Below are 286352 nucleotides of genomic sequence, written 5' to 3'. Positions count from 1 at the left end.
CTCCTGGGAACATAGTGATTATTTCAGCATTCAAGACTTACCACTGAGGCCAACAGTAACTAGAGAAAGCATATTTCTCTTTCCTCTTGGTGTGAGCTTGGTCACTGATTTGCCCCGAGACACTGAAACACTAACTCATGGGCAAATTCCCAGCAGATACAGCTGGAGCATCCCTCAGTGTTTTTTGGCTAAAGTTTTCGTATATTAGAACAGAATCCTTTTAGGGAAATCGTGGGGTTGATCATTGCCTTTATCTCCAGTGCTCTTCACTGCTTGTTATTTTTCAGAATCATCTCTCCTGGGCATTATGCCCCTTCTTGGTTGGTTCTCTCTTTTTTTCAAGCTCAGACGGGATTCCATAACCCTTTCATTTCTCTTCTCATGAACCTGTTCCCTCCAGAGCCAATGTGTGGCCCTTTTCACCTGTGCCCCTCTTCTGTTTAAAGCTCTCCCCCACTGAGGGATTACAGAAGACCTATTCTTCCTCAGTTTGCTGAGTCATGCCAGGGGAAAAACAAAACAGCTCTGATGCATTACATCTTTATAAAAATTAATTCCATAATGCTCATAGGATGTCCTTTCTTCCCTTTATGATTTTGGGTTGCCTGTCTCCTCTTCCTATTTTTAGAATGTAGTCGAAGCCCCTTTAACTATATGGTTAGATGGTTGATTACTCAAAGTCGGGTAAAGTGGAACATCATCATCATTTTTTTTTAAGTTCATTCAAATGTTCATTCTTTTGTCCAGTGCTTTTGTTTGAGAACAGGTCCATTACATACAATTAAATATTGTAATTGCAATTATAGATACAGCTACGATAAGCAGACTGGGAACTAACGCAACTGATAAACCTACATTTAACTAGTTAGAGTTGGGATGTGCAGGCCCTCAGGAAGGCAGACTCAGTTGAGCGTATCAGTGTGTCATGGGCGTTGGTTAAGTATTTCAAAGGATGAGGAAAGAGACAATCTGGTGACTAGATTCAGTAGAGATAGGTTGATAGAGCTCCTACTATAATTTATACTGCTAAATCTAGCCTATTGATTCTCACCCATCTCAAGTTCAAATTGTAAATTTTCACTTATAATGTGTGTTGGTGTTATGTGCATTCTCATAATCAACTGCCATCCTGTGACAGCCGTAGTTATCTGTCAGTGGGAGAAACCCAAAGGAAAGAGCTTTCTAGTAACTTCTGGCCCAGCTGAATAGCAATTAGGCTTAAATGAGTGGCACTTGAAGTTTGGGGCAGCTGATTGCAACTTTAAAAAGCAGCTCCAGCGGTTGTTAAACTCCCAGAAATTACATGAAATGTCCTGTTCATGTGCATGTTTTTCTGAGAAGTGTATTAGTAAGTTTTCTTAAATTCTTAAGGGGTCTGTTATTCCCCAAAGATCAAGAGCCACTCATTACATAAGTGTAAGAATGAAGGAAAAAGTGTTCCTCTTCACTTCACAACTGTTGCCTAAAATCCATCCCCCAACTATGCATTGAGCTCTTGCTATGAGCCAGAACCATCTGGGCCTGGGGACCGAGCCCAGACCAGGACACCACAGTCCCCGCCCTCTGGAAGCTGCATTCTGTTGGGAGGTGTGCAAATAACGGGTAAATAAAGAGACGTGTGGAACATCAGTGAAAAGTATTATGGAAAGAGTAAAGCAGGCCCTCTAAAGGGAAGAGGAGTGTGATTTTATTTAGGTGATTAGGAAATCCTCTGTGAATTGGAGACATCTGGGTGGAGACCTGAACGAAGTGAGGGAATGAGCCATGCAAATTTCTCACGAAAAGCATCCCCAAGATCAGGGATAGCAAGTGCAAAGGCCCTGAGGCAGCAGGGTGCCTGACATTTGAAGGAGGGGGAGGAGGCCAGCCTGGCTTCAACACACAAGATCTGATTCACGTGTAGAGGGATCCATCTGGAGATTATATGGGTGGCCAAGAGCAGGTGCCTAAGCCTAGGAATAAATACATGTATTTATGAATACATTTTATGTATTTAAATTTTTCAAAATGGGAATTTTAAAATTATAGTATTTTATATATATTAATAGAAAATGAAACAACATATAAATCAGAAATCTATAAAAAGAAAATTTTAATTGATGGCCACCTGAACATACCTGTGATTAGCATTTCAATATATATATTCTTCCAGAATTATTTCTCACATTCTTTTAGATAAGTGGAATCACAGTGGAAAGATTCTTTTCACTCAACAGTAAATTGCAGAACTCTGTCCGTATCAAAAAGCAAAAGGTTTCCTCATTATTTTTTTTTCTTTTGTCTTCTTTCTTCTAGTCACTTTTTGTCTTCCTCATTATTGAATGTGATCCATTTTGTACCATTATTATTTTTATTGTGGTAAAATATACATGTATTAATTTTTAAGGGAAGTTAGCAAGGCCTGCACCCTGGCTTCTCAACGTGTGTTCTGTGGACCAGAGCAGCAGCAGCAGCAGCGTCAATGAGTTTGATAAATGCAGAATCTCGAGCCCCACCTGAAAGATGGAGATGCACTGGCCTCAGTGGGGTTGACCAGGAGGCCTGCAGAGGAATAGCCCTCCCCCACCGTCTGACGGGGGTCCTCCCTAAGGCCTTATCTTGTGCCGTCTGCTCTTCTCTATTCATGCTGCTCAGAGGAAGTCAACTGTTGTTATGACTTAATAATCTTTATGACGCTATACTTTCATTCTGAATCTCTTAACCAGAGACCATCCATCCATCTCCAGCATATTGAGACGTTTCCATATGTCAGTTTTTGTAGGAAGCCCCAAGGGTACAAAATGATCAAGACATTTGAACAAGTTGGAGGAGTTCCAAGGGGCTGGCTTAGGCATCTGGGTGGTGGCCATGCTCTCCAGTCAGGTTGGAGACACGGGCTGAGCCATCACCACAGATGGTCGCTGAAGCCACTGATTGCTTGGGATCATCTGGGAAGAACGTGTGGAGTGAGAAGATGGGAGCCGTGTGAGGACAGGGGAGGCCTGGGAGGAGGTTGAGCAGGAGGGAGGCCAGGAGAGGGCAGGACACAGGTGTGCAGGGTGCTCAGCATCACCAGTGTCCCCTGGGGGTCACGGATAATAGCAGGTGCTGCCCTACTAACACTTGTGTAGGGTTTGCCACAGGCCAGGCACCCTTTGAAGGGTGCTACATTTATGACCTCACCTAATGCTGTAACACACGCAGGAGGTAGAAACCTGCTATATCTCTGGGTCAAAGATGAAGCAACAGAGGCAGAGAGAGAACTCTCCCAAGGTCACCAACATGTGACAGAGCCGGGACCCAAACTCCTGCAAGGCTGGCCCTGATGTCTGTGCTCTGAACCATTGTGCCAAGATTGAGACTGAAGACTTGCCCTAGAACAGCAACAGAACAGTCGTGGCAGGCCTCGTGGAGAGCAGCTTCCTGGAAAAGGGGTGGGAGCGGGTCACAGATGGAAGGGAGAGACTGCTTGTCCAGAAACTTGGCTGTGAGAGGAGGACAGGGAGGGGTACTAGCTGGAGGGGCTGGGCAGGGGATGGGGGGCTTTTTGCTTTATTGTAACTTAGAAGTGGGACATATGAACACATGTTTAAATTCTGGGAGCTGCATATAGGCAGAGGTTGAGAAAAGGGCTGACTGGTGGCCACAGGTCCCTGGGCGAGCTCAGCCCTGGAGGAGGGTTTTCCACTGTGAAAGGGCCAAGGAGGCCAGGATGGGAGACAGGGAAATTGGAATTTCATGCCTCTTGTCTTCTGTTTTCCTGAAGTCATCTGAGAGACGGAGGTGGTGGAGGAGAAAAAGGAATAATAATAATGAGGAATAGAAGATTTATTTGAGCCAAGCTGAGGACTATAGCCCTGGCCACAGTTAGTATTTCAATATATATATTCTTCCAGAATTATTTCTCACATTCCTTTAGATAAGTGGAATCACAGTGGAAAGATTCTTTTCACTCAACAGTAAATTGCAGAACTCTGTCCGTATCAAAAAGCAAAAGGTTGTGCTATAGCAGTCTCATAGCACATAGCCACAGTTCAAGTGCTTCTGGTAACACGACCCAGATCTGACTCTTAGGAGACTAGCCTCATCATTCTCAGCGATGTGATATGGGTAGGATTGACCCCACTCCTAAATTCAGGATGAACCCAGATTTGCTTGAGCTAAAAAATTCTGTCTCTTGGCCATATTGGGAAGATATATTGTTCTGTCAGAACCAAGGAGGCAGAAGAGCTGTTTGCCAGTGTTCATGGGAAAGTGAAACACCTTCCCTCCTCTGTGTGCGCTGTCAGAAGAGACCATCTCTCCTCTCCTGGATGATAGGGTGTAAAGATGTATGTCATGGACTGCTGCAGCCATTTTGGCATCATGAGGTATTTTGGGTCCTACTGGGGTGGGGACTCATGAGGCCTGGGGATGAGCCTGTCCTCATGAAAGGCAGATTAGAAGGACTGGGAAAATCTGAGTTCTTGGAGACACTGACTAAACTGCTGGATCATGCCTCTCTTCCACATCATGGGGCATTTTTTCAGGTCAGAAGCCTCTAATACTGCTGATAAATTTACAAATGTTGACTTAGAAGAATGGCAGTTTCTTTTGGTTCAAACTGTGAGTCAACATTCATAAACCCGCTTGACTGTCTAAGTCAGTTTGAGGTGAGTTGTTGCTAAGACAAGCTGGAACTCAGAACCACGCCCAGAGAAGGAGAAGCTCACCCCTAAACCCCGGGTGCTGACTGCTGCAGGACGTCTCTGTGGTGCCATTGCTGCCACCGGTTCCTCTTGCTGCTCACACCTGGCCAGTACAAGAGATGCGTCAGTTTGCTGCTGTAGCAGCGATGGCCACGGCTGCTCTGATGATGCCCAAGGGACACAGATGTGGGGCGGGCTTGGCTTAACTGACCCCAGGTTTCCATGAGCCCCAGCCCGGGAGGATTATGATTTGGAGCAAATCCCAGCTCAGCGCAGCCAGTCAGAGTGAGTTCATGCACAGGAGTCCCCCTGCGTCTGGGGAATGTCTGCAGGCTCAGAGGGTGAGGAAGACAGACACCTCTCTTTGAGAGTCACAGGCTCTGCTGTGAATGTTCCCTCCTCTTAAACATCAGTGTGGCTGAAAACAAGTTCCTTCCGTAAATGTTGAGGATGGATGGTGGGACCTCCAGGTGCCCGCAGAGGTCTGAATTTTTAACTCAAAGTGAATATTTGGGAATAGCCAGAAAGGATTTTGGTGTGGCGAGGTAAGTCGGAAATGCCAGTTGTGCGGGCTGAAGGAAGTTTTTCTAGGTTAGAATATGCACACTTTAGGCAGTGGATTTTTCCTGCTGGTGGTGCCCAATAAGCTGCCGGCTTCACTTGAAACCATAGTTCATTAGTATCAACCCAACATGTTTCATCAGGTAGCAGTCATTTGCTTATGTGAGGGAAGAGGAATCCTAAGTCAGTGTTTGCATACATGCTCTTCCTCCATAAAATGTCTGTTTGACTCACTTCTCCTGACGGAGCCAGCAGGAGCCTGGGCAGGTAGGGCCACCCTGCTGGGAGCTGTGCCCTGGGCCTCTTCACCTCCTGCCCCCCTGCCCCTTGCTGGGGTAGGAGCTGGTCTCCAGGAGGGACAACGCTTGCTTCATAAGCCAAAGAAGGCAAATCATTGGCTTTTCTTAGTCCAGCAAAGGTTAGTGGAGGCCTCTAGCACTTCCTGCTTTCCCACTCATCAAAGAGTAACTTGAGCACAAGGATGTGGTGAAACACGTTGCTGACAAAGCCTCAGAGCCCAAACCTTTCAAATCAAAGGTTCTTTGATTTCGTGGTTTCATGGTTCTTTTCTCAAGTCAGGGAGGTTTAATTAGCTCTGTTTATTAGTCGAAGATGGTTGCCTTGCTGTCGATGACATCAGTTTGTCTGCTTCCAAACTCTGTCTCAAAAAAAAAAAAATGCACATGCCCCTTGCTGAGCCAAAACCCACAGGGGACAGCTTAATTTGTTGCTACACATACTGTTAGGCAATCTCTTGCATTGCCGAGGCTGAAGATCGGGGGACTATTAATACCCATCCACCTTGGGACTTCCCTGGTGGTCCAGTGGTAAAGAATCTACCCTCCAATGCAGGGGACGTGAGTTCAGTCCCTTGTCAAGGAACTACAATCCCATGTGCCGCAGAGCAACTAAGCCCACACGCCACAACTACTGAGTCCGTGCGCCTCAGCTAGAGAGAGAAAACCCATACGCCACAACTAGAGAGAAGCCCATGTGCCACAACAAAAACATCCTGCATGCCGCAACGAAGACTGGATGCAGCCAAAAATTTTTTAAAAAATAAAATAAATATTTTTAAAAAATCCATCCACCTTATGCCTAAGGAGTGGAAACAAAGAATTGCACTATTAAAGTGAGAGTCAGATTCTGAGTATCTCTTAGCATTCACCTTCCCATTGTGGAGACTGATTCCTCAGAATTGCAGCACTGTTTGATATTCAGATGAGATGAGTATTCTCAATTTAATCTCTTCCCCTTAGAGGCTAAACGTGGAACCAACTCCTTCCTTTGCACTGCTTTAAGCTGCCTTTGATTCTCCTGTGGGCAGGAGAGAAGAAAAATGATGTATTTAATGCCCAGTGTGCCTGACTTTAAGGGTTGGTCTTAAGTATAGCCAAAGGAGAAAATAACAAACAAGATTTATGTTACATATATAAATGTTATATATATATGTCTTTCTCCCAGCCTCCAGTGGCATGCTGGCACTCTGGTGTTCTTGGTTTGTGGAATCATTACCCCGATCTCTGCCTTCATCTTCACATGGTGTTTTCCTTCTGTGTGTCTGTGTCTTCACAGGCCATCTGATGAGGACACCAGTCATGTTGGATTAGGGCCCACCCTATTCCAGTATGACCTCATCTTGACTAATCACATCTGCAATCGCCCTATTTCCAAGTAAGTTCACATTGGGAGCTAGGACTTCAACATATGAATTTGGGGAGAAGCAATTCAACCCCTAACCATGAGTAAACCTAATATTGGGCCAGATTTTCAGGGAAAATGTGACCCAGGGCCCATTTTTTAGAAATTAATTTTTTTTTTTTTTTTTTTTTTTTTTTTTTTTGCTGTACGCGGGCCTCTCACTGTTGTGGCCCCTCCCGTTGCGGAGCACAGGCTCCGGACACACAGGCTCCGCGGCCATGGCTCGCGGGCCCAGCCGCTGCGCGGCATGTGGGATCTTCCGGGATAGGGGCATGAACCCGTGTCCCCTGCATCGGCAGGCGGACTCTCAACCACTGCGCCACCAGGGAAGCCCCTAGAAATTAATTTTTAAAGCAGAAAAGTACTGTGCCAGAAATTGGTTATACCTCTCATAAGGGGAAAGAAAAACAGTGAAAATGAAATAGCTACTAGATCCAGGCTGGCATACCTGTCCTGGGAAAGTGGCATCGTGACAGCACTCTAGTGCCCGTTTGTGCAGGGGGTGCTGCCCAAAACCGTCTGGTTGGGACGTCTTCTGTGGAGGAGCATGTATAGCACTGTTTAAGGGCAGGTGGTTCTACAGGGCACCCAGCTCTTTGGGCTCCGTCTGGTCCTAGGAGACTTCACAAAACCCAGGTGAGCCGAGAGCAAGGCAGGTAGAAGGTGCAGCACGTGAAACAGACCTCAGCTGCGACGGAGAGCATGGCTCCAAAGCGAGCAGGTGTGCCGCCGTGAGTTTTGCAAATTGTGAAGCACCAGGACTTGGCAGTGATGACAAAGGGAAATTATAATAAAGTCATCACAGTTCAGGCATGCAAAAATGGAGTCGGATGGCCACTGAGGATCTGGTCGCAGACACGTCTGTGCACCACTGAGATTCTGAACTGCCTGTGAACTGTACCAAGGACACCACCAGCAACACCTGCCAGCTGTCACCTTATGGTCTCAAGGCCTCCCCTTGTAACTATACAACCATTTCAGTCCCCAGCCAACCCTGACTTAACAAGCACCCCCATTTCTTGCCAGCTCCAATGATACTTCTTGATAAACAACTCATGTAACCACCTGTAATCTTGTGGTTTTTACCTTTATAAACGCCCCCTTTTTTTAGTCTGGCAGAACACAATTCAAGTGCTTCTTGCATCTGTGTATCCAGGGCTGCAGTCCTAACAAACTCCAAATAAACACCTTTTAATTTCACCCCATATTCACCCTTTTAAAACTAAGATTTTGTAATGCCACCTTAATCTGAAATAAGATCCCTAGACGATATCATTTATACATACTTTTTTGAAAAGAATCATCATAAGAACCTAATCAGGTCTCTGTTTCTAAAATTTTGGTTAACATAATGGAGCTCAGAATAAAATCCCACACGTCTACACTGTTCCTTCTTTTCATCATGGATGGTTTGGGCCACAGGTGGTCCCCCCAGGCTCTGCTGTCCCTTCTCAGCTGGCAACCTCTTCCCTGCTTGGCAGTTCCCTGCAGATGACTCAGCACCCACTGGGAGAAGAGCTTGGCTGAAAGGTGCTGCAAGGCTCACGGGCAGACCCAGGCAAGCCTGTGGGCACACCTGCTCTGAGCAGGTGTAGTACAGGTGCGTGTCAAGCAACTCCAAGGTCACCAGTAGTCAAATGAACTAGCTTTTCAGTCTTTACCTGGGAGGAAGGGGTGTTTGCAATGGATATGATGTTATGTATTTTTGCCTCAAGCTCTGTATTGAGTTTGTGACTGACAAAGTATTAGAAATTACAACTCCACACCGCTGGTGCTCACCTCGCCATTAAATCACTTCTCAAGCCGCACAGGAGTAGATTAAAACCAACCAACCAACCAACCACATCAAAACTTCCTTTTCACTCCAAAATTTTGACCATGTTGATTTTAGGGCACAGAAGTTGAGTCGAGCCATCTGAAAGAGAAGGTAGAAGAGTGAGTGTATGGGATGGAGCCGGAGCTGGGAGCCAGCAGGGTCAGAGCCGTCTCCAGGGTCAAGTGGCTTCCTGTTTATTTCTGTTGCGTTCTCTCTTTTTTTTTTTTGCGGTACGCGGGCCTCTCACTGTTGTGGTCTCTCCGGCTGTGGAGCACAGGCTCCGGACGTGCAGGCTCAGCGGCCATGGCTCACGGGCCCAGCCGCTCCGCGGCATGTGGGATCTTCCCGGACCGGGACACGAACCTGTGTCCCTGCATCGGCAGGTGGACTCTCAACCACTGCGCCACCAGGGAAGCCCGCGTTCTCTCTTTTTGTACCTTTATTTGCCCACTGAATTTATCCCCAGCCCTCCCCTTTACTTCTGGTGGCCGCTTTGCTTTGCAGTCTCCAGCACAGATGCTGGGAGGACATCTTTGGCTCTGCTAACTGTTGGCTAGACTCTTCTGCACCCCGTGGACGAGCCCTCCTGGGTCGGGGGATCTCCACGGTCCAATGGGTGGCCCTGGCCACAGCATGCAGCCCTAGTGCTTCCCGGTGACAGTGGTACTTCCTGCTGGGGGGTGTTTTGGAAACATGTGGGGCCCTTTTTGTCTTCTAGTAAAACTGCCCTCTAACGTTTATGTATTAAAATATATATTATTATTCGATTACGAACGGCTTTCATTTTATTTTCCCTTTATATTAGATTTAGGTTGTTATGATGATTCTTTTCAAAAGTGTGTATAAGTGATATCATCTAGGGATCTTATTTCAGATTCAGATGGCATTAGAAAATCTTAGTTTTAAAAGGGTGAATATGGGGTCTGATAGCATTGAGAACCTATAACTCACATGTCTCCTACATATGAATATAAATTATTTGATTCCAAAGAATGATACATCTTTTCTCATGTTTCACATGTTGACCCCTAACTTGGAACAACCTATAGTGTTTTGGGGAGACACTCCCCCCAGAATGTACACTGAAGTAATGAATCTGTTGATACGTGCACCACAGTGAATGCAGGATGGAAGTCACAGGTGTGGAGTCGGGGGTGAGCCCCTTGAAGCTGCTCAACAGAGTTCAGCTGAGGAAGAGTCAGCGTGCATTGAGTGCGTTAAAGTCAAGCAGGGTGGTCAAAAGCCTTTGGTAGGCACTGCACGCCTGTTTGATTTTTGCTCTGTCTTATCAGTATGGTGTTTATTTGCTCTTGGTTCCTGCCACGTCATCTAGACCTTTGATACAGTCCTTGGTCACGCATGATCGTTACCTCCGGTTCGGAGTGGGTGCAATTTGTTGGACTGGGGAATAGCCCAGGAAGCATCGGGTGCAGAACTCAGCCACTTTACTACACAGCGTTCTCACACTTGCAGTCCCCAGGGCCTCTTGCTCATCTCTGCCTGTGTCTGGGGCAATGATTCTATGGAACAATGTACGTCAGTCCCCGAATTGAGAACCATTTTCCTTTATAACGACCTGCGTCCACGTGTACCAGTGGACAGCCACACACCCTAGTTCTCATCCACACAAGGAGTGCTGTTACTCTTCTCCACCTCTTTACCCCAGCTGATGAGGCACTTTGCCTGCAGGAATATCCCTGGCCGGTCATCTCACCTTCTCACAAATGCCCCAGACATACCCTTTGGTCATCTTTGTTTTTTCCACATCTCTCCACGGAGCAGAGTTTAAATGTCCAAGTTTAGTCCATGAACACCCGGTCAAGGTGCTACTTGGGTGAACTGCACGCTTCCTTTTTGTTGGTCTGAGGTTCAAACCACCCATGATGGCTCTCTAAGCCCCAGGCTACCATGACAGGGCTGCCCTGCCATGTGTCCCCTTGGCCCCCTTCAGGGATGACGTCCCCACTGAGCCTGCCTCTGAAGTGGGAGGAGGTGGGGACACAGACATTCCCCCAGGGATTGCAAGTCCTTGGATCGGGTTCCAGCGTTTCTTCTATGCTTCTGTGACTGATGAAAGCAGGTGGCCGTACCTACCGTTTCCCGACCACTGCGTGCTAAGCATTGGGCATCCATCATTTCATTCCACCCTCACAACAACCCTGCAAGCGCAGTTAGTTTACAGAGAAGGAAACTGAAATTCAGCAAAGCTTGGTGACTTGCAGAAGGTTGCTCAGCTCGGAGGGCCCACGCGTCTCTGAGTCTTACCTCTTCGTTCTGGCTTCGCACAGGTGCAGGCTTCTGGTCCTGGCTCTGCTTTCTGCATCCTTTTCGCCTCTGGTGCCCAGCATCTCTATGCTCCTCCCTGGCAAGCTTTCCTCCAGCCTGGCTTGTAGGAGCTCCTACATTTATTCTTTACAGGTAAAGGAATGTTGATGCCCTGGTTTTTAGGATAGCAGCATTGTATAAGACCTCCAGGTATTGGTGGCCTGTAGAATTTCACATGTCGGTCTGGATAAGGCAGACATATGATTTTAAATTGTGGGGAGGTTGATAATCTGTACTTTATTTGGAGCTACACCTGTGTTCTTATTTATATAGAAATCACATGTGAGAGAGGAACATTATAGGTTGAATCATGTCTCCCGAAAAAAGACATGTTGAAGTCCAAAGCCCTAGTACCTGAGGATGTGACTTCATTCAGAAATAGGATGGTTGCAGGTGTGATAAGGTGAGGTCTACTGGAGCTGGGTGGACCCTAATCCAATGACTGGTATCCTTATAAGAAGACGGCCACATGGAGACAAGTGCAGCGGGAGAACGCCTTGTGCTGATGAAGGGAGAGAAAAAGAGGGATGCAGCCAAAGCTCAGGAATGACAAAGGCTGCCAGCAGCCACCAGAAGCTGGGAGAGGCAGGAAGGCTTCTCCCTTCCCTGCTAACACCTTGGTTTTGGACTTCTGGCCTCCAGAGCTGTGGGAGAATCAATTTCTGTTGTTTTAAGCCACCTGGTTTGTGGCCTCTTGTTATGACAGCCCCAGGAGACTAAATCAGGGGAGAAACCGGGAAGTGCCCTATTTGAGACGGCTGGTTAGGAGGATCTGAACAGCCCTCATTTTCCCGCATGATAACCGGTCATGCGTCTCTCTGTACCCGTGGATCTTGGCCTCATAACAAAGCCAGATATTTAAACAGACAGAAAAGATTAAAGAGAAGGTGTCAATTAGATAAGAATGAACATTAAAAGGCAGTTTTAAGGAGTGTTTCATTTAAAAGGCTGTAAAACTAGTATGTTTTTGTTTGTTCCTGCTAAGAATGGTGGTAATGCGCTGCGGTCTGTAATACGAACCACCACGGAGAGAGCAGTTTATCAGAAATGCGTTCTGGCAGCCACACGGTGGAAGCCTGTGGAAGACTCTCCTTCCACAGCTTTGGAAAAGAGGACTTGGGTTTTCCTGCAATCAGTGTGCACCAGTTTGTTGGTGCCCAGCTATCACCTACCTGCGGGGGCCGCCTTCTTTCAGCTGAACCCGGGTCACATTCCTAGAGGTGTTTTCCTTAGTTAGAAATGCCTCTTTCTTTCTGTCTCTTCCTTTGGACTTTGGTCACCTGCTCAGTGGCCCCCAGAAACATACCCTTTCTCTCATACTTATCACCACATCACCCACCGGGTTTACCACTCACTGGGTCACTGGATAATTTCTCCCGAGCTAAACATTCCTCATATATTAAGAGCTAATTTGACAATCAGCCACGTCCAGGATGTGGGAAATTCTGTAAGAACCCTGTTTCTGCAACAAGTAAATGGGGTTGAAAAAGAGGGAGCACTATTATGGGTTAAAATACTCTTAAGAGATCCATCATGTTGAATGTATGGGCCTAGTTTGTTTATATCTTAATTTAAACCAAGTATAAAAAGACATTTTTGAGATAATTGGAGAAAATTAAGCATGGACTGGGTACTATTAGATATTAGATAATGAGATTATTGCTTTTCATTTTGTTGCAGATGATAATGGTGTTGTCCTTTACTGTTGGAGATGCATATTGAAGTATGTTTACAATTTGCTTTAAAATCGTTTTGCCAAAATGTATGGGGGAGGAAGGGGTGTGGATGAACTAAGAATGGTGGGTGAGGCCATACCGGTTCTTTCACAATTGCGTGTGTTTGAAATGGTTTATAATACCACGGTTTAAAAAGAGGACATGGGCCACGTGCTCTTTGGTGCTGGTGCTGCCCCAGAGTCTGGGCATCCTGGAATTCATTTCATCGACATGATGGCAGGTGAGGGGTTCAAGGAACTCCCTGTGATTTCCACGAGTATCCCAGAAAGTTCACTGCTCCGTTTTCTAGTTAAAATAACCTGGTGGCTTGCTGTCCAAAGTCACGGGAAAGGTTCAAATCCAGTGACCAGTGCGGGGGATCAGATTTTGAAAGCCCCGTCCCGAGTGGGGCCCTCGGTCCCAGTAGCTCCGGCCCAGAGAGGTGCCCTTTTGTGCTGGGAGCCCAGTCCTTTATCACAGTGTCCTTATTGATTTTTTCCTCTTAGCCTGAACTCTAGGCCTCTTTGTTCCTGGGAGAGAACATAGAAAGAACTGTGTTATATAATGCTGGTTCCAATAAAAGCTGACCTTGGAAAGGACACCCCCATGATAGAAATGCACTCATTTGTTCAGTCACTCAAGACATTGTTGAGTGCTGTGTCCACTGAAAGGCCTAGAAGCAAGTACACTTCGGTGGCAATGAACACCTTGTACCCAGACCTTGGTGTCAAATACTATTTCCCACCCAAAGGAGCCAGGACTCCTCCAAGAAATGGCTGATTTCAGGGCTAAGACAGTGTAGGTCCATGAGCGTGGGGTACCTTATGCCACAAAATAAGGAGTGATTAAAAAAAAGAAAAGATGGGGCATGTCGGAAGGACACAGGAGCCAACTTGATGGGACTCTCATTGGCTAAATCTGGCCCAATTTCAGCAGCCAGACAAGTACAGTAGTGACTTATTAACTGTTCGGAAAAAATAGAATCCTCGAGTTCATAATGATAATTAAAGGATAAATAAATGGGGGGGCTTCCCTGGTGGCGCAGTGGTTAAGAACCCGCCTACCAGTGCAGGAGACACGGGTTTGAGCCCTGGTCCAGGAAGATCCCACATTCTGCAGAGCAACTAAGCCCGTTCGCCACAACTACTGAGCCTGCGCTCTAGAGCCCGTGAGCCACAGCTACTGAAGCCCGCGCACCTAGAGCCTATGCTCCGCAACAAGCAAAGCCACTGCAGTGAGGAGCCCGCACACCGCAACGAAGAGTAGCCCCCGCTCGCTGCAACTAGAGAAAGCCTGCATGCAGCAACGAAGGCACAGTGCAGCCAAAAATAAGATAAAAATACAATAAATTAAAAAAATAAATAAATAAATGGGAGAGAAAGGAGGGCTACAGGAATGCCGAGTGTTGGCTGGTGATATGTGAGGGTGCCAGCGATGGGAAATCGTGTGCAGCCATCACAGTAAAGACGGACTCAGGCAAGAATTACTGATGGATGCTGAGTCTAAGGGGAATATTTGATGAGGACCGGCCTCCGTGTGTCTCCCCATAGCCTGCTTATTCACTGCAGGGGAAGCAATAGAACCATGCAGTAGGGAAACTGGGTGATACCTGTGATGGGTGCTGCTAGAGATGGGTCAATGGACCCCACATGTCTGCAGTGGACACAGCATCGCTTATGTGGTTTACTGGCCAGGAATGCATCAAACCCTAAATGAGGGCAATTCCATTAAAAAGGGGGGAGGAAATTGTTCTTCAGAAATACAGTGTCATAAAAGATTTTTTTAAAAGCTGATGGAATGTTCCAGAGTAAAGGTGACTAAGGAGACGTGGCAAATGGGTGCAGTACCGGATCCTGGGTGCTGTGCTGTGCTGAAGGAAAATGATGGTAAAAGGCTCTGTGGGTCCACTGGCAAAATCAAAATACAGATGGTGCCCTGGCGGTAGGAAGGGATTGGAGTGTTTCTCACAATGGCTGCAGGGTGTCCTGTGAGCCCTGGCAGGGCCCTGGGGCGGGACTGGGTCCTCCGTGTCCGCTGCACACGTGTTTCCAGGAGCTGCCTGTCAGGAGCTGGGACACCCTTGCCCTGCTTGGTCTGCCTTCCACGCTTCTAGCCCTTGACCCCTCCTTGCACATCTGTCCTTTCCAGCCGAGCCCAGGCCAGGGCTTCTCTTCTCTAGTTTTCCCTGAAAAGTGCCAAAAGGTACGAACTGTTCATTCGTACTTAGTAGATGGGCTGCCAGTTGGTGAGGTAAAAGACATATTTTTTCTAGCATATTTGACATTGGAGAGTAGTTAATGACTAGCTTCCCTGGTTTTGTTTTTTACGAGTGAATCTCTTCCTTTGATGTCCTGGGTTCTCAAATATTTGTTTCTGAAATGGCATTTCTGATACAGAAGTGTATATAATTGGAGTGCATGGTTTTCATTAATAAAAGTGTAGTATTTCCACAACATTGTCATCACTGGACCACGCTATAGCACTCCTCTCTTGGGGTGGTCAGAACCATCGAGGAAGCTTGGGCGGGCCCGGTAAGTTCTAGAGAATGACTGGGCACTGCAGTGGATATTCACCTGTGAAGAGACCTTGATGATGCCTGAGTCTGTGTAGATGCCCCGGAGTTTTCAAGCCTAGTGAGGGCAGAGGGCAGGGCATCTGACCTGTGTCTTTTCAGCCTACCTGAGGAGTCTTCTAAGGCCTGCTCTCCTTGGGGCTGTCGGCTTCCTGCATCTCTCTGCCTGAGGGTGTTCTCTGGCTCTTCCTGGGACCATGGCTGGCCGGCTGGTGGGCAGGCTCAAAGTGCCAGGGAGCCTCTGGGCAGGATGGTGCTGAGGCATGCTCGACGCCCTCGCTGAGTCCCTGTTACCTGTGCCTGTGTCCCTGCCTCACTGTCACAACCTTCGTTGCCTGTCCTCCCTTCCCTGGCTCACCTGGCACGTTCACTCCTTGCACTTATGGGCTTGTCCCAGGGTCGACCTCCGGGGATGCCCAGTTTGAGACCACGGGCTTCTCCAGCAGCAGCCCAAGCTCACAAACTCAGGTTGCATCCAGTCTGTGTCTGTGCTAATGTTCACTGAGTTTATCTTTTCATTTTCCTTTTTAGAAATAATTTTCTAAATAAATCACTCAATGAAGTCTTAATTTAAAAAAACCAAGATATCAAAGGACATATTAACATACTTAAGAAAAATTTCTGAATTAAAAGCAAGAATGTTCATATTAGCCCTTTATATAGTGCTAAGGTATAATGCTATATAATATTATTATATGACAAGAACAAACTACCTGTAAATATTCTTCCAACAAATATTTTAGGAATTATACTTGTCAGCTCTAGGTTTATTAGAAATCAGTATCAAGGACTGTTTACTTGTTACTACTTCACATAGATTGCTTGGTTGATTGAAGATACCAGCAAAATAGGTACATGTGACACATCATCTCTAGAGCTATAGGAATTGTCAGTCTCCAAAAAGTGTGATGACTGGCCATCACCTTCTACTGATTTGTGCATTCATTTATTGAGCAAGTATTTTTCAAGGGCTACTATGTGTTGGAACCACTTGTTTCTAGAGACACAGAACTGTGAGCACCTAGTGCAGGTGGAGGGCAGGTGCAGGAAGGAAGAGCAGTGGTCTGCCGTCACAGACGTTTTGCCCCATATTCCACGAGAGCCCAGAATGAGAAGCAGACGAGATAACTAAATGTACGTGACACGTAGAATTCGAAATACTGTACCCTGTGCTTTCTTCCCAAATGAGAGCCAGGGTTGTCCCAAGTCTGGCCTTCTCTCTAATTCTTCATTTGAAGTACTGTCTGTTACAATCGTGATTGATATTTCAAGCTCTCTTGTGACACAGATTGGACTGGTGCACTTGTGTGCAGGGCTGACTGGCCTCAGGGGCCACTGGGGCAGGCGAGATGGCTGTTGCCTCATTTTAATCTCCCTGGCCATAAGTTCTTGGCAACCACCACTGGTTGAAACAGAAAGCAGCACTGGATTAGGAGTTGGGAGAGGTAGGTTTTAAATTTGGGCTTTGCCTTTGACTCTGTGACATTGGGCAGCAAGCCGCGCTCCTCTTTGGGCACAGATTTCTTCAGCTGTAGAGCAGTGGTCGGGGATGAGCACATCTTGTTGCCCAAGAGCCAGTTTAAGGAAAACACGGTTGACAGGTCTCCTTTGAAAAAGGAAAGAAACGGCAACTTTTAAAATCAGGCATCACAGCACTGTATCTGCCTTTGAACGTAACTTCTGAGATTTCTTTCTCCTGAAAGTAGTGTGTTGCTTGCAGGTGACTCCTCATTAGATGAGGTCACTCTAAGACCTCTTGCAGCTTTATAAGTTTGACCCCCACTATTCTAGCCTCCGGTAGCACTGACGGTCTGACATGTTTTGAGATACTTGATATGTCTTGAAATGATATGTACAGGGTTGCAAAAGAGGTGTTTGAAATCTGTGGCCTGTGTTTGCCTGTGCGTAGTTCCAAGTATACCATTAACTTGGTGAGTGAGCTAGGCGGCCAGCCCCGTTCCTGCTCTACCCAGAGCACGTCCATGCTCACCTCCGTTGCGTACTGAAGGGATGTGCTGAGCCCAGAACACCACAGTGGGAATGATGAACTCCTTATCTGACATATATATTTGCTTGTTCGATTGTTTTCTACATTATGTTTTCTTTCCTCTTGACATTTATTCACATACAGTAGTTCTACTTACAAGTCACACGAGTTCATTCAGAAGCATCACTCCAAGTCCTTGGGGTCATTGCACACCAGCGCGCTTCTTTTGAGCGCAACCTGCTTTACGTACTGGGGTTCTACTCGTCCCCAGCCTGCCTCGCAGGGCGCTGGTTCTGGGCAGTTTTTGCTATCAGATCTATCCCTCACCTGTCCCCTGTTTGGCTCTGTGTCCCTTGGGGATGACCCCGGCAGGCTTCATTTCCTAGACTCTGAGAAGAGCTGATTCAGCCAGTGGGGACCAGGCTCGGAGCTTGGCCAAGCAGGGGGAAGGGACAAGCCACAGGGGTTTCCCTCCCTGTGTTTCCTGGGGCGTCTCAGGCAGTGGCTGCACTTTCTCTTCGGTACTAACTTCTGTCGGATGGGCCTGCCATGGTTCCCACCTCCCTGGGCTCTAGGAGCCCCACCTCTTCCCTTTGTCCCTCCAGCCCATCATGGGGGTGTCTTCTTGTGTGACTGATCTCTTTGGGTCCTTGATTTGGCTTCTCTGCCTTTCCATCACCTGTATAACCAATTCCTTTCATTAGATTCCCTCTGTTTGTAATCTTTAAATGATCTTTGTTTTTCAAGTTGGCCCCTGGCTGGTCAAGTTCTTGTTACCAAAATTAGTGCCGGAATCAGATCTTTGGGATGGGATGAGGGGACTGGGCTGCTTCCCTGCTTGAGCACACAGTGGTGCCTTTCCTGCAGATGGGGGAGGGGAATCCTCACTGAGGACATGGATTTGTGTCATGACTGCCTAAACCATCACCTGTCGTTTGAGTTGGGACGTTGGTTGGGTTCAAGGCGTTGGGGTACTAACTAGAGGCTGCATTCCACTGATGTGCAGTAATAATGATCACGAGGATGGTGCTGGAGAGTTTCCAGAACGACAGTCCTGAATTGCAAGAGCTGGAAGTCTTGGGTTAGGCACAAATGCATCCAGAGGTCAGCCTTAAAACAACCATTCATTTCTTGTAGCCACAGGGCAGGCATGGCTGAGGATCAGGCCCAATGACTAATTGTGTGGGCAGCAGAAATGACAACCATACTAAATCCCTTATGTTAACTTTGTGGCATTAGTTGCGGAGAGGTGGGACCCAGGGATTAGGGAAGGAGACATTTGAGTGGCCTCAACTAAGAACCTTGACAACCCCTACGCCCAGTTCCTCCAGCCTGTCTTGCTAGATTCCTCCCTGTCTGAGGAAAGGCTTTCTTGCATAAGGACTGTGTGTTGAGGTGTGTTCTCACCAGCTGTCTTTGCCTCCAGACCTATAACGACAGTGGGTCCCAGCATCTTTGTTCCCTGTAAGTGCTGCAGAGAAGGATCTCTGCTGCAGATAAGACTCAATAATCAGTGGACAAGATGGTCCATTCTGTGGAGAACAGCACCTTCCTCCAGCTACCTGGAGGCTCAGTGGGCCATGGCAGCAGGGATGGAGGTTTTCTACGGCCCAGCACGGACATCCTCCTTCTCAAGTCAGTCTGGGTACCAGCACCGCTGAGGGCCCAATCGGCCAACAGCAAGGCCAATACTGAGTCCCTGAAAGGATGCTGTTGCCTGGGTCGTGGGGGGCAGGGGTGGGAGGTGCTTCTGGAAACCTGGTGGTGAGTTGATGATGTTATGCTCATCTTATCGTGATGGATTCATCCTGAATGGAAAGGCATCCTTTCTGGGTATGGATTTGCCCTCCCCGACTGAAATGCTTTTGTGGACTTCAGACACCCCTTGCCCATGGTCATGGAACCCTGTACGGGGGAGCGTTGTCCATTCAGGTGAAGAAGTGCAGCTTTGGGCCTCTCGCTTCTCACCATATACGCCATCATCACGTATCCCATCAGTGGCCTGAAAGAACAGGGGAGCAGCTGGTGCTGGCTGGGAGGCAGCCCCTTGGGAAGTTGGGTACCATCCTACAGGATGTGGTATATGTCTTTTTTTAAAATTAATTAATTAATTTATTTATTTTGGGCTGTATTGGGTCTTCGTTTCTGTGCGAGAGCTTTCTCTAGTTTCGGCAAGCGGGGGCCACTCTTCATCGCGGTGCACAGGCCTCTCACTATCGCGGCCTCTCTTGTTGCGGAGCACAGGCTCCAGACGCTCAGGCTCGGTAGTTGTGGCTCACAGGCCTAGTTGTGGCTCCGCGGCATGTGGGATCTTCCCAGACCAGGGCTCGAACCCGTGTCCCCTGCATTGGCAGGCAGATTCTCAACCACTGTGCCACCAGGGAAGCCCGTGGTATATGTCTTAAGCCAGTGATGGGTTGATGACGCTCTTTGTCCCACAGTCTGGAAACAACAGGGTGGGACCTAATAACCCACTGAAGAGTTTTTGCTTTCTGTTCCCACAGCCTTGAGGTCTGCTGGTTTAGATGCCTTAGTTCTCATTTCAAGAGAGGAAAGCTTCAAACAACAAGGTCCTACTGTATAGCACAGGGAACTATAATCCATATCCTGTGATAAACCATAATGGAAAAGAATATGAAAAAGAATATATATATTCTTTTTCATATATATACATATAAATAGATATAACTGAGTCACTTTGCTGCACAGCAGAAATTAACACAACATTGTAAATCAATTATAGTTCAGTAAAATGAAAAAAAAAAAGAGGAAAGTTTCCATTAAGGGACATACTACCGTGTTTCCATGAATTTGGAAGTTACCTCGATCGCCACCTGACTGTCTTGAATTCCTTGTGCCACACACAGCCGCGGGCTGCTTCTCCCCTGCATCTTGCCTTACAGGAGAGATTCTAGATAAGCTTTGTTTAGCTACCCTTTTATCAACTGGGAAGGTTTGAAGGTGGAGTAATACCATGTTTTGATCACCTGGAGGGAAGGGTTGACATTAGGTAAACTCTTAATAAACTTAGCAAGCAAATATTTGAATGCAGAAGAGAAAGCAGTAATTAGGTTGATTCGTAATTAGCAGCAGCAGGAGTTTAGAGCAGACGTGGGGAGAAGGCGGGCCACCTTTACTGATTCATGTTTTCACATTATGACTTGGAGAGAGGCTTAGGCTAGTTAGGGACGTCTCCACCTGCCAAACATTGGTGTATCTTTCCGGAACAGCCGAGTAGCCTCTCTAGAAAGTTTTCAGCCCATCAGAGACGTGAAGCAGAGACGTGCAGCAGGGCCGTGTGGGTCGCTCCATTCTTCAGGGTGGAATAGCGATGCGATGGAGAAGAATGCACAGAGCAACTTCCAGAATTCCCTCTTTAGCGTCCAGGAAAGGGAGGGAGCAGGCCCTGCTTCCTTCCTCCAGGCTCGTGGTCCTGAGGGAGCATTTGACGTGGACAGTACAGCTGGCAGCCCTCGGCTTCAGCCAGCGCGTGGTGGAGCCAACCTAGCACCTGGTCACTTGACAGTCATGCAGCCCTGCCTTGCTCCATGTGGCCTTGGGAGTCCCTGGTCCACATTCATTCCTAGAGGGGACTCTGACCCAAATCAACCCTGGAAGGAAGTCCATGGAGTTCCTAGGGCTATAGGATGTCAGTGATGGTAGTGCTGAGAGGTGTCCTAGCTGTCCTCTGGGCCAACCCCAGTGTTTTACAGCTACTTTATTCCAGGGGCCCTTATTCTGACCTCCAGTTCAATGTCTTTCCATTGGCATCTTTTGTGGAGCTTTGAAAGGGCACACAGTGGTGCGGGGATATGGCCAGAGGGCCACCAGGAGGCCTCGACTCCAGGTGGGCTCTGACTGGCTGACAGAGCAGGCACTTGACCTCAGTTCTCTGGGCTCTACTAGCCTAGACCCGATTTAAGTGTCTGCACTTGGAGCCACACTGCCTGAGCTCGGAGGCTGGCTCTGTCCCTTGCCTGCGGGGTGACCGTGGGCAATTTGTACAAACTCTGTCTGAGTTTCCTCTTTCATAGAACAGAGACTGTAATGGCGCCTACTTCTTAAAGTAAGTGGGAGAATCCGGTGAGTTAGTTCATGTAAAGGGTTTGGAGCATCTTGTGGTATTTAGTAGGTGTTCAATAAATGTTAGCTCTTACCTGGGTTTTGGTAGTAAAGTGATATTTATCTAGGCACAAGTTCTGTGCCAGAGTTTTAACATGTTTAGATTGATGAAATCTAAATAACGAACCATAGTTTAGAAAATACTCCTTGAAGGTATACAGGCTTTATCTGCGATTTTTGTTGGTATGTTTGCGTTTTAAATACAGTACATGCCCTGTTTTGGTTTTTGACAGCTTTATTGAAATATAGTTCACATGCCAATACATGCTTTATTTTGAGAGTGGAAAATATTCTAAATTTAGAATACTGGCCAAGATTGCAATAATAAGACCATTATTGGACATGCACATCTAAAAACAAGATTTCTTTTATACATCATGTCCCACAGTTAGAACTATGTCCGGTTATTTTAATATATAATTGCATTTTCAAAGGTAACAAGAATTACACAGCAGACACTAGTTCAAATTAAACATTTTGTAATAATTCTATTATTTTACTTTATTTCTCTCCTGTGAAGATCTTTAATTCTGAGTGCTTACAGCATAATGCAAGTTTATCACCTTACTGATGAATGTTTACAAGAAACTAAATAAAATTATTGTTAAACACTCAGCATTTTTGTTATCAAACGTGGGTATTCATTTTCTTAAGCTGCTTTTGCTTCTAGCACTGAGTGGAATTGAGCAGACACGAATAGGAGCGATTTCACTGTTTACACTGTTTACTGAACCAAAGTGTTGGACCTTGTCTTCTCTGTTTTTTTTTTTTTTTTTTTGACTGCGTCGGGTCTTAGCTGCAGCATCTGGGATCTTTCATTGTGGTGCGCGGACTCTAGGACACGCGTGGGCTTATTTGCTCTGCGGCATGTGGGATCTTAGTTCCCCGACCAGGGACTGAATCTGAGTCCCCTGCATTGGAAGGTGGATTCTTAACCACTGGACCACCAGGGAAGTCCCTGGGCTTTTAAATTTCTACCATTTGAATGACATGCTACTCTCTTTTGATTATATGTCATGGGCTTAGAAATGATATTCCCATATCGCACATATGGTATAGTTCTTCTGATAGATGCCATTTCTCATTCTTCCACACTGATTTATTTTTGGTTGACAATACTCAAGATCTTAAGGCATTTGCTCTTTGGAAAAGAAAAACTAAATGTCTCACAATTTGACTCATGCTGATAATACCCTTGTGTCAATGTCTGCATGAACCTGCTACTCTCCTCTGCCACCTCCTCCCATCCCTTGTCCCTGCTGCCCTTTATGTGGCAGAATTTTCTAGAAGGGACTCCTGGGTGCTCAGTCATAGTCAGTGAAAGACAAAATTTTTACTAATCTCATGGCTCTGAGAAAAAGTGAGTTGCTCACTCCCAGACCACTTAAGCATAACAGCTTTTAATCTCCAGGAAGTTCAAAGGCGCTTTTAAAACCTAAAGACCATGACCAAAACTTCTCATTAAGTTTTGTCTAAAAAATATATCAGTAAGGTCAAAGGCTACCTCATTGCACCTCATGTAGTGTTTCTTACACTTGAGTGACATTATTCACATTAAAAAACTTGACGATACTTTAAATATTATTTTAAACTCTCCTTTCTTTAACTTCACTTACAAAGACAATTTTTCTTGTCCGGCTATTATGATTGTCAGCCTCTAATTATTCAGAATAATTGAGACATGATATCTTTGATGAACTATTAACTTCTTTAATTAGATAACTGGAACTGTCCCAAACTGTCAGTTATGTTTCAAATGTAATTTGAATTTATTACAATTATCATCATTATAAATTTGATATTGTGGGAAATGGAAGGTAAACAATATTTACCATGATTGGATTTCCAAAATGAAAATAAATTAGAGTAATACATATTTAACATCACCCGTTAATAGAACATAACTGATCGTGGATGTTTTAGAGTGGGGGGCACTATGCCATATGTCTCCTTGTTACAACAGGGAAGGTGGTGTTAATGGTCTCAGTTCTTCTGATGAAGAAACTGAGGTTCTGCGAGGCTAAGTCACCCAATGACCATGTAAGAGGCTCCCACGAAGTGAGCCTGATCAATGTGCTCTCAGCACTGGTCATGAGCCCTGAAGTATGCTAGGCATACCCTGAATGGCTGTTGGAGGAAAGATGGATTTGAATAGCTGGTCTCTACATAGAGCGCTCTTGATTAAAAAAGGGATAAAAAACTGAGTTATGTATGATCTGACCCCAGGAAGTTGTTTCAAAAAAAATAAACACCCCAGGGGCTTCCCTGGTGGTGCAGTGGTTGAGAGTCCTCCTGCCGATGCAGGGGACACGGGTTCGTGCCCCGGTCCGGGAAGATCCCACATGCCGCGGAGCGGCTGGGCCCGTGAGCCATGGCGGCTGAGCCTGCGCGTCCGGAGCCTGTGCTGCACAATGGGAGAGGCCACAATAGTGAGAGGCCCGCGTACCGCAAATAAAAAGGAATAATAAAATGAACACCCCAAATCAGCTTACATATTTGTCATTTGGATACACCTGTCTGTACATTGCCAGGTGAGAACCATCCTCCCTCCTCCTCACCCCCACCCAACAGCTTGCCACTTATTTGGGGAATGGCTCTCCCTCCCCCTGCCATTCCAGTTCTAACCACGTGGCTCTGGTGGAATTGCTGGGCTCCCGCTAAGACCACACGTGGTGGTCGGGGGTGGCTGTCTCCTAGGACTTTCTGCTGAGAAGGAGCCGGTCGCCTGAACTCAGAGGCGTGGGCAAGGAGGTGACCTCCCTAACATTTGGCTGGCTATTCAAGCCCCGATTCCAGGGGCTGTTCAATTTCTTTTATGCCCAAACTTGCTGATCTGGTTTTGGACATTTGAAGCTAAAAGCCTGACTTGCAGGAGATTAATTTGTTACGCATGGTGTCAGTTTACTCATGAACAGCACCCATGCGTGCATCCAGATATGTATGGGTGTTGCCTCTGACCTGAGAAGCTGAGTTAACACTTGGAAGGTGAGAAGATTTCTGAGAAGGGGGATCTGGGCCGTGCTTGCCCCATGGCGGCAGGTCTTCCAATAACCCTGGTTCTCAGGCTTGCAACACATGAGCTGACGGCTTCTCACCTTCCAGTGTTCTTTTCTCTAGCATCTGTGCAGCTCACCACCCTCCTAAACACATTTCTTAGTGTAACATCATCCTTCTTAATTTAGACATATTTTTAAAGCATATGTTTTTTTTTTAATTTCAGCTTTATAGTGGTCTAGTCGACATATAAAATTGTAAGATATCTGAAGTGTACATAGTGGTGATTTGATATACATATACACTGGGGAAGGAGTGTATATGTATCTAGTTAATTAACCACCTAGTGGTTAATTAGTATACAGAGTGGTGATTTGATATACATATATGCTGGGGAAGGAGTGTATATGTATCTAGTTAATTAACCACCTAGTGGTTAATTAGTATACAGAGTGGTGATTTGATATACATATACGCTGGGGAAGGAGTGTATATGTATCTAGTTAACCACCACACATACTTATCTTTTTTGTGTGTGTGTGTGAGATCATTTAAGTCCTACTCTTTTGGCAAATTTCAGTTATACAACCGTGTTGTCTACTTTAGTTAGCGTGTTGTACGCTCGCTCCTCAGACCTTATTCATCTTATAGCTGAAAATCTGTACCCTTTTACCAACCTCTCCCTATTTCCCCCACCCCCCAGCCCCGGCAACCACTTTTCTGCTCTCTGTTTCTCTGAGTTTGACTTTTTTTTTTTTGATGCCACATATACGTGATACCATGCAGTATTAGTCTTTCTCTGACTTACTTCACTGAGCACAATGCCCTCAGAATCCATCCATGTTGTCACCAAGAGGTACATGAAAAGGTGCTCAGCCTCACTAACCATCAGGGAAATGCAGATCAAACCACAATGAGCCGTCACCTCACACCTGTACGGATGGCTACCCTCAAAGAGAAAAGAGATAAGCGACAGTGAGGATGTAGGGAAAAGGGAGTCCTGGTGCACCGCGGATGGGACTGTAAATTGATGCAGCCGTTATGTATGGGGGTTCCTCAAAAACTTAAAAATAGAACTACCATATCATCCTGCCATTCCAATTCTGGGTATATATCCAAAGGAAATGAAAACAGGATATGGAAGCGTTATCTGCACCCCCATGTTCATTACTGCGTGATTCACAATAGGCAAGATATGGAAACAACCTAAGTGTTTTTCAGTGGATGAGTGGCCAAAGAAAATGTGGCAAATATATACATATAATATTCCATTATTATATTATATATGTATATATAATGGAATATTATTCAGGCATGAGAAAGAAGGAAATCCTACCATTTGTGAAGACATATATTTTTATATTCAACTATCAAATTACATTTTAAGTGAGACAATTGCTTTCTAAAGATGTATAAGGAGATGTTAAACTTATCTTTCTTGGATAGTTTCCTTTTAGAAATATTCTCAGAAGGTACTTGATCTTTTTCCTGGTATGTAGCTACATGCTAACTTTCTTCTCAGACTGATATTTGGTTAAACCATTTCCAAGCTTAAAGGAATCTAAAACTCCAACTTATCTGGATGTATTCTTTATTTCTTAATAAAAACTCGATATAAGGACTCTTTCCCCTCCTCAGTGCATAAGATCTACAAAGCTAAGTTGCCACATTTAGAGATTTGCCTGTTGCTGAATTTCAGTAACTTCACAGTCATGACTTTTGTCTCATGACTTTTGTTCATTAGAGAACTTTTCTTTTGGGGAGACTTTCATGATTATAAGTTATTTAACTGCTCAATTAAAACAAACAACTATTATTCCCTGATTCATTAATGTGCTTTCGCTAGTACCTTTTATATTTGGATATGCTTGCATTTTAAAACAAGTTGGATACTTTTGTCTCAGAACCTGGGAAACAATGCAGACAACTCTTGAACATTTTTGCAATGTTCTTGTTGGAAGAGCACAACTTGTAAGGTGCCACCAGCCTGGGGGCCAGTCTTTTGGAGTTCCTGGACCCCCAAATCTTGGACTCCTGATGCCATGGAAGTCAGAGCTTGAGGACGACTTGGAGATCACCTGGCTGGCGTCCCTCACCTTACAGACCTGTCACTGGAGGCTGGGAGGGACTGACCCCAGGTCCCTCTGCCATCACAGAGGAGGACAGTCAGCTCAATCGCTTCTTTCTGCTCACCTCCAAACTTCCCGGGCCAAGCTAGGCAGGACTTGGGCCAGTGGAAGCATCCAGTCACCAGCTCGGACCTAGAATCTCTCCTGTAAGGCAAGATGCAGGGGAGAAGCTGCCCGCAGCTGTGTGTAATTTGTGCATTTTAAAGAGGATTAATCAAAGCCCAGTGGCTTTCACTTTTGAGTTCTCAGGTGACAGCAAGGCTATCAAAGCCCTTCCTGAAACTATTCATATTCCCAGTCCGTGGGGAAGAGGAAAGAAAAGGGATGATATTTAACACTCAGTAAGCATTTACTTATGTAATCACATTTAATCCTCACAACCCTCCCGTGAACTAGGTTACCGTATGAGTTTCTCAGGGCTGCCATGACAAAGTATCCCAGGAAGGCTTATTCTTTCACAGTTCTGGAGGCCAAAAGCCCCAAATCAGGGTGTCGGCGGGGCCAGGCTCCCTCTGAAGGCTCTAGGGGAGGACGCTTCCTGCTTCTTCCACCTTCTGGTGGCAGATCCTTGGTGACCCTTGGCTTGTGGCCACATCACTCCAGTCTACCTCCCTCTTCCCTGTGTCTCTCTGTCCTCTCTTGTCAGGACACCAGTCATTAGATTTAGGGCCCTCCCTAATCCAGTCTGACCTATCTTAATTTACATATTAATTACATCTGCAAAGACTCTATTTCCATATAAGGCCACATTCACATATCCTTTTGGGGGACACAACTAACCCCAAGAGTTACCATCATTTTACAGATGAGTGAGCCAATGTGTAGCGCAGTTAAGTCATTTTTCAGGTTTTCTTTTGTAGGAGGCAGGATCCAAAGCCAACTCTGTGCAAGTACAATCAATGCCCCTCCTGCTGGGCGGGGCAGCCCTCCCTCATCCACAGCGCAGTCTGCTTCCAGGCCTGTAGCACCTGCACAAAAGCTTCTCCACAACAAACTCAGCTACAATTCCACAGCATTTGTTTATAAGGGAAGGTGGCTACACAGCCTGCGTGTGGGAGCGACACCCAAGCACGAGGACGGCTGGGCGGTGAGATCAGCCTTGCTGGTGATGCCCGGACTGCACGCAGCAGGCCAGGGCAAGGACGCTTGCAGAGCCAGCTCTGCTCTCGGGGGAGAGGCCCTTCCAAAGGCAGAGAACCCACAGGACCTTGTCGCCTAGGCTTTCCCGTCAACGCTCAGGTGACTGGAAGGTCTTGGAGCAGTAAGAGAAACTATGCAGGGCCTAAGAGAAGACAAGGAGAATGTCAAGTCCAAGAGCCTTTTGTTCTGTCATTGTGATGTTCAGGAAATCGGGAGGAATGTGAGGAAGGGCAAAAGCCACTTTACTTATTTAACAAATGTCTTAGTGAAGATACACAGATGCTCTGACCTCACGCCTCTCCCAGGAAAGGAGGCCTGCGGAAGAGGTTTTGTTCCAAACAACAAGAAGGGAGATTTGTGGGTCATCTTCCCTTCCCCTTTCTGTTCCGCCTGGCAGGAATCTGAGTAATTTATGTCGTTTTCTTTTTTTTTTTTAACTGAAGTATAGTTAATTTAGAATGTTGTGTTAGTGTCAACTGTACAGCAATGTGATTAGTTACACATGTATATATATCTATTCTTTTCCAGATTCTTTTCCATTATAGGTTATTATAAGATACTGAGTATAGTTCCCTGTGCTATATATTAGGTCCTTGTTGTTTATCTATTTTATGTACAGTAGTGTGTATATATAAATCCCAAACTCCTAATTTATATCTCCCCTCCCCTCCCCAGCCCCTTTGGTAACTGTAGGTTTGTTTTCTATGTCTATGAGTCTATTTCTGTTTTGTAAATAAGTTCATTTGTATCATTTTTAAAGATTCCACATATAAGTCATATCATATGATATTTGTCTTTCTAATTTACTTCACTTAGTATGATAATCTCTAGGTCCATCCATATTGCCGCAAATGGCATCATCTCATTCTTTTTTATGGCTGAGTAATATTCCATTATATATATGTACCACATCTCCTTTATCCATTCATCTGTCGATGGACACTTACGTTGCTTCCATGTCTTGTCTGTTGTGAATAGTGCTGCTGTGAACATTGGGGTAGTAATCTGAGTAATTTACAGACACCGTATTTCAACTTTTCCTTCCCCATAGATTTTTTTTTTTTTTTTTTTTTTTTTTTTTTTTTGCGGTACGCGGGCCTCCCACCGCCGTGGCCTCTCCCATTGCGGAGCACAGGTCCCGGACGCGCAGGCTCAGTGGCCATGGCCCACGGGCCCAGCCGCTCCGCGGAACGTGGGATCCTCCCTGACCGGGGCACGAACCCGTGTCCCCTGCATCGGCAGGCGGACTCCCAACCACTGCGCCACCAGGGAAGCCCTCCTTCCTCATAGATTTTAAAAAACTGTCTTTATATTTTCTCATGGATTTTGGCTAAATTGAGCACTCCTTACATTAGACATTTGAGAAAATCAGGAGACCTAGGCATTTGAGTTTTGTGACCAAAGATACAAGTGGCACCTTCTGGCCACCCCAGAGCCCAGAGCCCAGGGAAGACCTGCCAGCATCGTGCTTCCTGCTGGACCGAGAGCAGAGGGTGGTGGCTGGCAGAGTTCCTCCCCACTAGCCCAACCTCAACCGTTTTTATGGAGCGCCCCCTGCTCCTGGCCTGCAGGGTAGGATCTGCTTCTCTCCCATCTCTTCTTCCCAATAACAGGGGCTTATCTCCTTCACGACCGGTCTGAAGAGCCTGAGCCTCACTGGCACAGAACGTGACTGTTGTGAAATAAGATTATTACACCAAGACACATTTTCCTTGTCTTGTTATGCCGATTGCCACACAGCGCACGTGACTAGTATGACTTCTCTTTCCAGGGAGAAGGTAATTATAACAATGATTGTTAGCACTTGCTGAGCCAGGCGCTGTCTGAGTGCTCGATGTCTGCTCCCTCATTGCCCTCCTCCCAGTAAGATTTGAAGGGACTGCAAATATCCTGGCTTGCAGATGAGGAAACAGAGCTACCAAGAGACTGAGGAGCTTATTCCAGGTCTCTCAGTTAACAAGACCTCCAGGCCCCATGCTTTTAACCACCATGAGTCTCCTTGTGCAGGAAACTTCCCAGTGTCCAAGGTGACATCTGCTTTCTTCTCCTCATCATCCAAGGTAAAATAGTTACAGGGGAATGGTTAGAGTTTCTCCGCGTTGTCCGATGGTTTCCAGAAGGGCATGCCAGTCTAGCCTGCCATCATCCTGCACTCATTCCTGCCTTCCCGTCCCCTCCCCAGACAATAAAAACCTCCACTCAGGCAGCTGGAGGGAGCAACCTAGAGAAAGAGGCCACACCAGCACAGTGATGACACTTCCCGCATCCCTAGGGCATTCGAATTTGAGAGAGGACAGTCATCAGTAGGTCCACAGTTCCCCAATCAGTGGTGTGTGTGTCAGCTTTGTGTCTGGTGTGGGGAGGGGGCAAGATAGACACTTAAAAGTGAGAGCTCTGGTCCTCTTACCAGTTCTGTAACCTCTTCACCTCAATGACAAGCTGTAAATGCTTCTGAAGGGTGCCCCATGTTGGCATAAGGCTTTTCCAGTTCTACTCTGTACTTGCTAATTGAAATATCTGGAGGTTACGAGCCTCTTCTTGGAACTCGATTGCACCAAAGTGGAGTAGAAATAGATGAAATCCAAAATTTAAAAAAGTCCCAGGAACAAAGATCCCATCTTTAGAGGAATAAGAGGCTGTTTTGGAATGCAGCATCTAAAAAACCTCCATTTTATCCCTTGGCCCTCTAGCTCCATCACCAAGCCTTCATCCTCCAGTAGCCCTGGGCATTTCCTCTATTAAGATACCTGTCAAATATTAGACAGTCACCCTCAGCCTTCATGAACTTGTTTATGGAGCGAGCTAAGTTGAGCTTTTTTCAGGAAAGTGTCTCTGCGTTGGCAGAACAGGCTAGTGGTGTAAATACAATTTCAAAGTGTTTCTAAACACTGAAGCGATGGATGGAATGTTTTTAAGTGCCCTCAAGTATGTCAGAAGCATAATTTATAATCAGGGTGTATTCATCAGCTCGAGTCCCCTAAGACTCGACTCGACTCTAAAATCAACTAACCCTGATTTTAGTTATTATATATAATAGATAGTAATCACCCTGGATGTATACCTGACGTATATTATCCTCCAGCTTTTTACTACTTTACACTGCCTTTTCCCCAGCCCCTGGCCTTCAATGTTTCCCAAACCAAACTCCTCTTTGACAACCTGTCCTTGTTGTCCAATTTCAAAACCTTGCTGACATCTTCGAATCAACCCTCAACCCTCCCAGTCATTCAGAAACCAAATCCTGTTCATTTTACTGGCCGAACTCCTCCTCTCTTGGTGGCACATCTGCACTGTAGCCCCAGCCCAGCCCCTGCCAGCTCCCTGGACCTTTGCTGCCGCGCCCACCGTCTCCTTCCGACCCCGCCTGCCGGGGAGCAGCCTTGCTTACCCCCTTTGCACAACAGCGTGAAGTGTCAAAGCGACACAAAAAGGAGAACACGTGGATCCCGCTTTAAGGAGCTTACGGTTTCAGCTCATCCTCTGCATTGTGTGCAGAGAGACCGCTACAACACATGTCACCTGGGCCTCCTGGCCCACCCGCCATCCCCCACCCCCACTAGTGTAGGACCTCCAGCCCCCATCAGAGCGCCTGTAATTATGTCTGCGGGTCCCAGAGGGCGTGTCTGGCCTCCCGGACAGCCTGGGTACTCCATGGGGGCCCACCGCTGACTTCCTTCCCAGGCCCCCTGCTGCGGGGTCTGCTGGCCTCCAGCATCTGCCCAGGAGCCACTTCCTGCCAGACTGGGTCGCTCCTCCACGCGGGGTCGGCTCTCCCACCTTGGCTGTCGTGCCCTGCAGCTGCGCTGGATTCGGAGTGGGGGGCGGAGGGGGGCGGCTCTTTGAGTCTGCGTCACCGCTGTTACCTGAGCACTGAAGCTGCGTGCTTATCTAAGTGACCGTGTCCGGGCCCTGCTCCCTGGGACCCTGGGGTTTAGGCCTAAATGCAAGTGTGTAGGGCCCAGAGGTCACTCACCGAGCTGGACTGTGTCCTCCCAGCCGGCCTTCCTGGGGGGGGTGCCCTCAGGCACAGTGTCCTCTCTCACCCCATCATCCTCTTCTGCTTCATGTCCACAAATACCTTCCGTTCTGATCACGCACCTTCCTGCCTGAAAGCTTAGCGTTTGCTGCCCCGGTGAAGTCTGTTCAGGAGCCTGAACTGCAGGGCTCTGGAGGCACCTGTTCCCCTACACCCCAGACTTGAGCTGTGTGTCCCCAACGCGGGGCTTAGCCAGCATTTCTGATACCCTTCTCTCTCTCTGCCTGCGAATCCCCCCGCTGGCCCAGGGTCCGGAGTTGGGGGACCCTGGTGCTGCCCCAGCTTGTGGCTGGATGGTTGAGGGCCAGAACCCGGTATCAGACATGGTTTTCCAGGTGGGTCTCTATACCCAGGTACCTCTGCCCCTGGTTTCCAATCCTGGGAGCTGCTGGGGACAAAGGGCTGAACCAAGGCCTTTCAGGGCTTAGAACTCCCTTGACTGTTCTCTGATCTGAGCTGGCTCGGAGCCTGGGGCAGAGGTAAGTGGGACAAACAGCAAGAGTCCTCACCTTTGGACTGGCAGGCATTTCATTTCTTCAGGTTCTCCGTCACCTCCTCCTTAGGCCAAAGAGAAGGCACGTTCCCTTTCACCAAGCAGGACACAGTGTGACACCCACCGGATTCGGATTTCTCTGGCTTCTCAAAGCAGGAGGGGAGGGAGTTTCCCTGTCAGGCTACATGGCATGGCTTTTGGAGAAAACACATTTTGCTTTTACCGTTTCTAAAATTAAAAATATCTTTTAAAGGGTTTCAAAAACTTCCATTTCTTATGGTGCTGAGTAGGCCTCTTTAGATTTCTAATGCAGTCGAGTGTTGGGGATGACCCTGGTTTTTTGTTTGTATGTTTGTTTTCTCTGATCAATCCAATGGTGAACAAATCTCTTTGGGAGAGTGTGGGGTGATTACAGACTCCCTAACTCTCAAGTAATAAACACTTGAGGAGTATATAGATTGCCCCACTTTGCACAGGAAATGCATGTTGCTTTACATCGGGGTCAGAGGTCATATTCCCTCTGTGCTCCTGGTCTTTAGCTCACACACACACACACACACACACACACACACACACACTGCTGATCCCACTCACCAGCACTGCCTTTTTCTGTGTCTACGCTGACGCTTGCTATCCAATGCTGTAATGAATTCTTTACGCTTCTAATCCGTCTGTTCTTGAAGACAAGGATTGAGTCTTTCTCCGTTTTGTGGCCTCACTCTTACAGAATGCATGACGCAGCATTTATTTTAAATGTTTGTTGAATACTCGGAGGCTATGTGAATAGCTTTTTATTTTAAGTTGGACTTCTTAGGGGATCTTGAGATTGAAATGAATACTATATATAAAATGAATACTGAAGAAACAAATTCTTTAAAAGACCGTCTAAAAGAAACAATTGTCTTAAAAGAATGCCTTTGTAGAGTAAGCCATTGCCAATTTATTGAATTTCACGCGTCTGAAATTCATTTTGGTGGGTGTCTGTGGCCCTCTAGTGGGCGCAGAGGGTTAAAGTCTCGGGAAACTTCCCTCAAGATGGCAGCTCACAGGGGAAGCGAGACAGAACAGAAGGATCAGAAGGTCGGAGGAAGACAGATGTTCCCATCAGAAATGGTGTGATCAACTCAAACGGTGCCTTGGCCTTTTTTTTTTTTTTTTTTTTTGTAGGGGTTCGCGGGCCTCTCACTGTTGTGGCCTCTCCCGTTGCGGAGCACAGGCTCCGGACGCGCATGCTCAGCGGCCATGGCTCATGGGCCCAGCCGCTCCGCGGCATGTGGGATCCTCCTGGACCAGGGCACGAACACTGTGCTCCCTGCATTGGCAGGCAGACTCTCAACCACTGCGCCACCACGGAAGCCCAAAGCCATCACTTTTTAAAAGCCACTTAAGCAAGATAAATCTAACAGTGAAATACTTTTGATATATTCTCTGTGGATGTATTGATACTTCTTTTTTTTTTAACTTAAAGTCCTATATAGTGTATGAAGATGAGCATGGGGTTGGGGGAAATCAGCAAAGTTACTATGTTACTATGAGTTACTATGAAAATGCTCCTTGTTAGTATTTTTGTTGCTCCTCTTCCTATCCTGATGGTGAGTTAAATAACCTTGAATGATTACTTAGTAATTATTGCCATGTTGAGAATTCTATGATCTTGGAAATAGAAGCATTATGTTCCCGTCAGGTTTGGATGATTTATAATTTACTCTTTGTGGTAATGTGTGTGTTTCTTTCAGATATTCGAGATTTTCATATGTATGCGTGGGGCGGGAGAGAGAGAATGTTTGCAAGAATGTGGGCTGAAACTGTTGCTGGAGTGATTAGAACATTTCTAACGGGAGGGTCACCAGAGAAGGCACTTTTTTTTTTTCTTGAAATATGTGAAAAGCACTTTTTCATTCCACAGTAAGAGCATAAGAGAAGGCACTTTAAAAATAGAGATTTGAAAGTTAGAATGATTTTATTTTTAAAGCAAAGAAGGGGGTTGAAGTTATGGTATGTGGGGTGGGAAAGAAAACATTCTTTGGAAACTGAAAGATGGTGTGTGAATAGGGTGGCTTCATCATAGCTGGCTCTGGAGACAGGATATTGTGGGAAATAGAGAATTCTCGAAGTATGAGGTGGAGGGTGGAGATTGGTCTTTGAGAGGCAGTTTGGAAACACAGCATATTACTGAGCAGAGTAATGACATTCTCAGAAGGGCAGTTGGGAACACCTGGAAAATGCTTGAATAATGTTATAGATTGAATTACAACCGTATTGAAAATGTTCAACTCCTTAGGCTAAATATTTGAATAACAACTATTTGAATCCAAGAGTATCCCTTTAGGGTAAATCTCTATTTACAGGAAAGAGTTTGTTTGATACAGGCCCAAACTCAGGAGTGGGTCTAACAGTGGAAAATAAGACATTGGGGAGAATTAATGGAGCCCAGCACTAAGTGTCTGACTTGCCAGAGGCCGCATTGTGAATCAGGGCTGCCACAACTTCATCTTTACCCAATGCAAACGTCTGAGGGACCCCTAAAGGATGAGGAGACAAACTGTAAGTGTGCAAGGAGGCTCTCAGACAAGTAGCTGGACTGACAGGACGCTTGGGCTGTTACTCTGAGTCGTTACCCAAGGGACCTGTCCAAGGATTGAAAATTTTCGTCTGCGGCTCCACAGAGAGACAGACGTCGTGATTGCTTTAGTTAATTCTGTCTTCGGGGTCTTAATGGGGAGCTATGGGCTGATTTGCACGTTTAAAAGTACCCCTTCCAATGTCGTGCGGAGAACAGATAGGAGAGGAGAGAGGGGCTGGGACCAGCAGGCAGAGGGATCGGAGAGGGTGTGGTGGAGATGGGGAGAAGGAAGGATATTTGGGCTGTTTGGAAAGGACAGCGGGTAAAACTTGTTGAAAAGTTAGATCGAGGTATGAACGCTGAGGGTGGTGATGCTACTTACCAAGGTGGGAAGGCTGGAGGAGGGAATTTTTTTGAGTGGTAGCAATTCAGTGCTTTGCTTTGAACATGTTAGGTTTAAGATGCCTATTAGAGACCCCAGAGGAGACGTCCCAGAATCTGCTGCTGAAGACACCTCCTCAATGCTGAGGGTAAACAGGATTCATAGATCAATGCTATTAAAGGCCATGGGACCAGGGTGATTGACTAAGGAGAGGGTGCAGACCAAGAAGAGAGGAGGGCTGTGGACCAAGGTGTGACATTTTCCAACCTTTAAAGGTCAAAGAGAATAGAATAAACCAGCTGAAGCAATGAAGAAGGATAGCGGAGAGGATGAGGGAAGCCCGTGAGAATAGCACGTGGAGGACAGGAGAGTTGTCACTGGCTACTGTCACTGCTGGTAGATCAGGTGTAACGGAGGCTGATGGGATGACTGGATTAGCCATGGGGACAGTGTCGGTGACCTTAACAGGAGCAGTTTTGGAATGACGAGGAGAGAAAAGTCAGTGGAGGAGGTCAAGAGAGAAGGGGCTCACAAACAATTTTATTTCTTAACCTAGATGATGGGCACATGGTGTTTATTATGATATGTTTTCTTTGCCTGAATAATTTCATAATTAAATAGTTCAAAGAAAGCACTGCTTATTCTAAAACTTTTTTCTTAGTTTGTGACATTCTAAGGGTTAAAATTAATTTAAAAGGTGTACTGTCAATTTTATGCCGGTGCGACGTTAAGATGAGCGGCAGAGGGAAAGCGGTGGACGGTCAGGGTCGGGGGGCAGGTGAGGACTGTCAACAGTTATTAGGACATGTTACGTATCAGCAATTATTGTCAGCTCTGGGAGCAGAAACATAAGTCTGGGGTCTAGACTGGATCTATGATTTATTTATTTTTTTTTAACATAAGTTTGCAGAAGTAGACTAGCTAGACTAAAGGACAAGTACCTCATGAAGGATTTTGATACATGTGACCAGATTTCCCTTCTGGCCGGTTGTGTCCATTGAGATTCTCACCTGCAGAGAATCAGCTTATCCGATTTATCACACCTTTAACAGGCTTGAGTGACTTCTTTTAAAACAAATCAAAATGATTCAAGAGAGGCAGAAAAGGAGAAACGTAGGAATGAAAACCAGAGGAGGCAAAGAAGGTTGGAGTGGATGTACTCATACGAGATAAAGGGAAATTCAAAGCAAAATGCATTACTAGAGATAAATAAGGGCACTTCATAATAATAAAAGGGTCAGTTGAACAGGAACACGTGCCACTCATTCACCTGTGTGTGATCAATAATGGAGCTTCAGAATTTGAGAGGTGACCATTGACAGAATTAAAGGGAGAAGAAGACAATTCCATAATATAACTTGAGATTTTAACACTTCTCTCTCAAGAAACTGGTGGAGCAACTAGACCAAAGTTCAGCAAAGACGTACATTATCTGAACAGTGCTATCAGCCTCTCAGTTTATTTGTTATTTATATCAATTGTTAGAGCCACAAGGATGGGTCCTAGCCCTCCACGCTATAGGCTTTTTAACATGCTGGGTGATAATCTAAAATTACTGTCCCTGTGGCTTTCTACAGGAACTTCATCACTGTGCCTTGACTATGAGATAATGAATAAAAAGTAAGTTAGCATAATGCCTGACACATAGTAAGTGTTCAGTACATGCCAGTTATTATTGTAAAATCAAATAGACACCATTTGGCTGCCTGGCAGAATTTTAGGGGATTTTAAAAATGATCATGATTTTTATCATTACTGGAAATCAACCTGCTATGGAAACATCATCCTGGACCAAGCCTCACTTAGAGTCATTTCCATACTTTTCCTGTATCCTTTCATTTCAAGTCTCCTCCGCAAACCATGATGAGCTCACAATCTTTTTAATATTTCAAGGAGGCCTTAGTTGCCCATGCCAAACCTCAAAAGTACCAAATTCCCTACATTTAATATTCCACCAAGAAAGGCACACATTTTTCACCTTTCCCATGTTGCCCAGTTCTCACAGGCCTGAACCTATCCTAAGTGACAGTCATCCAGACCTTCTAGGGTGTTCTGCCGCTCTTGGTAGAAGGAGAAGCACCAGCTCTACCGGGGGTGGCATTGCTGGTGGAAAAGGTCAGACCTGCACTCTCCACCTTTTTGTGCTATGAGGTCTTTCAAAATTAATGTCACACCTGTGCATGATTATTAGTAATATTCCATGGTATATAACTCATCACTAAATGGAGCCAAGGGTCTTGCTTTTATAAAGAAACTAGGTTGAAATGTTTGGTGAAGAGAAGAGCCCTTCTGTGGTGCAGGTCATCTCTCCATAATTGGTGCATTCAGAGTTTTTCAGAGAAGAACAGTCAATAAAAGAAGTATAATAAATAAACTCAAGCAAATTGCCCATTTCAAGTCTGTCAGTTGTCACACCTCCAGAAGAGTGTTTTCCTCTTGTTCTTCTAAGGAGCAAGGCTCATTTACTTATAGGTATGTGTTCAAGGGTACTGAGACAAGTTGAAAAGATCTTCCAAAATACTCCTAGTGAAATCTTATCATTACTAAGAACTTAGGAAAACTTAAAACCATTTCCCTTTATTAAAACACATGAGCAGTGAAACTTGCTACATTGGCTTTCTGGAGACCAAAGGAAAGGACCTTGCTTTGCTAAATGTCTCTAAGACACAAGATACCTCGTGCGTTGGCCTCACTGAACCAGGATGATCCAAGAGGTTCTCAAAATGGCAGCTTTAGAGGGACAATCCTTGAGCCCTGTTCTGTGGTGGTGGCCAGAGTGACCAGACCCATGGTGGAGGGACTGAGAGAAACTGGGAAGGGTCAGTTCTCCTAAAAATCCCCCCTCCTCCCTGGTTTGTGCCTTGTGCCCTATAGTCTAGGCTCCTGTACTTGGGTGTAAGATTTCAATTCCACAAACACAAGTATGATGGGCTTCGTGAATGGAGCTGTCAATAGCCTGACTATGAAATGGTGGTTAATGAGTGGTGTGGAGATTATTCGGGAGAAGGAGGCATGATTATGGTTTTGAAGAGAGGTTTAAAAATTAAAAGAGATAGATAGGTTTTAGAAGAAATAAAACAGAAACACAATTAACAATTTAAAAATATTCAATATTTAAACTAATTTCAATTGTAATTGATTAAGTTAAAATTAATTTAATTTAAAAGTATGACCTTGAAAAGAAATATTTTCTCCGGCTTCATCATAAAAAGTGGCCCAGTTAGCAGGAGCATCACTTCTGTCCTCCCCCACCTACACACTCCCATGTGTACACTAGGTGTCCAGAGGATAGGCTCTAATGTGATACCCGTCCCACCAGTGCTCCTAGAAAGGTAATCTTCTCCATAGATATCAGGACAAAGGAACTAGCACAAAGGGCTTTCTGCTAATCTAAGTGCAACAATTTGAGCATCACAAAGAAAATGGCACCCTTAATTCAAGTAAGATAAATTTTTGAAAGTCTGTGAATTTGTAATGACACTCAGGAAGGAAAAGTTAATATCACATGTACCAAAAAGTACTGTGAATGCAATAGGGCATGTTTTGATTTTTATTGGTCTTTAAAAGTAGGGGACTGTTAGTGTATGAGTGCATGAGTGATTATTCTTTTGGGTCCACGTCTATTTATGAAGTATGGCTGTGTTCTTGTTTGGTGGCATTGCCTAGGTGAATGAGCCTAAACAAAGCTAGTTATGTGACAGTGGAATCTCTTGACAGTGTATCTCAGTGAAGATGCAATAACGTGATTAGGTCAGACGGACCTGAAGAAAGTAAGAAGTAGGCGGTCGTGTGGGGACTGCCGGCAGTTCCTAGTAGAGCAAAGGGGAGTGAAGAGGTGATGTTATGGCAGAGGGTCTACTCATGACAGGGAAAGCACGTGTGGTCCCTTCATTAAGGTCACCTGTCCTGCAGAGGGGAGGAAATTAATGGTAGTATGCAGAGTAACACATCCTTAGGGGACAGAGGGGAGATGTGTATAAACTTAGGAGAAGTAATGGACAGAACCTGATGGACTAAAACTGAGATATCAGTTCAGGTTCTTTATCTCAAGAACATAGAGACACTTGCTCCCCCCAGGGCATGGCTTCCCTCTGCTGGGTACTGTGCTCCACTCCTGCTTCTAATTTTTCAGTCTTTTTATTACTCTCCACCATCTGTTCCCAGAAGCTGCAGAACATTTGTGTACAGATGAGAAGTTTCCTCAAGTGAGGCAGAACAGACAGCAGGCCGTAAATGTTTTATACTTTCCAGGATCATTTTCTTTCAGAGTATTAAGAATTCATGCCGACAGCTGGTAATGGGTTATCTGAAGAACGCTTTGCTTAGTAAAGCATTTATCTTGGTAAAGGATAGGAAGAAAGAACTTGAATAAATTCAGAGCTGAGGTTTCAAAGTGCTACGGCATCATTTCATTCATTATGGTAGACTCACCTACCTATTAACATTTTAAATTCTCCTCTCTGAGTATTTGTCTTCAACATTTTTTTTGGAAACAGTCTCCAGCTTACAGAAAAGTTGCAAATAAGTGCAGTGCAAAGAACTCTTTTTTCTTACACCATCTGACAATAAGCTGCTGACATGATGCCACATTACTTCCAAATCCTTTACTGAATATTTCCTACAAATAAGGATATTCTCCTACTTTAATGTGCTGAATTGTGTCTCCCCAAAATTCATATGTTGAAATCCTAACCTCCAGGACCTCAGAACGTGACTGTGTTTGGAGATGGGATCTTTTTTTTTATATATATATAGATCTTTATTGGAGTATAATTGCTTCACAATACTGTGTTAGTTTCTGTTGCACATATGGAGATGGGATCTTGAAAGAGGTAGTTAAGTTAAAATGAGGTCATACGGGTGAGCCCTAATCCAGTATGGTGTCCTTATAAGTAGAGGAGATCAGGATGCAGACACACACAGAGGGAAGACAATGAAAGGGTCCGGGAGAAGACAGCCATCTACAAGCCAAGGAGAGAGGCCGCAGAAGGACCAACTCTGCTGATACCTTGATCTCTGACTTCTAGATTCCAGAACTGTGAGGAAGTAAGTTTCTGTTGTTTAGCTTCTCAATCTGTGGTACTTTGCTGTGACAACCCTTGCAAACTAATACACCTACACAACCACAGTACACAACAAGCACAGTACACAGTTATAATACACAACCACAGTACACAACAAGCACAGTACACAGTTATAATACACAACCACAGTACACAACAAGCACAGTACACAGTTATAATACACAACCACAGTACACAACAAGCACAGTACACAGTTATAATACACAACCACAGTACACAACAAGCACAGTACACAGTTATAATACACAACCACAGTACACAACAAGCACAGTACACAGTTATAATACACAACCACAGTACACAACAAGCACAGTACACAGTTATAATACACAACCACAGTACACAACAAGCACAGTACACAGTTATAATACACAACCACAGTACACAACAAGCACAGTACACAGTTATAATACACAACCACAGTACACAACAAGCACAGTACACAGTTATAATACACAACCACAGTACACAACAAGCACAGTACACAGTTATAATACACAACCACAGTACACAACAAGCACAGTACACAGTTATAATACACAACCACAGTACACAACAAGCACAGTACACAGTTATAATACACAACCACAGTACACAACAAGCACAGTACACAGTTATAATACACAACCACAGTACACAACAAGCACAGTACACAGTTATAATACACAACCACAGTACACAACAAGCACAGTACACAGTTATAATACACAACCACAGTACACAACAAGCACAGTACACAGTTATAATACACAACCACAGTACACAACAAGCACAGTACACAGTTATAATACACAACCACAGTACACAACAAGCACAGTACACAGTTATAATACACAACCACAGTACACAACAAGCACAGTACACAGTTATAATACACAACCACAGTACACAACAAGCACAGTACACAGTTATAATACACAACCACAGTACTCAACAAGCACAGTACACAGTTATAATACACAACCACAGTACACAACAAGCACAGTACACAGTTATAATACACAACCACAGTACACAACAAGCACAGTACACAGTTATAATACACAACCACAGTACACAACAAGCACAGTACACAGTTATAATACACAACCACAGTACACAACAAGCACAGTACACAGTTATAATACACAACCACAGTACACAACAAGCACAGTACACAGTTATAATACACAACCACAGTACACAACAAGCACAGTACACAGTTATAATACACAACCACAGTACACAACAAGCACAGTACACAGTTATAATACACAACCACAGTACACAACAAGCACAGTACACAGTTATAATACACAACCACAGTACACAACAAGCACAGTACACAGTTATAATACACAACCACAGTACACAACAAGCACAGTACACAGTTATAATACACAACCACAGTACACAACAAGCACAGTACACAGTTATAATACACAACCACAGTACACAACAAGCACAGTACACAGTTATAATACACAACCACAGTACACAACAAGCACAGTACACAGTTATAATACACAACCACAGTACACAACAAGCACAGTACACAGTTATAATACACAACCACAGTACTCAACAAGCACAGTACACAGTTATAATACACAACCACAGTACTCAACAAGCACAGTACACAGTTATAATACACAACCACAGTACACAACAAGCACAGTACACAGTTATAATACACAACCACAGTACACAACAAGCACAGTACACAGTTATAATACACAACCACAGTACACAACAAGCACAGTACACAGTTATAATACACAACCACAGTACACAACAAGCACAGTACACAGTTATAATACACAACCACAGTACACAACAAGCACAGTACACAGTTATAATACACAACCACAGTACACAACAAGCACAGTACACAGTTATAATACACAACCACAGTACACAACAAGCACAGTACGCAGTTATAATACACAACCACAGTACACAACAAGCACAGTACACAGTTATAATACACAACCACAGTACACAACAAGCACAGTACACAGTTATAATACACAACCACAGTACACAACAAGCACAGTACACAGTTATAATACACAACCACAGTACACAACAAGCACAGTACACAGTTATAATACACAACCACAGTACACAACAAGCACAGTACACAGTTATAATACACAACCACAGTACACAACAAGCACAGTACACAGTTATAATACACAACCACAGTACACAACAAGCACAGTACACAGTTATAATACACAACCACAGTACACAACAAGCACAGTACACAGTTATAATACACAACCACAGTACACAACAAGCACAGTACACAGTTATAATACACAACCACAGTACACAACAAGCACAGTACACAGTTATAATACACAACCACAGTACACAACAAGCACAGTACACAGTTATAATACACAACCACAGTACACAACAAGCACAGTACACAGTTATAATACACAACCACAGTACACAACAAGCACAGTACACAGTTATAATACACAACCACAGTACACAACAAGCACAGTACACAGTTATAATACACAACCACAGTACACAACAAGCACAGTACACAGGTATAATACACAACCACAGTACACAACAAGCACAGTACACAGTTATAATACACAACCACAGTACACAACAAGCACAGTACACAGTTATAATACACAACCACAGTACACAACAAGCACAGTACACAGTTATAATACACAACCACAGTACACAACAAGCACAGTACACAGTTATAATACACAACCACAGTACACAACAAGCACAGTACACAGTTATAATACACAACCACAGTACTCAACAAGCACAGTACACAGTTATAATACACAACCACAGTACACAACAAGCACAGTACACAGTTATAATACACAACCACAGTACACAACAAGCACAGTACACAGTTATAATACACAACCACAGTACACAACAAGCACAGTACACAGTTATAATACACAACCACAGTACTCAACAAGCACAGTACACAGTTATAATACACAACCACAGTACACAACAAGCACAGTACACAGTTATAATACACAACCACAGTACACAACAAGCACAGTACACAGTTATAATACACAACCACAGTACACAACAAGCACAGTACGCAGTTATAATACACAACCACAGTACACAACAAGCACAGTACGCAGTTATAATACACAACCACAGTACACAACAAGCACAGTACGCAGTTATAATACACAACCACAGTACACAACAAGCACAGTACACAGGTATAATACACAACCACAGTACACAACAAGCACAGTACACAGTTATAATACACAACCACAGTACACAACAAGCACAGTACACAGTTATAATACACAACCACAGTACACAACAAGCACAGTACACAGTTATAATACACAACCACAGTACACAACAAGCACAGTACACAGTTATAATACACAACCACAGTACACAACAAGCACAGTACACAGTTATAATACACAACCACAGTACACAACAAGCACAGTACACAGTTATAATACACAACCACAGTACACAACAAGCACAGTACACAGTTATAATACACAACCACAGTACACAACAAGCACAGTACACAGTTATAATACACAACCACAGTACACAACAAGCACAGTACACAGTTATAATACACAACCACAGTACACAACAAGCACAGTACACAGTTATAATACACAACCACAGTACACAACAAGCACAGTACACAGTTATAATACACAACCACAGTACTCAACAAGCACAGTACACAGTTATAATACACAACCACAGTACACAACAAGCACAGTACACAGTTATAATACACAACCACAGTACACAACAAGCACAGTACACAGTTATAATACACAACCACAGTACACAACAAGCACAGTACACAGTTATAATACACAACCACAGTACACAACAAGCACAGTACACAGTTATAATACACAACCACAGTACACAACAAGCACAGTACACAGTTATAATACACAACCACAGTACACAACAAGCACAGTACACAGTTATAATACACAACCACAGTACACAACAAGCACAGTACACAGTTATAATACACAACCACAGTACACAACAAGCACAGTACACAGTTATAATACACAACCACAGTACACAACAAGCACAGTACACAGTTATAATACACAACCACAGTACACAACAAGCACAGTACACAGTTATAATACACAACCACAGTACACAACAAGCACAGTACACAGTTATAATACACAACCACAGTACACAACAAGCACAGTACACAGGTATAATACACAACCACAGTACACAACAAGCACAGTACACAGTTATAATACACAACCACAGTACACAACAAGCACAGTACACAGTTATAATACACAACCACAGTACACAACAAGCACAGTACACAGTTATAATACACAACCACAGTACACAACAAGCACAGTACACAGTTATAATACACAACCACAGTACACAACAAGCACAGTACACAGTTATAATACACAACCACAGTACACAACAAGCACAGTACACAGTTATAATACACAACCACAGTACACAACAAGCACAGTACACAGTTATAATACACAACCACAGTACACAACAAGCACAGTACACAGTTATAATACACAACCACAGTACTCAACAAGCACAGTACACAGTTATAATACACAACCACAGTACACAACAAGCACAGTACACAGTTATAATACACAACCACAGTACACAACAAGCACAGTACACAGTTATAATACACAACCACAGTACACAACAAGCACAGTACACACTTATAATACACAACCACAGTACACAACAAGCACAGTACGCAGTTATAATACACAACCACAGTACACAACAAGCACAGTACGCAGTTATAATACACAACCACAGTACACAACAAGCACAGTACACAGTTATAATACACAACCACAGTACACAACAAGCACAGTACACAGTTATAATACACAACCACAGTACACAACAAGCACAGTACACAGTTATAATACACAACCACAGTACACAACAAGCACAGTACACAGTTATAATACACAACCACAGTACACAACAAGCACAGTACACAGTTATAATACACAACCACAGTACACAACAAGCACAGTACACAGTTATAATACACAACCACAGTACACAACAAGCACAGTACACAGTTATAATACACAACCACAGTACACAACAAGCACAGTACACAGTTATAATACACAACCACAGTACACAACAAGCACAGTACACAGTTATAATACACAACCACAGTACACAACAAGCACAGTACACAGTTATAATACACAACCACAGTACACAACAAGCACAGTACACAGTTATAATACACAACCACAGTACACAACAAGCACAGTACACAGTTATAATACACAACCACAGTACACAACAAGCACAGTACACAGTTATAATACACAACCACAGTACACAACAAGCACAGTACACAGTTATAATACACAACCACAGTACTCAACAAGCACAGTACACAGGTATAATACACAACCACAGTACACAACAAGCACAGTACACAGGTATAATACACAACCACAGTACACAACAAGCACAGTACACAGGTATAATACACAACCACAGTACACAACAAGCACAGTACACAGTTATAATACACAACCACAGTACACAACAAGCACAGTACACAGTTATAATACACAACCACAGTACACAACAAGCACAGTACACAGTTATAATACACAACCACAGTACACAACAAGCACAGTACACAGTTATAATACACAACCACAGTACACAACAAGCACAGTACACAGTTATAATACACAACCACAGTACACAACAAGCACAGTACACAGTTATAATACACAACCACAGTACTCAACAAGCACAGTACACAGTTATAATACACAACCACAGTACTCAACAAGCACAGTACACAGTTATAATACACAACCACAGTACACAACAAGCACAGTACACAGTTATAATACACAACCACAGTACACAACAAGCACAGTACACAGTTATAATACACAACCACAGTACACAACAAGCACAGTACACACTTATAATACACAACCACAGTACACAACAAGCACAGTACACACTTATAATACACAACCACAGTACACAACAAGCACAGTACACAGTTATAATACACAACCACAGTACACAACAAGCACAGTACACAGTTATAATACACAACCACAGTACACAACAAGCACAGTACACAGTTATAATACACAACCACAGTACACAACAAGCACAGTACACAGTTATAATACACAACCACAGTACACAACAAGCACAGTACACAGTTATAATACACAACCACAGTACACAACAAGCACAGTACACAGTTATAATACACAACCACAGTACACAACAAGCACAGTACACAGTTATAATACACAACCACAGTACACAACAAGCACAGTACACAGTTATAATACACAACCACAGTACACAACAAGCACAGTACACAGTTATAATACACAACCACAGTACACAACAAGCACAGTACACAGTTATAATACACAACCACAGTACACAACAAGCACAGTACACAGTTATAATACACAACCACAGTACACAACAAGCACAGTACACAGTTATAATACACAACCACAGTACACAACAAGCACAGTACACAGTTATAATACACAACCACAGTACACAACAAGCACAGTACACAGTTATAATACACAACCACAGTACACAACAAGCACAGTACACAGTTATAATACACAACCACAGTACACAACAAGCACAGTACACAGTTATAATACACAACCACAGTACACAACAAGCACAGTACACAGTTATAATACACAACCACAGTACACAACAAGCACAGTACACAGTTATAATACACAACCACAGTACACAACAAGCACAGTACACAGTTATAATACACAACCACAGTACACAACAAGCACAGTACACAGTTATAATACACAACCACAGTACACAACAAGCACAGTACACAGTTATAATACACAACCACAGTACACAACAAGCACAGTACACAGTTATAATACACAACCACAGTACACAACAAGCACAGTACACAGTTATAATACACAACCACAGTACACAACAAGCACAGTACACAGTTATAATACACAACCACAGTACACAACAAGCACAGTACACAGTTATAATACACAACCACAGTACACAACAAGCACAGTACACAGTTATAATACACAACCACAGTACTCATACGTGGTAAATCCATACTTATTTCTACATCCATCCACGTGAATGAACAGCCACGGTTTCTTCCTGCACCTCCATCTCTGATCCAACAGCACAAGGCTCATTCTTGGTTTTTCCCTTTTCATATTTGCGGCTCTCTTCTCTGACAGTGTTCCTTGGCTTGTAGCTGCATCCCTCCAATCTCTGTGTCCACCTTCACGTGGCCTTCCTTTCTCTGGATGCCTCTCTCTGTCTCTTAGAAGGATGCTGTCATTGGGTGCAAGGCCCACCCTAACCTACTATGATCTCACCTCAATCCTTACCTTAACTGCGTCTTCAAAGCACCAACTTCCAGTGAAGGTCACATTCTGAGGTTCCAGGCGAACAGGAGTTCGGGGGACACTCTTTCATGCAATACAGGATCAGTGTGGGGCTTGTCTTTGGTTCCCTACATCCACGGGCGGCTCTGACCACAGTGTCCATCAGACTGTTGCTCTTCGTCCATTCTTGCCGAGTCAGATGGTGATGTTCACTCTCATTCTTGTGGCTCATCGGACACTGGGAGGATGCGTAAGCACGGCACACAGTTCTGGTCTCCAGTCCCGAGCTGTGCAGAAGTCTACTAGGTTCAGCTCCCTGTCCTTTATCCCAGCATAAAGGGATAGCGGGATGCTGACCCTGACATCTAGCATCTCCAGTAGGAACTCATGTTCGCTCTGTCTCTCTGTCCCCCACCAGCCAGGGCCACCTCCAAGCTCCTGTACTGGATCAGAGCCATCTTTATTCTTAGGCTAAAAGTCTCAGGGTCATCTGTGATGTAGCAATGTGAGAATTTATGGCAATGAAATAGAAGCAACATACCCTATAGTATGCTGATTGGGGAAGGAAATTATGGGGGCTACTTTCCTTTAAAGGTATATTCCCTTTGGGTAAATTATGAGTTAGCTCAGAGTTGCTAAATATATTATTGTAAATCATGATATTGTTCACAGCTTCAGTTAAAATCATCAAAATGTTTGCTACTCTCCAAGTATTTAAAAACCAGGACCAGTAGCTATCACTAACTAGAGGGAAGGTCATTTATAGCGGGGAAAATAATAAGAAAAAATGATAGTTTTTAAAAAAATGACATTTGATAAAGTAGAAGGGGGATAAAGGGCACATTTTTCTTTAAAAATATACTGTTGTGGTGGTGGTGTGATTTTTCCCAATTTCTCATTTCTACATCGTCCTTGTGCATTTTGACACTGCATACTTGGTTTACATATGTTAGACTGTCCCTGGAAAATAAAATTGAATTCTTGTGGTCACACATTTACACTGTGCAGAAAAATGTGGCATTAATTTCAAAACTTCTAGTCTTAGTCAATGTGGATAGTTATTTTTGAACAAGGCAAGTAGATGAAGTGGTAATTGCAGATCCTGTTTACAAGCATACTGTATGCCAAGCCTCATGCTCAGCTGAATATGTATATTCACCTCTGACCCTCACACTCCTTGGCCGCTGTGTCACCTGCAGATAAATTGACACTCAGCGAGGTTAAGTCAATTTACCCACGTCACTCAGTCATGTCAGTGGCAGAACAAGGATTCCATTTCTGGGTCTATGTTGCTGTGCCCTTAGCTACTTGACCATAAAACATTTACTGATTTTTGAAATAGAGACACAGATGTAGAGAACAAAGGTATGGACACCAAGGGAGGAAAGTGGTGGGGGGGGCGGGTGGTAGTGGGATGAATTGGGAGATTGGGATTGACATATATACACTAATATGTATAAAATGGATAATAAGAACCTGCTGTATAAAAAAATAAATAAAATTCAAAAACAAAGTGAGATTATATAAATATATATAATGGAATATATATAATGGACTATTACTCAGCCATAAAAAAGAATGAAATATTGCCATTTGCAGCAACGTGGAGGGACCCAGAGAATATCATACTAAATTAAGTAAGTTAGGCAGAGAAAGACAAATATATGATATCACTTATATGTGGAATCTAAAAATTAATGCAAATGAATCTATATACAGAAAGACTCACAGACATGGAAAACCAACTTGTAGTTACTGAAGGAGAAAGGAGGGGGATAAATTAGGAGTATGGGATTAACAGATACAAACTACTCTACATAAAATAGATAGGCAACAAGGATTTACTCTACAGCACAGGGAACTGTATTCAATATCTTATAATCTATAATGGAAAATAATCTGAAAAAATATATATATAACTGAGTCACCTTGTTGTACACCTAAAACCAACACAATATTGTAAATCAACTATATGTCAAAAAATTTTAAAGATTAAAAAAAACATTTACTGATTTTCAAATCATAGTTTAACACTATCTTGCAGCCAAAAGCAACAAGGAGAAGCATCTTTCTTTCTCCCGCCAGCCAGTGGCTCAGCGCTCCCGGCCCAGCATGCTGAGTGGGAGTGTGAGATCGGGGACCCGTCTTCCCACCTCCTCGTGCTTCTGGGACTGTATAGCTGATGCCCCCTCACATGGGAAAACAATCCCAGGGCAGGACCAAACCAGACTCCCACGAGTAAAGTCATAATAACAAACAAGGGCAGTGGGAAGAGATAGTCATAGTGATAAAAGAAAATGTTCTATGCAGTATGCAGAGGAAAGACTTCATAGCACAAAGAAACCATTTCTCCTTTTCAGGGATAAATTCAGACCCTAAGTTTAAAACATAGTTGAACTCAATGACAAGGTTTTAAAACAGACACACAAAATAGCTTTAATTCTTCTCCAAATTGTTCTGCTCAATGTAATTTTGAACAAGGTATTTGAATGGCATCTTAAAAATGCTTCAGAGCTAAGGGTTTTTTTTTTTTTTTTTTTTTTTTGCGGTACGCGGGCCTCTCACTGTTGTGACCTCTCGTTGTGGAGCACAGGCTCCGGATGCGCAGGCTCAGCGGCCATGGCTCATGGGCCCAGCCGCTCCGCAGCATGTGGGATCTTCCCGGACCAGGGCACGAACCCGTGTCCCCTGCATCGGCAGGCGGACTCTCAACCACTGCGCCACCAGGGAAGCCCTGTTTCTTTTTTGATATGTAAGTTATTTTGACCAAGAGACAGAATCTAATTAAGCTATAAACCCTTTAAGCACATTAAACAGTTCTATCTTCCTTCTCATTCTGCAAATATGCTCAGATCTGAAGGCTGGTCTCCTACAAAGTGTAATGTACTGTTGCTTTCTCGGAATACTATTTCATAATGTCACAATTTCCATAAAGAGCCAAAGGGTATTTCTGAAGTCCATTTCAGGTAAGCAGAAAAATCACATGTGGGATTTCCCTCTGGCAATCCTGTTAGGGTACTTCATGGTAACATCTGTGAAAGGCATTAAGGTGGCCAAAGACCTGAATTATTTTTTTGAACTCAAGAAATTCACTGCAGTTTTAACCTTGAGCAGATGCGTGACTGTGTCCATAATCTACCGTTAAATCCCTTCAATTATTTCTAACCAAGGCTCTTAACGTCCGATCAGCTGAATTATAGGGCAGCAGAATTGTGGAATAACATCATCTGTGGTTTCAGGGTTTTCAGGGGAAAAAAGAGACAGCTTTACTAGAGTCAAGACTGTGGTGGCACTTTGTCAGTTACAGCCTGCTCTCTGTTCCTTTCCGACACTTGGCTCTAAAAGGCTCTTCCACTGCTTGGAGCACAGGGAAAGCTCGGCTGGAGGAAAAGCCTTTGTTTGCTCCTTCCCTTCGGGCACACGGGGAGCCGGACAGAAGCTGCATCCAAGGCAACCTTTGCTCTCACCAGGAATAGTCAAATAATTTACCTCTGTGGCAGGTTAATTGCCCTTCCCAAACTGAGCTACCGTCTGTGTGCCAGTGTCTATTAAGTGACCAGAGATGTCCCGTTAGCAGATGGCAGCGGAGCCCTGGGAAGCATGGCTGTGGAGGGACAAGGACGTGACATTTGAGTTCAGGGGAAATAGCTGTGCGAGTACAACCCAGGGATGTCCAGGACTGTGTGTTTACTGAACCCCTGCTAAGGCTCTCGTCCGCAGTAAGAAGATGGCCTCCTTAGAGAGACACCATAATGAACAGGAAAGTCGGAGAGTGACGAGCTTGCTACAGCAGGTAGAGCCGACGGTGGGCGTTCCCTTGGCCGGTTGTTCCCAATTGGTCCATGTCACTTGGATATGAATCCATTAAAAATGACAGATTCTTGGGCCCTGTCATGGATTAAATGGTGCCTCCCCTGGAAAAAGATATGTCCCTGTTGGAATATCTGGACCCTGTGATTGTGACCTTATTGGAAAGAGTCTCTCTTTTTTTTAAAACTTTTTCTTTTATATTGGAGTATAGTTGATTTGCAGTGTTGTGTTAGTTGCAGGTGTACAGCAAAGTGATTCAGTTATACATATACATGTATCCACTCTTTTTCAGATTCTTTTCCCATGTAGGTCATTACAGAATATTGAGCAGAGTTCCCTGTGCTGTGCAGTAGGTCCTTGTGGATGATCTAGAGTCTCTTGCAGACGTAATTAAGGATCGTGAGATGAGACCGTCCCATACGGGTGGGCTCTACACCCAATGACAAGTGTCTTTTTGAGGGTAGGGGCGGGGCCGAGACACGCAGAGAAGGAGGCCATGCGATGAGGGAGGCGGCCATGGGAGTGACGCAGCACAAGCCAAGGAACACCCAGAGCACCGGAGGTGCACAGAGGCAAGCAAGATGCTGTTTTCCCTCTGGAGCCCCCGAGGGGCGTGGTGCTGCCCACAGCTGGTCCTCGGGTTTCCGGTCTCCGTCTCTGCTGTGTACATTTCCATTCCTCGTCAGTCCTCCTTCCTACCATCTCCCTGGTCTCCTTCTGCCTCGGTGTCCCTTCCATTAGGCCTCCGTCACCTCCTGCGACCTCTGCACAGACTCTGAGCGAGCCTCCCTGTTTTTAATGTCTCGTCTCGTTAATCCAGTCTTCACTTTGCTGCCAGAGTATCTTCAACACAAGTCACCTTCTTTCTTAAGACCTCTCAGTGGTAACCTGCCCTTGGAGGAGGAGGTGTAATCTCCTGAGCAAAGGAGCGAACATTTTCCTGACCACAGCCCTTTCTCCTCGTAGCCAGGCTCCATCCCAGCGTTGTTGTGAGGCCCCGGGGAGGCTTCTGGGAGGCAAAAGAAACAGGACAGCAGGCTTGGAGGTGAGGCAAGGCTCGGGCAGGGCGACAGGGGGCACCGTGGTACCTGGGAGACCAGCCTTGGGGCCGCAGCGCTGGGCTGTGAGGGGAAGGCAGAGCAGTGGCAGGGCTGAGAACCAAAGAGAGGCTCAGGGGCAGGGGCGATGGGAGAGGGGGTGCAGCGGAGGGAAGGAAAGGGGAGCTGGGGGGGGGCGTGGAAGGGCCGAGAGGAGGCGGCAGGGCGAACGAGAGCTTCGCCGCTGTGCATCCTTCCTGCAGACCCGACCCTCAGCTAAGGGGGGACCACGCGGACATTCCTACCCCACCTTCAGCTGCTTCCCTCCAGGGACCTTACGGTGCAGCCCTCCGATGGCCGAGAGCCCCTGGTCACTTCATGCCCCGCTGGGCCCGGCTCATGGAAAAGGTGTGTATTGCAGTGCCACCCCCTAATAGATGCTCTTCCTTCTTTAGTTCCTCAGAGTTTGACTTCTCTATTTTTGACATTTTTCTGCTTTATTTAAAAAATCAACTCTTTACTTTTTTAGAGCAGTTTTAAGTTCATAGTAAAGTAGAGGGGAAGGTACAGAGATATTCCACAAACCCCTGTCCCCACGCAGGGTACAGCCTCCCCTGTTATCGACACCCCCAGCAGATGGTACATTTGTCACAACTGATGGACCCACAGTAACACATCCTTATCTCCCAAAGGGTGTAGTTCTCATTAGTGTTTATTTGGAGTAGATTCTGTAGGTTTGGAGAAATGTATGATGACGTGTATCCATCACAGTACCCTGTGGAGTATTTTCACTGCCCTCAAGATCCTCTGTGGTGCACCTATTCATCCCCTGTGCCTGCCGCAAACCGTCCCCCAACTCACCCCCTCAACCCCTGGCAACCACTCTTTTTATTGTCTCTGTAGTTTTGCCCTTTCCGGAGTATTATACAGTTGAAATCATAAAGTATGGAGTCTTTTCAGATTGTCTTCTTTCACTTCATAAGACGCATTTAAGGTTCCTCCATGTCTTTTCATGGCTGGATAGCTCATTTCGTTTTAGTGCTGACTGATAATCCATTGTCTGGATGTACCGCAGTTTACTTATCCATTCACCTACTAAAGGACATCTTGGTTGCTTCCAAAAAATTGCAGAGGAAAGAACACTTCCGAACTCATTCTATGAGGCCGCCATTACCCTGATGCCAAAACCAGACAAAGATACCACACAGAAAGGAAAATTACAGGCCAGTATCACTGATGAACATGGACGCAAAAATCCTCAACCAAATATTTGCAAACCAAATCCAACAATACATTAAAGGATCATACACTATGATCAAGTGGGATTTATTCTAGGAATGCAAGGATTTTTCAGTATATGCAAATCACTGTGATACACCATGTTAACAAAATGAAGGAGAAAAACCATATGATCATCTCAATAGATGCAGAAAAAGCTTTTGATAAAATTCAACACCCATTTATGATAAAAACTCTCCAGAAAGTGGGCATAGAGGGAACCTACCTCAACATAATAAAGGCCATATTTGACAAACCCATAGCTAACATCATACTCAACGGTGGAAAGCTTAAAGCATTTCTTATAAGATTAGGAACAAGAAAAGGATGCCCAGGTTTTGGCAATTATGAATAAAGCTGCTGTAAACGTCTGTGGGCAAGTTTTTGTGTGGACATAAATTTTCAACTCCTTTGGGTAAATGCCAAACGTGATGGCTGGATTGTGTGGTAAGAATATGTTTTGTAAGAGGTTAGTTTTGTAAGAAACTGCCAAACTGTCTTCCAAGGTGGCTGCACCCTTGTGCATTCCCACCAGCAACGAATGAGCATTCCTGTTGCTCCACATCCGCGCCAGCATTTGGTGTTGTCAGTGTTCTGGGTTTTGGCCATTCTATTAGGTGTGAAGTGGTGTCTCATTGTTTTAATTTGAATTTCTCTGATGACATATGATGTGGAGCATCTTTTCATATGCTTATTTGCCATCTGTCTGCTTTTTTTTTTCCAATACTTTGTTTATATTTTTGTTTCTACATGCTGGAGGTTGCTACAGGGCTAGTTGGGACTGTGGGGGTTTGTCACTCTTGATCTCAGTGTTTCTTTCACTTACTGAGTGATTAGTATGTGCAGGCACAGTGAGATGATCTATACTAATGAATTCATATGTTGTCCTCAAAATAGAGGATACCTTTTCCTTTAGTCAAGTCTTTTTTTTTTTAATCTCCCTCAGCAGAATGTTAAATTGTTCTTTATGAAGTTCTTGTGTGCTTCTTGATATGTCTCTTCCTAGGTGTTTTCTAAGCACTTTACACATAATTATCAAAAGAAATTGTGAGATAGGCACTATTATTATTACATTTTACAGAGAAGTAAATTACCTATCACACAATGGTGGGCAAAATTGGGACTTTAACTCAGTTAAGATTTTCTGAATCCTGAGCCCAAATGCTTGATCATAAAACTGAATAGCTTTTTAAGAAAAGTAGATTGAGTCCTTGGACCTATTCACTGCAAATAAGAAAACAAAATTTTGAGCAGCTGCTTTGAGAATAAAATGGGGTCCTGGTGCAAGATCGTTAGCAAGATGGGTGGGATTCTCGGTGTCACTTAACTGACTTAATGAAATGACACATTTCTAATTCTATGCTTCTTCCAATTGGTGAGACTCATCCTCACCTCTCCTGATCCAGTGACACCCACAAGATCTATCTTGCCCAATTTAAATGAGGAAGGAACATAGATGTTTGTAAGTCTTTATTACAGTCTGCTAAGGAGCAAATAGGGAGAAGATGGAGAAATGGAGGAGGGAGGAGGGAGGCTAGAGAGAATAGAGACAGAGAGTCGGAGAGTGATGGAGAGAAGGGGACACACTGAGGAAGAATGTGGGGGAAACTGAGGCTTGATGGGTTTTAAACGAGAGTTAGAGACTGCATCCTGCCATTTCCCTGGGGCACGAGCTTCTGTGCGAAGTCGCCTGGGTATTGGAGTGTGTGGCCCCTGTGTGCTTCCCCCCCGGAATCCCGAATCTCTAGTCCAGCCTCCAGAAGTTTGCAGGTGCCCTTTGTATAGGAGGAGTGTCAGCAGTCCACTTAAAACCCGTCCTCGGGGCTACAACCACAGGAACCAAATCAAGGACGCTTCAAAGGCCGGAAGCAATCAAGCCACGGGCTGCACTCCTGTCCCCCACTGTTAGAGCGTAAGGCGAGCCCTGCAAGAGTGATAGCTGCCAGGTGGCATCACTAATGAGAAGCTGGGCACACGCATTGGCATGCCCTGGTTACATAAATTAGAAATAAAATACATCAGTATCAGTAATAACACAAACGATGCCATCATGCTCGATAAAGACAAAAATTAACATTTTTATAACTCTGACATGAAAAACAATAGGCCTATTACAATCCCATTATTTGAAACTACTCGAAATGACATATTATTTTTATGTATTATGTCCATTTTGTACAAGTGTAGGTTAAATACAATTGATACCAATGACTGTGACATTTAGCTTAATAGGTTTATGGTTTTTATCTGAATTGTTCCTGAACAAAATTGGCAGCATTTACTGGCAACCCATCACACCCAGTGGCTTCTTCGGAAAACATAATAGCTGGTTTTCATCGTCTGTGCCTGTTTGGGTCCTTGTGAAGTCAGTACATGGTCCTTTAGTGTCTCCTCTGTAGGCAGAAAGCCCTGTGCCTCTCTCAGCATGCATTTGTTTTATACTGTTTACTTCCCTCTGAAACAGTGCTGGCAGTTTTGCTTACATAAATGAACATTCCCATTGCCACGTTCTCACGTGGCAGGAACAGTACGTGAGTGTGAACAGTGGGTTCTCATAAACGAGGCTCCCCTGGACTGAAGCATCATTACTGACAAGTCATCTGCTTCTTGTCTTCATTGTCGTGCTGCCTCCTTCCCGTAATTCGATGCTACAACACCTGTCAAATACAACGTGAGCAATACGTGCCCCGATTGATACCGATTGCCTGCAGGAAAGTCAGGATTCTCCAGCTGATGGATTTGACCTTTTCAACTAACTTTTCGTTTCGGCATGCTTCCTTTTATTATTTTTTTAAAAATAGCTCAGATCTTAATCAATGGAACTGACACATGTTAAACATCTCATGAGGTCTTTGCATTGCTGTTAACCGTTTTTCTTTTTAATAAATTAATTTAATTAATTTATTTATTTTAGCTGCGTTGGGTCTTCATCGCCACACGCGGGCTTTCTCCAGTTGTGGCGAGCAGGGGCTACTCTTCGTTGTGGTGCGCGGGCTTCTCATTGGGGTGGCTTCTCTTGTTGCAGAGCACGGGCTGTAGGTGCGCGGGCTTCAGTAGCTGTGACTCGCGGGCTCTAGAGTGCAGGCTCAGTAGTTGTGGCGCATGGGCTTCAGTAGCTGTGACTCGCGGGCGTGACTCGCGGGCTCTAGAGCGCAGGCTCAGTAGCTGTGGCGCACGGGCTTAGTTGCTCCGTGGCATGTGGGATCTTCCCAGACCAGGGCTCGAACTCATGTCCCCTGCTTTGGCAGGCGTAGTTTTAACCCCTGCGCCACCAGGGGAGTCCCCTGTTAACTGTTTTTAACAAAAGTTTGCCATTAATTCCATGAAGAAGGGGAGAGGACAGAAAGAGGAGAAGGAGAGGCATTTTATAATTTACCAGAGATCTTAGTATGATGGTTGTAAGCCAGAAGCACTGACTAATTTTTTCTAGGTTGGGCGGGGGATTTGGAAATGGGATGTTGGTGGAAGAGGGACAGAGTACCCCTGCAATTTGTCTGGGTGTCAGGGGAGATGGGGGGCACCTTCCTTACAAGCTCTGTGTAAATCACTGACTGCTGGCAGCATCTCATGCCTCGTGGTGAGAAGAGGGGTGGCGCCGAGATGCCACCTTGCACAGTCTGTGGATAATTGCGGAATATCCAACGAGTCTGGTTAATGCCAATGGTTATTCTGAGCTGCTTATGTTGGAGTTTTTGAGTAAATAGTTACACAATTTTCACTGCAAAGAAATGTTTTACCACAAAACATTCTTTTCTAAAAGTGCACAAAACACTTTAGGGTCAAATCAATAGTCATGAATCAAAGCATTTACTGTGGTTCTACTAACTATTTGATCAAAATATTACTTTCTTCTCTTTGCATTTTTGTTTTATCATATTATGAAGTAAGTGGTTTTATAAGTTGGTTGTTCCATGAACCATCTTTTGCTGGTGTGTGTGTGTGTATGTGTGTGTGTGTGTGTGTGTGTGTTCTGAAGAGGAATGTATGTTTTCCTTTTTCCAACCCTGCTCCTAGAGGAATTTCAACCTTTTAAGGCATTAGATTTATGTTATTTTGGTTGTTATTTTGTTTTACTGGTGCAGGAATGCTTTGGACTGTGACAAGACTGCAGCCATAATTTTTGCAGTCTTCTATTTCTTAGACCTGGCATACTAGGACTTCAGCAGCTTTTAAAGTCACCTTCTGAGAATTGTGTTGCCTATGTTTTAGAAGTATCTATAGATGCTTCTAAGGCTTAGGTTTAATAGAACTTTTGAAAACCTACTATTGTCCAAATACTCTAAGAACTGACGGTACAAAAATGAAAATGGTACCTCCTCTGTCTACCATCTAAACCTAAAGGGAAGACAAGAGATCCTCCAATAGCTGCAATCTAACCAGCTGCCAGCTGTTGAGGAAATGCCTTCTGCACCAGCACATGGAATCCTTATAAAAACCTTACAAGGTGGTATTACTGTCCTCATTTGAGAGACGAGGAAACTGAATTGCAAAGAGGTAAAGAAATGGGAAAGGTAACATCAGGTTAAACACTTAGGACATGAGTCAGACCAACCCGTTCATATCCCAGGTTCCGAGGTCACACAGAGTGGATGAGCTTGAGCCCCTTACTGCTGTAGCAGATGCTCTTGGTTGCTCCTGAATGCTGGGCCCCAAAAGATAAGTCCACATTGTGAATATTACCCTGTAAGGCCAAAGATGTGACTAAGTTGAGGATCCTGAGGGGATGAGTTCATCCCGGATTATGTGGTTCAGTGGCTGGAGCGTGATTTGGCCCCAGGCTTCCTGTTCCTGGAGGTTTCATCCTGACTTTTCTCGTATGATGAGTCAGTCCAGTGTTCACCAGCCCCATGACCTTCGCCTGGACCATTTCCCTAGCGGGGCTCCCTCTATTGTCACTGTCTCCTGCTTTGGTTGGCATATAGTGTATATATCCTTTCTGAGATACTATGAGGGTCTGGGAGGTGCAAAGGAAGGTGAAACAAAGTGGGAATCAGAAGAGGTTTGTTCCAATCCCCTAGTGGGCAGCGGCCCCTCGCTCTTGTTCCACATCAGGTGGACCCAGCAGGTGTTAAAAGACTCTAAAAGGTTGAATGGGGGCTTCCCTGGTGGCCCAGTGGTTGAGAGTCCGCCTGCCGATGCAGGGGACACGGGTTTGTGCCCCGGTCCGGGAGGATCCCACATGCCACGGAGTGGCTGGGCCCGCGAGCCATGGCCGCTGAGCCTGCGCGTCCGGAGCCTGTGCTCCGCAGTGGGAGAGGCCACAACAGTGTGAGGAGGCCCGCGTACCGCAAAAAAAAAAAAAAAGAGGTGCTTCTGGCTATGCAAACATATGGCCGGGACTGCGGGAGATTTGGCAGTCTACTTCTTTGTGTGCTGTAAATGCACTGTCAATAATTATGGGGCAAAAATAATGCCTTGTGACCCCAAGGAATTTTATGGAATGCTGTAGAAGGCTTTTGAAAATGCCACTGAGGGGAGGAAAAATCCTACCCCGTCAAAGACTGGCCTGATTAAGCATTAAGACAATTCCAAGTGCCTGAGAATGTTTAGTAGCAAAACACACATAACCTTCTTAAAACAGCCGACCAGTGGAACTTTGGAACTTAAGGGTCTGAAGGAGTGGCCCCGTGGAGTCTGAGCTGGTCCAGGGTGGCTGGACTAGGCTTGGGGGAGAGGGGACCAGGGGGAGGGGACTGAGGCAGAGTACTGGGACCTGACGGGATTTACCGTTCTCGGGGCATCTGGGAATCACTGAAGGGTATGAGTGGGCACAGGGCGCAATCAGACCAGAGTTTAGAAAGCGGCTCTTGTGCCATGAGGAGGGAGATTAGCTGGGGAGAGACAAAAGGCAGAGACTAGTGTGGAAGCCGATTCTAACTTCCTGGCCGAAGGCCTCTGGGAGCACCCAGCACACAGGGGCGGTGGGAACAGGGAGTAGGGGATGGATTAAAATTAATGTATGCAGGAAAGAGAAAAAGGTGTAGCTGAAATGGCAAACTTAGATACAAGTTAGGCTACTGAAAGAACAACACAATGTTATTATAGTGGAGAAGACCAGAAAACAGGGTTTTGACATATCTGTATACTAATGCATAAAGTCTGGGGAGACTTGAGGATTTAGGGTAAGAAGGTAGATAAAATCTAAGGCTGAGACTAGGCTAAGGACACACTCAGGCCCTCTTCCAGGCTGCAGATGTCCTACTGTGTCCTCACTTGGGGGAGGGGAGAAGGAGCTCCATGGGGTCCCTTTTTTGTTGTTGTTGTAACAAAAAAAGTTTTATTAGAAAATGTGGGGTCCCTTTTATAGGACACCAATCCCATTCACGAGGGCTCCACCCTCATGACCTATCACCTCCCAAAGCCCCCCCAACCGCCGCCTGCCCCGAACACCATCACCTTGGGGCTTAGAATTTCAACATACGAATTTTGCAGGGACACGCCACTAAGACCGTAACTGAGACTGCATACCACAGCATTTTAAAAATCATCCTTCCACCCAAACTTGCCAGGTTCCTGCTCTTACGTATCCTGTACTTGGCTCCGGGTACACAGGACAGAGCGAGGTCTGATAACGCTAAGGCACCTGCAGAGGCCCAACACCTGGTGAGAGCCCAGGCCCACCCAACTTTAGAGCATGCACGTGTCCTACCGTGCACAAGGCCCCCAACTCACAGAGGGGGAAACATGAGACAAACTAGATTACTAAAAACCATGCAACGTTGGGCTTCCCTGGTGGCGCAGTGGTTGGGAGTCCCCCTGCTGATGCAGGGGACGCGGGTTCGTGCCCCGGTCCGGGAAGATCCCACATGCTGCGGAGCGGCTGGGCCCGTGAGCCATGGCCGCTGGGCCTGCGCGTCCGGAGTCTGTGCTCCGCAATGGGAGAGGCCACAACAGTGAGAGGCCCGCGTACCGCAAAAACAAAACAAAACAAAAAACCATGCAACGCGTATACCTACCTATGATAATTTTGAAGAGTGTATCACTTGGTTCCTTATATTTCTCAAATATTTACAAGTGTTTCTCAAGTCAGATTCCAAAATATGTGGAAGGAAGCTGCTTCTGACATCTGTTAGTTTCAATTTTATTTCACAGACTTTTTACAGTTATACAATATGAAAAAGCATTAAATACCTCTATTTTCTTATTTACGTGGTGTAAAATTTTTAATAACAAAAATTCCTTATAAAAGATGATGTTAAGTACAGCAGAAACACTGCTCATGATCAGCAATTCAATGATTTAACATAAGGTGTGCTCTATTTCATGATTTTTCACTGTACAAGAAAATCTCTAATTCAGTTTGTCTAAATGCAACAACTACCCAGTTGCCTTCACTTTTATGAGCTACACTCCTTCCTGTTTTATTCGAAATAGACTCTGGAAGAGGGATGTGAAGATCAGAGCCTTCATGTGCATTTTTCCACATCCGTCAGGAAACACGTGGTTGCTTGTTCTTTTAATTGTCTTAAGATCGATTATCTTCAATGACAATAGTTCTTCTAGAATATGGTTCAAGTTCTACAAATATATATTGAAATTCATATTCGCCACTTTCTGGGTTCTGGAAAAAAAAAAGGAGTATCAAGGTGTCGCCCTGCTCTTTGGCGCTTTACGTTGAGTCTGCGTTCAAGAAACCCCATCCCCACATGATCTCACCTCTTTCACTTCAAGATGCACAGTTCCTTGCTTCCCGGGCTCGGAGCCCTGGATGTAGAATTTCACACGCATGTGTTTCAGCCCATCTTTTACGTATTCAATAAAACTGTCAAGACAATGAAAACACACAAGCCTGAATTCCTCCCACTTAAACATCACCCCAAGCTCTCGAATCCAAGCCGCCTGCAGTACCTGACGTGCTGCCTTCTGCCACGTCTCGTCATCTCCCCGTAGCCTCTAACGGGCTCGCCGAAGACACTTAGGACCTGCAGAGTAAGGTGATGCTTCCTCAGTCAGGGCTAATTTTTTTAAGCTTCCTAGGGAAATATTTTCTGACAAACTGAGTGGTTTATTTTAGAAAAAAAAAAAAGCCTGGGACTCTTTCAAAATGATATCTCCAATGATAAGAAAACTGGGAAAAGAGTTATTAGGCAAAAATCATCCCATAATTAACACTCAAACTTTTCATGCACAGAGAATGAAATAGGTAACTTTATGGTGTTACTTGTAGTTTCAGAACAGTTAGGCTGAAGTGGAGCTGTTTCCACTCCCCTTTTACAAAAAGAAACACGAGGTAACAAAGTGTTCAAATATTTAAATGTCTGAACATTTTTAGTGAAATTTACCCAATGAGGTCTAATACTAAAAGCTATGAGATCAAAATAATTTTTTAGTTATTAAATACACAAATAAAAACAAGTAATGAGTTATTTAAAACAAACCAGATCTAGAGGTAGGAATCCATTATTCCCAATGGGAAAACTCACAATGAAGTGGAAATGTAATTTTTACTGAATTTAAAACGCAAATACTTCGGAACCTTTTCAAAAAAATAGAAATATGATATCAAACTAAAACAAATATTGCTTCAACTCTGGAAATTTTTATTTGGTCTGTTGGGCATCTTCAGTATCAAAATTTTCAGGCACATGTAGAGAGTAATATGTAAGATGAGACATATTTAAGAACTGTGTAGCTGAAACGATTGTTCAAATAATTTAATAGATTAAACATGTCTGTATCAGAACAAGTATTTTCTATTTCTCAACCAAGCAAAGTGCCTGGCAAACAATAGGCCCCTAATAAATGCTGACAAAATCGAACTGTTGAAGTTTAATTACTCTTCATAGAGCTCTTTTAGGCGGCAAATTAAGTTATGACCTTAATAATATCTTGCTCTTTGTGTTTATTCTGTGAAGTTCTGTTTTGTTCAAAATGCTGAAGATCTGTGAAAGACCAAGTTTGTGAATAACACAGCAACTCTTCATCTCTTCTTAGAGATGCGCCCTAACATTTAATTATGCTACTGCTCACGTTTATTTTTGTACCCTGTAAAGGGTTTCTTGTCAGGTATAATTAGGACTCCCAGTAACTCTAATGGGAACCTCCTTTACTCCCTGCTGAGTTTCAACTTACTCAGAGGGACACCTCCCCCTCTGCCTTCTCCTCCACAGTTCTCAGACTGCCCCGAGTCCAGTAAAAAGAAAGATGCCAGAGGCCCTTAGCTCATGCCGCCCTGACAAGATTAGAGACACTTGTGGAGCATTTGGAGGTGGTGCCCCAGGGAAACCCAGGGCAGGGCATGGACGCTGAGAGGATCTGCGGGTTCAAAAGCTTCCCCTCCCCAGGGACCTCACGGTCTGTTTCTCTGACATTATTCCTTGGTCTGTGTGAGAAACAGCCCTGATATTTATGATGCTACCTGCCATTTTCTTTCAAAGTACGAGAATTAAGATGTCCATGAGTAAGATGTTTCAGTGCCAAAGTTTTCCACCCAGGAGTAAAATCTGGCACTGTACGGGCTACACTGGCTTTCTATCTGTGACTGGAAAGCCTTATGAAAAGCTTCCTCTGGACGGGATCCTTAAAAGAATCGAGGCGGCTTTTCCACATCTGCATCCTCCAGGGCGTGGCTCAGGCAGGCTGTGCTTAGGAGCCTAAGATGTGGAATCACCCAAACTGGGACTGAGGTTCTGGCTCTCCCTCTTACCGGTTCAGTCATCTTAGTTGAGTCACTTAATCTCTTTAAATATCAGTTTCCTTCGGCAAACAGGATAATAGTAGCACCCAGTACAAGTGGTTCTTATGAGACTGAATAAAGACAATGTGCTCAAACACTGAGCAGAGTGCTTGGTGCACAATATGCTCTCAGTAAGCATCAACAATTACTATTATGATCACAAGATTATGAATTCGGGTTTTAAAAAGACTAGTGAGTTTAATACTCTGGTATATTCTAAGCATTTACTATTGATGACAATGAGTAAAATGACTCTCTGGTACCGTTAGGATGGGAACACCCCCGCATGGACCTCTGGGTGCTACTCGTAATCAAAGCAGTTCAAGTACAGAACAAAGAGCTAATAACATAATCACAATCCAACCATTACGGTTTTATTATTATATAAATTCACTAGTCTCAGAGCTAGCACGTGACCTCTGCCTGCCCCTCCCACCACCACATTCCTCTCCCTGTTATCAGAGTCTGTGTAACGCAATCTTGAGGACTAACCTCGGGATGTAATCTGCATTTTTCTAGGGCTTTCCCATATATCTTATTAGGACTGGATGAAGAAAAAAGTTCTCTGAAGATCATGTAAAACAAGCCACCTGAAAATCAAAGAAAAAGCTCAAGCAAAGTAAGAGCGGGACAAATGGAAAGTGAAAAAGATATTCAGGGGTTTTATACTTGCTGTGTTTTCAACCTGTAATGGTGATTCCAATCAGCACCACTATTAAATAGGTAAAATCTCTCCCAGCTTCTTTCACTGTAAAGAGAAAACAGCACTGGTTACACTTGTGCCGGACGTGAGCAGGGATGCTTCTGGCTTCAGGATGTCTAGCAGGTGAGACGTGGGCTCGGGACCTAATGAGGGGGTCAGTGCACGTTCTGGAGCAGCTGTTGTCAGATCTGTGAATCAGGAGCACCTGAAGACACTTTCTGAAAGGACCCCAGCAGGATTCTGGGAGCAGGGCTTAGGAATCGATTCTTTACTTTAGGTAGCATTATGATTCTAATGCCTCCTTATTGTCTAAGATGAGAAGACCCTTTGAACAAGTGATCCAGTCCCTCTGCGTGTCAACAACAGTCCTTGATTAGGCACCACTGGATACGGTCTGCTGTTCACACATTAAGAGACGTGTTGGCTTTGTCAGCTGCAGTCAAAGGGATCAAAATGGGCCTCGATCCTCAAGTCAGTGACCTTCCCAGCCTGCCACCCTGCTGGCTGTGAAACAACAAAACAGAACGGAATTTAGAACAGGACTTTGCTTGGCCAGGCAGATTTGTGAATCGAACTGCTTTAGAAAATGAAGAACCTGCACAGATACTGCACTTTTTTTTTTTTTTTTAAATAACCCATCTCATTCTATTCTCTACCAAGGTCACAAAACACACTTAATAAGCATTAACTGCCAGCCGTGAGCCCGGCGGCACGCTGAGAACACGACACCGCCCGTGCTGGTCAGGAGCCGCGATGTTCCCCGTGACCCAAATCAGGCCTTTGCCCCAACACCTTTGCTCCCGATTTCCACCTGGCGCACTCACCGCTGCTTCACTTAGGCTCTCGGGAAGGTTCTACCCCGTTTATTCAACCACAAACATCGACTGTATGTACTATGTGCAAAGCCCGCGCTGAGTATCACTCATAGTCCACGCATTCTCGAAGTCTGTTAAAGCATCATGTTATAGTTGTCTTCAGTAGAAGATGCTCATCGTCTACCTTCCTCTTCTTGACCCTTTCAGACCGTATACTTTCACACAAAACCCCTCCTGCCATCTGTCTCTGCAATGAGGGGTGCTGTGGTGACCACCCACGTGCTCCCCGCAGGACTGAGGCGCCTGTTACCCCCGGTGGGGGGAGCTGATGTGGTTGCTGGGTGGCAGAACCCCTGCATCCAAGGCTCTGGCCCTCCCCACACCAAGTGCCTGGCTGGTGCCCAAGCCCCACACCTTGAGATGAGAGGACTGCAAGGGCCGGGCCAGCCCAGCCCCCGAGCTCCTGCAGGACCAGCGGAGGCCCTATGGCAAACGCCCCGCGCTTCAGCTTCTCCTTCTGCCCAGCCCAGCCTCCCCACGGGAGGCCCCCAAAGCTCCTGCCCGCTGAGTCTGCTTCCCTGGAACTCGCCCTACGACGGGGCTACAGGAGTGGTCCTAGGAAGCAGCTCCAAACTGGGATTTTGGAGCTGGATCACTGGCCACCGGCTGGCCTTGAGGAACCGTCCCTGGTGGCAGGAGGAGCTGAGAGGCCCGGCGGGGAGTGGTCACACAACTGTCGTGGCTCTCACCGATGGTGGCCTGGAGCACTGGTGGGAGGGAATGCACTGATGGGTGTCGCGTTTTGGGAATTTAGGGGGAATAAGCAATTATAAGGACTTGGACTGGATGGCTGTGGTGGGGGCTGCCAATGCACTGGAGAAAGGTAGTGAGAGGACGAGGTAACTGATCACCAATGAAGGTCAAGTGTGAAAGTCAGACGCCTCCTCGACAGCAAAACAGGAGACTCCTTTGTTGCACCCAGAGGGCAGAAAAAGCTGAGGGCCAGGCCCAGGGCAAAAAAGTAGCAGAGAGGCTGGACTCTCACCCGACCAGGCCTCTTGTGCCAAGGCCAAGGTCATGACTTGGGAGGAGAGGGAGCCTGCAGCTTGGCAAGGGGGTATCAAGGCTGACGCACTCCAGAATCTTGAGTCCGCAGGTTCTCCTGAGCCCTCCGGCGTGAAGCAGCAGCTCATGCCTCCCAGTTAAAGGCTAGCTCTTCTTCCTCCTTGAAGGCCTGGCGGGGGCTTCCATCTAGCGAGACATGTGCTCTGGCCAGGTTACAACATAACTGGGAGGAAAGAGGAAACGGGCCATCCCCAAAGGGGCTGGAAGCCCCACCAGCAGAGCCGACTGTATCCTAAGGCCAGTGTGAAGGGTCACCGAATACAGAACTGGACAAGTGAGAGCTGATCAACAGGGGCAGTACTCTCCTCTGAGCAAAAACTCAAGTCTGACAAGCAGCCTGGGAGCTGGTGCATGGCTAGGTTCACTCTTGGAAAGATGGAGAGAGCGTGGTCCACATTAATTGAAGTAAAAATGACAGAACTGCCATGGCAAACTATGGGCACGCTAGAGTGGGTATAATACACCGAGGGCAAAATCCACCAGCCGACTGTCCTGTAGGAGGGCCTGGAAAACACTTCACATCGTTACAGAACAAAGCGCCCTGACAGCCATGGGGACGGCTGTGGCACTGAAGCCAGGTGGGAGCAACCATGATAATGAATGGCTCAATTTCTGGACGTGAATCAGTCTTCAGACCTGGAATCCATTTACCGAAGGAAGGCCAGCCTCTATACTGAGCAAGTATATGTGATTCCCCTGGACCTTCACCTGAGCCCTACGGCCATTCACTTGGTGACTGTATGCTGGAAAAGGGGGACACCCAAACACTTCAAGGTCTGCTGGACAGAGTCTGAGCTGACATCAATACCCCAAGGAGTCATTATGGTCCCTCTGTTATGTACATATGGTGGCTATATAATAAAGAGCCTGGCTTGTAAGAGGTTCACAGCTGGGTCCATGGACTTACCTGGCAGTCATTTCCCTGATTCCCAGCTTATAACTGGAATGGACATACTCAGTAATTGGCAACAACAGTCCCTACTTTAATTCCCTTGAGGCAGATTAAAAGCTACCATAATGGGTAAAGTCCAATGGAAGCCTGTGAAACTGCCTCCTACTGACCAAAATAGTAAATCAAGAGCAGTATCACATCTAAGGGGGAATGCCAGAGGCAGTGCTATTCTGAAAGACTAAAGATACAGGAGTGGTTGTCCTGGATATCAGAAAACTGAGACTGGGAAAATCTGCATTCAATTTTTCGTTGTGTGAAATTGGGGAAATATGCCTTATACATACTAATGAGTACTAATGTCTGTCTGAAACAGTAAATTTGAGGCTCAAATGAGATGAACTAACATCTGGGAAATCTACTTGTTTAATATAAAGTACTAAACAATGGTTAAGTTTTATATAGCTGTCACCAAACTGAGAAAAGTTGAGAAAAATTTTAGACATAATTCAGCAAAATTATATCAAAACCAACTTTCAAATCTGAGTTCAGATCTGTGAAGAAAATTGTGGGCCTGTATTCTCTGGTTCTAAACTGTGTTTAACGGTTCTACCTTTTTTTTTTTTTTTTTTTTTTGCGGTATGCGGGCCTCTCACTGTTGTGGCCTCTCCCGTTGCGGAGCACAGGCTCCGGATGCGCAGGCTCAGCGGCCATGGCTCACGGGCCCAGCCGCTCCGCGGCATATGGGATCCTCCCGGACCGGGGCACGAACCCGTATCCCCTGCATCGGCAGGCGGACTCTCAACCACTGCGCCACCAGGGAGGCCCCGGTTCTACCTTTTAATTTGTGTGAACTGTTTATTCTTAGCACTGAACTTGTGTAAAAGGGCACTGGCAGCTCTCGTCACGTTTGCTGAAAGACTGATCGTTACAGGGACTTCCCTTTTACCTTTCTGTGACGTTGAGATGGCAGTTTTCCCGCTCTGACTTCTGTGCACAGACACTTGTTTGCTGCCGTCCTCCTTCGCTCTCTGCGGGCTCTGTCCTTGCGTCCAGATGGTTTTCTGGGTGACTCCCAAAATACACCTAGGTCGCACCGTTCTCTTCTGCTCTTGCGGCTCCCATCTCCAATTGGGCTCAGTCTTCAAGCAAGCTTTGTTAAGTACAAAGTGTGCCAAAAACAACCGCTCCCCCGAGGGCCTGTGCAGCTTCTCCGTACACCGTACAGCTCGTAGGAAAGTACAAATCATGTTCACGGAAAGCCGCTCCGCTTAGGGAAGATGCCAGCTGTGACGAGCAAACCTTCACTACCCACCACACAGCCAGCCGGACGCGGACTCCAGTCCTCGCGTTCACACCGGTAATTCTGCACGGCGTGTTCGGAAAAAACGCTGGCTCCAGCGGCGTAAATCAAGACAAAGTCTCCCGAAAAGAGTTGATGTCCTCCTTCCCTTCTCTTCGGCCCTCTTTTTTACTGGAATTAAAGTGCTTTGATTACTTTCTATGCTGACATTCACCCCGTCCCCGCCAGGCCCAAAAGCAACCGGGGAAACCCCTAGGAGCCCTGGGAATAGTAGTTTGAGGGCGACACTTCTCCCAGAGTTGCCGTAGCGGGGAAGGCACAAGGACTACATCTTCCACAGCGCAAGGCGGCCAGAGCGCGCGCTGACCTCTCGCCGCCTCCCAGACTCCCCTGCGCGGGCCTCTGCGCACGCGCCGCAGTACCTGGCGCGACAAGAAGGCGGGGCCGTGTTGGTGGTGGGCGGGGTTTGTGCCTCTGGCGCTGTGTAATTCAAAAAGAACTTGCAAAAGTCAAGTTAGCAATTATAAACTGCTTGTACCTGCGACGCCTAGAGATCCCCCTATAAACAGAAATTCTCGGTCTGATTGTCGCTATCATGTTCCTTATGGGCAGATGATGTAGCCTTTGCGTTTGTTCTTCCTAAGGAAACCAGACAGGAAACCGCGCAAACTACCCCAGATCCAGCAGGTGGGAAGGGACAAAGCCACCACAAAGCCCACGCGGTGCCACAAAGTCCGAGCGGCCTCTGGCCGCCAGGCGTCCTCGGCGTCAGCACGTCGGGCGTGCGTAGAAGCCGGGCCCCGGAAGTTTCTAGAACCGCCCCTGGAGCCCGTGGAAAAGCGGTATCGTCTTCGGCCCTGCCCCGCTTCTGCGCACGCGCATGGGGGCGCGCGCTGGCGTCGGGTGGGCGTGGCCCAGGGCGGTGCGACGGCAGGAAGGAGGAGCGCGCCGAGCAGCGAACGCGCTGGGTCTCCATGGCGACCAGACGCGGCCGGCTACTGCAACCGTTCTGGCGTGGCCTCACGGCGCGGCCCCCGCCGCTCGGCGGCGACGGCTCGGCCCGCGGGAGAGCGGGGAAGGCAGCCGGGGGCGCGGGGTTCAGGTGACTGTCGGGGGGTGCGCGCCCGGGGAGCCCCTGCGAGGAAAGCCCTTCACTCCCCCGCCTCCCTCGCTCGCCGCTCCTTTTAGCGCGGTGAAGGTCTGGAAGGACGGCGGGAGGAAGTCTCTAAAACCTGGAAGCGTGGGGTTACCCCAAGTCATGATACAAGTAGAGGAGCTTCCCGGGAGTACTCTTTCCTCAGTTCGTTCAGTTAGTGGGCCCTGCGGGGAACGGCGGCGTGCGAGCCCCGCGACCCTGAGCAGCCGAGAACCGCCGAGTGGACGCGCTCACCTGCGGGGGCTGGTGCGCAACTCCGCGTTCCACCCGCGGCTCGCCGGCAGGGTCCCCTCCAGAACGCGTTCCCAAAGTTGCTTCCTAATTCTGGGACCGGGAGTCACCGTTTGTCTTTTTTATGACTTTATAACTTAGAGAAGTAGATTCTGCTTATCAAATATTATCGGTTTTCTCTCCCGCTCCCAGTTCACGAACGGAGGACTCAACCCCTAACCAGGTAACTCTGTTAGGCAGGTTGGTCTGGGAACTGCACCTCCGACGTCAAGGCCAGGTCTGAGTTTCTAAGCAAACCCTGGAGGGATGCCTTCTAGACAGTCACCCCTTGGTGCTCAACCTCTAATCCTCTTCTGCCGTCTTCATGTCCAAGCGCGGGGGCGTGTGGTGTTCTTTGTTCTGGTGTCTGGAGGCTCGTCTCCGTTCCATTTCTCTTGGGGTACCATGGGCCTTAAGGGTGGTCCTCTTCCACAGTGAGAGAAGGCAACTTCGAGGAGTGAGCTGGGGAAGGAGCGGGTAGTGGGAGCCGGCAGCTGCTTTCCAAAAGGAACTTTAGCTTAACTCCAAGGATAATGGCTCACTTCACAAAGCGAGTGATCTAGTTTGTCAGAAATATCCACGTGCTGTCGTGATGCCTTGTTAAATCCCTCTTTCTTTTATCGTGAGCTGATCCCAGCTCTGCACGCATCATCCCAGTTAGATTACCAGGTGGAGGGATAATGCTAAGGACCGTTTGCATTCTTGAGGACTATCTTTTTCCTTGTAGGTATTCTCCATTTATAGAATAAAAAGTCAGGCATAATATGCCTTCTAGCAAACCAGATGTCTATGTTTAAGCATAGAAAAGTATTCTGTTACTTACCAGCTCAACTAATTAAGGTATATTTTTTCCCCTGAATCTCCAGGACTATGTCCTCTGTCCATCCTGGGATCCTCTAACCCTACTTACACTGGTTTCAGAAGCAGGGCCCCCTCCCTTGGTATTACGGTAATAGTTGGCTCTTGAAAATAGCTGTAACGCTAGACATATCGCAAGCCTCGTGACAAAATGGTGACAATGCCTGCAAAATTTCTATTATGTAGGAGAGAAAGACAGGAATTTAAAATAGGAAGCTTGAACTTTACATTAATTTGCCACTATTACTAAAAGTAGACTATATATAATGTGCTTTTAGTGGAAGCGGAATGACTGTTATATGATGAATCTTTTATTACTTTGAAAGTTGAGTGAACTTTCTGTTGAAATGATGTAATTGGAATGCCTGTAATTGTGCCTGGCATGGGAGTCTGCACCTCAACCTGTGATTTGGTGAGATGTAAGTTCTTTTTGGTAAAGAAAAGTCAGCTCCTAAGAATGATTATGGTCTACATAGGTGGTTATTTTTAATGTCTCAGTGCAAAAGAATTAATTTTTAACAAGGAATCACACAAAATGTGTGATATGTGTAAACCTTTTTAACACAAAGTGTGAATTTGTATAAATAAATACCTTAAACTGTAAGAAATATAGCAGAAAGCATATCAAGTTGGCTTAATTTCTACTTGGTCCAATTTCTTTGATTTATCAGATATTAAAAATCAGGCCCAGAAAGTAGGTTTTTAAAATACCAAACTTAATTCAAAGCAATCAGGTAAAGTTTGTCACTTGAAAAAAGGCGGTTTTAAACTAAATGTCATCTTACTAATTATATCAGCTAAATGTGTACTTAACTTTGTAGACGTACAGAGCTTGTTGCCGAAATCTTGGCTTCTATACACCGGTGCCAAATAGAAATACAGAGACAGAATTTAGGAGGAAAGAAAAAAAGTGGCTTTATTTCTTTGCCAGGCAAAGAGGGAACACAGGGGGCTAGCGCCTCTAAAAACTGGGACCCCCTTCCAGAGGGTAGTGAGAAGTTTTATAGCAATGGTTTAAAGAGGGCGTAATCAGCTGGTGGACATTGTACTGATTGGTTGGTGGTGAGGTAAGTGAGAGTCGGCATCATCAACCTGGTTCCAACTGGTCTGGTGTCTCGGTGGGTACTTGTGGGCAGCATGCCTTCCTTAATGGTTAACTTCTCCCACCTGGAGGACGTTTTAGCATCTGCAGAACAGCTCAAAGATGTGTATATCCATTGATGGGGCACCAGGACCTTGCCCCAAGGCTGAACTATTATTTCTCTTGACTTTTTCTCCCTTGTCTTGTATCCCCTCCCTTCCCTAATTAACAACTGTTTGAATCTGCCGGTTGGAACTCAGGGAAGGTCTTGGAGGCTGGATGAAGGCTATTTCCTATAGTCAAAGAAATGGGGGGGGGCTTCCCTGATGGCGCAGTGGTTGGGAGTCCGCCTGCCGATGCAGGGGACACGGGTTCGTGCCCCGGTCTGGGAAGATCCCACATGCTGCGGAGCGGCTAGGCCCGTGAGCCATGGCCGCTGAGCCTGCGTGTCCGGAGCCTGTGCTCCACAACGGGAGAGGCCACAACAGTGAGAGGCCCCTGTACCGCAAAAAAAATAAAAGAATTTAAAAAAAAAAAAAAAAAAGAAATGGGGGGCACAGAAAGGCTTTGTGTCCAGGAGCCCCCCAGGGCCCTGCTTGGGATCAAGCTCCATGAGCACATGCATGGAACTTACTGATTGTTAATTGTGTGGCCCTTAAAAATGTGCAGTTAGTTTATTTTATGGAGAAATGGAGATGTGCTTTCAATGGTACCAAAATCTATACTGATACGATGTATAGTAACTATAGTAACATGGTGGAAGGAGCTCTGGAGGACAGTCAGGAGGGGAGGGTCCTGGGGCTCTTGACCTCTAGCTTGGGACCTTGAAGAAGTCACTGTTGGCTGCCTCGTTAGAGACTTAGTCTTCTGCTCTGGAAATGAGGGACTCAGGAGATCTATTTTAATTATGGAAAAACAAAACAGCAACAAATAGGCTGTACTTTTCGAACAGATAGGAGCCAGTGGGCAGGGGGCACCTTCCTGACGTGGAAAATTAATGTAACAGCTTTGGGGAAAATGTTAAATAACGGGTGAGTCATATAATACATTTTTATGATAAGACAAACACTGAGAAGTTATCCAGTAGAATGCAATATTGCATTAACTTTTAATATTAAATAAGAGACTTCAAAGAAGTTTTGTGCTTTCTGCAGGCTGTGCTCCAAGATTTCGGGGGGCCTGGTACCCAGAATGCTGTGTAGGCCTTTGAAAACCACGGCTCCAGCCTAAAGGATGGTGCTGTGAAACTGTGCTCCCAGACCTCCTTGTGTATGGGCTCTCAGTTTTAAAGCAACAAACCCCACGATTCATTACATTTTCAGTAAATTAAGAAACATTAGAAAGTACATGGTGTTTTGTGCCTTCAGTCTTCCAGCCCCCGTTTAAAAACTACCACCTGTAATTCCATAATCTTGTGAATCAGACGTATTACCGGTTAATACCTTGTTATCTTTCCTCGAAGATCGCTTTTCTTTGTATGTATGTGTTTACATTTTCCCTTAAGAGAGACATACAAAAATAAGATTATGTAGTATATACTAATACAACCTTTTTCAGTTGATGTTATTAATTTAGCAGATATTTATCGAGTGCCTTCTGCATGCTGGGCATGTTGTGGGTGCCGAGGAATCATCAGGGAACAAAACTCGTGCAAAAGACCTGCCAGTGTGGTGCTTACACCCCAATGACAGCAAACAAAGTAGACAAGCAAAATGTGTGGTGTCGGATGGCGGTAGGTGCTGGGGGGGGCATCGTATGTGTGTGTGTCTGTGTGTGTGTGTGTGTGTGTGTGTGTGTGTGTGTGCGGGATATGGATTGAAGGTTTTAGAGAGCATGGCTAGAAGATCTCAGGGAGACGGTGACATTTGAATGGCGGTCTGTATCCAGGAGGTGAGGGAGCTGGCCGTGCAGACATTTGGGAGATGCCACGAACTTGTTTTTGTGCAAACACTTCCACCTGTATTGAAACTGTCCCTTTTTCTTGGCTGAACGTGGCTCACTTTACAGAGGTCCTGGGGTTTAACAGAGGTCTATACAGTTTCTAGTACTTTTCCCAGTGCAGACAGCTTTGAGATGGACATTCCTGAGTGAAGTCTTTGGGCTCACTTTTTTGCCTTGGGTTATATTTCTAGACGTGAGATTCTTGGCTTAAAAGAACCTGTGCCTTTTAAGGACTTGGCTGTCCATAGTGTTCGCACCAGTTTGTGGTCCCAGCAGTGAAGGAGAATTGCCTGTTTGTGTGCAGCAGACCTGCCCTTGTCCTTATCATTTATTTGGTCTTTGCCAGCTTGCTAGATTGAAACTGATCGATAGATTGTGTTGATTTACTTTTCTTCAGTTCCCTTGGAAAGGTCTAGGGTAATAGTTTTGATTTTTTTTTTGCATCTTTTGATGGAGGAAATCATAATGGCAAAAAGCTGTTATCAATTTACTAATGCTTCTAGACAAATTTATATTTGGTCAACCACAGCAGTGTTCATTTAAGTTAAAAAATAGTGTATCAGGGAGAGTCCTTCCTCAGTCTTCATCAGCGTGTGTCTAGACTCTTAGACTTCTCGGCACGACCCTTTGCACTTGTAGTGGTCTGAGGGTCACCACCTGGGGACTCTGGGTAGATATTGTTACTATTTGATGGAGGGGTAAAATAAATTCCTTTTGTTTAAAGCTTATGTGTCAGAAACCTTTGTCTCCTACAGATATTTTCGTTGAATCTGTAACACAGGTCATATAGAGTTTGCAGGATTAGTTAACCACTTAAAATAAGGAATGCTTTTAAATCATTTAAAAACACTTTAAAAAATTGTGTATCATGTTGAATAGTGCCCCCATCTCCCCCCGCAAATTCATGTCCACCCAGAACCTCAGGATGTGATTTTATTTGGAAATAGGGTCTCTGCAGATGTAATTACTTAAGATGAGGTCATGCTGGATTAGGGTGGGTCCTAAATTGAATGTGACTGCTGTTCTATAGGAAGACACACACAGAGGGAAGACGGCTTTGTAAGGAGAGAGCAGAGACTGGAGTTAGTTAGCTTAGCTGCCATGAGCTAAGAAACACCGAGGATTGTCAGCAGCCATCAGAAGCTGGAAGAGGCAAGGAAGGATTCTGTCCTATAGTCTTGAGAGGGAGCATGGCCCTCCCAGCACCTTGATTTGGGGCATTTGGCCCCTGGGTCTGCGAGACAGTAAGCCACCTAGTTTAAGGTGCTTTGTTAAGGCAGCCCTAGGAAATTAATACAATTAGGAAATTGTATTTTACCTCTGATTACTGTTAGAGCCACGTCAATGGACTTAAAGCTTTTCTACTGTGGAAAACTTTGCTGAAACAGCGGAAGTATAAAATTACAGCACAGGTGGAATTCTCTGGTCAAAGGGGGAGAGGGCATTGCAAAGCTCTCCAAATTAACATTTCTCCTTGCCCTTTCCCTACTTCTCTGCATTTGGCTAGGAAGTCAGATAAGATGAAGAGCACCTTGAGTGCCTTTTGCTGAAGCTGGGATGGAGAGGCGTGGGTAGCAGCAGGATCTGGAATGGTTTACTGTATTCAACCTCTCCTGGGTTGAGGTGCCCATGTGCAGAGGATATCTCATGTTTATTGAGGGCTTACTGTGTGCCAGCCATTATGCTTGTTTCTGAAGAGAAAAATCTGCTAAGGGAAGAGAAGCTCATTCTCTGGCTGCTCAGAATCACCTGGGGCATCGTCAGGCGACTTGAGCGCTTGCTGACGCGTACATCGTGGCGTGTCCATCTCCGTGGCAGGCACCAGGCTACTCCGAGTCCATGGGTGATACACTCCCCATGCCTCCTAAGAGCAGGTTATGCTTGGGGTCGAGGGCCACCCTCTGTTCAGATCTGTTCGTGTGGATTTCATTCTTCCACTTCCACAGAGACTGTTGCCCTTACTTCTAAGTTCTTAGGCCCCCCTCCTTTTGCCCCCAGTCATTGCCCATATCCTTTTCGAGTGATAGTCTAACTATATCCAGGAAGTCATCTTGGTGGGAAAAATGGGGTGGGGGAGTGGTAAAACCCTTGGTGAACAAAGGACATCCTCAGAGCCGTAGCGCTGGCGAACTAAGCATACAGAGTATGCGCACTCTAGATTTTAGTCACTTCTGAAATAGCATACTGGCCGGGAGGTGGGTCAGTTATTGATGTGTGTACTGGGGAGGGGGTAAAGAGGCAGCTTCCAGATCTTCCCAGGAGACGTCGTGTGTCCACCAGGAGCGCTCTCTGTGCACTGCTGCCTGGAAGTGGGAAACTGAGCTTGGTGACTTTCTGGGCATTTCGGACCCCTGCCCAGCTGCTGTTGAGTACTGCTGGTCTTGAGGACTGATTTTAATAAAACTTTATTTTAGGAGGTTCTGAAAAGGACTAACTGCATAAAATGTTAGATCTCATTAAGTCTTAAAAGCCATTGACTGTAAGATTCACTGTTATTTTACGTTTATTATTTACCACTAAAATAAAAAGACTGCCAATTAAAACGTGTTCCATTGAATGTGAGCTGTAAAGGGTAAGCGAGTTTGAGGATGCGTGTTTCGTCCTCCCGTGGCTGTGACTGCCAGAGCTGGAACCAGACGTTATTCCTCAAAGGTCGGCAAACTCGGAGACTGTGGTGGCAGCTCTGGTTCACAAATTTACATTTTTTTACTCTATGGATGTTATCTTTTTTTTTTTTTAAAGAAGATGTTGGGGGTAGGAGTTTATTAATTAATTTATTTATTTTTGCTGTGTTGGGTCTTCGTTTCTGTGCGAGGGCTTTCTCCAGTTGTGGCGAGCGGGGGCCACTCTTCATCGCGGTGCGTGGGCCTCTCACTATCGCGGCCTCTCTTGTTGCGGAGCACAGGCTCCAGACGCGCAGGCTCAGTAGTTGTGGCTCACGAGCCTAGTTGCTCCGCGGCATGTGGGATCCTCCCAGACCAAGGCTCGAACCCATATCCCCTGCATTGGCAGGCAGATTCTCAACCACTGCGCCACCAGGGAAGCCCTGGATGTTATCTTTATTAGGTTTCTGTTGTGTTATTGGAACTGGACGGCTGATGCATTTTATCTTTTCCCTTTTTTCCATTCAGTACACTTTATAGCAGCTCTTTGATATGCTGACAGCCTATAATAAAACACGTCAGTCAGAGTAAGCCCAGTTTTCAGGTTTGCTCAGGACACTGAACGTCTCACCACCCTCCCTGCTGCCCGCCCTCCCTCCCTCCCTTGCTGTAGATGAAGTTTCATAGCGAGTAGTCTTTGGAGTTTATGAATCCTTTATGTTTTGTAGAGGGGAACGGACAGGCGCCTTTATACTTTGTATTTTCCATGTTTGTTTTCAGAACCGGGCGAGGCATCAGGCTGGTCGCGGGCTGTGCCACTCTGAGTCACTGTGCCCGGCCAGATGAGCTCTGCGGGAAATCCTGCACCGGCTGCTCTGTGTCTCTGGACAGGTAAGGAGCAGAGGTGGTCTGCCACGCTGGGGGGCTGGATACACGGGGTTGCTCTTTTGAGCTCTCTAAGAATAGAACTGTGTCGGAAGAATGCACAACACGGAGAGGATGATTATGAGTCATCAGCCTGTCATTATTAGACTCGTTTCATGAAGCTAAACTTCTAAAAGTGACAAGTAAAGTTAATTTTCCTTTTTATAAAAGGTTCTTCAGAATTATTCACTTCCCATTTGATAAAGACCCCTGAAAAAGGAGAAAGAAGATTAAAGTGTGTTCTTCTGAAAGCTTACGAGATCTCTGACTTTTTTAGCTTTCAGAATTTGAGGAGCCCCTTTTGCTACAGCAGGTTCTATACTGTGACCCTCAGCAGCAAGATCTGTAGAAACTTTTTAAAAAAATTTATTATTTGAGATTGATGCTGAAATGCTTGTGGATTCGTACCGTACTGATGTTTCTGGAGCACCAGCTGTATGCCCAGTGTCGTGTGGAGTCCTGGAAGCTTGGCGCTGCTGTAGGGTCTTACAGTGGAGGGCGGGGGGTGCACCTGGTCTACACATTTCCAATGTAAATTGCCTGACTTCAAGTTTGGGGCTTTTAATACCATGTCATAACTAGCTCAGGTAACAGTGTACATACTTTCACTATGATTTTGAAGAGAAAGAAAAGGACAAAAAAGAAAGATTTAATTAAGGACATTGGTTTAAACTTTGTGTACTCTGGGACTAGAAGCTGTCATATGATGATCTGATAGGAGAAGCAGGACAAATACGCAGCCAGCCGAGCCCTCTGATCAATGTCCGAGGACCTTCTCTGTACCAGGTGCTGTGCTTGGAGGAGAATGCAGGTGGCGAGCTGTTCACACGTGTTCTCATGAAGCTTACGGTCTTGTGGGGGGAACACAGATTAAAACAAGGAATGGATTATAAATTGGCGTATGTGCTATCAAGAAAACAGATGGACTCCATAATCCAGATTAGTGGGCTAGGATGGTCAGGAAAGGCTTTGCGGAAGGAGCTGACATTTAAGCTGAGAACTGAAAACTGAGATGAAGGGCTTGGAGAAGAGCATTTAGAGGGGAAGCAAGGTGGGCAGAGAAGGGGCCTGGGCCTGCTGCAGAAGTAGGGGCGGTGGGCAAGGGGGAGGGGCCCAGAGGCCATGGGGAGGAGTCTGGACCTTATTCACGGTGTGGGATTTTTTTTTAATTTATTCTTTTTATTTTATTTTTGGCTGCGTTGGGTCTTCGTTGCTGTGTGCGGGCTTTCTCTAGCTGTGGCGAGCAGGGGCTACTCTTTGTTGAGATGAATGGGCTTCTCATTGCGGTGGCTTCTCTTGTTGCAGAGCACGGGCTCTAGGCACGCGGGCTCAGTAGTTGTGGCGCTCGGGCTCAGTAGTTGCAGCTCTAGGGCTCTAGAGCACAGGCTCAGTAGTCATGGCTCATGGCTCATGGGCTCAGTTGCTCCACGGCATGTGGGATCCGCGATCTTCCCGGACCAGGGCTCGATCCTGTGTCCTCTGCACTGGCAGGTGGATTCTTAACCACCGCACCACCAGGGAAGTCCATGATGTGGGATTTTAAGCACAGAGGTGTGATGCCATTTGATTTCTCACATTACCTTGTTTACTTGTTTACCTGTCTCCCTTGTCTAGGAGGAGGGGAGATGGAGAGACACTGGCCAAGTTGAGGTACCTCTGGGGCATAAGTGACATGACTCGTTTATGAACCAGACGTGGGTGGTCGGGGAAGCAGACGTGAGGTGGGAATCCCAGACTGTTGGCTTGAGCGGTGTGTCCGTGTGCCCGTGTGTCCGTGGAGGTGCTGCCTGTGGGGTCGGAGAGTGCTGGGGGTGGGGAGGCCGAGTGACAGCCGGGCGCTGGACACAGGCAGCGAGGATGCGGGTGGCTCCGGGGAGAGTGTGGAGGTGGCAGTGGAGGGGCCTCAGGGCTGAGCTCAGAGGGCCCGGGACGTTTCGAACTACCGGGGAGCAGGAAAGACCAGCGAGGTCCCAGAAAGGGAGGGGGTGGCGTGTGACCCGGGAGAGGGGCTGGCTGCGAGAATAGGGGTGGCTGGTTCAGCGGTGCTGGGCGCGGGGCCGCCTCTGCGGCTGTTCCAGGCCAGCGGCGGGCAATGGGCTGCACTGTATTTCGCGTGTAGTGTTTGTATGTTTCACACCGAATGTAGAAAGCCGACAGGAAGTGGGAGGCCGGGTAGTGGAGGCTGCAGGTGTGGACAGAGGCCTGGCAGCGAGAGGAGATGGGGGACGAGGAGAGCGCTGACTCGGCGCACTTTCGGGGGAGGGTCTTCGGAGGCTGATGTGGAAGCTGGGGAAGAGCAGCGGCCGGAGGGGTGGCAGGGCTGGAAGGGCCGGGTCCCTGGACACACCCGGGCCTGGGCGCCTGAGCGTGGGGCCGCACGCGGCTCCGCGGGGCTTGGGCTTTCTCTGTGCGATCAGGGAGCGAGAGCGGCGTGGGTGGGGATTGCAGGGGATCCTCCGCGTGGACCGGGAATCCCCACACCCTGAGAACGCGCGTGCACAAGTTACATGTTCTCGGGGAGGCTTTCTTTGACTGTCCTGCCCCTCACCTTCCTCTGTCCCTTTCTCTCCCCCGTCCCCTGCCCTAGCCGGTGTGATGTGAAATAAGTGGAATCCAACAGAAGGCAACCCAGGATGGCTGTGAACTTGGATTGTAGCAGCTTTGAGGAAACCTTATGAACAAGGATTGAGAACATCTTTGATCTCAACTGTTTTAACCGTGAAATGGAGGTTTTCTTCTGCTGGAAGTACCTAGACAGGACCCTCCCATCCCTTATTATGTTAGTGTGGTGGATGGGAGAGTAAAGGCTGTCTAACGCCCATCTTGAATGGGATTTTAGTCCAATCAAATCATCCTTACAGTTGCTGGATACCTTTCTGAGATGTTTTCTTGAAACCCAATTCTGTGTTGCAGAAAAAATTTACACTGATTTAAAAAATAATAACTGAATTTTTGTGAAATCAACATATAAAAACTATATGCACTGGATAATTTAAATGGTCACGAAATGGGTTTTCTTGCAGCTTTGCTATCTCTAGCGTTAGAGACCTTTTCTCACGAAAAGCATCTAATTTACTGACTCTGAATATAAAGAATTTCATTGGAGGGTAGGGATTTAACTAATATCTAAGCATAGCTACATGTTTAAGCTCTCAGAAAGCCTCTGCTTAAATATCTCAGAAAGTTTCGAGCAGGGGTGGCACTTGCACAGTAACACGTATCAAGTATGTCTTCTTTTAATCGTCTTTTCTTCCAGGATCCACTTCATTGTCTCGGTATCATCATAATTTTAGGACTGACTATTTTCCTATGAAACGTTTGTTAACCTGATTTATATCATAATTTAAAAATTTTAAAGAGTTAAAATCACAAGTGGAGAGAATGGGCAAACCGTTTTAAATTGGTCAAAAGAAAAAGTAAATAAATAAATAAGCTGGTTGAAGGGTTTTACACGCCCTATCCTGTATCCCTAGACACGCCTCCCACCCCAACCCCCACCCCCGCCACCAAGTACAATCTCCTGTAGCTGCTTTTTCATTTTTCCTTTTGCCTGAGGTTCAAAAGTGCCCATTCCTGACTTCCTAACACCAGTCATGCTTTCTAGGCGTTTCAGATTCTTACAGTGTTTTGTAAAATTCTAAGATCATAGAAATAGATGGGAGATTAAGGATGCATCTCAACACCCTATTTATTTAGGCAGATGAATGAAATGAAAGGGACACTTCAGAGAACTTTCCGGGGCCTGGCGTCTCCTTGAAGCCCCAGAGGAAGCATCACAGGGGAGAGGTCTTGCGGGAGGAGGGTGCAGGGGCGTCGCCCGGACTGGGGGAGAACAAGTTGGCATATCCTATTCCGCTCGTATGTTTTGGAAGCCAGGGTGGTCGTGTTTTTCTTATTAGTACGGGCAGACCTCGTTTCACTGCGCTTCACTTGATCGTGCTCTGCAGATGCTGCGTTTTTTAACAGCTGGTTTGTGGCCACCCTGTGTCAGCACGTCTGTCAGCACCAGTTTCTGACAGCATGTGCTCACCTCTTGTCTCTGTGTCACATTTTGGTAATTCTCACAATATTTCCAACTTTTTTTATGATCACTATATTACGGCAGTCTGTGATCAGTGATCTTTGATGTTACTGCTCTGATTCACTGAAAGCTCAGGTGATGGTTAGCATTTTTTAGCAATAAAGTATTTTTTTCATCAAGTATATACACTGTTTTCTTAGGCATAATGCTATGCACACTTAATAGACTACAGTATGGGGTAAGCATAACTTTTATATGCACCAGGAAATCAAAAAAATCCTGTGACTCGCTTTATTGTGGTGGGTCTAGAACCAAACCCACCTGGAGTAATATCTGAGGTCTGCCTGTAGCCAAGAGTGCATCCTCTGTCTTTCATTTCCATTTTCAGTGTGAAAACCTGATTGGAAATACCAAGGAAATTAGCTATTTGTACCCTTGGGTCTCTGCATTGGTTTAAGTCATGAGAATTGTAATAAGCAGAGCGTATCAATCGAGAAATGATTGAAGATGAGGGTGCCGTGTGCCTCTTGTACAGGAAGCGTCTGTTTGTTGCCTTCCATTTGGAGATGCACGGCCAGCTGTTTTCTGGATGTTTCTCTGATTCCTCCCTCTCTCAGTTTGCCTTCAGAAATCCTGCTGAAGATATTGTCCTACTTGGATGCGGTGGCCCTGCTGTGTGCCGGATGTGTGAACAGGCGCTTTTATCACCTGGCCAGTGACAAGTAAGGAGAAACCCAAATCTCTCTGTCGTGTTTGATGGTGTTTTGCTGGAAGTCGTGAAAACTAGTAGGAGCTTTTTAACCATTTTTTAGAATTTAAAAGAATTTCAAGAGTAGTTTTATACATGAGTAGAAATATGTCTAATGTGTGATATTTTCAAAGGCTTGCATTTCTCTGCATCTCTTTGCATGAACTGAAAAAGATGAAGCTTGTTGCTGGTATAACTGTTGGAGAAAGTGGCTTTTGGTCTGCTGTCCGGGAGGGCTTGCTGTCCCCGAGGCAGGCAGACTTACCCACACAGCCTGCAGCAGCACTGTGGAGCCCGCCCCTGACTAACCCCAGCCTGGGCCTTGCAGAGCAGACCCTAAAGAAAGACAAGGAAGGGGCTCCCTTAGGTATGTGTGGGGAGACCCGAAACTTGCCAGCCGTGGAACCTGCTTGGTGGGGAAGCGTAAAGCGGGCGGGATAGGAGAGAACATGCGCTCAGGGAGCCTTTGCCCTGGAAGCAGGAGGCCAGTGGAGTGCCCCTGGGCTAGCGGAGATCTATGAAAAGAGGGATGAAACCCCTTCTTTTGTTTTGTCGCTATGATCTTTGTCTGCAGCTCAGAAGTTTATCTTGGGGGCGAGACAGTGGAATCCTGCAAACTTCTGGTGAGGTTTGTGGTGTCTTGGCTTTGAGGTCCGTCTGTCCTTGAACATCAAAAGATCAGACAGATACTGATCCCACATGGAACCCCCGTATCAGCCAGGGAAAAGAGCGAGATAAAGGGGAATGCAGATTTCACTGGTGGTTTAATAGGGTGAGGAAACGGAGAGTAATAGTTGGAGGGCTGTGATATTGTTGAATCTTGGAACGCAGTGAGCAGGAAACATCTGTACAGTGGTTCTCAGATGCCGGTCCATGGAATGGCTGCATTAGAAAAGCTGGGAGAGTTCAAAAAAATATTTGGATCCCTGGTATGTACATTTCTGCAGATTTTAACTCTGTGTTCTAGAATCTGTGTTTAAAATTTCTCCAGTTTGTACTAATGAACAGCCAAGTTCTCATAATAAGAAGGGGACCTGTATTATTCTCTGGCTGGGCAGGGCGGTTTTCTTATCTCTTAATTTAAAAAGATATTTCCTGTATTAGAGAATACACGTCTGTGTCAGTATACACGCAGTGTCAATTCCTGAAATAGGTCTAGAATGAATGTAGGGCAAGTTTTGTGTGTCTCTTTCTTAAAGACCCTTAGTAAGAGATGAAGACATTCACTAAAGCAAAGTTCAGTGAGGCATTTTTCAAGAAAGGGGTCAACTAAGTGTTGAAAACTGCAGCTTTTTTGCAGGTTCTTACCTTACTCAAGGATAGAACTCGGACTAGTTAGATAAACTAATAAATTATAAGTTTCTTAGTCTCTGTCACCTCTATCCGAGACCCACACGGGGCAGGCCCGGGCCTCTCCGTGCATCCGTGGGCTCAGCTCTAGTGAGGGTCTTTGCACACTTGCCCACCCCACTTTCTTGGAAGTAGCTGTCCTCTAAAAAGCTGAACTTCTTAGGAAGTTAGCCTTCATAAGGTTTGTTTCCTTTTTTGGAGGAGAATCTTAATTGTGTCAGTTGAATTGTATTTTTTAAAAAACTTATTTATTTTTGGCTGCGTTCCGTCTTCATTGCTGCGCGCGGGCTTTCTCTGGTTGCGGAGAGCCGGGGCTACCCTTCGTTGCTGTGCGTGGGCTTCTCATTGTGGTGGCTTCTCCCGTTGCGTAGCACAGGCTCTAGAGCGCAGGCTCAGTAGTTGTGGCACACGGGTTTAGTTGCTCTGTGGCCTGTGGGATCTTCCCAGACCAGGGCTCAAACCCATGTCCCCTGCATTGGCAAGCAGATTCTTAACCACTGCGCCACCAGGGAAGTCCCTGAATTGTATTTTTAAGAGTGTGCTTTCATAGCCAGACTTCATAAAAGGATGTATTAACAACTGGATAGGTAAACGATGAATGTTTCTGGAAAGTTAGTGGTACTTTCCAAGCATTGTCTGAGGAGAGGAGAGGAGCCCTGCTGTAGCCGATTACACTGCTGACTTTCCAGAGACCCTCTGCAAGGGTGGCATCTCCCTGGCGCCGCCACCCTGCCCTGCATAGGGCAGCCCTTGGCCTGAGCACCAGTCTCTGCGTGGGGTAACAGGGAGGCCTACATCGGGCTGGATCTGGATCATCACATGGGGGCTTATTTTCCAGCCCTCTGGGAGACACTGTTTATCAAAACATTAAATTGGCCCTATGTCCTGAACAACCTGACTGAAGTTCTCCTGTGCTTGACGGATAGTCAGATTAGACAAATATGCTCTTGTCCTTAAATCTGCTTTCGCTTTTTAACAAGGTGGAGCATTTTGTGATCAAGAAATGAATGCATTTGGGTTTGGGGACTGTCAAAAGCATCCTAAACTTGAACTTTGTGTTTTATAAATAATCAAGGGGAACAATATATGTAATATTTTAATTCCGTAAGACATTTTCATTCTCTTGAGGCTCCACTGACCGTGAATTAAGTGAGATAATGTGTGTGAAAATGGTTCATCTCAGGAGTGTTAGGATGGTTACTGTAACCAGCCGAGGGTGTGGAGTCGCATTCCAGCGTTGTGGCTGATTGGCTCTCTGAATGTGGATACCGTTGTTTGAACCCATTTCTTTGTGCTGTTGAAGTGGCAGTGACAGGCAGGGGTTGAGGCTGCGTGGATTCAGTGGCAGTTCTGTCACTTACGTACAGATCTGGGCGAGGGCACTTTGCATCTGGGCCTCAGTCACATCATCGGTTCAGTGGGGACAGTAGTAGTTGCTACTTCATGGGTTTGCTGGGGGGATGCAGTGAGTTAATGCATACGAAGTGCTGAAGCAGCGCTCAACACCTGGTGCTCAAAAATGTTAACTGTCACTGTTAGTTGTCATTAATCATCTTTATTTTTTTCCTCTTTGTGCAAGCAGTCCATGTTCATTGTTGAAAAATTAAAATATAGAAAGGAAAAAGAACATACAATTACATACATGTCAGTTACTGTTAACATTTCTCTGTGTGTGTATATATCTGTATCTATCTATCTATCTATATAAAACTCCTTTCTGCTCTTTTCAAAAACATGTATGCATTTAAGATAGGGAATCATATTGTATACACTTCCTGCTTTTTTCTATAACTGATCTTCTATTCAATTATTGGTGTAAGACGGCAGTTCTTATTAGGGATGGTACCAAATAATATGAGATCACTCACTTTAACTCAGCCCCGGGAAGCAAGCTCTTCCTGTTAGTATGTGTTTCTAGGGTTGGTGAATCTAAAACGCTTAGCTCACACTACAGTTCAGTTTAACATATGAACAACTGTAAGTGTTCAGCTTGACTTGTTCATGGAAATAGACTATTTAAAAATGATTGCATATCTCTAATTTAATATATTCCTATTACAAGTGCATTACAGTGTCTCTTAGACAGTTAACATATTTCCTCTCTTCCCCCAGTTTTATTTGGATCAGAATCTACTCAACTGCCTTTTCACCTAAACGATCTAATTGGAAATTTAATTCAGTAGAGAAGACAGCCGTGTCTATGAACTCACTGTCAGTTGGGGATAAAGAAGCTGGATATTGGAAGAAAGAATATATTACAAAACAAATAGCGTCTGTAAAAGCAGCTCTAGCTCGGGTTCTCAAACCTCTCCACCCTTACACAGGCCTCCCAGTTAAGACCAAAGAGGCCCTCAGGTAGGCAGGCGTGGCTTCTTGGGGTGGGCGTGTGGTGGTCGTGAGAGGGCCGTTAAACACTGAGATGCACCATCACCTTAAAGAAGAAGGGTGGTGTAAGTTCCGAGTATTGTGTATGTGGGACCGATGTGTGGTTTGTATTGTGTATATGGGACCGATGTGTGGTTTGTATTGTGTATGTGGGACCGATGTGTGGTTTGTATTGTGTATATGGGACCGATGTGTGGTTTGTATTGTTTATGTGGGACCGATGTGTGGTTTGTATTGTGAGGGACTGTTGGATATTTTGTGCTTTTGTGTATCTATAAAATACATAGTATTTTCCTATTCCATATATTTGGTTCAAAGGTTTTATGAAAAGCAGAAGCAGCCTGGTCGCCAGCTGTAGTAAAGCAGGAGGTTCATTCAAGGCATCCCTCCACGGGCAGAGCCCTTTGTGTTGTTTATGTATCTATCGCCAGTTCCTGGAACAGAGCAGCTGTTCCGTGAGTGTTTGTTAGGTGAGGAGATAAGTCCTAAGAGAGAACTGTTGTGACTTGAAAATTTATGTCGGGCATGTTCTAGGAACTTTGGCTTTGGCTTTTAGGGTACCAGGTGCTTTAGAGTTGACATGTGATAGACTGCAGTTTTTTTGTTTTTTGTGGGTTTTTTTTGCCACTAGGCAGACATTTTTGTTTGCTTTTCTTTCTTCAGAATATCTGGTTTAGGTTGGGTAATTATACTGAAAGAAAATAGTGGAAGAGAGCACATCCTGGAGCACGTTGATCTGTCCATCAATGACTCGTCAGTCACAGCCGTGTGGTATGGCCAAGACTGGCCACGTCTTGTCACACTGTCAACCTTAGATTTGTGTGGGGTGACGCCAGTGTTCATGAACCGGTCTCAAACCCCCATCAAAAACGGGTGAGTACTAACAGCAGAACCTCTGGGTGAGGACATCGTATATGTCAGTGCCAGCTGGCCTTCCTTTTGTCATTAAAAAATACCAGTGGTGTATTTTAACTTGATTGCATCTTAAAGCCTTCCTTTCATTCTGGATCACTATCATATAGGAAAAGCAGGGGTTTCTCACATCGATGGCTAAGCCTGAGCTTCAGCTCCTCGTACCTTGGTTATCTATAACTTAGGGAATGATATTCTCATAGTAATTTCCCGGATGATAGATGGCCGGCCTTTGGAAGTTTTTAGTTTTAACCATTTTAACACAAAGATATATAAAACTATTATATTTTCCTTCTTTAGTAAGGGATAATCATAGTTTAAATGTTTAAATGTTAATAAATAGCTTAAATGTTAATCATAGTTTAAATAATCATAGTTTAAACACTAGATCATAAAGTCATTAATTTTTTTTTATGTGCTTCTGTGTTGAACTTGGCTAGATATGCAGTCTTGTGCAGGTGACTTTTCTGTGCCTCTCTTTTGTCATCTGTAAAATGGGGTGATGACAGTCGTGATGTAGTGTTTAGCATGCGTGGCTGCTGTGAAGAAGAGCGCAACATTTCATCATCAAATGCATAAGTCAGATGCGTGTGTGTCATATTGCTGATGCTCACTGAGCACTTATTATTATTCTGTCACGAGATGGCTTTGTCGTGGGTTCATACTCATTATCAGGCTTTTGCTTTTCCCAAGAACTCTCTCATGCTCACTTTTCTCACCACTAGTCGTTTTCTTCCAAAAGCTGGACTGTGGCACACACAGCACCCTGACCTCCTGACATAAAATGTATGGAAACGCGAAGGTAGCTGCCTTCTCCGTCTCCTGTGTTGGTTTCCTGCCCCCGGCCGCCTCCTTCCCGCTTTCAGGCCCCTGTGACCTTGCAGGGCATCTGCGGGCGCTGTTCTTACCACCTTATGAGCTGCAGCCCCACCGCGGGCTTCTCTCCCAGCCCTTGCCATGGAAGGTGTTGAGATCTCACTTTAGGGTCTGCATCTCCACAGAAGAACCACCTTCTTTCCTGGTTCCCCTGCGTACAGACACATTGGAATGGTACCTTTATTTGCATAAATCTCTGAAATTCTATATGGTATCATGACGGACCCCAGATTTTTCTAATGCAGTCCTTAGGTTTTATGCACCATGAAATTATATTTGGAGAATGAGTCGGCAACCTCTGTACTAGTTTGAACACTATGTTATTTGATATCATGAGATATTGTTTACAGGGATTAGGACAGAATTGTTAACATCAATTAAATGATCATGAAAGTTCATAAATGGATAGTGTTGAATTGTAAAGCTCAGTTAAAGATACTGTGTTCCTGAAATTGTCATCCAGGTCAGGAATACTAGATATTGCACAGTGACAGAAATGCCAAGATTCATTGGGAAAATTCATTTTATTTAATTTATATACATTAAAACTCAGTGGACTTCAGACAGCACTTGATAAACAGTGGTGAACAAACACTGAAAGTGTTTTTCAGGAATCTCTTTTGATCGGCACTTTTATCGCAGGTTTGTGAGCAGATGCTTTCATCGTGCGGAAGCAAATCCTTGTGCGCGTCTGTTTGACAGCAGAGGAGAGACTCGGTGATTCGGATTTGGGTCTTTCTTGTTTCCTCCGTGAGACTTTTTTTTTAAAACAGTGAAAGCCTTCTCTATGTAATTTGCAGTTTGTGTGTCCCTGTCATATGTGCCTTCCTGGTCGGACACTTTACGCTGTCACTGTGGCCAGTGTTTTCCATTCTGCAGGTGAAGCCCTGCGTCCCGAACTTCTGAGAAGCGTGGGGTAGATGTCAGCCTTAGTTTCTGCACCAGGACGAACCTGTGAGGCCAAGGCAAAGGGGGACCAGCATGTTCTCTGTGGAGTCCGTCCAGCTGGTCTGGAGCCTTGCGTCTGAGGGTGCGGGCTTCGGGCACATTGAGGGGTGTTCTCCCAGCCCCAGGGCCTCGTGGCCACACTGATGATGTCACAGCAGTGACGGCGGCGTGCGCTCTGGGGAGGTTCTCTCATTTCATTTCCCTCCCTCGAAGGTGGGGCCGTCTCCCTGGACACAGGTGAAGGTCACGCTGAGACAGTGTGTAGGGCTGGAGCTAAGGTTTCAGCTCCGGTTCCCAGCCTGGAACCCCAGTTCCCCCCAGTGCTGAGCATATTTTTAGGTTCTCCCTCACGCGCACGCTCACCGAACGCCTCTCCCTGACCAGTGTAGTTCTCAGCGCGAGAAGCTCTCTGAGTGAGGGGCCAGGATGGTCTGGCAGCCGGGCATCTGGTTTCCCCGCTTATAGCCCCCTCTGCTTTGAAACAGTGCACGGCGGAATGCCTTGGCTTTTAACGTCTTCTGCTTAACGAACAGTTGAATACCTGTCACCTGTTGGCGTGTGTCTTATGTGCTGGAGGCGCACCCTTGGCCCCAGCTCCTTGGAGACTTTCCTCTGGTGCTGAGCTGTGTTAATTGACCACTGAGATTGCCTCTCCCTCAGGGTTTCCTGAATTGCCTCTGGGAATGACAGACATCTCCGCCTACCATGATGGAGCAAATAGAATGCTTCATTCTGTTGATTTTATGTGTCATGATGAACAGTAGAGCTGAGTTGTGTTTTCTTACACATTTGAGTTACTTACTCTTAGACACTAATTCTAATATCCAGTTCATGCTGTATCTCCTTCATGAAAACACTCATGATTTGGGTTTAAATTTATTTTCCGACGTTACAGTTTTCACTGTCTCTGAGCTATTCTTGATAATAACTTTAAAAGGTTAACCTGCTTTCAGGCAGCCTACTAGACCCCCTACTGTTTTGTCATTTAAGGGATTTCATCTTCGCTTGTGCATCCCATACATTGAGAATCTGCTGCTGATGGTAGCGTTGTGCTGGGTTTTGAGGGGAAGAGGATAGAAGACGGTTCTTCCTCTCCCTCACCTGTGTGATTCTTCAGCTCACTGCTGACGGGGCCGTAGAGTTGACAGTAAGAGCGGGGGTGGGGAGAATTATCCATTTTGCCTTTTATTTATACAGGTTGTTTCTCCTCATTAGCAACGTGTGCATGATTAGCATGTTCTTAATAGTCTTTTTAGATGTGCCCAGGAGAATCGACAACATGGGGGAAGCCAGAGCTCATTTCTCTCTCCCCTTTCTTTGGCATGATGTTCAAAGACCTCGATGGCATTCTTTAATTGCAAAGTACAACCTGAGTCACTTAACCGAGTCCACCATGCTTGGCTGTGACCGGCTGATCCGGATCTTCTGCCTGCACCCGGGCCTCGTGGTGGGGCTCTGGAAGGTAAGCCCAGCCCGTACCTCCCACGTTTGCTCCCGTCGTGCATGGGGTCAAGGGTTAAGTCCTTTAGACGTTCAGTGACCGCACCCGCCTGCGGACCTCCTGTTCCCCGCTGCCTGGCCCTTGCGCCTTCGCGGTGGGTCTGCCTTTCTGCCCTCGCCTGTGACACACGAGCCCTTCCCGCCGGGCGCTTTGGCTCACGTTACCCCTTGAACATCCTGGGACTTACCCCTTCCTCCTCCAGCCAGTCCACGTTCCATCCTTCTGCTCCTTTCACGCCCTTCCTCTGCCAGAGCGTCTCCTGTGCGTTTAACCTGGGGCCCTCAGGCGCGTCTCGCCCGGAGCCGTGTAAGGATGGAAGCTCCCAAGTTGACTCTGGGAATAGCACTCACGTCTGTACACGACGGCCAGGCAGAACCCAGGTCCCCACGCCAGCCTCTGGACCTTTTCTTCCCTCGTCCCGCTCTTGCCGTCGGGTCGTCTTTCTCCCTCACTCCCTCTGTACAAGGTGACCGGGGGCCAGGCAGCACTTGGCTCGCTCTGGGCTCTTGAGTTGGTCCATCCGGGTTGGCCGAGCGGGTGCCAGGACTCTGGTTGACCTGATCGTCCCATCGGCCACTGGAGGAGGGCAGCTTCAGGCTGCCGTCCGGGTCACCTTCCCCCGGCAGGGCAGCTGTGCCCGGGGAGAAACGGGTGTCGGCTCCTGTGCCGTCCTGTCCTGTCTCCGGCTGCCCGACCTGCTGATGAGTGGACTTGGAGTCTAATCCCTCCCACTGGGTTTGCCAAGTCAAACGGGTCCTGCCACAGCTGCTGAGTGTGTGTGGGATTAGCCTTGTGAAGTTCTTACCAGCCTTGTCTTCATCTTTGAAAAGACTCTGAAACAACCTGGAACTAACAAAATATATTTCCACAGTCATCGTATGTCAGACAGCACTTGGATGTTTCATAAATACTAGGGTGTTAATCCTTTTGGTACCACATGCTCTGCGTATTTGGGTGCATCGTGGTCCTGCTATCAGTGTGACAGATAAGTCTTATTAGACAGTGATAATGCGTTGGCACTGCAGGAATCTTAGATTGTAAGAAACCACATCTATCTGTAAGATGAATGTGCTGCGATCTTCACAATGACCTTATGAAAAATTAAAATATTTCAGTTGAAAAATGTATTTTTTTTCAGAGGGAGGAAGAACTGGCTTTTGTTATGGCAAATCTTCATTTCCACCACCTTGTGGAGAGGAGCACGTTAGGCTCGGCTGCTATGTATGTATTCGAATGTGGTGTGTTAAATTCTGTACAGTCAGCATAAAGGATTTGGAGTTGATACCGTCTTAATATCCTGAGAATAGCTACAAAGACATTCTGTCTTTAATCAGTAGACAGAAGCCAACAGACAAAATTACGTAGCTGTTGCTAAAAACCTTGGATTATCCGTCAGTAGCTGTTTGCTCTATTTGTTTGGGTTCAGGGTGACGCACCTTGTGGAGTATGATTTATAGGGCAGGGAAGCTTCATTACTACAAGATGCTAGTGCACTGAGGTGCTGCAAGTTCTCTGCAGTAGTTTGCATTTTCATGTCTTGAAAGGCAGGCAGACCCGTGGCCCACTTGGCCTGACCTGCAGATGTGTTTTTGCTTGGTCGGGACAGCGTGTCTGTTGATGACCTTCGGGTCATCAGGTGGGGGACATGCTTTCCGGCTCACTGCTCCTCTCACCCTTCCCCTGGGGCTGAGACTCCCACATGCCTTTATTTTATTTCTTTCTTTCTTTTGAACGTGAAATGCTCCCCAGTGCTTCTGAGTTTGTTACCTCATGTGGTAACGCGTTTCTTACTGAATGAAAACTCGTTCATTGTGGCTTTGGGTCTTCTTCCGGGGGAGTCCCCGAGCTGTAGGTCTGTTGTTGGGTGCATTTTCCTGCTGCGCATTCAGCCCGAGACTGCGGAGCGGAGCTGCTGCCCCCGGTGGATTTCAGAACCATGTTCTGTCATGGTGGTCTGGGGATGCGCAGGGAACACACGCGTCTGCCCGTTTGTATGGACGTTGGTAGAAGGAACGGGGGGCCGTTCTTCTGCGTCTGTGGTGCTGAACGTGAGTGGGACTCTGTAGAGGGTTGATGGGAGCTGGTGCTTTGAAGGGGTGTTGATGTTTTAAAGAGTATTTCCAATTCAAGCATTTTACCTCTGGTGTTGACAGATACGTTTTGTTTTGCTTTTTAGCCCCTACGAGCTGCCTCCTCATACCTCCCTTTTGGATGACAGCCCCGAGTGTGGACTGAGTGGCTACCAACTCCATGTTGATATGCACAGCGGGGGAGTTTTCTGCCTGTGTGGCACATTTCGCAACCTCTCCACCAGCAAAGGTGAAACTCATTGAGTCTTTTGTTTCAGAGTGGAATTCCAAGGCTGGAGAGGCGGGGGGGGGGGGGGACCACGTTTTACATCTGAGTTAAGAATTGCCGCCTGGCTGGCCCCTTAACCGCGTCCTGGCCCTCCATCCTCCCAGACCCTGATCACTAGGACTTGTGCAAATGCTGGCTCCGCCTCCGTCATCACCGTCACCCCTGCTCTGCCTTCTGGAATATTCTCTGCTCAGCCTCTCTACTGGCACTTATTGCTTTGCCCTCCCACATCCCCCCTCTCCCACCCCAACTTCTTCTCTTCTTTCTCAGAGGAATTTGGTAGATTTGCCAGCAAGGCCAGTGTGGAGCCCGTCCAGGATGAGAATAAAGGCAGCGAGCCCTCTGTACTGCACCAGCGTTTATCACGCTCACGGAAGCCGAGACACGGACTGGGGTGGACAGAGGAGGGAAGGGACGCCAGTCAAGAGGAGGAAAAGAGGGAATGCGGTGCGCCCTGCCCTGGTTTCTCTGACTGGTTCCTCTTGCCCTCTTTCCTCTGTATCCCATGACCTTGAAGTTCGGTGTAGAGACTTGCACAGACTGAAGTTTAACATTTGTCGTAAGAATATTTTACAGGGGAAACTATGCACTTCATTTCTGAATATCCTGTTCCCAGAATTCTTTTAGCTAATGGATTTGACATCCATTAATACTCCTTGCCCAAATCAGTTTTTTTGAGTTTAGAAAATGGTGGTTTTAAAATTATGTCATTGTGTCCACATTTATTAGCTGAGCTTTTTTTTTTTTTTTTTTTTTTTTTTTTTTTTTAAGAGTATCTAGATCTCTTTTTTTTTTTTTTTAAATTATTTATTTATTTATTTATTTATTCATTTATTTATGGCTGTGTTGGGTCTTCGTTTCTGTGTGAGGGCTTTCTCTAGTTGCGGCAAGTGGGGGCCACTCCTCATCACGGTGCGCGGGCCTCTCACTATCGTGGCCTCTCATTGCGGAGCACAGGCTCCAGGCGCGCAGGCTCAGTATTTGTGGCTCACGGGGCTAGTTGCTCCACGGCATGTGGGATCTTCCCAGACCAGGGCTCGAACCCGTGTCCCCTGCATTGGCAGGCAGATTCTCAACCACTGCGCCACCAGGGAAGCCCCTAGCTGAGCTTTTGTAAAGAGCTTTCCTTCATCAACTGGGTGGATTCCTGTAATGGCAGGGTAAATGCTTGCATCTTTTCTCTTTTAACCACCAATTTTCAGATTAGGAAATTGGTATAATTGTCGCCTCCTGTGGTGGGAAACGGTTTTGAGTGCAGTCTCTCCTCTCTGTCTTTCTTGTTTAGTGTCACTTTGGGCTCTTCGGTTTTTATTTACTCAGTAATTTATAATCAATTACAGACATTATTCTTTGTGAAGCTAAGTTTGTTCTTTGTGAAGTCCCCAGTTTGGTCAGGGGGATCCACTTCAGGCTGGCTTCTGTGCCCTTTTCATAACCTCCTTTTTTCTCTGAGCTGTCTTTGCCTTTGTCTCGGGAAGATTTCTAGGTTTTTCTGTGCTTGATGGCACTTCTGATAGAACTGTGACAAATGTGTATATTAACATAGGGTGGATTGACATCTTCGTCGTTGATTTATCCTACCCATAAATGTGGAGTTTCTTTCAGTTTGTTCAGAAATACTTTTATGTCTTGTAGGAGTGTATCAGAATTTTCTTCATACTAATTTTGCACATTTCTTAAGATTTTAGTAAGTATTTCATCTTTGTTATTTCTGGTATTATATCTCCTAATTGTTTTGTAATGTCTTTGTGTGGTTTTGGTCTCAGGCCACTGCTGATCCGATAGAATGAGTTGGGAAGTATTCCTAACTCTTGAATTTTTTGGAGGATTTTGGATACAATTGGCAGTATTTCTTAAGTGGTTGGTGGAATTCACCTGTGAAGCCATCAAGGCCTGGAGCTTGCTTCGTGGGAAGGTTTTAAACTACAGTTTCAATTTCCTTTACAGATGTATGGCTGTTTAGGTTATCTATTTCTTCTTGTGTGAGCTTTGGTATGTTGTGTCTTTCAAGCAATTTGCCTAAATATTAAATAGGTTACGATTGATCAGTGGGTTCAGGGATTTTTTAGCCTGCTTCTTCTACTGTAAATTTCTCCATGAATGTTTACCAGATGATGGGTACTTATATCCATCATGTTATTAGAGATTGTAAAATGGTGATCCCCTAATTCTGTCATTCCTTCTACATCTATTATTAGCATTCTTTTATAAAGAAGGGTTTTCTATTATCAACTATTTAATTACCACGAAATATAATTAATATAGGAAAGGCATGGTACATGCTTAATTCTTTGTTAATTTACAGCATAGTGATTAACGCTCTAATAGCCTTTGAAGATAACTTGTAAGTTTTTTTGGGGAGGTATTATTATGAATTCATGGATTAAAAACCAGAGGTTATGTACTTTAGTCCACGTGAAGTCATTATTCTTTTTATTGTTGCTGTGCTGTTCACATTGTGCCGTCATCTCATCTCATCTGTTCCTGTTCTTTTGGTATGAGTGGGGGCATCTCTGGTAACTTGCTTGTGTTCTAACAGGGCAGGATACCTCAAGCTCACTTTGTCTGTTTCCTACCCAGACCCGGAGTTGGCCATTTTCCCTAGGAGCTCTGGTTCCTTTTCGTTCCCACTACGCTATGGTATTTAGAGACCATAATCTGCATCCTAGGGATGCACATTACTCTTGGGTTTTCATTTCTTTTAGGGTTTTCCGTAGGCAGAGCTACGAGGTTTGTAGATTTTATAATATGTAGAAATAAATCATGCATTCATTTAAATGGAAGATCTTGGGGTTTTTAATTAACCTTTTTTATTAAATACTTATATTTCTTTTCTTTTGCGGAAAGTCTTTGTTCCGAACAACATCAAAATATATAATAATTTCAAAAACAGTACTGAAATTATTAGTAATAACCTACTGAATGTTATTTTAATAAAGATTTTCCTTGTGGTTCTTTATGTGTTTAAGATATGTCATGTTAGAAAAAGTTAAGTCACCTAAAATAATTCTGCTGTCTGGTATGCTATCTCTTTTGATAGACCATTAGAGTGATTTGTTTCAGTTGATGTTTTATTTTTTCAGGATTCCTTTGCTTCTATTTTTACATTTAAACATTACAGACAACGTGTATACGGTCCAGAGTTGAAGTTACAAAGCAATGTGGTTCAGAGACAGTTACTTCTACGCTTGCCCTTCACGTCTCTTCTTTTCCTCCCTTCAAACTTAACCCTTTATATTAGCCTAAGGTTTGTTCTTTAAATGTTTCTTTCTGAATACATAATGCTATATATCAATATATTCATATTTCTTCCATTTTTTTTTAAATGAGGCATACTATACTCCCTTTCAAGTTCCTTCCTTTTTCCCAATTAATAATTTATTCTGGAGATTAGTCTTTATTTATTTATTTTTTAATGGGCATGTTTGTTTGTTTATTTATTTTTGGCTGTGTTGGGTCTTCGTTGCTGTATGCAGGCTTTTCTAGTTGCAGCGAGCAGGGGTTACTGTTTGTTGCGGCGTGCAGGCTTCTCATTGCAGTGGCTTCTCTTGTTGCGGAGCACGGGCTCTAGGCACGTGGGTTTCCGTAGTTGTGGCGTGCAGGCTTCAGTAGTTGTGGCTCGTGGGCTCTAGAGCGCAGGCTCAGTAGTTGTGGCGCAGAGGCTTAGCTGCTCCGCGGCATGTGGGATCTTCCCGGACCAGGGCTCGAACCTGTGTCCCCTGCATTGGCAGGTGGATTCTTAACCTCTGTGCCACCAGGGAAGCCCTGGAGATTAGTCTTTATAATGAGATACAGATCTTTTTCATTCTCTCTTTTTAAAACATCCATAGGTAGGTAGTTTGTTAATGTCTTTTTCCGTGGTTTCCAGTCTTTGCTGTTACAGGCAGTGGAATAGCGAATATAAAAGGAATAGCCTTGTTCACACATTGCTTCATGTTTTGGCAGCTTGTCTTTGGGAGACTTGCTTAGAAATAGGGTTGCTAGCTCAAAGGGTAAATGCAAATGTAATTTTAAAGAACACTGGCAAATTCCTCTTATGAGGGTATTACCAACTTAATGGGGAATTAAGTTAATAAAACGCGTTATCACTAAGTATGTTTGTTCTAGGTTTTTGTTACGTGTTCTTACAAGTTAAGGAAGTTTCTTTCTATTCCTGGATTTGTTGGATTTTTTGAAAAAAGTCAGGAATAATTGTTAAATGTTATCAAATACATTTGGGCAACTATTGATGATACGATTTTTTTTCTCCTTTACACTATTATAGTGAATTTCATTAATGTATCTTCTATTGGTTAACATCCTAGAATCCCTAAGATAAGCTTCTCTTGTCACATGTATGCTTATTTTTAAGGTACTGGTTTCAGTTATTTGGGTTTTAGTATTTTCCATTTAAACTCAGGGTATAGTTTTCCTTTATTTTTTATGTTTTAAATCTGTTTCTGATTCCATTATAATCAGGTTTTCTACTTTTAATTGGATCAGTTTTAGTATTTATATGATTTTCTAGAAATCATCTGTTTTCTTTAGGTTTATTTTGATCTTGTTCTAGCTTTTTTGAGTTGACTGCTTAGATTGTTTAATTTTCAGGTTTCCTTGTTGTCTTCAGTGGTCTTTATGCCCAGAATCTGGGACTCTCAGAGTTAGGAAGGACTGGTGAGGTGATCTAGAGACTGACCCCTCCTGGGCTTGAGTTTGCTCTGCCCGGAAACAGCCCACTCACTTTTGTGCAGGTGTGAAAATTCAGCCTTTCACTGAGCCCAAATTATCTTCTCTGTACTTTAACCCATTTACCTTTATTCTGTTATTTAAAATAGAGAATGAAATCTGTCCCTTTTCCTGGTATACACTGTCGAGGGGACTGCTGACATGCCCCCTGTCTATACCCAGGGCACAAACTCGTGTGATTGGGGCTGGTGTCGGCAGAGAACTTGTTCTCTCGCTCTCCAGGGCTCCAGCCCTGCATCCTCAGGAGCCCTTCACTTCCAGCATTTCCTACCTGACACGATCTCTGTTCTCCAGGGGTTGGGTCGAGGTCTGTCTTAGGCGGGTGCTAGGACTTCAGAGGAGAGGATTCCCCCTCTCCTCGTTCTCAGCAAATACAGCATCATGTTGATGAAGCTTTGTGTGTGTCCCTCACACCTAAGCTGTGCCCGTGATAATGATGAGGACGGGACGATGGTGACAGAGAACACGGATGGGCACTCATCAGAGGTGCTTGCTGAATGTTTCATATTTATATTAATCTCCACGGCAAGCCTGTGGGCTGGGCACTGTGATCTCTCCCGTGTTGTTAATAGGGCGGCTGGAGTGGACCGTAGGCCAGTTCTTGAATCACGAGCAGCTGGTGCGCGGCGGAGCACCATCTGCACCCAAGCCTGGCCGCTGTCTCCTCTCCATTGTACTTTGCAGTGATGTGCTTCTAGAGTGGATCTTCTTGTGTGTGTGACTCTGTCTTTTCAAGGTGTTGACATTGTATGGGTGTCAGGTGGGGCCCTTCTCTGCTGGAGTGCTGACACACCCCTGAGAAGCTGAGATGGTTGTTAGGACACACAGGAGGTCAGGTAAAGCGAAGGAGGCCAGGAAACTTCTATGGGAATGATTTACCTTCATCTGTTGTTTTCACAGTGAGGAACACTTTCACCCTGAGACTTCACACAAGACTCATGTGCTTCCTCTGCGTGTAGTTCTGCGATGAGGGTCAGCAGGGGGCGCCGTTGCCATCAGAGTTGTCACATTTCACTGGAGTACAGACTCAAACGCCTGCTACGGTTTTTGAGAAACTCTCTTGTGGTACCAGGGGGTATATTTAGTAAATTCCAGTGATGTCATTGCAGGAGGGGATGACGGCACTGTGCCCCATCAAGGATAAATGTTCTATCATCACGTCCCTAGAGCTGGGAGCCTCCTCGCCTGGCTCTAAGGAGGCAGCCTACGGGGAGTGGCAGGAAGGAGAGGGGACCAGGCCCATCTGTGTGTCTGGTGCGTGCATTGACAGTTGCTGGCGGATGCAGGGGGTGTGCTGGCAGTGGATGTGCACGTCTCATGCGCGTCGCCTGCCCTCCGTGATGGGTGCAGAGAAGCCTGCTAGGCCAGGTCGCAGGCCCCGGGGAGGGTGGCTCCAGGGGCTCCCGGAGGGATCTGAGGAGGGGCAGGCCAAGGGGGGCCGGGGCCGACGTAAAGCGACTAGTGGTGGCACTCAGACGGGTTAATGGGGAGTGGGCCAGACCCAGTTAGGAGGGGTCTCGAAGGAGCGGAAAGGTACAACTTTAAATATGATGTAATTGATATTTTGGTCATTTACGGTCTGAGTTTGGTCATTTCGTAGGACCGCTTCCAGCATTCCATCTTTAAATAAAACATTTGAGGCTGTACCAATTTAGTCCACAAATTCATTACAGTTCTATTAAAAAATCCCAAAGGGAATTTATTATGAAACTTGCAAAGTTGACTCTAAAATCCATTTAGAAATACACATGAATATGGCATGGTTGATAAAATTTTTGTTTTAAATTTTTAAGTGTGAGGTAGTGTCATCTTTTCTCTGTATGATGTGTTTCGACTACAGAAAAAGAAACAATTAAAAAACCCATGTAGCCGCCACACAGTGTAAGAAGTAGACCATTACCCATAACTCTGAAGCCACCTGCGTGGTTAAACTTTTTTTGTATTGTGAAATGACACAAGGAGAAATGCATAAAACAAATTATCATAAGGCAAACAACTGTGTGACCACCATCCAGGTCTTGATTAAATTCTGAAAATAATCAGAGGGCTACTGGTCTTACCAAATGTTAAACACAGAGTAAAACTACAGTGACTGAGAAAGCATGGGATCATTGAAGCAGCAACTGCCCAAGATACCGTGCACATCTTTTGCAGTTCCAGATTCTCTTGTCAGGTATTCTGTTAAATATTGGACTTATAGCAATTCGTAGCTATTTTCATTAGTTGTACCGTGATATGTCTATAAATCTGAGCATGCCTTCATCCTTTAGAGGAAATGTTTATATTTCTTTAGAGCGGTAGTATAGAATGCATTGTGTAGAATAATTCGCCTACGATGGGCTAAAAAGACCTCCAGAAATGACGGGGCAGTCAGTTCGTATGCAGGGAATACGGATAATCAGAAGATTCACGCCATGTTTATATTCATACAGAGCAACCCCAGTGAAGCATGCAGAGTGAGTACTGGCCATTTGATGCTCTCTGCCTCTTGGTCACAGTATTTTCTCTGAATAAAATATCCCTCTGTTCTATTTTATTAACTCTGTCACATATACTGTGCTACAGGGTTCTTTGGATTTTTATTGTTGTAGTTGCAATACATGTTACTAAAATCAAACCAAGAGACCCTAGTTAGTTCTTGGAGCTGGAGTGAGATCCCTGAGACACAGAGCTCGCCCTTGGGGGATGAGCACCCTGGGACCCTGCACTTGGCCAGCGCTATGAGGCCACAGCCAACGCCTCTGGGCTGTGAATTCCCACACTTCTCTGGTGGGCTCAGCTCCCACGTGGTGACACCACGCCCTGCTGTACTGTTCACCTTGTCTGCCTTTCGGGTCGGAGCAGGCTCCGTGCTGGCGGCTCTGCCTGGTCCTCCAGTTTGCCGATGCAGAGCTCGAGCTCTAGACATCCTCCTCCTCAGTCAGACGCTGTCCAGGGAGAGGATATCCTACCTCTCAGCGCCGCTGATGGCGAATACAGAGAATCCAGGTCCTTTCTTCTTTCCCTAAAGGTTTATTTGACTGCTTCTCCTTGGAACTTTGTCATATTCCTCCCCCCAAGGACCTGGGATGTTTTCTCTTTGTATTTTCATGTGTTCTGTCACTTTGACGAGTCATGGCTGCATTAAGAATTTTCTTAAAAGGAACAGTATTACCTTTTTTTTTCAAAGGAAGATTCATGATTCCTGAGCCTGTCCATGTTTGCTACTTGCTTCTTTGAGTATTGCCACTAAAATTAAGCTAAAAGGAAGTTTAAGTGAAGACATATTTTGTTACCTGAATTGGATTTATAAGAGAAATAATTTGTAAATGGAAACTTGAAGTAAGCTTCTTAAAGTGCATTGTGGGTTTTCCTGTGCACATTATGACTTCTGTTCTTTTGCAAATGTGGGTAGACTGTTGGCATTGGGTCCCCAAGACCCAGTGGATCTGCTGGGAGGTTCAGTGATCCGTTGGGAGGACTCACAGGTCTCAAGGTATAGTTTTATTAACGGCTAAGATTTATTACCGCCCAAGGGTACAGAGCAAAGTCAGTTGAGGGGAAAAGCCTCAAGGGGTGAAGTTTAGGGGAAGGAGGTGCAGGCTTCCGAGGGTCCCCTCCCAGGATGTGCGGTCACACAGGAGTCGTGAGGACACCTGCGAGACGCTGCCTACCCGAGAAGTGTGTTGGAGACTCAGCTCCCAGGGCTCTTTTGGAGGCTGGTTACGTGGGCATCTGCTGCCTGGCTCGCCCAAACTCCAGCCTCCCAGGTGGAAAGGTGCTCAGCAGGAACCACATTGTTGGTACAGACTGTTCAGGCAGGTGACCCACTCTTGTCAGCGAGGGATGGCGAGGTGGGAGCACTCCTGGAATCCATCCCCGGACCCCAGCCAAGGGCCAGCCCTGCAGGCAGGCCTTGCTAAGAATAGAGGGTCTCAGGATGAGAATGGGTGCTGCCCAGTGGAAGAGCAGACAGGAAGTAGTCCAGCTGTGTCTTTGAAGTGTTAATAGAGCTTGAAAAAGAGCATGATCAACAGTGCAAAGTATAAAAGAATGCATATTTTTTTATCTTTGTGTCAGGCTAATTATTACCAACTTTCAGAAGCTGAGGGAAAAAGGTTTTGCATAGTACAGCAGATTGTACTCTTTTTATCAGTATTGAGAGGGAGAGTGATGTTAAAGAAGCAAAGGGAAAGAAGTTTTAAGTAACAAGGTATGCTGCTTCTGTCATTTATTTGAGTTGTTATAAAAATGCATTTAAAAACTAATGTCTTTTTCTTATTATGGGATTTGAAAGTTCTGAATATATGGACACTTCTAAAGAAGCAAATAAAAATCACCCAAGGACAACTCTTGTTTATATTTTGGTCCATTTTCAAATCTGTAGCTATATTTATATTTGTGGACCACATTGTGTGAACAGTGCTTGCTTTTTCCCCATGTCACTAAGTAGAACTCTTTGGAAAAATTAGATTTTGAAAAGTTGTGTGACAACCCATTGTTTGGTTTTATCAGGATTTATTGACCCATTCTCCTTCTGTTGGGCACGTAGGTCTCCATTTTCATGATTATAGCACTACTATCATAAGCATTAATTTGAAAAATATTTGATGATTTGAGAGGTGCAAATGACATCTGATTGTTTTAAATTTGCAAATGTTGAATGTTAGGTTGGCTATTTAAAAAAGCCTGTTGACTGTAGCAGAGGTGTGTGGCTACTGTAGCAGCTATCCCGTAGGCTATTTCAGGGGCGTCTTCATAGGATCCAGATTCCGGAGTACCTGTCACAAGTGTGTGATGGTGGAGTAGCATGAGAACCTTCCACGTAAGGTTCCCCGAGGACTAAAGTGAGGAAGTAAGAGGAAGTAAGGAGTGCTTCCAGGAGGTGGGCATGTGCTAGTGTTGTCTTGTTTTTACATTTCTCTCCTGATTGAATTTCCATCTGTTTGTGTTTGATTGGTTCCATTGTTTTAAATATTTACAAGATTTATACGAGTTATATTTGCTGCAAGTGTTTTCTCCATTTTGTCTTTTGCCTTTTAATTTGGTATATGTTGCTTTGGATCCTTCCAAAGTTTTTAATTGTACATAATCAGTCCTTTCTTTCTTGTTGTTTCTTCCAAAATTTTTTCACGTGGAAAGTACTCACTTGCCAAGATCAGGCGAATATTCACCTTTGTTTCCTTTACATTATTTCTCTTCATCTTTTAAACCCACACTTCCTTTTGATTAACATAAAGATTACACGCAGCCTGCAGGTTCCTGTGCCTTTCCCGCTTCGGGCTCCTTCTCTCTGCTGAGGATTGGCACCCCTTCTCACTGTATCTCCACCAGGCAGGAAGGCAGTTCAAGCTTTACTTGTGAACTGTGTTACGAAAATGTGTCCCTCCCCCGATGTAACATTTCTTACTAGTGAACTTTCATGCAGCATTTCTCAGTTATTTCCATCCATGTATTCTTTTAGATATAATTAATAATCACCTGGCCAGATGTTAAATGTCTTATTTGGATTTTGATCAGATTTGTATTGAATGTGGACATTAATTTGAAAGGAATTGATGTGTTTTCACTTAGGGTTTTGGATGATCTCTCCATTTCTTTAAGTTTCCTTCTCTGCCCTTAGGAGAAATGTTTTCTTATGTAGGTCCTTCACCTTTCTCAACTCATTTTTGTGCTGCCATTGTGAAGGAATATGTTTAGATTACGTTTCCATTATCTGTTGTTAGATTTGTTCTATCTTCTATAGAGATTCTGCAATATGCTTTTCATTAAAGTACTGATTAAATGATAAATATTCAGTGCCTTACTCTGTAAGACACAATAGAAAATATTGAGGGGTTTGAAAGAAGTTATGGACCTGAGAAACTTATTTTTATTCTATGAAAGAAGTAGAGTTGTTCAACTTTTGAGCAGCAGACACTGGTTAGCCCAGATAACCTCTCTTTAAGAAATTCTACTTTTAAAGTTTTTAGTGTTTGTTTAAGATACTTTTCGTATATAGCATGTTATCCCATTTTTATTTTTGTGATTCCAAAAATAGATACTTTTTTGTTCCCTCTTTTGTTCCCTTGATACTAACTACTTTCTATGTTTCTAGGTCAGATTATCCTCTCTAAGCACTTATGATAACAGGAAGGCATTAGAAATAGTACAGTACTTTCTAGGTGGTGATTATCTAGAAAAATTAGAACAGATAATTCTTTTTTTTTTTTTTTTTTTTTTTTTTTTTTTTTTTTTTTGCGGTACGCGGGCCTCTCACTGCTGTGGCCTCTCCCGTTGCGGAGCACAGGCTCCGGACACACAGGCTCCGCGGCCATGGCTCGCGGGCCCAGCCGCTCCGCGGCATGTGGGATCTTCCGGGATCGGGGCACGAACCCGTGTCCCCTGCATCGGCAGGCGGACTCTCAACCACTGCGCCACCAGGGAAGCCCCCAGATAATTCTTTAGAGCATCTTCATCAGTGGTTGTTAGTACATTTTTTCCCGCTTTGTACTTTTGGTGACTCATGAAAAAAATCAGCATTACAGATTCTGTTCACAGAGCAGGAGAACCCTGATCTCCATACGTTTTATGTCAGTGCTCACGGGGAGTCAGTGGTCCTTGCCCTGAAGCAGAAGAGGCCATGTGATTTGTGGGACCCACTGCAAAATGAAACCGCGGGGCTCCTCTTTAGAAAATTATTAAGTTCAAACTGCTGACAGTAGTACATTAAACCAGGAGGGGCCCCTTGTATCCACACAGGTTGTGGCCCCTGAAGCCAGCCCCGCCGGTAACACAGGACCTGTGAGAAGGAGCCTCAAACCTTTATGTGATGAGCCCTTTTCCTCTTCTTTTGCATTTCCGGACTCTTGACTCTGTTTGAGAGTCTAACTTCATGAATGCCCGGCAGTTCCTTGCAGGAAGTCACAAATGCATGTCCACTGGGGCTGTCAGATTTCAATTCATCCCTTGTTGCTACTCAGAAATCTTTTCATCAACTCTTGTTAGTCCCGCCTTGTATTTCGCAGAAAGGCTGTTTAAATACAGTCACACTCATCTTCCTTGTTCTCAAGGCTCACTACCCGCCGTGCTAAGAAAAATTACTGTGCTTCCTGATCTTCCTCCCTCATCTGCCAGCACGTCTTCACGGTATCACAGTCTGTTTGTAGGCTTGTTGTTTTCCTATTTCAGAGAAAAAGATGTCTCACTCTCTTTCCAAAAGATTTTCCAGTTTCCATTCCTAAATATATCTGCTCCTGCCTGTTCTGGGACCTTTATTTAGCCCTTGGTCTCTTATCTCTTCATTATTTCAAACCAGTTTTCCATCAACTCCTCTTCCACTTATAAGTGTATTCATGTTTTCTGATTCAAAAATTATTTTCAAAGAAAAAAACGCTTCTGTATAGATGGAAAAGTTATTTTCTGTTTGAAAGCTACCTAGAACCTAATTTTCTACCTAGAAAACCTAACCTAAAGCTGGCTTAGCAAGAAGGATTCATGTTGAAAAACCCAGGGGTAGGTAGGTCTTCTTCCCAGTGCAGTTGCCGGGTGGGCTTGTTTCATGTCAGTGGGACTGGATGTGTCCAGCAGCCTTCCGTCCCTCCTTCTCGCTCCCATTCCGACAACTCTTTTTTTTTTTTTTTTTTTTTTTTGCGGTACGCGGGCCTCTCACTGTTGTGGCCTCTCCCGTTGCAGAGCACAGGCTCCGGATGCGCAGGCTCAGCGGCCATGGCTCACGGGCCCAGCCGCTCCGCAGCATGTGGGATCTTCCCGGACCGGGGCACGAACCCGTGTCCCCTGCATCGGCAGGCAGACTCTCAACCACTGCGCCACCAGGGAAACCCAACCATTCCGATGACTCTTGCTTCGCTGGGTTCTGAGTTGGACTTCCTCCTCCCAGGGCAGCTCTAACTAGCTCTAGATCCCACATCCAAGGCCGAGGTCTTGCTCCCAAGCTCCACCCACAGCCTGCCCACAAGTCTCAGAGCATCTCCCTGGCTCTGGTCGGGTCATGAACCGCCCCTGACTCAGTTAGTGGCCAGATGGATGGGGCTCCATGACTGAGCCTGGTTTCTCACATCTGAAGCATGGGCACCGACCTGGCTGTGTTCCTCAGAGGATGCTGGACTGTTCTTAGCAAGAGAAGCAGAACAGGCGTTGGAGGGCCCAAAACAAACATCCACATACTTTCCCCTTAAACATCTTTGGAAGGGCTAGTCTAGGAAAAAATAATTATATTCAGATGGAGTGGACTGATAGAAAATTGGGCCAGAGGCAGGAAAATTGAACCAAGTCTTGTGAAAGTACCAGTCTGAACTTTTAAATACAGCAATAGAAAAAGCTATTTTCAAACACTTATTGAATTAATGAACAGTGAAGTTTTAAGGCGTCTAAATACACAAGTTATTCTCTTTAAAATCAAGTTAATTGTCACCAATATCAGGAATGACACCACCAGAAAATGTAGCCTGTGGGAGTCCTACTTAACATGAAAGAAGTAGAGACCCCCCCCCAACCACTGCCCCTGCTTCTCAGAAGATTATTGGAGATTTTATTGATGTCGTCACGTCTTCCAAGACAGACATTGTTTGGATCCAAGCCGGAACCGAGGACAGAAGTTGTCCTAAAGATTTGGAAGTTCTATTTTTCCAGTCTCCCACCAGTACAGCTCCAATTCATTTCCCTTTTGCAACCTACAGAAGAAACGGAAGTGGAAGAGGGAGCTCTGATCCTCCTCGTGTTCAGGGACCTGATCTATGATTGTATTTAACTGTTTACATTTTAAGTATATCAGGGGTTTGGAAAATAACAGAGGTATCTGAAAATAATTAGCTGAGAGAAATAGAAAAGCCATGTATATGCCAGGGCAGATTTACATTAGACAACCAACAGGGAATGGGGGGATACTAAAGATTTTCTCTCCCTAAGAATTAGTGCCAGTTCTATCTGATCATTAGAGTCTAATGATTATACCATCTTGTTACTGATGATTACTTTGTCCCATCAGGTCTCCGCTGTAAATTGTTAATGCTCTGTGGCAACTATTTTTAGGTTTATAGGGTCTTCCTACCTCTCTATCCAAGACTTAGAGACACCTGAGAGTTGCCTCCTGACGGCCGTTCCATTTATTTGTGTCCCTGAGTTGATCTCCAGACGGTGATAGAGGGTTCTGTCTCGTTCAGCTTCTCTGTTTAGTTAACTTGTGCTCTGATGTCCTTGCCTCAGGCAGTTCTAAGCTAACTGAACCCCCTTCCCTCTTCTTTCTCTTTGCTTCAGGAAAATTCAGTCACCAATCTCTGCTCCCCACTTTCTTTACTTCCCACTTTATCTGTGTTCTATTTATGATGCACAAAAGGAACTCTAATCAAAGCTGAGAAATGTTATTAGTAGTGCCATTAATATGCCACAGAAGACATGACCTTTATTCCCAAAGATGGTAGATTATTTCAGGAAACAGATCTAACAGTCCAATATATTTAAATGTTAAAGTGTACAGGGGTTTAGGAAAGGAAGAGAATAATGTAGGTAGGAGGGTGCTGTCAGCCACAGCGGTGACTGATAAACTCCCTAAAGCAATGGGGGACGAGGAAGATCTGAGGATGCAGGTGGGCCATGCCCAGAGTTATAGGTTGGATAGGAAAAGAGGGGCCAGTGCAAAGAAAGCAGAGGGGCCTTTGGAGGAAGGTTGATACAGCTAACAACTATCCTTTATTGAGCACTGCTTTTTCTGTAACTTTCTGATATACTTTCCAACTTAGAAAAAATTACAAGAATAGTCCAAGAACTCCCATACACATTTTTCTTATTTTTTCCACATTAGATTAGTTTTGCTAGTTCTAGGACTTCATATAAATGGGATCATACCGTATGTACTCTTTTGTGTCTAGATTCTTTCATTCAGCATAACGTCTCTGGGATGCATCTATACTGATGCAAGGTTGATAATCATTCCTGCTATTGATGAACTGTATTCCATTGAATGAGTATACCAGAATTTGCTCACCAGTTTTCCTGTTGATAGAGAGGGAATTTGGGTTGTTTTTTGTTTTGGGCTGTTATGAATAAAGCTGCTATAGATTTCTTGTGCAAGTCTTTTTTTGTGAGCGTATGTTTTCATTTCTCTTGACTAAATACCTAGGACTGGGAAGTCGAATTAGGGCAGGTTTAATTATGGATTAAAAGTTGCCAGTCTTTTTTTTTTATGTATAAGAAATTTTTATGTATTAGAAATTGCCAAACTTCTTTTTTTTAGAGTTGTTGTACCATTTTACACTCTATCATTTGTGTATGAGTGTTCTGGTTGCTCCGTATCCTGGGCAACCATTGATGTTATTAGTCTTTTAAATTTTAGCTCATCTGGTGTATGGTAGTGGTAGTTTCTCCCTAATGGCCAATAGTGCTGAGTACTTTTTCACGTGCTTATTGTTCATTTGCATATTTTTTTGAAGTGGCTTTAATCCTTTTGTGGTGTTTTTTTTTTTATCAGTATTTTTTCTTTATTTCTCAATCATAGAAGCTCTTTATATATTCTGGATAACAGTCCTTTGTCAGATATATGTTTGGAAAATATTTTTTCCCAGTCTATGGCTTGCTTATTCATTTTCTTAGTGGTATCTTTTAGTGATCAGAAGTTTCTCACTTTGATGAAATCTAATTTATTATTGTTTTATGGTATTATTTTCTTTTTTCTGTCTTAAAAACTTTTCCTACTCCAGGTTATGGAGATATTCTTTCTTCCAGCTGGATTATGGTCTTAGCTTTTACATTTAGGTCTGTGATCCATCCCTAATTAATTTTTGTGTGAAGTATGAGGTAAGGGTTGAGGTTCATTTTATTTTCCCATCTGAATAGCAAGTTGTTATCGCACCATTTGTGAAAAGGCTTTCTTTTCTCATTGAATTATTTTGATACCTTCGTCAAAAGTCAGTTGCTTGTAAAAGTGTTGATCTATTTCTGGACCTATCTGTTCTGTATTGTTGATCTATTTGTGTATCTTTATAGTAATACCACACTGTCTTGATTGCTTTAGCTCTATAGTAAGTCTTGAAGTCAATTATTTTTCTTTTTTTCAAGATTGTGTGGCTATTTTAGGTCTTTAGCATTTCCATGTGAATCAGCCTGTCACATCTTATTATTTATTTGTAAATTATTTATTAAATGCCTGCTGGGATTATGATTTGGATTGTTCTACAGGGAGGATGTCTGGTGATAACAGAGTAGCAATAGTCCTCGCTTCCTACAGAGATTTCATGTTTATCAACTCAGACAGTTGCCGTTGAGCTGTTATTGGCTGTTGTCTGTATTTCAATTTGGGTAAATGGATGTCTTAACCATGTTGAGTCTTGCATTCCATGAACATGGTACATCTTTCTGCTTGGCAGTGGGCTTTGCTCTTCAGATGGAGTATTATGGTTGAGATAATACGTTAAAGTGCTTAGCAACCTTAGTCTGGCATTTATAACAATTCACCCTGTAACGTTAATGTTTACTACTTGTTCCAATAATCACAAAGCTTTATAAAGTACTCTCTGTTTGTGTCTCATTTTGCTTGGCTTGGAGCTTGACCGTGGTCATACCTCTAGCAAATGCCTGGGCAGGTTTGGAACGAGCTCCTTACGACTCTGAAGTCCGTGCTTGTGCGTGCATGTCGCGGGAAGCCAAGAGTAGTGAGCCTTGCGTTGTATTTCTCTGCGTTTTGGGGATGGCCTCACGTATTGGTAGGTTAAAGTTAGAGTCTCCAACAACAGAATTTACTCTGAATGGTTTAAGCAGCACAGGAATGTATAAGGATACAGTAGTTCACAGACTCTCTGGAAGGGTTAGACTCTGCGTTTGTATACGTGTGACACACTGTGGCTTCTCTTATGAAAACATCGCCCTGTCACACCTAGTAGTCGACCCCAGAGTGCTGCCCGTGCCTGCTGTGCGAGGACTTGGGCCTCCGCCCCTGCATCTGTCAGAGGCGTTTTCCCTTCTCTACCTGCTCCCACAGCTCACTCTGACCCAGGAGAGCAGGGGCGCGTCTCAGGGAAGGAGCCACGACCCGGTTACGGGAGGGCTGGGAACGGGAGGTAGTGAGCATGAGCAAACCAGCAACAGTTTTGGGAGCCGTAAACGGTTCCCCAGCGCCTCTGTCTGTGCATTCATAGATTTTTCTCTATTGGCAGTAAAATGAAAACAAAACTCCATGAGAATCTAGATCTACGTTATACATTCTCAGCTAGTATTGAAACCAATAGGTGATCGTGTGTCCCCACGTTCATATCTGTTTTAATCTGTTGTAACATTGACTCCAGACGCAGAACAGGTCTGGGTCACGTTTCTGCCGCTGACCACCACGTGGCCTCGGGCAAGGCACTGCTCACCTCTCAGCGCGTAGCTTTCTCACCTGTGAGCTCAGAGAATTGCAGTGTCTAATTAATAGTACTATTCTAAGGTATTCTTTTAAGCTGCTCTACACAAAGTATGTAACATATGCTTGGTGTACAGTAAATACTCAAAAAAATGACCTATTTTATTTGCATTCACCTTCACATATGCATTCTGTGTGCAGATTGCTTACGTGTACGGAGAGCTTCACCTTGTTCTGTCTTAGAGAAGCAAGCAGTTACACAGGGTCAGTGGGAAGAGCTCTGACCTTTTAAGATACCACAGTGATCTAGCTGTTCTACAGGGAGGATGTCTGGTGATGACAGAGTAGCAATAGTCCTTGCTTCCTACAGAGATTTCATGTTTATCAACTCAGACAGTTGCCGTTGAGCTGTTATTGGCTCTTGTACCTTGGGGTCCACTTTCTGCCATGTCTTGAGGACAAGCCAGCAGTCCTGCACGTGGCTGTGTGGTGACAAAGGGCAGAGCAGAGCTACATCTGCTGTTCAGGATGTCATCGCTTCGCCACCTCCGAGGCCTCGCTTGAGAAGCTGCACGGTTCTTGCTGAGTGCTCAGCCACAGAGGAGGGAACCTAGGCAGCCTCTGTCCTCGGACCAGACTGGCTAACAGGCCCTCCAGGGCTGGAGCTGCGCTGCCTAATGGGACTCCCGCTCAGAGCTGATGTCCTGGTCCTGGTCTTTTGGCGGCACTTCTGTGAGGACACTGTCTAGAGTTTCTAGAATGGGGCTCTGGCTCCCAGGGCAGCTTGGTTTTGGTTTTATTTTGTCCCATGAAATAAGCAGCATGGGGTCAGAGAGCATGTGCCTTTCTCTGCTCTCCTTTCTCTGCTGTGCCCATGACTCACATCTCACCCTTGATCAGGTGTCGCCTCTGAAGAAAGCTTGCGTGCAAGTGAAGGCCTGTGATATCGTCACGGGTGATGCTCCCCTTTGCAGGATGCGTTAAAGTGGGTGCACGAGGCTCAGCCGTCCTGCAGGCCCCCGGGCGTGCGTGCACCTGGGCCGTGACAGCCCTGGGTGGCGAGGCTGCTCCTGGGCAGCTCTGCGTTTGTCCAGGGAGGGCAGGGCTCTGGCCTCAGCTCTTGGTCAGCACGTGGTGGGATTTCTGCTTGTTCATATGGTCCTACGAAGACGCGCGCTGGGCTCCTTCCCTGACTGCTTTCCATGTTCACTGGCTCTCACCCCTCCTTTCTCTGGATGTCTCTCCCCTCCCTCATGTTTAACGCCCTTTTTCTGTGCAGTTTCCGGCCTCTGTTTTCTTAAGTTCCACAGCTCTGGTTTCCCATTTTCCTAGCGGTTTGCTTAATCAAATCAGTGGAACCCTTGCCTCGTAGCAGTCTCCCCATTGGTGACAGGGTGCTGTCCTGTTCACCCCAGGCATCTCCCCGTCTCACCATTGAGACAAGCTCATTTCTCTGTCTCAGGACTGCAGGGGGATATAGTGGTGCCCTCAGCCAGACGCCCGAGTCAGCTGTGTCAGGGTCTCCTTCCCCGCCTGAACCCAGTACTTAGCTCCACGAGGCTTCCTTTATAGAGCAGCAGGTCTGAGGGATCTTGACTTGTTGCCCTGCATTGGTTGGCATATAGTAATTTTAAAAATCTTTGATCTTTTCAGGATACATTGAAAATGAATATATGAAGCTCAGTGTGATAAATTTTAAAAATAGCACAGAACACCTACCTCTTATTGGAAAAGTTGGCCTTTCTTGGAAAACTAATATTTTTGATGGCTGTATAAAGGTAATTTGTTTGTTTGTTTGTTTTTTTCTTAACGTACCTGGTTTCTGTCTAATAAATGTGTCTGTTGATGTATATGTATGATGCTGCCTTGAAAGTCCCAGATTTATTGTTCTGGTGTCTGAAGATTTGTGCACGTCCTCTTAGCCAGTGGCAATCAGTTGACTGATTTATCCAGCGTGTTTTGAGGGCCTTTCGTTTTCCACTGAGTGCGGTGGAGTTGGCGGGTAGGTGGCCCGCAGCACGTGGCTGAGCGGTGTTGACTGCACCCCTCTGTTCCCTCGAAGTCCTTGTGGCTGTTCGTTCTGTGGAGAAAGAGTGGAGCCGTAGGTTGGACCAGGCAAGTAGCATTTACTCAAAAACATCTTAATTACTTCTCAATTACATCTTAGGGCACCAATTTAAAGTTTATTGCAGTTATAAGTTCCAGCATACAGATTTTTCCTTGAACAGTTAAATCAATTTTTACCTCTATCACAAACCAGCCACACGGAGGGGAGGGAGGATGTGGTGGCCGGGGACTGGCGGGGGGAACGGGGGGAGGAGGGTTCTCACGCAGTCTTGCTTCTCCTGTGATCCCTGTGCCCGTGGGTGCCCTGGTTGTCACCCCTCTCCATCTGTGTGTTGTGGGATGAACAGGATTTCCACAGGATGCATCTGCTGTGGATGAAGAGGGCCCCAGTTAAGCTGGCTTAATTCTGCCTACGAGCACGGGTGCCTTGTGACAATGACTAGGGGTGATGGCCGAGGCCAAGAGCAGCGTTGTTGCTGAGCATGAAAAGCAAGCACTTCGGGATCATTAAGGGTTCTCTCTTGATCCACTTGCTATTTGATATAATGAGATGTTTTATTCTGTTTATTTGTGAGCAGTTGTTTAAACCTTGGTAAAGATTTATCACATACAAAGGAATATTATTTCATGTCTTCAAGAGCACAGACCTGACTTTTTAAAATGCATTTAGATGAGTCTTACAGAAACACGTGCTAAAATGTTGAAGTCACAATGGACCTTGAGGACCAAGAAAGGCAAAATGTCAACATGGCAGACTTAAAGGGTCAGCATAATATAAAAATAATATTATTTGTTTTGTGTTCCTTGGTAATCGAGAAGCAGACATTCAGTTCCCACTGTGGGCTGGGAAGGGAAGTGTTGTAATTGTACAGGAAACAAAGCTTTATCCCAGCTCTGACCACTGGAAAGGCAGTCTCTGCGTTTGTTGGTGCCGGTTGCTGTGCGCGGGCGCAGCAGTTCAGTGATGGCCGGAGCTGACCTGGCCGCCCTCCCCACCTCCCCGCGCCGAGGACTGTCACGTGCTTGTCACATGCTGTTCCCTCTTCCTGTAATTTTGTTCTTTTTCCTCTTCTCCCTCCTCTTTCACTTAATCCTCATGACAAGGCTCCGTCTACATTTATTACGTCAGCTCTAATTGGCCATTTTATCCTTACACTTGCGAACATCTGTGTTTATTTTGTAGAGTTGCTCTATAATGGACTTAACTCTTTTGGAAGAATATGGGAAACCCTTCTGGTGTTTCAGTTCCCCCGTGTGCATGAGACCCTCTCCCGGGCCCTCTGATGGCCCTACTTTCTTGGGGGAGATGTACCGTGTGGACTACGCAGACGCAGAGGGAAGGGTGCACTTGGAGCTGGTGTGGATCGAGGAGACGGGAGAGTACTTTATCGTCAGCCTGGCGCTCTACCTGCGGGTGGCAAAGATAAACCACTGGTTTGGGACCAAATACTGAGCATTAGCAGTAGGTGGCAAATTATTGTTGCTGGTTGTTTATTTTGGACTAACTGGTTTTGTTCTTGGTGTTTGTTGGAAGTTAAAATAAAGCAGTAGTCTGTTCGATGTCCTCTTATTTCACACTAGAAATCACGATTTCTGAGTCATTTTAAAGTTAAGGTTAGAAGATTAAGTTAAATTTTAAAAACGTGAAAATAGCACATCACAGTGGAAATTCATGTAAAATAAAAAGAAAAAAGATACTTGCTTCTCTTCTGCACTTACACTTTAAAAAAACAAGAAAACGGATCAGACTGAAAACAGATCAGTTTTCTCTTGAGGGTGTGTGTGTGCGCGTGTGTATGTGTGTTGTATATGTAGGATTTTTTCTTTATTGGTTAGAACCCCAAATAAAGAAATATATTTAAATGTGAACTTCATGGTATTCATTAAAATTAGAAAGTGCTATATTCATGGCATTTAGCAGCCACATTAGTGTTCAATAAAGCAAAGTATAATAGACAAATGACCTGCTTCACAAGGAAAGATACATCTGTAATCATCAGAGGAAGTTGTTATCCCTTAGAAGAGCAAAGCATGATGCACATGCAGTTCAGACACCCAGCTCTGCATCAGTGGGACAGGGAGGGAAGGACACTCCCTCTGCAGAAATGAGGATCGGCAGACACCTGCGGTTCAAATTAACATTCATGTAATCACGTTTTTCAGGGATTGGTTCTAAATTTGTTTGAGATTGTATTGATTGTCTTTTTCTATCATATTTTTATCTCCCACTTACAGTTGTTCTCAGAAGTGATTGTTGAAATGCCATGTTGCTCCCACAGGGGCATACACGATTAAACTCCTCCCCGCTCTATCTCTCTTCTTCTCTTATTGAAATATCTGATCAGTTTTCTCTTGAGAGGTGTTTGTGTATAGAATAAAGAGCTTGAAGACAGCAATAAAAGAAAAGGTTCTCGACCAAAGAAACGTGAGAGTAAAAAGGATCCCTACTCTGAAGCCATCCTCACCCTCCTGCCCTCCTAGGTCTTGGGCTGCAGATGTTGGGGAGGGAGAAATTTGGGATCCGTGTCAGACACTGAGAGCACGGGGCGATGCTACTTCATGGTCTTGCCAGTGAGGGGATGTGGAGCACCTGCCCCACCTGAGTGGCATTTGGGGGGTGGAGAGGCAGTGGTTTGAGCCTTGAGCTCAAGATGAAGGTAGAAGAGGACAAGATGCCCCGAGGGGCAGGTGGTGGAAGCCATGCGTCACCAGCAGGACTGAACTGGAAACAACCACAGAATAGTGTGGGATGACTCCTTAGACTCACTGGGTTAGATGGTGGAGGGGCTAGATGTCCTAGAAAACAGTAGTAGAAGTGAGGTAGCCCTGGAGAAAGGGTGCTGCTCTCTTTATCCCCGGTTGAATGGTATTTGGACGGAATGGGAGCCGGGTAATTCATGTTGGCAATACCGTGGGGAAACTCGTAGGCGGGGGCTCACAGTTACAACACTTGTCTGCATCCCAGTCGGCTGGTCCAGGTAATATGATGCCAGGCTCATAATCCATCCTCAGTAGCTGTTTGTTACATCCATGGAAACTACCATAAAGGATATACCAGCAGTTGTGGGAGCGTGCAGGAGGCAGGGATTGATAGGGGTGAGAGTCCTTCCCATCTGAGCTAACTTCTGAAGGAAAGTTTATTGGGCGGTGTTGAGGGAGGGGTGAACGAGGTAGTCACCGTCATGGCGCCTCCCCAAAGCCGTGCACGCACACCACACGTCACCAAGTGATGCTGGAAGACTCAGCCTCGCCCCCACTTGCCCTTTCACGGGTCTGGGATAATGTTCAGCTTTGTAAAGCTGTTATTTGTCTTCATATTTCTAAATGATAATCTGTGGCTGTTTCTGGATCTGTCAATTTTGGCGTATATTGACTTACAGTAGATAAAATACATCTCTCTTTTACGCCAGCTGCTTCCCCTCTTGCATCGTACCAGATAATTCCTGCAGTTGAAAATACGTTGTCGTGGTTTGTTACTATGGCTATAATATTGTTCCCAGTGATGCTTCTCTCTTTTACAACTTTTTATTTTTCTTGGATTAGTAATTGCCTTCTTTTTTTACTTACATGGTTTTCAACGAACCTAAAATTTTCCTTAAAGATCTGTCCAGTCTTTCATATGTTGGTCAGTGTTTCCCCCCAAGTGCTTAAACATGTCAGATAATCTCTAAATTCTACTACTTCTTCCCCACCCAGGCTCATCCCCTGAGATCTGCCTCTGTTTGCTTTAATCTAAACTACTCTCTAGCCCTACTGGACAGCCCACATCCTGGGAAGTTTCCTGTGTGAATCCTGCCTTATGGAATCTTGTCTTCATTCTTGATTTAAAGTTGACCCTTGAACAATGCCTGTGTGGACCCTCTACACGGTTGAAAATCTGGGTATACCATGAGGTCAGCCCTCCATATCCGAGCTTCCTCAATATGTGCTGATTCAACCAACCTCACATTGTGTAGTGCAGTTGTATGTACTGTTGAAAAAAATGCAAGTATAAGTGGATGCGCACAGTTCAAACCGATGTTGTTCAGGGGTCAGCTGTATATCCTTTCTTCAGTGGCACTTGTTCTCCTATAGTTCTCTAAGAAAGTGACACAAGAGATGCATTGGGGATCCATGAATTTCTGAGAACGTCTGTTAGATAGTTTCATCGGGTACAAATTGTAGCAGGAAGAATATTTTCTCTTAGAACCTGGAAGACATTTTGTCCTGAGCATTTATCCTGTGGTTGTCCTTGACATATATAACGCCATTTTGGTTGGTTTTCCTTTGCACGTGCTCTGTTCTTTTTCTCTTCTCTCTGGAAGCTTTTGGAATTTATGCTCGGTACCTTGGAGTGGGTCTTTATCCTTCATTATGGGCCATTTTAATCTAAGAATTTGTGTACTTCAGCTATGGGTTAAAAAAATCTGTCAGTATTTTCTCTGCTATATTTTTCTGTAACTTTTATTAATCAGCTATAATCCTTTCTGGGTTGATCCTGTGAAGTCTCTTATTTTTTCCATCTTCTGTCTCTTAGTCCTTTGTTGTGCTTTCTGTAATAGTGTCTCAGTTTCATTTTTCAACCCTTTTAGCTAATTTTCTTTTTTATTTTGATGACCAGGCTTTTACTTTGTATGAATTTTTTTCTAGCTCCATATAAAACATTCTGTACCTGCTTCATAAATGCAGTCTTTTCTCTAAGGCAGGGGTTGGCAGACTTTTTCTGTAAAGGAACCAACGGTAGTTTCGGGTTTTGTGGAACGTACGGTGTCTGTTGCACCTACTCCGCTGTGCCGTCGAGCATGAAATCACTTGCGGACAGTACACAAGTGAAGGACCCATGTTCCACAAAACCTTGATTTACCAGAACAGGTGCAGGCTGAATTTGGCCTTCAGGCAACAGTTTGCAACCCTACACACCAGTCTCTGGGGTTATCAATTTTAGTCTTCAAAAAAGTTTTCATCTTCACCATTTGGCAAAACTACAGCAAGAATCATCAGCGCTAAGTTAGTGGGTGAAAGTGTGATGAGAAACAGGATACTGACATAGTCTCAGAGTATCTTGCCACAAGATACGTATTGTTAACAAAGGAGAGGACAGTGAGTCCACAGTGGAGGACCTGGAAAGGCTACATCCCAACCCAGTTTCCTGTCGGCCCGCGCTTCCTCTCTGGTTCCCGTGTGCTGTGGTGGGGTGCTGTGCCCTGAGGAAACGCTCTTCTTTCTGCCGGGGCCCCAGCGCCTTGTGCCTTGGGGGCCCCCACGCCTGCGTGTGCAGCCTCTGCACCCCGCCTGGGCCATGTGGGTCCCACACCCCGCCTGCTGCAGGCAGGGACGTGGGGGAAGGTGGGATTTCTCAAGGATTAACATACTGACACTGTGTTTGTTCTGCATGTTGTGAGTGTCCACAGATTCTGTTCGGTATAAATAAGTTAGCCCTGTTGGGGGCTGGCCATCTTAGTATTACATGTATTGAAATTACGGTATCGGGCATGGAATAAAAGCATTTGCTAATCATAGTCCTTTGTCAGGAAGCCTCTTTGTGTGCAAAGCGAGAGGACTTATGCTGGGATATCTTAAATACAGAGGATCGAGGAGCAGGGCTCATTGAGTTGAATCAATTCAAGAAGAGTAACGGGTGCAAACCCTTCCTTATGCAGTTGGCAAAGGAAGCAAGTGTGAGTTACACACAGAGAAACATACCTACCACTAGTGTGCAGTCAAAGAGACATACTTTTATTTGAAGTATACTCCACATGTACAATCTTGTCTGATTTAAAATCAGACCAAAGATCTGACTGGCCTTTGCAAAGATGATTTTTATACGTGACTTGATAGTTGTCTATTATTTTTTATTTTTATTTTTTATTTTTGTGGTACGCGGGCCTCTCACTGCTGTGGCCTCTCCCGCTGCGGAGCACAGGCCCCGGACGCGCAGGCCCAGCGGCCATGGCTCACGGGCCCAGCCGCTCCGCGGCACATGGGATCCTCCCAGACCGGGACACGAACCCGCATCCCCTGCATCGGCAGGCGGACTCTCAACCACTGCGCCACCAGGGAGGCCCGTCTATTATTTTTATTAACATCTCCTTATAAGTCTAATGGCTGTAACTGCTGCAGGAAGAAAATGTTCACACAGGAAGGTCACTCTGTGAAAAATGCTTTTCCAGTGTTTGTAGTGTAAAGAAAGGTGCCTTTAAAAAACCGCATGCAGAAGTGTTGGTCTTACACACCGGGTGTATTTTGTATGTGGAATAATATGGCATCCAGCTTCAGCACAGGGCGTCTTTTGTGGTCTCCTGCGGTTTCAAGGGATAACACCTGGATTTTCTATGAGCTCCCGCTCGGCAAGCCCTGGGCTGCAGACGCCACTGGGGCTGAAAGCCGTGCTCACTGAGCCCAGCACGGTAGGACCCAGCACTAGGTGGGGTGGTGCGGGTGGGTGGCAGGGTGCCCAGAGGAGTGAGGGGCTGCTGTGGAGTAACATAGTAAGGCGTGGTCAGGAGCGGCTCTGCGATGCATATCCCACTGCTGGGAGGTTGGGAAAAGGAAGGGCTGGTCTGGGGCCACAGTGGGCCAAGAGGCCAGCTACAGACAGTGATGGGCCCTTCAGCGGAGCGAGAGAAGACGGCTACTCGGGCACGGACTCGGACTCACACACGTATCATTTCAGGTGCACGTAAAATGCCGCTTTGTCCCTGAAAATGACACACAGGATGAGTGCATCCTCTGAGAAATGTGTAGAAATTGGGATTTGCTTTTGGAAGGTGGGATTTTGGAGTCTTCCTGAACTGGCTCAGCCTCAGCCAGGACTGCTGACCTTAGTTCACCCTCTCACTTCACTTTCCAGCCTCTCAGGGGATACAGTGAACTCCAGGAACTGCACCAAAGGCAAACGTGTGTTTGCTGATTGACATACAGTCACGTGACTGAGTCACAGTGAAATGGGTGTAAGACATACATTCATTTTTATGTGTCTGCTTCAGAAAAGTGTCCACAGACTTGAGATGAAACACCTGTGATCTCTCACCGACTTAATGCTGCCTTCGGAGAAAGCGAGCAATTCACCATGATTAATAATAACAACTTCCGTTTACAAAAACTGGGAGCTTATCGTGTGCCAGGCACTGTGCAACAAGCTTTACAGGTACCTTTTGAAGGAAACCCTGTGGGGTAGATGGTACGATAGTGACATCATCCTGTGAGGAGCGCGGCTCAGAGGTTAAACCCCCAGAGGTGCACAGAGCCAGGACCTGCCTGTGTCTGAAGCCGGTGGCCTCACTTGTGCCACATCCGTAGACTGGGTTCTGCCGTGTGCCCCACTGCTCCGGGAGGTATAAGCACCATCGGGGACATTCAACACTCGAGAAAATGCCGTCAGGTAGACAGCATCACGTAAATAAGTACGTACAGTGAAGCCAGTCCTGCCTGGCAGGGATACAGCTGTTTAAAGGGGTTAAGCCTTCAACCGATGAAACTGGCATATACCCATGTGAAGACGAAGAGAAACCCAGTCACTCTGAAGAAGCCAAGGAGCAGGGCCTGCTCTCCCATGAGGAAGGCTCGGCGTAAAGCCGGGAAGTACGAGGGTGCCCCTTGGTGCAAGGAAAGAAGGGACAAACGGAGCAGAAGGCAGAGCCTTCCCAGACCCTGTCAGAAACAGACGCACACAGACACGTGTGTGATGGTAAAGGTGGCATCAGGGCAGAGGAGGAGAGGGGACTTTAATGGCTGACACTGGGACAACTAGGTGGCGGCCTGGAGGAAAGAAAAGGAACCCACCCACGCCGTGCCCAGAAACACATTCCCGCTAGACCGTAGACCTAAGTGTGAAGAGCACAATAAGAAAGCCTCTGGGAGACAGTATGGGCATTCTACAACTCAAGAGCAAGAAGCAGACAAACAACCCCAGACTGCTTGCTTTAAAAAATGGTGGAAGCCTTGATAGACATTTCTCCAAAGAAGAGATACAGATGGCCAACAGGTATGTGAAAAGGTGCTCAACCCGACTCATCAGGGAAATGCAAATCAGAACAACAATGAGATGTCATCTCACACCTGTTAGGGTGGCTACCATCAAAAAAAACCCAAAAAGACAACTAGTGTTGGTGAGGATGTGGAGAAACCGGAACCCTCATGCACTGTTGGTGGCAATGTAATATGGTGCAGCTGCTATGGAAAACAGCATGGCGGTTCCTCAAAAAATTAAAAATAGAACTACCATGTGATCCAGCAATCCCACTTCGAGTATATAGCCTAAGGAATTGAAATCAGGATCTCGAAGAGGTTTCTGCACCCCGACGTTCATTGCAACACTATTCACAACAGCCAAGATACGGAAACAACCTAAATATCCACCAGCAGATGAATGGTGAAGAATACGTGGTGTATACGTACAATGAAATGCTATTCAGTCTAAAACAGGAAGGAAATCCTGCCGTATAGGGGTGAACCTTGAGGACATTATGCTAAGTGAAATAAGCCAGTCACAGAAGGACAAATACTGGATGATTCCACTTACATGAGGCACCTAAGATAGTGAAGCTCACAGAAGCAGAGAGTAGAATGGGGGCTTCCAGGGGCTGGGGGAGGGGGGAATGGGGAGTTGCTGTCCAGTGGGTGTAAAGTTCCAGTTATCAATACACCAGATGAGTAAGTTCCAGAGCTCAGCTGTACAGCATGGTGCCCGTAGCTAACAAACAATACTGTATTACGTACTTAAAAATTTATTAAGAAGGTAGATCTTAGATGAAGCGTTCTTACCACTATTAAAAAAAGACAGTCTGGGCAGTATTTCCACGTGCCGGCATCCCTGGTGGGCACTCAACTTGGGCACCATTTTTAACTGTTTTAGAAACATGACCCTCATTGTCTCAGAAACATACTCCCTCTTTTTTTTTTTTCAAACAATCCTTACTCGTGTTTGTGTTCTTTATTTATTTTATTTTTATTTATTTATTTTTTTGTTTGCGGTATGCAGGCCTCTCACTGTTGTGGCCTCTCCCGTTGCGGAGCACAGGCTCCGGACGCGCAGGCTCAGTGGCCATGGATCACGGGCCCAGCCGCTCCGCGGCATGTGGAATCCTCCCGGACCGGGGCACGAACCCATATCCCCTGCATCGGCAGGCGGACTCTCAACCACTGCGCCACCAGGGAAGCCCTGTGTTCTTTATTTTTTATTTTATTTTATTTTTTTTTGAAGTCAGGACGCTATATTACTACCATCTAATCTATAGACCCAATTCCAATTTCACCAATTATCCCAATACTGTCCTTTATATCAAAAGGGTCCAGTCCACAGTCACATGTTGCTTTTAGTTGTCAAGCATCTTTCGTCTCCTTCAGTCTGAGACAGTCCCTCAATCTTTACTTTCATGACTTTGACACTTGTGAAGATTACAGTCTCATTACTTTGTAGAATGTCTCTCAATTTGTTTACCTGATATTATTCATCTTTGTCAGGAATATCACTGAAGTGATGCTGTGTTCTTCCCACTGTATCCTAACAGTTTGTACCTGGCCAATTTGTACCATTACTGGGGATATTAACTTTTTTTTTTTTTTTTTTGCTTTATAACAAATTTAATCAGTTATACATATACATATGTTCCCATATCCCCTCCCTTTTGCGTCTCCCTCCCACCCTCCCTATCCCACCCCTCCAGGCGGTCACAAAGCACCGAGCTGATCTCCCTGTGCTATGCGGCTGCTTCCCACTAGCTATCTACCTTACGTTTGGTAGTGTATATATGTCCATGCCGCTCTTTCACTTTGTCACAGCTTACCCTTCCCCCTCCCCATATCCTCAAGTCCATTCTCTAGTAGGTCTGTGTCTTTATTCCTGTCTTACCCCTATGTTCTTCATGACATTTTTTTTCTTAAATTCCATATATATGTGTCAGCATACAGTATTTGTTGTCAGCATACAGTATTTGTTTATTTTTAATTAATTAATGTTTTGGTCACTGCGCGGCATGCGGGATCCTAGTTCCCTGACCAGGGATGGAACCCGCACCCTCTGCAGTGGAAGCGCGGAGTCTTAACCACTGGACCGCCAGGGAGGTCTCAACATACTCCCTCTTCTGATAACTCTTGCTGAGTATTCTTCCCTGTGCTGTGCCGACACCGGCCTCTAGGTGCCCCACAGAGATACACAGAGTTAAATCTGATCTCACCTGGTCCCACCTCTGTTGTTTTTACCGGGAAGCTGAAGCAGGTCTCAAAGCATCAGCTGAGGAAGCCTGAGGAGTAATCTGAGTTACTAAGGGGATTTCAGTCAGTCATGGGTGATTACCCCTACGAGAAAAAAGAGAAGTCTATTTATATAATGTATGCATAAACAGAGCAGAGTGTCTGGACTCGACCATTTTAGCTGCAGTGATATTTTGATTACATACATTATTAGGGAAATTTATACTTGGTGGAAATCGTAAACCCAAAATAAGACTGATAGTAGCTAAATCATCACCTGAGAACATTAGACTTGGAAGTAATAATGAGCATGTAAGAAAATGCTTAGTGATGAAAAAACTGTTAATTTGTTAAATTTGATAGGCATCCCAAAAAATCAGTGCATTAAATCTGTGCTGTGAAATATACATGGAAAGGGATTGGTCCTGATGAAAATGAAAATATGCACACAGTTTACTTGTGTGCTCTAGAAAGCTGTTCAAAGGATTATGTTGATTTAATGGCATTTAATCTTGCTAAATTCTAAGGAAAATGTTTTTATTGATAAACAGAGTCTAAACATCCTCAGGGTCAAAATGATGGGGTTAAAACATTCTGTATTGGGCTTCCCTGGTGGTGCAGTGGTTGAGAGTCCGCTTGCCGATGCAGGGAACACAGGTTCATGTCCCAGTCCGGGAAGATCCCACATGCTGCGGAGCGGCTGGGCCCGTGAGCCATGGCCGCTGAGCCTGCACGTCCGGAGCCTGTGCTCCACAACAGGAGAGGCCACAACAGTGAGAGGCCCGCGTACCGCAAAACAAAAACAAAAACAAAAAGACATTCTGTATTGATTTAAAATGTCGGGTACTTCTTCACTGAAGTGCGCTTTAAGCTATGCAAAAGTTATGTATTTTTATTTAGCAGGGACCAGAAGGAAAAATGGACAAATAAATGCAATTTGATTTGTTGAAGTCATGGGATTCTAGTACCTTTTATTTGTAATTCTATCAATGTTGCTATAATGTAATAAAATACTTAAAAATCTGAAATTTAGTTCATGGTAATATGAACGCTACTGTTAAATTCCGATGTAACTAGACTATGGGGCCTGCAATAAAAATTATTTGATCTTTTATTTACATACAACCTACACCCCAGTGGTCCTCTGTTGCCCCTGGTTCTTGTGCTTTTCCAATACATATTGATTTCTTGCCTTGGATTAGGTCACAAGAAATTGCAGTTGTCATGGAATAAGATACTAAGTGGTATTTCATAAAGGTTTATAAACCCCATCCGCCCATTTTTCCAGAACAAGATGCGTTCTTTCTGTAATAAGATTCTGTTGGCCACTGTTCCACAACTAAATTGCTAATTTGCCCCGATTTTTCGTTCTGCGTAAGTGGAGTGAATGGTCATGCAGGAGGAATTTGTTTTTGCAGCAGCTCTCTGAAGTGGCCAAGCTGATGCTTCTGTTCACGACGTGCTCTCCGCGCCCCGAACAGGCCAACATGAGCTGGAGGCTCTTCTCTTCTCTCTTGCACAAGGAGATAATTATGGGACATTTATAACTATCTTTTAAAGAGATTCTCAAAGCTTTCTGTAGGAGAAAGTCCCCAGGTAGCAAAACTTTGTTGGATGGGGGGGTGGGGGGGGCAAAAATGGAACTCCTTCCACACCGGAATTAGGAAAAGGTTAAGTTTCATTCTGGAGGCAGAGAGCAGGTGATGTAATCGCACGGATTTATGTCACCATTGCATTTATTCCGCGAGGGTGTTGTTATGTTAGGAATTATAACCATGTGTCGTAATCACTGTGATTTATGTTAAAAACCTTATCACAGCGGGGAGGATCACACCATGTGTGTGGCGTGTCCCCCCACCAATCCATGGGTGGCTGGACCGCGGAGGGAACTGTCCTCCTTGATGTTCTGTGTGGGCTTGAAACCTGGCCCCGTGCAGCAGTTGGCATACGGCTCCTTGGCCAGACTACTGAGGGTTGCCTTCAAGCCTGTGAAATTTGAGAAAGGGCAGGTGAACGTGAGTGTTTGACTCCCCGCGGGCTCTGGGGTTCAGCCGCGTGGGTTCTCCTTGAACCTCAGAGCCCGTGGGACCTTCCTGTTGCAACGTCCTGCTCATACCTCACAGCACTCATCCTAAACCACAGAGGGCAAAGCTTTTTCCCCCTCAGCAACGACCAGTGACCCTAAGAAGGAAAGCCAGCAAACATTTATTGTGCACCTACTCAGGCGAGGCGCTGCCCTGGGTGCTGAGGCACTGCCTTGGGGGCTGCAGATGCAAAGCTGAAGAGGTACCGCACTAGCTGGTAAAGCCGGTCGTAGAGCCGCCCGGCCTAGGGTCGGGCTCGGTGGGCGGGAGCTGGGAAGACGCCACAGACCTTGAAATACGGGTTGATTTTTGTTGTGTAAGATTGAGGTTGTCGGGTCAGGGGAAGAGCATAAAAAAGGGCCTGAAGGGAGGAAAGAAAATGGAAAAAAAAGTATGAAAAAGATGTGAAAGAAATCCCCAGCGGTTTCCTATTCAATATTCAGCAGACCTGATTTTCACATTGAGGAGGAAGCTCGTTTATCTAAATGCTCAGCATCAATGAAAGGTTCTGAACAAGAGTGTGAAAAGGGAAAGTGGAGGCCAGGGAGAGGGTGAGGCAGAGGGAGTCAGAGGGGAGAAACGGAGACGGGGGGGTGGGGGTGGGGGTGGGATGGGGGCTCAGAGAGCAGGGAGGGCGGGGAGAAGTATGAGGGGCAGGCTGCACCCCTGAGTCCCGGGGTGCTTCTCCTTTCCCTCAGTGGAGTCAAATATACTATCCTTGTTACAGTGGCTCTCACTTACAGGCCTTTTGGGGTGCAATCTTATCATTTTGATGTTTGTCAGTGATCTCGGCAGTTCCCGTTTTCAGTCCGTGCTGGTGCCTGGGTAGCATATGCATCGCCAGCTGGTACCCGCTAGGCAGGAGGTGTTTCCAGGTGCCGTCAGTACTACTGTGTGTTGTTAGGGGCGATGCATGTGTCTGAGTCCTGGACAACAGGCTGTGATGGTGTCGCCCGGCAGCTCAGGTGGGCACAGTTTGTCGAAATAACATCGAAAGAGTTTGTACATTATACAGGTCATTGTTACTAATTTTTCTAAATTAATATGTTACAGGACCCAGTTTAGTTGATTTCACACATGACAACCTATAATGTTTTCCCTTTGTAAATGACCCTAGGTGTGTATACTTCCTGCCGTCCTGTATAAATAGAGTGAAACATGTTTTTGTGCGAAAGTCTAGCAAGAAGCACTTGTCTTCGCAGTGGGGCTGGAAGGGATATTTATGGGTCATAGTTTAGGAGGCCTCATGCGTCACGGCCTGGCCTGGAGGGTACCGGCCCACGCAGGACGGTCTGAGCTCACACCTGGTTCTGACACGTGTTGGCTCTATGACCTTGGGCAGGTTTCTTAACCTCCCTTAGTTGTCGAAGTCTTTCCCTACCCCTGAAAGGAGCAGTGGATTCCAGAGTTGATCACTGTGGGTCACGGGGCCTCTCGGTGCAGTGCGAGGGCTGGCGTGAGCCGGGAGGTTAATTCTTACCCTGTCTATCTAGGAGGGGCGAAAGCAGACCAGCGCCCCCCTCCGTGGAAGCGGCCGTTACCTTAGCTTTAACTTAATAACTGCCATGCTTTGATCCAAGTCAGGGAAGACTGGAGGCAGTGGCTGAACTGAGCCCGGGAAGGTGATGAAGGACAACAGAAAACGTGCGTGTGTTGCGGTCCTGGATGGGGTGTGTAGTGAGTGAGGGGGTGGGGAGATGGGGTCGGGGACGGGGTGGGTGGAGGATGGGCCGGGGGGCAAGGTGTCTGAGTTCCCCAGGAGCTGAGGTTCTCCTCTGAGTAGCACAACCCCTACTCTAGGTTGGTTTTGTTAGGCTTACAGGCTTAAATCTCTAAATATTTTTAGAAGGAGGGGTGTCTGAGAGGAGAAGGTGTGTCCCTCCCCCTTGCAGCTCTCCTCTGCTCACCTCCTCGCGTCTGCCCACTGGCAGCTCTCCGGTGTGTCCTGATATGCTGATGCTTCACCTGCAGATATGGATAAAGTGCATTTTGGGATCCAGTGGGTCCGGGTGGGCCCGAAGCTCGCACGTCTCTCACCAGCTTCCAGGGGATCACATGTGGAGTAGTGAGGCCCTGATTAGAGGGAGTGGCTCTGTTTACAAAGGGTAGCTTACTGCGCCCTGAACTTAGCATCCTGGGTCTTGTCCCCTCTGTGCTTCCGGCCTCAGGCACAGACTGGACGTCGTGGCCTTGGGGCCAGACTCCACCTCCCGTCCTCCCCCTTTTCACTGTTTCTGCACAGACGTGGAGCTGCTAGGTGGGCACAGGGAACGTTTTGGAACAGTTTGTGCCCCGGAACTTGGCGATGGGGACTATGGGGGCGGAAGAGGCAAATCCCTCACCCACTACCTTGTGTCTAAGCCACACCCTCCAAGTTGGCACTCACGCTTCCTCTTTACCCTGTGCGTTGTGCAGTACCTTCTGACAGTTGAGCTTCCTAATGAAATTTGGGAGCGGAAGTGCTTGTTCTGTTTTCCAGATTTCTCCAGGAATGTCGGGGAAGGAGATTATGCCCCCTTGCATAATTCTTCAACTATTTCTCTTGATGGGGGGGTGGAATTAATGTCATTAAATGATTAAAGCAGTAGATAGGCTAATGAAGAACACAGTGTCTTAATAAATATTCATCAAACTCAGGTTCCTTAATAATTATGCTAATGATTTTCAATAACCTTCAGGTTAGGGATTCTGTCTTACATACTGAATATCCCCAGTGCCTGATTTTGTGCCTTTAGTAGCTGTTCAATAACTCTTCTGTGACTTCAGTTACTTGTGTCGGCAGCAAAATCGATCTGATGTTACGCTCGGGCCATGTGATCCTTGGGCTGAGACGTAGTGCTGAAGCCTCAGGTTTTCTGCCTTTGCTGGGACTGGGGTCCCTGGGGAACTGCAGCCTTAGATGGGACCGTCTGCTCTGATGCTGGTCCTCAGAAAATCTCCACCCTGGAGTCTGTGGTGGGTGGTCTTATGTGTCACGGCGGCCGGGCTAGGGTACTTGTGGTTTAACCCAACACTAACCCGGCTGCTGCTGGGGAGCTATGTTGTAGATGGTGGTTAACACCTGCGGTCCGTTGACGCTAAGTGAAGCAGGTGACCCTCTGTTATCTTACTGTCGCTTCAGAGTAACCTGAGGTTTCCTGCAGAGAGGGTGGCTTTCGGTCTCAGGACTGCAGCACAGCTGCTGCCCGAGGGTCCCGCCTGCAGGTCTGCCCGATGGATTTTGGACTTATTAGTCCCCACAAACAACTGAGCCAGTTCCTTCAAATTACTCGTACATGTGCTGTCTCCTGTCGGTGCGGATCCCCTGGGGACTCTGATGGCACAGTGTCCCCATTTCCCGTCCCCAGTGCTTGTTGCCCCCATCGCAGCCTCCACTCAGATGCGTCCCTCCTGAGGGATTGTCCGAGCCCCAGAACTGCCCTTCTTGGCCAGAGTCACCCAGGAGGGTCTCAGGGGGTTGTTAGGTTAGGTTCGAGCAGGGGTTCACACCATCTAGCTCACGGCTGAGTCAGGGGAGACTCGTTAAAATGCCCTCGCTGGGCTCCACCCACAGAATTTCTGGTTCAGAACACCTGGAGCGGGGCCCCGGAGCCTGCATTGCCAGCAGGTTCTTGGATGCAGCCGAGCCTGCTGCTCCGGGGACCCCACTTCGAGAACCGGTCTCCAGGCGGCCCCTCACGGCCGACTTTGTCACCAGAGAGTCAGGAACCAAAGCAGAGGACAGGTTACGCGGAGCTCCTGCCTCCAGGAGAGAGCTCTTTCCTAATTCACGTGCGGAGTGAGCCAGCTTGGGAGTCATGGTCAAGAAGATTGGGGCGTGAGGGAGCAGTGGGGAGTCCCAGCGAGAAACGGCCCTAAGAAGGGCTCAGAAAGGGAAGCAGAGGCTGGGTAAGATGACTTGCTCCCTGGCTGGTTTTCTGGGACAGTGTCCCAGAAGCTTCACGCTGGTCTAGCTCATAAAAGACTCACTCGGTAAGTGCTCATTGAATAAACATAATGTCCCATAATGTCCCTCTTGAAAGCTGCAAATGGATATCCGATCCTGTGTAAAGGTGCTTGGTCAGGGCAGGAAGACTCTTCCTTCTGTATCTGCCCTGAGTCCACCAGGGCACAACTGACATTTCCCCCTGAGAAACTGCCACTAGCAGAAGGAATCTAAGAGGAATGCATGTGTGCATTCATTCATTAATTCATTAATCCATTCATGAAACCCTCACTAAGCTCCTAGCATGTGGGGGTGTTAGTCTATGTACCTGGGGATACCTCAGACCCTCCTCCCTGCCTTCAAGATGCACACAGCTTAGCCAGGGCCTCTCTTGGGAACTGTGACCTCCAAGGAGGGAGTGTCCACGCTGTGGCCGAGCCAAGGCGTCTCCTGCTGCCAGGAGGGCCCGGCCTGACTAGGGAAGATGCGGCCGGTCGGGTAGAGGAGGCCAGAAGGGAACGTTGCGGGAGCTCGATACCAGGAGGTCAGTGCTGTTCCCTCGGTGGTCCCATGATGGGCAGAGTACGCCGCTCTCTGAGCGGGCAGTCGTGCATTTTCTACACGACGAGAATCCGTGTGTCCTGTGTCCCGCGGAGTGGAGTTCTCCAAAGAAATCAATGAGTGATGAAAGTAAAGACGTCCCGTGTGGCCCAAGCACAGTGCGACAGGACAGAGGTCCTCCCTGTATAGAGTTCGCCAGGGGGAAGGGGGGTAGAGGTAGGTGTGGATTTAGCCGCTGGTAGTGACAGACACCGGATGCAGCTCTCAGTGTGCCAGCATCTCTCGTGCCCGCAAACTCCCTCTCCCCGTCCTTCCCCTAGAAACATGAACAAAGATAATTTTCTGGGAAAGTATTTCCTGAGAGTTCTGAATTGTCAGTCAAGGCCACCAGGTAGGTAATTGTGCTCTTCCTGTCCCACTGGTGCAGCGTGCAGTCTGACACATCACGCAGTAATAAGAGGAGAAGTCCCAGTGGAGCTAATAATGTGCCCCCTTAGAAAGTCCAGTGGAGGACAGGGTCCAGTGCCGAGAAGTACAGAAGAAACCACAACTGTGATAGAGTGAGGAGAGCTGCTTCTATTCAGGCTCCTTCCCAAGTCATTGCATCCAACACAACCAATGTGTACTGAGTACGGAGTGGGCACAAATTATTACCTGTCTCTTTACAGCATTTACTCTGCCGCAGCCTGTAATAAAATTGGTCTACGGCTCAACAGTAATTTCCCTGTTTTCACCCTTCAACGTCTATTTAACTTGAAGATAGGCCGAAATCATCAGAGCTCAAATGAAAGTTCCCGGCCAGCTTTCAGTGAGGAAATCGAAACTCCCTGTGAATTAAAAACGGGCTCGTAACTCTGTTCTCCACCTGCTGAACTGGAATCTCAGAGACGTTGTTCCGTGTGAAAGGAAGCCAGTGAAGGGATCCTGGGATCGGAAATCTGGTGTATATATAACAGCCAGCTGCAGATGGCGTGGATGCTGCGACGTCATCCTCCCCCGCCTCCTCCGCAACCGAAGCATGGGAACTCGAAAGGAAGACGTTGGCCGTGTAGATGAGGGAGCCAGGATGCAGCTGAGAAGGTTCCATTTTAGGAAGCTGAGAACATCGTGGCTGCACTGCGGCTGCAGTGTTCCCAGCTACCCCCTGCGCATCGACGAGGGAGTGAAGGGTGCTGTGTCCTGGCTCTGCCTCTGCGGTCCACCTGCAGAGTGACCTCGAGGATGGCATTTACAGGTGGGTGCTGAGCAAGAGAGCGTGCTCACGAAGCCCGCAGACAGGGCACGTGGAGTGGGTGAGGCCTCACACTTCATTAAAGTTTGCCAAAGGAGAGGAGCTACTGGGATGCACTGATGTCATCTGTCACCTGGTGGGGAGTCAACAAATGTCCGATCCAAGTGAATTGGTAGAAGCGAATGCAACTACGCGTCTTTTCCTGACTTGACTCAAACAATTAAATCTCTGGTATATCCGTTGGAAAAGCGGTGCTTTGTTTATGGGATGAGGCAAGTTATTTTTAGAGGCAAATGAATACTGGAAATTGTGTCCAAATCTCTGCTCCCAGCACATTTTATGGTCGTGTGTGTCCAGAGAAGCTAATAGCTTTGTTTTGGGGGAACGTAGCTCTTGTGAAATTCCTTAGCCGGAGCCAGTCTCTGGAAGAGGTACATGACTAGGATGCAATCCACCTAAGAAACATTGGGATTACTCCTCATGGTAATCTGGGAACCTTACAGGTCATAAATCACCACTCCAGACACCACAGCCGATGGTCATGGAGACAGTGAAACGGTGTCTTCAGGACCGACAGTGAGGACACGGGGTCGATGAGCTTCCCTTTCCGCACAGGAGCCAACGCAGCCCTGGGACAATGCAGACACACAGGTGAATCTGCTTCCTTTGATAGTCATCCCTGTACCTGCATCGTTTTTATTTTAAAAGGTGTCACGTGACATCCATTTTCACGTACGGAAGTACATTTTAAACAAATCTGATTTGTGAAATGTTAGATTGTGAACTAGACACATTAGTGTGAGATTTTTTTGACTGGTGAGGTGCTTTTTCGCATATGAAAGAATTCCCAGAGGCCTGACTTTTTTCCTCCCAAATTTGAAATAGACTTTTTAGATTCTTATGGATTATAAAAGTAATACATGCTTTTTGTAAGAAATTTTTTTTCTATTGCTTTTTTTTAAAGTTTTTTCTTTTGTTACAGAGTTCTTTAAAAAATTTATTTTATTATTGGCTGCATTGGGTCTTCATTGCTGCGTGTGGGCTTTGTCTCTAGTTGTGGTGAGAGGGCACTACTCTTCATTGCAGTATGCAGGCTTCTCTTGTTGCAGAGCACAGGTTCTAGGCACGTGGGCTTCAGTAGCAGTGGCTCGCGGACTCAGTAGCCGTGGCTTACGGGCTCTAGAACACAGGCTCAGTAGTTGTGGCGCCCGGGCTTAGTTGCTCCGCGGCATGTGGGATCTTTCTGGACCAGGGCTCAAACCCACGTCCCCTGCGTTGTCAGGCAGATTCTTAACCACTGCGCCACCAGGGAAGCCCTGTAAGAAATTTTAAAAGTACAAAACAAAGTACATACAGGAAAATAAAAATCAGCCTCAAAGGGGTAGATATAAAAAATAATAACGATGAAAAGAGGACAAAAGTACCAATATGACAGAAATTTAAAAATATGATAACATTACGACCTAGTTTATTTCAGTGGAAAACAAAGAAAATTAATTTTTTAGAAAGATACAGCAAAAATTGATTCCATAAGAAATGGAACATGTGAGTCGAATATAATCATTAAACAATTCAATTAATAACCCAACCCACATATTTAAAAAAACCCCACCAAGTTCAAAGTATTTAAAGTTGAGTTCTCACTTTATATTCAAGGACCAGATAATAGCAGTATTGGTCAACTGTTGTGGAGCATGTGAAAACAGAGACTGCTGTCCAGTTCATCCTTAAAGAATTAAAAATTGTAAATTGTAGCACATATATAAAAATTTCATGTGGGAAAAATACCCGGATGGATGAATCACTATAATTCAAAACCATGACTGACCCTCACCCCGTATTACCACAACTCTCCTCAGGTGCCTTTCCCATCAAAACGCCTTCTCTCTTCCCTAAGGTAACCGCTGTCCTGACTTCTAGGTTGTCACATCCGTAGTTGTCCTCATATTTTATTAATCGAAGTACGCATTCCTAAATGCTTTAGTTTTGTCCATTGGTGAGCCTTGTGTAACTGTTTTGGATGGAGGTCCAAGGTAGTGCAGTAGGACTGGAAAAAGAGGGAAAAAAATGAATAAGGATTAGAAAGAAGTAATCAAACTATTATTTACAAATGATATGATTTTCTACATCAAAACCCCAAACTAGCCCACTGGGAAATTATTAAAATTGGAGACTTCATCAAGACTTCTGGATAAAATATCTACCTGTAAAAATCAATTTAATTCCCTTTAAAAATCAGCAATCAGAAAGTTTAATTATATAATATATTATTGTAATTGCCAAGAAATTCACTCAAAACAAAACAAACTCTCTGGTACTTGGGAAAAAACCCAACAAAGGATATACAAGACCTTTATGGAAAAACTTACAACTCTCTCAAAAGACATCAACAGAAACGTTAAGTAAATATAGAGATACCATTGATATAGATGGAAAGACCGACTCTTAACAGTGTCAGTTCCCAATAAATTAATCTGCAAATTCAATACCATTGCAATCTAAGTGCAAAAAATGTTGTACACTTAATAAGCTAATTATTATAAAAAGCCATATGGAAAACTACAAGACTAAGAATGGAGAAGACAGTTCTCAAGAAGAAGGTAGCTGGAGATGCTTTCAAGACTTATTTTGTAGCTACAGTGATCAAAACAGTGTGGAAATTAGCTGAAGGGTAAAACATTGATTTATAAACACACAAAACTGAGAACGCAGAAGAAAAGTAATGTACAATGGAAACTATTTATGGCAAGGTAGCCTTATAAATCAGAAGGGAGACGATGGACTATTCAATAAATGGTGCCAGGACAATTGGAAACCCATATGCAAAAAATTAAAATTAAAATTAGACACTCTACACGAAAATACATCCTAGGTAGACCAAAGACATAAGCAGAATTTCAAATTCAAAATGAACACATCAGAGAATATCTAACCTCAGTGTAGGGATGGTTTTTAAATAAAAAAGGCATAAAAAATACAAGCCATAGAAGAAAATGAGGATTAGATCGACTGTATGTGAACAAAACTTCCATTCATAAACAAATGAAAGGACAAACCACAGACTGAGAGAGATTTGTAAAACATGTAACTGATAAATATATTAAAGTATTTATTGAGTATAAATATATTTAAGTAAATATACTTAAATATATTTAATTATATTTAATATATTAAAACTCCTTCAAAGCAGTAAGCTGAAGACCAGAGACTTGATAGGACATTGACAAAGGATATAGACAGACAAGTCACAGCGGAGGGACTGTGGATCCACGCTGAACACACGAACAGTGATCCACAGCATCAGAGACGTTCAGATTAAACCCGAGTGAGAACCGGTTCACGCTCTTCAGTTGGCAGAAATGAAAAGATCTGACAATTCCAAGCATTGGTGAGAACGTGGAGGCTCGAAACTCATATGCTCTGCTGGTAGGCTTGATGCCACCACTTTGGAAAATAATTTTGCGTCTCTAATAAGTTTAAATTTTGCATACTCTACAAGCTAGCAATTCCGTTTCTCAGTATAAATCGGTGGGAGATTTGTGCACATGTGCACAAGGAGAGATGTTTAATATTTATGACACTGTTGTTTGTGATGGCAAGAAATTGGAGAAATCCTGTGTGTTCATCAACCAGAAAATGAACAAAATATTGTGGTATATTCATAAAATTTAACACAGTACAGCAGTTAAAATGAATGAACGGGAGCTACATGCATGAACATGAACAAATCTCAAAGACATAGCATGACAGTGTGATACAATTTATATAAAATTTAAAAACCTTCAAAACCAGCTTGCATATACTTTGTGGAAACATGCATTCATAGAAAATTCATTTAAGGCATTAAAAACATGCATGAGAATGATAAACTTCAAATAAGTGCTTAAATTAGGGTAGAGAGAGATGAAAGAGTGTTGAGGGACTGAGAATACTTAACAAAATAAAGTGATATTTATCACGGCAGAATATTAAGAAGGGACCAAGTGACTATGCTTGAAATATTTCATATGACAGTTAAAACTGTCATCAATATGTATCATCATATCTCCATCCATATCTACCTATCTATCTATCTATCTATCTATCTATCTATCGTCCATCATCTATCTATATTAGATTTTAAGATCTCTAGTGTTTCTTAGTAAGGGCATACCATATTTCACAGACTTATATTAAATAGTGATTTCCTGATTGTAGTTTAATGTATATAAAGTTTGGGTTTATTTAAATTTTAGAAACCTTTGCAATATATAAATATACATACACCTATAATCTCGTTTACTGCATCAGTGGGCAGTTCTCAAGAACACTGTGAAAGAACAAGAGTGCATGGAAGTCTCTTCCTCTGACCTTCATACAATCCCCTCCTCCCCCAGCCTGTCCATGCCAATCCCTCACACCTAAAGGTCTGAACAGAGGATATTGTGAACATAAATGAAACCTCAAATAGAACAACTGGATTGAGGAAGTGTCTGTGGTCTGAGTTTCAAGATATAAATGTTTCAGGCCAACAAGACAACAATGAGATTGCTTTGATGTCTTTTCCTTTGAACATGAGATTACCACACCTCAGACTACACTAGGTCCCTTAGTCTTTGATTTGAAGAAACGACCCTATGTAGCTTTAGAGTGGATGCAAAGCAGGCGTAATCTCTGCTGTGAGAAAGTGACCAGTGGTGCATGGCTGGGTCCTTAGATCTCCTACTCGGAGCTCTGCTGTTACTTCCAGATGTATCTGGGAAGAACTACAAAATCTCATAAGGCAAGTATTGCCCTGAGTCACCCTGGGGCCCATCATTACTATATACCAATTTGCAGCGTCGTTTCAGGTGGTGAACAAATCAGTGGGCTTGTTGTGAGTGCCACCCTGGGGCACACTACCCGCTGCTCTCTTGTTAGAGATGCACTTCAAGGGCAGTCACATCAACTTTGAGACCTCGAAACGAGGTCTGAAAATAGGACTATGCTACCTTGCAGTAGAAAGATGGAACTTTGGTTAAAAATATTGGAAAACCTCTGACCTAATATCTGCTCCTAGCTTTCTAAAGCCTCCAAGGTTCCCTCTCTCATTCACCAGCAGTGCCTCCTGCAAGTGCAGCATAAGCTGATACTAGAAGTGGGGTGTTGCCCCCCACCCCACAGGTAGAGTCGTTCACCACGTCTGTTTCTGGGTGCACCGGTTGGATGAAGGAGGGTGCTGAAGAAGAAGGCAGATGAGATACTGAGCAGCTTATTTCCCCTGGAGCACGGGTAAAGCACAGTGCCTGGCACACAGTAAATGCCCGATAAAATGTAATCTACTTAATGAACAAAGGAATGAAAATCCATTATTAGTTTGCGGCTGTAGCCGGACTCAGTTTACTGGCTAGCACGTGCGTGGCTGTTACGTCTGAACATACAGCGGCCTGTTTTACCAGCTTGGCAAATTTCTTTAACACTCTTGTGCTTAAGGTAAGTCAAGGGGATGATTGCTCTTTAACATTTGAAAAGCAAATCGATGTCTTGGATACTGAAGGACAGTCCTGAGGCTTTGTATTCGTAGCTTTATTATCCTATGTGTCCATTTTATTCTTTGGCTTGGCCTATTGGTTCTGACCGTTGTTTGCTCAGTGTGAATCAGAAGGCCCTAAAGCCCCTGGAAAGAATAAATGCAAGGGTGCCTCCAGTGGGCAGGTGCTTTGGCGAAGATAAAAGCATCTTATAAAGGAAAGGTGGTGGCCTTATAATTTTGCTCACATGTTTTCTCAGGAGAGATAGGAAATGGAGAATCTCCATCACTTGCTTCTTGTCGCCAAGGCCCGCAAGGTGGTCAGTGTGACGAAGAGAAGGGCATTCGGGGCCTCTGCTGGGCCGGGCGCAGAGAGTGGTCAGCTGAGCTGGGCCTAAGGAGGGCACGAGAGGGGAAGATTCCCACCAAAGCTACAAATCGGGGAGCTTTAGACCCTGAAGGAAAGCGTCGTTACCCCCGCCTTTGCGCTTTGGCTGTGGGTATATTAAAGTCACTTTAACAATCTGCGATTCTTAGAGAAACTGTACTTTATAGACTGTGAAGTTTGGAGAATGAAGCGGAAGGCATAGCCCTTGGGAGCCTCAGCAAATCAGATTCAAATCATAACCTTGTCAATTGCCAGGATGGGCTCCGGGTGCCATCATGCTTCTCCCATGCACCTAGTGAATGGAGACTCTCCATCACAGTGACCCCCTAGGTACCGACCTGGCCCCGCCTGCGTGCTTTCCTCTTGCAGAGGGAACTTAGAAAATCTGAATGGATGTGGGGCTGCACAGGATGCTCAGGGGGAACTAAGACTTTCCGTGACCTCTCCACTGTTGGACCAAGGGCTTCACACACTCAGATGAGCGTGTGTATACGTTTCTGTGAAGGAGGAGGGGATGAGTGTACATTTAAACTTTTACTTTGGCTTTTTCAGTTACGTTAGAATGGCAGCTAACGGCACTGTGTTTTTATGATACGTAATAGTAACGACACAAGCTGCTATGTCCAGTGCTGGAAGCTCTGGATGTCCCGGTGTTGTCTGTACTGTGTGATGTGGATGTGACAGGTAGTCTGCTTGTGCCTGTAGGGTACAGAAGGAAAGGGGTACTCCTCCAGTCCCCCGGGCTCAAGGGACCATGAGGGTGACACTGCACTGATGTGACTGACTCACACAATTGCCTAGTTTAGCTGTGCTCTGTCATTGGCACCCCGAGAATTTTAGGAGGCGTATTTTCATGAGACTACGTTTCTTAAAATATGTGTTATGACTGCTATTTATGTGGGGTGTTTAGAGTGGTCTGCCTGTCATATTTGGTACAATACTTCTTGTTTCTTCTTAGGAGACAAGATAAGAAGGTAAAAGTATGGAGACCTCTACTGTGCTAATGAAGGAAAAGAGAAAAAATTATGACAAGTGGTCAGGAGAACTGTGTGTGTGTGTTTAATAGAAAAATGCATTGTCACCTTTAGGGAAGAGAAGGGAATGTATAAACGTTTTGAGAAACAAAGAGAGGACGATACAATTGAACAGGTTGCCTAGTCTCCTCACCAAATATTTTCTCCTTAAGTTTATAGAAAAGTTTTTTAAATTAATTTTTTTAGATAACTTTATTTTGATGTAGTGATCTGAATAGAACAGAATGAAGAAAAAATTATGGTAGAGATCAGATCATTTTTAAAACGGAGGAGTGTCTGTCACTTTTGGGAGAAATCGACAGTTTTCTTTCAAGTTTGGCTTTCGTTTGTTTGTCAGTGATCTTTCGCGTGGAGGCAGCTAGTACAATGGCTAAGAGCATTGATTTTGGCATCTGATCGCCTCAGCTTCCATTCTGCACTCTGCCACCCATTAATTGAGTAACCTTGTATATGTGATTTAATTCTCTGAGTCTCACTTTTGTCCTTTGTAAGGTGTCATCTGGATAATACAGGACTGCGGTATTAAATGAGATGGGGCACCTGGCCCACAGTAAATGTTCGACTAACACAGTTATCATTTCTCTGTGTTTGTACTGAGAAGTGCATTCTAAAGCACCCACTTTCTTCGGGGCATAGACTCTCTCACCACACGGGCAAGACGCAATCCAACACCTCCTCAAAGTCTGCGCTGTACAATATCTGATGCAGAAGAAACCCACAATCGGAAGTAATCCAATATTTGGGTAGTTAATTGAAAAAAATCAGTTAATCGGGGGAATCTTAAGGAAATGATGCCTGATACTCTAAATACTTTATTTTGATTTAGAGCCTGAGTGAAGACTTTATTTGCAGTCCTGAGGCAACACCAGTATATTCTCTGAGTACAGGTTCCAATTCTTTCTTGCATAAACCACGGCATAGTTCATCAACTATGCTTTTTTAGTTTTGATCTCTTTAAAGTAGATTGAGATCTTAAAGACACTTGCAAAGGAATCTAAGTTCAGCATCCCTCAACAAGCAATAATTTTTGTTTTCATTTGCAGAGAGTTAGGTTAACCTCATTCCTCAGGTGATAACAGATTTGTAATGGTCCATGCAAGCTCCTGTCTGTGTTTTACTCTAAGGTATAACTGCCACCCATGTTACATCGTGTTGTATTATGAAACCATTACCCTTCATCGCCTATTGTCCCCCCTCCATAGATTCTTGTTCTTGTTGATTATCCTTAAATATACATTCATCCTTGTCAAATAGATGGTGACTTTTCTGTTTTTAGTTCACCTAAATGGTGTAGATGCAGAAATCTCATTCTTACTATTTTTCTCCTCACTTTTTTCTTCTTTTGGGTCATCTGTTCATACTACTGAATGTATACCTAGTTTACAGCTTTTAACTAGAGTGTCATGATCCTCGGTATGTATTTTCCCACGTATTTCTTGTTAATTCCTTATTTATAGACAGCACATCAATTATCTCATGTTATAAAACAAAATACCCCAAAGTTTGTGCCTCAACTATTTTACTTGCTCATGATTCTGTGGGATGGCAGGAGGAGAGCTCAGCAGTCCTCCTGGTCTTGCCGAAGATTCCCTGTGGGGCTGTGGTCACCTGGTTGCTCCCTGGGGCCCAGTGACCTAAGGCAGCCTCCCTGCCATGCTGACTATCTCCTGGGCTACATGTCCCAGCACCTGGCAGGACGTGCAAACCCTGATGCTACTTTTAGAGTCTTGGGTGTGTTATTGCCAGGAAGTATTAGCATGATAATTGTGTAGTGGAATCACCAGAGTCAAAAACTTAGAATTTTCTGTAAAAGAGAACTTCAAAATTACATTTTTTTTTGTTACTGGAAATAGCTCATAATTATACCCAGCACGTAATTTTCTGAATTGTCACCAAAATGATCACTCTTGGTAAGAAGAAATTATTCTTACTTTCAGAACTTCTGTGATGACTGTTTATTACCAGACTCCATAAGGGGTGATGAATGTATCTATATAAGACTTATTATAAATATAACTTCAGCAGTTAAAATAGAAAGGTACGAAAAAGTTGGGGCTGGCTTCATCTTTACTTGCTGGACCATTTGTTTATTCCCCAGACTCATCCACTCAGCAGACATTTACTGAATACTCTTTTGTACTGGACTATAGGAAAAACATAGTTGAATAAAACAATTTGTTCTCCCAAGGAAATAATAGTCCAGATGGAAGATGTGAGCTGTCCCTAAAAAATGATAATACCAGGCAAAGCCAGAAGAATGCCATAAGGGATTTCTGGACCACGTGCTACGAGACTTGGAGGGGCAAATGTTTTCTTCTGGCTATGAAGGAAGGGGCTAATATTTATGAAGAAGGTAATGTTAAACAAAGACCAGTCATCTGGATCTTAAAAGATGGACTCTGTACTGATGGGTAAAGACGAAGGTCAGAGGAAAGTAAGAAGGGACTTCTGGGCGGGGGTGGAGTGGCAAAGGCCTGGAGCTCAGGTGGCGGACGCGCACGAAGCGGAGCGTGGGCTGCCTCTCCAAAGACGAACAAAGTGGGAAAGTGTAGATGGGTTCAGACCAGACTGCAGAGGGATGCCAGTAAGTCATTTGGACTTTACTTTGTAGGAAAAGGGAAACCAACACAGCTTTTTAAGCAAGAGAATGATGTGATCAAAATCCTGTTTTAGAAAAATTAATTTGAATGAATTCAGAGTTTGCTTAAAGCTCCTTTCTGGGGTAGGAGAAACTGAAACGGAGCTAAGAAGATACTGGAAAAAACACAAAAGAGGGTTCTCCTAGTGGGGAAGGTGGTCTAACCGAACGTAGCCCCTGCACCCAGGATGACCGCACTGCTTCCTTCCTGGTTCTGATCGTTAGTGGTGACCATCTTGTTTGTTGACATGTTTATTCGTTTAGCATTCGCTCCCCTCTTCCCCCCCCTCCCCTGACTAGAATAGAAGCCCAGGGACCTTGTCTACATTGTTTGTCCTCGGAGCCTAGAACAACGCCACACACACAAAAGGCAATCATTAATTATATTTTGAAAGGGTCAAGATTAATGGAATACAGAGAAAGGTTAGAAATGAGTGACTCTCAGTTTAATTTGATTTCCTCCAGGAAGAATGGGTTCGGGGACTGATATGGAGAAAGATCTAATTCTTGTGTAGAGTTGTACCATTTTCAAAGTACTTAACACATATTTTATTTATACATACCTCCCAGTGGCCAAAAAGCCAATCTGAAAGGTAGTCATTTATACATTCGACGTTTATTGAGCACTTGCTCTGTGCCAGTGTTGTGCTGTGTGCTTACAGTTGTGAGACAGTTCCTGCCCTTGAAGGTCTCACAGTCTGATGGAGAAAACCAAAATGCACAGAGAACTGTTACCTTTCACATCCATCAGTCAGGGTTCTCCAGAGAAACGGAACCAATATGATGTGCACGTGTATAAAAAGAGATTTATTGGAGGGAATTAACTCACATGATTATGGAGGCTGAGATGTCCTAAGACCTGCCGTCTGCAAGCTGATGTTTCAGTTGGAGTCCAAAGGCAGGGGAAAAACCAAGGTTCCAGTTCGAAGGCAGTCTGTGGAGGGTCGGTCTTTTGTTCTGTACAGGCCTCCCGTAATTGGGTGAGGCCCCCCCACAAGGGGCGCACCATCCACTTTACTCAGTGTACTGTTTCCAGTGTTTGTCATGTCCAGAAACATCCTCACGACACACCCAGAATCATGTTTTACCAAATGTCTCTGCACCTGTGTCCCAGTCCAATTAACACATAGAATTAGCCGTCACAGTGTCCACTGCTATTACAGAGAAATAAACCAAGTTCCACTCAAAGTAATTCCATCTCGGGCAGTTAGAGAGGGTTTCGAAGGGAGGTAAGAAGAGGAACAATTGATCATCCATCTCTGTTTTTAAAGGAGAAAGTAGAAATTCAGGGAGATTAAGTAATTTCCCATCACACGCAGACAGGAAGTGCTAAAGCTAGGAGTTGATAAAGCCAAATTTTATACTTTTGCATTATCCAGAACAAGCGACTCAGAGAAAGAATTATATTTTAAGATAGTGAAAGAACATCCAATTAAAAAACTGATTTGTGATTCAGGCCATAGTTCAGTTATACCCGAAGCTGCCAAAGGGTCTTGGGAGGGTCATATTAGAGCCACGGTGAGAGAGGCTTTCCCTTAGCCATCTGGTGCCCATCAGCACCATCCTGAGCTGGTGGTGAGATGGGCAGAAGTGGCCCAAGGCTTTGGTACTTGGGGTTTCACAGTCATCCTGGTTTTGAATGAGGTAGTGATGCAGCAGAGTCTCATAGCCTCCAGTTATAGGAAGTGGGCCTTGGAGATGTTGGAAAGTGTCCCGAGCACTTGTGCCCCAAAGAAGCTTGTTTCTCTGGTGCTTCTGCTCGATGTTATAGCTCTAGTCTGGTTTCCCTTGGGCTTTTTTGCTCTTGTCCCCTCGTGGCATTGGCAAGCCAGTGGCTTCTGGGTGTGAGACGTGTCCCCCCATCTATATGAGCTTATGTAGTCAGTTCCCAGCACAATCGCGCCGAGGTGGATTTTTAAAAAAATTTTAATTCAAGCTCTTAAGGTAAAAAAATAATGCTGTGCATCCACTTGGGTCAGTGTCCGCTCTGGCACAATGCTGGGTGTCTCTGAGAGCCTCCCCCTAACACAGGACGCGGGTGGGATTCTAAAGAAGGAGTGGGCTCAGCAGGAACCTCAGATGTCTTTCTACGAAAGTCCTACTTCCAACGTCCCTCCGTCTGGGACTCCAGTTTGCTTATCTCGTCAGTGACTGACTGTGTCCAGGCCTTTATCATGTGCTCCCCCCAGGAACACAGCAACTATGACTCTTTTTCCTGGCCACTCCCAGGGTCCTCGAGAAACCACAACGACCTAAGGGTGCTAAATGCATCCTGCTTCAATACTGCTGACTTACAGAAGGGAAGAGTACATAACCTCCACCCCCTACATCTGCAGTCAGAAAGCTCTCAAGGCTGCTCTTGCCATGGGTTTTCAACTGCCATCTGAAAGGAGCAGTAGTCATCTTAGTAATGTGAATTAATCATAAGCCCAGCCCGGTGGACAATATTGCAATCAAAACAACGGAGTCTGAAATGTTCCAGCCGAAATGAGAACGTGTGAACATAGCTTAACTCAGAAATATTGCAGCTGCAGTCCACAAACTTCCAATCAAAAGAGACTTACAAGCCACATCTAAGACTTTTTTGTCCGTTAAAAGTGCTTTTGTCACTAAAGGGATATCAGCAGTGTAATTTCAGATTCAAACGAGGAAGAGAATTACAGTAATTAAGGACATTCTGTGACCAGAACACTTCCAAGCAAATGATACAGTCGAAGTTGTATCTTTCTGAACCAACTGAACTCTGTCTTTTATATCAGTTTTTGAAGAATGTAATTGTTACTAATAAGACATTAACAGGATATCATTTCCTTTGATGATAACTTGGTCTCTCCATAAAAGTGAGTTATTAGAATAGTTAGAAACTGCATTAGAACCCACAATCTAGAGATGATACAGTGTTTTCTCCTATTTCTGACATATTTGATGCTTTTGAAAATGTGCCTCCTACTTTTTTCCAACTTGTTTTAAATTATATGGGAGTCAAAAACTGCCCCTTTTTTCTTTTTGAAGATTTTACAACAACTTGCTTTTTTTGGAATGTCTGTGCAACTTTAGATTTCTGTGTTCTCTTTACCCAATCAGAGAGTTTAACAGAAAAAGAACAGAAACCAACACTGATCGTGTGCTCGGCACCGTGGAGATGCTTTCAAGTCATGCAAGTATCTCAGGTGTTTTTGAGAATTAGTTCCGATTACTAAAACTTCATAGCATAAAATAATAGTTTTCGAAGTTTATTCTGGTTGAAATGTATTTTCCCAACTAATGGTTTGTCAAGAAGTGGTTTGCAGTTTCCTATAAACATAGGTAGCAAATATAAGTGGCAGGTGCAAATGCTGTAGAAACGTCGTCATCCATCCACGTGACTTTAAATCAATGGGCTGTGAAAGTCTTCTGTCAGAACAACTGATTATGACTCTTTAGGGCCTGCTATAAAATTATCCCTGTCATCCGTGTATTAAAGGATTCTTTGCATCACGCGGTTCTCCTCGTGGAGTTGTCTGTTTGCCCTTGGCTGTCAGATGACCTTGTGTACGACATTGTTCCATGGTCGGGGCAGCAGAGTGCGGTGAACGTGGGTGTCTCACCCTCACGAAGAAAGCTCTAACCCTCTACTAATGAAGGGCAAGCTAAAACAACAACCAGAGACCATTTCTCATCCACCAAATCGAAAGAGGCTAATTTAAAAAGCACGTGGCATCGTTAGCTCACAGGTGTGGAGACCAGCATCTTTGTCCACAGCTGGAGGCAGAGGAATTGGGGCAATTTTTGTTCAAGGTAATTTGACCACAGCCATCAAAAATGTTTAACCCTTGGAGGCTCTAATTACATGTCCAGAATTCATCCAAAGGATGTGGTGAAATATTTGTGCACAGATTTGTGTATAGGAACGCTCACTAGATGGCAGGTGTAGTGGTGACATTGTGGAACTAACTACCCACTTGCCCAGAATCATCCCGTGAATTACGATGTGGAGACCTCCATTTTCAGTGGAGCCACTGAAAATGTCACAGGAGAGAAGAATATGGATAATTAGTGAAAATGAAAAGTGCTTCTGAGAGACACCAGCAGACTACAGCATAGCTCCTGCATGTGCACAAAGGCACACACTCGTGGGTACGGGGAACGCGTGTGAGGGTGACGTCTTGGCCGTCTGTTGCTGTGTGACAATCCACAAAAATGCGGCAGCTTTGAACAACCACGACTTGTTATTTCTCATGGTTCTGCAGCTTGGGCAGACTTAGCTGTGTCTGGGGTGGGGTTCCTTACTGGACTGTGTCCGGCTGGGGGTTGGGTCCCAGAAGCCTTCACCCTCCTCCACGTGGCCTCTCCATGTGGCTGGCTGAGGCTCCTCAACATGTAGGAGGTCCAGGGCAGTTGGGGGTTTTTACATGGTGGACCCTTGTCTCTGCGGAAAAAGGCAGAAACTGCCAGATCTCTTAAAGGCTAGACCCAAAGCTGGCGCAGCATTGCCTCTGCCCATTTCATTGGTCAGCATGGGTCACGAGGCCAGATTCAGGGGGTCGGGGTCGGGGTCAGGGAACGCAGCTCAGGATGAGAAGGAATTGGTAGCGGCCACCTTTGGAGATTAGCAACTGCAGCGTACACCTGAAGTGTAAAAGCCATTTTCTCTAGTGGTGTGATTATAGGTTTATATGCATATTTTCTGTATGCTCTCTGTCTCTGTCAAATTATTTATGCAGAAGTTTTACTTTATCATCATCAAAAATGAAAAACAAAAAAACCCCAAACCCTTACTGTACCAAGTTATAAAATAACCAAAAATTATAGCTGTAAATGTGAATTGACACTCACTACATCAGCATAGCGCTTGTTTTCCACAAACTCTCCAGCTCAGGCCTGCGTCTTATAATTGTGACGACCACCCTGAACGTATAATTTTGCTTGGAGATGAGCATTCTGGGGAGTCACTGAGAGTGGTCAGTGTTGGGAAGGCTGCTAACAAGTTGTCTTATTTGGAACTATGCTCATCTCATAAACTGACAGCTTTTGAGATAGAAGATATTAACATCCAATCATACTACAGGATTTTGTTATGAGTTGAAAAATCAATATATAAAAGTCATAAATAACGATGAAGATAATATTAAATGTAAGTCAGTTCATGAAGCTGTCTCTCTGTCCATCTGATGAGATACAATCTGACACCAGGCAGGTTGGTAAGAGTGAGAAACTGTGACAGAGTATTAAGTTTCGGCAAGTTTGAGAAGCAGAGGGAACACTTTATACACTAGTGGTGGGTATGAAAATTGGTCCATCCGCTTTCCAAACAATCTGCAGAAGAGAAACATATACCTTTTGATCCAGCAGTTCCAGTCCTGGGCATTTTCAGTACTTCCCCACTGGGGAGCATGCATTACTATGTTCATAGCAGCATCATTCAACACTGCACAACTCTGGAACCAATCCACCAGCAACAGAATGGACAAATAAATTCTGGTATGTTCAGACAGCAGGGGAAACGAATTATAGGTACACATGTTCACATGAAAGACTTTCACAAAATTGTTGTATTGGTTTGCTAAGGCTGTTCTAACAAAATACCACAGACTGGGCAGCTTCAACAACAGAGATCTATTGTCTCACAGTTCTGGGGCCCAGAAGTCCAAAACCAAGGTTCTGGCAGGGTTGGTTCCTTCTGAGAGCTGTGAGGGAAACATCCGTTCCAGGCCTTTCTCCTTGGCTTGTGGATGACCATCTTCTCCCTGTGCATCTGTAATCGGTCTTCCCTCTGTCTGTGTCTGTGTCCAAATTTCCCTTTCTTTTTAAGGACACCAGTCATGTTGGATTAGCGCCCGTACTCTAGACCCCACTTTAAATTGATCACCTCTTTAAAGACCCTCTCTCCACACAAGGTCACGTTCCGAGGGACTGGGTAATTAGACTTCAACATATGAACTTTGAGAGGACACAATACAACCCATAACAATCATTCTTTATATTTTATAAGCAGGCTATGAATATTTATTTGTATTTATTTAATCAAAATACATATGTACATCAGTCCACCACACTGAGGAGGAGGTCTGTGACTTTCAGAAGATTCTCAGCAAGGCCTATGACCTTCACAAAAGTTGAGAAACACTTGGAGGTTAGAAGTAGAACTTCTACTACTAGTAAATATTACCACTTCTATTACTTCTCTTACTAGTAACATCAGAACTTATAAGCTTTCCTACAGAAGCTGATAAGGAAAACACATAGATTCTTATTTGTAGGGCATTTAAAAAAAAACAGGATGCTTTTGTTTGAAATGGTATATATGTATTCCTGTGGGGAGTTATTCTAATAAATCATCTGGTCAACTTCCTGTCTTTAAGAAGGATTGTATTTAAGCCATTTCAGATGTAGAGTTATCCAACTTTCTGTGAAAAATCTCTTCTAGTATATTATATACCACCTAAGATACTTTCCTTAGTATGTGCTTTTGGACATAGGAAATGGTTAAGACAATTTGAGGGAAATCGCATGGTCCATATGCTTCCCGTCACATCCTCCCACCCAGGGTTCTGCCTCAGGGCCACCCTGAGCTGCAATGAGTAGCAAACGCAGGACACTGACCTTGATAAGTACCTGCTGCTCTTGCTTTGGGGCCCGAGTCTCTACTCTCACAGGCAGATGGGGACCGGCTGGGTCCAGTCATCTACCTGTGAACAATACTGAGAGGAGGGGTCTTTACTTTGGGACTTTATAGAAAAGGAGGCAAGGATTTGTCGAGAATGACTAATCTCATCTTCTAAAATAAGAACTATGCAATTTTACTATATATTAACTTAAATATATAAAAAACACTGTAGAGATTTCCTGAGGGTTCTGATATAAATAGAATCTTATTGCCCTAACTGCCATAAATTAGTGCTGAAGTAAGTGGTGTGGAGCAGGGGTGGGTCACTGAATGTGCAGCTTTGGAGGGTGGGGTCTGGGGGCCCCTGTGCCCTGGGAAAGGAAGAAAGCAGTGGAGCATCCAAAGCCTGTGTGTCAGAGCTGAATGTTCCAAAATGCACGCACGTGGACTTACGTGTAAGTGCCTGTCTCATGCCTCACATGGACGGGCCAACATGAGCTTCACTCAGCATCTATACGCTGTTTTAATTTACAGCACAAAGACCTTTGGAGAATTCTCAGCTCTTCATTTTTATTGGAGTATAGTTGCTTTACAATGTTGTGTTTGTTTCTGCTGTACAGCACAGTTAAGCAGCCATACGTATACATATAGTCCCGCTTTTTTGGATTTCCTTCCCATTTAGGTCACCACAGAGCAGTGAGTAGAGTTCCCTGAGCTATACAGCAGGTTCTCATTAGTTATCTATTTTATACATAGTATCAGTGGTGTATATATGTCAATCCCAGTCTCCCAATTCATCCTACCCCTCCATTCCCCACTTGGTATTCATACATTTGTTCTCTCCGTCTGTGTCTCTATTTCTGCTTTGCAAATAAGATCATCTGTATCATTTTTCTAGATTCCACATATATGCGTTAATATACGATATTCGTTTTTCTCTTTCTGACTTACTTCACTCTGTATGACAGTCTCTAGATCCCTCCATGTCTCTGCAAATGACCCAATTTCGTTCCTTTTTATAGCTGAGTATATTCCACTGTATATATGTGCCACATCTTCTTTATCCATTCCTCTCTTGATGGACACTTAGGTTGCTTCCATGTCCTGGCTATTGTAAATAGGGCTACCTCTTCACTGTATATTTCTCAAATGGAAATGCATTCAATTCCATTAATACTTACTGGGAACCTACACTTGGAACTGTGCTGGATGCAAAAGGCTCTCCACTTCACTAGCATCCTGAAAAGACTAAATCCTTGGGGAAGGGCTTGGGGAGGGGAGCCACAGGGGCAGGACCGATGCCGTCTGCTCATCTGCCTCGCCCCTTGGTCTCAGAGCCCGTTCTAGTCCAGCTCCATCCCGGACTGACTGTCAGGACCCAAGGCTCCCTGCTTTCCTCCCCTTAGGCCTTTCCTGGAGGATGGTATCAGCCCACAGAGACGTTGGGGGTGAAGGGGAAACCCGGGAGGTGGGTGTACCCCACTTCTCTAGTTTGCTCTACATTCAATAATTAATCTCTCAGCTTTGTCTATGCAGATGGCTCTTTAAATTCTCACTAAATTCATGGAAAGTTCCAATGCCCTTGTAAAATTCACGGAAAGTTCCTAGCTTGCAAAATCATGTTCATTCTCATGCGTTATAGTTATATGTAATAGAGAACAAATTTACTTGCTTTATGGATGCAGAAGTTGTATTTTAGCCGAGAAAGCTGTTTCTCAGCTGTGACGGCAAAGAAACATCTAAAAACTATTGTCAAAAAAAAATGAAGGGATTGTGTCCTTTGTTTTAAGCTGAAGAAGAAAACTGAGCGTTTGCAACGCATGCAGTACTGAAAATCACTGCATTTTAAGATAATTCATGGTATGATTTAATCATTGCTAATCTAGAATAGAATAAATTTTGAGCGGCTCCCTGCCGCTGACTCTGTTCAGTTTAGGATTTACTGCCTTTTATTATCCTTAGAGAGTTATGAAGTCTGAATAAATTACCTCCAGACCCAAGCCCTCTGCCTTCTAACTTGTTTTGCTCCCTTAGAATTGCTCTTAGAAGAAAGATAAATAAATTAGCCAGGCGTTTTACACTGTATGGGACACGCGTTTCATTCCAGAATGCAGGCACAGCGAGGACGCTCACTGTGCTTTTTGACCATGAGTTTGGGTGGGTTCCACGTTAGCGCCACTTGTCAGCACCCTTGCTGGTGACATTCGCGTCCCAGCAGGTGGTTGGTAGACACCGCTGACCTGCCGACTAGCTGACTGACACACACACACAGAGACACAGGTTCAACCTGCTGGTGGCTTTGGTTAAATTCCCTTTGAAAGGACTGTAACGGGGCCTCTATGTCAGCAGAGATGATGGTTTCTTGAGTGGGTCTCTGTGCTGGGGACATCCTTCTGCAGGCAGAAGGGGAGTGTTGTCACGGGCTGTTTCAAGGAGTGCCAGGAAGCTGCACCCCCTGCCTGAAACCCTATCCTAGTGTTAACACAAAAGCATCCAAGTGGTGAGCCGCTTTGCCATTACCAGTACTAACAGTTCTGTGTGAATCAGTTGTCAAGTCCTTTCTTTTTTATTTTTAAATCTCATTTTATTGTGGTAAGAACACAACGTGGGATCTGCCCTCTTAACAGATTTGAGGCGGGCCACGCACTGCTGTAGACGGAGGTACGTTGGGGTTACTGCAGACGGACGGAGCCACAGTGTGGTTTCCCGGGTCCCTAGCACTTACTCATCTTGCCTCACTGAGACTTCAATGCCCTTGATTAGCAGTTCTGGTTGCCCCTCCCCCAGCCCCTGGCAACCACTGTTCTACTCTTGGGTTCCATGAATTTGACTATTTTAAACCTCATATGAGTGGGACCATACTTCCTCTCAACCTCTAGTTGTACCTAGAAGTATCATATGATCCGGCAATCCCACTTCTGGGTATTGATCCAAAAGAACTGAAACCAGGACCTTGAAGAGATACTAGATCTCCAGTCTGCACGGCAGCACTGTCCACAGTGGCCAAGAGGTGGAGTCAGATCCTCTCCGAGGCCCCATCTGGAGGGCAGGTGTCGATGAGGGCGGAGACAGGCCCAGGCGAGGCGCGTACCGTATTTAGAACAAACTGACAGTTTGCAATCGAAATTGGTCCATCTGGGGGGCTCTGTGCGGCTCGGGGGGACCTGCGACCACAGGCACGAACGAGGACCGCCTGCTCCATCACTGTGACGAGGCGCGGGCAGCGCTGTTGGGGCTCACTTGCTGAACCTCACCGTTTGGCCAGGTTGCATTTTGGGGGTGGAGGCGAGAGATGGACCAACGCCCGCCTTAGGGCTCCAGTCCAGAGCTCCGCATGAGGCCTTCTCTGGGGGCCGCGCAGCTTCTGGCACAAAGGGCGCGTCCACGGAGAGGGGCCCTGGACACCCAGTCCTCAGGCGGCCACCTCCAGCCCCGAGACGCTCTGAGGCGCCCTGGATCCACTGACCCGTCCCTCGCTGATGCGATCTCGTTCTTCATTTGCTTACGTCTTCACTGTCCGTCTCCTTCCACCAGATGCAGCAGGAACTGTGTGTCCAGAGTGTTTCTAGGTCTCCGGTGCCCAGCACAATGCTGACCCACCGGCGCCAAATCGATGTTGTCCAAAGAATTCATCATCCGTTAGCAGCGTCGCAGGGCCTCAGAGTGAGGGAGGGACCTGGCCAGGCTGGAGGGGGAGGGGGGGCGGTTCCTCTTGATTTGCACGGACTAGGCAGGACCAAGATGCAGGGCATCCCAGGCCCGCACGCCCTGACCTTGCAGGCAGCCGGGAGGACGAACGTGCCTCCCCCTGCCCACCGGCTCCGCCGTGGCTGCCTCTCGTGACAATTTCTCTTTTCACCCTAGAAAAATGATGCCTGCCTTGGTCCATTTCTTTTAATGGAAACTCCTTAATAGCCCTGAAACAAATGATTGTTTTTTGAGCAACCAGCTCCATGGGACTCTCTCTAGGAAATAAAACCAAGTCATGGGAAGAGGGATCTGTGCTACTTCCCAGCCCTGAAGTGAGACGAGATCTGGGTAGGGGAGGTGCCAGCCCCTGGAAGATGAGGTCATTAGACCCTTGGTCTGATGCTAACACCCACCAGTAAAGAAGAAAAATAGGACATAAAGAAATGTTGCAGTGAATTTTCTTCTACTCTTATGACAGTGGATTTCGGCTTTTCTTTTCCTCAAATGTGCCAAATGAAAAGAGAGATTCTCGAAAAGCATTTTCACACTTAGCTTGTATGAACTGCCTGGCTGCCTAAAACATCAGTGCAGACTTTTCCACGGCTGAGAAAATCTCTTCCATGTTAGCCCCCAGGAAAAGTAACTTTAGGGGCACCCTTCCCTCGGGGCAAGGAGACATTCTACAGATCATAGTTAATGCCGGCAGCTTCTGCACAGCGGTTCTCAGCCCTGGTCACCATGTGTGGCTTGAACCACCTTTCAGAGGTGCCGCATGAGCTGGGGAGCTTCGTGTTGCAACTTAAATGAAGTTTTTAAGGCAAGTTGGAATTTAGGCCAACTTCTTGTTGAAATTGCCGACGCCGCTGAATTCCAAGTAGCACAATCGGTGGTCCTGCAATGATCTCCCCCCTGGAAGGGGACAGACCCGCTGGTGCTCACTGTCGTAATAAGCGCTTCCCAGAGCTCTTCGGAGGTGGTGGGAGCTGGAGCCGGGAATATTTGTGAAGCCTCTTGATTGACTCTTTCACATTTATTCTCAAGTGACAACTCCCAGCTACCTACTGAGACAGGCAGATCTCTATTTAAGGGAACACCTTATTTTTGGAATTTTTTTTTTTTTCCTAAAAGAGTAGGAGACTGTAGCGATTTTTTTGTTGTTGTTCCTAGAGAACTTTGTCAACGTGATGATGGCTTGACAGAGAGGAAGGTTTCAGCCAGGACTGTAGCGTGTCGTTGGATGTGGGAGCTGGAAGGGATCTTGGAATCAGCCATCCCAACTGCTGTCCTTTTACAGATGAAAAAGGCAACGTGCAGAAAAGTGAGGTGGTCCCTCCAGGGCCCCACTGCACGTGTTGGGCAGGTTGAGGATGGGAGAGGACGTTTCCTGACCCCCGAGCTGCTCTGATTCTTGCACCTTCACTTCCCAAGTCTTAGACGGATCCTTCCCTACCACCTTCCTCCCCTGCGCCCTCCTTCAGACTCCTTTCATGTTGGTGAAACCGGGGCTCAGCTTCTTAAACTGGGTCTGAGGGAGCCCAGGAATCTGCTTCAGGTGCACCATGAAGGCACTTATATTGTGTGAAGTATCCATCAGGGTTGTTCCCTCGGCGCACTTTTCAGGAATGAGGGTCTGGAGTATCCATTATGTTCCCTTGAGGGAATTCGTGACATTAAAAACGTAACCACTTCTATTAGGAAGTGCCCTAAAGTAGGGAGAACTGCATAAGCTCTGGTCCTTTCATTCACGGTCTCAAGTAGCTTTTTACTAACACTGACCGTGGCTTTGTGCTGCGTTAATTGGTTCTCTGTGGTTCTGGTCAGAGAGCTGAGTGTTGTCCCAAGTCATGCAGCCTTGAGTTTAATTGATCTACGTCATTGTTATTTCAAGTTCGTCTCCTGCAGGAATGTACTTCACCTGATTGAAGCATCCTTAGGAAAGGGGGTGCTTCCAAACCTGCTGGTCTGGGTAAGCACCAATATGGAAAGTCCTGGAAAAGCCTGGAGGAGGGGGCTCACAGGACCAGTGTGCCTGGTACATTCAGTCATTGGATGCATAGGAGGCTCACGGTCAACCCGGTCCTGATCTTCCCCAGATGCCACTCAGTGTGTGACGGCGACTGGGAGCATTACCACGTGGACAAATTGCTGAATGGCTCACACTTGTAAGATGTGAGATCATTTCCCAACTCCCAGATGTATAGTTCATTTTAGATGCTTCTGGCCTGGATTCAAATGGATGAATCAGAAATATGTAGCTTTTGGTCTTGGCATTAGTTTCTCTACCATCTCAAAATCATTTCCAAACTTTTTAAAAATCTTACTTTCTCCAGAATTTAAATATAAATTGTGTCTTTCTTTTTAAAATCTACACAAGCATCTTAGGGGCTACAAGGAGAGCGGATGAAGCGACAAATGTTTCTGTCCATAAGTGCCATAGACTCATCCCAACCAACCAGTTGACAAGGATTTGAGACCCTACCGTGTATCAGGATCACACTGGTGAAGACAAGCTTACCTTTCAGACGGTGAGAGGGGTAGCAAAAAAGTAAAAAAATACAGAAATAAGATAATCCTGGGTAACGGTAGGTACAAACCAGTCCGTGGTAGCAAACAACACAGATCCATCGACTGAAACGGAAAAGGGGCTTTGGAAGCGTGTCAGGCTGCTCACAGAATCTGCTGCGGGGAGGTCAGGAGGGAGAGGCAGGCGCGGCCAAGGCCCCATCGTAGAAGCGACTGTATGCCTCCTCTCCCAGCCTCTCCCCGTCCTTGACATTCAAGTTCATGCAGCCCCTGCCAACCTCTGACCCCTCAGCCCGGGCCCCTCCAGCTCCCGGGGGACAGGAGAGAGAGCAGCTCGGTCCCCTGCCCTCAGCCTCAAAGCAGGCGTCTTGAGACTCCCCCAAAGTAGGAAGAGTGTCCGGAGAGGTCGAGCAATGCCTTAGACAGTAATTTGGGGAGATTTAGGGGCCGTCCGAGTGGGTAACATTTGAGCTGAGATCCGAGTGGTGAGGGGATGCAGCCAGATGAGCCCAGAAGAGACCCTTGTAACCAGAAAGTCCAGACACAGAAAGGAGCCGGCAGGGAGAGAGGGGGAGGGGAGAGCTGGGGGTAGGGTGGGGAGGTGTCCAAATAAGGACGAGGCGGGTATAAGGGCTGCAGTTAGAGGCTTGCCGTGTCTCATCAGGGAGGACCTTGCAGGTTCCTGCAGGAGGCTTAGCTTTTCCTGTGTTCGTGGTGGGAACCATCAGAGGTTTGGATGTGCCTTGCTTTGCGAGGGGAGCCCCAGCCGGAGGCGCCGTGAGCCTGTTACATTTTAACCAGGCTCCCTGGCTGCACATGGAGACAGGCTGCTGCAACCATCCAGTCGAACGATGGTGGCAGCTCGGAGGAGGCCGAGAGACATCAGATGAGAAGGCGGGGTCAGCTTGTGGGAGGAGCTAGTCCAGTGGGAGTCGGGGTGGTGATAAGGTGGGGATCAGTGGCTTGGCTTTAGCTGTGCTGAGGTTAAAATGACGATTAGCGCCTCAGGTGGAAATGCTAAGGATGCAGATGGATGCGTGAACCTGGAGCGCCGGGAAGAAGCTTGGTGATTCAGATTTGAGGATCCTCCTTGTGAAAAGGGTGCTTCAAGCCACAAAATGGGACATCGCCAAGGAGAGAGTGCAGACAGAGCAGAAGTGGGAGGGAACAGGCCAGGAGAGGAGGGTCTCATGGGGCAAGACGGACGGGACAGGTCGGAGGGTTTACAGGTGAGCCTGGTGTCACGTGTTGTACTGGGCAGCTAGAGCACCACTTTTTCTTTTTTTAAGTAGATCTTTATTGGAGTGTAATTGCTTCACAATACTGTGTGAGTTTCTGTTGTACAACAAAGTGAATCAGCCATATGCATACACATGTCCCCATATCCCCTCCCTCTTGCGTCTCCCTCCCACCCTCCCTATCCCACCCCTCTAGGTCGTCACAAAGCACAGAGCTGATCTCCCTGTGCTATGCGGCTGCTTCCCACTAGCTAGCTATTTTGCATTCGGTAGTGTATACATGTCCATGCTACTCTCACTTTGCCCCAGCTTCCCCCTCCCACCCCGTGTCCTCAAGTCCATTCTCTGCGTCTACATCTTTATTGCTGCCCGACAACTAGGTTCATCAGTACCTTTTTTTTTTTTTAGATTCCATATGTATGCGTTAACATACAGTATTTGTTTTTTTCTTTCTGACTTACTTCACTCTGTATGACAGACTCTAGGTCCATCCACCTCACTACAAATAACTCAATTTTGTTTCTTTTTATGGTGGAGTAATATTCTGTCATATATATGTGCCACAGGATTTGCATTATTTCAAATAGGCATTGCAGAGCATTTTGAATTTTTTATATCACAAAGTTATTTTCCCTCCATGAATTTTATGTATTTATATTACATTTGCTTCCCAAAAAGGGCTTGAAGCAATTTGATATAAAGTGATATTTGAGGAAAACCATTCAACTAGAAAATCAAAGCGATAAGGAAAGCAGAGGAAGCTAAATACTCTCTGTGCTAATGTACTGTACCTGGTTTCCATGGCTGAATATTACGTTTAACTCGGTCTCCCAGAAGCCAACATCAAAAGGAACTGATTAGGTTATATAACTATCTTTAGCTGATATGAAGAATTCCCCAGTGTAAGGGAGACAAATTATTTTTTCTTACCAAATGCTAAGGAGTAAGTTTCTTTTCAGTCACATCCCATACCCAATGATAAACAACATGCCTCCGGAATAACAGTGCCATCATATTTTATTCTCCCAGAAGCTCTTTGAGGTAGATCCTACTGTCATACCCATTTTACAGATGAGGAAACAGGCTGGGAGTGGATAAGTGTATTGCTCAAGGTCACACAGCTGAGAGGAGGTGGAGCTCAGATTTGAATTCAGTTCAGTTTGGTGCCAGTCCGTGGGTGCTTAAGGCCTGTGCCATACTATCACCAGGCTATACTGCCACTGGACTGTACCACTACAAGGTTGTGCCACAACCAGGCTGTACCACCACTAGGCTGTACTGCCATCTTCATCCCGGACTGCTTTCTTGACCCCTTATTTTCAAGTGGGACATCTCCAGTTAAATGATTACAGGTATCTCAAATTCAACTTCTCCCAAACACGTACTCTTTGTCCTCTCAGACCCGCTCTTTTTAAACTCTTGGGTTATGGCCCCGCATACCAGACAGCCACCTTTGCATTCTCCCACTCAGTAAATGTTTACAGTGAAGACGAATTATTGGGTGAAGTGACCTCACATTCTCACTAGGTGGTGACCTCTCTGAGGGTAGTGACTGTATCCGTCAGTGTAATCCCGGGCCCTTGATGCTTAGTCCTTGCCTGTTGAACAAATACTGTGATTACACATCTAGTCGTGTGTACAGCCTAGTACGAGGCCTGGAGAGAATAAGGAGAAAATGAGGCTGGAGAAGGAGGTTCGCTTGTGAAGGTTCCTGGATGTATACTCCCCCCGCCCCACCCTGCCTCCACTGCTTACCTTCCAGGTCTCGGCTTAGGGATTCGTTTCCCTGGAGTGAAACAGTTTTCACTGGGGGATTTCTCTCCCTTCCCCTTGGGACCTCCTCCTCCCCTCCGTCCTGTCCCTCCCTCCCAGGCTGGGCTAGGACTCTCCGGTTTGTTCACTTAGCCCTCACCACGGTGTTCATCACTCAGTCTTATCATGACATTTCTCTTTCTTGTCTTCCCGCATAAGGGTGGGCACTCCTTAAGGAAAGAAGTCTGGTGGTTAGGGCCAACTGTCTACTGGGATGTTATCTGGGGCTGTCTTATCACGGCCTCTTCCTGTGGCCTGGACTTCCTCGTGGCAAGTGCCCCGGGGGAGGGAGGGAGGAAAAGGGGGAGAGAGAGAGAAAGAGAGAGAGAGAGCGAGCGCTGTACTGCTCTCCGTAACCCTGCCCCAGAAGTCACATAGTGCCACTTTGTTGCACTGTTAGTCCAGATGGTGAACAAAGTCTTCACAAGGGGAGGACACATAGACCCCACCTCTTGATGTGGCCATGACAAGGTCATAAGGTCCTATTGTAAGGAGAGAACATGAAATGAGAGATCTTTTCATGGCTCTCATTTACTTATTTATTTATTTATTTATTTATGGCCACGTTGGGTCTTCGTCGCTGCGCGCAGGCTTTCTCTAGTTGCGGCGAGCGGGGGCTACTCTTCGTTGCGGTGCACGAGCTTCTCATTGAGGTGGCTTCTCTTTGTTGTGGAGCACAGGCTCTAGGCGCACGAGCTTCAGTAGTTATGGCACGCGGGCTCAGTAGTTGTGGCTCGCGGGCTCTAGAGGGCAGGCTCAGTAGTTGTGGCGCATGGGCTTAGTTGCTCTGCGGCATGTGGGATCTTCCTGGACCAGGACTCAAACCCGTGTCCCCTGCATTGACAGGCAGAATTTTTAACCACTGTGTGTCACCAGGGAAGCCCCTCATAGCTCTCTGTTGAAAATACAGGCTGCCACTCTAGCAGAGAGGTTAGATGGGATGAGAATCCAGTGGGAGTTGACAGGTGAGCCTGGAGCAGCTTCAGAACAGTGGGAGCTGATCTGAGGACCAAGTGTCAGGAAGGGAACCAGGACCACACACAGGACTGTCCTTGGAGAAGCTTGGCAGGGACGAGGAAAGAGATGGGGCCATGTGCCAGTTTCAAAATGTCTTCATGTAGATGTCGTCATGACTCCTCAGTGTATCCACTGCCTTGCTCTTTACTAGGCTGGCTTATGTACCTGAGGCCATTAATAAGTAAAAATTCAGGGCTTTTAAGAATTCATATTACAGTTGACCCTTGAACAACACGAGTCCACTTATACCCTGATTTTTTTCAATAAATACTATTACAGCATGCCTTGATCCACAGCTGGTTGAGTCAGTGGATGGGGAACCAGGGATACGGAGGGTCGACTGTAAAGTTATACGTCGATTTTTGACTGTGACCCCTGTGTTGTTCAACTGTATTAAATGCTTCCCTCAGATTCACTAGATGAGTGAAATTTTGTGATGTTAACTTTCTGTTTAGGCTCTCTGCTGGCTGGCTGACAGCAGGAACCAAAAAGAACGAAATCTTTTCAGTCCAATTGCTTATTAGCCTTTGATGTTACACCAAGCCAGTCAGTTCCTTACAGAATAACAATAAACCAGTTTGGAGCAAAGCAGATCAGACCGTTGTCGCATGGATAACATATCTTTGGTGACAAGTTACGGGATTCATATAGACCCTTGATGGCTGATTTAAGGCAGTGAGCTGAGGTTTGTACCCACTTGGGAGACTATAGTTTCAGATCTTAAAAACGACCATATTTCCTACTGAAGTCAATGTTCTTCAAACAGGGCAAGTGAGGGGTTGGAAGATGTGGCTTTTTCCCTCTCACAGTCTCAGGTCCCAGCGCTTGCCCTGTACTCAGCCGACAGCCACTCTCAACTGTACGCTGCTCCCACAGGCACCAGCAGTCGGGCCTCCGGGGCCTGTAATGCTCTTCCATTCTCTGTCCTTCCCAGTTTGCCTCATAAACTCCTATAAGATGTGGTCGCAGCAGTACTTCTCATTCCAAGGGCTAATTTTCCTTCCTCTGCATGCCCACTGGACCTATCAGCGTTCTTAGCGTGTCCGCCCTGACCTCTGGGCTCCTTTGCTGTTAGGCTGTGAAGTCATTAGGACAGAATTCTCCTTTATCTGTCTTCTTTCTCCTACTCCCTAGCACGGTTCCTGGCATAGAGAAGTAGGTATTCAGTACACCTTGTACACATAAAGACAACATCGATTATGTTCAAAACATTTAGTGCATTAAATTATAACGTTAGATCACTGGTCATCTGAGGATGGTAGCCACTTTCCAGCATTCAGAGTATTTTCCCTTACAACGTGCATAGTGTGAAATGGAGTAAGTCGATTTTTCTTCAGAAGTTGACAACATATGTTCAATTCCCAAACCTTAATATTCAGAAGGACACTACTTACCTTTTGGTTTGTTTTTTGTGTTCAATACTGAGAAAACATTTTAATTCCTTTTCTTGCAAATATATATCTTAGGCCTGTGCAGGAAAAAACAGTGACTTCTGTGGCCATGAAAAAGTCTGTCCCTGACCATGTCAGGGGGTCAGGTAACAAAGAGAGAGGAAAGGATTGAAACAAGAGGGGAGTATTTAGCAGTGGATAGCAGTGGACCTATCTTCTACAGGAAGGACATCGGCAGTCAGGCCAAGGAGCACGAGAGGTCTCACCTACCCTGCTGACTCCTGGCCGTGCGTCGGGATGAGGGCGTAAGGAGGAGGGTGAACTAACTGCCCTGGCCGAGGGGGAGGTGCACTGGGCCTCGCAGCTGAGGTTCGATTCCTACTTAAAGGGACATTTAACTGTCCCCCTTCTTGGTCAAAAGAAAGATCACAGTGACCAAAAGTCCATGATCTCACCTTACACAGAATTCCGTGGACCAGGGAGTTTGGTGGAACTCCCAGCTGAGAACTCCTACTCCTGCTGTCTTGTGTGCTGGAGCCTCTGTACAGACTAAGTCTCTCTCTTCTTTAGTAGATACAGGCCACCATGTGGGAGCCAGGTCCAGGAACCGTCTCACTTTGTCTTATGGAGCCCTTGTGAAAGGAGGGGCTGCCCCCTGAAGCGGAGGGGCTGCCATCATAGGGGGCTCTGGGAGGTGAGTAGTTTGGCCCCGGGTGAGGAAGGACACCAGCTCAGTGGGGAAAGGACATTCTCCCCAGTTCTGTGACGAGCACCTGGATGACTGTGCAGTGTGGGAGGTGCTGGGGGAGAGGTATGCAGAATTCTCATGGAAGAGGCTGGAAGCCATGTTCCTAGTGTGTGGGGGGGTCATCCTCCGGTGGCTTTTCTCTAAGCAGATATGAGTGAGGCGCTCAGAGACTTGCTCCTTAGGATGCACGGTTACTTCCCGAAGCCTCCCAGAAATAACTGAAAGACTTTGATGGAGGAAGTCATATTGGTAGGGGCCATGGGTTTGATAATTCTGGATATTAATGACAATGTCATCTTATTACATCTGTAGCCTGAGGAGATTTGGTGAAATTCATTTTTCTTTTACTTCAGACCCTGAAACATGATCAGGAAAAACACTAACTTCTACCAGAGGAAAATCCCAGGCCCACTATGCATGGAAAGACATAAAAATTCTCAATAAAATTTTAGCAAATGTAATCCACATTGAAAGAATAATACACTCTCCCGAGTACATAGAGCTCACGATTCACATTAATACTAATACTTGCAAAAATAATGCAGTTTAACACCTGCTGAGGTTTAACACGGCACAGGAGTACTGCGCATGTGTGAGGGCGGGATTCGAGGTCGTCCAATGTGTGTGAGAGGCAAGTTTCTCTCTGCCTTTTAGGCAGTGATTGAAGGTATCGGTTGTCAGAGAAAGTTGATGATGTTGTAGCCTCTGCATTCTGAGAAACTGAAAGTGTAAGAGAAAAATTTAAGTAAACACTAGAGTGAATTTTCACTTGTGCCTAATTACCGCAAGGCAGAAGGACTAGTCTATATACACTATCACCTTTCTTGCACACTTGGTTGGTTACACACTTACTTGCTATGCATGCAGCATGGTTGTCTTCTGACAGCTTTATATAAATTAAAGGAAATCATGTGCACTATTATAAAAATGACATGTATGACTGACATCATTTCATAAGGAGAAATTCTACATAGCCATATTGTATATAATATGTGATCTATGAATAATTGATGCATCATATTAATATAGACTTGGCCTCCCCATAAATTTGACATTAATAAGTTTTTCTACTTCTACGACTAGCAGCCAGAACAAAAGAATGCAGTTAGGAGGACAGGAAAGCAATCTATAAATACCAATAAAGTCACTTATTTAGGGCTTGTAAATGTATTTTCTGTGTGATTTTTAAATTTTAAGTCAAGCTGTGGGCAAGTTAAAGATCATTAACCAAACCTTCAAAATACCAAAATGCTACAGCAATTTTTATTTTATTAAAAGTATAATGTGTGAATAATAAAATACACAGTTTTAAGTATAAGTTTGAGAGATTTTGACACCACCCTATCAACATCTAAAATGTTTCTCTTACTCCAGAAAGTTTCCTCATGTTTCTTTTCAGCCCACCCATAAGCAACTGATGTTTAGACTTTTATCACAGTAGCTTAGTTTGTCCAATTCTAAAGCTTCACATAAATCGAATCACATAGTATGTACTCTCTTGTGTATGACTTTCCTTCACGAGGTCTGCAAGATTTATCTCTGTTGCATGTATCAGAAATATATTCTTTTGTTTCTGATCACTGAGTGGTGTGCCATTGTATGAAAATACAATTTGTTTATCCATTCACATGTTGATGGACATTTGGGTTATCAGTTTGGGCTATGACAAATAAAACTACTATGAACATTCATATACAAGTCCTTTTTTTAAATTATTTTTAAAATTAATTTGTTTTATTTATTTATTTTTGGCTGCGTTCGGTCTTCGTTGCTGTGCGTGGGCTTTCTCTAGTTGCGGCGAGCGGGGGGCTACTCTTCATTGTGGTGCACGAGCTTCTCATTGCAGTGGCTTCTCTTGTTGCGGAGCATGGGCTCTAGGTGTGCAGGCTTCAGTAGTTGTGGCGCGTGGGCTCAGTAGTTGTGGCTCGCGGGCTCTAGCGCGCAGGCTCAGTAGTTGTGGTGCATGGCCTTAGTTGCTCCGTGGCATGCAGGATCTTCCCGGACCAGGGGTGGAACCCATGTCCCCTGCATTGGCGGGCAGATTCTTAACCACTGTGCCACCAGGGAAGCCCCACAAGTCTTTTTGTGGACATGTTTTCCTTCCTTTTGAGTCATTACCAAGAAATGGAATTCTTGGGACTATACGGTAAATGTATGTTTCACTTTATAAGAAACTGCCAAATAGTTTTCCAAAACCACTGTCTACTCCCACCAGCAGTACATGCAAGTAGGGTTGCTCCACATCCTCACCAACACTAGATTTTTAAAAATTTTAGCCATTGTAATGCACGGCAGTGGTATCTCACTGTGGTTTTAATTACATTTTCTTGATGATTAGTGAGCTATTCTTATATTAGCTGTCTTGTATCTTTAATTTTGGTAAGATGTCTGTTTAAATCTTTGCCATTTTGAAAAATTGGGTTGCTTCTCTTTTTATTATTGAGCTGTTGGAGTTTTCTGTATATTCTAGATACAAGTCCTTTACCAGACTATTTCCTCCATTCTGAATCTTGTCTTTTTATTTCCTTAAGAAGGAATGGTATCTTTTATTTGTTTATTTATTTAATTTTTTTGTTTTTTGGCCACTCTCTGCGGCATGTGGGATCTTAGTTCCCTGACCAGGGATCAAACTGCATTGGAAGCATGGAGTCTTAACCACTGGACCACCAAGGAAGTCCCAGAATTGTCTTTTAAAAAGCAGAAGTTTAAGATTGAATTACATCACTTAATCATTTTTTTTTTCTTTCATGGTTAGTACTTTTTGTATCCTAAGAAATTTTGGCCTATCCCAAGGTTATAAAGATTTTCTCCTCTGTTTTAAAGGCTTTCTGTTTTGGGCTTTTACACTGGGTACAACATTTAAAAAATAAATCTAAGTGTTATTAGCTGAGAAATATTAGAAAGGTACATACATAAATACTAAAACATAAGTGCTGCCTGTATTTTTTTTTTTAATTTATTATTTATTTTTGCTGTGTTGGGTCTTCGTTTCTGTGCGAGGGCTTTCTCTAGTTGTGGCAAGCGGGGGCCACTCTTCATCGCGGTGCGCGGGCCTCTCACCATCGTGGCCTCTCGTTGCGGAGCACAGGCTCCAGACGCGCAGGCTCAGTAGTTGTGGCTCACGGGCCTAGTTGCTCCGTGGCGTGTGGGATCCTCCCAGACCAGGGCTTGAACCCATGTCCCCTGCATTAGCAGGCAGACTCTCAACCACTGCGCCACCAGGGAAGCCCCTGCCTGTATTTTGGATGGAATAGTCAATAATATGACATTTTCTTCTTACTAAAGGTCTTGTTATTTGTAAAGTTTCCATGAAAAAGTATTTCTGTAGAACATTAAGAAGAAATTCTGGAACTGAAAAGACCCAATCGACATTACGATTAATACTTCAGTAACTACTGACTAGGCCAGTTACGCAGCCCTGACGTCTTTCCATCCTTCCTCTTTTTAAACATTTTTTTCCTCCTCATTTAACTGTTTTGTTTGTATATTTGTCCTATTAAGTTCCTTGAGGCCATAGATTATGTCCTATAGTTCTCTATAGAACATTCAACTTTTATATCTGTGCTGAGTTTGCTTCTCTGCTGTTATCTGTTATATTTGAAGCAATTTGTATGTTCAGACTATCAGACAGCTCCTGTATAAATATGTTGTGTTTTGTTAAAAGCAGCTTGTGAAATCCTAAAGTTTTCAGTTAGTGATTTCATTCTGTTTTAGTTTTAAATGATTATGATTTAATTTCATACATTTAACAAATTTTAATGTAAAAAAGTACAAAAATACAAATGGTCGTCCAATGGTGAACATAGATTTTTGTTCAGAGAACAGGGTCACCATTAATACATGGCATAACTTTTAAATTTTACATTGAGAATCATTCTTTCCAAAAGTAGCAAAGGAAGCAGTGGATATCCCATTGTGGTAAGTTGCTTGCTCAGGCAAACATATCCTGATTGGAAGGTGAATCTTAGAAGAACTTCCGATTTGCCAGGAATTTTCTTTTCGGGCTCTATAAGTGAAAGGCTGCAAGAGCTGAGTTTCTCTTTGGAGGTAGGGACTGAATAGGGATGCAACTTTCAGCAAAAACTAAATGGAGAGAACTTTATGCAGCGGATCAGGTACTGGATGGATGGCAGTACATAGGTATAATGCAAGTGTCAGGGAAATGTATCTGGAAGGCTTTCATGTCGAGGTTTAAGCACCTTTACGAAGTGCTCTAGGCACACTAGTTCTTGGAGGTCAAAGAGTTATCTCGGATGATGGAGAAAAAACTAGTCAGAAGTTCAGGGAGATACTTTTTCAGAAACACAGGCAGGTGTGCCCAGGTGTGCACACACATGATATTAATGATGCTTTGGGGCCCTTCCTGTGTTACCGTACACTGAGCTGAGGACTTTCGTAAAATAGCTCTAATCCTCACAAACAACCCTGAAAGACTTATGTCATCGTCCCAGCTTAGAGACAAAGTGACTGAACCCAAGTACCTCCCAAATTCACACGTGTAGTGCAGAGCTGGGATTTGAAACTATGTCTTCCACGCTGGGACGAGGGTGTGATGTGTCAGCTTGGCTGGGCTGAGCAACACCTCCAGGTGCTCCGGTGTATTTTCAGTGAGCGTGGGCTGCACGGGAGGTGGCAGCTGTTTGTAGAACACACATACCTTCTTCCAGTTATTCATTCGGTGCTGCTGTGAAGGGCCCTTGCAGATGTGTTACAGTCTTTGACAAGTTAGCACCGAGTTAATCAAAAGGGAGACGAAGCTCGGTGGGAAACCTAGTCAGGTGGAAGCCCCTTAGAAGAGGAGCGAGGCTCTCCCTGAAGGTGGAGGTCCCCAGCTCAGCTTGTGGTGCTGGGGTTCCCGCTGCTCCGATGTTTCCTTCCCAGCTACCTGCCTGCAGACTGAAAGCCTCGGCTTCTGCTCCTGGGGGGCCATCTCCCCCACTGCCTGTCCTGTGGCCTCCGGCTTCTTAGCCAGCGCCCATTCCTTTGTTATATGTGTTCTACTCACCCACTACTTTATTTCCATGATAGTATTTCTCTAAATCTTGCTCCAAATGCTTTTGAAAAAATTTTGTATGTCGCCATACCCTTTTTACATGTTTATATGGGCCGATTATTCATAAGATAATTTATTTTTCATGTACAAAGTATGTCCAAGAGTGGAAGACAATGCTTTATCCCAGCTCATTTATCCCCACTTCTGGGAACCGTTCAGCCTTTTCCATACGGCTTAGGAAATATTTCTTGAAAATACTGTATGTTTTAATGGGGCCAAATATTAGAAAAATATCACCGGATTTATCTTATGATTCAGCACTGTGAAGTCTCTTGGGCTTGGCTCTAGGTTTGAAGGCTCACAGTGTGTTTTATTTCTGAGCCTCACTGATGTTTTATACTGGCTGGGAAAGCCTTTGGCACTGTGTCCTTTTCTCAGAAATCTTAATAAACAACTGGGAGCAAGTTGCACTTCATGAGCGGTTAGTACGTCCTGAATCAGCAAAAGAGCCTCCGTCTTTTCTGAAAGGCAAGCATTTGGCCACCATACAAGTTAGTGATGGTGCAGATAATTCACAGTCAGTAGTGGAGCTGGGTCCTCGGCATCAGTGAGCGGCACAGTGATCGGTGATGACTCGGACAGCCTCTTGAAGACGTGTAAACCTTTTGCCAATATCTTAACGTTTCCAAGCTTAGTTCCATAAACAAATCCCATAATTGCGGTTTGGCTGGATATGCCTCGGTATCTAGCGGTTTCTAGAACATCTAACGTGATAATATTAACATAATTTACATTTGAGAGAGTGTCAGGGGAGGTGGTTGGCCCAGAGTCCCTGCACAGTCCTGCCGAGTGTGCGGGGCTGCAAGGCTTGTCTGGCTCCATTTCTGGAGATGCCGCCATGTGCTCCCCAGGGGTGGGAACTGGCTTGTTTGCTGCTTGTTGAGGTGTTTACTCCTTGTTCAAAAAGCACTGGGCCCTGGGTTTCTTTCCTGTAATGCAACCACGCTACACGCAGGCATTTATCTTAGGCCTGCCGTGTTGCCTTCGTGAGGCGTGAGGTTTTGGGGAACTGAGGAGAACACGAAGTGCTGGCTGTTGCCGTGAGCAGTGAAGCCCTTTGTCTCTGACCCGGGAGTCTTGTGTCTTCTGCCAGCTTCTAGGAGAGAGTGACAGGTTAGCTTACTGCTTCCAAGAAGGGCAAAATCTCAGACACGTCACATTTTTTTTTTTTTTTTTTTTTTTTTTTTGTGGTACGCGGGCTTCTCACTGTTGTGGGCTCTCCCGTTGTGTAGTACAGGCTCTGGACGCGCAGGCTCAGCGGCCATGGCTCACGGGCCCAGCCGCTCCACGGCATATGGGGTCCTCCCGGACCGGGGCACGAACCCGCGTCCCCTGCATCGGCAGGCGGACTCTCAACCACTGCGCCACCAGAGAAGCCCAGACCCATCACATTTTTACGAAGTGATTTTCCTTTGCTGAGAACCGCAGTGCTGCTTTTCTGGAACAGCAGTGTTGACGATATTAAAGACCACCACAACCAGACATTTATTAAGTACCTGCTTTCCAGGTGTGGCACCTGCAGGCACTGTGCTGAAAACCTTCATGGTGGTCCAAGGTAGGTGTTTCCTTGGGCTCCGTGCAATGGAAAGGCACATGGATTAACCAAGTAAGAGTTTACTCCTGGAGGTCCCCCCTCATCACGCTGCTGATGGTTAATACCTCTCCCCACCCCACGTCCAATCTTTGTCCCCTGCTCTCTCCCCCACGGCATTTATCTGGATCTGGCATAGTTTCTGACTCAAGAATTACGTTTGTTTATTGCCTCCTCTCACCTCCAGAACCTCAGCCCCATGTTTGTCTCCTGGGCTCCCCAAGGCCCCAAGAGCCATGCCCTGTGCCCGCCAGGCTCTCAGTAACACTCGCTCAATTAATGGTAACTTTCCTTTGTTGGTGAGAAAAAAATTTTTCTCTACCCTCCTAAATTCTTCTTAAGAATTCAGTGGATGTGAGACAGATGAACAGGAGTAAAACCCATTTAATTTGGTACCCGTGGGCGATCATGAATGTGATGCCTGGAGACTAACCAACAACAGGCAGCTTTTATGTCTTTTTACATAAAGAGACAGTACATTGGTGTGGAGTTGATGGGACAAAGCCGCTTAGGTTTGGGTGCTTAATTAGTAAGGAATTGAAGCAATGTTTGGGCTTGGGTGGTGATTAGTAAAGAGTAACAAGGTTTGTTTGTACAGGCTTCTTGGCCCTGAAGTCCCTGTCTCGGGTGACAGGGATGGCTCTTCTTAGCCTCCTGGTACAGGGAGACACCTTCACAGGGAGATTTATTTCCTGGACTCAGGGGGGACAAAGGCAGGTCCAACTGTCTCTCTTGTACTGGCTGCTTTTCAAGTAACTTTAATTTGAAATAATCAATATGCCGTGGAGGCAGATTTTGGGGCAGCCTTCCCTGGGCCCCCGTAGCTCTCATGGTTATGAAGTAGCTGCACTTTCTCTGATCTCACACCTATATCCAAGGCAGGAAGAGAAGACGACAAGACAAAGAGTAGGAGGAAGAGGCAAGGAGAAAGGAAGGATGGAGGAAGAAGAAATGAGAAGTGTCTATTTCAGGAAAAAAAAAATCAGAAACACCCAGCGAACCTCTGCCCATATCTTGTTGGCTAGAACTGAGTCTATGAAGTATTCTAACCGAGTGTCTATTTATATTGAACAAAAGTGGGGTTTTGCCAGTAAGAAAGGAGAGAATAAATATTGAGTAGGTAGCTGTTAGCATCTTCAAAAATGCTAGTATCTTTGTAACCTTCCAAAGTACCCTTTAAATAGACATAATCATTTCCTTTCTATAGATACAGAATAAAGGAGCTAAGCTGCCCAAGGTCACACTGCTGGTAAATTGGGAGCTAAGATTGAACTACAGTCTTTCTAGCTCCATCCTGTCACTGCTAATAATATTATACAATTGCAAATGGCCCTAGCGTCCTCTGAATGAATCTAACAGTGAACTAGTTTTTGAGCACTACTGCCCTAGTCTGCTCGGGCTGCTGTAACAAAATACCATAGACTGTGGTTAAGCAACAGGAGTTTATTTCTCACTGTTTGAGAGGCTGGAAGTTGATCAGGTGCCAGCATGACTAGGTTCTGGTGGGGACCCTCTTCCTGGCCTGCAGGCGGCTGCCTTCTTGCTGAGTGCTCACATGGCTTTGGGGTGAGGTTGTCGGGGGTGGTTGGGGAGAGGGAGTTGTGGAACAGAAGCTTTTGCTCTCTTCTTATAAGGGCACTAATCCCATCATTGGGACGCCACCCTCATGACCTCACCTAAACCTAATTATTTCTCCTAATGCTATCACATTGGGGGTTAGGGCTTCGACATATGGATTTGGAGGGCAGGGGGCAGGGACAACACAAACATTCAGCCCATAATAACCATTCTTGATAAGATATTAAGCTAGGTACTATGGATGGATATATCTGATGCTTTTTGACATGAAGAATTTTATACTCCCATAGACGTGGTAAGATATAATCACAGGAAAAGATGACTAGTAAATTACCTAAGAAGTCATGTTATCAGAGTTCAGAGAAAAGACCACCTGGGCTGGTCTGAGAAGGCTTCAGAGAAGAGGTGGGATTTGATCTGGGCCTTGGAGAATGAGTCCACATAGAAGAATAGGGAGGGGCATTTAGGGAGCAAGAAATTGTGTCTTGGTAGAAATGATATGTCTTTTTTTAGGACAAATTCTGAGAAATAATACTGGGGAGATTAATTATACTTTTAATGCATCCTGACACAGATAGAGACAGATTATCTTAATAAGCAAGCTGTTGGTACATTTACCAGTTAGGAATGTGGATGAATGTGAATTTATAGCCATCTCATCTCATTAATAAATAGAAAATTTTTCGGTTGGTGAAATCAGGAGTGCAGAACCCCCTGAGGGCAGGGACCACGCTCTCTGTGTGGCAGTTAATCTCCTTGCAGGCTGCCTGGCACATTACATTCTGGAACCTCAATTTGCTGGGGAGCCAAGGCTGAGAGCGTCCAGCTTCAGAACCCACCACACACATACTCGCCTTTTTAGTAGCAGCTGATTTTTTAATATTTTTTGGCTATTTTTGTAATTATTGCTTTGTTATATGGGCAAATCCACTGCTCCAGTGGCCGTAGGTGATTGACTCGGGGTGGCCACATGGGCCAGAAGGAGTCGTCCATGGGCTGGTCTGAGGGCACCCTGCGGTTCCTGACACCCTCCCTAGAGGTGTCCCATCTAGTGCAGCCGTCTCAGTTCTCAGGGCTCCTGCCAAGAGGCACGAGTCCTTCAGGCTGACGGGGAAATTCCTACCTTACTGCGCACGCGCGGGCAGGTGGAGGGCGTCTAGGTTTTGACACACTTAGTGGTGCTGACGTGTCGGAAGGAGGACCACATGGTGATGTATTCACTGGGCTGTCCTCCCCCACTGCCTCGTCCTATTCCCTGGCGACCTGGACGCTGTCCTAAGAACCTCCTGGCTGTCCTTCGACTCCTGCAGAGAACAGAGGTCTGCTCTGCACAGGGGCACAGTGAGCTGGGTGGTCAGACCCACAGAGACTGTGAGGGGGACTCCCCCCGCCCCTGCGAGCGCTGGGAAGTGCAGCCCCGGGCCCCCTGTAATCCTCAGCTGAGTCCTCGGTCTGGGACCCCTACCTGCTCCCCGAGGAATGGCTCTATGTCAAAGGTCTAGAGAAGAGCAGACTCTCATTTCTGAAAATATCATCTGTGTGGCCCTTCCCCTTCCAGCATCTCAGGGAATACAGGGCGGTGCCTGCACTCCTGGTAATCATAGGACAGGGTTATTAAAAGTTAAATTAACCAGAATCAATGAGTGTTAAGTCAGTAGATGGTATTTGGAGGCTGAGCGCTCCCAGCCTCTAACACCCCAATTTGAATGACTTTATGTTAAGGCCCTGCCCTCCTGACCCTTCACTGTCCTCCGCCCTCTGCTCTCCGACTCTGCCCTTTGACCCTGCCTGGCCCTGGGGCTCACGTCTCACTTCCAGCTCTGCTCACAGCCCTTCTGCCGCCCGAGCGCTCCCTGTCTCTGCACGTCCTCCACTGTGTGCTGGCTTCTTGGCTGCTCAGATGGCCACACGCATGCACGAAAGCACCTTGAGGTCACGCGTGGGGGGATGTCAGGGCTCCCTCCTGTTGGGGCCACCACCCCTCTTCCTTGTCACTAGAAGGCTGCAGAGGGCCAGTGCTCACCAAGGCCTTGCTTTCTCTTCTTACTGGGCACAAGAGAAGACTCCCAGCCTGTGACTGGTTCTGGCCAACGAAACACAGGAGATGGGACACTCGAGTCTTCCAGTTTGAGGCACTTCAGAGCTTGTCTGAGTTTTCTAGGTTCTTCTTTTCCTAGTTGGAGCAACACAGGCGTCCGCATGTTGAGAGAAATGAGTAGCCACGTGGAGAGGTGTCCTGAGTTTCTCAGTGTTGTGTGGGTGAGAAATAACTTCTGCTGAATCACTGAGATTTGGGGTTTGTTACCAATGCAGAGTCTAGCCTATTCTAGCTCATTTCTGGAAGCCATTCACAAATACTTTCCCAAGTGATATCTCAATGAATGCTGTTATGCTTCTTTGGGGATATAGCCAGCAAGGTTGACGTGAAATCTACTTCTTGGTAACGTATTATTAGAAGATGCTGGAAAGTTATCCCAGGAAAAGGAGATAGTCCAGGAATAGGTGTTTTTAAATGAAAGAATAGACTTGGAGAAACAGGAAAGGATTAACCATAAGTTATGCCTGGAGAACTTTCCATATGAGAAAGGAAAAGAATTCGAATTTACAGATTCAGAGACCAGTCACTTAGTCGGGAAGAGAGGGATGAATGAGATCCACCCAGATTCAAGGGAGCAGGAAACAGAGGCCCAGACACCAAGGGAGGGCGGGGGACGAGAGCCAGAGGCAAAACGCACAGCAAGTCCACGGAGACCCAGACGGCTCCGTGTATCAGGGGACGTGATGGGGCCTGGGTCCTTCTTAGACGCTCGGTAGACGCTCACTAGACCCCTTGAGTTGTAGCCTCCAGGACGTGTGCCCACTTTGTAAAGGTCAAGCCTAGAAGTGCGTCCTCTCACTGACCTGTTAGGATAATAGGGTCCAGAGTGAGTGCTGGAAAGGCCTTCTCCAGTTACTTGCCTGCCCTTTCATTCTGCCGATGGAGAGATGTAAGCCAGCTTCTTTGTCACTCTTGGGAGGTGACAAACATGGGGATGGGCCTGGGGCCCCACGGGTGGGTCAGCTCTCCAATCTAGACCCTCCTGATTTCCGAGCGTGGCTTCCACACCCTTGCAAATTGGCTTCTTCGTGGGGTGGGAGATGTGACTGGTGCAGCGTGGCTTCCATGGGATGAGGAGGCACCTAGGCTTCTGGTCCAGTGGAGCCCTTTGCCTTAGCTGAGATCATCATTCCCCCCACCCTGATTTCAGCGTTTCATTCATGACGTGGACTGTGTTTATGTGTTGTTAGTCCTACACATGGACTTTTGGGGCCAAATAATGATTATTTGCATTCTGGGAAAACTTCACTTGCTGACTGTGAAATATAAGACAGCAGGCGCTGACACGATTGTTAAAGTTAAATGTTGTTACAAACCAGCTGCTCTAGTGCTTCGCTTCAGGGCCACGAAGTAGGTTGACGGTAACCACCTTGGCTTAACCCCGTAGACCACGAACGATTTACTGAGAAATCCGCAACAAAGTGATTTACACATGATGACAATCAGAGTAACAGGAGAACCTCAAGGCGTAAATGTTTTATGTGACGAAGTATCCATGTGAGGTGCATTCACAAACATTGATTAGAATCCTGAGGTTAAATTCCTGTGTGTTGTGTGTGCTGAGTAATCGAGTTGATACAGAGTAATGATGCAGGGTTCGGGCTTTACTTTGCTGTGGCCTCTGCCCACCTAAAGCGGGAGATGGCTCATAACAGGGAGACCAGCAGCCGTACTCTCGCTTCAGCTCCTAAGAGGAAGCACATTGCCCGCCTCACTCTGGTACAAGCCTCCTCTTGGGGCGTCAGGTTAGAGGAACGTGGGCTGGGCCGTGTCGGCCTGGAAATGCTGGGTGGCAGGCTCCCCGTGAGCGTGAAGTTGCAGGAGGTCCCGTGCGGTGGGGAGAATCATGTCCCTTCAAAATGGCCCTGTTCTGGAACTCTGCTCGATATTATGTAACAACCTAAATGGGAAAAGAATAGATACACGTATATGTATAACTGACTTGCTGTGCTGTGCACCTGAAACTAACACAACATTGTTAATCACCTATCCTCCAATATAAAATAAAAAGTTAAAAAAATAAATAAGTGGGAAATTAAAAAAAAAAAAATGTCCCTGTCCTAATCCCTGGAACCTGTGGTTGGTACTTTACATGGCAAAAGGGATTTTGCTGATGTGATTAGGTTAAGGATTTGGAGATGGGAAGATTATGCTGGGTTATCTGGGGGGAAACCGGTATAACTACCGGGGTTCTGAAAAGTGGGAAAGGGGGCAGAAGAGGCGGTCAGAGTGATAGCTGGTGAGAAGGACTCAGTCTGAAGGTGCTGGGGCTTCCCTGGTGGCGCAGTGGTTGAGAGTCCGCCTGCCGATGCAGGGGACACGGGTTCGTGCCCCGGTCTGGGAAGATCCCACGTGCCGTGGAGCGGCTGGGCCCGTGAGCCATGGCCGCTGAGCCTGCACGTCCGGAGCCTGTGCTCCACAACAGGAGAGGCCACAACAGTGGGAGGCCCGCATACCGCAAAAAAAAAAAAAAAAAAAAAATCTTCAGATGCGGCTGTGAAGGTGGAGGATGACGAGGATGAGGAGCAGTGTCTTCATAGTTTCCTTAACTGTGTACAGTTTCTCGGAGGATTTCAAGCCCTTTGTAGCTCTTGTTACAGTCATAGCCCCCAGATTCCAGGGAAGGAGGTAGGCAAGGCAATGACTGTGGTAGAAAGGGGCCGGGGAAGGAAAGTGCCACCTTCCCTCAGCATTCTGAGGACTAAAAGCCGGGGCTAAGCATCACTCCTGGTTTGTCGGCTGAGCACACTTTATTTTCTCGTTTCCCTGGAGAGTATTTGCATCTGCACCATAAACCCAACTGTAGAGGATGCTTTGGAGAACACTCTTGGGTCTGCGATCAGTGGGAGCATCGGGCCCTGCGGAATTTCATTAGCTTAGAGGACTTACCGGTTCACCTGACGTGGTAGCAGGAGGGCTTGTAAACAACACTGCACTGCGCGCATCCGGTCACCTGTGCCAACACCCGTCACACCTTGTCCATAGCGGACCCTCAGCACGCCCTCGAGACCAAAGTTCGTGGGTTGTTCATCTGAAAATTTAAGGTGCGTTAAGACACTGCTTCTCGGCGCGCCGTGTACGTCTTTAGGAGTCGCTGGTCTCTTCATGTGGCAACCTGGCAAGGGGAGCTTTGGTGCCCCTCTCCCAGCCCTGAGCGCAGACGCCCCACTGCACCTCCCTTGTTCAGAGCTCTCGTCCCGGCTCCTTTCTTGTTCTCACCATGAATTTAACACTCTCAGTAAACTTTATCTCGCCTTTTATGTGGATGGTACTAAATCTCTTCTGCTGTCGTAAGAGACACCTTTTCAGTCGCTTTTGCACCTTTTCTAAGCGCTCCCAGCTCTGTGGTGTGGGGACCTGGCCTCTGGATCTTTCCTGAAAGTGGGTGATTCTCCTCTGCCCCACGTCCTGTGACGTCATGCTGGGATGTCGCCTTAGAGGGAGCCTCAGGGCTAAATACACGTCCTTCCTGCTCCATCTCTCGGGCTCCTGTTCTCCACACACTTGGAGGCACAAAACTACTTTAGAAACAGGTTCCAGCTCGTGATGACATCTGTCTCCTTGAAGCTGAACTGACGTCGCGGGGCTCTTTGCACTGCTTCCTGTCCGTGTATTTTGACAACTCACGTGGAAAGCTTTGTATCCCCACGAGGACTTCACATTCTTTGATACGAGGGCCTGCAACTTACACTTAAGACACTTCCAGCTCCTGGTACAGGAACAAGTGCTGGGGACTCAGTCCACAGACACTGGACGGAGCGTCAGCTCTCCTGCTGCCGGCTGTGTCCCCTCTTAGGGCTTCTCTGTGTGATTAAAGGAGACAGCTCGTCCCCCATTGACTCTGCATTCTGCAAAGGGGCAGCTGACCTGGTTGATCCAATCCAATTACCAATCGTGCTGCTCGTGACTCTGCTTTAGAACTGGTTGTGTCGACTCCCGAATCTGAGGAGTTCTTTGATTCAGGACTTCATACAAGCCACTCAAGTATTTTGAGCAAGCATGAATCCATACTTTGTGATTAACTATTTCTTTCACGGTGCTCTCCAGAATGGAGCCGATTAGAGTAATACACAAGGCCAGTTAACTTTAATGGGGTCCTGGTGGTAAAAACCATCCTTTCAAATTAAATTACTTATAAACTACACAGCCGGTGATGTTTTAGGCAGCTTCGATTTTCCGACGTGTATTTTTGTTCGTTGCTCCCAGTGTCTCTATGTGGCCTGTGCTGGTCTGCAGCAAGTTATGTGGCCTTTTCTTATCTCAGAGTTTATATTGAAATTCTGTACTTCACAAAGAGTATCATTGGTAAATGTCATATAACAGAAGTGCTCCATGATCAAAGAGGTTTGTAATATATTTCTTGGGGCCTTTCATGTTCTAATATGCATTGTCGGGTTCAGCTGAGCCGGGGGCAGCTGAGCTGCCCGGTGTTGGAGCAGTGGATTAAGACCAGGAGTCAAAATGAAAGTTAACAGCCAAGACTTTAATCTCTCCCTGCCGTGATGCAAGCAAGAGGCTAAGCCAGAGAAATCACGACCCCCATCCCATTTTCCTTCATGAAACACCGCACTGCTCGAGATCCAGGTGGACCACAACAGACGTGGGGGTCCTCCTGTTGCAGAGGGAGCCCCAGCAAGAGGCTCTGGCAGTTTTATGGACCTAGGGCTGCTGGGGAGGGGAGGGGCTGGGAGGGGAAGGTCCTGATGTTGGAGTCATTGTGGAGAAAGCATCTTCACGGCTCCCTCTCCCCTCCCGCTAGAAGGAGGTCTCCCAGAGGTGCCTGAGGAGGGTCCCTGTTGAAGGCCCCAGTGAGGAGGCTCGGAACCGAGGTGCCTGGGCTATAGGAGCGCGGGACTCCCTGCGTGTATTCGCCTTCCAAGAGGATGAAATACAAGGGGTGCTTCTCAAACATGTTTAACTATGGGGTTCCTTTTTACACGTCCCTTGTGACTGGTTTTCTGATTTCAGAATTACCAGACTTTCAACCTGCAATTGTTCAAAGTTTAGTGTTTAAATTAGGAAACGTTTTTTTTGTTCCTCTAAATGCGTAGACGTCATCAGTAACGTTTCTTTTGATCTAGCTAAAAATTCGTACACTCTGCTTTTCCTTCAATGCTCGTGTGCTTGTCTAAGGACACCTGCAAAATGCAGGCAGACCATGCCAAGGGCTTCGAGATCACCTCCCAGGAGCAGAAGGCAAAGGCCAGAATTAATTGCTGCAGCAATTAGTTTCCACTTTACAGATGAGAAAACTAAAACTTAAAGAAGTTAAGTAACACTTTGTCATTGATGACGTTGGGTCTAAAAGCCACAGAATCTGCTTCCAGAGGCTGAATCTTAACTATGATTTCTGATGAATGTATTAACTGAAAAGAATCATCTGTACTCGAGCAAATGATTAATTTAGACACAACCCTACGTGCCATCAAATAAATCACAGTCAGGTAAGCCTACAGCGCAATCCTGATATTAACATGCTGTCCTTTCATCTCTGGAGGGACCAGGGAAATGCCCGCTCTTATTCTTGTCCTTTGGCCAAGGTCACTGCTGGCCACTGGCCTAGTCATCAGAATTGCCAGCCTGTGACTTCATGCTGCCCGTGACTGCAATTGCTCAGTGTTCAGCCTTGAAGCTCTTCCTTAACTTCATTTCTAATTCTCTGGCTATTCCTGTTCTTTAACGGCTAATTCCACAATGCCAAGGCGAGACTTCCCTCCAATGCAAATGTATTTGGAGATGCTTGTTACAAAACATTTTTCTGAAGAATGCCTATGGCGGCTTCTAGTTGTTTCTTCTCTGTGCTGCTGTAGTTCAAAAGTTTAAAAAAATATACACTGTTGGCTCTTCCATGTCATGTGATAATTACGAGAGACTCTATACTTCCACCCCAGAGTTGCGTGTGTCCAGGGCCTCCCTGACTACACACACCACTCCTTACACTGCTTGGGGTTTGCAGTAATAGAAGCTATGGGGGCCATATTTTCTCAGCCAAAATTTGGACTACACTCCCCAGCCAGGATGATTGTACGTATGGGTACACAGGACATAATATTTCTTTCCCAGATAACCTGAGGCATATGGTCTCCATATGTACAGAATCTATGGCCTCTCACGCGTCTGTTTGCTGATGAATTTCTAGTCACATGAATATGTAACAATAGTAATGTGATTTTTATAGTGTCGCTATCTGGGCCTTTCCATTTGTAAAAGATATTCATCATTTCTGTTTATGGCCAAATTACTTCTCAATTTTATGACCAGCCTTACATTATAAGTTATATATCTTGGTTTTGATGTTCTTCAGTGAGTATATTTTCTTACTTCTATTTAGGGATCTGTGCTCTGTCTAGGCAAAAAAAAAAAAAAAAAAAAAAGGCTGTGTGTGTTCATTTGTCCTGAAAATGTCTGTGGAGGAGGTTGCTTGATGGGGAATCAGTGTGGGGAGAGATTTCAGGGGAAGTATGTGAGGAGGAAGCTTTAGAAAATACAATTAAAGCTTATGAAGTTAGTTCTCTGCTGGGGTCAACAAACACGGGTATTTTGAAAGGCATAATAAGTGATGAATGAAGGGAGGATGAGAAAATGGCAGGAAAATGGAAACCATAATGGTGTAGAAGCTATACATATATATATATTTTTTTCTTTTTTTGCGGTACGCGGGCCTCACTGCTGTGGTCTGTCCCGTTGTGGAGCACAGGCTCCGGACGCGCAGGCTCAGCGGCCATGGCTCACGGGCCCAGCCGCTCCACGGCACGTGGGATCTTCCCGGACCGGGGCACGAACCTGTGTCCCCTGAATCAGCAGGCGGACTCCCAACCACTGCGCCACCAGGGAAGCCCTAGAAGATAGTTTTTTTCATCCAGGCATCCACCCTTCAGCCTGCTCCCAGGTGGCAAATGGAGAAAACAAATAAATAGATGACTTTCACCCACAGTAGAGCAAACAGTAGTGCTAGGAAGTGGAGCAAAAGCTGATGGTACCTGGGAGGTTAATGAAACGTGGCTGAGTAAAGAAGTAATAAGCACAGCAAGAATTTGTTAATAAAAATCCTGAAAGCGGTAGCCAGCGACATTCTGGTAGACAGGATCACCTCCAAAGTAAGCAAGGGATGATACATTTGACTGGAATAACGGAAACAAGAAGCTCCTAAAAGAAAAATGATGCCTTCATAGTGGTTAAACTAAATTGGACACGACGCAGCTCGTTAAGGTGATAAGTGTAGGTGTTGTGATGGGCAGGCCTTATACATTATGTTGACCTTCAGACAGACATGAAAGTCAAGCTTGAAGCACCAAAGAGTGGTGGATGGCACAGGGAACCCCTTCATATTTTTCTCTTTGTTAGGTGGTTTTAAATGAAATATAAGCTCCATTCAAAATCCTTTGGTTTTTGGCAACAGTTCTCTAGCATCTCTCTGCAAAGGAGTCTCACTTTCCCACTGGGCCACATAGGTCATTTTTTCTCCATCTCTTCCACTGTGTGCAGAGAAACAGTCACACCTTGCTTAAAACTGTTGAGGTGTTTCCCGTTATTCATTTATGGGAAAGAAAATCCTCAACACGGCCTGCCTGCCCTTTGCCTACTTCGCCCAGGGTTGTGGTGGTTACCGTAGGGTCCCGAAGTGTCATCCTTCTAGTGTCACCCTGTGCTAGTTCTGACCCTGCAGGGAAAGCTTTCTCCCTTCTCACCCTGGTGATCACCTTCTCAACTGTTAAGTCTCGGCGCGTGTGTCACCTCCTCAGGGAGACCTTCTCTGACCCTCAGCCTAGGGTGGGTCACCCGCTGGGGACTCTTGCGGTGTTCTGAGTCTATCTTTATGGTATTCGGTACAATTATGTACCTATGTCATCTTGTTTCTTCCTCACCAGACCAAGCTCTGCAAGGTCAGGGGACCATCTTCTTTGCATCTCCGAATTTTTAGTCATGGTGTTAAATGGTATCACCTGGTATGGAATCTACTGTAGAGTAGGTGTCTTCACCTGGTGTGGAGCTTGGTGCAGAGCTCACTGCCTGGTGTGCATTAGCTCATTTAATCCCTGGGAGGGAGGTGCTATTATTACCCATGTGGTTCAGACGAGGAAACTGAAGCATGGAGGAGATAAGCAGCTAGTAAACGTGGACCAATAGTTAAGCCCAGTCAGTCTGTCTCCACAACCTGACTCTCCTGAAGTTTTAATCATGGTGCTAAACTGCAATTCAAGACAAGAAACTCCCTCCCAGACTTTCCTCCTTGATTTTATGCCCTCTTTTCACAGGAGTGCAGCTGTAACCTGAACCCCATCTATCCACCCATCCATGTATCCATCGACCCTCCCTCCCTCCCTTCTTTCTATCTATCCTCCCAGCCATCCATTCTGTCACTAAACATTTTCAAACACCTAATACATACTAGGTATCATAGTTAGCACCACAGTTACAGGGTGGAGAAATATTAGTTCCTGTCTAGATGCATTTATACATAAATATATACATTTATATAGAAATATTTTAATCTCTATATATTCATCAATGTATACCAGTCAATATCTATCTACCTACCTATCTCTCTATCTATCTAATCATCTATTTATGTAGCATCTGAATATACACATGCATTCAGACCAGTAGTGGGAAGTATAATGGAAGTTTTAACAAATGATTATGGTCATCCAGCAGACGGAGGTTATTAAATGATTACCTGAAAAAGTGTGGGAGGGCAAAGCTTATGGAGGAGCTGGCGTCTGGATCTGGAAGGATAATAGAATAATAATGCATTTGGCAGGCAAATAAGTAGAGAAGAACATTGAAGTGGGACTCATATGGGTAAATGGGGTGGTGGGGAGCGAGGCCTGTGGAAAGAGGTTCAGTGGAGGGGCTTTGGGGTGCGGGATAGAGTGGCAGGAGACGAGGTAGGGGGTAGACTGGAGGCCAGATGGTGAAGGTTTTTGTGAATAGGATTTTCATTCACAATGAGGGGTCTACAAAGGCCTCCCTGTGGCTGGTGGTCTGGAGTGGGGCTCACTGGGGGAGGGAAGTCCATTAGCCAGTAGCACCAGCTGGTCTCCAGGTCACAGAGGTGACTGAAGCACTTCTAATCCTTCAGTTCTGCATCACAGTGGTTCCCTTGCTCTTCCTGGGCTGCACGGCCTGGAATGGATGGCCTGTCTGTGGATGCACTCTCTTCAAGGCCTGAAAGGTTTGCTTGGCAATTCCTTTATTGACTTAAACATGGGTTTAATATCTAACACCTGTTAGCTACTTCGTTGGGGATCAAAGGTGAATATTAATCATCCAGGCCTTCTAGGTCCCAGTAGTTAGTAGAAAAGGGCACAGTCTCTACCTTTCTTCCTTCCTGGGGCTGTGAGCAGAGGAAAGGCTTTCACCATCAGAAGACTGCTCTCTACCCTGTGCACCTGTCCTATCCCCTGTGCTCTTTGTTTTATACCCAAAGCTTCTGAGCCTAACATGTGCATTCTAGACATAGATGCAACCTGGAGTACCCTGGGCCCCTCCTTCTTCTCCAGTTCCAGGTAGGACTGGCTTTAATGCTCATGAATTCCATGGCATGTGAGGGCCCCAAGCTCCCCATGGGACACGTGGTCAACGAGCTGTGTCCTCCTCAGCTTCCCGATACTCCTCGTGGTCTGTTTCTGACCCACACTACTCCAAAGTAGACCCCAGAGCCTTCCATAGCTCCCCATCCCCAAAATAGCCCCCATGGAGCATCTAAGCATGAAGTGGGGTTGACTAAGAATTTGGGAGGTCACACTGCACACTGCTCGGCCCTCCATCTCCTTGACCCTTCTCTCTTCTTTCATCTTATCAAGAATTCCAACCTTTATCCTTCTCTTATGCAGAAAAAAAAAATCAGCTCTCTCCAGTTCCTGTTCCCAGATCCAAATGACCAACTCATCATGGTGTTCCACCAAAGAAAAGGGATTTCTTTCGAGTGGTACCCACCCTCTGTAGCAGGCAGCCATGATTCGAAAGACCAGTTCTTACTTTCTGTTCTTATGAAAGCTAAGTGAAGTTTCTAAAGTGGGCCAATGATTAGACTGTGTGCCCGGTGTATGTACATGCATTTGTGTGTGTGCATGTATAACATGTGTACCCACATGCGTGCATCTACAACCGATGTCCCCAGGGAATGTGTAAATGGGCCGAGTTTTGAAGTAGACGTGGAATTTTAGATTTCTGAGAAAGGTGCAGCGTGGCAGGAACTTGTAATGGGGGACGACTGGCAAGTCAAGGATCGAGGGCGCCCCAAACAATTCACGTGTTGGAGCGGCGGCCACCTTGGCTGCACACACTGGGGTGTGTGAACACCGCTGAAGCTCTTTTACAACCGGAGGTTCGCCTCGGTGCCTCCCATCCACACATGGGCCAAATGCCCTGGCGTTGCACTCAGGATCACCCCATTGACCCTCATTTTCCTCATCTGTAAATTGGGGTTGATAAGTGTCCACCTTTGAAGTGTGTATTGAAATGTCTAGTATAGTTTCTGGCTCAGGAGGGTCTAAAACATGTCCCCATAACGTGGCAGCTAAGCGCGTGGGCTCTGGCCCTGGACTGCCTGGCTTTCTAGCTGTGTGATCCTGACTGAAGTAAGTAACCTCTCTGTGCCTCGGCCACTGCCCACCAAGTGCAGCAGAGAAGAGTCCCTGCTCCTTGGTGGCGCTGTGAGGCGTAAAGGAGCTGCCCGTGCCAGGCACTTGGACCGCTGTCTGCTAACCAGCGAGCATGGGGATTGTCACTGCCAGGGTGTTGACCCTGGGAGCAAAGTTCCACTTCATAGAAAATTGACTTGTAGACTAGTGGCCAGACCTAGAAACACTTACCCTGTGATTTTCTTTCAGTATGATGATTTTTGAGTCTTCTTTTCTGGTCACAAATAACCTCTGTGTAGTTGATTCTGGGGGTGCTGAGACAAGTGAGCTATTTTAGTTCTAAAACAATATTTTTGTTCTAAGCAGTCGAGGAGGGGAGGGGAGGTTTACTGACAGTGAGACCAGTCTGACTCCACTGGCTCACACTGGCCGCTGCGCTTCGGGACCCCTTGCTGGTCCAGCCCTGGGTGCATGTCAAGTTCGTACTCACCTGCTTTCCTGTTCATCTTAGGAAAGGCTCTCGACTGTCTCCCAGCGGAGGGGGCAGACCTGAGTCACTGTGTTCCCTGTGTCTGTGCCATTTGCAAACAGGGCAGAAGTGGACGGGGTCGTGCTTCTGCCAGAGGTGTGCATCCCAGGCACAAGCACCCCGGCTTCTTCCTTCAAGCATGAACACAGGGTCTCACTACCCATAGCCAATTTTAAGGAAGGCCACTTGTTATTTGTTTTTAATATAAATTTTATTTATGTATTTATTTTTGGCTACATTTGGTCTTCGTTGCTGCGTGCGGGCTTTCTCTAGTTGCGGCGAGCGGGGGCTGCTCTTCGTTAGGGTGCGTGGGCTTCTCATTGCGGTGGCTTCTCTTGTTGCAGAACACGGGCTCTAGGTGCACGGGCTTCAGTAGTTGTGGCACGCAGGCTCAATAGTTGTGGCTCACAGGCTCTAGAGCGCAGGCTCAGTAGTTGTGGCTCACGGGCTTAGTTGCTCTGTGACATGTGGGATCTTCCCGGACCTGGGCTCGAACCCATGTCTCCTGTATTGACAGGCAGATTCTGAACCACTGCGCCACCAGGGAAGCCCCCTATTTTTGCTTTTGATAAAAGAATATATCTTTCGGAACCTGACCTCAGATGCAGCATTATTTTAGGACTTAAGAAAAAACTGGGTGCAGACCGCACAACCTGGAGCTAGTTAAAATGGAATCTGACATACAGAGTGGAATGAAATGGCTTTTGTAAGGCTCTAAAGGAAAGAGATCTTTTCCTTTGATTATATAATTGTTTATCTGCTGTGCACGGCATAAATAGGAGTTGCTGCTCTATGACTTGGGGACAGAAATCCAATTTGATCTCCTTTTGTGCAGCATGTTCATTTTCACAGGAAGATTCAATTATTCCCTCACTTATGAGGCTATAAATGAGTTTGCTGGGCTGGTTGCTGACACTGGCACTCTCATCATTATTCAGATTAGTTTTCGCTCTTCTAAACTGGTCTTCTGCCTACTGCTCTTGGAGCCCAGCCAGCATTTTGGAAGAGGATTAAATAATCCTCTCTCACAACTTCCTACATGTTTTGCTATTTTGTTCTCTCCCAAATGTCATCCTCTCCTCACTCACACGTTTTCCGTGGCTGAGGACTTCAGCTGTCTCCGTGGCTGGGGACTTCAGCTGTCTCCGTGGCTGGTTTCTCTGTGGCCGGCGGGGCTGTGGAAGGGTAGCCCCTGCTGAGCTGAGGGTCCTGTGTGTGGACACTGAGCCAGGGCCCGGGGTGCTCCCATCGCTGGAGAGCAGAAATCGCTGTTTACGTGCCCGCGGATCCATTTGCGTTGTCGGAAGCAGAGGCTGAGGGAATCAGTGGGAATAAATCCCGGGGACAGGCAGACAAAGCGAGGGCCCCTGGCACAGAGAGCAGGACGCTCAGCCAGCCGAAGGGGGCCTCGTACGTGAGTGGCTCTGAGGGCTGGCGCCTCCTTCACTCTGTTGGCGATGGACTTGCCCTAAAGCACCCGAGACTCCTTCAGAGCACCTTGCAGACCCGGGGTGGGGCAGGGGGGACGTTTCCTCTTGGGTTTTAGGTGTGGGACCTGCATAATACAAACTATACCTTCCTGCGTGTGGATCCTGGGAGAAGGGTTCAGTGCAAGGAGAATGAAGGTGGCCTTTCACACGCCTCTCCTTCCCCACGACATAGAATCTTCTCACCTACAATTTCTCCATCTGGCTGGAGCATGTCCAGGCAGATTCCAGCCCCTCAGACACCTAACGGGATCTCCAGCTAGCTTGCATCCAGCTCCCTGCCCAGTCACGTGGGCCGTGAACTAGCCTTCTGTGCAGCCCCTGAGTGCGGGTGTCTTCCTGCCGCTCCCCGGCACTCGCATTTTCCGCGTCTTCGGCCGGAAGTGCTCTGCCAAGAGTGTGTCTTCGTTGCTGCTCACCTGGTCCTCGGCTCGAGCTGCGCATCCTCACAGGGGGGCGCTCCAGGGACCTCGCAGAGCCCACCAGCTGAACCGGAGTCTCTGCGGGTGATGCCCAGGCAGGCGTGTGTTCAAGACAGGTCCCAGGTGCTGCATCGTGCAGCCAGGATTCAGAACAGCCTCCCCACAGGAGGCTAACCCCTTGGCCTCGCTCATCCTAAGAATTCAAAGAGGGCGTAGGGGACTTATGCAAATACAGACAACCGCACGCAGAAGTTGCAGAACACCGTGTAAATGTGACAACAAATTTGTGAGCGTTGCCCGAGGGAGACTGCAAGAAGGGATGCACAGCTCCCCCGGAGCTGGCGGGGGGAGCCCCAGGAAACGGGCATTTGGGGAGATGAGGGCTTTCCTGGAGAGAGGCGGCCAGGCAGAGGGAGCAGGTGCGCAGGCAGGGAGTTAGGGGTTGGCAGGTGTTAGGAGACCCCCGAGGGCTGCAGGAGACGGGACGCAGCCTTGGTGGAAGAAAGTCATCGGGGGCAGGACGGCGACCAGGCTGTGCCCGGCTCAGGGCCAAGTTCAGGCTCGTGTCCTCAGACCCGGGGCCAGCAGATGCTTCACAGCTGGTGCCAGTGGTCAGTTCCTTGTGCTAAACTCATACCCCTTGTACGATGCGGATGGAGGTTCTGTCGGACTTGGGAAGATTGCGGGTGTCAGCCTGCAGCTGAGGGTCTGGACTGAGCAGGGTGGGGAGAGAGGCTGGGCCGGCTTGTATCTGAAATGCGGTCGACACTTTTTCACGAATGACCGGGTTTCAGGTGCGTTGGAGGATGGATCCCCCGTTCGGGGTCGGAGTAGAGAAAAATGGCATCCGCAGAGGTGGGGGACGGGGAGGGTCCGTTTCTTATGTTTTTCTTTCATTTTTCTTTGAGGAAAGAAAATAAGGTCAGATTTGGGTTTGTTAAGCTTAAGTTGCCAGCAAGACCCTGAGGAGGAGGAGGTGAGGCCAGGGGTTGGGGGATAGTTGCATTGTGGGTCTGGATGGCGGTTTGGGACGTTCAAGTAGCTAAAAAGACTCTAGATAAATCAAGTAGGATAATGGTTGAAAATTCAGCGGCTGGGTTGGCCAATTACGAGGTCGTGTGTCTTCTGTCATTAGAGTAGTTTCAATAAAGTGGAAATGGATGGGAGCAGCACCAGGTTTCCTAGGGCAGAGGAATGCTGGAAGGTTCAAAAAGCTGGAAATAGCCTCCTCCGTCCTCCCTCCTCCATCTTCCTTCCTCCGCCCTCCCTCCTCCGCCCGCCCTCCTCCGCCCTCCCTCCTCCGCCCGCCCTCCTCCGCCCGCCCTCCTCCGCCCTCCCTCCTCCGCCCGCCCTCCTCCGCCCTCCCTCCTCCGTCCACCCTCCTCCGCCCGCCCTCCTCCGCCCTCCCTCCTCCGTCCGCCCTCCTCCGCCCGCCCTCCTCCGTCCTCCCTCCTCCGTCCGCCCTCCTCCGCCCCCCAGAGAACTTACCACCACCCTTCATCCCTCTCCTGCTCCCTTTTCCACGTTTGCTGACCACTCATTTCTTAATTATAACTCAAGCACAACTACTGTTCATTCTCCTCTCAGACTCAAAATCTTACCCTAATCAAGGCCCTTTTCATCACTCCTGAGGTATTGTGGTATCTCCTCACCATCCTCCTGGTCTCCAGTCTCACTTCCTCCAAACGAAAGTACTTTCATTTTATAATATGTTGCCCCAAATACTTCTGTAGTAGCCTAAGCCTGGTGTTCATGGCACGTTGTAATCCGGTTGCCAACTCACTTTCCAAAATAGGTCCCAGGGCTCACAGTATGAATCTGCACCTCACTCTTTTCTTGATCCGGGCTCTGAGTTAAGTTTGCTTAGCAAAGCCTCTGTGCCCTGCATTGTTCAGCGTTGTTCCCCCCTTGCCTTCCCAGCCCTGACGTTTCCTTGAAGGTCCAGGTCAAGTCGGACCACCTCTGAGAAGCCTCACTTTAGCCCGTGATGATTGCCGTGTGCCAATAGCTCTGTCTGCCCCAGGTGAACGCAGAAGTTTTCACTTTGTGTCATTTTCCATGGGCAGATCTGGTTCCACACTCCTAACGGTAGGGAACTAGGTTCTCTTTGGGGAGAAAAGGTATATTCTGTCTATCACGTGCCCCTCTGGGAATGAACTAGCACACATATAGTAAATAGATTCCTAGTTCAAATGAGGAAGGCAGTACTTAAAAACCCTGTTGTAAATTAAAAACATGCATGACAAATACAGGCTCAACATCTTTAAATATATTGGAGATTATATCTGTGCTGATAAACAGATTGGTTTGAAGGTAGAAGTAAAAATGTTCAACTTGTAATTTGTACTAAGGCTTGAATGTTTGTGTCCCCCCAGAACTCGTAGGCTGAAGTCCTACCCCCCACAATGTGATGGTATTAGGAGGTAGGGCCTTTGGGAGGTGATTGAGTCATGAGGGTGGATCCCTCATGAATGGGATTAGTGCCCTTATGAAAGAAACACCAGAGAGCTCCTTCCTCCTTTCTGCTGCCTGAGGGCACAGCAAGAAGACCGTGTCTGTGAACCAAGAAGCAGGCTCTCCCCCGACATGAATCTGCTGGCACCTTGATCTGGGACTCCAGCCTTAGAAGTGTGAGAAATATATTTCTATTGTTTACAAGCCACCCAGTCTTTCGTATTTTGTTATAGCAGCCCCAAACATGGAGTAAACTGTCATTATTTTAACCCTTTAAAAGTCTTTATAACAATAAGTATGGGGCAGGAATTCCCTCACGCAGGGTTTCTCAACCGTGGCCCTGTTGACACTTGGCTGGATGCTTCATTGTGTGGGTGGTCCTGGGCATGGCAGGATGGCAAGCAGCATCCCAGGCCTCACTTAACCTGATGCCAGTAGCAACCCCATCCATTTATGACATCCCCAGACATCTCCAGTCATTGGCAAATGGACCCCAGTTAAGACAGGATTCTGGTCCAAAGTTTTAGACTGTGAGTGAAATTTACACCCTTGGAAGAGGTGGATTGATATCCTACTGTAGTTCCCTGGGGAGAGTGGGAAATCTGTCACTCTGTGGGGACAGAAACTGGACGTGCTTTCAAGCTGCTGCCGTCAAGAGCTCTGTGTCCTTTTGGGAGACACACGGGGCGTGACGAAGAACCTTGCTCGAGGGCCTCGCAGTTTAAACAGCAACTTTGTTCTCAGGAGACCTTGGGACTGGGGTGAACGCACCAGGTCGTCTCACCACAGGGAGAACCTTCATGGGTCGTGCGCCCGCCAGTCTCGGTGGGTCGGAGGTGAGGCGCTTGCCAGCCGCTGTGCTCCCGGCGTTGAAGGCACGTTAGAGGAATGTGTCTGACTGACAGTGAACTTCTAAAGTTGGAGGCACCCACTGGAGTTTAGCCACTTTCACTGCCCCGTGATTCCAGGGCCCTGTGACCACCCTGACGTTTGCCCGATTTATTATTCAGGGACAAATGTGTGTGAGCGCAGGGTGGGGATGCTCAGGTTTCATTAAGCACGCAGCTGTCTTGGACATGTGCCCAGATGCTCTGTGATGGGTGAGTCTGAAAATCAGTAACAACAGTGAAAGACAGGATAACACTAATGAGCTCCATAATCATCACTTGTAAAACATGTCCCAGCTTCCCAGGCTTCCCGGGGGCTTGTGTGTATTCTGCACGCCAAGGAGCCTGAGCCTGGAAACCCGGGGAAGAGTGAGCTGGAGCGGCCATGTGGGCCCCTCGCTCGGTCGCCGGGAGCACTGCTGAGCCCCGTGCCCCGGAGAAACGAGGGGACGCCCCAGGGGAGGAGAGGCAGGCCCAGCCTCCCCGCCACCACTTGGTGATTCTCTTCCCGTGGAGGCCGCCTGACCTCTTCGAGCCTCTGTTTCCTCCTATCAGATTAATCAGACGCCCCTGTCAGTGGTGGAGATGAGACGCACATGGAAAGTCCTTTCTCAGCCGTGCCGCGCTCCCCAGACAGTGGTTGAAAGGACCCCATCCGCAGCTCCCTGGTCAGAGAGGAAGCAGCGGGAAGCCCTCAGTGGGACCAGGAGTGGGGTCCTTCTACCAGCCAGGAGCCCCTCAAGCGTTCTGGGAGTAAGGGATGAAGTGTGGGTGCAGGAGCCTCCCCAGCTGCAGAGGGGCTGGGAGGGGGAGGTCTGGAAGGGGTGGAGAAACAGTCACCCGCCCATGTTTGCGCTGCTGCATGCAGACCAGCCAGAGCTGGTGGGAAAGTGCAGGAGGCCATGCGGGGCTGGCTGCCAGTGTGGAGCCCAAATGGGGGCTCAGCAGAAACTTCTGCAGCTCCGTGAGAGCCTTGGCCCCTGGGGGCCTCTGCTTAGTGACTGCCCAGAGCTCTGCTGTCAGCAGGGCCCTCAGGCAGGAAGATGGGCCAGACAGGGAGAGTGAGGGCCATCTGGGGACCCCTGGGGACCACCGGGCGTCTCTGCAAACATCTGTGTCTGCACGTGATGCGGCGACATCCCAGCAGTGATGGCTGCTGGCCCTCCATTTCCCCACCCCTGCAGGTCCCCCCCTCCCCACTGTATTGTGATAAAATAATAAAATGTAAATTTCACCATTGTAACCATTTAAGATTTGCAATGCAGTGGCATTAGTTACGTTGACACATTACCTCTAGCTGTTTCCCAAAAATGATTTCACACTGCCAACAGAACCTCTAACCATGAAGCAGTGACTCCCACCCCCTTCCCCCAGCCCCTGGTAACCTGAGTCCACGTCTGTCTCCATGAATTTGCCAATTCTGGTTTTTCCTACAAGTGGAATCCTGTAAGAGGACCCTCCTGCCTGGTTTCTGTCACTTAGCATATTGGTTCAGGGGTCATCCATCTTGTAGCAGTTTTCAGGCCTTCGTTCCTTTTTTGTGACTGAAGAACATTCCATCGTATGGATAGAGCACGTTTTGTTTACCCGTTCGTGTGGGATGGACACTTGGGTTGTTTCCACCACCGTTTGGCTGTTGTGAATAATTCTGCAACAATCAGTGGCACGCGGGGCTCTGTTTGAGTGCCTGTTGGCATTTCTCTGCGGTCCGGTCCATTCCTGGGGGTGAAGATGCTGGGTCGTTTGCTAATCACGTGGTTAGTGTTCAGAGGAGCTGCTCTCACCGTGGCTTCTCCATCCTGGAGCCTACAGAAGAGAGGCTTCTGGGGCAGGTGGTCGCAGCCTCGCGGGGCAGGGCAGGGCCTGGCTGGTGACACAGTCCCCCGCGTTCCTGATCCAGTTGTCACCTGGCAGTTCCTGGAGTGGCCTGGTGAGTGGAGCTCGGCCCGATGAGCCAACCAGACTGACTCCTCTGGACTTCAGGCCAGAGATGACAGAGAACTTTAACCAGGAGACCACAGAGGTGCCATTACAGCTCCAAGAGCGAGGCTTGCCTTGACCCTTAGTGGCTCTCAAGTGTGGTCCCAGTGTCCTAATAACAAACCCCTGCAACTCAGGAGAGCCTGATGGGGAGCCCTGGGGGGACGGTTCTTTATTCCAGGATCATCACCGTTTAAATGGTGACCTCCCTCTCTTGGACCCAACAGGACACAGGTCAGCCTGAGACTCAGGAGCAGCCTGGCTGGAGAGCCCCCGAACTGGGGGTGACTGATCCGGTCAAGGGGAGGGGGGACGGGACAGTGGAGGAGCCTCGAAGTGGAGGCACCACAGACACAGTAAGCTGGAGCGAGCAGTGTGGGCGACAAACACCGTGTCCTGAATGGGATTTTCTTTCCCCAGGGGCCTCCTTGTCCACCTGTGGAGGGCTTGCCTGTGCGTCCTTATTTCTCCACATATTTTTCCAGTAAATCCCATCACTCAATGCAAACTCGTGTCTCTTGTCCCTGCAGACTGAAGGAGCCTAATTAAAGCGTGCACGTGCCCAGGCACACGCTCACACATGTGTGTGCACACACCCTCCCACGTCTGAACGTGCCCGCCTGCCAGGCTGTGATGATCAGTTCTTGCCCTTCCGCTCCTCAGCCCTGACGCATACAACCTCTTGGCACCTGTAAATTACTGACGTACCCGTTTCATTGCCAGGTGGTAGGTTTGCACGATACAAACGGAAGGAGCAAAAGCATAAAAATCGTGCTGGAAGTTTAGGCTGCAGAGAGTGGCAAACTGGTGAATACAAACAAAACTAACAAGAATCTTCCCAGGGATTGAATTAGAAAATCTGGACAGTTGCCTTCAGTTATCTCTGAACCGTGACAGGGGATGTGTAAATAAAATGTGAATAACGGATTTGGTTATTTGTTCCAAATAATTGATAATCGAGTATTTCTTTGTCCCAAAATGCTCACGAAAACTGTATCTTTCTTCCCACTCCCTTTTAAATTTATGGCCCAGAGGTTGAGGGCAGGTCTTAAAATGATGCCGTAAAAGATTTCACTGGGGATTAGGTTTGACGCCCGGCATTGCGTTCCCGTTGGCCCTGGGGGGTCCTGGCATCCCGAGACTCTGGCTTGAGACGCGGACGGTCTCAGCCTCAGTGGGCTCAGAGGTCTAAGGCCCCTGTGTGCTCTGGTCCGTTATTTTGTTAGCTGGACTTGTAACCGAACCCAGGTTCAGCTGCTCACTGCTCATATGCCAATAATTCTAGAGGCAAGTGTCAGTAGAAAAGAAAGGTGCTTTAATCAGAAAAGCCAGCAGTTTGGGGAGGTGGTGGACTTGTGTCCAGAGACTAACTCCAAAGATGCTGCTCAGCCAGGACAGTTTTTCAAGAGAAAAATGGAGGGGGAAGAATCTCAACGAATCCTCGAGGCAGGAGGTTGGGTTCTGCGTCTCCACTGCATGCAGACTGGCTGGCTGTCTTCAGCTGTTATCCTGCCCAAGCGATCTGCCTGCAGGACTGCTTAGGGGGCTATTGCGGGTAGAGAGTTAGTCTTCCTTCTTTTTATCTAGGAAAAGAATCAACAGGTTAGACAAGGCGTGGCGTGCATTCAGGAGAGCGTCAGTCACGAGGTAGTTTCAATTGCTTAGTGATCACATTCCTAAAATTAGGTTCCTTTAAGGTTAGAGGGGTACAGAAATGGGTAAACAGGAAAGGGGCAAAAGAGCTGCTTTCACATTCATTGAAGTCATGTTCCTTCATCCACTGTGGGAGCCACAGTGAGGAGGGTGACGCCTCATCCCAGGTTCTGTGGTCGAGGCTGTTTTCTGCCATTTACTAACTGTGTGTCCTGGGCAAATACGGATCCACTCTCCCTCAGTCTCAGTTTCCACGATTTTGAACTGGGGTTAATAACACCCATTGATTGCATGGTTATTGTGAAGATCATTCAGAAGATACAAAGATATGCGTTTCGGGACCATCGGCACTATTTTTAATGAGTTTCTGCACTGCGCACGCTCCGAATGAGGGCAGGGGGAATTCTCGGACCCTCAGAAGTGACTGTCTACCTTTCATGCCGGAGCTTAACTTGGGTCGTGGCCTCCTTCAGGACGCCCTTGAACCGCTAGAGAGACAGTCGGTAGCTCTCAGCAAATTCTTAAAATAATCTCCAAAAGTGTAAGGAGTGTTTTCAGGAAGTGCTGCTGGGATCCCTTTTAGACATTCTCCAATATTCTTTCTGTTCTTGGAGCCAAACTCAGATCTCCATTCGGCCATTAGATTTAGGGCTGGTGATGCTGGCCAGCCCCCGACTACCAACACTCCTCCTTCACAGCAGTTTCCTGGGTAACATGGGAAATTCAGAGGCTTCCAACTGTTCTGCATTGGGGAATTGGTCCTGCTTGATTAAGGAATGGCTCCATTTCAGCCCACCTTTTAGCTCATTAAGTGGATTGAACTAATTTTACAATAACTAGATACCGATGACATGCCTCTTTCACCCAGGCTGATTCATGGCCATTTTATTCCATTTCCGACCAAGGTGGGCGGCTCATGAAACTCAGTCCCCAGGTGTGCAATAAACAGCACAATAAACTATCCAGTGTGAAGTTTGTATCTTTTCCTATAAAAATGCGTTTGAATTTACAACAGCTGTTTTACTCTCTCCAGCTGGCCCGCTAACTCAAATTCCACAGCTAACTAGGCAGTGAAAGAATTTGAATCAGGTGGTTAGTTTATTATATTATGTGAGTATGAAGGCACTTTGGAAGCATATAAAGAGGCCATTAAACTGTATTAAAATTCAAAAGGTTTAGATGGCTTTTCTGTTTATTCAAACGCAATAAATGATAGATTGAGGTCATAGTTGTTTTGCACTAAACATTTCCTCTGCTATGAGCACCTTCCTTTCATATATTTGCATTTAACAAGTCACAGGGCATTAATAAAACAGCTAAGAAAAAAAAGAAAACATACATTAAACCCAGATACCTTACTTCCCTTTTGGCCTTTTGTGTAGTGCCTACAGAATGTATGTGTGTGTGTGTGTGTGTGTGTGTGCATGCATTTCAAATCCACTTACTCTCCTGCCTGGTTGGTCAGAGTACATTACCAGAAAGTCGTTCCTTGCAGGGAAAGGTAAAATACATAGGAAGGCAGCTCTTCAGTTTAGGGGGTTAGAACTTTTTATCTTGCTTTTTTTTTTTTTGGTAGATCTGGAGAACTGGAGAGATAACGGGGGTACAGATATCTGGTACAGATATTAGATTTCTCTCTCTCTCTCCATCTCTTTCTCTCTGTTGAAACTACATAAGTTTGACAAAGCCGCAAGCTCCTTGAAGGCAGAAACTATGGCCTAAACTAGTGCCGGCAGGGACTTAATAGATACTTTTCATTTCACGTTGCAGGAAGTTAACTTTTTTTTTTAACATTCATATTCCTTAATTCCTCTTAGTTTGGCACATCATCGTAATGTTTGCTGGTTTTAAGTGGTGTTGGAATCTCTGGTACCCATAAGGTCACAGGTAAATGGTATTTAAAAAATAAAACATGGCCTATTATTAGGCATGGCTTTGAGTTAAAACGTCTCCTTTGGGACGGCACCTGGCTTTATTTTTCCAATCCGCTCGAGGGGTAGGGACTGCAGAGGGGCCTTCTCCCACTGACCTGCACTGGCGTCACCCCAGGGGCTCGAGCCTTCTCTAAACGTGAAATTACACTTTTGATTCAATTTGTTCGTTTAATATGAAAGTGGACTCTACAGAGCTCAGTATTCTCAATTCCTGCTGTTGACCGATTATCCGGTTAATCCTTATGAGGCGGGAAAGAGAGGGAAACTGTTTTTCCCCATTTTTCTAACTGAACAGACATAAAACAGGAAAAGAGGTAAGGATTTCGGGGTGGGGGGGGCAATTGGATCCCTTGCGGGAGCTTTGCTGTTTCCCAACCTCCCAATCCAGCCCCCTATCAGATAGCATCATCTTCAAAGGGCAGGGGAGAATTATACAAAACAGCACTCATTTTCATTATTTAATGGAGATTTTAAGTTTTTTGAGGCAGTGGATAAATGACTTCTCAAATATTGGGTCTATTTAGAAATAAAGGCCAAAAAATACCCAAAAGGATTATTTGCAGACTTAGAAAGACAGTCGTTTTCTAATGCTAAGACATTACTACTATTAAAATGTGAATTTTATCTGGTTTTTGTTAAGCTCTTTGCAAAGGAAAAGAGGTCAGCATGATCCCTGTTGAATTTTCAAGATGACACCAAAAGTGATGACAAATAAATTGGAGCATAATTTTTCAAATTAAAAAAATCAACAAAGTACACTCTAAAGACAAAATGTAAAACTTGGTAATGTTTTACCTTCTTTTTAAAATGACTGACAACTTCTCTGTACATATAATAACATTGTGCATATAAAAATTAAGATAGGCTAATGCCTTAGATTTTCAAAAAACAAATGTTTGTCTTGAATTAACATGGTTTTAGCTCAGTTAATATTGAAAGTTGTAAATGTCAGTGCTCATCTATAATAAAGTCTTTCTGTGGTTGGGAACCTGACTTTATGTGGATATCTTACAATGAGCCTTAATCTTGGCTTATTAAAGGGCTAATAGCTGTAGGAGACCAGAATACACCACCCACAAAAGCCTCTTTGGTTTAAGGACTATTTTGAACTGTCTCTTAAAGAAACAGCAGATAGAAGAAGCTCTGATAACAGAGTGTAAGTTACCCTTTTGTAAGGGAAATTTATATTTATAAAGGAAATCTCCACTTGTAAGGGTGTTTCCCATTCTGTACCAGAAAGAGAAGGATGTCTCTAAACCCTAAGAGACCCTGGTCCACGCAGAAGACACTGGCTTAAAGGTGCATGACAAACCTTACCTCACTTACCATAGTTTCCTGGCCACCTTCCCAGCACTCACCTCCCCACATCCTTCTTTTGATTTAGCTGAGAAGGTCCTGAAGCCCAAGTTCTAGCCATGTCTTTGAGTTACTCTTCCCAGAGTTTCTCCCACCTGTACATGAGATATACATGTTAATAAACATCAGTCTGTTTTCTCTTGTTAATCTGTCTATGTAACAGGATCCCAGTTGAGAACCTAGGAAGAGAGAAAAGGGTTTTTCCTCCCCTACACAGGAAACCCCAGTCATAGATAGTCACATTTTTGTCTGCCATCTGCTTTCCACCTGTGCTTAGAATCTTAAAATACACCTGCTGGACTCTTGCACTAAAATCAAGATTTTTTTTTTTCTTGTAAGCACTTGAATTACACAAATCATGTTCATTGGAGAAAATTCAGATAAATCAACAAAATTCACTCAGAATTCACCCACCAATCAGAGAAAACCACTAAGTTTCTGGACATTTCAGGGCTTTATAGCTCTCTTTCCAACTATCAATTCAGAAACAAAACTGGATCATGTTAAAAGTACTTTTCTGTACTCTGCTCTTCTCAGTTAAAGGTCATAAGCATCTCTCCCTACCAGTGCATGGACATTTACGTGATCATTATAAATAAAAATATTATTATCAATACACGACTTACGTTGTTTATAATTTACTCAACTAATTGCTAATTGTTGGACATTTAGGTTGCTTATAAATTTTTTTTTTCTATAAACAGCATGATAAGTATCCCCTGTCCATGCTCATTGTTTATTAAGCAATAATCTGCTTAGGACAGGTTTCTAGAAGTGGAATTTTGGGGCCAAAGGGATGTATATTATTAATGCCTTTGCTAAATGGCTTTCAGAAGAATCTAACAATTTGTATTCTGTATTTTCTTTTTACATTTTTGCCAATTTGATGGATAATTACAACATTTTATTGGTTTTGGTTTGTACTTTTTATTAGTGAAGGACATTTTTTCATAAATTCATTGGCGATTCTTTTATAATTAGTCTATTCTTTACATATGTTTTTATCAGGATGGTCCTCTATATTATTTATTTCTAAGAATTTAAAAAAATATATTAAGCATATTGATCATTTGCATAGTATATCTTCGGTAGATTTTTTTCCAGTTTGCATTTTGATTTTTAACTATATGGATTTTATGCACAGGGGTTATGCTTTTACTTTTGAATACGTTTTAGGTATTTAAGCTTTCAGTCTTTTTCTTTATAGGTTCTGCCTTTTGTGGCAGAATTAAAAAACACTTTTCCACAGAGTTATGGAAATATTTACCTATATTTTCTTCTAGGAATTGTATGGTTTTACTTTTTATGATGAAAATTTTAAACAACCTAACATAAGAAAGAATCAAAGTTTCCCCACACTGGTTCCTGATTTATTGAAAAATCAGTCCTTCCCTATTTATTGAAAGATCTGCCCCCACTTCCTACGTTGAGTCAGCCATCTGACCAGCAAGAGGCACACGGCCTCTGCTCCAACGTAGAGGAAAGATGCTGGCCCTTCCTCAAGAGCAAATGGCTCAAACTGGGCTTTTTCGGCCCCTTGTTGGAGGCCTCAGCATCTCAGCCTCCGGTCTGATTTGAGGCTGCTTCCCATCCAATTTGGGAACCCCAGTTTGGATGTTCTCCTGGATTCCTGGCCTCTCTTTTCTTCTCTGCTTCATCATTTGGTTACTCAGGAGGAGATTTTTATCATATCCTCCCTTCCTTGCTGCTCTTTTTTGAGAGTTAAACTGCTTCCCACTGTGGAGAAATAACCAAGTAATCACACAAACGACAGACAAAGGAAAGCCAGGAAACCTCACAACAGGGATCCCCAACCTTTGTTCCCAGCTTCCCCCTGAGAACCCTAGCTCTCGTTTGTACCTCTTTTATCCACCAGGCCCTAAAATGTTTTGATTCTGCCTTTAGGGGACACCAAGATGGAAAGGTCATGTGGCACCCTGGAGACCCTCCTGGACAGGGTGACACTCCGTGCCCTTGGCCTTTCCAGCAAGGAGCCCCTCTGGGCATTTTCTCAAATTCTATCCCTTATATAGGAGCTCAGGTCCATTTATTCACTCAACAAATGTTGACTGATCCATTGAAAAGTGTCTGGAACTGATGTAGGTGTTGGAAATAGAGTAGAAAATAAGCCAAAGTTCCTGAATTCATGGAACTTACCTTTCATCGGGGATTCCTTTCATCTTCTTTGTATCACAGATAATGATTTACACACCTGTCGTGCTGCTCTTCTCACCCCTTCACCACCGGATTATGCCTCTCCTGAGGTCAGGCACCAGGTCTTATCAACCTCTGGTTTACCCATCGCGTGCAGCACACACCAGAAATTCAGTGTTTCTGTTGAATTAAAATCATTGAATAATGCTGTCTTTGTTATGGATTCTATCTGTGTTCTGACACCCAACCTGTAGCTCCAAGGGACATTTGGGGAGAGAGTGAAATAGCTCCTCGCTTCTAGTGTGAAAAAAAACCCTTAAAGCGATGCCTCTCAACCTTGGCGCCACTGCCATTCGGGGCCAGATGGTTCTTAGTTGTTGGGGGACCATCCTTGTGAGTTTCAGGGTGTTTAGTAACCTTCTTGGCCTCTGTCCACTAGATTCCATTAGCGCCCACCTCCCCCCATGTGATAACCAAAAATGTCTCCTGACATCACTAACTTTCCCCTGGGGGACAAATTGGCTTTGGTTGAGAACCACCCCCTTAAAGATTTGTGGTGGATTAAATACGGCCCCAAGTGCTTTGACTCGTGAGAGGGTCTACGTCCCCTGAAATCTGGGTGGGCTCTGTGATCACTTTAACCGAAAGTATATAGCAAAGATGCCAGGCCAGCTTCTGAGCCCAGGCCTAGAGGAGCATGGGCCCTGGCGCTCTTGGAGCTCTCGGCCAACCACGCTGTGAGGGTCCAAGGGGTGTGGCGAGATTCTGGAAGATGTGTGTTTATGAGGGAGTCAGAGAGGGAGGGAGGGCAGGAGGGAGAGGGAGAGAGAGGAGAGACCACACACTGAGGAACACTAAGGCACCGTCTTGGAAAGGGATCCTCCACCCCCAGTTGCCCCAGATCCTGTGGGGCAGAGAGGCACTGCCTAGATTTGGGATAGTTTGTACGCAGCAATAGATAACTTGAGCAAAATTCTCTCTGAAGGTAAAGCAATTCAGTCACTGACTATTTCCCACATAAGCACCGCTGCTTTAGTCATCAGCATAATTTCTATAAGCAACGAGCATACACACATTAGGGACCTTTCCTGACACTGTTACTCCTGTTTCTAACACACAGTCTTCATATTATTCTTTATTGTCCTCCCCTTTGGTTGATGGTATGAAATGGAGAACAGTTGAAGTGCTTTCTCCTTCCTATTAATATTATTTAGTTTTTAAATTCAAAAGTACTTACTCATCAACTAATTCATTTAACAGCCTTCTAAAATATGCAAATTATATCCCTCTCAATTAGCACTTGATAAAAATAGAGAAAATTGGAAGAGAACTTATTTTTATTCTATTCTCATTACACACAGATATAGTTAGAGAAAAAGGTCTATTTGTTAAGGGAATTATTTTGCTCTAAGTCACTAAGTGCATATAATTAGGGAAAATGAAATATACCAAATGACAAGGAGTATGAAACTGTGGTTTTTCAAATGCTGCTTTCGTTTTTATTTTTCCTCCTAACTTGAGTAATTATGTTGTGAAACCATGTCCTATTATACTTGAGATCTCTGTGATGACCTAGCAAAATAAATGATAAATAAATCAAGATCAAAGTCCATTTAGGACTGTTGCTTGAGTGCTGCTGAGTAAAGGAGCATTACCCGGTTGTGCGACCTCAGACACACCGTCTGTGGATCTCAGTTTCTTTTCCTGGAGAACAGTGGAGTTGGTCCCTGTTGTGTATAACTATAAAATTTTAGGTTGAGATATTTTCAATTTTCAGCAAATACAAACTACATTGAAACTGGCTTCAATTATAATGAAAATAAATAAGGGAGAGAGAGATCTTCTTACTAGGGAAAAAAACTCTCCCAATTTACTTATTTACTATATGCCAGTAAGTTATTCACATTCTCCCATTTAATCTCAAAATCCAATATTGTAGTTTTCGTCATCCGTATTTTATAAATAAAGAAATCAGCTCTGAGAAGTTAAGTAATTGGTTCAAAGGTACACAGTTAAATGGAAATCCGTACTTTGGATCCTGTTTCCCTGGACTCTGAAGCTCACACTCTTTTCAACCTTCCCCTCCCCCAGGTTTCTCAGAGGAGGAATTTTTTTTTTTCAATCAGCAAGCATCAGGCAGAATGGAAATGTTGCTCATGTGACATACAGGCTGGGTCACCAGACATTGGTGATTTTAAAATATCCATTTTCAAAAGGAAAACCGTTACTTTGGGGCAAGGCGTGCTCCTCCCTTCTTTCGGTGGATGTAATCAATGCAATGACTGTATTTATTGCCAGGCTTGTCTTCTCTACCTTAAGCAAGATTTGCCTAACAATTACTTCTCAACAAATATTTATTCTACAATTATTTGTTGTGTGGTAACATGGCGTTTTGGTGACCTTCATCCTGTTTTTCAGTCACCTTCATGACCATTTCATCTTCAGAAACCAAGTTACAATGCGGTTTAACCCTTCCAGGGCTGTAGGAGAACTTGCAACTAATTCCACTGGTGCCGGAAATTTGCATTTGCTCCCCAAGCCGCAGGAGGGGCCCTCCTGCCAGCCAGCGGCTCGGCTGTCTCCCATATTCCCTGGTGTGAGTCAAGTGATCATGTCTTTCCAACGTTTGCTCTCAGATGAGCCTTGGCGGTTTCCCTGTCCTTTTAAATTTAGAATTAGTCATAGAAAAAATGCAGTCTAGGAAGGGCTCCTGTCCTTTCTACATTTTGCACATTTTCTTTTCTCTGCAGGAGGTGGTAGCCTACGGAGGTCCAGCTCTGGACCTTGAGACCCCCTGGGCGCTCTTGGCAGTGAGGGCGGAGGAGTGGGGTGGCCCCTTAGCCAGTCCTGATGCCACGTCCTGACGCTCGCTCACCTCCTCGCAGGGTCCTCCTGGCTCTTTACAGACGTCAGTGTCCCTGTTTACTGGCCTCATGCTGGTCTCATGTTTGCATGGGTGGTTCTGACGTAGCCTTAGACTTTTAAGAAAATAGTACATCATGACCTACCTGCCTCGCCATCTCGTTCAAAGACCCGTGAAACAGGGTTCTTCACCTTTTCTGTGCCCTGGGTCTCTTTGGCTTCTTGGTGAAGTGCATGGACCCCTCCTTAGAATAATGTTTTTAAATGTACAAAACACTAAATTTACAAAGGAAACGGATTCTATTAGCATTCAGTATCTAACTATTAGAAAATAAGTTTGTGATATACTAACATATGTGCTTTATCGATGAATTAATTGACACCTGGCCATGCATTGGTGACTAAGGTGACTTAGAGTAGTGATGAACGTGAATGATATTTGCAACAATTGTGCGTAGAATGAAAGTGTGATTTTTTTTTTTCTCTTGGTGGTAAAGGCACTGGTACCCCTCACTTCAGTATGTTGCCTGTGTTCATAATCGAAGGAAACGCTAAATTTTAATTAGTGGTGAGTGAAAATAAAGATGTAATTTTTTTTCCCATCAAAGGGCCCCATTGTGTTCATTACGCAGCCTCCTGAGATATTTCCGAAAGGGAGATGGGATGCTGATGGGTGTTAGGATTTAAAAGACACTTGGAACATGCTCTGTTGAACAAAGGAAAACACATGTCTTTATTGCTGAGCTTTTAAGATCCTTCACATCTATTCTAGAGCTCCAAGGGGGCTGTTTTCAAATAACGGGACCAAGTGACTCTTTTTAGAGGAGCACATCATGAAGTCAGAATGCACTTTGGGAAATGTGACTTTTACAGGTGATCCCTTGGCGGGGGACAGCTCGGGGTGGAAGTCCTAGTGTAGAGCAGCAGAACCCCATTGAGGGATATGGCATGAGTGTCACTCGCCCATCAGGGGCCAAGGTCCTGCCCCTCTGAAGCTTCCCTGCAGCAGTGGACTCACTGTCACCTTCTTAGGGTGGCCGTGCTCTCATTCGGTCACCCAGGTCCCTGCAGCTGTCAGGTCTGCCCTCCAAAAATGACTTAGGATTCTTGAGGAGGGAGGAGCAAAGCTGGCCATGACCCTTCCCCCGGGGCAGATGTCACTCTGGCTGTGGCCAGTCAGTGTTTCAGGCCCTGCCCCCCACTTCATCATAACGCTCTCAAAGACTCCAGTGAAATGCAGGGCACGTCCTTCTCCTAAGGTGTGTGGACGCTTTTTAATCTTTCTTCTTTCTCAATCGCAAATATGGTATTGTTTCACTTCCATAAGGGACATGAGGTTAAAAAAAATAAATGCCATTTATTGAGCATGTCTTTCAGGCCAGGTGCTGTGCTAGGAGGTCTTGCCTGCCCAGTGTCAGTGATCTTATGCTGCAGACTCTGAATAGCATTCTCTGCAGAGGATGGGAGGTGACCGACTAACTTCTGTGGGGCTAGGCCTGGTGGGTTGGTGTGGTGTGTGGTCTGAGGTTGACGGCTGCCCTCGGGATCTGGGAGTTATTTGACAGCATCCACCATTCCTTGTCTTTTCTACTTGGGGAGGGCTGGGATGGAGCGAGGAGACCAGGCTGGACATTTTAAGGCTTTGGGACATCCCTGTTTAGGCCTGTCTCCTTGGGAGGACCAGCTGCCGTCTCCTAGAGCACATCCTCTTTTACTTGGATGACCAAGAAATCATTTAAGAGTGAAATGAAAGATTCCTCATCTCCCTACAGGACCTGAGCTCAGCAATGTGAAATGGCAGGACAGTAATGGACCAATCTCACATTTAAATGAATAAATTAGACCTTCAGTGACCGTCAGTGATTTCATGCCATAATTGACAATAAATGGCTACTTTTGAAAATACTCCTGCAGTGCACGCTCAGGCATGGCAACCTAACACTGAGCAGGGCCACAACACTGTGTGTGTGTGCTGTGCCCTCTGGGTGGAATGCTTATTCCAGGAACATCAGAATAAGATGTCCAGTGTCAAGCCAGTGTTCCCCAAAGTTCCACTGGTGGAACAAACCACTGTGCACACCAGGTTGTGTGTGCATAGACCTTATCTTGGATAAACATTAAAACACAAAAGCCATGAAGAATAAGAATGTTCTTTTTTTTTTTTTAGTTTTGAATTTATTTTATTTATTTTTATTGTGATATAATCAACATACAGCATTTTGTAACTTTAAGATGTACAGTGTTTTGATTTGGGAAATTTATGTACTGCAATATGATTACCAGTATAGCATTAGCCAATACCTCCATGACATTAAAATTATCATTTCTTTTTTTTTTCACACAGACACACACACACACACACACACACACACGCACTGTATTTTATTTTTACAAGAGATAGACAGACACCAAGCATTGTAAATGGATGACCACAACAAAAGCAACAATGATTGCAATTACCAAACACGAAGCACACTCATACTAGGTCATAATATTGACATTCAGTCCAGGAATCCTGCACTGTAACAGCTCCTTTACTTTGCAGTGAAAATTGACTTGTATATTTTTTGCCTCTGAGTCCTTGTGGGATTTTTTTTTTATTCAAACAGAAAGTCACAAAAATTATAATCATCCTCATCAGTTCACTCAGTCCCATGTAAAGAGTGTTCTTAAGGCGTGTATTCTCTGTGCATGTGACCAGGGCCAGTGTCACAGGGGACATCAACGCTCTGTTCCTTACTCAGAAAAATTAGTAGTAAGGGGTTATGCCGAGCCATCCCCCAGCCACAGAGTTATTCTGATTGTCATTGGCATCCATGTGTAAGGCTGATGGCCAGGGTTAATGTTTAGGGTTAGCGTTATTTTGTAGCCGGCGGTAGTTTTATGTCTGAGAAAAGAATTGGCTATTTGAGGTCAGGTTTGGCTTTGACCTTACTGGTACTACATTCATAACCACAACCAGCCCAGATAATTGTTTAATGGTGCTTCCTTTACACTTTGCAGTTGACTTCCATGCCATCACAAAGGAAATTTGAATTAACTTTTGTGTAGTCTATAATAAGTATATATAATTTCTGTTTTATAGCTTATATAACATTTAAGGGTAGATATGTCTCAGCTAACACTCTTAAAACTAATTAGTCCTTGCTTAGGTAAAAAGCTAGGTATGAAAATGTGGCATGGACTTAACACTTTGTTCTATGTAAATAATTAATTTCTTCAGCCTTTCAAAAACTAGGTCTTTTTTCCCCCCAAATTGGGTTAATGTGCTTTGGGCCCTAACCCTTGGGGTTTGAGTGAACTTGAAATCTGTGGAGATAAATCTGCCAGTGTTGCCAGCTGGTAGTGACAGAGGGAAAAACTGGGCTCACGGGTTCCCTCTGGTGGAGAGGATATTTCTTCTGCACCCCACGCCTTCCCAGCCCAGAGCACAGCATCACTGTGATTTGGTGGCTCCTCTCAGCCACGGCTGCTCTGTTCCCAGGGCCAGGACGTTCCTCGGTGGCCGGATGTCGCAGTTCTTGCAGAGCAAGAGCTGGGTGGCAGTCATTCCCTTCTGGCCAGCTGGGCAAGAGGTATTTCTAATTAAAAAGGTGGAACCCAGGTTTGGTGTTTTTTCCTAAGTGCCTAAATAAGTAAGCCAGGCTGTTTATACAGAAACATTTTCATAAGAAAATGGTTTTACCCAGACTGTCTTATTCAGAGGTATCTATCTCAGCAGGCCAAGATAAACCTGAATTTGAGGTTTAGGATCTGAGTTTGTGTCTGCGTCATATCACGTATTGTTGATTAGGAAACAGCTGCCATTAAGGAATTGGGAGCAGGCCAGGAGATAGTGTTAAAATGTGTCTGATGAGATTACTTAATGGTTTCTCCAAAGTGGAAAAAGGTATTAAAGGAATGACAGTAAAAAAAATGGTAAGGAAGCTAGAAAGTGTCTGGATTTATTGCATGATATGCAATAGCCAATATTATTTTGAACTAAATTCCGTGTGATACCTAATGTATACAGGTCTATGAAAATACTGTGGAATAAGCCCAGGAAGGATGGATAGTGTTCCAGCAGGTCCTTCTGTAAATAAAAACAGTCAGAGCACAGGCTTTAAGTTGTCAACGTGTGATGGGGAGCCTTTATTGAGGAAGAGTCAATGACAGTTAAGAATCAGTCTTCGTGATTTAGTCAGTGCCATTTCTTGCCATCATTTTGAAATTGTTAAACTGGGCATAGTTCAGAAAGCAAACCTGATGCCTTTATGGGGGACGGAGCCCCATTCGTGCTCTGGGTGGGATCACCTCTACAGGAGAACGTTACATTTTCTCTTAAAGGCAAAATGCTTGTAGGTTTTGCCTCTTTCCTTTGTATTTACTTTTAAAGCTGCACTTGTTCACCTACCAGTGTTTATGAAATCCTATATTTGGGATGCTTTTTCTATAGTAAAATGTTATCATTTGTGAAAAAAAAAACACACACCACGAAAGCCAGATTGTGTAAAGACAAACTTCACTTTCAAAAATTAACATTACTATTGTTTTCTGGGGATTATATTTTCAGTTTGGAAAATGCAGTCTCCTTTTCAGCCATCTTAAATCCACACTACAAACTCAGTGCTTTCATATGCTCCCATATTTTCAGTCTCCACTTACTTGTTTTGGCTTGAAGTTTGAAAATGTTGAAGCTTGAGATAAAATATCCAATACGCAAAAAAAAAAAAAAAAAAAAACACTGGATATATACCAAATATGCAAGCTACGTAAGTTGGCATGTGTTTCATATCTAAATGTTTTCTATTGAAGATGTAGTTTCTCACATATGCATCAGAAAAATGATTTGAAGCTCTTCTATTATACAGGTTTTGTTGAATGAGCTTCTTATTTCCTTCCCCCAAAGACCAGTCCTTTAAAATTGTTATTCATTTTACAAACATTTATTTATTGAACACCAGCTGTAAGCCAAGCACTGTTTTAGGCATTTGAATACAGAGAGATGCTTAATGCAGTCCTGCCTCTGAGAACAGGACAATGGAATAATTTCTGTGTTATCAAAGAAATAGTTTAGTCCAGATGCCTAGGAATAAAAGGAGATTAAAATACAAGATTCAATAATCTAATTATACCAAAGAGATTATCTGAGGAAAGAAACATTAAATTCTTAGAAATTATTTCATAATCTTATTTTGACCAAGATGATTGAAACTAAAGTTAAAGCAATATTTATTGCTCATCCTTGAATGTGTGCCCAGTTATAGAATACATTTAAAAACATTAAAAGTGTATACAAATATAGTAGAATCAAGGCCAAAACTTTTCATTAAAACCATGAGCTAAGACTTTGAACACGATTATGGGCTTCTCTGTGTGTTTGTGTTTGTGTATTTGCTGGAGATGTGTACAAGCTTCAATAAATCTGAATTTAAGATTTAGGCTTTTATCCAGGAAATGTATTACAAAGACTCCGGAGGAAAAGCAAATTGATAATTTAATGAAAAACTTGGAAGATCCAGTGACGGCTAAGCCTAAGCTATGTGCTGCCAGAGTTTTTCTAAATTCTTCAGAGCTTACTTTAGCTTCAGGTGTTTAAAAGTCAACACCGTTTTGATTTTAAGGTTTAAACAGCTTAGAGTTTTCTAACAGAGATTTAAAGAATTTGAGGAAGGGAAGGTGAGTTAATCCTAGATGTGAATTCAGTTGAAGCACCTGAATCAGTTTAAAAAAAAAATCATAATAGTTGGCAGAAGTTGGAAGGCATTCTATTCATGTGATCTACCTTTGATGTTTAAATTAATCTTCAAATGCTTTTCGGAGATCAAAGACAAAGGTTGATGGCCGATTTACCTCGGCACCTCTGCTGAGTAAGATCGGAACGTGCACGCGGCCGTTGTGGTCCCGTACCAGCTCCCGCGCTCATTGTGCAAATCCGCCGGGCTGTTTCTTCCTAAGTGTCAGTGCAGGGCAGTGACACCCCAGACAGACCCTGGTTCCACGTGTTAGTGGAGGGGAGATGCAGAGCTCTGATGAATGGGATGGCACACAGCGAGACTGCAGATCTCAACAGCGAAGAGGAAACGCTCAAAGCCAGCCCGGATACATTTCAGTTTCTCGGGGCATTTGGGACGGAGTCTGAAATACCCATTCTTGATATTTAGAGTTTAAACTCCCAGATGAGAAGGGGGCGGGGGGTGCCTCCTGGAGGCTCCGGTAGTGCGACGAATGGGCAGAACTCTGGACAGAGAGGTTTGGAAAGCTGAGTCCGTCCCAGTGAAGACCCTTACAGGACAGCTGTAGAGGTGACAGTAGGGGGGAAGGGAGGGGGGCTCTTAGAGATCATGGATCCCCTCCCTGTTCCCTCCCAGCAGCCCCGCGGGGAGCACCACTGGTCCCTGCACCACCACTGCTGGCCGCAGGTTCTTGAGCAACTCACTGCCCTTTTCAGCCTCAGAATCCTCTGCTTTACAAGGAAAACAGTCCCACGTGCCTGTCCAATGCCTGGCGTTGCCATAGAGCAGAGTCATATTAAACCATTTCCAGTTAAGTAGCGTATTTTAATGACTATGATATATTTTTTGGCATGTGTGTGTGTGTGAACGATCTTCCAGTCTCTTTTATTTGCTTATTTTCAACCTTAATTCTCTGTTATATTTATTGTACATCTTCCCTTTTATTTCATTTTATTTTAAAAATAAGGATTGTGTATATTTCAGGTGTATAACATGCTGATTTGATATGCATATACATAGCAAAGTGATGACTACAGCCAAGCAATTGGCATATCTCCTCATATTATCTTTTGAGTGTGTGGTGAGAGCACCTGCCATCTACTCTCTTAGCAAATTTCCAGTATTCAATCTGTATTATTAAGTGTAACTATAGTCACCGTGCTGTACATTAGATCTCTAGACTTACCCTACATACCTGCAACTTCCTACCCTTTGACCAACGCCTCCCCGTTTCCCCCACCTCCCGCCACTGGTAATCACCTTGCTACTCTCCGCTTCTAAGTATTTGGCTAAGATTATGCAGTTTTCCCCTTTACCTATCTGACTTATTTCAATTAACATGATTCCTCCAAGTTTATACGTGTTGTGACGTAGGGGAGAATCTCCTTTTTAAAGTGGAATACTACTCCACTCTACGTATACAGACCACAATTTCTTTATCCGTTCATTTGTCAGCGGACTCTTAGATCATTTCTGTGTCTTGGCAATTGTGAACAATGCTGCAATGAGCATGAGAGTACAGATAATTTCTCTGAGGTGTTAATTTCATCTCATTTGGGTATATCCCCCAAAGAGGGATTGATATTTCCATTTTTAGTTTTTTGAGGAACTTCCACACTGTCTTCCATAATGGTTGTACAATTTACAGATAAAATTTATACAGATTTTTCACCTCCTTGGTTAAATTTATTCCTAAGTATTTTATTCTTTTTCATACTCTTGTAAATAGCATTGTTTTCTTGATTTCCTTTACAGATAGATCACTGATGGTGTCAAGAAATGCAACTGATTATTGTATGTTGATTTTGTATCCTGAAACTTCACTGAATTTGTTTATTAGTTCTAACAGATTTTTTATGTGCACCCTCTTTCTTTTGACACTCATGTATTAACTAGAGGGAAAGTGAGTAGACAATAGACTAACTATAACTAAATTAACCAAAGAAAATTCCTCATTCTTTTCCTCTGTTGCTTACTTCAAGCAAAACATTTCCTGAACTGAAATATTTGAGGCAACTATGACTTCACTTTCCTCTTGCAGTTCAAATCAGAAAGGCGGCATGGGGACTTCCCTGGTGGCACAGTGGCTGGGAATCCGCCTGCCAATGCAGGGGACATGGGTTCCATCCCTGGTCCGGGAAGATCCCACATGCCGCGGAGCAACTAAGGCCGTGCACCACAACTACTGAGCCTGCGCTCTAGAGCCCGCGAACCACAACTACTGAGCCCATGTGCCACAACTACTGAAGCCTGTGTGCCTAGAGCCTGTACTCTACAACAGGAGAAGTCACTGCAATGAGAAGCCTGTGCACTGCGACGAAGAGTAGCCCCTGCTCGCCGCAACCAGAGAAAGCCCACGTGCAGCAACGAAGACCCAAGGCAGCCATAAATGAATAGATGAATGAATGAATGAATGAATGAATAAGTAAATAAATAAATAAATAAGAAAGGCAGCATGATTTCCAGACTGAACGCTCAGGATTCGTTTCTCACAGTTTGCCAGACTTGGGAATGCTGCTCTCCCTCACAGTATTCGGCCTTTCAGCTTTCCAAGAGGGCAAAGTTAACCTATTTTACATGATTTTTGTAAGATGATAAGTAAGGTCTCCATTGCTTAGTTGAAAGTGAAGAGCTTCCTGAGAGCCTGGTGATATGGCAATGTTGAGAACAATTGTATAGGAGACCCCTTAGTGGGGAGTGGTTTTTCTGATGCTTTCGTCTGATTTCTTCTCCTAACTTGGCTGGGCTCGTGCAGGTCTAAATGCTGCAGAAGGGAAGGATGCTCTCGCGCTACAGGGCTCACTATGTTTGTGTTGGGCAGTGATGAGAGCTGGGATCCTGCTCCAATAGCAATGAGCATCACTGACCTGTGAGGAAGACCACGTGCAGAGGAAACAGACTTGGACCGAAGTCAGTTTTGGCTCAGTCATCAGCTGTGTTCTCCCAGGATCTCTGGAGAAAGTGTATACGGGTACCCGGACTTTGGAGGCTGGCAGGCAGGGGTCGTATTAAAATATTTAGCAACTAGTAAGGCAGGGGCATGGGGACAACCCGTCAGAAGGTAGAGATGGAGGCGGGGCCGAGTCATTCATTCTTGGTTGTGGGAAGTTGGCAGGGCCCTGGAAACGTGCCAGGCTGGCTGGGACAATGGGAACGGGGGCTGGGAGCACAGGATAAGAGAGGGCTTGGGAAGTGGCCACTTACCAAAGAGTACAAAACTATTCCAGCATTTCAATACCTGGTGCAGCTGTACCAAGATGGACTGCCTGCCCTGCAGAAAGACGGGCTTTTGATCTTGGTCAAAGTAGTGGCCTTGAGCACACTGGCTTACCTCTGACTTTCAGTTCCTTCATCTGGAAAATAAGGGTGTTGGTAATACATACTTTGTGAAGTTGCCCTGAGGGTTAAATGAGATAATGCACGAAAAACTGCTGAGCCTAGTGCCTGGCGGGCAGAAAGTGTTCAGTAAACGGCGCCTCTGATATGGTTCTACGCTTTCTGCCTGTTGTGACTGATCTTTTAAAAGATTTTAAATGGAAACAGCTTGGTATAAAACAGCTTCCAGCCCTTCTCTGGAAGAGATTAGATGTTGCTGTTGAGATTTTATTTGTGCATAGATTCCTGCTTAAATTTTATGATAATCTTAAAAACACTGATAGGAGAAAAAGGAAGAATGATGCTTTAATTTGCTGTGTCATTACCACCATAACTAAATAGTAACGGGCTTAATCTGCGATTAAGTTTCTCAGATGTAGAGAAAGTCTTGACTATGTAACTTCAGAATAATTTCTTCATTCTTTTCAAGGTACTGGGGCCCTCTGAATTGCAGATGTTCCTAGAGGCTTTTTTTGTTATCTTGCTATGGGAAAAGGTCATTGAAATGTATAAATGAAATGAACTTGGATGAGAACAAGTCTTATGTAAGGTTTATTTAATCTGAACAAAATGCCTTGGAACACATTCAGGACACATACATGGGTCAGAGAAATGTTATGAAATATTATGTGAATAGGATTATTCTGAATGCACAAAGAGCTTACTAACTAAAAGAATATTTCCAAGCAAATAATTTTTTCCTGTTTTTTATTTCATAAGATTTACCTTTCACATATTTATTTAAATTGCTGTAGGCACTGGGTGTGTTTGTGTGTACTGAAGCATATGTTCTTTATTTATAAGCAGCTTTTTTGAAGTCTAATTCACATACTATATAATTTATCCACCTAAAGTATGCAATTCAGTGGTTTCCACTATATTCACAGAGTTGTACAATCACCACAATCAATTTTTGAACATTTTCATCACCCCAAAGAGTGTTTTAATTGTCACGTATTTGTGAATTTCCAAAATTTCTCTTATTCATTTCTAATTTCATTCCAGTGTGGTCAGAGAACATAGTTTGCATGATTTCAGCCCTTTGAGTTTGGGGGAGATTGTTTTGTGGCCTAGGATTGGGTTCATCCTAGATAAAGTTCCATGTGCTCTGGAGACAGGAGTGTGTTTGGGAATTGTTGGGTGCAGTGTTTTACAGATGTGTTATGTCTACTTGGTTTACAGGGCTTCAGTCTTCAATTTCCTTGTTGAGCTTCTGCCTAGCTATTCTATCCACTGTTCCATGTAACACTGGGATGTTGAAGTCTCCAGTGACTACGGTTGAATTGTCTATTTCTCCCTTCGATTCTGTCAGTCTTTGCTCCATGTATTTCCGGGGTCTCTGCCGGATTTCATAGCCCTGGACTAGGAGCTGTGGAGAGGGAGCCCTGTGGTGCTGGCAGCCCTGGCCAGCAGTTGTTTCCATCTTGCTGAGTTGGGTTTTAGCTCAAACGCAGACTCTGGCTGTTTTACTGAGATTTAGTAGATTTTCTTGAATAGATGTCTTTTCTATTTTCTGTATGCCCTGAGGAAAATTCGCAGAGATTTTAAATGGTTGTTTTTTTAAAAAATAAATTTTACCAGTTATAATTGTTCTGTTGGGGAAAGGTATGTGGCCCTTCTTATGCTGCTATTCCAGAAATTTCCTCCCTGTGTGTTCTTTTAGAGCATTAAGAAACAAAACAACCCACAACATGTCTATGATAAATGGGGAATTGGAGCACTAAACGATGTGTTACTCCTAGACCCAGGATTTACCATTCTTATACAACAGTCATTGTTAAGCCACTTATATTTACTTTCCTCATTACATTGTTAAGCCACTTATATTTACTTTCCTCATTACATGGTACCGTGTGTACAAAGAAACTAAAACAAATAGTCTTGGGCCTCTGCAGCTTATATAATAACACAGCTCTTTAGTAGGCATTAAATTAAATTATTTAGAGGTTCTTACTGATTGTTTACCTGAATAACCAGATATGTAAATAGGAGTTTGTCTCTCTTGTTCTCACAGACTATATTTTAGTTACACATCTATTTATACCTCAGAAAGGAACTTAGTGAACTAAATCTTGCCTCCCAGGAATTCTGAGAATTTAATGGACTAATTCACTGGCCAAGGTGTATCTGATGTCATCTGAAACAATCTGCAAAGCTAGGGAAAAAACGAATGACACAAATGTGACTTCAGGTAACTGCCAAGGATTATGATTATATTTTAAACCAGTAATTCCTCTTTAGTTGGAAGTTTCTAAACACTAGAAAAATGTGTTAGGTAAATTATTTAAATTTACTTATTTGTCCATTGTGATGATTGACTTATCAACTTGGTTAACATTAAATAAACAAACAAACATGGAATTACTCACAGATTTCCTCATGATAGAGAACATCTGATGATTGATTGTGTAGATACGGTGAACTCTTGAACAATGTGGGGGTCAGGGGCGCCAACCATCCACACAGTCAAAAATATATAAAGTCGAATATAAATTTATAGTCAGCCCTGCTGCAGTATATAAAGTTGATATACAGAAATCTGTGGTGCTTCTATATACTAATAACAAGCTATCAGAATGAGAAATTAAGAAAACAATCCCATTTACAACTGCATCAAAAAGAATAAAATACCTAGGGATAGATTTAACCAAGGAGGTAAAAGACCTGTACTCAGAAAACTCTAAGACATTGGTGACCAAAATTGAAGACAACACAAACAAATAGAAAGATATGCCATGCTCATGGATTGGAAGAATGAATAGTGTTAAAATGTCCATACTACCCAAAACAACATACAGATTTAATGCAATCTTTATCAAAATACCAACGGCATTTTTCACAGAACTGGTATAAACAATTCTAAAATTTGTATGGAACCACAAAAGACCCTGAATAGCCAAAGCAATTTTAAGGAAGAAGAACAAAGTTGGAGGTGTCATGCTCCCTGATTTCAAACTATACTACAAAGCTACAGTAATCAAAACTCTATAGTACAGGAACAAAAATAGATCAGTGGAACACTCAGAAATAAACCCATGCTCAGAAATAAACCATGTCAATTAATTTATGACAAAGGAGCCAAGAATATACAGTGGGGAAAAGATAGTCTCTTCAATAAATGGTGTTGGGAAAACAACAGCTACATGTAAAAGAATGAAACTGGACCACTTTATTATACCATACACAAAAATAATTTCAAAATGGATTAAAGACTTAAGTGTAAGGCCTGAAACCATAAAAATCCTAGAGGAAAACATAAACAGTATGCTCTTTGACATCAGTCTTTGCAGTGTTTTTCTGGATCTGTTTCCTCAGGCTAGGCCAACAGAAGCAAAAATAAACAAATGGGACTATATCAGTCTAAAAAGCTTTAGCAAAGTGAAGGAAACCATCAACAAAATGAAACGGCAACCTACTGATAGAAGAAGACATGTATAAATGATATATTCCCTAAGGGGTTAATAGCCAAAATATATAAAGAACTCACACAACTCAATAAAAGCAAATAATCACGTTAAAAAATGGGCAGAAAACCTGAATAGACATTTATCCAAAGAAGACATGCAGATGGCCAAAAGACACATGAAAAGATGCTCAACACCATTAATCATCAGGGAAATGCAAATCAAAACCACAATGAGATATCACCTCATACCTGTCAGAATGTCTGTCACCAAAAGGACAGCAAATAACAGGTGTGGTGAGGATGTGGGAAAAAGGAAACCCTCGTGCACTGTTGGTAGGAGTGTAAATTGGTGCAGCCACTGTGGAAAACGTATGGAGGTTCCTCAAAAAGTTAAAAACAGAACTACTGTATGATCCAGTAATTCCACTTTAGGGTATTTATCTGAAGAAAATTAAAACACTAATTTGTTAGAACATGTGCACCCCTATGTTCATTGCAGCATTATTTACAATTGCCAAGATATGGAAGCAACCTGAGTGCCCATCAACAGATGAATGGATAATGAAAAAGTGCTATACATATAATGGAATATTACTCAGCCATAAAATAGAATAAAATCTTGCCATTTGTGATAACAGGGATGGACCTAGGGGCTATTATGCTGAGTGAAATAAGTCAGAGAACAACAAATATTGTATGATCTCACTTATATGTGGAATCTAAAAAGCAAAGCAAACAAAACAAAGCAGATACAGACTCATAGATACAGAGAACAAACTGGTGGTTGCCAGAGGGGTGGGGGATGGGGGAATTGGGAAAAATAGGCGAAGGGGATTAAGAAGTACAGATTTCCAGTTATAAAATAAGTGAATTATGCAGATGTCATGTACAGTATAGGCAATATAGTTAATAATATTGCAATAACTTTCTATGGTGACATGATTACTAGATTTTATGGGATGATATCTAATAATGTATATAAATGTCAAATCACTGTGTTGTACACCTGAAACTAATATAATATTGTATTTCAACTACACTGCAATAAAAATTACATGTGTAAGAATAAATGACTCTGAAAAACATTTTTAATAAAAAGATTGATTTTACCATCCTGATCTGACTTTTAAAGTTTTGGACATGCAACTTTATTTCCACTGGGCACCCACCCCCCCATTCATTGCCTAGGTTTTCTGTTATCTGTGATGCTACTGATGCATTTTTTTTGTCTCATTTTTTGGGCTACTGTTCATTGTTATAAGACTGCTTCCCCAATAAATCTCATATGCTCCCCATTTGTGTGTGTATGTGTGTGCATGTGTGTGTGTGTGTGTATGTAAAATATTTTGTGGATATAAAAGAGTGACCCATCACTAATTAGCTATAGAATGTTCTCTATAAAGTATGGTTCCTATCAATATAGGTAGCTACCTTGATTTACACTCTGACTATAATTAGTCTTTGGCTTTACACAGTGCAAGTAATTATGAGTATCTTTCCACTGGCCTTTGCTCTGTGTTTTCTTTTTTCCTAAACAGTTTGTACTGTCTTTAAAATGTAAGGTGTTTGAGATCCTTGTGAAATAGGATGAATCTTATGTAGACGGATATATATTTTCTGATGTAAAGTACACACACATTTTTAAGGAACATTTCTCCCTTTTTATAATTGTTTCTATTTTACACAAAATGAATGTATGCAAGCTGTAATACTTGAACATCACTCAATACTTTGTTCTTCATTTTATTTATTTATTCACATAGTATTTTCCAAGCGCCAGTTAATACTGAGCGTTTGTTGAGTATTTACTCCAAGCACCATATATGCAGCTTATATATATATTACCTCATTTATATTGGTGGTGGAATATTATTTAGGAATAAAGTAGCCCCTTTATTGACTTGCCTGAACCTATTTAAATCCATAATTTAAATATGGTGATTATGGAGACTTGGTAATGAGGATGGCAGAGCTATTTTGAATGCATCTTTTAAAAAATATATTTATTGGGCTTCCCTGGTGGCGCAGTGGTTGAGAGTCCGCCTGCCGATGCAGGGGACACGGGTTCGTGCCCCGGTCTGGGAAGATCCCACATGCCGCGGAGTGGCTGGGCCCGTGAGCCATGGCTGCTGAGCCTGCGCATCCGGAGCCTGTGCTCTGCAGGGGGAGAGGCCACAACAGTGAGAGGCCCGCCTACCGCAAAAAAAAAAAAAAAAAAAAAAAAAAAAAATATATATATATATATATATATATATTTATTTTATTTTTGTTTTTTATTCTTATTTTTTATTGAAGTATAGCTGATTTAAAATATTAGTTAGTTTCAGGTATACAGCATAGTGATTCAGTTATATATATATTCTTCAGATTCTCTTCCCTTATAGGTTATTACAAAATATTGAGTATAGTTCTTTGTGCTATACAGTAGGTCCTTGTTAATTATCTATTTTATATATAGTAGTGTGTATATGTTAATCCTAACCTCCTAATTTATCCCTCCCCTCACCCCCCTTTTCCATTTGGTAACCATAAGTCTGTTTTCTATGTCTGTGAGCCTCTTTCTGTTTTGGAAATAAGTTCATTGGTTTTGCTTGTTTGTTTGTTTATTTTAGATTCCACGTATAAGCGATGTCATATGATATTTCTCTTTCTCTGTCTGGCTTACTTCACTTAGTATGATAATCTCTAGGTCCATCTATGTTGCTGCAAACGGCATTATTTTCTTCTTTTATGGCTGAGTAATATTCCATTGTGTGTGTGTGTATATATATGTATATATGTATCTATATACACATACACACCACATCTTCTTTATCCATTCATCTGTCAATGGACATTTAGGTTGTTTCCATGTCTTAGCTATCGTAAATAGTGCTGCAGTGAACATTGGTGTGCACGTATCTTTTTGAATTATGGTTTTCTCCAGATATATGCCCAGGAGTGGGATTGCAGGATCATATGGTAGCTCTATTTTTAGTTTTTTAAGGAACCTCCATACTGTTCTCCATAGTGGCTGTACCAATTTACATTCCCACCAATAGTGTAGGAGGGTTCCTTTTTCTCCACACCCTCTCCAGCATTTATTGTTTGTAGACTTTTTGATGATGGCCCTTCTGACCAGTGTAAGGTGATACCTCTTTGTAGTTTTGATTTACTTTTCTCTAATAATTAACAATGTTGAGCAACTTTTCACGTGCCTTTTGGCCATTGAATGTATTTTAAAAGTCTAGTTTAGACATTTTAAAATTCTGGATTAGACATTTCTTTTTAGTTACTTAAGGATGAAAATCCTTTGATTTCTTTTTCTCTTTCCTTTTCTTCTCTTCCTTTCTCTTCCCTTCTTGGACGTTCCTTTGTGATATCTCCAAAAGAATATGTCAAGTAGGGGTGCATTTGGGTTTAAATTCTCTCATTATTAATGCATTATCTTTGTCTGCAAAGTACCAAAATAAAGGGAGGTCAGACAAGACTAGCTATTATTACTTAATGAGATTCTAAGGATTACAGAATCCTCACAAAGGCCAGTTATTGTTTTTATAAGTAAAAGAGTTTATTTTCAGCCAGCAAATATATTTTAATACTGAGGCTCTTTTTCGCAGAGAATTTGAGAAAAAAAGGTCCTTTGATTTACACTTGTATAAACTTCAGTATCAAGGTTTTACGAGTATAATTTTAAGCTTATTATTCATGCCATTCTACCTCATTTTGGACTTGGGTTTATGGTAAGGATAATTCTAAATTAAGCCTATAATGACTGCAACTATCTACACTTAGGCCATTTAATAAAAATAAAATCACTTGCTGTATATCCTCTTCTTTCTCATCTCAACTGTTGGCTTTCCTATGTGTCCCCACTTGTAATGCAAAGAAACTCTCCAGCAGAATTCACCACCTACAACATGTCATTTGGTTTTCTCTGTTTAATACCTGTGTGTGGACAAATCCCAGACAGTTTATTAGGCTCTGAGGATGGTGTTGAGGCTGAAGAGGCAAATAACAGATGATCCAGGGATTTGTGATGTGTGTGTCATAGAATTTCTCAAAAATGCTATCTACCCCTAAAAGTGGGTTAAAGATTGAAATAAATCCTGGCATGCGTGAGGTAATGCGGTACATCATGGAAGATCTTGCCGAACCATTTAATCTAATAGTGTGCTTCAGCTACCAAATACCCTGCAATTGAGGACAATAATTTGTGTTATAATAAATCTGAAATGAAAGAAGTTTTTTTTTATTAAAAAAACTTAGGTACACAAAATATCACCTTTCCAAACTCAGTGCTTCTTGAAAGATCCGTAATATTTAAAGATTTTTCAGAGCTTTCTTGGCTTTGCTTAAGGTACATGATATTTCCAAAGACCATGTGAGAACACTTAAAAGAGGCAATGTGGTAGGAAGAAATGGATTCGGGGTAGGGATTTTTACAGCAATAGAATGTGCTATAGTTGGAGAAATCCTCCTTATGATGGCATCCAAATATCATAGCAATGAATATGTTTTTGCTACAGTCACACACCAAATTCCTACTTTAACTTTAAGCCAAATTCATTGGAGTTTTCTGCCTGTAGACCACTGACAGAGTCTGAAAAGCAATGAAATTATGATTATATTAGAAAGGAAACCTATACTTGGTGGACAGAAATGTCCATTCCTTCAATAAATATAAACACCTACTGGCCAGGTACAATGGAAGGGGCTCTGAAGAGAGCAGTGAACAAGGTATAATTTTTACTTTCAAGGAGTTTGACAGTCTAGTGGGTGAGATTGACCATTAAAGGAGCAATTACACCCTGTGTATAATAAATGCTACCCTATGTTTAAGCACGGAACATATAAGAGGGACAGACTTCCTGAGGGAAGTGACTTCTGAGCTGATAAGTCAGCCAAGAACATGTGGCAAGGAGCTGGAGAAAGGGTTATTCAAACAGAGGCAATCCCGTACACAGACACCTATAGTATGGTTCTATCCGGGAAGTGATGAACGCTTACCACAGCACACATAATAAGGGGCTTAGGACGAGACCGCCAGTGGCACAAGCTCCTGCATGCTGGCTATTGTGCTACATGATTGTGCCTTGGGATTGCAGCAGATTAGGGTGGAGGTGGGCGTGTTAACAGGTTCTGGCACCCCCCAGAGCAGCCACCTGAGTTTCCTAATGCTCTTGTGTCTCCTAGAGATTGCAGTCTGTTGCTGCTTTTTGTTGTTGTTGTTTTTAAATTATTTATATATTTTTGGCTGTGTTGGGGCTTCGTTGCTGCGTGCAGGCTTTCTCTAGTTGCGGCGAGTGGGGGCTACTCTTCGTTGTGGTGCACGGGCTTCTCATTGCAGTGGCTTCTCTTGTTGCGGAGCATGGACTCTAGGCACGCGAGCTTCAGTAGTTGTGGCTCGTGGGCTCAGTAGTTGTGGCGCACGGGCTTAGTTGCTCCATGGCATGTGGGATCTTCCCGGACCAGGGCTCGAACCAGTGTCCCCTGCCTTGGCAAGCGGATTCTTAACCACTGCGCCACCAGAGATGCCCCAGTCTATTGCTTCTTTATACAAAAACCTGACATTAAGAAGGCCCTGTATCCTGATGAATAAGAAGAGAGCACCCCTTTGCCTCAGAGACCTTATTTTGATGGAGGAAAAGGGCTTTGATTTTTTTTTTCTTCCTGACTTTCATCTGTTTTTCACAATTGTGATTCCTGTACTTTCCTATATTTTCCGTAATTTATCAGAATTTTCTGTGCATCCCTTATTTGGATAATCACCTTTGTTGTTTAAATAAAGGGCAAGAGCCTCCCACAAAGACCTACGACCTGGCTCTAAACGTGGACAGAGACATGAGAAAGCTGGGCACTGACCAAGGGAACAAGGAAGAATTTCTGGCATCGACTCCTGGGCTTGAAAATTAACCCCCCAACTTGTCAGCTGAGAACTCCTTGTGGACCAGGAGTAGGTCCTTTATTGTGGACCAACACTTCTTGTTCCTGAGAGACCTCAGAAAGAATTCTCCGTGGCTTTGCTGGTGAAGATGTGGGCTGGCCAAGACAGTAGGCTTGAAGGGAAGGCTGGGTGGAGCTGTCCATGGTGCTCACCCCGTTGACTGCCTGGTCAGCTCTTTCTTCTTGGGCTTTGGTTCTCAACCAGCTGCCAGCTCGCCTTCACTGTTGATCAGGACCCCCATCACACTGGTCAAGCCACTGATGTTGCTCGTTAAATTATAATCTTGACCTCCTCAGGTCCTTACTTGACTGACCGCATTTCCTCCTACTTGGACTCTATTGCTGCATTATAAGTTCAGGAAGCCACAGTGTTCTGCTGGAGCTTCCACTGAATGCCCTTGGATTTCTTTTCTAGTCAAAAGAGAACCCTGTTAAGTTGAGAACAATGAACATGTTCTCAGTTTTTTTTTCACATTTAAGTAAACATATGAGAAAAGCTTTCTGGCCATTTGATTGCTTGGGGCTGAAAGGCAGCTGTCCTCATCATCATAATAATGGAAGCTGAGACAGGTCACTTTTGCAAACTGTTGTCTTCTGGACCTGAATGTTTGATTCAAAGTCATAAAATATAATTTTCAGCCAGCATGTCTAGCATTTTATTCCACAGATGTGCAGGAAAGGTGTCAGCTCAAACCTTAAAAAATGTGAGGAATCTCAAATTGATTAAATTTTCACTTATTCTTCATGACAAATGACTTCTCTTTCAATTCCAGATGAAATTCAAACGATGTTAGCCAGTTCCAGGTAAATGTTGTCTCTTCTATCTCATAAAAAACACGTAGACATTATGGATGGAATTAAAGGGTGAAATGAGGTCTTTTAGCAAAAACAAGCACTTTGACAATATTCCTTATTTTTCTGCCTTCTTACAAATAGATAACTTAGAAGTGTTGTGCTAGCAATTATTAGCCAAGTTTTAACCTTTCAGGAAATTAAGTGACTTTGTAGGTCTAAATTAGAAACCACCTGCAGTATAAAAATTACTGAATAAAATATGCTACCAAATTGAGGCATGAGAGAAAATAGCTCTGCCATATTCAGAGATTTAAAATGTTTTGAAAAAAAAAATGTTTTCTTGGAACCTAAACAAATGTGAAGTAATGCAAAGTCTACAGAATTTTGTTTTTGTTTTTCAGACATTTCCTCCTGATTGCTTTGGGCAAATCATAAAGTGTTCATCTTTACCCTCACCCTCTCTTTTTAAATATTCTCCTTTTAGTTCAACATTTACGTACTACATGTCTGGGACTTCTTGTGTTTTGCTCTAAGTTCCCTATCTGTCTCTGACTGTGGAGTACACAGTATTTGTAGAAGCATGTACCTTGTGGATTCTGGGAAGATGGAAGTTTGAATATATCTCTAATGTCCTTCTTTCTCAACTACTCACTACTGATGACCTTTTCCAAGTCAAATAGGAGCTGGAGCTATCAGAAGTGGTGGCCCAACAGATGTGAGGGAGGCTCAGGCTCTGCCAAGGATCAGGCATCCCCATTTTGGCGTTACCAAACCAAACTTGGGTCCTCTCGCCTGCCTCACAGCAAAGCCAATCTACTGACACTGGGGTAGTGCTGAAGGAAAGTACAGTGTTTATTGCACGATGCCAAGCAGGAAGAATGGGCAGCTTGCGCTCAAAAGACCCAAAGTCCCAGATAGCTTTCAGAGAATGTTTTTTTTTTTTTTTTTTGCGGTACGCGGGCCTCTCACTGTTGTGGCCTCTCCCATTGTGGAGCACAGGCTCCGGACGCGTAGTCTCAGTGGCCATGGCTCATGGGCCCAGCTGCTCCACGGCATGTGGGATCTTCCCGGACTAGGGCACAAACCTGTGTCCCCTGAATCGGCAGGCAGTCTCCCAACCACTGCACCACCAGGGAAGCCCAGGGAATGGTTTTTAAAGGCAACATTTGGGGTAAGGGTTGCAGCTCATGAACTTTCTTCTGATTGGTTGGTGGTGAGGTAACAGTGTGATGTTTCGAGAATCTTAATAATCACCCTTCTGGTCCCAGCCAGTCTGTGTGCTTGTGTTCAGCATATAGTCACCATCGCCCACCAGGGTGGGGGTCTTAGTTTCCACAGAACAGCTCAAAGATCTGTGTCAGAGGGTTATGTGTATTTCCTGAAGAGGAACTAGGACTCTGTTTTATTGCTGAACTGTTGTCTAAGGTATCATTACTTTTACTGCTTGACTGCTCTCCCTTTGTTCCTGAATTCCCTCACTTCACATCCCTAATTAGCTTGAGTCTCCTCTTGATAACTCAGGGAAGGCCTAGGAGAATAAAGCCCTTTTTTTTTTTTTTTTTTTTTTTTTTACAAAAAGGAAATGGGGGGCACAGAGGGATTTTTCTACCCAGAAAGCTCCATGGGGTCCTGTTAGGTTTCTATTGCCCTTTTCTTTGATACTCCTCAATATTAAGGGTAACAGGGGTGAGACAAGAAAGGAAATTAAAGTTTTAGACAGAGAGATTAATCATAAACTCAGCAGGGAAACTTGGTTTTAGTGGGACTCAGTTTTACTGGGTCTGGAGATTAAACAAAAAGGAGATCACTGGAATGGGGATTTGAAGGATCACGGAAAACTTTGGCTTTTGAAGCCCTGTGGATTTCCCAGAAGATGGCTAGAGTTTTCCCATGTGCTAGAATCTCTAGAGAGATTGCTGAGTGTGTGGACTAAATCTCTTTATTGATCCTTCTCTAGGATGGCACCTGCTAAGGATGCCAGGGAGGAGAGAGTCTTCCTCTTGGTACCTCAGACAAGGACTACAGCTTGCCTGCTGGAATACTTCCAGCTGACAGGAGAAGACAGGGATTTCTGCATGCGTGCACATGGGCGCACACACACACACAATTACAGGAGTGATTGCTCTGGTCTGAAGCTTCTCAACAGCTTTATCTGAACCCCAGCAAGTGGGTAAAAACAAACAAAATGACAAACAAACAGGGAAAAAAGGGATAGTTGACAAATGAAATTACAAAAATAATTAGAACATATAAGGAGATTTATGACAGCACAAAGACTTTCAGAGCTAAAACACGATTATTAAAGAAAAACTGTTGAGAATAGAATTAGTGCGGGAAGATTAAGAGAAAGAGATATCTCAAAACTCAGAACAAAAATTACAGAGAGAGATGAAAAGGACAGATCCTGGAAATGTAACACACAAGTAACATCAGTTGTGAAAGGACCTTCTGGAGGAAATGCAATAATTAAACAAATAAAGCAGAATATTTCCCTGAGCTGAAGTAGGACTTGAGTCTGCAGAGTGAAATGTGTTACTGAGGTTCAGCCAAGACTGATAAAGAGGACACGCCTGGACATATTCTGGTTAAATTTTGATTCCCAAGGATAAAGACAAAATATTCACATTTTAAGACAGAATGAACGGGTTACTTACAAGGGAAAAAAGAAAGTTGAGAAACCGCTCATTTGCAGCTCTGGAAGCTTATCAGATAAAATGTAAAAATTTCCAAGAAAAAGCTCCTGTTCCAAGACACCTATACGCAGCAAAGATATCACCTGCCAGGGTGAAAGAAATTTACAAATATTCAGGATTCAGAGATTGTATCATCCACAAACCCCATCTGTAGACAATACTCAAAAATAGACTGTAACTGTACAATAAATGAATCACTACAGAGACTTGCACGTGGGAGAGGATTAAAAGGAGAAGGAATAGCAGAAGTGAGCAACAAATCCTGCAGTGGTCATATCCAGTTAGTTAAACTCAACGGATTACAGAGGCTAACTGGGTCCTGATGTGTTAAATAAGGATTCTGAAATAGAAGAAACAGTCTGATTTTTAAAATCTAATGACAGTTGAGAAAGAAAAGCATCAAAAGTATTCAGTTGTATCATTAAAGTCTAGGAGTTACTGTTGGGAGCGATGGGGTAGGAATGAGAAAGAGTATTTGGAAGTTCTCATTTAGGAGAAGACGAAGTGAAAGCATTCCAAAGATATTGTCCAATACAGCAGTAGGGGAAAGAACAGAAGAAGATGGGAGGGTAGAATGCTAGGTGCGGAGAAACGTCTGATGGCTGGCTTTTGTCTAATACAAAACAAGTGTGTGTTGGATAATGAGTTGTATGAGAGGTTACTAGTAGGGAAGTGGCAAAAGACAGGGAAACGTTTAAAATTAACGATAGGTAATTAGGACGTGAGTATTTGCATGATCAAACCAGTGACAGAAGAAAAAGAAAAAGAGACAACCAGAAAGTAAAAGAAATGTAAAATGGAAGGAATAAAGCCAAAATTAGAAATAAAAGAATGGGAAAATAATTCTAGGAAAAAATTGGAAACAGAAAGAAAGCAAGAGTGACTATATTAATATGAGACAAGGTGCAATTTAAAGATAAAGGGACTAAACATAGCAAAGAGGGGCATTTTACAATGATAAAATAATCATTAATTAAAAAGAAATTCCTGAACTTATACACACTTATCGGTATCATAATTAAATAATAAACAAAACTTTTTTGAAATGCAACAAAAACTTGATTAAGTAGTGGAAGATTTTAATGTGCTTCTTTCAGAATCAGGTTTAGTAAGTAAAAAATAAATAAGGACAGAGGAACTGAATAAAATAAGAAACAAATTTGAATGTGTAATTTAAATCTTTGGATTAAGAATATACCTTTTTTTTCTTCCTTATATCTGGGGAAGCATTAAAAAATTGGTCATACACTGACCATAAGGAAAGCCTTACAAAGCAACCAAGATACTTTACAGGACACGATCCCTGATAATAATCAAATAAAACTATAAATCAATACTAAAACTATAAAATACACTCAAATAACATGAGATCAATGGGGAAATCTAGAAAAAAATGGAAAGAACATGTCACACAAAAATATATGAGTTACAGTGAAAGTATTAACCCTACATATCTTGATTAATAAAGAGTATAGGCTAAGAACATAGGAATTTACACTCATTTGAGAAATTATAATAGAACAAAGTTAACAAAAGAAAGTAGAAAGCAGAATGAGCAAAAATAAAAGTTGAAATATATGAGAAAAATTGTACTAAAGATAGATGAAAAATACCTTATTTTTTGAAAAGCCAAATAAAATACATAATCCCTCTAAGGAAAAAGATAAAATTTATACAAGATGAAGAAAGAAAGAGAGAGAAGACAAAAAAAAAAAAAAAGAAAGAAGGAGAAACAGAAGAAATAAAAATTATTATAGGAGAAAGCTATGTGCATTCCTTGGCAACAATTTGGAAACCTAGAGGAACTTGATGATTTTATAGTAAACAATTGATTATTTTATAGCAAACAATAAATATCAACTTGAAGAGTTAAGGAATTAAAATAGATTTTAGAAGATATTAGAAATGCGATTAAAATCTACTATTATAAAAGTCCCAAGAATTGATAGTTTCATATCCAAGTTCTATATGACACTTGAAGAAAAGATAATTCCAAAGTCCCTGACACTAACCCATATTAATATAAAGATGGAAAGATTTCAGATTTTTTTTTTTTTTTTTTTTGCGGTACGCGGGCCTCCCACCGCTGTGGCCTCTCCCATTGCGGAGCACAGGCTCCGGATGCGCAGGCTCAGCGGCCATGGCCCATGGGCCCAGCCGCTCCATGGCATGTGGGATCCTCCCGGACCGGGGCGTGAACCCGTGTCCCCTGCATCGGCAGGCGGACTCCCAACCACTGTGCCACCAGGGAAGCCCCAGATTTGTTTTTGAAGGCTGTAAAAATTAAATACCAAACCATGTACAGATAGTACAAAGAAAACAATCTAGATCAATTTTATTTATGAATAAAGATATGAAAATTTGAAGTAAAATATGAATTCATAGAATACATAGAATAGTATATTGACCAAGTTGGGCTTATTCAAGGAACACAAGGAAAGTTCAATCTCAGGAAATATATCAGCATAGTACATCTGGTGGTGCAGTGATTAAGACTCCCCACTCCCAATGCAGGGAGCCTGGGTTCAATCCTTGGTCAGGGAAGTAGATCCCACACACGTACCACAACTAAGAGTTCATATGCTGCAACTAAGAGTTCATATGCCAGTGAGCCACAACTAAGGAACCCGCCTGCCACATCTAAGAGCCAGTGCAACCAAATAAATAATAAATAAATTAAAAAAAATTTTTTTTAAGTACATCAAAAACTGGAGGAGAAAAACCAGTATGTCATATCAGGAGGCATCAAAAATATTTGATAGGGCTTCCCTGGTGGCGCAGTGGTTTAGAGTCCGCCTGCCGATGCAGGGGACACGGGTTTGTGCCCCGGTCCGGGAAGATTCCACATGCCGCGGAGCGGCTAGGCCCGTGAGCCATGGCCTGTGAGCCTGCGCATCTGGAGCCTGTGCTCTGCAATGGGAGAGGCCACAACAGTGAGAGGCCCGTGTACCACAAAAAAAAAAAAAAAGAAAAAAAAGTATTTGATATAATACAATAAAGAAAATCTTTAATTTTATTGTATTGATACAATAAAAATACTGAGTAAGATACAAATAAATAGAAACTACTTACATATATTGAGATCTCTTTCCAATCAATAATAATTGTCAATAACTAAAATGTAAAATCACAGGGTGATTTCTAATCAGAGACAAAATTATTTATTTTTCAATGAGTAATTGAAAATGAGTAAATAAATGCAAACATAATTGTTTGAAAGATTCTACTGAATTTCACAGGAGCAAAACAATGAAACAATGCTATACAGGTTGGAAAATAAAACATCCTCACAGTAGGACCCCTTCTGGACGGCCTGCTGTCCTGGAGGAGGTGAGGATGAATTCCACAGGTCTCATGGCATTAGTTAAGGAATAGGTTTTACTGATAAAAGGGAAAATTCAAAGTCCAGAGTTTGTAAGAGAGAGATGCATGCAGTCCCCCGGTTTCTCATCATGGAGAGCCGTGATGGGCGTGAGGCATCTCCTGGCCATGGCACGAGTTCCATTTCAGTAGAGGGAATCTCCTCTGTGGAACTGTTTTCCCAGAGGGTGGACCTGAGAAAGTAGCTTTGTTAGTGGAAGAATACAAAGGCCATTTGAAACCAAGCAGTCTGGGTTGGAGCTGACAAGTATTCCCAGCAGTTTCTGAGAAATCCAGTTGGCTTGCCCCTGAGGATTCTGGTGAAGGTGTGGACCTTGGTACCCATGGGCCTTACAGTGATCTCAGCCCCAGAGAGAAAGTTTCCAGACTGAGTTCTAGTGAAGCCACTCTTGCCGAGAGAAGGGAGAGACCCCAGAATGAGGAGCAGGGTCCATTTTGGGCACTCCTGCTTCTTGAATAATGGAAAGAAAAAGCAAAATATTTCATTATGCCAGAGATTTAATTTTATAAAAGGAAAATCCAGGAAGCTTGAGTTAAAAATACAAATGTAAGATTAACACAAAAATCAATAGTTTCTTAACTACTAGCGATTACCAGCTAAACATGGTAACGTGAAAATTTTAATTCACGATAATAACAAAAGCTATGAAATATCTAAGAATTGCTTTAATAAGGAACCAACATGAAAAATAATTATAAAAAAATTTTTGAGGGGTGAACAAAACGTTTTGAACAAGCACAAACGTATACCTTGACCATGGATGGAAATTTTTAGTTACTGAACATTATTAATCAATTCCTCTAAAACTAATATGTACAGGTAATTAAACCCCAGTGAGAGCCACATTTTTAATTAGATAAAAGCTCCCTATGGAAGATAAATATCTGAAAGTAAACAAGAAAATAATGCCAGATATGAAAATATACTACACGGATCCAAATAGAATGTAAGTTACAGAGAACCATAAATAGATTGCAGATATATGGGAATTTAATATGTGACAAAGTTAGCATTTCAGAACAATTGTTATATATTTCCTTAATAAATGTTGCTAGCACCAATGGAAACAAAATTAAACTCTTACCTCATATACAAACGCAAAATTTCAGATGATTTCAAAACTTAAAAATAAAAACACTTAAATCTTAAGAGATAATTTAGATGACTAGGAATTGAGGACACATTTCTAAGAAAGACAGAAATCCAGAAGCTATAAAAGGAAGGTACCACATATAAAATAAAAATAGGCAAATGATGACAGAAAAAATTTGCAAAGCATATTTTATCTCTTTTTGAAAATACAAACAACTGAGTTATGGAGGGAAGCCATACAAATAAAATCATCATATATGATATAATTCTATTTGTGCATGTGTGTATGTGTGCAGATGTGAGTTTATAGGGAGATGTGTGAAATATGTTCACCATATATTAACAGTGGTCCTTTTAGAATGGTGGTCTTTTAGGTGACTTGTACTTATTTCAACTTTTATGTATCGCTTGAAAATTTTCTCATGATTGTGTTCAATTTATATGTCCAGCAAGAAAGTTTTTTCATTTTGAAAAATAAAAAAAGAGTATTCAAGTCTTTCTGGGAAGATAATTGTGGGCATTAGACCACTGAGACCTCTGGTATTCTATTTGCATGAACCTGGCTGTGGTTAAAAAAATAACCTGTCACTTCTGAAAATGCTTTCCTGTTTGAACCCTGTTATCAAAATCAAATTAATTTTTAGACCAAAGCCCTTGGTCAGGCAGCATAATGAATCTGGTAAAGCCCTGTTTCTTAGTTTTTGACATTCCTATTTGTATCTTTTATTCTCTCCTTGCTGATGGCAGCAACATCTACTCCCCAGTCAGTGCTTGTGAATTTCCTGGGGCTTCTGTCTTGCGAATCCATGTATCACAGGACAAAGGGACAGATCTCAGGAGGGGCATCAAAGGTACTTTGTCATTCATTTTTGGGGTGTTGAAAAGCATCAGCTGCCCTCCAGAAAATTAATAACCCTTAAGAAAATAGTATTGGTGTGCTTTCCCTACTTCAGTTAGGCATACGATAGCAATTCCATCATATTCTGTAATTTTAGATTATTAAGATGTGGGATGACTTTTGATCAGGTATTTCCTATCCTGGATAGAAGTGGATTTCAGTATTGTTAAGTCTTTATTGATTTTTGATCATCAGGTTTTGAAGGGAGGCTTACTGAGCTCTCAGAGGTCACATAGAAACTTGGTGAAGGATCTGGACAAAACACCTTCAACTGTTACAGGACTAATGGAGCCTGAAGGGAACTTATGCTGCTTCCTGACTTTATATGTCCACAAATTGGGTTTTGCAAATAAAATCTTTGTCCCCACATACTAATTTAGATTTTTCTCTCTTCCTGCATGTACTGTGGGACCCTCAGAAAATGAAATGTCCTTAAATTCAAATTTGGTAAGAGGGTGCTGTTTACCAGGATCTTCATTGCTAATGTCAATCTGTGCTCATGAAGTTCACAAAAATGGTTAAAACAGAGACTGAAGGAGACTTCTTTAACTCGGGATATTGTAAAGATGACCAAAACATTATTGAGATTGACTGAAACCCTACTGTAGAATCAGACACACAGATATTTACGCGTTTAACCTAGGCACAATTGTAGCTATGTGCATGTGTATGAGTGTGTGTGTGTGTGTGTGTGTGTGTGTACATATTTAAGATGGATGGCCTCATTTCTTAGAAAACCACTGGTGTGCAGCAAGTGTTCTAAAGAAGCTTACACTGTTGTGGGACTCTGATGCTAATTTCCAATTCTTCCCAACTACAAAACTAGAGGAAATCATCCATCTTAGTCCAAGACCAGTTGATTTTTCTTCATCATCTTGTCTCCATGTTGCCTATTAATCTTTCCTTTGTCCAGAGCAATCATATTCCTGAATAATTACTTGCTGGTATTGCATTGAATACCAGTTGGCCTATAATTGCTTATTCCAAGAGACTGAGTCTCCATCTGTGCAGGGTGGTATCTCTCTCTAACCGGGGGCCTTATCCTCAGCCCCGGGGCAGGGGCGGGGTGGAACTCACGTGTCTATTCTGGCTTTTGTCAGGAGGATGGCATGGCTCGCAAAAAGGTTTTCTTTTACACGGAAGTTACTGAGACCCTTGATTCTCTCTATGTGTCCGCTAACGTGGCTGCCGTGAAGCCACCTCTCTTGGGGGAGTGAGGACAAACTGGGCTCCTGTTCTGGAATGTTCCACTGGTGGCAGATGGCAGCTAGCCCTTTCATTATAATTACATTAATCTTCCACCACCAAAGAACAAGATCAAAGTATGATACTCTCAGCGAATCTGCTCTGTAAACTCAAAATGTGGAAGGAAGATCATCCCTACGGTGTGTCGTCTGGCAGGGGTGAGACACCCCCTCTGTGGAGTCAGTCTTGTGTCACGACTTTCTGTTCTCCCATCAGCATTGTTCTGTGGGTCTGAACTGCAGCACGTTTGTCTCTTGGATTAATTTTAAATAATAATCAGAATCAACTCCCTTCCTCTGGCATGAAGTTGTAGACACAGCCTACTCAACCTTTGATCTGACTTAATGTACAGCTGTTTGTTGTTGATTAATTCCTGAGTTTCCATCTCATCTGTCTTCCTTTTGGTTTTCCGTCCTGTGTATTTGCAAAGCTGAAGATAAATGTAGTAATTGGCCTTCTGTCTTCTGCCTCACAGTTTATATGTTGTAGACCCACAAAGGTTTGCATTTTGCATTTTTCCTTGAAATATGAAACATTAAATGAATCTGTTAGATGGTTTGATTAGGAAGCTTATCCCAACTCAGGTGTCATTGGCCATGGAATAAATAGCATCTACCTATCAAGAAACAGAAAAGTCAGAAAGCTTCCTTTTGACTTTGTCTACTGGAGTATAAACATGGTGGGCGTGGGCAACCTTGTCTGAAAACTCTACCTGCCACGGAGCTGGTTTCATGTTGGTGTTAAATCCGGGTTCATGGAGCTTGAGGTGTGTTATTCTTAGAAAGTTGTGGAGGGAAATTCTGGAATTCAGATGTAGACTGTTCTACACAATGGTTTTGAATAAAACGATTACCATAAATTCTGACCCATGGCTCCTAAATACAGTGGTACCTTGTAATGCCTGAAAATAAACATTTGGTTTTTTTTCTTGTATCCTGGTTGAAAATGATAAGATTCTTTCCAGCTGCTTCTTTGTTCTAACAGTGCCTAGAATATGTTGTAGCTACACCCCCATGACTAAACATCTATCTTTAGGTGAAAAAGAAATGCATGTCGGGGGTGAGGGGAGATGGTCCCTCGGGCCTTTCCTCTCTCATCACCTGGCTGCCACGGGTGGTTTTCTGCTGTTTCTCAGAAATGTGAGCCGTTCATCACAGAGGCCATGTGAGTGTGCGTGGCTTGGTGCAAATCCACCGTCCCGTAATAAAAATAACCCAGCGTGTCTTCCTGCAGTGTCACCGGGAGTGTGAGGGATGGCACCGAGCAAGATGTAGGTCTCAGAAGGCATCGTTTCAAGAGCCCTGATTAAGGTTTAAACCTTGTCAACCGGTCAGTGCTCAGAACAAGGACTGACCACAGCAAAACCCGAGACAAAGGGCCGTTCAGAACAGAACTGAAAGGCAGGAAGCACTGTGTTTTGGAAAAGATGGACGTGTAAAGGCAGGCATTCAAACCTTCCGCCTAGAAAACACTGGAAGGTCTAAAGGAACAGCAACATAGGGTGAGGATGCATTGACGTGGAATGTAGAGAAGGTTCCAGCCGGGGGCTCAAAACTCAGCATCCTCCTCATCTCGGGCAGACAAGCCAGCCAGGGAGAGGACGCCAGGCCTGATGCACAGGTGCCTCCCGGGAAGGCAAGTCTGGTGGGGGACGCCTGTGACAATGCTCCTGGCACGTCACGGCCAGTAAGCCCCTGGAGGGGCAGGCTGGGGGCCCTGCCCCTGCTCTACTGGGTGCATTAGCTTAGTCTTTCTTTGCTGCTGTGCGGGGCTGGGAAAGCAAAGTCAGACCCAGTCAAACATCATGCAGGCAGGGTTTTGTCAGGCGCCATTCCTTACTGATCTGGGCGCTCCCCAACGTGGAGGAGATCTTTCCCGAATAAGGGAGCTGCTCTAATTCAGAACGGGGAAGGCAGGTGCCTTTGCTCTGTGGGCCCAGAGTGACTGGTGCAGGCAGGTGGCCCAGGTGGGCCCCGGGATATTCCTTAAATATTTGCTCAATAGTGGACAGCTGTCTCCTTTCTTATGCAAAAAATTTGTATGTTCCTCTTCTTGTAGTGAAAAGAAGAGATTCACTGTATCGGCCTGAACATAGAGCTTTCACCTAATTAAAATTGCCCTTTATTTCATATTTTTCCTTTCACTTAGAGCTGCCTTATGCTGGTTTTTCACACTTATGAAGCCTAGAAGCATCTTAAGTAGATGCAGTGACCTAGCAGTTCAGGTGGTCTAGAGAAGAACTGACCAATGCAACTGGCTTGGTTTTTATTTTTACTTTTTCGAAATTTTATTGGGATATAATTGATATTAAAAACCTCACATATTTAACATATACAATTTGATGAGTTTGGACAGATGCATAAATCGTGAAACCATCACCACAGTCAAGGTGATAGACATTCCCATCACCTCTAGGTTTCCTTATGTCTGGTTCTTTGGGGCCCAAGTCAGGGCTGAAGCTGGAGTGTTTTCAGGGCTCCAGGTCCCGTATCTCTTGCCATTAGTACAGCAGCCTGAGCTTCTAAAGACTTACAGACTCTGGAGCTTCTGCTTTATGGGTTCTCTTAAGCCTCGTCAGTGCTCACAGGGGACGCCTGCCCAGGAGACAAATGTCCAAGTGGAGACTCAGGTGCTGTGGCACATGGATTCCTAAATGGCCATAGTTCCAGCCCTTTCATGTAACTAATCACAGTTTCTCTTTCTATAATGCGCAGTAAATGGGTTCCTCACCTTCTCTAACAGTGACAATGAGCCACAGTGAGTGTGGACAGACAGTTTTGGGACTTCTCCATGCCCTCTGAGGGGCGGTACTCAGGAAACAGTGGAATCTCAGAGGCCCCTCCTCCCAGGCTGAAAAACAGCGTTTCCTGTTGCAGAGTGAACTGCCACCTCTTACTCGGTCAGGACAGGCTGCAGGCAGGGGCAGAGCTCCTGATGGCTGAAGTCTTTCCGGTCGTGCTGTGTTCTGCCATCCCCAGCCTGGCGGATCCCGGGCGCTCGGCAGAGTTTCTGCTGAGAAGACGGCTCATGGCGGGGGCTGTCCCGTGCCTGGTGCTTGGGCGTCCTGCAGTGTGACTTGGGCGGGAACAAATCCATCATCAAAGCCGAACTTGCTAGAGGGCTGTCTACAGGGGCCTTGAGTGACCTCGGAGCTACCCCAGTTTCCCAAGTTGCACATGACATTCACTGCCCTCCATAGCCGGCCGTGTGTGAGGATGAAGAGAAACACAGCTCTCTGAGTAACGAGAGAAAAGACCACGTTTTCCAGTTCTTTTGAGTCCCTTAGATTAAAGGGCTATTATCAGGCTTGTTTAAGGATCCAAGGAAAAAACAATTTAAATTTGTGCAGTGTTTTTTTTTTTTTTTTTTTTTTTTGCGGTACGCGGGCCTCTCACTGTTGTGGCCTCTCCCGTTGCGGAGCACAGGCTCCAGACGCGCAGGCTCAGCGGCCATGGCTCACGGGCCCAGCCGCTCTGTGGCATGTGGGATCCTCCTGGACCGGGGCACAAACCCATGTCCCCTGCATCGGCAGGCGGACTCTCAACCACTGTGCCACCAGGGAAGCCCCTGTGCAGTGTTTTCACCTAGCCACTTTGGTCTTTGCAATCAGTTTGTGTATCACTGTCCCCACTCTGCAGATGACAGCTAAAACCCGGAGAGATTATGCCTTGACAAAAGCAAGTGACATCACAAGGCTGGTGGGTACTAGGGGAATTAGAATAGAAAACAGATCTTCTCTGACCTCCAAGGATGGATTGTGGCCGGCCTGGCTGGGGCCCGGGGGAACAGTGGGGTCCAGCTAGGGTAGAGGGTTGATGTCTCAGACAGAATGGGATGCAGATATGGGATACCAAGGCCAGAGTCCAGCACTTACAGTCAGAACCAAAGGAAGTGAGGGGTGGGCAAGGTGAGTCAGGGCGGTGCGTGTGGAGCGCAGTAGACGGAGCCCTGGATAATTCCTGCCACTGGCCTGCCGGTGCTGGGGGGGCCGGTGCTGGGTGGGCGGGTGCTGGGTGGGCCAGTGCTGGGGGGGCGGGTGCCCCCTCTGCTCCCAAGTTTGATGCTGGGCACCCTGTCTCCCAGCTCACACTGGTGCAAGACCCATGCTGCTTCTTTGGATATGGTAATAAATCCATGAAATGATTATGTTTTATTATCCTTAAGACTCTAAGTATGGATAATGAGTATTCTTCCTCCTGGAGTTTACTTATTTATTTTTTTAAAATGTGAACTGTGCAGGTCCGTGAATTTGAATTAGCTGAAGATAGTTCTGAATTTTTTATAAGTGGCTTTTCATACATAAAAAAATGAATTTCATAACTCAGCTGGTAATCTTTTCACTCTTTTCAAAATGGCATTTGAATTTGGCAGGAAAGGATACTGCTATTGCCGAGGTTTCAAAAGAAGATCCTCTTGAGATATAGGATGACTTTAAATAAAACTTCTCCATCGAAGAAATGCTTCTCTTTTTATTTCAGATAGATAATTTTGAAGGAAGCTAAGCAATCATTTGAAAATGACAAAACTTTTTTTCCCAGGTCCTGCCCTACTCTGTTAAAAAAAAAATCATTCTGTGTCAGATTCCGATCACAGACGTGGCTATTCCACTAGGGAGTAGAAATCAGAACCGCAAAGGAGTGGAGGTCAGATGGATCACCTGCTTAATTTCATGGATGGGAAAGTGAAATTCTGCAAGACTCTCCTCAGGCCACACAGCTGGCTCACACAGAACTGGGTTGGAATCCAGTTTTCTTTCAGCCCAGCGCTTTTCTCCATACAACCCAGTGCCTCCACACATCCTGCCCTTTGGTCAGTACCTTGAAAGAAAACATTTCTAAAGCTCTGGTCACTACTCATCAGTAGATACCATTTATTTTTGTTGATGACTCGTTAAGGACAGTGGAGTGAAACAGAGCTACCGAAATGTCATTTCATATATTTATGTTTTCTCCCCAAGTAACAGCAATGAGTATCCCATAGGACATGTGCTGCATGCCACACACTCTGGGAAACACAGTTTTAAGTGGATGAGCACCCAAGCAGAGTGTGCACTTTCATGAGAGTGGTTCCAGCCAAGGTTTGAGATACACAAAATTAGAATTAGGATCTTCTGGATCGTGAATGACGTGAGAATTCCTGGATAAAGCAGAGAGCAAACGTCTCCTTGTCTGACTTTATCGGCCCATTCTTAGTGCCCCTGGGATGTAGGCGTGGGAGGGCCGTGCATGTGTCCCGGGGACCTGAGATCATGCTCGCTGTCCATCTTGTGTGATCCAGATTCTCTCAGGGCCCCTCATGCCCTGAGACCCCACAGCAGTCCTGTGGTGAGTGGACCTCAGGGTTAGGGAAAGATCCCTTGTGCCTTATTGGTTCTGTGGGGCTGGTTTCCCTTCACTGACCTTCACTGTCCACTGAGCTGCCTGCTAATGAGCAATGACTTACTCTCCTTTTGGTTCCTCTGTTTCCATCTCTGTATTTCTTTCCTGTTCCCACCTCACTGGATACAAATCCACACCTTCATCGGAGCACTGTGACCACATCCAAATCAGGCTCTAGAAATAAGTTTACTATGACCATTCGTTAGAATGTCCCAGTTTAATTTTTTTCTTCAAACAAGTTTCCCTTCTGTCTCTCTCCTCTGTCCCCATCTTGTTCGTTTGCCCAGAAAGCCGTATTATGCCCCAGAGCTGTTGAGGTAGGCTACGGACTGTCCCAATAGCAGTCTGTGTAGCTACCTCCCGTTTCAGAAAGTCCTCCTCTGGGTGCTCATTGCTGAAGGCAAACTTCAAATGCCCTCTCCCCTGCAAATCCCTCAAGTTACCTAAATACAAATGTCACTTCTACAGTTTCAATCAGACCTCAAATGCTGTGCCAGAAATGAATATGCTGGCGCTCCAGATGACCAGCATTTCAAAAAGCATTTATGTGTTCTCTGGACTGTGACTACATGTTTAATATCCAATTAAAGAATAGGGACTTTTGCTGGTAATGATAAGAGGCAAACACAGCCGTAATTACCCAGAGAGGAATGGGTGATGCATGATTCCAAAGTACAAAACCCAACACTGAGTGAAATTTTATACCTCTACTAAATTACTCCCGGAATCAGATTTTGGTTTTGGGATTCTATAATTATATATTCACAATGTACACTTGTCCCTAAAAAATTGTACCTTTAATACATGCAATATTTCCAAGATATGTGTTTTGTTCAGGAGCCATTTGGACAGTCTAGTGGAAGAGTTGATTTAGTATGTAATTAGGAATGAAGTTTCCAAAATTGATTGAGACCAGGTTCTGCATCTGTGAAATAGGAATTAGGGATGGTGCCAGGTCTTCCCCTAGTGTCTTTGATTGCCCTTCAAAATCCTGAACGTTTCAGAATTGGCATCAGTGTACCTGTGAACGGTGTCTGTTAAAGTGATGGAGTATTGAAGACTTGGCTCTCTTTCCCTCTTAGGACACACAGATTGTTGAGCCACCAATGATCAATTTCCACACTTCCCCACCTCCAGCATCCTTCAGAGCCACAACTACCCTACATTGTGGGGTAACATGGGGTAGATGAGGATCAGGTTGGGTTTCAGAGTCTTCGGGACAATTTCTGACCTTGGGACGCATCAGAGCAACAGAGGGAGAGCTACCATGTTGTCCATTCTGCTCAGCTGGTCAAATGTTCTTGGCATTTATATCAATGGTGTGTTTTTCCATATCACAGTATCTTTTAAGAACCCCTTTTAATTAATCCCCCACCCTTCACCATGCCAATACTCATTCCATCTAGGGGGGTCTTTTGATGGTTTCCTTCAAGAATCCCACTCTGAGCTCTTATCTTCCTCTTCTTTGCTCTTGGCATTTTGTGAAACACACATTCAGTGAACTCCAAAGTTCTCAGATTGTCACAGGCTTTCCTGATATCTTTGCACCAAGCATACCACTTAAACCCACATGTGTACTATCAGAATCCCATATTCACGGGGCAGGATAGGGCAAGTAAGAAAGTTCCATCTACATGGCAAACGGGAAAGATAACGGCTTCTAGTTCCCATGTTGTGAAGATGCCCAAACACCAACTGGAGGCAGAATACAGATGTTCCTGTCTTTTAATTTAAAAATAGCCAAAATTAGAGAACAGGATATCCATCGTGATGAGTCTGTCCTCTAGTTGTAAGGGTGGGATCCCCAAGACAGCAAGTTAGGGGTCTGCTAACTTTAATGTCTTCTATATGTTTCCAGGTAGTGCGCAGTTAGATTCCTTAACACTGAACCAAAAGTGCTTTCTGTTTATTTTGGAGATGTCAAGGAGGGCAGGATGCGGAAATAAAACTAGTCCCCATTCTGTGTCTGGAAGGCTAAATGTTGAGAATCCGTTTTGTGCCAAGCTTTATGCTAGATGCTTTGGAAACATTTTGGTATCTAACCCTTATAACTGCATTGTCAGCCCAATCTTATATATCAGGACTTGTGAGGTGAGGCATCTTTGCCCCATGCCACGTGGTTCATGCAGAGAAGAGCTGGTGGGGGGGGGTCTGGGTCCACCAGGCTAATTTTCTGTACAACAGTGACTACACCTCACACTTGGGGAGTGTTTGGCAGTTTACAAGATTCTTTTACATGGTTTTCTACACAGTCTCAGATGGGAGGGCGGGTTCCTGACCCAGGGCTCGGCTCAGGGCGTGGAGCTCTGTGGACATGTAAAGGGCGAACTAATCAGATTTTACATTTTTCTTTCCTTCAGTAATCACCCCTCCCTCCAGAAATTAGAACTGAGGGAAGAGGATGGAGGCTGTGCTTACAATTAGGACTCTACTGGGGAGGTATCTAATTGAGCCGAAGTAGCTATTACCAGTATTAGAATAAAAGAAACCAACACCCGATGCCTACCGACGTGGAGGGCCTGCCCCGTGCAGGGCTGCACGTGAGGAGCTGGGTCTGTGGCTTATGCCTCCACCGCCATCCCTCAGAGCTGACAAAACCGAGGCTGGGGATTGTGCAGTGCACATGGATTAAAAAGAGCAGAGGCACTCGCTAGCAACGTGACCTCAACTTTTCTCATCCTGCTTTATTCCTCTTTGAACCTTGTATCTTTTTTTTTAGAAGATGTTGGGGGTAGGAGTTTATTAATCAATTTATTTATTTTTGCTGTGTTGGGTATTCGTTTCTGTGCAAGGGCTTTTTCTAGTTGTGGCAGGTGGGGGCCACTCTTCATTGCAGTGCGCGGGCCTCTCACTATCGCGGCTTCTCTTGTTGCGGAGCACAGGCTCCAGACGCGCAGGCTCAGTACTTGTGGGTCACGGGCCTAGTTGCTCCACGGCATGTGGGATCCTCCCAGACCAGGGCTCGAACCCGTGCCCCCTGCATTAGCAGGCAGATTCTCAACCACTGTGCCACCTGGGAAGCCCCCTGGTATTGTATCTTGAGCTTCTGTCACCTAAATGCTTTTCGTTAACACATGTAAGAGGTTCTCTTCACTGATGTATCACTGACATGGAAGTCAATTTCAGGTGTGCAACATGATGATTCAATATTTGTGTATACTGTGAAATGATCACCACACTAAATCCAGTGTAGCATCCATCACACACAGAGTTACACATCTTTTTCTTGTGATGAAAACTTTTAAGAGCCACTCTTTTAGCAGCTTTCAAATATACAATAGCATATGGGCAACTGTAGTCCCCATGCTATCCAGAACACTCCCAAGACCTGTTCTATGACTGGATGTTTGTACCTTTTGACCCTTTTCATGCATTTCACCCCCCTTCCGCCTCCCACCCCCCACCTCTGTCCTCTGCTACTGACTTTTTGAGGATAGAGATGAAATTTTTCACTTCTTTATATCACCTAAAGTGCATAGCATAGTACTTTGCACATAGAAAGGACACAATAAATAGTTCTTGATTCTATTTGTAAAGGACACTTTTAAGTCCAAAGAGCATGCTTCTGTTTAGTCTTATAATGTCCAGGCTAACTTTTTTATTTAAGAATACTTTTTTGATTACAGCCCTAAGCACGTAGAGGTTAATTCACTGAGCCTTGTTTCCAGGAATGAAATACAAGACTTAAGACATGCCAATTGAGTTTCAAGTACCCGTGGTTCTCATCAAAAAATTCTTGAAGAGCTTTGAGATCAGACACATAAGCAAAACCACAACGCACACATTGGATGATCGATTTTCTTTTATTGTAAAGAGTTTTGGACTCGTGAAGCTAGGCAGAATTGCTTGCCACTTTTTTGAGGCAGACTGTCTCTGACCTTGTCCTGTACGGAAACACCATGACGCTGGTTTAAAATCAAAGAGGGGCCAGTGGTGGGTATATTTCAGGAACCCTGAAAAGTGCAAAATATTTTCCTCCTTATCTTCAGTCAAGGAGTACTTACCATCGACGTGTTGCAAGTCTATTTTTGGAGAACAGATTATGAGAGTCGGTACTGTTTTGTCAAAGCCTTGTGTGATGCCCCTCTGACTGGGCCTGCGCGTGATGATTTATTTCAGACACGGTGAGTGGTACATGGCCTGACGTGCAGTCACTACCCAGCAACTCACCTGAGCCCCGGAAGAGCACTTGGAGCTGTTGTGCACAGCAAGTACTCAGCACGTTTAATGTGCTTTACCAACAGCGGGTATCCTTCCCCACTACAAAATAAACTTAACTGCACCAAGATTTCAACACAAAAATATTTCTAACCACTTTTTCCCTTTTCCTTTAATATTTACTTTATCTCCTGGCATCAGTTTTATTCAGTTCCAGAATATATATATTTCTTTTTTTTAGTTGTTAGAAGTTTAAGTGTGTTTTAAAAACAGGAGAAGATAAAGGCAGGCATTTTATCGCTCTGGTGCTGTTTTCCTTCTGTGTCCAGCTGTTTTCCACGCACTGTCGGCAGGCAGCGAGATGTGGCCAGAACTCCAAGGACTGCTGGGCTCGTGTTGTAATTCTGCCCTGTACTAGACATATGACCTTGAGCCTGGCATTCAGCCTCTGTGGGTTTCCAATTTTGTAAAATCAGGACAATGACATAATAATATTTACTCTAATGTTATCTAATAGATGATTATACTATTACCCGACAGATGATTATATATCCTTTTGAAGTCTATACAAAGCAATGCAAATACAAGGGTATTTGTTTCTATGTGCCTTCCTTTCCATGCTCTGTGCCTTTTGCATATTTTTGAGATTGATTTTGTGTTTACTTCTTTCAGTCTTTCTCCGGGAAAGCCCTTTGCTCGCCTCTCGATGCATCTCCATGCGTTTGTGGTTTGGGTCTACTACCCATTTCCGTCTCTGAACGTTTGGGGGACCTTTTCATCCCCATTCTCCCCTCCTCTGCCTTCTCTGACCTCTCCTCCTCTTCATCCCCACCCTGTTGCTTTCTCCCCACTCCAGACTATCGTCTGCCTCTTTCCCATCACGCTATTTTCTTCTGTCATCCTCTTGTTTCTTCCTTCTCTCAGCCTCTGTTTTGCAAGTACCAGAGATATCTAAAATGCTAGAGTCAATTCACTCTCCCCCATGGAGGCACTCACCTGCGCGTTCCTGAAGCTCTGGTCCCTGTGCACTTGTCCAGTGCCAGCTCATCTGCTCGCAGGGCTTGACTGGTCCCTCCGTGCCAGTGATGTCCAGGCATGTCCAAGCCCAGGGTCACCTCCACAGCTGCAGACCTGGCCACTCCCCTGCCTCCACACGCCTCTCCGGGAATGGCTTGCTGCCACTTCCGGCTCCACGCACCCTAGCTGACCTCTGCTTCTTCTTTCCCAAAGCCTGCTCGCAAAGACCAACACCTAAGGGTACCTGTCGCCTGTCCTCTCGCGGGACGCAATTCCTCTGCCTCTCCCCAGGGTCTGCTCGCTGCCTCTCAGGCTCCCTGCCACTGCTTCTGCCAGACCCTCACCATCTCTTGACTCAGTAACAGCCCTGGGGTCTCTGGTCCCTGGAGCCGCTGCAGTATCAGACGTTCTCCTCGGCGCCTGCCAGAGCCCACGTCGCCAAATCCCAGCTCTGCACCTACCCGTCCCCTACTGGAGAGCCTACAAGAGCTTCCTATTTCCTGGAGCGGAGCTCCGTGGCCAGGGCCCTCCAGCTCCCGAGGCCCTAGAGGAGAAAGTGAGTGTGCATGTGTGTCTGACCATTTTTTCTAGGGGCAGGGACCAGAGCTTCTTGTGAGGTCATCAGAGCGCTCTGACTTCCCCCAAAGATTGACGGTCTCCAGTGCCTTCCCATCGACCGGAAGGGCTTCCTCCACATGCCTCCTATTATGTCCCAGTCTCATCTTTGCCATCCCCAGCTCATACTCAGTGTTTCCAGCACGTTCTTTCCCATGTTGCCTCGTACATGCTGTTCTGTCTGTTCAGAGAAATCCTCGTCCTTGAGTAACTTTCTTTTGTCCTATGAGGATGAACTCTAATAGTTCCTCCGGGAAGACCTCACCCGCGCCTCCAGATCTGGTCGCCGCATCCCTTGCCGCTCCCCGTGTTCACTCGCCCCGCCCCCCCGCTCACCTGTTCACGCCTCTGGCCAGCGCTCACCTGCGTGCACGCGCACGCACTCGGCGGGGAGACCTCGGCCCGGGGGCGTGTTCTGCGGCTCGCGTCCTCAGCGCGCAGCACCGGGTAATAGCTCGTAAATGTGTTCAGAGTGAGAAGCTTCATATCCCGGGACCGTGCCCTCCTCATAATGAAATGTACTTTGGGGAAAGTGGCTAGAAAGGTCTTCCCCGTGGGGTTCGCCGCAGAAGAACTGGTCAGGGCGTGGGCTCCCGGCTCACGCGAGAGTGCTGCTTGCTTAGGGAGCCCTTGACTGACGGTGTCTCTGATGAGATTTGGTTTGAGTGCTCTTTTCGAGGAAACTAGCTAGTTGTCACCTCGCTGGGGGCGCGCCTTAAGTCTTAAGGACTGTAGCATGTCCCTTAATTCACGCAATTAGCTAAGCATGACACCACACACACACACACACACACAGTGGAGAAGGGTTCTGGGGCAGGTGCAGTGGTTGTCATCCCAGCATTAACTTGCTGCTTCTTACACTTCTCCCGGGCTTAGTAGAGTGAAAGCACTTAGCCCAGGGGTTCAGTCCGTCCTGGATGTGGTGACACTGGGGTGACAGGGAAGCCCTCTGGTGGAAGGGACAGGTGTCTGCATCTCTGCCCCCGCCCCCCTGACTGTGGGTGCGTACCCCCTTCCCTGTAGGGGACACCTGTGGGCTTGATCACGTCAACATGCAGAATAAGTGTGCCTCTGTGTGTGTGCACACCCGCGTATAGCAGGCTTCACGTTACGCCTCTCCGTTGTCAGTGGCCTTTGTGGCCTGCAGGGCACTCATAGTACGGTGTCACTCAGTGATCCTCCAAACAACCTTTGCTATGAGCTGCAATCATTACCATCACTTTATACAAGAATAGAATAGAGGCTGAGGAAGATTATGACTTGCCCAAGGTCGTATAGCTTCTGAGTGGGCAAGTGGGGTTTGAATTCCTGTCTTCTGCCTCTAAACCTGTCACGAAGACTTGTCCGTTGCACCCTATGAGTTTTTCAAGAATGACCTGCTGCTTCAGGTCACACAGTCGGTGTCTGCAGAGGTGAAAGCAAGCTTCAGATGCTTTACTCTGGTAGGCAAAAGGCTGCGTTCCAGACTGGGCACTGAAACGTTTAGCTCTGAAGTAATATCCCAGTGTGCCTCAGTGTTGAACCAGAGGGGCTCAGTTAGAATAGAGTTAGAAAAATTAGCAGATCAGGTGACGTTTGAGACAGTTCATTCTGTAAGTCCTCACGGTGCTATGACATTTGCAGATGCCATTTACAGTGAGTTGGGGCGGGGGGGTGGTCTTCTGATACCTCATCCCTCCACCTGCCACCCCACTGCGTTCTCCTGTTCCACCACTAACTATTGTCATCAGCCAGCCAAGGAAGGAGTTGGGGACATTTATCAAGTGACCCTGCAAATGGAGGGCTGCCCTTTATCCAGTGGAGAGTGAACAAGGTGGTAGGAGGCATGGTAACCAGGGTGAAGAATGTTTATGGTCCATCCTTTCCTCATGCGAAGTGAAACGTTTACTCTCAGGAGTGGATTTTAACATGAAATAGCATCATGACTGACTTTTTTCCTGTGATGGTGTGCTTGGCTTCTGTCAGTAAGTCACATGAACATTCAGTGATTGTGCCAGCATTGAAAATAATATACTGAGAGCTGCTGAGCATGACTATTGAATACAATGAATCAATTAAACAGCAGTCACCAATGAAAGCCACATTATGTGATGGTATTGATGGGTCTGATTTGGATGTACTCTCAACCCTATTTCAAACAAGATTCTAGTCCAGTCATGACATGACTTTCTGTATCTTTTTCTAGGCAATTAATGGCTCTCTGAGAATTCCCCTCAAATGGATGATTGCCATCTGTCTGCTTGTAGTAGAACCACTTTCATGAATTCTGATTTATTTTCAGGGTTATTAGTAGCTCTGTGTGTCCTCTGACTAGGGTTACATTGGTCTAATGGGTAGCCTTTCTGCATTGCTGTCTTTGATAGGAAACCAGAGAAAGTTTCATTTTTTTTCTGTGCATTCGCAGAGCTGATGCTAAGGCAGGCTGCAGTGAAAGAAGATCCAATCTCATGGAGGTAGCAACTCCAAGAGAAAATAAGAGGAGCATTCTTTCAAGGCTATCTGTAATCACCACTACGCCTGAAAAAACAGACTGCATTTTCTGAACAGCATTAAATTCTGACAGCCGCAGAAGTCACACACATTTATTCTTGCCTCACATCAAGATTTAGTGGGCAGGTTTACTGCAACAATCATGTTGAGTTGATAAAGAAAGAGAGGGGAAAAAAAGGAAAACGCGTTCCCTACTTTTATAGCTTGAAAGGTAGTGGCTTAAAAGATGGGTGCACCCACTTATGTTTTACACGGTTCATGGAAAAAGCAGTGCCTCAAGTTATACTCATGTTGTCAGGGTGATTCCATGAGTGTTTTTTTTTTTTCATCCCATGGCTGTAGGTCTATCCACATGTACAGGGACTGTTGAGGCCTCCTGGGACCATTGCTCCAGAAGCTACAGGTCTCAAGGGACGTGTACTCGAGGTATTTCCCCATTGGCAATATTGTCCGTCATTGTTTAGTGGGCTTTGACACCAGAGACTTTTAACTCCAGAGGGGATGCACTCATGGCTTTAGCAAAAGGGTGTGGGCATGGAGCACAGCACATTGAGCAGGCAGATGTGGACTGAGAAGAAGGAGAAAGGAATCGGATACAAACAGAAATGCTGAAGAAGAAGCCTGAAGTGGGACCTAAAAAGTCTTCTGAAAATATTTGGTTTTGTCTAGTTAGTTTCTTGTCCCACTTTGCAATCAATGACTTGAGTGAAGGACATGTGACACATTTTATTTGTCACAACATTGGTTCTTAGTGACTTTGTGGCCTCGTTTGGCATCATCATCTCTTAGAAAAGCCACGTGGCGACTGTGTGCCTGGGGAAGCCCAGAACAGCATCCCCTTTCACTGGGACACCAGAAGGTTTAAGTTGCTCCCTGCCTGTGGCAGGTAAAGTGTCCCGTGGGGCTTTGGAGTCTTCTAGTTTGGGGCTGAGTGAAGAGCTAAGCATGGTTGCTTGCTCTCAAAAATGTTCTTTTGGAAAACACTTCTGCCACTGCTTTCTCATGAGAAGTCCAGGAGGTTTGATTTTTTCTTCCAGTAACTGTGACTTTTCACTTAATGTTGAATTGGAGCTGGCATTATTAATGTTTTGGAATTATAAGAAATTTTAATGGTCATAAGTGTTAATTCCAAAAGAAAAATGATGAGCTAGCTGCTTACTGTAAAAAAAAAAGTGAGAATAATATTTATTTTCTACAAGCACAACCAAAAGGAATGAAGGGATGTTAAACCCACATGATGTTTTGACACACCTCATTCCTCACACCCCACGTAACGATTCACTGTAGAATTCACAGCTGCTGTTCACATTGACAAGAGCTCATGAAATTAGAATTATTCCTGAATCTCACAGTCTTTCAACCTGAATCAAAATAGTTAACTCTAAATCACCCTTGGCCACATGACCCAAGCAGGGTGGGGGCCTTTTATTTCATAGATTTCTGTAAATAAGTTAGTTATAAAAATGCAAAAAAAGAGAGATGTGCTCCTGTCAAGGCTTTCGGCAAAAACCTGTGGCAGTTGGGAGAACCAAGTGAAGCTGGATTTAATGTCCCCATTAAAGTGTTTGAAATTTTTATTCATGTAAGAAAAATGCCTTTGCTTAAAGATAGTTTGAGGCAATAAACAGCAATATGGACAAAACTCTGAATTTAAAGTAGGTTTTGAAGAGACTACTTTCCACAGGCAACTTTGGCAGCATTGTGGAAGAACCCCCAAGAGTTCATTTTAAAATTTATAAAAGCGCACTGTGTTTCAAGTTCCTGAATTCAGCCAGTAGGGACAGTTGATCTTCAGGAGGACATGTAAGTATGGGATAACAGCCATCCTGTGGTGGGACTGGAACCTCTCAGTGGGTCATGAGGCAGTCAGTCTTGTCCACAGACCCTAGAAGTGACGTGGAAAGCCTGGGAAAGCTTGAGGGACAGCCTGTCACATGGGGCAGGGGTGGTGCGTGAGAGAAGGGGCAATGAAGACCCAAGGGAGAAGCAGAGACCAAGGAAAAGCAATAGCAGCAAGACTTGGGACTCTAAAACATGGGCACCTGCAGTGTGGACTTCTGTAACTATGAGGAAAGCCAAAGAGTAGAACTAGAATGATGGAATCAAAACATGAGAAAAGAAGGAAGCCTTTCAACTAAAGTACCATTTCCAATTTCAAAGCATGTGGGAGAAGCTGTCCAGCTACATCCAGCTCAGAGCATGGGTGAGGTGCTGTCCAGCAAGACCACGTGTGCCAGGATATTCAGCAAATCAAGGGTATAAATCCAAGAGACACATATTTTGGCACCTCAAATTTGTAAACATAAGACACTGGTGCTTTACTTTAGCTTACTCCTTGCAGAACTAGCTGGAGAGGGGCCAGCCCTGCCAGAGGGACCTGATGGTGAGACTACCTGGTTGGAAAAAAAAACAAAACAAGACATATTTGAGTAAATTATCCCAAACCATGACTTACAGAGTCCACGTTGACAGTTTGCCTCTAACTCTGATGAGTTTACAGGAAATTGTATGGGTGTTTGGGAATTTCTTTGGTAGTAGGTTTCAATAGCATATGGGAAGTAATGTAAACGAACAGCTCAGAGACACAAGACAAGAGTAGTAAATGTTTAAAACAACCACCTCTAATACTGTTGAAGTTTCTGAGAGGCTACTCACAAATTCCTAATTGCTGAATTCAAAAGTCCCTTATTGGCCCGTATTCTACCCAACTTCTGAGATGCATTCAATATGGTTGCATATTAAGTATAGACATCCTCCAGTATTTTGCCTGTGACTCTCTTCTGACTCTCCCTTGGTGATTCCCTTTGAAGACATCATTTTCTTCAACTTTATGTCTCTACACCTCCCCAGATATCTACGCTTCTCCTTCTGCTCTCCATGCTAAGATTTGACGAAGTCTTCAATCACTCGTCATCATGTACTTGTTGAGAACCTAAACGTCTAGAGAAAGTGCTCAGCAGAGAGATGCCATATTTGGAATGTAAGAAGGAATTGGTTAAGCGAAGAGGCGTGGGGATGGCATAGATAGTAGAAGGACACACACCTGAAAACTTGGAGGCCTGGGCTGATACATTGCCTGTGAAGTGTGCCTGGAGCATGTGTACTGGGGGAGGTTCTGCAGGTAGGAGGTGGGTGCAATCTAGAGGTAGGTGGGATTTACTCAGACACGACCCTTCATGCCCTTGTAAGGGACTGGGGTTTTATCATGAGGCTATAGGGAATGGTTGAGGGATTTTAATGAGAGTTATGATATGTTTAGGTTTGCCTTTTAGAAGAATTACTTTGGTGGCAGAGAGGAGAATGGACTGAATGGGACTGATACTGGCACCAGTTAGAAGGTACCACAGGATCCAAGTGAGAGGTGTTGAAAAGCCCAAGCTGAGATGCTGGCAGAATAGGTTAAAGGTAGCAATTTAGAGTGGTATTTAGGAGAGTGAATTGGAAGGGATTTATCATCAAATGGACTTAGGCGTGGCAAGGGAGATGGAGGGGTCTAGAGTGACCATCAGAATTCTGACAGGAAATTGATAAGATGGTTACACTTCTCATCAAGAAAAGGAAAATACAATAGAAGTGGATACTGAGGAAGAGATGATAAGTACAGATCATCCTCAATGGCGCTCTCTCTCTCCTCTCTCTCTCTCTCTCCGGATGTCTTGAAAAGAATCTCATAAGAAATAGTATAAGTTTAGTATAAGGAAGATCACTGATGGAACATAATTCTTGTCTCTGAACCAAAGAAGGATTCTACAAGCATAATCTGTCTCTGTCTCTATCTCTCAACACAGACACACACTCACACACACACTAGCACACACACACACACACAGACACACACTCACACACACATACTTGCACGCACACACACGCTCACACACACACAGACACACATAATGTCACACACACACACACACTTGCTTTAGAAGAAACAGATTCAGTTATAGTTTCAATGACAGGTCCTTGAGACAAGTAGAAGTGGAGCTGTGTGTGTGTGTTTTTAATGGATCTTCCAGAGACTATCTGGGATGCCCACACTCTTCCTTGATGTGGAGATGCTCTCTGTGGCATTGGCAATTTTGGGCGGGTGAGTAATTTTGTAGGTCTGCTGTTTACATCAGTGATTTTGCTGTCCCAGGCTCCAAGAACTTTGGGTACAGAATGTCTTATGAAGTTATTGTTTTTAAAAGGTCTGACATCAGATCAGTCCTTTCTGGAAGGAGAGCCTTCAAAATAGGAAGTTCAGTTGAAATTATTTTCAGCTGGCTAAATCCTTGATATTTTGGTGAATTTCCATTAACACATTTTTTGTTTCCCACAAGTCTATACATATGACGCCCTCACAATTCTATATTTTAACAAGGTCTCCATTGACTTATTGACATAGAATTATTGTCAGTGATTTCTTAGCAAGCGGTTTCCAGACACGTCACACTTCTGATGGCTGGGACTGGATGTGCCCCACTTTGTGGGTGCCCCTTGCCCCCCTCAGGTGCCATGGCTTCCAGAGCCAGGTGATGCCCAGGGTGGGGCTGGCCAACTCAGGTCAGGCTGGACACCATTCTTGCTTCATGAATATTACTTTCCTGCTGTTGAACTCTGATGTATGTTAGTTTGCCCATCTCGTCATTGCCCTGTTGACTCACCTTGAGCATAAAGACGACTAGAACCCCAGAGCATTGCCATATATGTTGCTTTTGACTCACATTTCTCTCCATCTAAAGAATTTTAATTCCAGCAGCTGGACTTGACACTGAACTATGACTTGGGGCATGGTTCCAGCTTGTGGTTTATAAAAATAGCATGACATAAAATATAAGACATAATAATAAATATAAATATAAAATTTATTACATTAAATTATATCCAACATTTAGCATACTATATATTTAACACATGCATTCTGTTAAATTAAATATAAATAATAAAAACAATAAATATAAAATAAGCAGAAATAAAGTAACGCACTCCAGCACACACGTGCATCTCTCTCTGTGTGTGTGTGTGTGTGTGTGTGTGTGTGTGTTTGGCAGAAGGCAGGTTTGGATGAGAAGGGTGCTGGCCCATTTTTCTCTGGGTGAGTCAAGGCAGTAAGGCTTATCTGAGATACTGATCTGAGACAGGAGCTTTGCTGGGAAAGGCGGTGCTGCTTAGAGCCCAGCCCTGGGGTCCTGGGTCAGCCACACGCACTGTGTGAGCACAGCTTGCCCAGAGCGCGAGCTGGAGCGTGGAGGGGGGCAGGAAGGAAGGGGCACTTGCCAAGAGTGAGTGCAGGAGTGGGGAGCCCAGCGCCAAGGCAGAGGCTTAGCAGGAGAAAGCCCAGGGTCAGGTTCCGACTCCGCCACCCTCTAGTCCTGGGACATCCCACAGTTATTGAAGCCCTGACTCTCAGTCCCCTCACTGGTAAAATGGGAACAATTGTCCACTATGAAGCATGGCTACAAGGGTGAGAACCTCCCGTGCACCCTGCCCCACCCACTGTAGGGTTCACTGTCACGTGGTGGCTGAGAGTTGGCTCTCAGGAGATACATGTCCTGGTGTGAGACCCCCTTACCAGCTACCCACCTCGGGAGCCCCCCTCCCTACACTGCATTTCCCCATCTGTAGACCAGGGGTGATCACGTGCTTCCATTGCAAGGGAACAGTGCCTGCAGCATGCCCTGCAAAATGCCATGTGCAGAGTAAGCACTGGGAAAATGTTGATCATTGTTGAGACGTGGTAGTGATCGGTACTATTTTCCTATTTCCGATACTGCTTCTGACCTGTCTCAGGGCTAAAGGATGTGTTTAATAAGTAGAAAGTTCTAGAGATGTTTGTTTTAGATTTTTAAGTCATGCCAACACTTTAGGGGACTTCCCTGGCGGTCCAGCGGTTAAGACTCCGTGCTTCCACTGCAGGGGACGTGGGTTCAATCCCTGGTCAGGGAGTTAAGACCCCACATGCAGTGCAGGACGGCCAAAACAAACAAACAAACAAACAAAAAAAAAAAACAAACCAGTTACGCCAATACTTTAACCTAAAAAAGGCAACTTATAGAGCAAAGAGTCCATTACATCCTACAATCATTTTAGTAGAAGATCCTGCAAACACATCCAAGTGTATTGTGAGTCTGAAAAGTGAGTTACGTGGAAAGTACTATGCTGCTGTCAATTGTGTTCCAAAGAGGACAGGCTTTGCTGGGCCCCGGGGCTCCCATGAGACACAGTTTCTTTCAGACCCAGCACTGACCCAGCCCCATTGGATGGAGCAGCGGCTCCCTTTGTCTCGAGGGGCTAACGCGCCGTCAGGAGCCGTCACACCACGTCGGCCAGCACCCGCTGTAAACCGGAAAGACCCCTTACACCCTCTCTAACTTGGTGGTTCTATCCCAGCGCCATGTTGGGGAGGTATTGCACGTTGCGTGTGGTCTTGCTGCTGTGGTTTCAGAGACTGCTGACAGCTGTGGCTTCCGTGTTTTTAATTTCCTCTTGTCTCAGTAGTTTTGCTCTGAAGCTCAGCCAGGGAACAGGCCTCACATTCGTGCATCTGTCTCTTTGCCAGGCCACCAAAGGCTCTCAAGTGACCCAGTGTCAGAAACCTGCTTGCATCCAGGATGGCGATCTGGGAGATTAAGATCAGTTGTTGAATCAAGTAGGAAAGGAGTCTGGCTCAGGGCCTGAGACTTTATCTTTCACTCATTGTCAAATTCTTAGGTTGCGTCTGTTGTATGTCGGGTGCTGAACTATGTGACGGAGACGATCATAAATCAGACCCTCTTCCTTCCCTCAAGGTGCTTACATCCTGGTTGGACAGAGAGACAGAGAGTAAAGGGCAGGGATGGAGCAAAGTCAGGTGCTGTGGAAACCTGTATGAGAGCCCTTAGTCCAGACTATATGGGGAATGGGTACCCAGAGAGGGTTTGGGGCTGAGATGAGTTCCAGATGTGAGCAGCGGGGGGAGGAATTCCTGCAGAGCGAAGAGTCTGTTCAAAGGCCTGGAGAAATTGGTGTGTTTGGAGAAATTGTACAGAGTTCAGTGTGTCTGGAGCATGGATCTCAAGCAGTGGGAGGCGGTGAAATACAACCTCCTGGAAAAGGAGGGAGGGTTTCATCATGATGGCTTTAAAAGTTAGCTGAGAGTGTTTGGTCCTGGAGGCTGGTGGGACACATTGAAGAGTTTTTAATCAGGGATAAAACGAGCAGACATTTGCAAGGCCTTCTTCCAGAATTCACTCAAGAGACCAAATTACAGATCTGAATATTGCTTGATGAGCAGAAAATTGGAGCAAAGGAGCTGAATGATCTGAAGAAACGTTCTCAACCAAGTAGGTTAACTGGAGGATTGGCACCTCCAACATCTGGGGATAGTCTGTTTTAAAGAACTGATCCAGTTGTGCAAAATCCTTCCCAGTGATCAAGAGTGGCCTCCTTTTGGATAATCCCAACCTCCCAGGCCTGTGCAGCACCACATTCCTGCTCCCAAGCTTAATGCTTATTTCACATCCCTTTTCTTGTTAGATTGACTTTTTCCCAATGGGCCCTTAGGCTCCAATCGTTAGCAAGACACTCAGATTTTGTTTCTTTGGGCAGGTTGCCAAGGGAACGGCAGCCACAGAGAATGAGCCCCTGTCCTCTCACTTGGGGATGGACCCTGTTTGTGACCAGGAGCTCCCAGTGCACTGGGGACCACCCGTGGATTAGCAATAAGAACAGCTGAAAAAAAAAAAAAGACAGGACGAGAACCAGCCTGGGGATTGAGAAACTTAACATGAGACAGGAGCACGTAGATGTTATTTCTTCTCTCCCACTTACTAGTTGACTTGGATGAACGATGACATTTATCTGAGCTTTACTTTTCTCATATAAAATGTAATTAATGGGGCTGTCCTCACATGGTTGCTGAGAAGACTAGATGAGTTAACGATTCGGAAAATGCTTTGTAAACTTGCTTTAGGAAAAGAGTAAAATCAAAGCATGTATTAGAGTGCTTATATTTTTACAAAACACATTCACCTGCGCTTTTTAAATGTAATCCTCAAAATAATCTTTTTTTTATATATATACATAAGAAAACTGAGACTCCAGAAATGAATTGCCTTGGTCATGATCCAGGAGCTGTGAAGGTGGAAGCAGAATTGCCTGTTCTCCCAGTTTCTAGACCAGCACTCTCACTAACACACCATTCAGGTTCTTCTTACCACAAACCAAAGACTCATTTCACTGGCTTCCACCTCTCAATCAGAACTCTATGTACTTTTCTCCCTTGGAATTGGAAATGCAGACACTTAATTATCACTTTGGATTGCTTGAAATTATAGGACTATAGATTTACTGGCACGTGTTTCCGAGGAAAATCATATTCTAAACCCTGAACTAATCATCTCCATTTTTTCACATTCAAGATGAACATAGGGACTCTGGCACCACTTGTTATAAACTCACAGTATTTCCTAGGATGACTTGCAAGTTTTGAAAGCAACTCGTATGGACATAGGGGGTGGATTGTTAGAATGTACTTCTCCACGCAGCCAGTTAGGTTTTAACTGTGGCCTCCCCAAATCATTAGGAAGAATTTGGGGGGCCTTGCCTCTGGCCACTTGGTAATAGTGGGATGTAGCCTCCTGCGGTTGACCACATTTGGGGGAGGTATTGGTATAGGGCCCATAATGGAATGACAGATGGTGATTTCAGAAATTCTTTAGGAAACCCTAATTTTCTTTAAAAGCAACATAATCTGGAGGCCAGAAGTTTGATATCCAGGTGTTGAAAGGACTGTGCTCCCTCTGAAGGCTTTAGGGAAGAATCCTTCCTTCCCTCTTACTAGCTTCTGTCGGTTACCAGCCATTCTAGGTATCTCTGGGCTGCATCCTTCCCATCTCTGCCTCTGTCTTCATATGGTGTCCTACCCTGTGTGTCTGCTTGGAATCTCCCTCTCCTTTCTCTCACGTGACACCAATCATTAGATTTAGGGCCCACCCTAGTCTGGTATAACTTCCTCTTAACTAATTACATTTACAAAGACCCTACTTCTAAATAAGGTCACATTCTGAGGTCCCAGGTGGACACGAATTTGGGGGGGACGCTGTTACCCACTGTAATCTCCATTTATAAAGCAGAAGAAAATATAAGGAACATTTCAAGCAAGAATCTTGTAGATGAAAAATTTCGAAGGTTAATATGATTTTCATTAATTCCTAGTAAGACCTCCACATTTGTACCTGCCAAATGTACTGCCACAACCTAACCCAGTGCATAAGGGAGATTCCAGATCTCCTGGTGTTAGCACGGCCAACCTAATCACTGCAAACTGGCCACTTCCAGGACCAGTCTAGGAAGGAAGCTGGAATTAGAGCGGATTACCGGCCCATCCCTAAGAGCCCATTAGCAACAATTCCATCTGGCCAGGAAACATTAATTTTCAAATGAACTTCCATTTGAGGACACTTGAAATTCTGTTTCCCCTGTAGATACTGGCCAAGTCAAGATCGAATCATTTGTGTTGGACCTCAGAAGATGATTAGGATTGCAGTAGACAGAGAATGGCACCTTAGATGGAGGAAACAATGGTGCAGACAACACAAGTAAAGACCCAAACGTGTGAGCATTTACGCTGAATGTGCTGGCCTGGCTGGAGCAGAGGGTGTTGGGACAGAAGCCATGAGAGGTGGGGCCTCTCTTCCTGATACCGTGCTCCCTACCTGTCCTCCTAACCTTGGTGTAAGCAGAACTTGCTGGGTGTACCTGGTATAGGTGGACATCCTTCATTGTATCACCCGTCGCAGTGCATACAAAGGCTCATTGCATTGTCCACCCGCCTGTGAGTTTTCTGAGGGAAAGCACTGTGTCATTCTTCTTTATATCTCTACTGCCAAGCACCTGCCTGGCTTAGAACTCACCGAATGTTGGAATAAACAGATGTAAGATCAGGTCAGGATTCAGAAACCCCCTGGGGAATGTTCCGAGATTGTTCAGACAACTTGAATGCTTACATAGAAGATGCCATTTGTCTTTCTCTTCCCTTTTCTGGTTCCCCTTGGGGTCATGCAGGAATTGAGGTGAAGTATATGCATATTCTGCTTGTTTTTTTTTCTTTTTTTTTTTGCCGTGCCATGAGGCTTGTGGGACCCTAGTTCCCTGACCAAGGATTGAACCCAGGCCCTTGGCAGGGAAAGCGTGGAGTCCCAGCCACCGGACCACCAGGGAATTCCCCTTTTTTCTTTTTTTTTTTAATCCGGAAAATCAGAGAGGCCCGTGAATGAGGGTGGCAAGGACCAAGGAGTGAAACTCTGATGAGCTGTTGAATGTTCTGAACTCAGAATAGCCTAACGGACCAGGATTTGGTGGTGATGGAGGTGAGAAGAGCGGGTACCGGTGGGGAAGGCCAGGGAAGTTGAATATTGACAAAGCTAGAAAGGACCACTGAGGGCAGCATTTCAGCCATAGGTTATGTTATGGCCTCCAACCCTTCATGTTCCTCCCTGTAGGAGGGTTACATTTCCCACCTGTAGCCATGTGACTGTCACTACTGTCCTGTGGGTAGACGAGACTTCCAGTCTCTTTGTCAGGTTTGGCCACGTGACTTCTTTGGCCAGTGGCCCATGAGTGGATTAACATATGCTGGGTCAGGGCAGAAGCTTTAAATGCAATTGCTCTTCACCTCTGCCAGAGGACAGGCTTGGCCAGCATGCAGGCTGCTCCCTGGACTGAGGGGACACACGCGACAGAGCTGCACCTTGGAGCAGGGCTGTGGTGGACCCGCAGCATGCATGCGACACCTCAGCGTATTAACCTCTGAGCGAGAAATAAACTGTTATGTTGTAAGCATCTAAGATTTGGGGATTCTTATCACGGCAAAGCTAGTACAATTTCAGATTTAAGCAATTTCAAAAGACCCACTTAAGAAACGAGCTGCAATCAAATTAAAACACAAACATCCATCATCTTAACAGAATGTTTTGTATTTTTCAATTAAAAAAAAAAACTTTCCTGTTGCTGTTTCACTGAATCCTGGTTGTTACTTTGTTAGGATAGGCAACAGGCTCTCCACTTTGTGGATCTGCGAGTAGGTGTGACTCAGCAAGGTCTCTCAGACAGCAGATGGCATGGCTTCCACTCCACCTGGGGGGGATGGTAAATTGTGCCCCAGTGATGCCTAGGATTCCACTGGTTTGGAGGTTCTATTCTGGTCAAGGCTACAGTCGGCTTCACTTGTAGATTCTTGAGTTGCAAGAAGGGAAACGTAGTGCATACAGTAGTGACCACTAAGGATGAGTCTCCATCTTGTTTACAAAAGGAAGAAAAGGACATTCTTTTCTACATGCTGCATGGGGGAGACAGTTCTGGAGTGCTCATACATGAGTTTAGGAATTGTGTGAATCAGTGTTGTTGACTGTACGTGGGGATGGTATTAGAAATATTTACCAACTGGACGTATACAGATGCCAACCGAGAAGAAGGGCTTCCATGACCTGGTGCACCTCTGGAGGAGGGTCTGTCTGTGTCAGACGTTCTGGACCGTAGTGAGGACTCCATCAGTGGGAAAGGTGCTGGAGGGAGTGGATGTGTATTATGGCGATTCAGGGTATTTAATTAACCTACGTAGAAGTAGATGAATGTTTTAACCATTGGTACAACTGAACCAGTGTATAATAATTAAGTACCAACCATTGTTGCAAGAATAAAAGTGAGTTATTGGAAGGCTGTCCAGCCGCTCCCATAATTAAAGAAAAACCTGGAGAGTCAGGCCTGGAAAGGACTCAATGAGGCGACGTACAGACAAGCTCCTGCCACAGGCTGATCGGGGTCCCTCTGGGGTGGCCCCACCGGGCTCAGCTGCCTCGCCAGTGGCCCTCTGTCTCAGTGCAGCTGGAGCCCATCACCTCCGGTTACCCTGGGAGCAGAGTCTGAGCGGAGCCGTGTGGCCACCGGCCCACTTTTAAACCACGAGGTGGCAGGGAGAGAAAAACGTCTTTCCCGCTTCACTCCCCGCCAGTCTTGGCGCTACCACCAGCGAGGGGAGGTATGTGGGTGCCTGGTGGCCGGCACAACAAAGATTTTGTTCAGAAACTGGACTTCGTGGCGCACCAAGCGCATCACAACGGTTGGCTTTCTTGTCTGTGTCTTCTGCTGGACAGTGCATTTTGAGGACAGGTTGTGCTCTTTACCTTGACGTACACAAACCCTGTTGTGTATTTCCATCATGCCCTGTATTTTTCCTTCACAAATTGTACCTTCATATTCCATATTCACCTTCCATGACAAGTATATTCTTTTTTTTTTTTTTTTTGCGGTACACGGGCCTCTCACTGTTGTGGCCTCTCTCGTTGCGGAGCACAGGCTCCGGACGCTCACGCTCACCAGCCATGGCCCACAGGCCCAGCTGCTTCGCGGCATGTGGGATCTTCCCGGACCGGGGCACGAACCCGTGTCCCCTGCATCGGCAGGCAGACTCTCAACCACTGCGCCACCAGGGAAGCCCATGACAAATATATTCTTGATGAATGAATGAACAGGATACATTGCCCTTTACTATATCTGCTCCTTTGGGAATGTGCTTTCCTAGGGCTGCAGTAATAAAGTACCACAGACCGGGTGGCTTAAGCAACAGAAATTTATTATCTCACAGTTATGGAAGTGAGAAGTCCAAGATCAAGGTGTCTGCAGTGCTGGTTCCTTCTGAAAAATGTGAAGAAAATATGTTCCATGACTGTCTTGCAGTTTCTGGTGGTTGCTGGCAATCTTGACATTCCTTGGCTGTTAGAAGCATCACCCCGATCTCTGCCTTCATCCTCACATGGCGTTCTCTCTGTGTGTGTCTGTGTCCAAATTTCCCCCTTTTATAAGGACATCAGTCATATTGGAATAGGGCCCCCCCATGGCCTCATTTTAACTTGATTCCCTCTGCAAAGATCCCATCTCTAAACAAGGTCAACCTCCGATATGTGTTGGGTTAACATCCAGTGTATCTGTGTGTTGGGGGTCACAATTCAACCTATCACAGGCATCATGTTTTCTTATTTTCATTTTGTTTTCTACAATTTTGTGAGTTTTGGCAATTGATACTAGACATGGACATTGGTAGTCCAACAAAATTGATACGATAGGGAAAGAGAAGAAGATTGATAAAAGGATCAGTAACACTACCTTCACCACCACTCATAGGATAAACAAAGTGAACCCCAGCTTGGAATATGGGGTGAGGTCTTACCACGGTGCATGGCCGCTTCCTGCTGACATGGATGCTCCTTTGGCCTCGGGCTTTAGGCAGTTCAAGTCAGCCTGTGATATTGATCCCCTTCCAAGTGACCTCCTGGGCTGTACCCCCCCTCAGGTCCCCATAGGCACATCTACAAGATCCATCCCTTCTTTTTCCTGTTAGAAATGGTTCTGAAAGGAATGCAGATCTCTGTCCTATTTTCATTTAGAAAGTAGAAAATAAAATCTTTTGCTGCACTTGCTAAGGTTTGCTCTGTCATTAGAGTGGAACAGATCCCTGTTCATGGATCAAGCTTTCTTCCCTTGTAAATGGCAGATGTAAGTTCAATGGTATCAGGTCAATACCAGGTTCATATTTAGGCCTGGGGATTATTCACTGGCAAGGCAGGACCAGGCAAGCCATTCTGTCTGTTGCTAGAACTGCTAGTGAACGTCCCCCATGGGAGGCCAGAGGGCCAAATGTTTCCCTAGACAGCATCTTTAGGAACTGGACCGATGTCTCTGTCAACAGGAGAAAATACGAAAGTTGCACCCATGGAGAGGAATTCTTTCTCCATAGATTTCTGCTAACCATAGGTCATAGATTTTTGTCTGATATCATGACACACGCAGAGAAAGAAGTCAAAATAACCGAGGCAGCAAACCACCTAGGGATCGTGAGGGGTATGTGTCCCACCTAACATGCGGGGTGGTGGGGCCGTCTGTGAGTGGGCTCTGAGGCAGAGGCTCTGGGTGCAGCACAAAATGAACTTGGGGTTGAAGGGAGAGGAATATGCACTTGTTATGAGACACACGTTTACCAACTCATATTTCCACCTGACGTTTCTGCAAAGCTCTGCTGTCTAAATGACTTTGGATTTTCTGACAGAGCTTGGAGATAACAGGTAACTAGACCCCAAATGAAATGAATTGACTTTTTTTTTAGGCATGTGGATAGAAACTTGCTTTTTCTTTAAAACTGGCATTGGCAAGCTTGCTCCTGGTCATGGATTAGTTCCCAGGCAGCAGCGGGAGTTTAGAGGGAGGCCGGATGGCAGGGTCCCGTGAGGCCCCGGGGTGTGTTGGGAAATGGCAGACACCTGGGTGATTCTTGGGGGATGGATGGGGGCCTGGAGCCTGGAATCTGGCTCCACGCCACTGGGCAAAGGTCAATTCAAAAAGAGCCTCAATCAAGTTGAACTTTATGAAAATGCCTTTTTCTGTCTCAGAACAATTGATGATCAGCAATTTTACATGCTTTATCGGCACTGCCCCCAACACCCCCTTTAGGACTTGTAGTTAATATACGTGTTCTAAAGTCCTTTTGTAAATGGGCAAGGAAAGAGAACAGATGGAGCCTGTACTCCGGGGACACCCCTGGTTCCACGGTTGGGGGCAGTCCTTCCATCTTTCTGAGCCTCAGTTTCCTCAGACGGGTTAGACAGTCTACAGATTTCCTGCCAAACTACACGTTCTAAGAAAGCAGTGCTGGTGGAACTTTTGCAATAAAGTGTGTACCAGTGACTCACCCTTATCAGTATGGGGGTTGTTATGGAGATTCACTCGTGAGCCTTCTGCAGACTTTTTCCTCTCCTGCATCATTTGGCACCTTCCCTGCTCCCAGCATGCGCTGACACCGTGATGAGCACCAAGACATTTGGAATCAGGCCTTTGTGTGTGAAATTAAATGTCAACCTGCTTGCGTCGTTCCACATGTCCCTGGGGGAACCTCTGCTGGCAGTTAATTTCTCATTAATATTAGACTCTTCGGGAACTTCTGGAGCCCAATATGCTTTTTTCAAAAGTTGTACTTTTTTCATATTTAAAGAAATCTGGGAGGTTCACACTGGAGAACTTATCACACAGCCTCTGTTCTGTCTGCTCTGGAAGCGCGTGAGAGATGCTGGGTGAACCGTGATGTGTTTCCATGTCTGACCTTGGTCTGGTCCACTGACCTGAGACAGCTGAATTCGTGATAGTGCTCAAGACCCCCTGTGAAAGTCGGTGTCACTTGCGAGAAGCTTTTCCAAGAGCTGGGGTGCCTGTCTTCTAATCAGGATGCAGGGGGAATGTCCATCTTCTTGAACCTTTGGTCTCTGGCTGATGGTCTATTCAGCATGGAGGATGCCTGTGATCTGGGAGAGTTAACAGTCTTCTAAGACCTAAATTCAGGGAGAAGATCTAAGGAGAATTAATGATAAGAAAAATGTGGAAGGGATCATATTAATCAGTTTGCAGTCACTCAAACTTCGAAAAGATTTTCCTTTGAAAACAACTAATTTGCACAGCCTCTCAGCCCGTAATGAATCTCCATTAGTTATCAGCTGAAATTTCATGTCAGAAATCCTGTGCTTTAAATACAAGCTTTGAATTTTCACCGCCATTTAGTTGGCTTTAGTTCATGGAGACAGACTCATTTTCTCTTTCTGTCACCACTTTGAAGAAATAGTTGCAAAGAGGCGTTTCCTGCGTGACCCGCTTCAGGGTGACTTTATTAAGACCACTTTCCCCGAGGTTCCTCCCTAACTGTATTTCAAGAACATTTATTTTCCAACCAAAGGGTCATCAAGGTCACGTGCCTGCAGCAGACCTCTTGCAGGAGCTGGGGAGTGGGGGGCAGCTAGGGACCACCTGACCTTGAGCCAGTGGAAGGGCGGGGGGGTCATGGAGTGAAACAGACCCCAAGACATGGTAGCTAGCATTCAGGGTTATGCCTGTGGGTCCAGTGTCAGAACTGGGTCTGGGGAAGGGGTTTTAGATACACAGACCTTTTGTTATCATTTAGTCCCTATTTGTAAAATTCAATTTACACAAAGGGCCCCTTAAAAGTCTATTTAGTGAAATTTGGCTTTTCCCTAAATGATAGAAGAATCTTAGCAAGATTATGACTCTATGGCCCACAGAGCTGGCCCAGATAAATTTTGACTAGATTGAAAAATAACAACAACAAGAAACCAAACAGGACCGAGTCTTTTGTGCCATATTTATTCTTTGCAAAGAAGGAAAAATGCCTCCAAATCAAAGGCATGTTCAAAGTCCTGACCTGGTTAACACAGTTAAATCTATCAGTTTGGAGCACATGTGAAAAATGTAGATTGTACGCGGCTGGGATAGATTGTGGTGAAGGCCTTTTCAAGCAGAGCTCCATAAAGTCCAAGGGGTCTGCAGGGGCCTGCAGATGCTGGTGCTGGGCTCTGGGAATGAAGAATAGACTCTGATTTCACAACTGGATTTTTGCTTCCCTCCCCGCTTTGTATTATACATTGTGAATATATTAACAAAATCCTTTATATTAGAGCGATTCAAATATGTAGGTCATCTCAAGTGGCTGTCAAGTTGGATCTGGTTATCAGAGGAAAAATGCATACAGATGTTTACTCACTTGACTTGCTCTGTTAAATTCTTTGTTGCATTTACCTATTTGATCTTAAATGAACTGCAACACCGTTCATGTCAGCTAGTTGGAGATTTGGGGACAGATCCTAAAGATATTGAAAACTATTTACTATTGAGGCTAAACTCTGCAGTGTGTTGTGGATCTTTACATTGTCTTCTTGATAGTCAAGAAGAGTGAGGTCCAGAATTGCTAAGTTTTTTTCCTGAGGTTACTCAGTAGCTAGTAGCAAAACCAGGACAAGAACCTTCTAACCCTCCACTGACCACCTTTTTATTCCTGTACTGACTTCCTTCTGAAGCTACAATTGCTGATGCTGTCTATCCGAAGTAGAGAACCCTGCAGAACTATCTCTTTATTGTGTTTCCTCGTTGCTCAAAGTTTCAGATTCAAGATGTTCTTTGAAAAGAGAACTTTCCTGAAGTAAGCAAGAATTCCAGTAATGCCCCAGGCAGACTTTTTTTTTGGCTTCAGCTTACTACTGACTCATGTCCCTTGATAACTGAGTTCTTATTTACCAAGAACTTTAATTATTTTCATCATTGGTTCTTCAACTGTTCTTTGGCCCGCTTTGTCCTGTTTTCTTAGGTGCTTGGCCGCAAAACAGGCATCCTGAGAGCCAGGAGGCCAGCTCCATGATTCACTCTCTTCTAAGCCAGAGCTGAGGGTGGCCCAAAGATGTTGTATCTTAGGACATTTTTCTTGGATCTTTCCTTATGTAGAATTTGTAGCAATGAATCATTCAAAATAGTTTCCTCCAAGCCTTTGTGACTTTCTAAGAGCTGGTCTTAGCAACAAGGAGAGCGACTCAGTAGTGTTTGGAAACGAATGGCTCTGGAAGATGATGACAGTTGCTCATCAGGGGTCTTCTGCATCTCACGTTAAAGGGAACAGAGAAGGGTGAGCAGAGAGGAAACTGCTGGGTGATAGAAACATACAATGTTTTATACAGACAGGTGGTCCTCTGGGTTTCTCTCATCAGCAACGTTGAGCCTCTCCATAGATGCCTATGTAAGTGATATTCAAAATAGGAAATAATTAGTGACAGAGACACTGGGCATTCAGGGTGGCCCTTCCAGAACATAGTGCTATTGGAGAGGGTTCCTGAAGGTTGTCTGCACCCTCCCTCGCCCAGGAATTGTCTCTTTAATGTTTGAATCATGGGAAGGTCCAGGAGGTTCTAGAAGAGGGACCGAAGTAGCCTGTGGCAGTGGCCATTTAACAACCAGAAAGGAAAAATTAATATTTAACAATCCAATCAGTCACGCTCAGTTGGGTGCACCGGCCTTTGAGAACCGATTGTTAAATTTTCAGGAATGCTGTGAACTGCTTTTTAAACAGCAATTATTACGCATTAAATAATGTAAGCTTACAGTTTAAAACTGTATTAAAAATAAACAAAAGTAGTAAATACCCCAAACTCTTCACTTCCTAATTATTTTACTACATTTTTCTGTTATCTGTGCTCGCGAGGTCATTCACGCCTGTTGCATGAGGCTGGTGGAAGCTCTGCACAGGGTTTTACACTTTCACATGTCTTCCGGACTCCTTTAGCACATGCTTACGCCCCGACATTGACACGAAATGGGCAAGGTTCCCCCCACTCTGTTAGTGGTCCAGCTGGTTGATGCTGGCTGGAGGTCTTGCCTGCTCCTTCTCTGGTTTTCTTTTTGTGCCGGGCCTTCTCTGCTCGGCAGGATTTATCAGGTAACCTGGCTGCCAGTGTTACTAAGATACAGGCCATGAATTAGGATCTCGTGTGGACCATGGGTCATCTAATCACTAACGACACTAGAACATCTTTTTCTCCGTTCTCACCCCTCTTGATACCATTGGTCAGTCTGTCTTTCTAAAGCTCTCTCCTTCCTCAACTCCTTGGCTATCAGATTTTGCTCATTCTTCTAACTCTCTGACAACTCTTTCACTAACCATAATTTCTGTTCTCAAAACGAGGTGTTAGTCAAGTTTCTTCTGCGCTGCTCCCTTTGGCTCTGTCTGGACAATTCTCCTCCAGACTCACACAAAAATCCGTGGTGTACCGTACACCGCAGCATCACCAGTGCTGAATCTATTATATCTCTCCTGTCCAAAAACAGAGACTTTGATTTCTCTACGTTTATTAATGGAAGCCTACATTTCCCTAGTCACTCAGTTTTAAAAGCCTTGCATCCTCTTTAACTCCTTGTGACAGTTTTTGTGCTTCTCTCCGATTTCCCCTCCAGATGATAAGCTTTCAGGTAAGGTCTTTATTAATTGTCCCCATTACGCCTTCTACACAACACCTGGCTTAAAAAATACTGAATGTGTTTTGTTAAATTTAAGGGGTAGGATTCATTTTGAAAGTGACCATATTGTACTGATGTGTCTTATTATGGGGGGGCAAGCTCGCATTTCCCCCTTATTTCCAGTGGACAAGGTTTTATTAGAAGAGGGGCTTTTCAACTGGAGCCTAAGTTGAGATTCAGATGAGAACAGAAGTCACATGGTGATGATGTGAAAGGAGACATTTCATTTATTTTGCTTTTGGAGATGGAAAAGGGATTTGCACGGGTGCCTGTGAGTGGACAAGATGGAGAAATGGCTTCTCTGGCCGTTCATTGTGAAGTCTGGTTCCCCACAAACAGGAAGCCTGTCAGCAGAAGGTGAGGGGAGATTCCCTGCCTTCTGAGTGCATCAGCCTGGCAGGGTTTCAGCCGGTTCCCGTGATCCCTGCTTACATCAAAGTCTGTGGGAGAGCAGGGATGAGGCGTGGGTCACCGCTGCACATTTCTTAGAATTCTCCACGGCCCAGCTCTGTCCCCAGGGCTCAGCACTTCCGTTGAGGTGCAGAGAATCCACGTTACGGATTTAGAATAAATGGGATTTTCCTTTTATCCTACCCCTTTTTCTTTCTAACCTGTATTTTAGGTGTCCATGTTTATCTGAATTCAATTTTAACATGAAATCCTTTGAAGATGAGGTTATTTTCATTTTGACGAACTTGTGGGATTTTCAAAGAAAGAACCGTACGTATGTTGGCTGTTGGAACGAGTGAACACGGAGATGCGGTGCAGGTCAGAGGGGGAGCAGAAGGAAACTGTGAATCTGCATTAACCAATGCAGAAAAAAACATGCTTTCTGAAAAGATGAAAGCAACCCCATCGTCAAGGTGTTTCAGTTAGGATTGTGACAGAAAGGAAGCTCAGCATCTGTGCAGACTGCCACGTGGTAGGATTGGGGTAAATAAACACATCTTCAGAAACCTTTCGTGTATGTGTCTAATGTGAGCATGCTAGACATCTTATCACGTGGTAGAAAATTTACAATTTCAGTAATACCCACCATTTACCAATTAGGCATTTACTTCTTGCCAAGCACTCTTCTATTATATTATGCATAATTCATAGAATAGGTAACATTTCATGTGCTTTTACTCAGTCCTTCCAAGAACCTCATGATTTGTGTTGTCATCCTGATTCACAGGTTCACGAAGAACCTTGGCTCTGAGCTCTCTCCGTGGAGAGCTGGGGTCTGAGCCCCTGTCCAGCTGATGAGGTCGCCCATCAGCTGACTCCCAGCTGGAGTGGTAGGGGGTCTTCTGCAAATGCTTGCCTTGACACGCTAAGTAGCTCCTAAGACAAGTATGTGGAAGCTTTGCTGGGGAAGCCCAAGCGCATATCATGTTCCATCGGTGTTCTTAGAAACTTACAATCGGACCTTTTTCAAACATTTTTCATGCATTTCACCAGATAAATTGGAAGTTGTGATTCCTATTCAAAACATCCTTGAGAAGTGGCAATAACCATTTTAAAAGAGGTATTTGGGGTCTGGGCTTTTGTTTGGAGAATAAGACATGCATTAAGCACCAATGTATTTATTCAACAAGCTTATGTTGAAAGCTGGGTTTATGAAGCTTCCTCTTGACTCTTAAAACAATATATAATTCTCACCTGGTATCTTTGATGTAGCACAACGCATTTACCAGTCTCTGATGTGCTCGAGGAGACTGTCTCCCTTTTTGTCCCTTCTCTTCCCTCTGGTTGTGCCCTGGAGAGGAAAGAGCTGTACAGGCACATAATGGTGAAGGTCCCCCTGCAGACCCTCAGGGGAGCCCTGAACAGACTGCATGGAGGCCCATCTCCACCCTGTGACTGGTTAATGCTGGGATTCACAAAACCCAGACCACTGCCCTCGGTTTCACCTTATCCAGTGTCCCTAGATGGATCAGCGTAAAGCTTGGGTCTTTAACCACTCCAGCCATTTCTCAGAACAGCAGAATAACCACTGACCAGTTCACATCTCCCATTCCCATCCCAGTTTCTGAGGGGGGGAGGTGGTGCCATCTCGCCCACTAAGGGCTTTGCGGGGGGCTGCGGCTGATCCCCATTGGGGCACAGCTGACCTCGCCTCTTCCCCCATCTCCTCCATCCCTGGGGCCCAGCATCCCTGGCCATGACTGAACCCTGAAGGCTCCGTCAGCACTCTGTCCTGGAGGGACGTGGCAGAGCCTTGTTTAAGGGCATAAGGACAAATACAAATTAGAGATAAGAGGCTTAATTCTCTCTGTTGAAAATAAGGGAAGAGACTTCTCTGTCTCCTCTTCTTTTTAGATCAGTCACCTTAGAAAACGTGCAACTGTAAGTACTTTCTCCTCTCTCTGAAATGTGTGTAAATCCTTTTGCAGATGAGATAGGTCTCAGCCAGCTTCAGGCTGCAGGACTGTCTTCCTCCAGGGCTGGGAGCCGTCTCTTGGAAATGCGGTTGTCTTCGCAGCACCTCTGTCTCCCAACGTCTGTGCCAGGATGGGGCCAACTCCAGCGGGGCCTTTGCTCCAAGTTGCAAAACCCCTTCCTGTCCTAGGGATATAGTGGCTTGTTTCTCCTCTGCATAAAGCCTCTTAGCTAACACAGACGGTCCCCCCATTACCAGGCGAACCTGGGATGAACTGTATGTGACCGTGGTGCAGTCGAGTCTTCTCTTTGAGGACTCGTTATCGGTCACCTTGAGAGCATGTTTGTAATGGGGTGTAGCTGCTTGGCTACATGAAAGGTGAGGTTTCCTTCTGTCTTTGCAACCTCTTAGCCAATCGCTGGTGATGCGTGTCACATTCTGGTTTAAGGCTTATTCAATAATAAGAATGTCTCCTTTCTTTTCTACCTTTGTGGAGTGGGTTTCTGGGTTGGGAGGACATTTGGTTCTTACCCATATCTTCCCAGCAGGAGATGGGGTGTAGCTGGAGGAGTCCAGTCCTGTTGGCAGAGAGAAACTGCACTCCCAGAGAGCCTTAGAAGGTCCTCGGCTCTTTCTCTGGACCCCTCCCTTCCCAGTTGTCATTGAGCACTGTGTCACCATGGTATTGAGCACTGTGTCACCATGGCACTGAGCGCTGTGTCACCATGGCATTGAGTGTTGGCACTGAGTGCTGTGTCACCATGGCACTGAACACTGTGTCACCATGGCACTGAGCACTGTGTCACCATGGCACTGAGCGCTGTGTCACCATGGCACCGAGTGCTGTGTCACCATGGCATTGAGCACTGTGTCACCATGGCACTGAGCGCTGTGTCACCACGCCGTGCTCTGATCCCTCTTGTCCCATCACCCCGAGACCACCACCCTCCAACCAGACTCATGAGCCTTCTTTCTTGGACACTCTTTGAGAAAGGTAGTCTGTGCCTACTTCCCTCATTTACTGGAGAGGAATCCTCTCCCCGCCGTTTCTTCGATCAGCTTCCCCCATCTTCCAGGCTCCCAGGGCACATAAGTAAGTGACTGATGGGTGGAATGTGTCCCTCCCAAATCTGTATGTTCAAGTCCTAACCCCCAGGCCCTCAGAATGCACCTGTATTTGGAGAGAGGGTCTTTTAAAGAGGTAATTAAGGTAAAACGAGGTCATTAGGGTGGGCCCTGTAGAGGAGGGAAAAGTCTTCCTTCTCCCCTTCTAGGTTCTGTGCCTGGTCTGCAAATTAAATTGGCATAAGATTGATAAACAGGAAAAAAAGTCAATTTAATTATATATTTATGAACGCACAGAGTTTCCCCAAAATATGAGACTCAAGGGGCCGGGTGCCCAGATGATTAAGACATATGCCACCTGAGCTATGGAAAGGAAGAGGGGCTTGGAGCTTCTGGGAGGTGGGAGAGGCAAATTATGGGGTGGGGAGGAAATGCAAAGATTTGCCTTGTTATGGAGATAGAAGTCTCTCCAGTGAGAAAGGCGTCTCTGGGAGTAGCTCTCACCCTGGTACAGATACCTTAACTAATGGAAATTTCCTGTACAAAAGGAGAAATTTATACTTTATTTTAGGCAGGTAAGGGGAGTTAAAGAGCTTTCTCTGTGTCTGCTGGTTCTCCATTGCCTTTAGTTCAAAATGATCTATACACCATAGTGACATATTTTGGGCTGGTGTGTTCTGAGCCCCTTCAGCCCTAATCCATTATGACTGGTGTCCTTATAAGAGGAGATTGGGACACAGACAGGCACAAAGGGACGACCATGTGAAGACACGGGGAGAAGACGACCGTGTGCAAGCCAAGGAGAGAAGCCTCAGGAAAAAACCAACCCTACTGACACCTTGATCTCGGATCTATTCTCCAGATTTGTGATAAAATAAGTGTCTGTTGTTTAAGCCACCCAGACTGTGGTGCTTTGTTAGGGCAGCCCCAGCAAACTCATACTATGACCCAGGAGCATTTCTGGGTAATGTTCTCTTCTAGCTTATTATTTTACTTATGGACAGGTATACTTAGTCATATGAAGCCTCAGACCCTCCAGTTTTCATAACACAAAAACTATCAGTGTGGTCATTTCCTACATGTGTTTGTCTAAACTAGCTTCTGATGCCCTCTCTCTTTTTTGTATTGTTTCCTATAGGCACGTCCAGAAATTCCTCCTCCATCCTGTCCTGTAAGTGGCCCCAAGATGCATCTCAAAACGGTGAGCACCAATGACTAAGGAAATCAGTGAGATTCTTAGAACCCTTTTGCTTGCAGTCTGTTTCTTTTTGAAACGGGGAATAGTTTCTGTCGGAACTGATCCTGAGTTTGACTGTGTTATGGGCGTCGTGATGCCTCTGTGTCAGCAACTAAGCTGTGGAAGGTATTTTCCATTTGGTTGTTACCTGGAATTACTTGGTTGTGTTGATTTGGGGTTGACTCCAGCCACCTGTTTAGAAGAGCTCCTTGGGGGACCCGCCCATGTCAATGGGGACCTTGCCTTGAGTGGGCAGGAGAGTGAGGATCTTGCTGCACCAGGTAGAAAATACTACTGGCTGACGTGTGGTTTGTGAGTCACGATGAGCTCATTCCAGGCAGGAATAAAGCCTTTGATTAAACTGCCATTTATGGGAATCATTAGACTCCTGCTGTACAGGCTTGATTGCTTGGTGCTTAAAGCTTGCATCTCATTTGTGATCCCCGGTGTCAGGAGTTTTGAGTGGAATGTAGCCTGTTGCTTCTTCCATGTAGCCTGAGTCTATCAAACTCCCCCCATTTTCTTATGCTCGGAGACAGTGGCAATCACAGTTGGCCATGGAATCGCAGAGATGATAATAACATCATTAGATTAGAAGCCAGGGCAATTATCCAGTCGCATTCCTTTGTAGAGCTAGCACGAACCATGGTGGTTAATACTCAGATGGCATCTTATTAATTAGCGATTTCCCCTGCTTGCTTGGGATGATGGCTCGTGAGTTCTAAATGCATGTGGACGCAGATAATAAAGAACTGCCTCAGTATTCTGGTTACCATGCCAACTATCTTATATTCATTTTCTGATGACACTCTTGATTGATTCTTTAGGGAGCTGTGGCTACCACGCAAGCGGAATACAGTCTTTTTTTCCTTTTGCTATCTTGACAACAACATTTCTCTTCTCTCCAAGGGAAATAGAAATGCGTCTTCATGGTGGCTATTGTTTCAACCTGAGCTTGTAAATTTTATTATTAAATATTTGTCAGGATTAAACCAATTAATTATTACACTGATAAAGATTTTTCGCTGGTATTGGGGCTTTGCCTCGAGGGAACAATCGGAGCCGCCATTGCTTACATGATCCGCTAGATGGAGCAAGTGAGAAAGCATTTGCATTCAGCTTCCAAAATGATTGAAGAAATAAATAATGGGGCGCTTGATGGGTCTGTGAATAAAGTAATGACTGTTTGCCTTTTCTGACAACTTTGGTAGAGATCTTGGGAATGAAAGATCGGCTTGACAGCTTCCTATCTGTCCAGCACAAAATCAATTACGTTTCTAGTTAAGCACATCAGGAGGAGACAGACTTTTGATTCAAATTTAGGCATGAGTTTTTAATTTAATTTAATTTAATCTTTTTACTTAGAGTAGTTCCAACTTTTCTGAAGGCAAAAAAAAAAGTTAAGAAAGAAAAATATTTTTAAATCCTCATTGTCTTCTTTTATATGTATGAATGCAACCTTCCCCATGAGGTCTCTATCCTGTTTGGTTTTAAACTTAAGGTTGTAAAAACTTTTCATGCACAGTATTATCTCCCTGGTAGTGGAAGCAGTGAGCAGCTGGGTATATTTGTGATGCTCAGTACATACTCCAGGTATCCCCATGTTCTCCCATTAAGCAAGCATCTTGATTGGTGTGGAATGACTGGGTCACCCAGCCAGTGGCACGCAACTACTGAGAGACAAAGGGTGAAATCTCCGCAGGAGCCAGTGGGACAAACTCGCTCTGAAATTGGACCCCAGGATCACTCTCCACATGCCCCGCTCTCGTTCCCCACTCCTACCTACGAAAGGTAACATTTGGTTTGAGATTACTTCTGTTTACAGCCTGTCTGATCTAAGCTCCGATTCAGGAATGTAGCCAAGTGCTCTTGGTTAGCATTTTGACTGTGAACTTTCTCAGTGCTTTTATTTTACATTTTACTGATACAGACTCTTTGCTTTGGCTGCAGAAGAGGTGTCCCTTATACGGTGAGCTCAGCTGTTATTATGGATAGTCATGAATAGTTATGATCTCTTGGGAGAGCAATTTGGCAAATACAGCAGCATTTAAAATACATATCCTTTGATCCAGCCAGTCCAGAGCTAGGAATTTAACTTGCATGCGTGCTTGCACACAAAGTCAAAGGTATATGTGTGAAGATTTTTTTTTTTTTTTACTGCAGCATTGTTTGTAGGAACGAAAACCTCAACCTAAATGTTCACCACTAAGGCACTGATTAAATGAATGAGGGTGTATCCATACCAGGGAATGCAGGGGGATTCATTACATTGACTCATATTTACTGGTATATCATCCTTCTATTGATAATTCTCAAATAATATTCAACAACTATTAAGTGAAAAACGATGCAGAATGGTTATTTATGATATGGTACCATTTGTATGAAAAGTAAGGATCCATTCATTATATAGATACATGTATGTGTGTATGCTTGGAGAGCATAGAACAATCTGGAAAGACACACAAGAAAATGGTAACAGTTATCTTCAGAAAATGGAGCCAAGGGGAAGGGGGGAAATATGCTTTTCCTCTTTGTTTTTATTACTCTTTCCATTTGTCTTCTTTTTTATCCTGTAAATACATAATTTTTAGAACACAGTGGGTTTCCTTGGCTGGGTTACTCTCTGAAATTCAGCGTCTACGTCCAAGTATCCCTGAATGGTTTAGGAGCATTTGTGACTATCTCCCGGGACTTGACACTGATGCCTTAGAGCTGAGTATGAACCGTCTGCTATGGAAGAGCCAAGAAGTCTCGTGTCCTCCCTGTGCTCTGAGGCTGCGGCCCTGCTTCTCCTCCAGATACGTGCTGTGCATCTGCTGCTCGCTTGGCCCCCACTTGGCCAGAGCTCAGCCGAGATGCAGGCAGAGGCACCCCAGCGCGGTGACAGCTGCTGCCACGCGCTAGGCCGGGAGCCCGTGGGCCTGGGCGGTGGTTTCCAGCTCTCGGAGGTGCTCTCCTTGGAACCGCCTGGAAGAGCGACATGATGGATGCTTCAACCACTGCCTCTCCCGGAGGACGCATCGCTGATGCCACTGCTTATGGACTCCAGGCCCGGCTGCAGTATGGTGCGAGGGGACTTGCTGACTCTTCCAAGGTGACAAGGATGGTCACCGGGACGCATGCGATGCTCGCAGCTAACTTTCCAGCTTCCCCCAAGTCTCTGCGCCTCCTTCTCTACCTTTAAGGCTGAGTTAGACTCTGGGAAGTTGTGGCTTTGCAAACCCAGAGTTCTCGAAGCCAGGAGCGCACAGCGCTGGGCGGCACGACTGCCTGGATTAGACTGTTGGCTCCGTAATGACCTCACTAAGGAAAAAGGGAGGGGCAGAGACCAGGCCTTCTCACTCTGCAGAGACTGCTTCCATCGTTTTTTAGAATTGCTTCTGCCTTGTTTTCCTCCGAATCTGCAGCACGGAGGCAGTGGAACGTGAGCAGTTTGCACCTAACAGGTTGGAGACGTGCCCACTGACCGGCTGAGTGACCACGCGGCTTGTCGAGGGCTTGCTTCTGGTTGCTGGGGGACAAGCAGCCTGTCCTCCACCCACGTGGAGCTTCCCCAGCCCTGCGGAGGAATGGAGACCGCGTCTCAGTTAGTAGCAGCCAGGGCTGGGGGGCTGCCTTTTTATGGAGTGCACAGGGCCACAGAGTCCGTGCCTTGTCAAGGATGGCCCATTTGATGAATTACAAGTCAAGGATAATAAGTCAGCTGCACCCTTGACTGTGTTTTTCTATGTGAGATCCGTGCAATCAGCCATTTGGTACACTTTCTGTTATATACGCATCTCTGTTTTTCCTCCGTTAGATAAATAAAGGTGAGCTATCTGTCTTTATTTTCACTCCCTCCCATCCCCCCACCCGCCCAGCTCTCGGAAGACTAGTTGTTTGAGCCAAACTACACTGCCTGGCGCCTGGCTCTCCCAGAGGTGAGGAGGGTGTACAGGACTGCAGGGGGCTGGACCAGGCCAGCTTCCACGTGTCCCGGATGTCTGACAACGTTTGGATTAAATGAGCTGCAGAGAATGTGCCAGAGGGAGACTGTGGCTTGTGGAGTGTCAGGACGGGACCGGTGTGATTCAGTGGCTGCAGGACTTTATGGTGAGGAGGCTGTTCCAAACGTTGGTTCAGCAATTTCCTGAACAGAAGTGAGTTAAATAAAACAAACTTAACCATCGGCCACCATTTCACTGTGGGTTCCGGCAGCCTGTCTCCAGATAACCCCATCGCATCCCCTGTGGTTGGGGGTAGGGGGTGGCTTTCCCTCGCTTTACTTCTCCCAGACATGGCATTGGTTTAATCACCGTCACCACTCGATGACCGTGATTCTCAGATGGAGATGCTTGGGGTCTCCCTGCAAAACTCTGAGGGAATCAAGAGACCAGTCGTAATCCTCAAGCTTTCTGTTTCCCAGAGAGATGGAGGACTCGATGTCCTCCGCACATTCTTCCACAGCAGGCTCATCCTCTGCCTCAATGGAGAGCGTTGTCCCCCACACTCTCTGCAGGCCGTCTCCTGCTTTTGAAATGTCACAGAGCGGGAGGTCGGACCACTTCTCCTGTCGCACCAGCTTCCTTTCTGCGTCTCAGCTCATGAGCGGCCCCCGGGGGCTCAGGTTCTCTTTTGCTCTTTCCTTACTTGTCTCCAGTACGGCCTGTGGTCAGATTGTGTAATGTTTTGCATTTGGGTTGTGTTTTACGGAGCTTAGAGGATGAGGCCCAGGAACAAGAAGAAAACCCTCCCCTGCTCCCTCCAAAGGGAGGAGCCCACCTCCCCCCTGCCCATTGGTGCGCCCCCCAGGGGGGACACGAGGGGTCAGGGGGTCCCCAGCAGGGCCTCTGTGCTCACTGCTCCACAAGACACTGACCCCACCCCGGACAAATGATATTTCTCTTCTTCTTCTTGTTCTCAGTACGTGTTATTTCTGGAACCGGCCGAAATACGTAAGCATCGTACCGACTCTTTCAATAATCCAGATCCTTTGTTGGTAACGTCATTCGGTGAGATCAGTGACTCTAAATTGGGTTGCCAGGTATACAGTCAAAAAATACAGAGCAACCAGTTAAATTTGAATTTCAAATAAACAACAAATAACCTTCTCGTCCCCCTGAAATTCAAGTTTATCTGGCAAACGTACCTTTAAGACCAAGACTCAAAGGGGTTCTTTTTATGAGACACTTTCTCTAAAAAATACCTTGACACTGAGCATTCCTTTTCTCTGTCCCTCATCCTCTATTGGTTTAGAAAAACCATCATAATTTTTCTCAAGATCTTTTCTGCGAAGGCTCACCTCTCCTGAATTATGGAGTAAGAAAACCTCTATTCTGTTGAAAATTCTTATGATTTGCACTCTTTCTTACCCAGTTAACGTTGTGACTGCATTAAATATATCCCTGAAATATGTACAATAAATTACCAGAGCAAATGAGAAGGGCTGATGTATCTGTATTTTCAAACCACTCCCAAGGGAGTTAAGAACGCTATTCTCTGGTTTCCCCTATTTTGTACAATCACAACCATCGCTTTGCCTCTGCAGCTTACTTGCAGTAAATTTCTTTTGTGATTAATTAAACTGATTCAGTTCTACTTCAGCATTTAAGTAATCACAGCTGTTGTTCATTGCTTCACATCCTAAAAGCGAGAGAAGCGCTTGTTTAAATAGCCCTTTATGCCAAAACATCCTGAAGAGTAAGGTGCTTGGAGATAGCAAAGGGGTGTGGTTATTTTCCTGGCAAATGGAACTTTCTCTGTAATAGTTACAGAGCATCTATATTTACCAAAGAACCTCAATCCACTTATCAGGGAAATCAGATCTTTCCCCCCCCCGCAAGGTGGCTACTCTTTTGTAGTGGAAATAGGAGGATATGTGAAAGTAGAGGGAGACAGGATCTACAGCTCCATGGCTACTATGTGAATTGCAATTGTACTCTGAAGGCAGATACACTGTGACCCCAGAACTCTGAAGATAAAGACAGAATATCTGACAGCCCGGTACTATGCTGCTTATGGTCACTTCTTCATCTAATTGGGTGGTTTTGTCCTTCACCCTTTTGCCTTAAGTTTCTCTATCTTCTTTTATGTGCAGTATTTTGCATGTAGTAAATCCTGACTACTTCCTGGTTTTATTTTTGTATATTCTCAGGTTGTAAAAATACTGATTAAAAGACTTATGTGAAGGCCAGGAGAGGCCAGCTTACTAGCCTCCAAGAATTCTCATCAGTCATCAACAAACAGTGCTGGGAGAACTGGATGTCCACAGGCCAAAAAAATAAAATTGCATCCTCATCTTATTTCATACATAAAAATCAACACAAAATGGATTAAAGATTTAAATGTAAGACCTGAATTTATACAACTCCTAATGAAAACACAGGGAAAAAGCTTCATGGCACTGGTCTAGATCATGATTTCTTGGATCTATCACCAAAAACACAGGCAACAGGAGCAAAAATAGACAAGTGGGAATACATGAAACTAAAAAGTTTCTGCACAGCAAAAGAAGAAGTCAGTAGAGTGAAGAAGCAACCTATGGAATAGGAGATATTTTTGCAAATCATATGTATCTGATAACATGTTAATATTCAATAATTCAATAGCAAAAAAATCAAATAACTGATTTAAAAATGGGCAAAAGAGTTGAATAAACATTTCTCCAAAAAGACATACAAATGGTCAACACATATATGAAAAGATGGTTACTATCACTAATCATCAGGAAAATGCAAATCAAAACCACAGTGAGAGGGGCTTTCCTGGTGGCGCAGTGGTTGAGAGTCCACCTGCCGATGCAGGGGACACGGTTTCGTGCCCCGGTCCGGGAAGATCCCACATGCCGCGGAACGGCTGGGCCCGTGAGCCATGGCCGCTGAGCCTGTGTGTCCGGAGCCTGTGCTCTGCAACGGGAGAGGCCACAACAGTGAGAGGCCCGCATACCGCAAGAAAAAAAAATCATCAGCAATCTACAGACACAAGGGCAGAAGCTCACACCAGTTAGAATGGCTATTATTGAAAAGACAAGAAGATAACAAGTGTTGGTGAAATGTGACGAAGTTAGAACCCTTGTGCATTGTTGGTGGGAATGTCATTTGGTGCAGCAGCTACGGAAAACAGTATGGAGGGTCCTCAAAATAATAAAAATAGGACTACCATGTGATCCAGTAATCCCATGTCTGGGTATTTATCCAAAAGAATTGAAATCAGGATCTTGAAGAGAGATTAGCACTCCATGTTCATTGCAACATTATTCACTATAGCTAAGATATTGAACAACCTAAATGTCCATCGACAGACGAGTGGATAAAGAAGATGTGGAACATTATTCAGCATTAAAAAAGAAGGAAATCCTGCCATTTGGGACAACATGGGTGACCCTTGAGGACATTACACTCAGTGAAATAAGCCAGACACAGAAACGCAAATGCTGCATGATTCCACTTATATGTGGTACCTAAAGTAGTCAAACTTATAGAAACAGAGAGTAGATTGGTGGCTGCCAAGGGCTGGGGGGAGGGAGAACCGGGAGTTGCGGTTCACTGTGTATAAAGTTCCAGTTACGCAAGATGAATCCATTCCGGAGCTCTGCTGTAGATAATACTGCACTGTGTCCACAGATAACAACGCTGTATGTGCGCTTCAAACCTTGTCAAGAGGGTGGGTCTCATGTTAATAAGCATTCTAGCCACACACGCGCACACACACACGCACACGTGCGCACACACACACGCAGATGCACAGGTGCACACACTTACTAAGACTCCTCACGTGGAGCATTTACTAGGCAAATTACGTCCTAGGGCCATGCCTCCAGAATACAAAGGAGGCTTTAGCTAGTGAAACTGAGTCACTACACATGGATGCTGTAATCTGAGGTTTTCCAGGACTTAACAGTCCATTGGCACAAATAAAGTCAAATAATGCTGTTTTAGTGGCCTGTCTCCCCCAGGTTCATTAGAACCTTAGTGACTTGGACCTCTGGGCAGTCTACACTTCCCGCTTCTCTTCCTCTCAGCACAGACATAGTTTCAGCTCAGCTCTCCATCCTGCTCGCCTTTACCGGCCCTGGGGCTGCTGACTCAGTCTCACAGATCCTAAGAGCCTGTGCATCCCGTGCTAGTGCCCTTAATTAATTTATAATGGAGACTGGACAAGAAAATCCATTCTCTCTAGTACGTTCTCCTCCTGAAGCTGAGTCACGTGGAAGCCGGGTTATAGTGGATGGTAACCTGGTGAGCGTGGGGTTAAGAACGAGGGAGTGAGTCACGTGACGCACACGTCCATGCGCACGGCGGCGGGCTGTTTCACCCGGCTCACATCCAGGCTCTCTCTGCTGTGAGCCTGGACGGCACAGAAAGCTGCTGCCGACGTGCGCTCCTTCAGCATCCTTTCCCTAAGCTGCCCTGCCTGTGGATCGGACACGCCAGCGCCTCACACCCTCTCTGCCCGTCTTCCACTCCATTCATGTCTCCGGAAACCACTTCGCGTGGGTGTAACTGACTAAACTTCATGTGGTTTCAGGAAATCTCTCTCTTTGTCTGCTCCAGGGCTTCTCTGAGACTGAGATGTGGGGATCGGGTGCAAACGCGGCAGCATGAGGGGTTCACATCTGGACCCGGGAACAAACCCAGCAGCGTGAGGGGTTCACATCTCTTGGACCACAGTTGACAAACGAAGTGTAAGCTGGTGCAGAAACTTTCTCCGGTTCTGAACGATTCTGAGACACATTAGACATCGTTCCTCAGGATGTCCCAGCAGGACTGAGCTCGTGTCCACAATGACGAACAGCCCAACACATACCTGCGTGTTAGTTTTCCCTCTTTCCCAGTCCCCCACTTCTGTTCTTGAGGTCACGTGTCTCCAAACAGTTCCCGCACTGGGGTTGATCTCCGGCTCTGCTTTCTGGAAAATGACAAGGGGAAAGTAGTCTTTAGGATGGGGTTCTAGAGCCGGATCGTGTACCGGGAGGACTGTGTAAATGGGGTGTAGGAGCCCTGGTGTGCAGGGGTGTCCCAGTAATTCATAGTGCAGCTGGGCTAAGCTACCAGTGGGATGCAAGCGTTGGTTACGTGAGTACATGGGGCAATGGTGACTCAAGGATGGTGGGGCTGCCTGGCTTAGGCCAGCGGCTCTTGAGAAGCCTGGATGACAGTGATGGGCTCAGGTGAGGTAACTGCCAACTGAAGGCTCACTGAGAACCGTGGAACGGCTTCCCAGGCAGCCTTTTTTTTTTTTTTTTTTTTTAACACATTTGTTCTCAGCTTTGGTTTCGCGCTAGGCTCATATATTCTGTGGTCCAGGCACTGTCCGAGCCCGATTCATTCACAGGTTCTAGAAGGGGGATCCAAGCAGCAGCTTTTGAAAGCTCCTCATGTTCAGCCGAAATTGAGAACCGCTAGGGATCTTGTCACCTGGGCTGCAGAGCAGACTGTGCTGAAAATCAGACCCAGGATTTAACGATAAACATGGCAGAGCTACAAAGGAGACTGACTTCATCCCCAGGCCAAAGTTGGGGTCCTGATGGAAAAAAAGGTTGCTCTGAGACCTGGGATGGAGATCTGTGAGTAGGTGACAGTCTTAAAGCCCTGCAGTCTCCAGAAGCCTCTGTCCTGCTGGGAACAGCTGCGTTCCCTCGCAGGCAAGGGCATCCTCCACTCACCTGGAGACTCTGTGCCTGGAACTTGACTTCCTCCACATTGGCCCCACCTCCCCACCTTGCCAACAGTCCAGTATCCAGGGTGCAGCGGCGGGGACCTAAGTCCCTGTACCAGGACGACAAAACATTGAAAAGCCTTGAGTACTGGCGAGGACCCAGGGGACCTGGGAGGGGAGGTTGAAAGTGCTGTGCCACTGAGGGCAGAAAATCAGGCAGAGGGGGAGAGAACTGTGGTCATGAAAGCCTCCTCCCTTGACTGGTGATTCAGCATCCTTGCAGGGACACCAGGGCAGGGCCCTTGGTGACCGACACACATGATGCACTACAGGTGTGACCTAGGGACCCCTGAGTCCCTTGGTATCATACTGAGATGGGATCAGAAGGAAGGCTCCGGGCGGAAGAGGTGTGGGACGTGTTTGCTATGTGAGAGCAAGAGATCTGTCACCACAGTCGTGTCCCTTGGGGAGCCCAGAGGACACACCCTTTAATAAAGCAGTAAGGGAAGCCTGGTGGAGGGTCAAACACTAGCGCTTTGAAGAGTCTTGGAAAAGTGCAAGAAGACACAAATGCCAGAAGGTGAGAGGTGGGCCCCTTGGCGAGGCAGTGGCTGAACCTGTGCAGGTTCAGATGCCAGTGTCTGAGGCATGTTGTCTTAACCTCTTTGGGATCAATGGCCAGTGATCGTATTCAGCTTCCTGATGACTAAGAAAGAGGCATGTGGCTTGGGAAGACTCTCTGGCATTTGGAAGCAAAGTGTCGCTTCAACCCGTTTATCTGGTGACTCAAATGCTCCCAGTTCTGAGGGTTTCTCGGAACAAAATTGAGCTTTGCTGCAGGTCCGGCCACAGTGCAAACTGCTCTGTTGATCACAGAGTGTGAGCCAGCAAGTCTGATGGTTCTGGAGGCATCCGTGGTGGCCAGAGGTGCTGGGGAGAGGTCTGGAGAGCCCCCAAGAGGAGAGGCAGTGCAGACCCAGGAGATCTGGAGCAAGGCCTTCTGCAGCAGAGAGCGGCTCCCGGCTGGAAAAGCACCATGCTGCCGGCTGAGGGCGTGGCTGCACCTGCCTATCAGGATCTGGGCGGTATCAGATCCATCAGGCCGTTGGGCCAGGCAGGGAGCATCAAATCCTGCACTGACGACAGCTCATTGGAGACCGCTCTCGGACGGGTCTAGAGTATTGTCATTTACATGAACAGGTAGCTCGGACTCTGTAACACCAACATCTCAGCTTACAGCCATGGCCTCGGGGCCTCCCATGACCCACTGACAGAGGCAGAGAGACCTGGGCCTGGTTCCCAGACTGGGCTCTATACTCGGTCCTGGAAGGAAGTGGAGCAGGCCCGCTGCAGCTTCACTCAGAGGAGCTTGGAGGAGAGTGAGGAAGGGGACCCTCCTGGCCGGCAGGATGGGAGCCCCGTCGTTCACTGGGAAGGGAGAGACATGCTCGTGGGTTGGTGTGCGGGTTTTTGACCTGTGTCGATGGCTTGTCTGCAGGGGAGGGGCCTGGACGAGGAGGACTGGGCACACGTAAGTGCGGGAAGAGGCATGTGAATGGTCTTCTGGCAGTGGGAACACACCGGAGCATCTCAGGAGATGCTGATGCCACCTGAGATCACAACGTTGGAGGCACTGTGGCACCTGTCAGAGACAGGGACTGTCCTTTGGGTGTCCCTCTGTCCACAGCTCCAGTGCTTGGGAGCAGGCCCATGAGTGGTGATGGGCACAAAGGCCAGGCACAAGCTGCCACCACAGCTGACTTAGACGCTGCCACTGCTGCCAGCCTGACCTGCCACCAGCAGAGTGACATGGCACTCTCTCAAGGGCCAGGCACGGGGGCAGGTTGTGCACAGTGGCCCCTTTGCTGCAGTTGGGGTAACCCCTGGGTGAGCCTGGACCAGGGGAAAGTCCAGTTCTGTGGCAGAGGCTTTAGGGTTGCACTTGGGTTGGGGGGTGCATGGACGATACGTCATCGGGGATGTCCTTGTCCAGCCTCAGCTAGAGGCCTCATGGAGGCTGTGGTGATGGTAGCAGGTGTGGGGCGGAAGGGCCGACCTCACTCCACACTCTCTGTGTGCCTCACAGCAGTCCCATGGCACAGGGTGCTACCATTTTGTCATCTGACTGAGGAGGAGATGGAGACGAAGAGCAGTTAAATAACTTGCCCAAGTTTATCTACAGCTGGTGAGAAGCAAACTGGGATTGGCACCCAGGGCAAACGGCCTCCCCTCCTGAACTCAGGGCATTGGTGGGCTGCTGAGCCACATGCAGTCTCAGGGGCCCTGGCTGCCCGGGCCCTGCTGCGGTGCTCTCCCGGTGCCAGCACTGGACTCTGGGTGCTTCCTCCTTCTTGCATAGATATGGACAGACTCTCCATGCGCTGCTTGCCCATTTGAGAAGTCCAGAGTCAAGCAAACTCCCCTAGATCATCCCAGTTCACTCGGTGCTTTGGTTACAATCCCTGTTGGTTATTGGCAGCTGCAGGTCAGTGCATGCTTCCCAGGGAACGTTAATGAAAGTGTTCTTAGGTAGCGTCTCTGTGTCAGCCCTTCACTAATGAATACCAGCTTTTCAGTTAACCCAGGTCAGTGAACTTCCTACGAATAGGTTATACTTGTTTTTTGTTTTCTCCAGTGAATGTTCTCATGTGTTTTCTTTCTCATTTGTTTATTGTGTCTCCAAGGACATTTCGAGTTCAGAAAAGCATAATTTGATGGAATTCTTCCTTCTGTATAAGCAGTGGCTTTCTCGTAAACTATTTCCTGGTCTGTCTTGTAAACTATTTCCTGGATGTAAACTATTTCCTGGTCTGTTTCAAATCTCCTGTGGTTGGTACACCACTCCAGGTAAAGCAAACGCTTGAGGTTCTGGTGACTCAAAGCAGCCACGCCCATCGCCACCATGGAGAGCTTGTTTATTGATCTGTGCTACTCCGTTGCTATCGATCTGAATATTTCTTCACCTGCCTTCTTTTAAGAAGAAGCTGCCTTAAGAAAAAGATATCAACTGACAGCTATTTTCTATTGGCAGAAGGACTATGATGTAGGTGCTTTCTCTTCTGTTTTGGAAATAAAGACAAAATGGCTTCCTCTGAGGCTCCAGGCCCAGCCTAATAGACTAAGACGTTGCTTAGAAGATCCCCCAAGGGTAAGCTGCTTGAGGGTAGGATGAGCCCATTGTGTTCATCACCCCACACTCAACATCTAGCATGGTACCAGGCCCCTGGCAAGCAGTTGAGGAGTTATCTGTTGAAGGAGTGAAAGAGAGGAAGGAAGGAAGGACGGAGGGAGAGAGGGAAGGAAGGAAAGAGAGAGGGAGGGAGGGAGGGAGGGAAGGAATGGAAAGAAAGAAAGAAAGAAAGAGAAAAGACGAGACGGTGAAAAGGCCATCACTGTCCGGAGCCATCACTGTCCGAGCCATCACTGTTCGGAGCCAGCATTGTCTGGAGCCATCACTGTCCGGATCCATCACTGTCCGGAGCCATCACTGTTCGGAACCATCACTGTCTGGAGCCATCACTGTCTGGAGCCATCACTGTTTGGAGCCATCACTGTTTGGAGCCGTCACTGTCCGGAGCCAGCACTGTTCGGAGCCATCACTGTCCGGAGCCATCACTGTTCGGAGCCATCACTGTCCGGAGCCATCACTGTTCGGAGCCAGCATTGTCTGGAGCCATCACTGTCCGGAACCATCACTGTCCGAAGCCAGCATTGTCTGGAGCCATCACTGTCCGGATCCATCACTGTCCGGAGCCATCACTGTTCGGAACCATCACTGTCTGGAGCCATCACTGTCCGGAGCCATCACCGTTTGGAGCCATCACTGTCCGGAGCCATCACCGTTTGGAGCCATCACTGTCTGGAGCCATCACTGTCCGGAGCAAGCACTGTTTGGAGCCATCACTGTCCGGAGCCATCACTGTCCGGAGCCAGCACTGTTTGGAGCCATCACTGTCCGGATCCATTACTGTTTGGAGCCATCACTGTCCGGAGCCATCACTGTTTGGAGCCATCACTGTTTGGAGCCATCACCGTTTGGAGCCATCACTGTCCGAAGCCATCACCGTTTGGAGCCATCACTGTCCGGAGCCATCACCGTTTGGAGCCATCACTGTCTGGAGCCATCACTGTCGGGAGCCATCACTGTCCAGAGCCATCACTGTTTGGAACCATCACTGTCCGGAGCCATCACTGTCTGGAGCCATCACTGTTTGGAGCCGTCACTGTTTGGAGCCATCACTGTTTGGAGCGGTCACTGTCCGGAGCCATCACTGTCTGGAGCCATCACTGTTTGGAGCCATCACTGTTTGGAGCCATCACTGTCCGGAGCCAGCACTGTCCGGAGCCATCACTGTCCGGAGCCAGCATTGTTCGGAGCCAGCATTGTCCGGAGCCAGCATTGTTTGGATCCATCACTGTCTGGAGCCATCATTGTCCGGAGCCATCACTGTTTGGAGCAAGCATTGTCCGGAGCCATCACTGTTTGGAGCCATCACTGTCCGGAGCCATCACTGTCCGGAGCCAGCACTGTTCGGAGCCATCACTGTCCGGAGCCATCACTGTCCGGAGCCATCACTGTCTGGAGAGATCACTGTCCGGAGCCATCACTGTCCGCAGCCATCACTGTCCGGATCCATCACTGTCCGGAGCCATCACTGTTCGGAGCCATCACTGTCCAGAGCCATCACTGTTCGGAGCCAGCATTGTCTGGAGCCATCACTGTCCGGAACCATCACTGTCCGAAGCCAGCATTGTCTGGAGCCATCACTGTCCGGAGAATCACTGTCCGGAGCCATCATTGTTCGGAGCCATCATTGTCCAGAGCCAGCATTGTTTGGAGCCATCACTGTCTGGAGCCATCATTGTCCGGAGCCATCACTGTTTGGAGCCAGCATTGTCCGGAGCCATCACTGTTTGGAGCCATCACGGTTCGGAGCCATCACTGTCCGGAGCCATCACTGTTTGGAGCCATCACTGTCCGGAGCCAGCACTGTTTGGAGCCATCACTGTCCGGATCCATTACTGTTTGGAGCCATCACTGTCCAGAGCCATCACTGTTTGGAGCCATCACTGTTTGGAGCCATCACTGTTTGGAGCCATCACTGTCCGGAGCCAGCACTGTCTGGAGCCATCACTGTTTGGAGCCATCACTGTCCGGAGCCATCACCGTTTGGAGCCATCACTGTCTGGAGCCATCACTGTCCGGAGCCATCACTGTCCAGAGCCATCACTGTTTGGAACCATCACTGTCCGGAGCCATCACTGTCTGGAGCCATCACTGTTTGGAGCCGTCACTGTTTGGAGCCGTCACTGTCCGGAGCCATCACTGTCCGGAGCCATCACTGTTTGGAGCCATCACTGTCCGGAGCCATCACTGTTTGGAGCCATCACTGTCCGGAACCAGCACTGTTTGGAGCCATCACTATCCGGAGCCATCGCTGTTTGGAGCCATCACTGTCTGGAGCCATCACTGTTTGGAGCCATCACTGTCTGGAGCCATCACTGTCCGGAGCCATCACTGTTTGGAGCCATCACTGTCCGGAGCCATCACTGTTTGGAGCCATCACTGTCCGGAGCCATCACTGTTTGGAGCCATCACTGTTTGGAGCCGTCACTGTTTGGAGTCATCACTGTCCGGAGCCGTCACTGTCCGGAGCCATCACTGTCCGGAGCCAGCACTGTCCGGAGCCATCACTGTCCGGAGCCATCACTGTCCGGAGCCATCACTGTCCGGATGCATCACTGTCCGGAGCCATCACTGTTCGGAGCCATCACTGTCCGGAGCCATCACTGTTCGGAGCCAGCATTGTCTGGAGCCATCACTGTCCAGAACCATCACTGTCTGGAACCATCACTGTCCGAAGCCAGCATTGTCTGGAGCCATCACTGTCCGGATCCATCACTGTCCGGAGCCATCACTGTCCGGAGCCATCATTGTTCGGAGCCATCATTGTCCGGAGCCAGCATTGTTTGGAGCCATCACTGTCTGGAGCCATCATTGTCCGGAGCCATCACTGTTTGGAGCCAGCATTGTCCGGAGCCGTCACTGTTTGGAGCCGTCACTGTTTGGAGCCATCACTGTCCAGAGCCAGCACTGTTCGGAGCCATCACTGTCCGGAGCCATTACTGTCCAGAGCCATCACTGTTTGGAGCCATCACTGTCCGGAGACAGCACTGTTTGGAGCCATCACTGTCCGGAGCCATCACTGTCCGGAGCCATCACTGTCTGGAGCCATCACTGTCTGGAGCCATCACTGTCCGGATCCATCACTGTTTGGAACCATCACTGTCCGGAGCCATCACTGTCTGGAGCCATCACTGTTTGGAGCCGTCACTGTTTGGAGCCATCACTGTTTGGAGCCATCACTGTCCGGAGCCATCACTGTCCGGAGCCATCACTGTTTGGAGCCATCACTGTCCGGAACCAGCACTGTTTGGAGCCATCACTATCCGGAGCCATCGCTGTTTGGAGCCATCACTTTCTGGAGCCATCACTGTTTGGAGCCATCACTGTTTGGAGCCATCACTGTCCAGAGCCATCACTGTTTGGAGCCATCACTGTCCGGAGCCATCACTGTTTGGAGCCATCACTGTCCGGAGCCATCACTGTTTGGAGCCATCACTGTTTGGAGCCATCACTGTCCGGAGCCATCACTGTCCGGATCCATCACTGTTTGGAGCCATCACTGTCTGGATCCATCACTGTTTGGAGCCATCACTGTCCGGAACCAGCACTGTTTGGAGCCATCACTATCCGGAGCCATCGCTGTTTGGAGCCATCACTTTCTGGAGCCATCACTGTTTGGAGCCATCACTGTTTGGAGCCATCACTGTCCGGAGCCATCACTGTTTGGAGCCATCACTGTCCGGAGCCATCACTGTTTGGAGCCATCACTGTCTGGAGCCATCACTGTTTGGAGCCATCACTGTTTGGAGCCATCACTGTCCGGAACCAGCACTGTTTGGAGCCATCACTATCCGGAGCCATCGCTGTTTGGAGCCATCACTTTCTGGAGCCATCACTGTCTGGAGCCATCACTGTCTGGAGCCATCACTGTCCGGAGCCATCACTGTCCGGAGCCATCACTGTCTGGAGCCATCACTGTTTGGAGCCATCACTGTCCGGAGCCATCACTGTCTGGAGCCATCACTGTTTGGAGCCGTCACTGTTTGGAGCCATCACTGTCTGGAGCCATCACTGTCCGGAGCCATCACTGTTTGGAGCCATCACTGTCCGGAGCCATCACTGTCCGGATCCATCACTGTTTGGAGCCATCACTGTTTGGAGCCATCACTGTTTGGAGCCATCACTGTTTGGAGCCATCACTGTCTGGAGCCATCACTGTCTGGAGCCATCACTGTTTGGAGCCGTCACTGTTTGGAGCCGTCACTGTTTGGAGTCATCACTGTCCGGAGCCATCACTGTTTGGAGCCATCAATGTTTGGAGCCATCACTGTCCGGATCCATCACTGTCCAGATCCATCACTGTTTGGAGCCATCACTGTCTGGAGCCATCACTGTTTGGAGCCGTCACTGTTTGGAGCCGTCACTGTTTGGAGTCATCACTGTCCGGATCCATCACTGTTTGGAGCCATCACTGTTTGGAGCCATCACTGTCCAGATCCATCACTGTTTGGAGCCATCACTGTTTGGAGCCATCACTGTCCGGATCCATCACTGTCCGGATCCATCACTGTTTGGAGCCATCACTGTCCGGATCCATCACTGTTTGGAGCCATCACTGTCCGGATCCATCACTGTTTGGAGCCGTCACTGTTTGGAGCCATCACTGTTTGGAGCCATCACTGTCCGGATCCATCACTGTTTGGAGCCATCACTGTTCGGAGCCAGCACTGTTTGGAGCCATCACTGTTTGGAGCCGTCACTGTTTTGATCCATCACTGTTTGGATCCATCACTGTTCGGAACCATCACTTAGAGGCACCTGAACTGCCCCCATTTGTCCTTCGACCCCGTCATCCCTGCTGCTCTGTGTCACAGCCACTGCTGTCAGGGAAGTGGCATGTCCAGGGTCATAGAGCCAGCTGGCTTGGAGATGGAATTATGAAGGATGCAGGTAAAACAATTGACAAAAACAGTTGGTAACAGTTATGTGCACTCAGTTCACCTAAGTGATGATTGAATTAACCACTGCTTCCCAGACCCTATAATTTATGAATTTAGGGCAAAACTTAAATGATGTTGTTTTTGTTTGCTGGGGCTGCCATGACAAATTATTACACACCCGGTGGCTTAAGATGACAGAACTTTATTCTCTCACAGTCTGGAGGCTGAAGTCTGCAATCATGGTGTCAGCAGGGTTGGTTCCTTCTGGGGAATCGGTTCCTTCTGGGGAATCTCTTCCTTGACCCCCTTGGCTTCTGGCGGTTGCTGGCAATCCTTGGCTCTGTCTTGTAGCTGCATCAGCCCACCCTCCGCTGCTCCCTGGAAGGAGCTGGGCTACACGTCCAGGGACCTGACTTTTCCAGCTGCTGCCTGAGGGTCTGGCTTCCAACTCTCCCGTCTCTGGGAACTCCCAGGCTGGCATTTGCTGGTTGGTGCCCCGGGATCTACTGAGGACGAAGTGGCCGATTTGAGTGGCCCAGGGGGTCTTTCTGCAGCCCCTTCCCTGGCTCCTCCTTCTCCCTGAGGTTGATTTTCATGTTCTTGCAAAGGAGCCTGAGCCTGCGTTTCCAGTTGTACCGCCCTTCCCAATCGAGAGCTCAGGGCAAGTTCCCCAGGTGTGTGAGGGCAGCTGTGTGAGGGCAGCTGTGTGAGGGGCCACACTCAGTGACCAGCCCAGACCCATGCCTTCCTAACAAGCACTTGCTGTCCCCAAGTGTCTTGTGTCTCTCCCCTCGCTGCTGTCTTTGCCAGGCTACCCTCCTTCTTTGCTTCAGAGGTTCACTTCTGATGTTTCAGAACCCTAAGTTTGAATCCAAAGCCCCCTCTACTGTTTCTTGCAGCTTTCTCCTGAGAGTAACACTCGTGGAAATCTTTCTTCTAATCCAAAGGGTCACTGCCACCAGACCCCGCCATGACTTGGCCGTTCTTCTAGTGAAATAGGATGCACCACCGTGGACACAGAATATACCGAGCACCTCCACTGGCACAGGACCTGCCCAGGTTGGAACAGGACTGCGAATCTGTTGCAGACACACTTCCAATGTCTTCTTTGCCATATTTTACCTTTGCCAAGTTTTATTTTTACATAAGTTAGTCAGGAAACGACGATTTTCAAGGAACTCTGACAACATCCTGGGAAAGAACGGACTGAATCAGCGTTCTGCAGAATCAGAAATTCTGAGGCATGTGGAAGTCCACAGACAGGATGCTACAAAAGCACGATTTGCTGGGCAGCTGTGCTGGGTTCAAGGAAAGTACATCTTTTAAAGTGCACATTGTGAGTTGACAATAGGATGGGAAAGCTTTCCTCTTGATTCTTGGCTACAAACAGCATCACCTTGGCTCGTGGTCTCAGGGGACTCTCCCCTCTGTTAGGTGTTGATCACAGCCTCACACTGTGGTCACATGTCACCACTCGTGTCCCACGAACAGCAGGCAAAGGCTGCCCTGGATTTGTTTTTGATGCATCTGCCCAAAGCAAGTAGTTAACCTGAGGCTGCTTCCCAGGGTTGCTAAATTTGCTGGGTCTGAGAGATTTGAAATAGTGGCTCCAGCCAGGAGGGATCCTGAGAAGTGCCTTGACTTTTAAACAGCAACACTCAGAGTCTTTAATGCCAACCTCCAGAAAGGTCTGAGGACCAAGGCGAGGGCAGACGTGGCTTGCGCTGAGATTGCAAACTCTTCCCCAGCCGTGGGGCTGGCCATCTGGAGCAGCTGTGGGAGCCAAGGAGCAATCCAAGCTCTGCAGAGCCCATTCCTGGCGCTGCTGCTCCAACTTACTTCCCTTCCCACGTGGAGGTAGTTTTATTAGAGCAAAACTCCAGAATAGAAACATCCTTTTTGTTTCCTGCTTTTCTGTGATGTGCTGAGAGCTTTAGGCACAGGCATGCTGAGAGCAACCCTGTGAGCAGGTCCTGTTCCCTAGAGGAGAAGGCAGTGCGCAGAGATGATGTATCTGGTCCAAAGATGCTGAACCGGAAACCGGGGCATGGACGACATGTGAGACGTCGTGCTGGCTACGCAGCCCTCTCCTTCGTGATGTGAAGGTAAAACAAAGGTGCTTTTGCAGATGGGCTTCGAGGGCTTCTGTCAGGGGTCTACAGGGGTCATGAGCACGGGCCGGAGGAGTGGGGGCAGAGAAGGCTCGGTGGTGAAGCTTCACTCGTTAGCTCTGGAGGCCACACCGTGTAGAAGCTCTGCCCGTCAGCGCAGTCCGCTTTCGTGCAGGTCCGGACTGCTGGTGCCAGGACACCAGATGGAACAGCCGCACTCGGCCGTGGTTCCCTCCCCTGGGCTCCTACACAACAGAGATCATGGCATACTTATGGGCTGTCGTCTGTCTCGCTCACGTCCCCTGCCCCAGACTGTAAACTTCGTGAATTTGCCTTGTTCACACGGCATCCCTTGTACCTGTGTCTCTGGCACATAGTGAGTCCTTCATACACAGTTGTCGATGGGCGACCAGATTGCTGCATTAGATGGCTTTTCTTCAAGAGCACCTACTATTTTTAAGTTCATTTGTGTCAAGCCTACTCTCGAACTTGCTAAATTTATCACGTATTTATGTGCCCACATATTTTTCATGTAAACTTGTGTGTTTGAATTTTCATGTCAATGGCGCCCTGTTGTACATAACTTGCATTTTCTTTTCTGATCCCAAAATGTCTTTAAGATGAATCCATGTTGATACTTGTAGTTACAGGACATTGATCTAACCACTGTGCAGTGTTTCATTGAATGGAGAAACTGTGCTTTATTTATTCATTCCCCTACTAAGCTGTAGTTAAGTTGTTTTTACTTTTTGGAGGGAGGGGTCTGTCTATGCACACATGTGAGAATTCCTCCCAGTTAGACCCTTAGACATGGAATTGCTGGGCCAGAAGTTATGTGCAACTTGAACTTTGCCAGGTATATCAAGTTGCCCAAAACTGTTGGTATTATTTTTTCAAAGAATAAGGATTACATTTCCTACATCCTAATCAACATTTGTACTTATATTTAAAATGTTTACCTATCTGACAAGTGTTTTATGTGTCTTATTTTTGTTTTAGCTTGCATTTCCTGACTTATTTCCACCCTTATCTTTTATCTCTTTATGTTTATTGCTCATTCAAGTTTCTTTCCTTCTGAATTGCTTGCTCATATTTTTGCATGTTTTTCTCTTGGGTTATTGGTTTATGTCTTATTGGTTTGATGGAGCTTTTTATGGACTCTTTATAAAAACACTTTGTGGTTTATGGTATTCACATGGCAAATATCATCTCACAGCAGTCTGTGGTTTTCTTTTCAATTTATTTATGTTGTCTTTTTTCTATATATGTTTTAAATTTAATGCAGTATTTTCCTTCATGTTTGATTTGTTTCTATATGTTTTAAAGAAATCCTTCCTTGCTCTGCTGTTATAAAAATGTTCTCCTATATTTCCTTTCAAAGTTTAAAGTTTGCTTTCTACAAGTTTGGTTTTGGGGGGGTATGGTATGAGAGAGGGCACTGTCTAGCCAGCACCATTTAGAAATGTCACATAGTTATTTGAATAGGTAACACAGTCACATAGTTTGAAGATCAGGATAATGTTATAAAACGCATACTGAGTGGTCTTGTTCTCACCTCTGCCCCCTTTACCCTCCTCTCTCCATGCAGGCAATCAGTTCTTACATGTGACTCTATGTTTCTCTCTGCAAATAAAGCAATGGGAAAATATATTCTTATTTTCTCTTTCTTAAATATAAGTAACATGTTCATCTATTCTGCTTGGAGCCTTGCTTTTCTCACTTGACTATTTCTCCTGCAGGGAATACACAGGGAGCTTTTCACCCTCTTTTTCAGTTGAATAGTATTCCATTCTGTTGAGCTATCAGGGGGTGTTTAACTATTTTCCTCTTAGATGGGCATTTGGGGCGTCCCCAGGCTTTTTCTAGTTATTACTAACAATGCAGCAATAAATGACCTTATCCACACATCATTTCGTGTGTGATAAATTCCCAGAAGTGGGGTGCCTGGGTGAAAGGGAAATGCACATGCATTTGTAATTATGATGGACATTGCCAATTCACTGTCCCAGCTGTTGACTCATTCTGCGCTTCTCTCGGGATGTATGGGAACATCTCTTTCCTCATAGGCTTGTCAGTAGCAGGTGGTCACTTTTGCAAACTTTTGACAGGTGAGAAAGGGTATCAAGGGTATGATTTGTGTTTCCATTCCTTTATTTTTCATTTTAGATTTTTTTAAAAAATTAAGTTATAACTACAATTAAGCACACGTATTAAACTCAATGGTTACATGACATTTTACATACGTCTGCATCCATGCAGCCTCCACTCAGGTAAAACACAGAGCGTTTCCTGTAGTCTGGATGGCGCTAATGCTGTCCCAGTCGGTACCCACCACCAAAACCAAACACTATCCTCATGTATTAGTTTTACATTACTTAAAATTTTATGCAATTGGGCTTCCCTGGTGCTGCAGTGGTTGAGAGTCCGCCTGCCGATGCAGGGGACACGGGTTCGTGCCCCAGTCCGGGAAGATCCCACATGCCGTGGAGCGGCTGGGCCTGTGAGCCATGGCCGCTGGGCCTGCGTGTCCGGAGCCTGTGCTCCGCAACGGGAGAGGCCACAACAGTGGGAGGCCCGCGTACCGCAAAAAAAAAAAAAAGAAAAAAAAATTATGTAATTGGAATCATAGATTATTTTCTCTTTTGTTTCTTTTACTCATATTCTGTCTGTGAAATACATCTGTATTCTTATACATAGCAGCAGTTTATTTCTTTTCCTTGCTGTGTGGTATTTTATTGTATGAATGTGCCACAACATATTTATTCTATGTTGGTAGACATTTTGACTGCTTATGGTTTGGAATACTTTGAGTGATGTCACCACGAGCATTTTTGTGTATGTCCTTTGGTAGACAGAAGGGTTCGTTTTAGTTGACTATATCCCCCAGAGTGGAATTGGCGGGTTATACTTAGCTTTGGAGATACTGCCAAAAAGTTTTTCAAAGTAGCTGTTGTCAAGAACTGTGCAAGGTCTGAAGCTTTACCCTTGCTGCAAGCCAACACACTAGGCTGCCAACGTTTCATCCATAAGACCACTGGGTCAGCAATGAAAGCAATTTATTGGAGCAACAGCATATCTGATAAAGGACCGTCATCCAAAATATACAAGGAACTCTTAAGATGCAACAATGAGAAAACAAACAACCTGATTTAAAAAATGGGCCAGAGATCTTAGCAGACACCTCACCAGAGAAGATATACAGATGGCAAATAAGCATATGAAAAGATGCTCCGCATCATATGTCATTAGGGAAATTCAAATAAAAACAACAATGAGATATCACAACACAACTATTAGAATGTCGCCAGTCCAGAGCACTAAATGCTAGCAAGGATATGGAGCAGGGGAAGCTCTCATTTATTGCTGGTGGGCACGCAAAGTGGTGCAGCTGCTTTGGAAGATACTTTGATGGTTTCCTACAAAACTCAACACACTCTTACCATAGGATCCAGCAATCATGCTCCTTGGTATGTACGCAAAGGAGCTGAAAACTTATGTTGCATAAAAGCCTGCACATGGGGGCTTCCCTGGTGGCTCAGTGGTTGAGAATCTGCCTGCTAATTCAGGGGACACGGGTTCGAGCCCTGGTCTGGGAGGATCCCACATGCCGCGGAGCAACTAGGCCCATGAGCCACAACTACTGAGCCTGCGTGTCTGGAGCCTGTGCTCTGCAACAGGAGAGGCCGCGATAGTGAGAGGCCCACGCTCCGTGATGAAGAGTGGCCCCCGCTTGCCACAACTAGAGAAAGCCCTCGCACAGAAATGAAGACCCAACACAGCAAAAATAAATAATAAAAATAAATTAATAAACTCCTACCCCCAACATAAAAAAAAGCCTGCACATGTATGTTTATAGCAGCTGTATTCAAAATTGCCAAAACTTGGAAGCAACCAAGATGTCCTTCAGTAGGTGAATAGATACATAAACTGCGGTACATCCAGGCAATGGAATATTATTCAGCACTGAAAAGAAATGAGCTATCCAGCCATGAAAAGACATGGAGGAACATTAAATGCAAATTACTAAGTGAAAGAAGCCAATCTGGGAAGGCTACATGCCGTATGATTCCAAATATATGACATTCTGGAAAAGGCAAAACTCTGGAGACAATAAAAAGATCAGAGGATGCCAGGGGCTTCTCGGATGAATGGGTGGAGCACAGAGAATTTTAAGGTAATAAAACTACTCTGTAGGATACTATAATGGTGAACACATGCCATTATATTTTGTCCAAACCTATAGAATGTCCAACACCAGGAGTGAACTGTAATGTAAACAATGGACT

The 286352-nt window shown here is 45.3% G+C and overlaps 2 protein-coding genes across 5 annotated transcripts; one reads left to right on the top strand and one right to left on the bottom strand.

The window, feature by feature from the left end:
* Nucleotides 1–60935: 60935 nt before the first annotated feature.
* On the bottom strand, nt 60936–69119 carry TIMM21 (translocase of inner mitochondrial membrane 21). Of its 2 annotated transcripts, XM_081251723.1 has the most exons (7): nt 68907–69119; nt 68015–68539; nt 64219–64281; nt 64026–64123; nt 61706–61779; nt 61514–61619; nt 60936–61418 (listed from the first exon to the last, which is right to left on the bottom strand). In XM_081251723.1, the coding sequence occupies exons 2-7, from the start codon at nt 68313–68315 to the stop codon at nt 61323–61325; spliced, it is 738 nt and encodes a 245-aa protein (XP_081107849.1). In that variant the 5' UTR covers nt 68316–68539; nt 68907–69119; the 3' UTR covers nt 60936–61322. The 2 variants fall into 2 exon arrangements, with proteins under 2 accessions (XP_081107849.1, XP_081107848.1); XM_081251722.1 differs by lacking the exon at nt 68907–69119 and having other exon boundaries at nt 68015–68679.
* Nucleotides 69120–69342: 223 nt separating this feature from the next.
* On the top strand, nt 69343–193777 carry FBXO15 (F-box protein 15; the record flags this gene model as incomplete). Of its 3 annotated transcripts, XM_081253473.1 has the most annotated exons (11): nt 69343–69470; nt 77058–77168; nt 81840–81944; nt 85433–85675; nt 86369–86578; nt 89777–89903; nt 91081–91163; nt 92119–92261; nt 110989–111113; nt 112586–112864; nt 193731–193777. In XM_081253473.1, the coding sequence occupies 10 exons, from the start codon at nt 69343–69345 to the stop codon at nt 112853–112855; spliced, it is 1545 nt and encodes a 514-aa protein (XP_081109599.1). In that variant the 3' UTR covers nt 112856–112864; nt 193731–193777. The 3 variants fall into 3 exon arrangements, with proteins under 3 accessions (XP_081109599.1, XP_081109598.1, XP_081109600.1); XM_081253472.1 differs by lacking the exon at nt 193731–193777 and having other exon boundaries at nt 112586–113297; XM_081253474.1 differs by lacking the exons at nt 85433–85675; nt 193731–193777 and having other exon boundaries at nt 112586–113297.
* Nucleotides 193778–286352: the final 92575 nt, after the last annotated feature.

This window comes from Mesoplodon bidens, assembly GCF_964165515.1.
Source record: "Mesoplodon bidens genome assembly, chromosome: 13".
Lineage (NCBI taxonomy): Eukaryota > Metazoa > Chordata > Mammalia > Artiodactyla > Ziphiidae > Mesoplodon > Mesoplodon bidens.
This window is presented reverse-complemented; position numbering and strand designations above follow the sequence as displayed.

Excerpts from the sequence above, each read along its gene's own strand:
- TIMM21 (XM_081251723.1), bottom strand. The coding sequence starts at position 68,315 with ATGATTTGTACTTTCCTACGAGCTGTACGGTGTACGGAGAAGCTGCAC. Across the intron at positions 64,282-68,014 it reads CATCTCAACGTCACAGAAAG|TGAAAGAAGCTGGGAGAGAT; the intron begins GTAAAAGGGAAG and ends TTCTCTTTACAG. Across the intron at positions 61,620-61,705 it reads GGCAGAAGGCAGCACGTCAG|TTTTATTGAATACGTAAAAG; the intron begins GTACTGCAGGCG and ends TTGTCTTGACAG.